The sequence below is a fragment of the Gopherus flavomarginatus genome, chromosome 3 (genome assembly GCF_025201925.1).
Source record: "Gopherus flavomarginatus isolate rGopFla2 chromosome 3, rGopFla2.mat.asm, whole genome shotgun sequence".
NCBI classification, from domain to species: Eukaryota; Metazoa; Chordata; order Testudines; family Testudinidae; genus Gopherus; species Gopherus flavomarginatus.
The window spans coordinates 287,070,908-287,350,800 of record NC_066619.1 but is presented as its reverse complement, the minus strand read 5'-3'; the positions used below and the strand labels follow the sequence as shown (position 1 = coordinate 287,350,800).

The window sequence follows — 279,893 nt, the reverse complement described above, 5'->3', positions numbered from 1 at the left end:
CAGCCACCAGCGTGAGTTACTCCAGTTATGGTGTCTGTGGCCGCAGCCAGCCACTCGTACATTATGCTGCAGAGCGACACTAGCAACCGCCCAGGCCCGGACGTCCCTGGCAATGTGTGTCTGGTACTGCCCAGTGCCCCCGTACGCACCAACCCTGTCGTCCCAAATGGAGCTTCCCAAACACTTCAGTTCAAACACACTGGTTTAGATAAAACACATTTATTAGCTAAACGAGGATAGATTTACAAGAATACAAGTAAAGAGACATCAAAGTCTGAATTGGTTATATGATGGGGCATCTGCCCCACACTGGCAGAGAAGCGGTTAACAGAGCACTAGGGAGGCTGTGTAGAAAGCAGCCAATAGGAGAGAGGCTGTGGGAAACAGCCAGTCAGGGTCCAGCTGGTCTCTATAAAAGGGAGCTGCAGGGCAGAGCAGGGTCAGTTGCTGCTGGGAGCTGGGGAGGGGGGTAAGGATTGCGTCCCTGGAGGGCAGAGAATGGGAAGCCCCTGGGACAGAGCAGTGGCTGGCTCCTGGGACTGAGCAGCTGAGGCCCTGTGTGATGAGGCGGGAGCAGAGACAGAGTGCCAGTGAGCAGACTGCGGACATGGGCGTTAGCCTCGAGCTAATCCCCAGCACGGCCCCACGTGACAATTTACAAGGAAAATAAAAGTGAAATGCAGCTAATCCCTAACTTCACAAATGTGAGTGAATTCCAACATGTCCAGCACGTGTTACAGCAGTTCTTTGTGCAACCAGGATCCCTCCCCCTGTCCGATGCTGCTGCTTTTGGTCTTCAGGTGTCATGGGTGCTGTGGAAGAGAGAAAGGGAGGAATGATTGGGGGCCGTCTGCCCTTTCTTCGAGAAGCATCTCCAGCTGAGGTTCAGGAGACAGTCTGTGTGGATGGGAACCCCCAGCCGTTTCTTTTTAAAATGCAGATTTGGTTGTGTGTGTCCCTTTTCCTGCCAGTGAATCGCTCTTCGCTGGCGATGGCCTATTTGGCCTGGTTACACCTGGCTGAGGTGTCAGCTTGGCTTGTCTCTGAGGAACTGGCTTAGCTTCTTCCCAGACTTGGCATACATTTTAGGGTAGTTCTCCCCGTAAAACGCTGCATTGCTGGAGCTGCAGCACTGTCTCGTGGTAATGAAGATCTCTGAGCTGCCAGGAGAGAGCTCTCCTGTCGGCCTAGGCCTTGCCTACGGGGCACAGTTTTGTGGACAGAAGCCCGCTTTTGCCAACAAAGCCATGGGTGTACACACTACGATGCTCCTCTCACCAACAAAATTCTTCTGCCTTGCCAACAAAACCAAGCCACCTCGCCAAGAGGCGTGGAGCAAAGTCAGATCGACAAATCATCAGTGTAGACATTGTATTCATTACATCGCCGTAACTGGCCTTCAGGAGGTATCCCACAATGACCACCATGACCGCTCTGCTCACCGTTTTGAACCCCGCTGCCCTGCATCCAGGTACATAGGCAGGTGCCCCTCCCCTTTCAGACCCCTCAGAAGTTTGAAACTGCTCAGCAGGCCTGCTGACAGGGGCTGGGGGCAAAGGGGGCTATTGCTCAGGGCCCCAGGCGAGCAGCAGTGGAGGCCGGGAGCCCAGGGCCCTTTTCAATTGCCTGGCTGGGCCCCTGGCTCCAAGGCGCTCGCGGGGTGGTACCAGTGGGGCGAAGGCAGCTGGGTGGGCAGGTGGAAGCCCTGGCTGTGCCAGAAGAGCGTGTCCAGCAGTGCAGCCAGCAGCAGCTCGCTAGGCACCAGCAGCACAGGCTCGGCACCGCCCAGATGTCAGGGGACTGCGTCAGCACGGGCGCAGCTGGTGTGTGTGTGTGATGGAGCCCAACTCCAGCCCACCCTGCACAATGCGCAGCGACAGCCCAGTGACTCTTCCACCCTGGGCCCGGAATTGCTGTTGGTGGGTCTGCGGCTCAGCACGGACGGCTCCCGTAGCTACTTCCCTGCTGAGCCTGCCGGCTCCCAGCAGCAAACACGGATCTCCTGGGGCTGCGGGGAGAGGAGGCTGGGGGAGAACGCAGAGGGAATCAGAATGTTAGTGCAGAATCCTGCTCTCCTGGGACTAGGACCACAGCGGCAGGCAGGCAGGTGGGCTGCTGTTTCGGGGAGGGAGACGGGCTGATTGCAGGGTGCCTCCCTCCCTGTGTACCAGCCTCTGCGGAGCCGGGGTGAGGGGACAGGGGGACACCAGCTGTCTGTGCACCTGCTTCTACCTCAGGCTTGGTTGCTGCCAGTTGCTGTCTGAATTTAAAGAGACAGCGTGCCGACATACACTCCCCCAACACACACTGTCTCTCTCTGATGCGCACACACACCGTCTCACACACTTCTCCCTCGCCCCCATTTCTCCTGTTATGGCTCAGTGATGTCAGTTTGGTGATGTTACAGTGGGACGATGTAAAAAGTGATGTACAATGTGTTGCTTTTCGAGCACACACAGCGATCATTACAAGGTTCCTAGCTTGGTGCAAACAAACAGTGCCAGGTTCCGCACACTACAGCAAAACACACTCCTGGGGTTCAGGGTTAATATGCTCTGTCAAGGCATCCCCAGCTGGATAGCCTCCCCTTGGGCTCCTCCTAGCCTTGTGTTCATAATGCACAGCACAATACTGAACACAGTGCAGGGTCCAGGCTTTCTGATGATGACTGGGCTGCAGGTTACCAGGGCAGTTGAAAAGCGGCTGGCCCATGGAACGATGGGACTGAGAAACCTTCAGCATGTCATGCTGCACCTGCTCCATGAGGCATTGCAAGCCTTTCCCAGAGCACCCTGCAACCAGTGGGATAGCTCCCACAGGGCACTGCTGTTTGTGTCCATGCAAGAGCTGCTATTGTGGATGCACTCTGCCAGCACAAAGAGCATAGTGTGGACATGCCACAGCTGTTTTATTACAGCAGTGGTTGGACATCGGCATAACTTAAGTTGACTTTTCTTTGTAGTCTAGAAATACACTAAGGGTACGTCCAAACTACCTGCCGGATTGGCTGGTAGTGATCAATTTATCGGGGATGGATATATCGTGTCTCATCTAGACACGATATATCGATCCCCACCGCGCTCCCGTCGACTCTGGAACTCCACTAGGGCGAGTGACAGTAGTGGAGTCGATGTGGGAGCCGCAGCCATTGATCCCGCGCCGTGAGGACGGGAGGGAAGTTGAAATAAGATACGTTGACTTCAGCTACACTATTCCCGTAGCTGAAGTTGTGTATCTTACATTGACCCCCCCACCTCCACAGTGTAGACTAGGCCTTAGTTAATCCACCTCTGGGAGAGGCGGTAGCTTTGTTGGTAGGAGACACTCTCCCACTGACAGTGCTGACTACCCTGGTGCAACTACGTCACTCAGGGGTGTGGATTATTCAGACCCCTGAGCAATGTCATCACACCGAAGAAATACTGTCGTGTAGCCCAGGGCTCAGGGATACCATGGAGTGGAATCTTACAACTTTACATACAGTGTTGTTGCACACACTTTATTGGGACAATGTTGATCAGTGAGGTCTGAGTTTTCCAATGATACCTCTGAAGGCACACTTGTACACCGATTACTATAATCGTAGGCCAGAGGTGAATACGGGGGTACAGAGCGCCACACTTCCCTGCATGGATTTAAATTCACCCTCCACTAAACTAGTGCAACTTCTCATGCAGACAGGGCCTTAGTTACCAAGCAGTTGTGAGGGGCAGGGCATGGCAACCAGCCCAAAAGAGCATGGTGCTTTTCCTACAACAACCCTTTCTACAGTTTCTAACCCGCATTAGACAGTCTGGAAATGGCCAGCCAATCCCTGCTGTCTCAGGATCCATTGCTCAGCCCCACCGTCCCACATCCAAGCTGACCTGGACTTCACTCTGGTCTCTTGCTGGGTGCATCCTGCTCGTTTGATGTCATTCTCTATGTCATCGCTTCCAAAGCCAGAAGGGACCATGGTGATCATCTAGGCCTCTATCATATCCCCCTTAGCCGTCTCTTTTCCAAGCTGAACAGTGCCTGTCTTATTAATCTTTCCCCATGTAGGTACTTACAGACTGTGATTACATCACCCCATAACCTTCTCTTGAGCTCCTTGAGTCTGTCACTATAGGCAGGTTTTCTAATCCTTTAATCATTCTCCTGGCTCTTCTCTGACCCCTCTCCAATTGAAATGCCCTCCACACTGGAGAATGTGAGCCTCACAACCATTAATAGACTCAATCCCCAGGAGGAGGGCAGGGCTGTTATCCTCGTGTACCGATGGCAAACTGAGGTCCAAAGCAGATGAAGTGTGTTTCCCAGGGTCACCCAGGCATCATAGTCCTTTCTGCATCGCTCCCCCTCATTTCCCAGAGCACCGCAGGCTGTCTGAGTGGGTGAGCCGGGGGGCACGAGGGTCTGGTGAGGAACGAGCAATGCCTGTATTGCTATGGGATTTGCTGACTCCCAGGCAGTGGAGGGTTCTACAGGGGTGGGAGAGTTTACGTTTAACTAGGCTTTTAGCTCCAGGAGCTAGGGGTGCTATAGCTGGGGTAGCAACTACCGAGGGTTGTTTCTATCCTTCCCCTTCGTAACTCACCTACTAATGCCTCAAGCACTGAGAGCCCCACCCACCAGCAAGGTCAGCAGAGAAGGAGTGAAGCCTGTAGACTTCACCAAGCCACTAGCAGCTGCGGTGAGTTACCAAAAATTAGGATCAGTTTAAATGTCAATGACAAGGGCGGTTTTCAAACCCCGGGAACCAGCTCTACAGCTGGTGTGATCCAGCGTAGCTAACTGCTGGGGTGACCAGATGCCCTGATTTTATAGGGACAGTCCCGATCTTTGGGGCTTTGTCTGATATAGGCTCCTATTCCTCCCCGCCCCCATCATGATTTTTCACACTTGCTCTTTTGTCACCCTACTTACTGGGGACAGCACAGCCCTGTGCTGGTTTATGCTAGCTTAGGAGCTGGCCCTGAGCTTTAAAATTCCTTTTCCAGCTCTTTCCCCAAATCTTCCCAGCAAAATACTCTGCTGGGCTGAGGATGTGGGATGTGATGACATCTCCAGTAGGCACGGGGAGTTGTATTGGAGGAAGATTAAGGAGGGAAAAAAACATTGACCTTATAATGGGAAGCGACCTTCACCCCCAGGCACTGTTCAGGGTGATGCTGTGAGCTGCTGGGGCTTGGGCAGCCTACCTAGTGGTGGCCAGGACCTTGCCTGGTGGTTGTGCTGGCAGAAAGGACTGTGCAAAGTTTGAGGGGATCAGTTTCCATGATGAAGGCCCGAGTAGGGTCTGGGTGGTTAGGGTGGGCATGGATGTGAAGGCTCTTTAGCCTGTGCCTTGGTGGACCAGGTGGGCCTGACCCCCTGCTTAAAGTGGGATATTAAAGGGCAACCAGGTTGGAAAAACCCTACGGCAATTTCGGCCACAGAGACCCCATTGGGACTGTCACGTGATGGGCTGGAATTCCCTCAGAGCCCGATTTCCCTGTACCTCAGAGTTACCCTTTATATATCTAGCTTCAGATGCAAGAGTGATACGTGCAAACACAGAAGATGACCGCACTCAGTAGATTATAAGATTTGTAATGATACCTTACAAGAGACCTTTTGCCTAAAGCATATTCCAGTTACATCATATTCACACTCATTAGCATATTTCTATAACACATCTGGAGTGCAACGTCACACCCTCCTCCTGAACTTACAGCCAGAGACTTGCACACAGGAGAGGCAGTACATGTAAAACTCTGGTTTGTCTCTGGTTACACACCCTCTTACAGTACCTTTAAAGCCATTCCTGGGGGTCCAAGCAAGGTTTGGGCTTCCTGGTCCCCGGGTGCCTGAAAAGAGGTTGGAGTGCAGTATTGCTAACAGAATGCAGACAGCAATATCTGATAAAGTGGAGGTGTCTTGGCATTCAGCCACCAATGCCATGAGGCAGTGTGCCTCAGTTTCCCCTTCCACACAGCAGTGTAGGCCTGTTATGTGTTTTCTGCTGTTCCAAGCTTCCAGCCTGTTTACAGGTATAAGCTGAAAAGCAACATGCTTGTGGGACTGTCTTGTCACCACCCCGAGCATGTACAAAAGTTTCTTCCAAAAATTAGGTGCGGCACACATCTTCAAAGGGTTTACCATTGGTATTAACTCCTTTGTCTTGACGCACAGGTGGACTAGCAAAAGACACAAGATTAACAGCCAATCTATGGCAGACAGACTCTGTTCACACAGTTTGGTTTGTTCAGTTTCTGTTGCATTTTTCAATTCCTTTGTGTACCACAGTAGTGTTCAGATACAGATACTCCTGTCTCTTTGGAGAAGGCTCTTAATTCAGTATGTGTTTGGGGTTTTGGCCAGGAAAGGATGCACTGCAGCCAGGGCCGGCTCCAGGCACCAGCATTCCAAGCAGGTGCTTGGGGCGGCAATCTGCAAGGGGCGGCAGTCCGTGTGTTTTTGCCCCCAAGCAGAGCGCCGAATTGCCGCCGTGGATGGCAGGGTCAGTCTGTGTGCCGTTAGGGCGGCATGCATGTTTCCGCGGTAGTGGCAATTCGGTGGCAGCTTCTATGTTCAGCTGTCCATGGCAGCACAGGTTCTGTCTTCTGGCTGAAGACAGAAGCTGCCGCCGAATTGCCGCCGCTGCGGAAACGCATGTGTTACCCTAATGGAGCACGGACTGCCCCGCCATCTGTGGCGGTAATTAGGTGCGCTGCTCCGGGCGGCAAAAACAGTAGAGCCGTCCCTGACTGCAGCCATTCCTGCCCTCGGCCCCTCCCTCTGGAATCTCTTTGTGTTGGGCCCCACCTGCTTGTGAAGCTTCCCAAATGCAAAGTTTTTCTTCCTCCTGCCTTGAAGAGACAGTTTTATCTCTTACAAGTGTAGCAGGAATAACATCTTTCAGTGGGGTGCTTTGGATTGGTGAGATCCCCTCAGTCACCCCATTCTCGTTCCCAAAAGTTCAGCTGGGTGGACTCTCCCCTCCAGGAGATCTGACCCCCACTGTTCCCTTAAAACCTGATCCAGGGGTGAGGGGTCTGGCATTTCAGATGCTGATCCCTCACCCTCCTCCTAGGGAAAAGTCTTCCTACAAAAGAGGGGCAGCCCCTCCTGTCCCCCCTCACCTTCCATCTGGACTTCCCTCTCTGGGCTCCCCTCTGGGGCAGACACTCCTGTGTCCCCCAAAAGGGAAAGTGATCCTGATCCAGCTGTGGACTCACAGCTTCCAGCTATAACAGACTCTTCACTGGCCAGCAAAATCCCGCCCCCTCCCCTGCCCCAACTTCGCTCAGGTTGGGCTTGCTTCCACTACAAAGTCCCTGGGTCTGTTCCCACCGCAGCAGTCACCAGGACCCCAACTTCCACCTCTAGGATACATGTCATTGTGCATCTCTCCCACTCCATAACCGCCGGTTCATGCTTCTGGGTCTCGATTTGTGCTTGTCTCTGGGCCTCAATTTCTTTGTCTTTTAAGTGCAGGGTTTGCTGGTGGGCAGCCATTTGCCTTGCTGCTTCTACCTCCATAGCAGCCTTTTCTTTTTCCAGGGCAGCTTTTTGTGCTCCAATTTGAGCCTATTTCTGGGTCTCAAGTTCTTTGTCTTTTAATTCTACGACTTGCTGGCTCTCGCTTTCCTTCTTAGCAATTTGCAACCTGTGCAGTTCTAGCTTCTTCTGAGCTTCACTCTCACCCATTTTGTTAATTTTCTGCCTCTAGTTCCCTGAAATAAGCAAACAGAAAATAACAAACCAGTAACCACTTTGTCTGTTCTCCAGCCAACACACTTAAAACTCACTTAAAATCATTACGAGTGTCTCAAAGCAATCAGTCATGCACAGATTCTGCTGACTACGCCACTGTGATGCGTTTGGTCACAAAGATGCCTTTGGGACTGTCATGATGTGCTGGAATTACCTCTGAGACCATTTTCCCTGTCAGCTTGGGACTCCAGAACTCTGCCTTGTTGAGCCAGACGCGCCAGCCTGCTGCAACACAGACCCAGGTCTGGTCCATGCCCCCAAAGCTGCAGACTTAACAGAAAACAGCTCAGCAAGTCACCCATCTCCAGCACCCAATGGGATCCAAACCCCAAATAAATCCGTTTTACTCTGTATAAAGCTTATACAGGGTAAACTCATAAATTGTTCGCCCTCTGTAACACTGATAGAGAGAGATGCACAGCTGTTTGACCTCCAGGTATTAATCACTTACTCTGGGTTTACTAATAAACAAAGGTGATTTTATTAAGTATAACAAGTAGGATTTAAGTGGTTCCAAGTAATAACAGACAGAACAAAGTAAGTCACCAAGCAAAATAAAGCAAAAACACGCAAGTGTGAGCCTAATACATTAAGAAACTGATTACAGGTAAATCTCACCCTCAGAGATGTTCCAATGAGCTTCTTTCACAGACCAGACTCCTTCCTAGTCTGGGCCCATCCTTTCCCTGGTACAGGCCTTGTTCCAGCTCAGGTGGTAACTAGGGGATTTCTCATGATTGCAGCCCCCTTTGTTCTGTTCCACCCCCTTATATGGCTTTGGCACAAGGCAGAAATCTTTTGTCTCTCTGGGTCCCCCCCCCTTCTCAATGGAAAAGCCCCAGGTTGAAGCTGGATTCCAGTAGCAGGTGACATGGTCACATGTCCTGTGAGACCCCAAACCTCCATTCTTCCTGGCCTGACTCACAGGAAGGTTTGCAAGTAAACAGACGTCTGCAGTCAGTTGTTCTGGTTGATGGGAGCCATCAAGCTTCCAAACCACCATGAATGGCCCACACGTTGCATAACTACAATAGGCCTCAGAGCTATATTTCATATTCCTAGTTTCAGATACAAGAATGATACATTCATACAAATAGCATGAACACAGTGGTAGATTATAAGCTTTGTAATGATACGTTACTAGAGACCTTTTGCACAAAGTCCATTTCCAGTTCCATTATTGAAGGACATAAATCCACACCGTGTAGAGGTCAAGCATAGGAGCTTATTACACACAGCGCTGGTGGAGTGTCATTTTTCTTATTAGGCTCAGAGACACTGTCAATTGGTTAATAAAAGATATAGATTGTTTATAGGTGGGGGAAAGTGACGGGATAGGCAGCAAGACAAGATAGCACAGTAGCCAATGGTTAACAGGTTACATAATGTCTCCGCCCAAGGTTTTAAGTTAGCAAATTAACATTTAATTAATACTTCGATAAAATGTTATTAATATAAAATATCTATGTTGAATTCTGATTTGGGGTCCATAGAAATGGAGCAACTCCTTTGACTGTCCACCAGGTACATTCCTAGGGGTTAAAGCAAAGAAACAGTGAAAGTATATGGCAATAAGGATTGTCTCCTTTACGTCTTAAGGCAGGCATTGGTCCCTGGGAAGGGAGGTGGAAGAATGCCATATCTTATACTGACATGTGCCAACTTCTCATAAACTCAGGGTTGGATCTGTGGGAAGAACGTTCCCTACAGAAGAGACTAACACAATAGGAACAGGGATCCTTGTTTAATTTGAAACATAATGAAACATAATTATTCAGTTATGACTTCAACATTTGACATTTCTACTGACCAAGCATGTCTTAGCAAAGGCAATGTTACCTTGTTTACCCCAGCTTTCTCTTAGCTAATCACTATTTGCTAGGCCTTTGGTCTCTTGACCAAACTCTGGACTTTGGGTCTGGAAAAGAGCTGGCACAATCCATAGACTAGGTTGTTATATAAAATGCATGTGGATTTTAACCCTTCAATTATGTTCACACTCATTAGCATATTTCCATAAAACATATGAAGTGCAGCATAACAAACCCCTTAATGAATTGCCTGCTAAGGTTGGCAAAGCCCAAGAATCTCTGACACCCCCTCCCATGCACACATTAAATGGTGCCTTCCGCTCTGTGGTTGCTGCTGTTCTGAGGTCCAGGGTTAATTCTGCTGGGGATGGGATGTAACCTAGGAACTCCACTGTCTCCTTGTCGCAGTCCCACATTTTGGGCTTGGCACAGAGCTCGTTCTGACAAAGTCTGTCTGGAACGATACATACATAGTGGTCACGGAGCTCTTGATTTGCAGAGAAGATGAGAATGTCCTCTAGATCTGACCAAGGATATCCCTAACAATGTCATTTGTAAAATGCTGGAAGGTAGTGGGAGCATTACAAAGGCCAAACAGCATGAGCACATATTTAAGATGGTCGTACTTGGTTCAGAGCGCTCTCAGGCTCGTCTCCTCGCTGATTCTGACCACGTTATATGCTCCATCCCGGACTGAGTCTGTGAGAAGGAGTCTCTGCATGAACTCATTAGTAAAGGGACAGAGATACCAATTGCATTCTGTGATTTGATTTAGCGGCAGGTCTTCAATGCAGGGTTGGAGAGAACCATCCTTCTTGGCTACCAAGAATAGAGAGGCACCAAGGTTAAATTCCTTCCACAGGTTTTCCTCTAGCTATTCCTTGGAGCTGTGGCTCAGAGAGAGTGTAAACGCATCCGAAGGGAACCTCTGTTCCCGGGCCGAGTTCAATAGGGCAGTTGTTATGGTGGTGGGGTGGTAGGGGGCCTGACTTCAGTCTGTCAAACACCTTGGCAAATTCCAGGTATTTGACAGGAATCTTCTGTGTGTCTGGGCTGGCTTCTTGCCTCTCCTGGCATCTCGGGGGTTGGAGCGAACCCCAGAGCACAGTCAGCTGTGGCCTGGGGCTTGGGAGGCGATCTCGTTGGCACTGCAGTTAGCAGTGATTACCAGCCGATTAGGGAGTCATGGGCAACAAGCCAAGGGGCAGCAAGGACAACTGGTGAATGTGGGGCCCAGATCGCCCTGAAGTACATGATTCCCTGTGACCGCTGCTGCTGCTGACCTCCAGAGGTGCTATTTGACAGGTGACGGGCCCCGAAGAGAGAAGTGACCCCTCAGTGGTCTGAACCAGCTGAGAGGAGTCCTTGTGCGGGGTAGGAAGCTGATGACCCTTGACAATTTCTTGATCAATGAAGTTACCAGCTGTGCCCGAGTTGAGCAGTGCCTCCAAGCAGAGGCTGGGCATTGCAGGGTGCTGAAAGGGCAGGTCAGATGAAGTGGAGTGGTGCTCTGGTTAGGGATGTCAGGATTCGCATGGGTGGCTCACGGTGTGGTGGAGTGAGGTACTGACCCAGCTCCAGCCCTGCCACTGGACCTGGAACCTGGAGTTTTCTGACCCAGAGGGGCAGAGGTTCTTGGCTGGGCAAAATGCCTGGATTCCCCATAGCACAGGTAGAGTCCTAGAGTTCAGTGCCGGTCCGTTTCATCGGCGGAGAGTTGGGGTGGAATTTGGCCGCTCTGCGTTGGCTCGGGGTCTGGCAGATTACCTGGGGTCGTATAGCAGGGAAGGAGCCAGTTCAAGGGGGTTGGCTGATGCACATCTTTTCCTGCCCTCGTTCTGTTAGTTGGTTGCCAGTCCCAATGCATGGATCACTCCGGGCCCCTCGGCTGGGTGGTTCCACCCCAGCTCGTTCAGCTGTAAAAGAACCACTGAGTCCTTGCCAGAAGTGGTGTCACTGGCTGGCTGCGCTTTGGGCTACGAGTCATTGGAAGGGGGTGCAGGCATAGGAGCCAACTTCCTCTCTACCTGGGGGAGGTGCTCAATCTCCTGTTCCACCCCTTCCTCAAGCCCCTGCCTCCAGGCTGCCTCTTCCTGCCCCACCTCCGCCCCAGCCCCACCCCCACTCCACCCCTTCCTCCACACCCGCACCCCCGTCCTGCATCCAGGGCTGGAGCACCCACAGAGTCCGCACCTATGGGTGCAGGGCTCCTGCTGTGGTAGTTCCAGAAGAGACCACGTCATTCAGCCTGCACCCTTCCTACGTCTGGTCTTTTCAGGGTGCTCAAACTGCAAGTGGCCAGGGCCTTGGCACCTACCTAGGGGTGGAGCAGGACCTTGCCTGGTGCCTGTGGTGGAAGCCGAGAGAAATGCCAAGTGTAGATTCAGGAATCAGGAGTCAGTCCCAGGGTGAAGCTGGTGTCAGAGCTGAGGGGCCAAACTGAAGGGCAGAACTGGAGTCAGAAGCCAAAGCCTCAGCCGAAGGGTCAGAGCCGTAGCCAGGAGTCAGAAACCAGAACAGAGCAGGACCAACTCGCTTTCCCTGCCCCCACCCCCACCCCCCTGGCCCCAGAGGGGAGCTTGGCTGCCAGTGGGTGCCGAGCACCCACTAATTTTTTCCCATGGGTGCGCCAGCCCCGGAGCACCCATGGAGTCAGCTCCTCTGCACCCTCCAAGTTGCTCCGACTGCCCTGCGCAGTGTGAGTCAATCAGTGCCATGCTCGGCCCCTCTGAGCAGCCAGCACTGCTGCTGGGCCTGGGGGAGGCTGTTCCCACAGGTAGGGCACCCAGGGCCCAGTTTTCGCCTGTGTCTCGCGTCCCTAGGCCCTGGCCTTTTCCTTCCCTTGCTGTAGCTAATACCCTTGCCCTATCTCCTGTCCTGCCTCCTCCTCTCTGACTGCCCACCCCAGAGTGCCCCCGAGGCTGCTCTGCCCCACCTGCCTCCCTAAGCACGTCCTGCCCCCTATGAATCTCCCCCAGGCTGCCCCTTCCCCACCACCTCCCGTGGTCACCTTGGGGTCTGCAGGACTCCAGCTGCCATTGGTCCAGCCTGGCTGCAGCTGGAAGCCTCTGCTCCTACCTCTCTGCTTCTCCCGGGCTCCCTCTCCTTCCTGCCATGCTGCCCCCACCCCTCTGCTCAACCCTTCCTGCAAACCCAGTTCTTCTGCGATACCTGCAGGAGAACAGACTCCCGCGGCATGTCCTGCACCCTGCTCACTCGTGAGTGACTGGGGAGGGGGCGCACGTTGGTAGGGGAGCGGCAGCACGATGTCGGGCACTGGAGCAGACAAAGGGGCTGAGTTCTGGAGGGGGAAGGCGAAGTTAGAGCATCACCATGTGACGCAGGCCTGTGTGTATCCACAGGGATCGGGAAATATGTGGCCTTGGACCTGGCCCGCAGGAACGCCCGCACCATTCTCGCCTGCCGCAGCAGAGAGCGGGGGCAGGCAGCGGTGGAGGAAATCCAGAGGGCCACCGGGAACCCAAACGTGCTTCTGAGGATCGTGGACATCAGCAACATGGCCTCCATCCGGCACTTTGCCAAGCAGATCCGGCAGGAGGAGAAGCGGCTGGACATCCTGGTCAATAACGCCGGAGTCACAGGTTGGTGACGTCGCGTAGGGATGGGGACAGGCCTTCAGCAGAGTGTGCCCAGCCCCTGCCAGCAGAAGTCCCCTCCCCTGTGCCATGTGCCAGCCCTGTCTGCCCAGCTCCTGCGTGCAGAACCCCCCTCCCCTGTGCCAACGCACCAGCCCCGTCTCCCCAGCTCCTGCGTGCAGAACCCCCCTCCCCTGTGCTTCGCACCAGCCATGTCTGCCCAGCCCCTGCCAGCAGAACCCCCCTCCCCTGTGCCATGCACCAGCCACATCTGCCCAGCCCCTGTGTGCGGAACGACCCTCCCCTGTGCCACGTGCCAGCCAGTCTGCCCAGCCTCTGCCAGCAGAAACCCCCTCCCCTGTGCCCATGCACCAGCCACATCTGCCCAGCCCCTGTGTGCGGAACCACCCTCCCCTGTGCCACGTGCCAGTCACATCTGCCCAGCCCCTGTGTGCGGAACCCCCCTCCCCTGTGCCATGCACCAGCCACATCTGCCCTGCCCCTGTGTGGAACCCCACTTCCCTGTGCCTCGCGCTAGCCACATCTGCCCAGCCACTGTGTGGAACGCCCCTTCCCTGTGCCTCGCGCCAGCCATGTCTGCCCAGGCCCTGCCAGCAGAACCCCCCCTCCCCTGTGCCCATGCACCAGCCACATCTGCCCAGCCCCTGCCAGCAAAACCCCTCTCCTCTGTGCCTTACGCCAGTCATGTCGGCCCAGCCCCTGTGTGGAACCCCCTTCCCTGTGCCATGTGCCAGCCACGTCTGCCTAGTCCCTGCCAGCAGAACCCCCCTCCCATGTGCCCACACGTCAGCCACGTCTGCCCAGCGCCTGCCAGCAGAAACCCTCTCCCCTGTGCCCATGTGCCAGCCACGTCTGCCCAGCCCCTGCGTGCAGAACCCCCCTCCACTGTGCCATGCGCCAGCCATGTCTGCCCAGCCCCTGCCTGCGGAACCCCCCTCCCCTGTGCATCATGCCAGCCACATCTGCCCAGCCCCTGTGTGCAGAACCCCCCTCCCCTGTGCCCACGCACCAGCCACATCTGCCCAGCCCCTGCGTGCGGACCCCCCCCCGTGCCTCATGCCAGCCACGTCTGCCCAGTCGCTGTGTGCGGAACCCCCCTCCCCTGTGCCACGCGCCAGCCACATTTGCCAAGCCCCGTCTGCCCAGCTCCTGTATGTGGAACCCCCTCTCCTGTGCCACACGCCAGCCCCGTCTGCCCAGCCCCTGCCTGCGGAACTGTTGTACAGACAAAACTACACAGGATCTTTTCAGGGGGCAAGACAAAGATGCCACATTTATTAAGATAACTATTTGATTTATGACCAATAACTAATATCTTAATCCTTATACACACACATTATACCTAATACCTATACACACACACACATACATTCACACACACACACACACACATCCATCAGATGTTCTGCAGCTGCTGCATAGATACCAGTCCTGGACATAGCTTGAGTTCGTGGCTTGATTTTGCAGCTTGGGTTCATAGCTGGTGGTGGTAACTGGCCAGGAAAGTCGGGCAGAAGGACGAGCTGGGTCTCTGTTGGGCCTGCACCGATGTCCTTCCATGTTGGCAGTAGAACGTTACCCTCCAAAGTCTTCCATCTCACCCATCCTTTTTGTAGGCTTTAGTTTGAATCCAGAGTCTATAGGTCTTTCTGTGTCCCGATGCCTCTGGGTTTGGTGATTGATCACCCATCAATTGCAGGCCTGACTTTCAGCCTCAGACCTGGCTTTGATCTTCCTTCTATTGTACCTTTTCTTTTTAGGGTGGACACTTCTTACTTTGTTAGGGCTCTTGTCTGCATCTTCAGCCGGTGGAGTTTGAACTTTATTTCATCAGGACAGGCTGGGGCTGGAGGTTGATTCCATCATCCATCCATACCTCAGTCACACATCTAAACTAAACTAATAAGATTACAGCAGGGTTTGCAAAAATGAAGGTTGGAGGAAGCTTTTACAAAATGGAATGAGTGTTCTTAAACGGGGTTTGAATTACAATATGGCTGTGACAATGTGGTTCTGGCGGGACCCAACTGAGAGTGCCAATTCAGGACCAATTGCTCAGACAGGGCAGTCACAGCCCCAGGCTGGGGTTTTTCTGCCTCTAAGACAAACCAAACCAGCCAGACAAAGAGGACTTTGGTTTCACCCCACTGGCTAACCACAAGTCACACAAGCAATTCCCTTAGATACTCCAGTCTCCCAGTATCATCCACAGTGCCACTCGTCCTGGGGATGAATGGTTATGAAAACCAACACCTCAGTAAAAGAAAAAGGTTCTCTCGATCCCAAAGGACCAAGCCCCAGACCCAGGTCAATATACACATCAGATCTTACCCACAAATCACGCTGTTGCCAATCTTTTAGAATCTAAAATCTAAAGGTTTATTCATAAAAGGAAAAAGATAGAGATGAGAGCTAGAATTGGTTAAATGGAATCAATTACATACAGTGATGGCAAAGTTCTTAGTTCAGGCTTGTAGCAGTGATGGAGTAAACTGCAGGTTCAAATCAAGTCTCTGGAGAACATCCCCAGCTGGGATGGGTCAACAGTCCTTTGTGTAGAGCTTCAGTTTGTAGCAAAGTCCCTCCAGAGGCAGGAAGCAGGATTGAAGATAAGACGGAGATGAGGCATCAGCCTTATATAGGCACTTCCAGGTGTAAGAACCCTTCTGTGTTCTTACTGTGGAAAATTACAGCAACATGGAGTTTGGAGTCACATGGGCAAGTCCCTGCACTTTGCTGAGTCACAAGGCGTATCTGCCTCCTCTCAATGGGTCAATTGTGTAGCTGATGGTCCTTAATGGGCCATCAAGCAGGCTAAGCAGAGCTAACACCAACTTGTCCGGGGTGTTTCCCAGAACTGCAGCATCAATTTGAAATACAGACAGTATACAGCCAATACTTATAACTTCAACTACAAAATGACACAGACATACAGACAGCATAATCATAACCAGTAACCCATAACCTGGTCTTAGACACCTTATATGACCAACTTTACATAGGATTTGGTGCCACTAAAGGACCTTGGTTGCAACCCATGTTCTATATGGTCCCAGTTTATATCAATAACGTCAGTGAACAGTGAACAGAAGTTACGATATAGACAAGTGCAGTAGATGGCAAAAAGAAGTTACGTTAATAATTAAAAACAATTTCATTATCAGTTCTACAGAACCCCTCTCTGCTGTGCTCCTTGCCCTGATGGGTGGTTGGTATAAACAGGGCAAACGAGTGCTTCCACTTAAAGCTTTTACTTTATTTAGTCTCCAGCACTTATACACGTCCACCACCAATTAGCAGAGCACCCCAAAACAATCCTTACCAATGTCTGGAATGGTCTTTGAGTGGGTCAGTGTCAGATTTCTGGGGGCCAACCTTCTGTCTGCCACAAGGACCTTAAGATGTGTCCACCTAACTCAGACCTTTCCCCCATGCATAGCTTATCAATAAAAACAAAACCGAAACAAATACAAAAAGAATCATATAGGGACAAAAAAGAGATTCAACAAGGACAAGTGCAGAGTCCTGCACTTAGGATGGAAGAATCCCATGCACTGCTACAGGCTGGGGACCGACTGGCTAAGCGGCAATTCTGCAGAAAAGGACCTGGGGATCACAGTGGATGAGAAGCTGGATAGGAGTCAGCAGTGTGCCTTGGTTGCCAGGAAGGCTAACGGCACATTGGGCTGCATTAGTAGGAGCTGGTAAAGAAAACTAACCCCAGGCCCAAAAGCCGGGTCTTGATCAAGCTAATAATTACATCAAGGCCTTAGGCCTCAATCATACTAACATATAGCAAAGTAAGAAAAGTTGATTTTCCACTAACCCTCCTGAGGCTCACTCTCTGATTTTACTATACACTACTATTATATTACTAAAATGCTGCTAAATAAGTATATGCTGCTATATGGGGTCATACTGACCTAAAAGTCCCTGAAATAACCCATCCATCACTGCCAAAAGACTAACAGCTGTCAGGTCATTATAGTTTATCAAGTAGCTCATGCAAGCATAAAAGATAACTCCTAATAACTTGGCCAAAAGAACAAACATGTATTTTTGGACCCAAGTTCCTCAAAATTTGCTTAAAAAAACAGCTGCTCAAACCGCAAGAGAAGGATAACCGGGGTGCCAAGGTCTTGGCAATAAATGGAGCTTCCTAAAAGGAAGTACAAAGAAACAGCTTGGCCATTTTTAGCTCTTTTTGCAATAATTGTTTTAAAAACATGTCATGTATCACCCAAATAAGGTAATAACAGATGTACAAGCTCATGTGATAATTTGCGGTTTTAGGCTTTATAAACACAGGTACCTTTGCTGTAAGGTAGAGCGACTTCCCCAGTCGTCTCTCCCTGCATAAATGCTTGTATTCTCTGATTAATCAATAAAGGAGCCTCAGGCTGTCTGATCAACTCAACTCGTTGGTGGTCCTTTTCCACGACAGAGCATTGCCAGCAGGTCGAGGGAAGTGAATATTCCCCTCTGTTCGGCACTGGTGAGGCCACAGCTGGAGTACTGAGTCCAATTTTGGGCCCCCCACTACAGAAGGGATGTGGACAAATTGGAAAGAGTCCAGCGGAGGGCAAGGAAAATGATCAGGGGGCTGGAGCACGTGGCTTACGAGGAGAGTATGAGGGAACTGGGATTGTTTCGTCTGCAGTGCCCCGCCATGCATGAGTTTGGGAATGGAGGCTAAGACTTTAAGCCTAAAGAGAAGGTGTCATGTTGGGGCTGCAGTCCAGACCAGTGAGGAGTTGTGCACCATCTGCTCTGCAATCTGGGGCACCTCACAATGCTCTGTGCATAGCTACAGCCCTGGTCCAGCACCTCTGAGCCAGGCAGCAACACAGCAGCCACCCTCTGGCTTCCACCAGCCTTGGTCACGACCTGCAAGGTGACTCCCGGTCCCAGATTGTCCCCAGATCGTGTGTTCTGCACGTCCAGCCCTCCCTGGGGCAGCTCAGACAGTAGAGGGCTGTTGTCCCTGTAAGGGGTCAGTATCCAGCAGTTCGTTGCTTTAACTGCAGTTACCGAAAGAGCTCCGTTCAAACACAACACTGGGTTAGTTTAGATTAAAAAGATACAAGATGTTTATTTAGTTCCAAAGAGTTAGGTTTTAAGTGAGTACAAGTGTAAGGCATTAAGTCAGAAATGGGTACAAGAGAAATAAAGAAAAAAATCTTCCTAGTAGCTAAAACTTAACAAACTAGATCTTGATTCAAGCTGAAACCCTCACCACATGTTCCCAGCAACAGGGTGACTAAATTCTCAGGTCCAGATCCCCCCAAAGTCAAAGGGCTGGTTCCTTTGTCTTCTTAGGTGAGAGAGAGAGAGAGAGAGGCCTTCCTGCTCTCCTGGAAGGATCTCTGAGCTATGCCTTCCCGTTCCCTCCCATTCCATTAATACCCTGGGTCCTGCGGAAAATCTGCTCGGACAGTGCTTGAGTCATCCTTATTGTGCCGAACTGGCTGAGACAGTTCTGCTTTATGCACCTACTGAAGCTCTCAGCTCCACGCTCACAAACATCTGCCCATTTTGGACCTTCTAAGATGACCCACGGGCACTTCCAAGCACCCCAATCCAGAAACACGGCTGCTCCGAGCCTGGTGATTGGATGGGCATCTGCTGTAGAGCGCTCATGTTGCAACAGGATGCAAACCATACTCAACCAAAGCAGAAAAGACTCAAATAGGAGATGTTACTCAGCAAAATGGAGGCATTTCTCCTCCTGAGCTCAGCAATGCCCATTATTTCCAGAGCTGCTTGGGTGCCTGCTGTCCTGGAATATCCACTTACCCTTACGTCTGTAGATTTCTTGGTTCTCTTTGGTGCATTTAGCAGCATTTCATCCTCCTGTTGATAGCTGCGTGATCTCTCATCCTGGCACAATTGGATTTTTACAGGGGCTTCTTCAATCTTTAGAATCATAGAATCATAGAAGATCAGGGTTGGAAGGGACCTCAGGAGGTATCTAGCCCAACCCCCTGCTCAAAGCAGGACCAATTCCCAACTAAATCATCCCCGCCAGGGCTTTGTCAAGCTGGGCCTTCAAAACCTCTAAGGAAGGAGATTCCACCACCTCCCTAGGTAACCCATTCCAGTGCTTCACCACCCTCCTAATGAAGTAGTGTTTCCAAATATCCAACCTAGACCTCCCCCACTGCAACTTGAGACCATTGCTCCTTGTTCTGTCATCTGCCACCGCTGAGAACAGTTTAGATCCCTCCTCTTTGGAACCCCCCTTCAGCTGAAAGCTGCTATCAAATCCTCCCTCGTTCTTCTCTTCTGCAGACTAAACAATCCCAGTTCCCACAGCCTCTCTGACCTTTGGTGATGTTTGCGCCCCAGTGGGACCTCCAATTTCATTCTTTCAGCTCTCGCTAGATACTACTTCGAACCCCTAGACATGTGCTCCGTGGCCCATCTGTCTATGAAAGTGGCCTTTCTAGTCGCAACACCATAAGCCAGAAGCCAGTGATCTGGGAGCGCTCACGGTGGATTTGCCAGATGCTACCTTCCGTAAAGAAAAGTTCTCGCTGCACCCACACCCAAGATTCATCCCTACAGTAGTTTGAAACGAGTCCAACCATCCACTTACCAGTATTAGTTTCCTAAACCATGGGGCTCAGTTTAAGAGAAGAGGCTGCATTTCCTGGACATCTGAAGGACACTGGCCTTTTATCCACAAAGGACAAAAGACACCTCAACTATTTGTTCCATAGCAGAGAGATCAAGGGGTCAGGCTCTATCTGGGCAGCAGCTTTTGATATAGACCCCTGGCTGCCTTATTCTTTGTTACCAGCTAGCCTACATTCCACCAGAACTCAAGCAACCTGTGCTGCATCCCCAAGAGACGTACCCCTTGCTAGAGATAGGTAGGGCAGGCACCCGGCGCTCCCTACACACCTTCATGAGATGTTATACCTTGGTCCAGCCTCCTACTGCAGATCTAGCTGTGGGCAGAGCAGTCCTACAGACAGCTATCACGTCTGCCTTCTCCCACTCACCTCCTGTTCGGCCACTGCTTGCTAAGCTCCTGCACACTTGAAGAAGAAATGGAGGCTACCTACCTGTAACAGGTTCTTTGAGATATGTGGTCCCATCTGTATCCCACACCCACTCTCCATCCCCTCTACTGCTGATTATCTGGATTTGCTGTAAGAGAAGGAACTGGAGAGGCACCAGGCTGCACGCCTCCTCAGTTTGGAGCAGGAGGTTCACATGCGGATCAACAGACGCGGCTTGCTAAGAAAGTTCTGGCCTCAGGCCCAGGTGTGCATGCGTATCCCATGCATGGAATCCAGACCGGGACCGCACATCTCCAAGAACCTCCGGGTACAGATAAACAACCTCCAGGTGTTTGCTGAGGTGCTGGCTTCCGAGTATGTATTAACCCTATAGGCACCACACTGGGTGCCAGAAATGTATTAACTTTGATGAAATATAGAGGCTAAAGGTGTTACCGTAACGCAGCCACATTACAGTGTTTAAAACAGGTTTGGAGTTTGGTACCCACAGACCTCAGCTGCTTAGTGCCATGGCAAACACCCCATTAAACGTCCGTTTAGCTGGTTATTAAAGATACGGCAAAGAAGAGAAACCAGCGAAAGCTGCTGCTAACTGTGCTGCCGGGGAAAGGAGAAGACTAGTTGAGACAGGCTGGAGCTGCTGCTGCTGTTAAAGTCCCAGCCCGTCCCCTCTTTCTCCTGTCCAGCAGCAAGGTCTAGCTTCCAGCGCACCAATCCTGATCCCCTGAGTTCTGCTTCTGTGCCATTCTCCTTGCCCCGGTCTGGTCTGAGCCCAGCCCTTGAGTTCCCTCACGAGGCCTTTCTCTTCGTACTCGTTCAGCCTGTCCCGCAAGTACCAGTGAACAGACAGAGCTTAGCAGGAAGCAGGGCTCTCAGCTCAGCCTGGGTGCCTGCAGGACACAGCCCGGCCAGGGGCTGGCACCAGTGAACAGACAGAGCTTAGCAGAAAGCAGGGGTCTCAGCTTAGCCTAGGGCTATGGCAGGCAGGGGGCATGAATCCGAATGGCGCCCACCCCCAACTGCCCAGTCAGGGCCTGCTGTGCCAGTCCACTCCTCTCTCCCAGGTTTGCCGTTCTCCATCACTTCCGAGGGGCTGGAGCAGACCTTCGCCACCAACTACCTGGGGCCTTTTCTTCTGACCAATTTGCTTCTGGGTAAGGGCTGCCCCAGGACCTGGGCGCTCGCTAGGCTGGGGGAGGGGCTTCCCTAGGACCTGGGCAGTCGTTGGACTGGGGGAGGGGCTGCACTGGGCGTTCACTGGGCTGGGGGAGGGGCTGCACTGGGTGCTTGCTGGGCTGGGGGAGGGCTGCCCCAGGACCTGGGCGCTCGTTGGACTGGGGGAGGGGCTGCACTGGGCACTTGTTCAGCTTGGGGAGGGGCTGCACTGGGTGTTCACTGGGCTGGGGGAGGGGCTGCACTGGGTGCTGCTGGGCTGGGGGAGAGGCTGCACGGGCACACGCTCAGCTGGGGGAGGGGCTGCACTGGCATACGCTCGGCTGGGGGAGGGGCTGCACTGGCACATGCTCGGCTGCGGGAGGAACTGCACTGGGCGCTCACTGGGATGGGGGAGGGGCTTCACTGGACACTTGGTGGGCTGGGAGAGGGGCTGCACTGGGCACACGGTCAGCTAGGGGAGGGGCTGCACTGGGTGCTCGTTGGGCTGGGGGAGGGGCTGCACTGGGCGCTCGCTGGGATGGGGGAGGGGCTTCACTGGACACTTGGTGGGCTGGGGGAGGGGCTGCACTGGGCACACGGTCAGCTAGGGGAGGGGCTGCACTGGGCACATGCTCGGCTGGGGGACGGGCTGCACTGGGCACATGCTCATCTGAGGGAGTGGCTGCACTGGGTGCTTGTTGGGCTGGGGGAGGGGCTGCACTGGGCGCTCGCTGGGATGGGGGAGGGGCTTCACTGGACACTTGGTGGGCTGGGGGAGGGGCTGCACTGGGCACACGGTCAGCTAGGGGAGGGGCTGCACTGGGTGCTCGTTGGGCTGGGGGAGGGGCTGCACTGGGCGCTCGCTGGGATGGGGGAGGGGCTTCACTGGACACTTGGTGGGCTGGGGGAGGGGCTGCACTGGGCACACGGTCAGCTAGGGGAGGGGCTGCACTGGGCACATGCTCGGCTGGGGGACGGGCTGCACTGGGCACATGCTCATCTGAGGGAGTGGCTGCACTGGGTGCTTGTTGGGCTGGGGGAGGGGCTGCACTGGGCGCTCGCTGGGTTGGGGGAGGGGCTGCACTGGCACACGCTTGGCTGGGGAAGGGGCTGCACTGGCACACGCTCCGCTGGGGGAGGGGCTGCACTGGCACACGCTCGTCTGAGGGAGGGGCTGCACTGGGCACACGGTCGGCTAGGGGAGGGGCTGCACTGGCACACGCTCCGCTGGGGGAGGGGCTGCACTGGCACTCGCTGGGCTGGGGGAGGGGCTGCACTGGCACACGCTTGGCTGGGGGAGGGGCTGCACTGCGCACTCGCTGGGCTGGGGGAGGGGCTGCACTGGGCACATGCTCGTCTGAGGGAGGGGTTGCACTGGGCACATGCTCGGCTGGGGGAGGGGCTGCACTGGGCACTCGCTGGGTTGGGGGAGGGGCTACACTGGGCACATGCTCGGCTGGGGGAGGGGTTGCACTGGGTGCTCGCTGGGCTGGGGGAGAGCTGCCTTGGCATTCCCCTGGGGCATGGACCCAGGCCTCACACTGGCTGTGCTGAGGCTGCCAGCTGACTCCCCGTCTGCTGCCCGAGGGTCTCTCTGAGCTGGGGCTTCTCCCCAGCTGCCTCCTTAGCACGTGGGAGCCTCCTGCACTGTGCCACCCCCGACATGAGCCTGTTCGCTTTGCCTCCCCCACACAGAGACCATGAAGGGCTCCGCTCCCGCCCGCATTGTGAACATCTCATCCTTCAGACACGTCCAGGGCATGGCCAACATGAAGCACCTGACCGGGGAGGAGAGGCCCAAGAACTTCGACCAGTCATACACGAGCACCAAGCTCATGAACGTCCTGTTCACCAACGAGCTGGCCAGGAGGCTGCAGGGCACGGGTCAGTGTCATTCCCTGCCCCCCCCCAGGGCCAGCACCCCAAAGTGACCAGCACCCCGGGGCCCCTTCTGAACCCCCCACAGCTGCGTTTGCTCCTCACGTCCCCTGAGCAGAAAGGGAAGTGATGGCCATTGGCACTGTGAGCCGGAGGCGCCGTCCCAGCAGACAGGCCTCCCGGGGGGTCCCACCCAGCAGGACCTGAGAAGGGCCCTGAGCCTAATCCCTGCCAGCTAAGAGGGGCCAGGCCTAGCTGCCCTGTCCTGCAAGCACCCACTGGCCCAGTTACCACTGCTGTGAGTGCTGTGCCCTGACTCCTGTTCCACTGGGCAGCCGTGCTCCCTCGACTCGCCCCAGTCATGGGACCGAGGGAGCCGGGAGGAGGGGAGTCTCTGCTTGCAACATGTCCAGATTACTCACCAAGGCTGTCAAGGGTGTGACTCCCCGAGGTAAGGAACAGATGCTGCTAGGTGCCACCGCCTCCTCATCCAGGGGCTGTGAGCTATGCAGGCAGTGTAAGGAGTAGGGCACGGGGAAGTCTCCTTGCAGGTGAGCTTGTCTGCCTCCTAGGCTGGCTGCGCCCGGGGCTGCTCGTTCCATGGCGAGCTCTTCCAGCCCTTCCACTGCTTGCGGCGCTAGAGAGGGCAGCGCACCATAGACATTTTCTAGGGCTTGGTGAGAAGCTGCCAGGGGTCCGGCATGTACCCCAGGTAGTGGCGTGGGCTTTGACTTCCTAGCAGTTCCCATGTGGTCCCGATGGTTTGGGGCAAGGTTGGGCTAACCAGGTAGCAGGAATTACCAGCTTTTATTTCTGTAACTCGGGTTGTTCTCATCGTCCATGTATATTTCCAACCCTCTCTTGATGCTGCAGTGCAAACAAGACCCAACGGCCAGATTTTCAAAATATTTTGGTGCCTAACTCTCATTGAAATCAATCTCTGGAGTTCTGATTTTTTCTATAACCATGGGGATAACAGTGTTGCCCTCTGTGCCCTGAGAAGCTAGCCAAACGTTGGGGCTCTTGTTCGTTGTTCCAGGTCGGAGGATGAATTGGTGAGAGTCGGGGATTTCTTTGGTGCAGTCTTGTTTATTTACAAAAGGTGTATGAAGTCCTGTTCCCCTGGACAGAGAAATCAAACAGCAGGAGCCAGTGTCTGCTCCCTGCTCCAAGCCTGCCTAGCCACCAGCGCTCTGCACCCAAAGAGCTGTCTCTCTGAGCTCTTGTTCATGGCCACATTACTAGTTGTCTGTTACTGTCTGCTTGGTTGTCTCTTGCTGCTTCAACATGCCCTCCCTCTCTCTCACCCCTCTCCCCTGCCCCTCACACCCTTCCACCTATCCTCTTGGGCCACATGTTTTAGCTTCTACACACCATTTCCATGTGCCTGTGTTTTGGGGGGCTACTGCCATTGTTTCAGCGACCTCCTTACAATGACTTTTTTCCATCTATCCTCAACGGAAGGCGGTGACCAGGTCTGACCCATGACAAAGTTTAACCGAACCTGTTGCTGTAATGCTGCCTGCTGCATGCAGGGCCTGTGAGAATCAAGGCACTGAAGGGTCAGGTTGTGAAGCGTCAGATACTACAGTGATAGCACCTGAGATGGACAGAAATTAGAACAGACCATGCATGGTCTGGCCCCTCCTGCAGCTCTTCTGGTAAATGTTCTGAGAGGGGACGAATGCCGGGGGAGAGGATAATGAATGGGGTAGAGCAATTGGGGCACTTGTATTGACCCTCTCACAACACAAGAACAAGGCAACAGTCAACGACACTGACAGGCAGAACATTAAAACTGATCAAAGGCAATACCGTTCCACAGTGTGTGATTAGCCTGTGGAACCCACTGCCACCGTAAGTGGTTGAGACCAGGTGGTTAGCAGGGCTCAGCGAAGGGTCACCTGGATAATGAGAACTATCTGAGTTACAGAAGTAAAGGCTGGGAACTTTTCTGCTTCAGGGCACACACCACTCTCTAACTGTCTGGGGTCAGGAATGTCCCCCCTGGGGCAGGTTATCCCATCACTGCCTCCTGCCTGGGTTCTTGCTCCTCGCTTTGGTGCAGCTGGTGCTGGCCACTGTCAGCACCAGGAGACCGAGTTGGATGGAGCGCAGACTTTGGCAAGTCACCTGTCTGGAGCTCATTGTCCTGGGCTAACTCCCCCACCCCCCCGGCCATCCACCGGGTCTAGAAACGGGCCCTCGGCTGGACTCTGGGGGCATTTGTCATGGCCAAGCCCTGTGCTTTTCCAGCTTTTCCCATGTTACTGGCGCTGGCAGCAACATGGCCACAATGACTCTACAGATTCGCAGTTTCTGATCCCCAGGTGTTGTGCCCTGACTGGCATCTCTGCCCTCCCAGGCCTCTTTCAGCACTGTTGTTTTCCCAGTATCTTATGGTGCCCGATTCTCCCCTCGTTTAGGTGGTTTTGACCTGGGGCAGCTCTGCTGATCCACACCAATGTTAGTGAGAGGGGAACCGGAGCAGGTGAGAAATGCCCCGTGTTCCCAGCCCCCCGGAGCTCTGAGCCCTACTGCTCCTCGCCTGGCTGTTGTCTCCAGCTGGGATCTGCTTCTGCCGCACTGAAATCCTGTTGTCTTGGGCCTTTCAGTTGAGTCATTTGGTGTGGTGACTCCTTCCCGGGAGACATCTGTCCCTGAGAACAGGCTGGACATGATCTTTGGGTCTCGTTTATTTCATCATGTCCTTACATCAGCCTTACTTTCATCTGCAGACATCTCCATCTGGCTTGACGCATGGTGCAGCCTCAAGGCCTGGCTTCTTGCCCCAGGGAAGCTGTGATAGCTCTGGGTGCCCATGCTGTTCACTTGATCACGTGTTAGATGGCAGAAAGTCTGTCTGATCATCCATTCTCGGGGCCTCTGTCACTCCCTGGCTGTCGCTAGCCCCTGCTCTCTCACTCTGCTGTTTAAGGCCCTTCCTGCCCCACTGCGAGCTGGCCCCTGAGTGGCAGACCCCATGGTGGCTCCCCAGGCCTATGTCCCCTGAAAGCTGGGTCAGTGCCACTAGTTCCACATAGGGTGCACCTCAGAACCTGCAGCTGGTGCAGAATATATTACACACTGCATCTCCCAGGGAGCAAGTGATCTCCAGTGGCTCCCACTAGGTCTCTGGGCCTTGGTTTTGACCTGGAGGATCTGGGTACCAGGGAGCTTTTAAAAACGAAAAGGGATCCAGCTCGGAAATGGAAGGGGGGCACGTCACCAAGGAAATATACATGGGACCGCGTGAGTGTGCAGGGAGAAAATCAGGAAAACCAAAGCAAGGAAGGAGTTACAACTGGCAAGGAGGAAGGGGTTCTCCAAATACGTCACACACAAAAGAAAGCACTAGGAAGGACTGGGTGCGCTGCTCAATGGAGAAGGTGAGCTGGTAACGGAAGATGATAGGAAGGCAGAGCTGCTCAATGCCTACCTTGCTTCAGTCTGCTCACAAAAATATTGTCTGACCAGACAGCTAGCCAAGTTACCATAGGCTACATAGGAGAAGGGATGCAGATCCGGATAAGTAAAGAACACGCCAGAGATCTTCTGACTGAGCCCTGGTCTACACTACGTGTTTAAACTGAATTTAGCAGTGTTAAATCGATTTAACCCTGCACCCGTCCACACAACGAGGCCCTTTATAGCGATATAAAGGGCTCTTTAAACCAATTTCTGTACTCCTCCCCGACGAGAGGAGTAGCTCTGAAATCAGTATTGCCATGTCGGATTAGGGTTAGTGTGGCTGCAAATCGACGGTATTGGCCTCCGAGCGGTATCCCACAGTGCACCATTGTGACTGCTCTGGACAGCAATCTGAACTCGGATGCACTGGCCAGGTTGACAGGAAAAGCCCTGCGAACTTTTGAATTTCATTTCCTGTTTGCCCAGTATGGAGCTCTGATCAGCACGGGTGGTGATGCAGTCCCAAATCCAAAAAGAGCTCCAGCATGGACCGTACGGGAGATACTGGATCTGATCGCTGCATGGGGAGACAAATCTGTTCTGTCAGAGCTCCGTTACAGAAGACGAAATGACAAAGCTTTTGAAAAAATCTCCAGGCTATGACAGACAGAGGCCACAGCAGTGCTGTGTGACAAGCATAACGGAAAGCCAAAGAATCAAATGGACGCTCATGGAGGGAGGGAGGGGGGACTGAGGACTCCAGCTATCCCACAGTCCCCGCAGTCTCCGAAAAGTATTTGCATTCTTGGCTGAGCTCCCAATGCCTGTAGGGTCAAAAACATTTTCCCGGGTGTTTCAGGGTATATGTCGTCAATTTACACTCTTCCCCCCACCCCGAAAGAAAAGGGAAAAAAAAATTTCTCGCCTTTTTTTCAGTGTCACCCTATGTCTACTGCATGCTGCTGGTAGATGGGGTGCTGCAGTGCTGAACAGCAGCATCCCCTTCCCAGTGGTAGATGGTACAATATGACTGTTATTCATTGTCATCATCAGCCCGTGAGTGCTCCTGGCTGGCCTCAGTGAGGTCGGCCGGGGGTGCCTGGGTAAAAAAGGGAATGACTCCTGGTCATTCTCGGCAGATGGTACAGAATGACTGGTAACCATCTTCATCATAGCAACTGGAGGCTGAACTCCATCAGCCCCCCCCCCTTTCATGTCTAAAGAAAAGATTCTGTACTGCCTGGACTATCATAGCAGCGGGAGGCTGCGCTCCTCTCCCCCGACCCTTTAATGTCCTGCCTGGACTATCATAGCAGTGGGAGGCTACCTCTCCCTCATTTTATCTCACTGAAAAGTCAATGTTTCTTACTTCATCACACAAATGTGGGGACACTGCCACAGTAGCCCAGGAGGGTTGAGGGAGGAGGGAAGCAATGGGTGGGGTTGTTGCAGGGCACCCCCTAGAATGGCATGCAGCTCATCATTTCTGCGGGATCTCTAGGGCTCTGACACGGAGCAGCTGTGCTCTCTGGTTCTCTAATACACATGCCCCATATTCTAGGCAGGACTGACTCTATTTTTAGACAAAACATAAAGAAGGGAATGACCCGGGGAGTCATTCCCATTTTTGTCCATGTGCCCCCGGCCGACCTCAGCGAGGCCAGCCAGGAGCACCCATGGCAGCAGCAGACGGTACAGAATGACTGATAACCGTCATCTCATCGCCAATTTACAATGGCATGGCAGACAGTGCAATAGGGATGGTAACTGTCTCTACTACCTTGCAAATGCAAATGAATGCTGCTGTGTAGCGCTGTAGTACCGCCTCTGTCAGCAGCATCCAGTACACATACAGTGACAGTGACAAAAGGCAAAACGGGCTCCATGGTTGCCATGCTATGGCATCTGCCAGGGTAATCCAGGGAAAAAGGGCGCGAAATGATTGTCTGCCGTTGCTTTCACGGAGGAAAGATTGAGTGATGACATTTACCCAGAATCACCCGTGACAGTTTTTGCACTGGGATCTCAACCCAGAATTCCAATGGGCGGGGGACACTGTGGGAACTATGGGATAGCTATGGGATAGCTACCCACAGTGCAACGCTCCGAAAATCGACACTAGCCTTGGTACATGGACGCACACCGCCGAATTAATGTGTTCAGTGTGGCCGTGTGCACTTGACTTTATGCAATCTGTTTTACAAAACCGGTTTATGTAAAATCGGAATAATCACGTAGTGTAAACATACCCTAAAATTTGAATGAATTCAAATCAGCAGGGCTGGTGCCATTCACCCCAGGGCGCTGAAGGAATTGGCTGAAGAAATCTTGGTGCCACTGGCAATAATATTTACAAACTCATGGCTGACAGGTGAGGTCCCGGAAGCCTGGAGAAGGGGTAAGGTAGTTCTCATCCTTAAAAAGGGGAAAACGGAGGAGTCAGGGAACTATAGACCAGTCAGTCTGTCCTCCATACCTGGGAAGCTACTACAGCCATGTATAAAACATTCCCTCTGCAAATACCGGGAGGATGGAGGGGTGATCACTAGCCGCCACCATGGACTTACCAAGAACAAATCATGCCAAACCAGCTGGATTTCCTTCTCTGACAGGGCAACTGATTTAGTGGATGAGGGAAAAGTGGTGGACATAATCTACTTGGATGTTAACAAGGCGTTTTACACAGTCCCACGTGACATTCTGATAAGTAAGCTGGAGAACTGTGGGCTCAGCAGAGCTACCATTAGGTGGATACATAATTGGCTAAACAACCACAATCAAAGAGTAACTGTTAATGGAACGATGTCAGATTGGAGGGAGGTCTCAAGTGGGGTTCCACAGGGATCTGTTCTGGGCCCGACGTTATTTAACATCTTTATTCATAACCTAGAGGTAGGAATATGGACCACACTGATCAAGTTTGCATGACACAAAGCTAGGGCGTTGCAGACACTTTGGAGGCTAGAGCTCAAATCCAGAGGGATCTTGATAAATTGGAGAACTGGACTTTAGGCAACAACATGAAATTCAACAAAGGCAAATGTGAGGTGCTACAAATGCACAAATACAGAATGGGGCAGAACGGGTTTGGCAGCAGCACTGCTGAGAAGGATCTGGGAGGCAGGGTGGAGCCCAGCCTCAACATGAGTCAGCAACGCGATGCTGTTGCAAAAAAAGCAAATGCAATTTTAGGTTGCATTAACAGAGGCCTCGCATGCAGGTCACAGGAGGTGATAGTATTGCTCCACTTGGTGCTGGCTAGGCCGCAGCTGGAATTCTGGTTGCCAATGTATAGAAAGGATGGAGAGAAACTGGAAAGGCTCCAGGGGCGAGCAACAAAGCTGATCAAAGGGATGGAATGCAGCCATATGAGCAAAGGCTGAAGAAACGGGTATGTTAGTTTGGAAAAGAGGAGATTAAGGGGGGACATGACAGTGGACTTCAGATACTTGAAAGGCTCCAGCACAGCAGATTAAATCTCACTGTATGAACGGTAGGACAGTGGAACAGATGCCTCAGGAGGTCGTGGAAGCCCCTTCGCTGGAGGGTTTCAAAAGGAGGCTGGAGCCGTCTGTTTGGGATGGGTCAGGCACACCACATCTTGGGAGGGGTTAGACTAGACCCCTGCAATCCCTTCTAACTCGATGGTTCTATGAGCTTGTCTCCCCTCCCCCAAGATACTACAGTAGCCACCGTCTGCAAGGGGCCCCTACTTTAACCTGTCTCTGCATCTGAGCTGGCCTGACCATCAGGTACTGACAAACCCTTTGTGCCTGCGGAACCCCGACAGACCCCGGGCATCGGCGGGCGGGATTGAACCTGGGACCTCAGTGCAAGAGCTGCTATTGCATGAGCTAAAAGCCAGCTAAAAGTTAAGCAGACTCATTTTCTCTGTCTCTTGAAGTGGTCTTGGTGCCACTAGTGGGAACCTAGGAGGAGTGTGGGTTACACCTGCAGAGGTCAGGCTGCCCTGGGGTATCTCAGGCTTGTCCCGAATGCTGAGTTCAGCAAAACTCAAAAGTCAGAAACCCGGGAAACAGAGGCCACACGGCCCTGCCTGCTCTACCCACAAGCCTTTCCCAACAGTGTCTGTGCCCTTCTGAGCACACCAGGCTGGGGGCTGGCCTTGGGCAAGGTGCCCTCGTGGTGAGCGATCACCTGGGGGAGAGCTGCCACTGCTTCGGGCTGCAGGGCTGGGAGCCAAGCATCCCAGAACCACTCTGGGGAAGCAGAGCCATCGGCACCAGAACTTGGGGTGCCGTAACAGCCCGGGGATGCCTCAGTCCCTATGAGAGAGACATGGCTTCCCCACAGCCTGCTCCCTCCGCCCTGTAGGAAGAGCCCCACTGCTGTAGCCACTGGATGGTTCAGGGTTTCAGTCACTGGCACGGCACCGTGGTGACACACAGAAGCAGGGCCGGCGTCCGAGTGGGGTGTGGGCAGTGGGGGGCACTGATGGCAGTTTGGCACAGGCTCCTGCACCCCACAGCCTCTCCGAGGGAAGGGCGGGCCAGCTGGGGTGCAGCTGTGGGCGTTCCCAGCCTGCCTCACCCTGGAAGCATGAGACCCAGGCGGGAAAATCCCATGAGAAAGGGCTGGGATAGGTCTTGCCTCATCTGTGCCAGACCCTGGCCCTGCCCAGTCTCTTTGCTGCCAGACAGGCCATGATCCCTGGGGCTTCTGAGACACTCGCCTGGCTGGCCCTGTGTTATTAGCATCAAAGAAACAGCTGAACCCCCTAGAGACGCCCAGCCACCTTCGCCAGGCTGCCTGGCCCAGCACCCGCGGAAGGGCTGCTCCTGCCCAGCCCTGCAGATGGCTCCAGGCCATCTCACCTGGCTGGCATGGAGAGTTGCGTCCCGGCCCCTGGGGGTCTCGTGCTCCCCCGAACCCAGCTGTCTCTCCGTTCCCCAGAGCCTGCTGCTGGGGAGGTGCCGCCGGAGCCTGCCCTCAGCTCCTTCCTAGCTCCTAATTACTCCCTCTTCATCCTGTGAGGCCTGGTCACCTGACCCAACATGCACAGGGAGGCAGGTCATTGGGCACAGGTGAGGCTGTCCAGGTCCCCTGAAAGGGCCTGGCCCCCCAGGGCAGGTGTCCTCCCAGGCTGGGGAAAGCATGTTGGAGCGTGTCGGGGCGGCACCTGCTCAAGGGATAATCAGCCCCTGGCTCTAGGCCTGCGAGTACAAAGCAGGGGGTCTGACTATAGGCCCTGCCAATGTGCCCCCACCCCCTGCTGTCCCCAGAGCCCATGCACTGACTGCTCTGCTCCTCTGCAGGGGTGACGGCCAATTCCCTCAACCCCGGCATTGTGAGGACAGAAATCATGCGCCACTTCAACTGGCTGATTCGCCTGATTTTCAGCATCGTCAGCATCTTCCTAATGGTGCGTGCAAAGGAGTGGCAGTGGGGGGCCCAGGATAGAGTCTCCCCAAGGCCCAGAAGTGGGGAGCCTGGAGGGCATGAGCTGCTCTGGCAGCCCGCTTGCCCCACGGGACTGGGGCAGGGTAGGGCCAGCGAGTGACTAGCACAGCCCCTCGGCATTGAGGCCCCCCCAGGGTACAAGTTTCCAGTTGGCTCTGTTGTGGGCTGACGTACAGCTGGATCCCCAAAGCCTTGGTCCGCACCCTGCCCCCGGGGTCTAGCTCAGTGGGGCTGGCTGAGGGTCCAGGCAGCTGTGGTCAGGGTGGGGAGCTCCTGGTGCACAGGGCCGGAGTGCCAGGGTGCTGCAGGGACGGAGTCACACAGGGAGGTGGGGACATTTCCGGGGTCCCTCAGGAGCATCCCTGAGCAAACGCCAGGGGAGTAGCAGCAGCCGTAGAGGGAGGCATTACCCTAATTCCCACCTCCAGTGCACGTCACACTCTGCTCTGTGCAGGACTGAGCCAAGTCCCTTGGGGGGTATTCGAACCCTCCACCATTAAGCAGCCCTCCGCCCCTCCATGCACAGGGGCTGCAACAGGGCCTCAATGCTGCACCCAAAGAGACCAGAGAACCTGGCCCCTGCTGCCCTGGCCAGAGCTGCGGTGAAGCCGAGGCCAGGACCTAAGTTCCCTGTAAGCTGCCCGGCCCCACGGCCGTACAGCAGGCTATACAGGGCTGCGCAGGCGGGGAGAGGCGCCTTTCCCCAGCCCCGGAGCTGCTGCGGTGAGAGAGGTCTGGGGGGAGTCCTCTCTCCCTGCTGCAGCCTCGGGGCAGCCTGCACCCCAATCCCCTCATCCCTGGCTCCACCCCAGAGCCTGCACCCCCAGCTGGAGCCCTCACCCCCTGCACCCCAACCCTCTGCCCCAGCCCTGAGCCCCCTCCCACACCCTGAACCCCTCACCCCCGCATCCCAATCCCCAGCCCTGACCCACCTCCTGCACTCTGAGCCCCTCATCCTCTGCCCCATCCCACAGCCCTCAGCCCCCCACAACTCAACCCTCTGCCCTAACAGCCCTGAGTCCTGCTCCCCACTTCACCCATTGCCTGTCCCCTCATGCCAACCTACTGCCTGCCCTCACCTACACCCCCAACCTTGCCTACTGCCTGCCCCCTGCTCACACGCCCACCCCAACCTACTCCCTGGCCTGCTCCCCACACCGCCACCTACTGCCTGCCCCTCGCCCACAATCTCACCTGCTTCCTGCCCCCTGCCCTGCTCCCCATACCCTTAGTTACTGCCTTCTTGCCCTGCCCCACACTGTGCCCAGGCCCTGCTGTCCCTCCCTCCCGGCTCCAGGGCCCACTGCTCTCTGTGTCTGCAATTGTGGGGCCAGGATGGCATGAAAGCCTCAGTGGGGGGCTTGAGCTCTGCCCCTCCGGTGCCGCCAGGTGGGGTCTGCGCAGTGCCTGGGGCCTGCGGGGGGCTGGTGTGGTGGGGAGCCGCTGCTGAGGCTGCTTTTAAGCCCCCTCTTCTCTCTAGTCCGCCGACGAGGGAGCAGCCAGCACCATTTACTGCGCCGTCTCAGAGGAGGTCGCAGGCATCACGGGAAAGTACTTCGACAGCAACTGCAGGCTGGTGCTGCCCTCTGCGGCTGCCCGCGACCTGGGCCTGGCCCGCAAGCTGTGGGAGGCGTCGGAGCGAGTGACGGGCCTCGCAGAGAGCGGGCACATGTGAACAATGGAGCCCATCACCCCTGCCCTGCAGCACCTGACTACTCCCGCGGGCGCAGGGCTAGGTAGCCTGCAGGAGCTGGGACCTGGGGCGAGCAGGAGGGGAGATGGGGTGGAGGTGGGGGCTCTGCTGGCGGAAGCCAGACCGGAAGGAAGGTGGGAATTAGCTGAGCCATTGCAAGGTAGGGTTGCCAACTTTTTACTCGCAGAAAACCGAACACACTTGCCCCACTGCTGCCCCTTCCCCTTCCCCTCCCCCTCCCCCTCATGTCACTCACTCGCCCCATCCTGGCTCACATGCTCATTTTCACCGGGCTGGCTTATTGGGTAGGGGTGTGGGAGGAGCGAGGGCTCCAGCTGGGGGTGGGGCCAGGGTGTGGGAGGGGGCTCCAGGCTGAGGCAGTGGGTTGGGGTACAGGCGGCTGAGGACTCCGGCTGGTGGTGCTGAGATGAAGGGTTTGGGCTGCAGGAGGGTGCTCCGGGCTGAGGCAAAGGGGTTTGGAGGGCGGGAGGGGATCGGGGCTGGGGGTTGGGGTTCAGGAGGGGGTTGGGGTGTAGGCTCTGGGAGGCACTTGCAGCTCCCGAAAGCAGTGCCGTGTCCTCCCTCCAGCTCCTATGCGGAGGTGTGGCCAGGAGGCTCTGTGCACTGCCCCATCTGCAGGTGCTGCCCCTGCAGCTCCCATTGGCTGCCGTGCTCAACCAATGGGAGCTGCGTAGCTGGCATTTCAGGCATAGGCAGTGCACGGAGCCCCCTGGTTGCCCCCTACGGCTAGGAGCCAGAAGGGGGACATGCCGCTGCTTCTGGAAGCCGCGTGACCAGGCATTTTGGTCGAAAACCGGACACCTGGCAACCCTATTGCAAGGGCCCACTGGCCTCCATGCTGTTGAGTGCCAGCTCCTCCTCCACCCTTCCTGCCGCCCATGGCAGCCCCGCCTGCAATCTGGGGAACAGTCCAGGGCCAGCCTGGGCAGGGCAGGGCCCTGTCTACCCCCTCCTCCAGTGGGGGCTCTGCTTGGAGGAGCCTCTACAGCGCAGAGCTGACGAGGGGAGGGAGAAGCCATTTAGCAACCTCCTTCGAGCCCGAGCCCGAGTCCCAGAAGCATACAGAGCAGGCCTGGCATTGGGGCCTTCGCCGCCTCCCCAGGGCTCCCCACAACGGGGCCCTGGCTGAGCCAAGGGACCTCCCTGTTCAAGGCTGTGCAGAGGAAAGCGCTGTCCCAGGGAGGGTGACAGACGCTCGTTCGCAGGCACTTCCCCCCGTGCTCACTCTGCTTTATTAAATACAGCTCTCTGGTGCCTGCGTGCGGTGTGGGCTCCTTCCCGCGGCACGGGGCAGCGTCCCAAGCGAGGCAGGACACCTCATTGCCATGCGATGTCCAGCTCCAGCCTCTCCCTGCGGATGGTGCGGAGCAGCTGGTCGTAGTCGCGGCGGTGGATGGCTGGGCAGCCGGTCAGGTTCAGGGAGCTGAGCCCATTGTCCAGGGCCAGCAGGCAGTGCAGGGTCGGGCTGGACACCAGGCTCTCGGCCAGCGACAGCTCCCGCAGATTGCCGAGGGCGGCGCCGGGGGCAGCCAGCACCTTCTGGAACACGCCGTCCAGGGAGAAGGGGATGCTGAGCAGGGCCAGCGTCTCCAGGCGGGGGGAGCGGCTGAGTAGCGAGGCCAGGCTCGCCCGCAGGACAGTGGCATGCTGGGAAGGGAGAGGCTCACATGAGCTGGCCAGGCCCAAGCTGAAATGCCGGAGCTTGGGGAAGGGGTGGCGGAGCAGGTCCAGCTCCCAGTCCTGCGGGTCTGCGGCAGGCTCCCCGTTGGGCACAGCGTCGGCCGGCCGCATGGGCCCTGTGGGGGCGCTCAGGTGGCTGCTGAAGACGGCGAGGTTGCAGCAGCAGTTCAGCAGGGCGCAGAAGGAAAACTCGTCATCGTAGGAGAAGCCGTGGAGGGAGAGGGACTGCAGCTGGGCTCCCAGGCCCTGAGCCACGGGAAGCATCTCGGCCAGCCCCCGCCCCCGGTGCCCCGTGCAGTGCACGGCGAGCTGGGTGAGGCGGCTCCAGGCCAGGCTGCCCCAGCTGGTGCCAGGGCCGTCGCTGAGAGACACGGCTGCCTCCACCACCTCTGGGCACACGGAGCAGAAGATGGGGAGGAAGGGCTCCTCCACCTCCTCCACCCGCCTGAGTGGCAGCGTGAGCCAGGAGTCGCCCCCGGCTGCATGGGCACCCTGTCTGCGCCGGGCCAGCTCCTCCAGCGAGGGGAATCCCAGCAAGCCCTGCACGCCGCTGAACTGCTGCGTGTGAATGAGACACAGGGCCTCCCTCAGGTGGCTGTTGGCCAGGAACTCCAGGCTGGGCAGAGCCAGCAGCAGAAAGGCCAGGGCTCTGACCAAGTCCTGGCCGGGGGCCTTGGGCTCTATCCCCTGGGCCAGCAGCACCCGCAGTGCGGGGCAGCACAGGGCACTCTCGGTCTGGTCGTAGGCCAGGTGCAGCAGGGAGTCCGGCGCCACCTTCTGGCAGTGCGAGACGTCCAGCTCCCGCAGGCGCCGGCAGCAGGAGCCCACAGCCGCCAGCACCTGCGTGTTGGCCTGCGTCTCCGCCAGGCCCAGCTTGCTCAGACGTGGCAGGCCTTCCAGCAGGTCCACCAGCGCGGCCGTCTGCACCCGGCTGCAGCCCTTGAGGTCCAGGGAGGACAAGTTCTGCAACAGGAACCAGGGAGATAGACCAGGCACTTCCCTTGTGGGGGAGGAGGGCAGGGGACAGCGGGGCGGGAGGGGAAAGGAGACAGCAGGCTCCTCCATTAGCTCCAGGACCAGGCAGGGGTCGGAGCAGCTTCTCCCCTCCCCCCAGCCTCCCCAGGGCAGGGCCCCACCCTTGTGGTGGAGAGTGACCTGTCCAGTCCTGGCTTCTCACCTGACCCGGGGAGAGGCAGCAGGCCAGTGCTGGGCTGGAGCGAGGCAGACACTCCCCTAACTCATGTGCCCAGCATCCCACCCCCGTCTATTTACACTGGGAGCCCGTCTGCCCACCACACCCATTCCGCATGCTGCTAGGGGAACCGCTGACCTTCAGTGCAAAAGCCAATCGCGGCTAAGGCAGGAATAGAACCCAGGAGTCCTGAGTCCAGAGCTCAGCTCTGATCACTGGACCCTGCCTCCTCCTAGAGATGGGGAGAGAACCCAGGAGTCCTGGCTCCCAGTCCGCCTTGGTCTGACCACTGGACCCCACCTCTTCCCAGAGCTGGGGAGAGAACTCAGGAGTCCTGGCTCCCAGTCCGCCTTGGTCTAATCACTGGACCCCCACCTCTTCCCAGAGCTGGGGAGAGAACCCAAGAGTCCTGGCTCCCAGTACGCCTTGGATTGATCACTGGACCCCCACCTCTTCCCAGAGCTGGGGAGAGAACCCAGGATTCCTGGCTCTCAGTCCGCCTTGGTCTGACCACTGGACTCCACCTCTTCCCAGAGCTGGGGAGAGAACCCAGGAGTCCTGGCTCCCAGTCCGCCTTGGTCTAATCACTGGACCCCCACCTCTTCCCAGAGCTGGGGAGAGAACCCAGGAGTCCTGCCTCCCAGTCCGCCTTGGTCTGATCACTGGACCCCCACCTCTTCCCAGAGCTGGGAAGAGAACCCAGGAGTCCTGGCTCCCAGTCCGCCTTGGTCTGATCACTGGACCCCACCTCCTTCCAGAGCTGGGGAGAGAACCCAGGAGTCCTGGCTCTCAGTCCGCCTTGGTCTGACCACTGGACACCCACCTCTTCCCAGAGCTGGGGAGAGAACCCAGGAGTCCTGGCTCCCAGTCCACCTTGGTCTGACCACTGGACCCCACCTCTTCCCAGAGCTGGGGAGAGAACCCAGGAGTCCTGGCTCCCAGTCCGCCTTGGTCTGATCACTAGACCCCACTTCCTCTCAGAGCTGGGGAGAGAACCCAGGAGTCCTGGCTCCCAGTCTGCCTTGGTCTGACCAATGGACCCCACCTCCTCCCAGAGCTGGGGAGAGAACCCAGGAGTCCTGGCTCCCAGTCCGTTTTGGTCTGACCACTGGACACCCACCTCTTCCCAGAGCTGGGGAGAGAACCCAGGAGTCCTGGCTCCCAGTCTGCCTTGGTCTGATCACTGGACCTCACCTCTTCCCAGAGCTGGGGAGAGAACCCAGGAGTCCTGGCTCCCAGTCCGCCTTGGTCTGATCACTGGACCCCACCTCCTCCCAGAGCTGGGGACAGAACCCAGGAGTTCATCCGCTCGGACCCCTTCCTGCTGTTTCCTGCTCAGACGCGCGTCCCCAGGAGGTTATTCTGGAGTCCCTGAAGGTCGCTGGGGCTCTGCTTACCTTGCAGCGCACCGTGATCAGCTGGGTGATGGCGTTGCTGACCAGGCCCGAACAGGAGCGCAGGCTCAGCTCCGTCAGGTGGGGCAGGAGCAGCAGGTGGAGCGCGGCCCGCGACAGGCGCCGACTCTTGCCCAGTAGCTGGAGCAGGTCCTGGACTAAGCAGCCGGCTGTGTGGGAGACAGCGTGATTATCGGCCTCCCTGGGCATGGGGCTGTGCCGGCAGAAGGGCTGCCCATGGCGGGCAGGGGGCAGCAGGGCCGTGAAATGGCAAGGCCAGGAAGTCAGCGCGTTTCCTCCCTGTTGTGCCCAGGTAGTCCCCCGCCCTCCCGGGTGCAAGGCAGAGCCACGCTGCGAGGCCCAGCAGGACAAGGCCAGGAGATGCTCTGGGATGGGAGGGTGGCAGGGGCAGAGGGACCCGACTGCCTCTCACCCAGCTCGTTGAAGGGCCCCATGACGTAGCGGAACTGGTACTCATCGAGGTAGTTCTCGCTGTAATCCTTCACCCACACGCTCTGCATGTGCCTGGCCACATTGCCCAGGCACAAGCTGCTCAGCGGTGCTACGGCTTTCTTCCTGGGCATCTGGCTGCTGGGGGGAAGCAGAGGAGGGGTTCAGAGGGGAGAATCCCATATCCCCAGCTCTGCCTGCCCTCTCTGCACCTGCCAGCCAAGGGGCTCAGAGCACCGGCCCACATTAGGGACTGAAGCCACGCAGGGAGGGTCAGGGACTGATGAGGAAAGGGACTCACCCAGCGACTCCGTGGCAGGATCAGAAATAGAACCCAAGAGTCCTGGTGCCCGGTCCCTGTGCCTCAGCCACATGAGTATCCTCCCCCATTTCCGGGCTCTGAGTGCAAGTCCAGCAGGGTGTGCCGGGGAGGCAGCATGCACAGCCCAGGGGCATGGCACAGAGCCCTCTGCATCAAGCCCTGTGGGGCAGCCCACTGCCCAGCACTAACAGGGTCAAGAGGGAGCTGGGTCAGTCTGCTGGGAGGCTCCACTTCTGCCCTGGACTAGCCCTGGGGCTCTCTTCCTGCATGTCTTCCATGCCTCTCTCCCTCACACTCCCGGTTTCTTTCTTGCCCTACACCAGGAGCTCTCCGTCCTCCCCTAGATTTTCTGTCTCTTCTGCTTCTCCCCTCAAATCTCTGCTGTGCCTCATTCCTACACTGCCAGCCATCTCGCCCACGCCCCTGCACTCTGGACAGCTCGTTCCCTGGCTGCCTGCTAGCAGGTTTCTTGGCTTTGCTTCAGAAGCTACTGGGACAGACCCAGGTCCCATTGCGGTTACCAGGAGAGGTGGGCTTAAGCCTGCCCAAAGCTAACGACCTGCCCCTCAACCAAGGGGGCGGGCAGCAGACCCAGGCCACAAGTAGGGGACGGACAGCTCAGTGGTTAAAGCATTGGCCTGCTAAACCCAGGGTTGTGAGCTCAGTCCTTGAGGGGGCCACCTAGGGATCTGGGGCAAAATCAGTACTTGGTCCTGCTAGTGAAGGCAGGGGGCTGGACTCGATGACCTTTCAGGGTCCCTTCCAGCTCTATGAGATTGGTATAGCTCCATATATAAAGTAAATATGGGGGACAACTAATGAAAAAACTGGAATGGGCCTGAGGATCAAAGAACGACCGCTGCCTCTCAAAGGTGTCGGTGGATGCCACCCAGAGGACCTCTGCTCAGTGGCATGACTGTGCAGAACAGAAACAGGCCCTACAATCACCTCCAGCTTTATCTTCCTGGGATGGTGGATGGCCGTCCTGGCCACACCAGGAGGAGGTCCCACAACTTTGTGGGGCCATGGATGGGGGTGTGAATTAGGAGGGGTGGGGAGAAAGCGGGCCAGAATCTCCGGAAGAGGAGCTGGAGGAGGGGCTGCAACCTGATGCACCCTCCACAGACACATGCCAGGGCCTCCCTCTAGCTACACAAGGAACAGATGCCAGGGGAGTGATGAACTGCACCAGCTACGCGCCCATGCTCAGAGCCCCATGGAGGAGCTGCCAGCTGATCTCCCAGGCAGCCTGTGGAACTAGAGTAGCACAGGCTGGCCCACCGGCCCTGCCTCGCCCTCCTCAGCTGGCAGCGGGTCGGGCTGGGACACCAGGGCAAGGAAGTGGCTGCTCTGAGGCAGAGCGTGTACAGCTGCTTCCTGGGTGTGGCTCGGACGGGCTGCTTGGCTGTCATTTGGCTGACTCAGGGGGTGTGCTGGGGAGGCTTGCAGGGTGGGGCCCGATGAGGTCCAGAAGGCCAGGGGAGAGGGGTGAGCAGGGAGCACCCTCAAGAGAAGCAGGAGGCAAGGCTGCCTCTCCTCCTGGGAGCACAGCACAGCAGGGTGGGCAGCCCCCTCTACTGGCCAAGCGCCCCAGGGGCCAGCCAGTCCCTCAGAGCCAGGTGGCCTGGCCCCGACCCCTGCCAGAGACGGGAAACCCCTGGGCTGATGTGCTAGTCCAGTGTGTGTGTTCCACTCCCCCGGCTCTAGGCACAGGCTCGGGCTCTCTGGCACTTTGCATGCACACCGCCCCAGGAGACCCCCAGGCTCTGCCAGAGATGCTGGATCTAGGGGGGCTGCCGCACCCCCTGGCTGGAGGCGGTTTCCACCACATGCAGTTCGGTTCAGTGGCTCTCAGCATCCCACTATTCACCTTGTTCCAGCCCCCTGGGCCCAGCCTTTGCTTCTCCCCTTGTTTCCAGCGTGGTTGGAGCCGTTTGGAGCTTGTCTCTTTCCCCCCGGAAGCTGGTCCAATACAAGATATAATCGCCCCTCATGTTTTTCAGGGGCAGTTTCCCCAGCCATTCCCTCCCCCTGGATTTAGCCCATGGCGGGGACAGAGGCCTCCAGCATGAGCCGGAGGTTTGGCTGACGCCCCCCTGGAAGTCTGAAAGCTGCCGAGGCGTTTTGTTACTGCGGGTTTCTCACCTTTCATTTGCCAGGACTCGATGGTAACAATCCCGTCTACACGTCCCCGCCCTGCTCCCCGGGTCCGAGCCACCCTTTCCCAGCCCTTCTCGGTTCCCACCGTCCCACCTCGCTTCCGAAACAGCGACAGAGCCAAAGGCGCTGCCAGAGACAGGATCCCAGTGACCGCGGCAGAGACAGGGCAACCCTGGGCTGGTCTCTTCCCCACGGGCACCGCGATTCCCGAGTGACACCCCCTTCCTCACCAGCACCAGCAGCAACTCCACCCCACCAGCTGAGCTCCCCGGCTTCCTGTCCCAAAGGCAGCCGCGGGCTGGCCCCACCTTCCCGAGGGAGGGGAGAGAAAGTTTCCTCGCCTCGCCTCGCCTCCTGCTGTCTAAAGGGGCACAGGCAGCAGGTTGTAGCCGAGCAGCCCCAGGATATCGGGGGCGGGGGGAATATCTTTTATTGGACCAACTTCTGTGTGTGAGAGACACAGAGCTCTTCCCCCAGCGTGCGACAGCACTGCCAGGATCACAGCTGAAGACAAGATCCCACAGACAGGACAACATAGGGAGCGAGCACATGTTTAGGGACCCCTCCAGGGGAAGCCCCTGTAGCCACAGCACAAAAAGGAGGGCTAGCGGGTTCCACGTCCTTGTAACTTAAGACCATGATTTTTCGGGTCTAGCTAAGTTATGAATGTGAGTGCCCAGGCTGCTCCTGAAAGGGGGCAGGTCTCCGCTGAGGATGAGGCCGGATAGTCAGACATGGAGTGATCCCTTTGTGAAAGGTGTTCTAGACACTAGAAACCAGCTGGAAAGCATATAGTGTGTGTGTAGATGCTGGAACTAGGGGTGTGTGTGTGTACGTCCTGGAATTAGTGTGTGTGTGTAAGTGCTGGAACTAGGGGGGTGTCTGTAGGTGCTGGAACTAGTGTGTGTGTGTGTGTGTGTGTGTGTGTGTGTGTGTGTGCAGATGCCAGAGGCGTAGCGAGCGCCCTCTGTACCCTCTGACCGGAGGGGGCCCCGCAAGGAAGGGGGCCCCTAAAAGTGGCAAAAAAAAATGTAAGGTATAACTAGGTAAGTGACATTTATTGACGCTATTGCACAATCCATGTCGGTTTTACTGACAAAACCGTGAAGTCATTATGATACATCATAATGCTATTGGCTACTTCAGTTGTCTGTCGGTCAGTTTCGAATTTTAGTTGGACCCATTCAAAGAATGTGTATTTGTGTTCATAATGGCGGTCGGCGGATAAATGTTATTAATTTAGTTGTTTAGTTTTTTATCATTTCTGCATTATAAGGGGCCCCAGACATATGTTCAGAGGGGGCCACGTTCTTTGTTGCTACAGCCCTGGCAGGTGCTGGAACTAGGTGTGTGTGTAGGTGCTAGAACTAGTGTGTGTGTGTGTGTGTGTGTGTAGGTGCTGGAACTAGTGTGTGTGTGTGTGTGTGTATGTAAGTGCTGGAACTAGGGGTGTGTGTGTGTAGGTCCTGGAATTAGTGTGCGTGTGTGTGTAAGTTCTGGAACTAGGGGGGTGTCTGTAGGTGCTGGAACTAGGGGTGTGTGTGTGTGTGTGTGTGTGTGCAGGTGCTGGAACTAGGTGTGTGTGTAGGTGCTAGAACTAGTGTGTGTGTGTGTAAGTGCTGGAATTAAGTGTGTGTGTGTAGGTGCTGGAACTAGGTGTCTCTGTGTGTGTGTGTAGGTGCTGGAACTAGGGTGTGTGTGTGTAGGTGCTGGAACTATGTGTGTGTGGGGTGCTCAAACTAGTGTGTGTGTGTAAGTGCTGGAACTAGGGGGGTGTCTGTAGGTGCTGGAACTAGGGGTGTGTGTGTGTGTGTGTGTGTGTGTGTGTGTGCAGGTGCTGGAACTAGGTGTGTGTGTAGGTGCTAGAACTAGTGTGTGTGTGTGTAAGTGCTGGAATTAAGTGTGTGTGTGTAGGTGCTGGAACTAGGTGTCTGTGTGTGTGTGTAGGTGCTGGAACTAGGGTGTGTGTGTGTAGGTGCTGGAACTATGTGTGTGTGGGGTGCTCAAACTAGTGTGTGTGTGTAAGTGCTGGAACTAGGGGGGTGTCTGTAGGTGCTGGAACTAGGGGTGTGTGTGTGTGTGTGTGTGTGCAGGTGCTGGAACTAGGTGTGTGTGTAGGTGCTAGAACTAGTGTGTGTGTGTGTAAGTGCTGGAATTAAGTGTGTGTGTGTAGGTGCTGGAACTAGGTGTCTCTGTGTGTGTGTAGGTGCTGGAACTAGGGTGTGTGTGTGTAGGTGCTGGAACTAGGGGGGTGTCTGTAGGTGCTGGAACTAGGGGTTTGTGTGTGTTTGCAGGTGCTGGAGCTAGGTGTGTGTGTGTGTGTAAGTGTTGGAAGTAAGGGGGTGTCTGTAGGTGCTGGAACTAGAGGTTTGTGTGTGTGTGCAGGTGCTGGAGCTAGGTGTGTGTGTGTGTGTAAGTGCTGGAACTAGGGGGTGTCTGTAGGTGCTGGAACTAGGTGTGTGTGTGGGGGGGTGCTGGAACTACGGGTGTGTGTGTCTATAGGTGCTGGAACTAGGTGTGTGTGTGTGGGGTGCTGGAACTAGGGGTGTGTGTGTCTGTAGGTGCTGGAACTAGGGGTGTGGGGGGGTGCTGGAAATAGGGGTGTGTCTGTAGGTGCTGGAACTAGGGGTCTACGGGTGTGTGGGGGGGTTGCTGGAACTAGGGGGGTATCTGTTGGTGCTGGAACTGGCGGTGTGTGTGTCTGTAGGTGCTGGAACTAGGGGTGTGTGTGTGGAGCGGTTGCTGGAACTAGGGGTATAGGGGTGGAGGGGTGCTGGAACTAGGAGGAGTGTAGGGGGGGTGCTGGAACTAGGGGTATAGGGGTGGGGAGGTGCTGGAATTAGGGGTGTGCGTGGGGGGGTGCCGGAACTAGGGGTATAGGGGTGGGGGGTGCTGGAACTAGGGGTGTGTGTGGGGGGGGTGCTGGAACTAGGGGTATAGGGGTGGGGGGTGCTGGAACTAGGGGTGTGGGGGGGGTGCCGGAACTAGGGGTATAGGTGTGTGTGTGGGGGGGTGCTGAAACTAGGGGTATAGATGTGGGGGGGGTGCTGGAACTAGAGGTGTGTGTGGGGGGGTGCTGGAACTAGGGGTATAGGGGTGGGGGGGTGCTGGAACTAGGGGGGGTGTCTGTAGGTGCTGGAACTAGGGGTATAGGGGTGGGGGTGCTGGAACTAGGGGGGTGTCTGTAGGTGCTGGAACTAGGGGTATAGGGGTGTATGGGGGGGTGCTGGAACTAGGGGTGTGTGTGTGGAGGGTGCTGGAACTAGGGGTGTGTGTGTGGAGCGGTTGCTGGAACTAGGGGTATAGCGGTGGAGGGATGCTGGAACTAGGGGGGTGTCTGTAGGTGCTGGAACTAGGGGTATAGGGGTGGGGGGTGCTGGAACTAGGAGGGGTGTAGGGGGGTGCTGGAACTAGGGGTGTGTCTGTAGGTGCTGGAACTAGGGGTGTAGGGGTGGGGGGGGTGCTGGAACTAGGGGTGTGTCTGTAGGTGCTGGAACTAGGGGTGTAGGGGTGGGGGGCTGCTGGAACTAGGGCGGTGTCTGTAGCTGCTGGAACTAGGGGTGTAGGGCTGGGGGGGTGCTGGAACTAGGGGTGTGCGTGTGGAGCGGTTGCTAGAACTAGGGGTATAGGGGTGGAGGGGTCCTGGAAGTAGGAGGGGTGGCTGTAGGTGCTGGAACTAGGGGTGTAGGGGTGGGGGGGTGCTGGAACTAGGGGGGTGTCTGTAGGTGCTGGAACTAGGGGTTTAGGGGTTGGGAGGTGCTGGAACTAGGAGTTTAGGGGTGAGGGGGTGCTGGAACTAGGGGGGTGTCTGTAGGTGCTGGAACTAGGGGTGTAGGGGTGGGGGGGTGCTGGAACTAGGGGGGTGTCTGTAGATGCTGGAACTAGGGGTGTAGGGGTGGGGGGGTGCTGGAACTAGGGGGGTGTCTGTAGGTGCTGGAACTAGGGGTGTAGGGGTGGGGGGGTGCTGGAACTAGAGGGGTGTCTGTAGGTGCTGGAACTAGGGGTATAGGGGTGGGGGGTTGCTGAAACTAGGGGGGTGTCTGTAGGTGCTGGAACTAGAGGTGTGTGTGGTGGGGGTGCTGGAACTAGGGGTATAGGGGTGGGGGGGTGCTGGAACTAGGAGGAGTGTAGGGGGGTGTGCTGGAACTAGGGGGGTGTTTGTAGGTGCTGGAACTAGAGTGTAGGGGTGGGGGGGTGCTGGTACTAGGGGGGTGTCTGCAGGTGCTGGAACTAGGGTATTGGGGTGGGAGGGTGCTGGAACTAGGGGTGTAGGGGTGTGAGTGTGGGGGTGCTGGAACTAGAGGTGTAGGGATGTGAGTGTGGGGGTGCTGGAACTAGGGGTATAGGGGTGGGGGGTTGCTGGAACTAGGGGGGTGTCTGTAGGTGCTGGAACTAGAGGTGTGTGTTGTGGGGGTGCTGGAACGAGGGGTACAGGGGTGGGGGGTGCTGGAACTAAGAGGGGTGTAGGGGGGGTGCTGGAACTAGGGGGGTGTCTGTAGGTGCTGGAACTAGGGGTATAGGGGTGGGGGGGTGCTGGAATTAGGGGTGTGTCTGTAGGTGCTGGAACTAGGGGTGTAGGGTGGGGGGCTGCTGGAACTAGGGCGGTGTCTGTAGGTGCTGGAACTAGGGGTGTAGGGCTGGGGGGGTGCTGGAACTAGGGGTGTGCGTGTGGAGCGGTTGCTAGAACTAGGGGTACAGGTGTGGAGGGGTGCTGGAACTAGGAGGGGTGGCTGTAGGTGCTGGAACTAGGGGTGTAGGGGTGGGGGGGTGCTGGAACTAGGGGGGTGTCTGTAGCTGCTGGAACTAGGGGTGTAGGAGTGGGGGGGTGCTGGAACTAGGGGGGTGTCTGTAGGTGCTGGAACTAGGGGTGTATGGGGGGGTGCTGGAACTAGGGGTGTATGGGGGGGTGCTGGAACTAGGAGGGTGTCTGTAGGTGCTGGAACTAGGGGTATAGGGGTGGGGGGGTGCTGGAACTAGGGGGGTGTCTGTAGGTGCTGGAACTAGGGGTGGAGGGGTGGAGGGGTGCTGGAACTAGGGGGGTGTCTGTAGGTGCTGGAACTAGGGGTTTAGGGGTTGGGAGGTGCTGGAACTAGGAGTTTAGGGGTGAGGGGGTGCTGGAACTAGGGGGGTGTCTGTAGGTGCTGGAACTAGGGGTGTAGGGGTGGGGGGGTGCTGGAACTAGGGGGGTGTCTGTAGATGCTGGAACTAGGGTTGTAGGGGTGGGGGGGTGCTGGAACTAGGGGGGTGTCTGTAGGTGCTGGAATTAGGGGTATAGGGGTGGGGGGGTGCAGGGACAAGGGGGTGTCTGTAGGTGCTGGAACTAGGGGTGTAGGGGTGAGGGGGTGCTGTAACTAGGGGGGTGTCTGTAGATGATGGAACTAGGGGTTTAGGGGTGGGGGCTGCTGGAACTAGGGAGGTGTCTGTAGGTCCTGGAACAAGGGGTGTAGGGGTGGGGGAGTGCTGGAACTAGGGGTGTAGGGGTGTGAGTGTGGGGTTGCTGGAACTAGGGGTGTAGGGCTGGGGGGTGCTGGAACTAGGGGGGTGTCTGTAGGTGCTGGAACTAGGGGTGTAGGGGTTGGGAGGTGCTGGAACTAGGAGTTTAGGGGTGGGGGGGTGCTGGAACTAGGGGGGTGTCTGTAGGTGCTGGAACTAGGGGTGTAGGGGTGGGGGGGTGCTGGAACTAGGGGGGTGTCTGTAGATGCTGGAACTAGGGGTGTAGGGGTGGGGGGGTGCTGGAACTAGGGGGGTGTCTCTAGGTGCTGGAATTAGGGGTATAGGGGTGGGGGGGTGCAGGGACTAGGGGGTGTCTGTAGGTGCTGGAACTAGGGGTGTAGGGGTGGGGGGGTGCTGTAACTAGGGGGGTGTCTGTAGATGATGGAACTAGGGGTTTAGGGGTGGGGGCTGCTGGAACTAGGGAGGTGTCTGTAGGTGCTGGAACAAGGGGTGTAGGGGTGGGGGAGTGCTGGAACTAGGGGTGTAGGGGTGTGAGTGTGGGGTTGCTGGAACTAGGGGTGTAGGGCTGGGGGGTGCTGGAACTAGGGGGGTGTCTGTAGGTGCTGGAACTAGGGGTGTAGGGTGGGGGGGTGCTGGGACTAGGGGGGTGTCTGTAGTTGCTGGAACTAGGAGTGTAGGGGTGGGGGGTGCTGGAACTAGGGGGTTGTCTGTAGGTGCTGGAACTAGGGGTGTAGGGGTGGGGGGTTGCTGAAACTAGGGGGGTGTCTGTAGGTGCTGGAACTAGGGGTATAGGGGTGGGGGGGTGCTGGAACTAGGGGTGTATGGGGGGGTGCCGGAACTAGTGTGGTGTGTGTCTGCAGGTGCTGGAACTAGGGGTGTAGGGGTTAGAGTGTGGGGGTGCTGGAACTAGGGGTGTAGGGGTGGGGGGTTGCTGAAACTAGGGGGGTGTCTGTAGGTGCTGGAACTAGAGGTGTGTGTGGTGGGGGTGCTGGAACTAGGGGTATAGGGGTGGGGGGGTGATGGAACTAGGAGGAGTGTAGGGGGGTGTGCTGGAACTAGGGGGGTGTCTGTAGGTGCTGGAACTAGGGGTGTAGGGGTGGGGGGGTGCTGGAACTAGGGCGGTGTCTGTAGGTGCTGGAACTAGGGGTGTAGGGCTGGGGGGGTGCTGGAACTAGGGGTGTGCGTGTGGAGCGGTTGCTAGAACTAGGGGTACAGTGGTGGAGGGGTGCTGGAACTAGGAGGGGTGGCTGTAGGTGCTGGAACTAGGGGTGTAGGGGTGGGGGGGTGCTGGAACTAGGGGGGTGTCTGTAGCTGCTGGAACTAGGGGTGTAGGAGTGGGGGGGTGCTGGAACTAGGGGGGTGTCTGTAGGTGCTGGAACTAGGGGTGGGGGGGGTGCCGGAACTAGGGGTGTATGGGGGGGTGCTGGAACTAGGGGGGTGTCTGTAGGTGCTAGAACTAGGGGTATAGGGGTGGGGGGGTGCTGGAACTAGGGGGGTGTCTGTAGGTGCTGGAACTAGGGGTGTAGGGGTGGGGGGGGTGCTGGAACTAGGGGGGTGTCTGTAGGTGCTGGAACTAGGGGTTTAGGGGTTGGGAGGTGCTGGAACTAGGAGTTTAGGGGTGGGGGGGTGCTGGAACTAGGGGGGTGTCTGTAGGTGCTGGAACTAGGGGTGTAGGGGTGGGGGGGTGCTGGAACTAGGGGGGTGTCTGTAGATGCTGGAACTAGGGGTGTAGGGGTGGGGGGGTGCTGGAACTAGGGGGGTGTCTCTAGGTGCTGGAATTAGGGGTATAGGGGTGGGGGGGTGCAGGGACTAGGGGGTGTCTGTAGGTGCTGGAACTAGGGGTGTAGGGGTGGGGGGGTGCTGTAACTAGGGGGGTGTCTGTAGATGATGGAACTAGGGGTTTAGGGGTGGGGGCTGCTGGAACTAGGGAGGTGTCTGTAGGTGCTGGAACAAGGGGTTTAGGGGTGGGGGAGTGCTGGAACTAGGGGTGTAGGGGTGTGAGTGTGGGGTTGCTGGAACTAGGGGTGTAGGGCTGGGGGGTGCTGGAACTAGGGGGGTGTCTGTAGGTGCTGGAACTAGGGGTGTAGGGTGGGGGGGTGCTGGGACTAGGGGGGTGTCTGTAGTTGCTGGAACTAGGAGTGTAGGGGTGGGGGGTGCTGGAACTAGGGGGTTGTCTGTAGGTGCTGGAACTAGGCGTGTAGGGGTGGGGGGTTGCTGAAACTAGGGGGGTGTCTGTAGGTGCTGGAACTAGGGGTATAGGGGTGGGGGGGTGCTGGAACTCGGGGTGTATGGGGGGGTGCCGGAACTAGTGTGGTGTGTGTCTGCAGGTGCTGGAACTAGGGGTGTAGGGGTGCTGGAACTAGGGGTGTAGGGGTTAGAGTGTGGGGGTGCTGGAACTAGGGGTGTAGGGGTGGGGGGTTGCTGGAACTAGGGGTATAGGGGTGGGGGGGTGATGGAACTAGGAGGAGTGTAGGGGGGTGTGCTGGAACTAGGGGGGTGTCTGTAGGTGCTGGAACTAGAGGTGTGTGTGGTGGGGGTGCTGGAACTAGGGGTATAGGGGTGGGGGGGTGATGGAACTAGGAGGAGTGTAGGGGGGTGTGCTGGAACTAGGGGGGTGTCTGTAGGTGGTGGAACTAGGGGTGTAGGGGTGGGGGGGTGCTGGAACTAGGGAGGTGTCTGCAGGTGCTGGAACTAGGGTATTGGGGTGGGAGGGTGCTGGAACTAGGGGTGTTGGGGTGTGAGTGTGGGGGTGCTGGAACTAGAGGTGTAGGGATGTGAGTGTGGGGGTGCTGGAACTAGGGGTATAGGGGTGGGGGGTTGCTGGAACTAGGGGGGTGTCTGTAGGTGCTGGAACTAGAGGTGTGTGTGGTGGGGGTGCTGGAATGAGGGGTACAGGGGTGGGGGGGTGCTGGAACTAAGAGGGGTGTAGGGGGGGTGCTGGAACTAGGGGGGTGTCTGTAGGTGCTGGAAGTAGGGATGTAGGGTGGGGGGGTGCTGGGACTAGGGGGTTGTCTGTAGGTGCTGGAACTAGGGGTGTAGGGGTGGGGAGGTGCTGGAACTAGGGGGGTGTCTGTAGGTGCTGGAACTAGGGGTATTGGTGTGGAGGGGTGCTGGAACTAGGAGTGTAGGGATGTGAGTGTGGGGGTTCTGGAACTAGGGGTGTAGGGGTGGGGGGGTGCTGGAACTAGGGGTGTAGGGGTGTGAGTGTGGGGGTGCTGGAACTAGGGGTGTAGGGGTGGGGGGTTGCTGGAACTAGGGGGGTATCTGTAGGTGCTGGAACTAGAGGTGTGTGTGGTGGGGGTGCTGGAACTAGAGGTATAGGGCTGGGGGGTGCTGGAACTAGGGGGGTGTCTGTAGGTGCTGGAACTAGGGGTGTAGGGTGGGGGGGTGCTGGGACTAGGGGGGTGTCTGTAGTTGCTGGAACTAGGAGTGTAGGGGTGGGGGGTGCTGGAACTAGGGGGTTGTCTGTAGGTGCTGGAACTAGGGGTGTAGGGGTGTGGGGGGGGGTGCTGGAACTAGGAGTGGTGTAGGGGGGGTGCTGGAACTAGGGGTATAGGGGTGGGGGGGTGCTGGAACTAGGGGGGGTGTAGGGGGGGTTTTGGAACTAGGGGGGTGTCTGTAGGTGCTGGAACTAGGGGGGGTGTTGGAACTAGGGGTGTGTGTGTCTAGGTGCTGGAACTAGGGGGGGTGTAGGGGGGTGTTGGAACTAGGGGGGTGTCTGTAGGTGCTGGAACTAGGAGGGGTGTGGGGGGGTGCTGGAACTAGGGGGGTGTCTGTAGATGCTGGAACTAGGGGTATTGTGGTGGGGGTTGTTGGAACTAGGAGGGGTGTGGGGGGTGCTGGAACTAGGGGTATTGGGGTGGGGGGGTGCTGGAACTAGGAGGGGTGTAGGAGGGGTGTTGGAACTAGGAGGGTGTGTGTCTGTAGGTGCTGGAACTAGGAGGGGTGTAGGGGGGCTGCTGGATCTAGGGGTGTGTGTCTGTAGGTGCTGGAAATAGAGGTGTAGGGGTGGGGGGGGTGCTGGAACTAGGGGGGGTGTAGGGGGGGTGTTGGAACTAGGGGTGTAGGGGTGGGGGATGCTGGAACTAGGGGGGGTGTAGGGGGGGTGCTGGAACTAGGGGGGTGTCTGTAGGTGCTGGAACTAGGGGTGTAGGGGTGGGGGGGTGCTGGAACTAGGGGGGGTGTAGGGAGGGTGTTGGAACTAGGGGTGTAGGGGTGGGAGGGTGCTGGAACTAGGGGGGGTGTAGGGGGGGTGCTGGAACTAGGGGTGTAGGGGTGGGGGGGTGCTGGAACTAGGGGAGTTGTAGGGGGGGTGTTGGAACTAGGGGTGTAGGGGTGGGGGGGTGCTGGAACTAGGGGGGGTGTAGGGGGGGTGTTCGAACTAGGGGTGTAGGGGTGGGGGGGTGCTGGAACTAGGGGAGTTGTAGGGGGGGTGTTGGAACTAGGGGTATAGGGGTGGGAGGGTGCTGGAACTAGGGGGGGTGTAGGGGGGGTGTTGGAACTAGGGGTATAGGGGTGGGGGTGTTGGAACTAGGGGGGGTGTAGGGGGGTGCTGGATCTAGGGGTGTAGGGGTGGGGGTGTTGGAACTAGGGGTGTGTGTGTCTGTAGGTGCTGGAACTAGGGGTGTAGGGGTGGGGGGGTGCTGGAACTGGGGGGGTGTGGGGGGGTGTTGGAACTAGGGGTATAGGGGTGGGGGTGTTGGAACTAGGGGTGTGTGTGTCTGTAGGTGTTGGAACTAGGGGTGTAGGGGTGGGGGGGTGCTGGAACTGGGGGGTGTGGGGGGGTGTTGGAACTAGGGGTATAGGGGTGGGGGTGTTGGAACTAGGGGGGGTGTAGGGGGGGTGCTGGATCTAGGGGTGTAGGGGTGGGGGGTGCTGGAACTAGGGGGGGTGTTGGAACTAGGGGTATAGGGGTGGGGGTGTTGGAACTAGGGGGGGTGTAGGGGGGGTGCTGGAACTAGGGGTGTAGGGGTGGGGGGTGCTGGAACTAGGGGGGGTGTAGGGGGGGGTGCTGGATCTAGGGGTGTAGGGGTGGGGGGGTGCTGGAACTAGAGGGGGTGTAGGGGGGGTGCTGGATCTAGAGGTGTAGGGGTGGGGGGGTGCTGGAACTAGGGGGGGTGTAGGGGGGGTGCTGGATCTAGGGGTGTAGGGGTGGGGGGGTGCTGGAACTAGGGGGTTGTCTGTAGGTGCTGGAACTAGGGGTGTAGGGGTGGGGGGTTGCTGAAACTAGGGGGGTGTCTGTAGGTGCTGGAACTAGGGGTATAGGGGTGGGGGGGTGCTGGAACTAGGGGTGTATGGGGGGGTGCCGGAACTAGTGTGGTGTGTGTCTGCAGGTGCTGGAACTAGGGGTGTAGGGGTGCTGGAACTAGGGGTGTAGGGGTTAGAGTGTGGGGGTGCTGGAACTAGGGGTGTAGGGGTGGGGGGTTGCTGGAACTAGGGGTATAGGGGTGGGGGGGTGATGGAACTAGGAGGAGTGTAGAGGGGTGTGCTGGAACTAGGGGGGTGTCTGTAGGTGCTGGAACTAGAGGTGTGTGTGGTGGGGGTGCTGGAACTAGGGGTATAGGGGTGGGGGGGTGATGGAACTAGGAGGAGTGTAGGGGGGTGTGCTGGAACTAGGGGGGTGTCTGTAGGTGGTGGAACTAGGGGTGTAGGGGTGGGGGGGTGCTGGAACTAGGGAGGTGTCTGCAGGTGCTGGAACTAGGGTATTGGGGTGGGAGGGTGCTGGAACTAGGGGTGTTGGGGTGTGAGTGTGGGGGTGCTGGAACTAGAGGTGTAGGGATGTGAGTGTGGGGGTGCTGGAACTAGGGGTATAGGGGTGGGGGGTTGCTGGAACTAGGGGGGTGTCTGTAGGTGCTGGAACTAGAGGTGTGTGTGGTGGGGGTGCTGGAATGAGGGGTACAGGGGTGGGGGGGTGCTGGAACTAAGAGGGGTGTAGGGGGGGTGCTGGAACTAGGGGGGTGTCTGTAGGTGCTGGAAGTAGGGATGTAGGGTGGGGGGGTGCTGGGACTAGGGGGTTGTCTGTAGGTGCTGGAACTAGGGGTGTAGGGGTGGGGAGGTGCTGGAACTAGGGGGGTGTCTGTAGGTGCTGGAACTAGGGGTATTGGTGTGGAGGGGTGCTGGAACTAGGAGTGTAGGGATGTGAGTGTGGGGGTTCTGGAACTAGGGGTGTAGGGGTGGGGGGGTGCTGGAACTAGGGGTGTAGGGGTGTGAGTGTGGGGGTGCTGGAACTAGGGGTGTAGGGGTGGGGGGTTGCTGGAACTAGGGGGGTATCTGTAGGTGCTGGAACTAGAGGTGTGTGTGGTGGGGGTGCTGGAACTAGAGGTATAGGGCTGGGGGGTGCTGGAACTAGGGGGGTGTCTGTAGGTGCTGGAACTAGGGGTGTAGGGTGGGGGGGTGCTGGGACTAGGGGGGTGTCTGTAGTTGCTGGAACTAGGAGTGTAGGGGTGGGGGGTGCTGGAACTAGGGGGTTGTCTGTAGGTGCTGGAACTAGGGGTGTAGGGGTGTGGGGGGGGTGCTGGAACTAGGAGTGGTGTAGGGGGGGTGCTGGAACTAGGGGTATAGGGGTGGGGGGGTGCTGGAACTAGGGGGGGTGTAGGGGGGGTTTTGGAACTAGGGGGGTGTCTGTAGGTGCTGGAACTGGGGGGGTGTTGGAACTAGGGGTGTGTGTGTCTAGGTGCTGGAACTAGGGGGGGTGTAGAGGGGTGTTGGAACTAGGGGGGTGTCTGTAGGTGCTGGAACTAGGAGGGGTGTGGGGGGGTGCTGGAACTAGGGGGGTGTCTGTAGATGCTGGAACTAGGGGTATTGTGGTGGGGGTTGTTGGAACTAGGAGGGGTGTGGGGGGTGCTGGAACTAGGGGTATTGGGGTGGGGGGGTGCTGGAACTAGGAGGGGTGTAGGAGGGGTGTTGGAACTAGGAGGGTGTGTGTCTGTAGGTGCTGGAACTAGGAGGGGTGTAGGGGGGCTGCTGGATCTAGGGGTGTGTGTCTGTAGGTGCTGGAAATAGAGGTGTAGGGGTGGGGGGGTGCTGGAACTAGGGGGGGTGTAGGGGGGGTGTTGGAACTAGGGGTGTAGGGGTGGGGGATGCTGGAACTAGGGGGGGTGTAGGGGGGGTGCTGGAACTAGGGGGGTGTCTGTAGGTGCTGGAACTAGGGGTGTAGGGGTGGGGGGGTGCTGGAACTAGGGGGGGTGTAGGGAGGGTGTTGGAACTAGGGGTGTAGGGGTGGGAGGGTGCTGGAACTAGGGGGGGTGTAGGGGGGGTGCTGGAACTAGGGGTGTAGGGGTGGGGGGGTGCTGGAACTAGGGGAGTTGTAGGGGGGGTGTTGGAACTAGGGGTGTAGGGGTGGGGGGGTGCTGGAACTAGGGGGGGTGTAGGGGGGGTGTTCGAACTAGGGGTGTAGGGGTGGGGGGGTGCTGGAACTAGGGGAGTTGTAGGGGGGGTGTTGGAACTAGGGGTATAGGGGTGGGAGGGTGCTGGAACTAGGGGGGGTGTAGGGGGGGTGTTGGAACTAGGGGTATAGGGGTGGGGGTGTTGGAACTAGGGGGGGTGTAGGGGGGTGCTGGATCTAGGGGTGTAGGGGTGGGGGTGTTGGAACTAGGGGTGTGTGTGTCTGTAGGTGCTGGAACTAGGGGTGTAGGGGTGGGGGGGTGCTGGAACTGGGGGGGTGTGGGGGGGGTGTTGGAACTAGGGGTATAGGGGTGGGGGTGTTGGAACTAGGGGTGTGTGTGTCTGTAGGTGTTGGAACTAGGGGTGTAGGGGTGGGGGGGTGCTGGAACTGGGGGGTGTGGGGGGGTGTTGGAACTAGGGGTATAGGGGTGGGGGTGTTGGAACTAGGGGGGGTGTAGGGGGGGTGCTGGAACTAGGGGTGTAGGGGTGGGGGGTGCTGGAACTAGGGGGGTGTAGGGGGGGTGTTGGAACTAGGGGTATAGGGGTGGGGGTGTTGGAACTAGGGGGGGTGTAGGGGGGGTGCTGGATCTAGGGGTGTAGGGGTGGGGGGTGCTGGAACTAGGGGGGGTGTAGGGGGGGTGCTGGATCTAGGGGTGTAGGGGTGGGGGGGTGCTGGAACTAGGGGGGGTGTAGGGGGGGTGCTGGATCTAGGGGTGTAGGGGTGGGGGGGTGCTGGAACTAGGGGGGGTGTAGGGGGGGTGCTGGATCTAGGGGTGTAGGGGTGGGGGGGTGCTGGAACTAGGGGTATAGGGGTGGGGGTGTTGGAACTAGGGGGGGTGTAGTGGGGGTGCTGGATCTAGGGGTGTAGGGGTGGGGGGTGCTGGAACTAGGGGGGGTGTAGGGGGGGTGCTGGATCTAGGGGTGTAGGGGTGGGGGGGTGCTGGAACTAGGGGGGGTGTAGGGGGGGTGCTGGATCTAGGGGTGTAGGGGTGGGGGGGTGCTGGAACTAGGGGGGGTGTAGGGGGGGTGTTGGAACTAGGGGTATAGGGGTGGGGGTGTTGGAACTAGGGGGGTGTAGGGGGGGTGCTGGATCTAGGGGTGTAGGGGTGGGGGGTGCTGGAACTAGGGGGGTGTAGGGGGGGTGTTGGAACTAGGGGTATAGGGGTGGGGGTGTTGGAACTAGGGGGGGTGTAGGGGGGGTGCTGGATCTAGGGGTGTAGGGGTGGGGGGTGCTGGAACTAGGGGGGGTGTTGGAACTAGGGGTGTGTGTGTCTGTAGGTGCTGGAACTAGGGGTGTAGGGGTGGGGGGGTGCTGGAACTGGGGGGGTGTGGGGGGGTGTTGGAACTAGGGGTATAGGGGTGTAGGAGGGTTGTTGGAACTAGGAGGGTGTGTGTCTGTAGGTGCTGGAACTAGGAGGGGTGTAGGGGGGCTGCTGGATCTAGGGGTGTGTGTCTGTAGGTGCTGGAAATAGAGGTGTAGGGGTGGGGGGGTGCTGGAACTAGGGGGGGTGTAGGGGGGGTGTTGGAACTAGGGGTGTAGGGGTGGGGGATGCTGGAACTAGGGGGGGTGTAGGGGGGGTGCTGGAACTAGGGGGGTGTCTGTAGGTGCTGGAACTAGGGGGGGTGTAGGGGGGGTGTTGGAACTAGGGGTGTAGGGGTGGGGGGGGTGCTGGAACTAGGGGGGGTGTAGGGGGGGTGTTGGAACTAGGGGTATAGGGGTGGGGGTGTTGGAACTAGGGGGGGTGTAGGGGGGGTGCTGGATCTAGGGGTGTAGGGGTTGGGGGGTGCTGGAACTAGGGGGGGTGTAGGGGGGGTGTTGGAACTAGGGGTATAGGGGTGGGGGTGTTGGAACTAGGGGTGTGTGTCTGTAGGTGCTGGAACTAGGGGTGTAGGGGTGGGGGGGTGCTGGAACTGGGGGGGTGTGGGGGGGTGTTGGAACTAGGGGTGTGTGTCTGTAGGTGCTGGAACTAGGGGTGTAGGGGTGGGGGGGTGCTGGAACTGGGGGGGTGTGGGGGGGTGTTGGAACTAGGGGTATAGGGGTGGGGGGGTGCTGGAACTAGGGGGGGTGTTGGAACTAGGGGGGGTGTAGGGGGGGTGTTGGAACTAGGGGTATAGGGGTGTAGGGGGGGTGTTGGAACTAGGGGTATAGGGGTGGGGGTGTTGGATCTAGGGGTGTGTGTGTTTGTAGGTGCTGGTGCGCTCAGACCCCCGCCCCGGCAGCGGCTCCCTGGCGCTGCCCCCACACACCGGGTCCCTCAGGATCAGCCCCCCCCGTGCACTCGCTGGTCCCCTACTGGCGCGCCTGCCCCGCCCCTCCTTGTTTTAGGCCCCGCCCCCTATGTCCCCTTCCCCTTGCCGTACAGTGATCTCACGCCTCGCTTCTTGTTGGCCTCCGCGGCTTACCGCGCCTGCGCGACCCTTTCCGTAGGACCCGTGCGGGCTGCCCAGGCGATGCCTGACCGGAAAGTTCCGCATTGAGAAACCGGCGAGTGCGGGTGTGTCAGGCGGTACGATCGCCAACCGCGGGCAAGGGGCGGGGCGGGCGGAGCCGGGGGCCGGAGCCGAGGGTGAGCAGCTCAGGGGGCGGCCGGGCAGCAGGTACCGACCCCCCGCGGCACCGGACAGGGCTCCCTCTGCGGGGCGGCTCCCGTCTGCGAGGGTTGGTGCTGGGATGGGCAGCCCCCCGGGATTGGGGGTGAGGTGGCCCCTGGGGGCCAGGGCGGGGGGGCTCCCGTCTGCGAGGGTTGGCGCTGGGTTGGGCAGCCCCCTGGGGAATGGGGGGTGGGGTGGCCCCCGGGGCCAGGGCGGGGGGGCTCCCGTCTGCGAGGGTTGGCGCTGGGTTGGGCAGCCCCCTGGGGAATGGGGGGTGGGGTGGCCCCGGGGGCCAGGGCGGGGGGGCTCCCGTCTGCGAGGGTTGGCGCTGGGATGGGCAGCCCCACCTCCCTGCCCCGGGTTGGTGCCAGGGCGGGGCACTGCAGAAGTTTCTCTTTGCAGCCGGTTTCCTGTTGGCTGCTGATGTGGCCCTTTCAGCCCAGACCTGCCTTTTGTCTGGAGGTTTAGTCTTAATATTGCAGTGGTGCCTGGTTGGGCTCTGGCGGCCTGGGGGCTGGACGGACATAGGGAGGAGGTGGGTTCTCGTCCCTGCCCCCAAGAACTCCCGCTCTAAGGTTTTGGTTTATGTAGTGTAAAGAGATCAAGTGCCAAGGAAATGAGTGATGCTTAGCATTGCTCAAGACCCAGCTCACCCTGGCAATTCTGCGGGAAGGGGGCACCGTAACCCAGCAAGCATTCTCTTTATCTCCCTGTGGTGGTGAAGCCTAATCGAGCTCTCTTGAAATCAGTGTGGCTATAAAACGCAAGAAAAGAGTGAGGTTGAATCGCCCATTGCTTTGGCAGCTGTTTTCAGTCCTAATCTGGTTCTCATATGATGTGGGGGCAGCACAGAAATGAGGAATTTTGCTAATGTTTTACTGTAAATTAAAAAAAAATCCCCTCTTTAATGGGGGTGTACTTAACCTCTAGATCAGTGGTTCTCAAACTTTTGTACTGGTGACCTCTTTCACATAGTAAGCCTCTGAGTGCGACCCCCCTTAAATTAAAAACACTTTTTAAATATATTTAACCCATTATAAATGCTTGAGGCAAAGCGGGGTTTAGGGTGGAGGCTGACAGCTCACAACCCCCCATGTAATAACCTCGTGACCCCCTGAGGGGTCCCAACCCTAGTTTGAGAACCCCTGCTCTAGATAGTACTCTCTGAGGTGCTGTGTAAACATTAATAGAGCCTTGCATTTCCCCTATGACGTAAGTAGGTGGCAGAGTTCCCATTTTATAGATGGGAAACCTCAGGCACAAAGAAGTGAAATAATTTCCCCATAGTGAGTTATCGGCATAGTTGGAATTAGAACTCTAGAGTTCTGGACTCCTAGCTCTCGTCTGAGACCACCAGTGTGTGGTTAGAAACAGTTCTGCTTTATTTAATCTTTATATTCCTCATTGATAATGTTGCTAGGGATAATTGCATGAAAACTGGTTCTTCATTTATTGATTCATTTGCCTTCTGCCCCACCTGGAGACCCAAACATTAATAGTGGTATTTATTCATTTGTGAAGCCCTTTCTGCTTGTATCAGTGCTGTCCAGACAGCACTGTGATACAGTTCACACACATACAGCAGTGGCACTGTTAGAGGGATGTGGAAAGGTGTTTTCTTTCACAGTTTAGGAAGAGAAGTGCTAGTACAAATGTCAATGAATGAACTATTTCCACAATTTGGTAACAGTTATTTCCAAGCAGGTGACCTATTTGTAGAAACAAAGATTCTGTTTTTGTGCAGCTGTTCCTATCAGCAAACTTTTAAAAACAAATGAGAGCATATCCAGAAAGGCCAAAATACCCCCAGAGACTCTTACAGAAGTGGGATTGTTCTTAAACATAATGACGCCTGCATAGAACGTTTTAAAAAACACACATTTTTTCAGTTTAACTCAGATGCTGCTTGTTGCTACAATTTTTTTACATTTCAATGTAATTCACCTTTTTCCTTGGTGAGATGCTTTCAACCTTCAACCCATCCAAGGCATGGAAGCAGGTTTCATTTTGCTGACTGTAGTTACATATTCTTTCAAACATCTTGCCTTTGGTGATCAAGAACTCTGCAGAGTGTAATAAAATCACAAAAAAACAAAATCATTATGGATTGCCTATAGAAACCCAAATCTGACTATAGCATCTCTTGTACTAAAAGTATTCCAATTCATTTCACACGTATAACATCTTCGAAATGCTTTAAACAACAAATTAAAGTTTAACATGCATCTGTGAAACATGCACAAAACACTTTTGCCAACACAGGTGTTGATTTAAAAAGCTTTATCTTTTAGTGGTTTTGAGGCACTCTGTTGTGATTACAGTGTTCTAGAACTTCAGATTTGCCTGCCTCCTAGTATGAAACTCTTCTAAGGGACAAAACACAAGATAATCCAAAACACGAATCCTTGGCCCCACATCCTTGCTACCATAAGTGAACTTTTATGTAGTCTAGACTGGCATCTGAAAGCACGTTCATAAGGAGGGAAAGCTTTAAAAGTGTGTGATTTTTTTTTTTTTTAATGGGGTAAGCCTTCCTAGGGAGCATATGTTGCTGGGGCAGAAGTTGAGGTGCTGATCATTTGCTGCGGGGAAAAGTGTCATATTTTGAGGGCAGTAGGAAATCTGTGTCCTTGGATAATATCCCATCGGCACAAGTGGATATATGCTTGTGGAGGCTCTTCATGCAAATCCCTACTTTCTTATTGGCTATTGGTGTATAGTCTTTGAGAAATACTTCTACAGGTAAGAGCAGCTTACTCCTCTGATTGGCTGAGAATTCTGCCAGTCAGATGTCCCCTAAGGTGCAGGTTGGAGCTCTAGTTAGCCAATGGCATTGATTCCTCAATCCTGTGTATTTTTCTAAATACATCTGCTCTGTGCCAGACACTGTCATTTCTTGGGCACAAGAACAAAATATAATGCAACGCACAGTCAAACTGTGGAGCCTGTTGCCAGGGGATGTTGTGAAGGTCAAAACTATAATGGAGTTCAGAAGGGAATTAGATAAGTTCATGGAGGATAGGTCCATCAATAGCCATTAGCTAATGTGGTCAGGGATTCAACCCTGTGCTCTGAGGGTCCCTAGGCACTGTTTGCCAGAAGCTGGGAATGGGCAGCAGGGGACGGATCACTTAGACTCATAGACTTTAAGGTCAGAAGGGACCATTATGATCGTCTAGTCTGACCACCTGCACAACGCAGGCCACAGAATCTCACCCACCCACTCGTGTAACAACTCCCTAACCTATATCTGACTTACTGAAGTCCTCAAATTGTGTTTGAAGACCTCAAGCTGCAGAGAATCCTCCAGCAAGTGACCCATGCCCCACGCTGCAGAGGAAGGCGAAAAACTTACAGGGCCTCTGCCAATCTGCCCTTGAGGAAAATTCTTTCCCGACTGCAAATATGACGATCAGTTAAACTCTGAGCATGTGGGCAAGACTCACCAGCCAGCACCCAAGAAAGAATTCTGTGTAGTAACTCAGATCCCACCCCATCACAGGCCATTGGGCATATTTACTGCTAATAGTCAAACACCAATTAATTGCCAAAATTAGTCTACCCCATCATACCATCCCTTCCATAAACTTATCAAGCTTAGTCTTGAAGCCAGATGTCTTTTGCCCCCACTACTCCCCTTGGAAGGCTGTTCCAGAACTTCACTCCTCTAATGGTTAGAAACCTTTGTCTAATTTCAAGTCTAAACTTCCTAGTATCCAGTTTATATCCATTTGTTCGTGTCTACATTAGTACTAAGCTTAAATAATTCCTCTCCCTCCCTGATATTTGTCCCTCTGATTATATTTATAAAGAGTAATCATATCTCCCCTCAGCCTTCTTTTGGTTAGGCTAAACAAGCCAAGCTCTTTGAGTCTCCTTTCATAAGACAGATCTTCCATTCCTCGGATCATCTTAGTAGCCCATCTCTGTACCTGTTCCAGTTTGAACTCATCCTTCTTAAACATGGGAGACTGGAACTGCACACACTATTCCAGATAAGGTCTCACCAGTGCCTTGTGAAACAGTACTTACACCTCCTTATCTCCAGTGGAAATACCTCGCCTGATGCATCCCAAGACCGCATTAGCTTTTTTAACTGCCATATCACATTGGCCGCTCATCGTCATCCTGTGATCAACCAATACTCTGAGGTCCTTCTCCTCCTCTGTTACTTCCAACTGATGTGTCCCCAATTTATAACCAAAATTCTTGTTATTAATCCCTAAATGCCTGACGTTGCACTTTTCACTATTAAATTTCATCCTATTACTATTACTCCAGTTTACAAGGTCATCCAGATCTTTCTGTATGATATCCTGGTCCTTCTCTGTATTAGCAATACCTCCCAGCTTTGTGTCATCCGCAGACTTTATTAGCACATTCCCACTTTTTGTGCCAAGGTCGGTAATAAAAAGATTTAAATAAGACTGGTCCCAGAACCGATCCCTGAGGTACTCCACTACTAACCTCCCTCCAGCCTGACAGTTCACCTTTCAGTACGACCTGTTGTTGTCTCCCCTTTAACCAGTTACTTATCCACCTTTCAATTTTCATCTTGATCCCCACCTTTTCCAAATTAGCTGATAATTCCCCATGTGGAACCGTATCAAATGCCTTACTGAAATCAAGGTAAATTAGATCCACTGCGTTTCCTTTGTCTAAAATATCTATTACCATCTCAAAGAAGGAGATCAGGTTGGCTTGGCACGATCTACCTTTTGTAAAACCATGTTGTATTTTTTCTCAATTACCATTGACCTCAATGTCCTTAACTACTTTCTCCTTCAGAATTTTTTCCAAAACCTTGCGTACTACAGATGTCAAACTGACAGGCTTGTAGTTACTTGGATCACTTTTTTGTTGTTTCTTAAAAATAGGAGCTATGTTAGCAATTCTCCAGTCGTACGGTACAACCCCTGAGTTTACTGATTCATTAAAAATTCTTGCTAATGGGCTTGCAATTTCATGTGCCAGTTCCTTAAATATTCTTGGATGAAGATTATCTGGGCCCTCCAGTTTAGTCCCATTAAGCTGTTTGAGTTTAGCTTCTACCTCAGATGTGGTAAGATCTACCTCCATATCCTCATTCCCATTTGTCATCCTACCATTATCCCTAAGCTCCTCATTAAAGACAGGCAAAGTATTTGTTTAGATATTGGGCCATGCCTAGATGATCCTTAATCTCCACTCCATCCTCAGTGTTTAGCGGTTCCACTTCTTCTTTCTTTTTTTTCTTCTTATTTATATGGCTATAGAACCTTTTACTATTGGTTTTAATTCCCTTTGCAAGGTCCAACTCTACATGACTTTTGGCCTTTCTCACTTTATCCCTACATGTTCTGACCTCGTTAAGGTAGCTTTCCTTGCTGATCACTCCCATCTTCCACTCCTTGTAGGCCTTCTACTTTTTCTTGATGACTCCCTGTTCTGTTCATTCCCTCTGAAGCACCTGTCATTGGCCACTGTTTGAAGACAGAACACTGGGCTAGAAGGACCGTTGGTCTGACGCAGTGTGGCCGTTCTTATGTTCTTAAGTGGGTGTCTGAAAGCTGGATCTTTGATTAGCTCTGTAATTTAGTGTTAGTGTTGACATTTGGGCATTGAGTAAATACAGCAGTGCTTGTTGAGACAGTCATCCTAGTGCTGCCTCATTGTTACTGTCCAGTGTGTTTACTTCTGTGCTCAATGTAAGCTGTCATCTTTAAAAGACTTGATAAACATGAACCTGCACGTGAGGTATTTGAATAGAAGCTGGTATTCTGTAACTCCTTTTGTACATAACGAGGTAGACGTTGCTGGTGCAGTCACGCTATGGGCAGCTTTTCTGCACTCAGTGGGTACCTCACCCCGGTACGGAGCTTGAGAACGTCCCCATACCCTCTAGCTTCCAGGTGAACAGCCACTGGCAATGAGGAGAGAGAACCCTGGTGTGATGCTGGTGTGAAGGATGACACCTCTAACAGTGCAGCAGCTGGGGATGACCCTTTGCTCTGGTGACAGCGCTGGATGTTTGCACAGGGCCTAGTGGGGACTTCTATCAGAGGTGAGAGATGGAGCTAGGAAGACAGCAGGCCTTCTGTGCTACTAGTGCAGGGAAGGAAGGAACGTCTCTTCCGTCCCCCCCATGCTCCGATAGAGAGAGCGAGTGCCCTTCCGTGAGAGTCACAAACAAGCAGACCTGAAGACTGAGGCTGGTTCTTCAGCAGGAACGTGGAATGATGTAAGCTACTAGGATCTGAAATAGCAGATATTTGGGGGAGACTGGTAGTGGCACGCTCTCTTCTTGCCTATGTGTCTGTGCAGTGCCCATCACAATGGGGCTCTGATTCTGACCGGGCCTTTAGGTGCTACCACCATACAGATATGACATAACACAAAGAGGGAAGGAGTCTCTGACGTCTACCAAGTCCATGGTGACCTGCTTTCTCTCCTCCACCCTCCAGACCTCTCTTGTTTGCACTCTTCCTTGATGGAGCTCGCTTCCATGGATTCCTTCCCTCAAAGCACACAGCTGAGAGGCCTGACTTCCTCTTATGCCTTTCTTCCTGCCTACCCCTGCACACCCTCTTCGTCCTCCAGCACTTCTCTTGAGAGAGTCAGCCCCAGTAATCAGTTCTTCCCAAAGACCTTTAATGGATGAGTTAGAGAGCAGAGAGATCCCCTCCGCTTGCTTCATTATCAGGTGGATCGTTTTATCACGGCACGCCAACGACCCTCATTTCTGAATGGAAAACTCGGCCTGGTGATGCTCGTGTCTTGACATTAAAGATAAATGACTAATAGTCACTGTACCCAGTTAACTTGCATACTGCAGTTGTTGCGTAAATGCCATTACAGACCTTAAATCTCATTATTACAAATTAAACCTTTCCTCCAGATGGCTTTGATGGCAAGAAACAATTTCAGTGGGACTCACTCCAGACTGAATCAGGCCATTTCATAATGACAGTGAGCCACACAAGGATGTGTTGGCCTAGATAGCGCCCCTGATTGAATGGCTGCATTCTAGAACACTGTGAGTTTCTCTTAGTAGTCGGTGCAGTAGAGTGCTCTTTTTTTCTCTCTTTTGTGAACCGAAATTCACTACTCCTTCCAGTTCGTTCAGGTGCAGCCCAGTAGATTCACTGAGCACCTTTGGTGGAGTCCTGTAACATCACATCCTTTATTAGCTAGGTGGGAGGGACAGTCTCAACCTAGGACGTGGGTGATCTGGATTCCATTTGGCTCTGCCAAAGGCTTGCCAGGTAACCTCGGGCAGGTCCCTCCACATAGGGTCAGTAATATCGACGCACTTCACAGATTCATTGCTAAGTGAAATGCAAAGCACTTTACAATCCTCTGCTGGACACGTCTAGCAGTACCAGGTCTAACTGGTTACTAGGAGAGGGGTCTCTGGAGCTGTCGGTTTGGAGGTTTGAGCCTTCATTTGTGAGATGTCTGCAGCATAAAGACCCAAATCCCCATTGGGACCTTTGGATGCTGAGTTGCAGGGGTTTCTGCATTTACCCTTCAAGGGCTTGGGAGGTCTGGAGTAAATCCAGTTTAAAGAATAACATATTACCACATGAGTCCGAACAGAAATAATTTAGAAAATACATGAGGATTGTGATACACTCAGATATAAAATTAACCTTGAGCCACATCTCCCCTTCAGCATCCCGATGAATGTTCTTCTCCATCTGTCTGTTTGGGTGGTTACATGATTTGCGTGTATGTGTTAATGCTGCAATGTGGGTGGTTTCTCATCGAGTTATATTGCTTCTCTTCCTAGATACCTTTATAAATGAGCCTTAATTTCAGTTTTTCAGTATTTTGAAGATAAAGAATAATGTTGCATATCAGAAAACCAGCAATGCACTGAACGAGATGAGCTGAATTAAAAAATGTGTATTAATGGTTCAGAGGGCGGAGGAAAATGACAGGAGTGCAGCTAATCGGTAAAAAGCAATTTTGTTTTGTCAGCAGTATCGTTTAAATCCAAATAAGGAAGGAACAGTGAAAACATTTGTTTTAGTTGCTTTAAATCTTTGAGCTATAAGAGCAGAGTAGGTGTATGTTTAAGAGTTTACCCTGGATACAGTTAGAAACAATGAAGGTTAAATGCTATGTACAGTGTATAGATGGTTAAAGGCCAAAGCTATTGATGACTATGGAAAGGTGTTCAGCTGTGAAATAATGGGTGCGTTGTTTTGATGGAGATGATCTTGAGCTGAAATTGACTAACCTCTTCCTGTTACCAGACAGATGTAGCTTGGCTGCAGCATCCTGTGTTCCTCAGTGTTGCTATGGTTACCTTTTCAGTGAGGTGCTTCTGATAGATTGATTGCAATCTTGATCGCTTCAGTTTTAGCTAACCAGAAAAACGTGGAATGTGTGGCATAAGGAATAGAAAACAAAAATAACAACCTCACTGTCCGTCAGTGCTTGCAGGCTGGCGTTGTTGCTGCTCTGGCTGTTGCTGAAGTTGTGAAATGGTGCAGTTTTTCAGAGCGCAGGCTCGCAGCACTCACCATCTGCAGGGTCCTAGTGCCAAGTGGATCAATTCTCATTTTAAGATGAAGTTGGGGTTTCCTGCAGCGAACAAAGTAGCTGACCTGATTGTCAGAATTTTAGCTAATAGCTAGGATCTAACCTCTTGTGTTCTGGCTATTTGCAGGTCAGAGTTAGCAGTGATTTGCCTTAGGTATATTGTAACAAACTTTTCCTGTTTGCTGGTCTTGAATGACAGACAGGGTCATAGGAACCTGACTTCTGGTGTTTTGATGACAGTGGCCTCTCAGTCTATTGAACTTTCAGAAGCTTCCCTTACCTAGTAGCTACTGTTTAGGGCACCAGCCATCACCCCACCCCACTCCTATCCCTACAGAGAGGGAGGGGGCCTGTCCTACCCTGACTTCGTTTCCCCACGGAGGACAGTGGCAGTTGTAGCGGTTGTTGCTTTGTGGAGTGGGGTTTATATTCATTCTTATTTTAACACCTTTATTGTGGCAGTGCCTAGAAATTTACCAGGCTAGGGTTCCATTTTTCCAGATGCTGTATAGACAGAACAGCTGACAGTTGCGATTTTTATTCGGAAAAGTGTCTGTAAATATTACTGTAGTAAGCACCTAAGGGACCCGATCACAGACAGGGCTTGGTTGTGTTAGGTGCTGTACAAACACAGAAACAAGAGTATCCCAGCCTCAAAGAACTTACAAATTAAATGTAAGACACAAGACAACAGATGGCTGCAGACTGACTGAGTACAAAGACACAATATGGCAGTATTAGTCAGCATGATGAGGTGCTTAGCTGTTGTCAGTTTTTTGTGGGCATCGTGGAAAAGAGTTTTAAGGAGTGAAGCTCCTGACTCAGCAGATCTACTCCCTGCATGTGTTGGGGTTGCAGCTGCACAGTGTGCGGGGAAAAAATCAGATTTTACTCCTGTTGGCTTTCCAGGAGCCAGTACAGCAACAGCAGAGGGAGTTGGGTTTTATTCTGGCTCAGCCATCAACTGTAGGGTTAAGAAGCTCCAACTGCAGGGCCAAAGTTTGTCCTTACTTAAACCTCAATATAGTTTTCAGAGGGGTGTAACTGAGGGCAGGCTTTAAATAGTATGGGATCATTGCATACATATACCTGAAGGCAGAATCTGGCCTGCAGTGTCTTACTGTTTTTGAAGCATGAACAAGCAAGAACCTAGCTTGACTTTCAGGTCCCCAAGGGAGTTTGCAGGGCTGGCAGTTAGAAAAACAATCTTCTTGCTTGCAAATTGAGCAGACTTGGTCTGGAGTCAGGTTGACACAGTAAAGATGGAAACTCACGGTGGTGTTTTTAGAATTGTTTTTCACACCAGCATCTCGCTGCAAGACTCTAAGCTGCTGAAAGGTCCGCAAGAGGTTTGACAAGAGCTGAAGCTATTTCAGGGGACCCCAATAGCATGTTAAGTGTAACATAGGCTGACAGAATGTTGCTGTTTGTTAATAAATTACGTTGACGCTTGTGGAGGTTCTTAAACTTTGTGCTCAGTTCAGCTGACCGAATTATCAGGTTGCTCTTACAATGTGACAGCTGCTCTCTCCAGTGGACTCCCCATGTCCTGTGACATTTTAGGGTTTGGTTTTTTAGTTGAAAAGCTTTGGCTTTGTTGTTGACGTTTAGGGTAATATCTGTGGCACTCTCCACTAGCATATGGGCACCTCACCTAGTTTGTTCTTGTAGGTGCCACGGGGATGTTCTATGACTGCAGATGTGAGGAAGTGCCTGAGAGGCGCTCGCTCGCCCTTTAAAACGCAGTCTGTGTTACAAAAACCTCGGCGGTGCTGAGTTTCTCCTGGCAACTCCCCTGTGAGGTGGGGTGAATAACATCCCCGTGCTGCACCACCCGAGTCTGTGGCAGAGCTAGGAATAGAGTCCAAGTGTCCACTGCCTTAATGACAAGACCAGCCGCCCTTTCCTGTGAGCTCGTTAGCGATGGTCCAGTAATGGCGACTCACATCTATAGCACTGGTGGATAAACACCATTGGACGTGGCTCTAGCCGGATGACCTCCTGGGTGGTTGGGTCTCACTCCCCAGGAAGGAAGGGCTGGTGAGGTACAGTAGCCTGCTCCTCATCGAAGGGGAGGATTCTGCCACTGCTTGCCAGTGAACTGAGGAGCACTTTTGTCTATTCTCTTGTCAGTGCAGGATGAGTCCCTACAATATGTTTCTCTTACCAGCTTTTTCTAAGGTGCTTATTGCTGTGATAGTCGGCTATCCTATTTAGTGCTCATTAAAAACCACCTGGCTAGATCCTGCTTCAGAAGTTAACTTCTTGACTCAAGGGAAACCTTGAATGCAGAGTGAAAATTCAAGACCATTGGACTTCAGAGTGCATAGCAACTCTGGCAGAAAATAATCTCCCTAGCTGGTAGAACTATGGCTTTTGCCACCTACTCCTTTGTTAGAAAGGTGCGGAAGCTGTCAGTCGCGTAGCAGGGCTCCTGTTTGAACAGATTAGAGCAAGTCATGGTAGAAAATACACCAAGTGAAGCAGAGATGACCTCATTACTTGTGTTCTGCCTTGAGTTCATCGAATTCAGTCGTGAATGCCAATGTAAACCTATGTCGTAATACGTATTTTGACTTGGCTTTTAAGGATCATGGGAAAATATACCATAAAATACAAAATATTTGTAAAAGCAGCAGAGAGTCCTGTGACGCCTTATAGACTAACAGACATATTGGAGCATGAGCTTTTGTGGGTGAATACCCACTTCGTGGGATGCATGTATTTGTTTATTTCATACTTCGTACCAAGCTCCCCATAAATATCTGCAAAGCAACTATGTTAGCCGCCAAATGTCTCCTTAAAACTCGCCTCTGCCACGATGCCTGCAAAATGCAAGACAATTAGCATGCTGTTGACTGCTGCTTATTACGCCCCCCCCAGTCTGTATCCACCTGCTGTCTCTGATTTTATACTTGGAATCCAGGTTTTTTGGTGCAGGGCCTGCCTTTGTGTGTGCGTGAGGCATGGCTGGGGCCTCTACTTGTGTATTACAAAAAGTAAATCTCACAATGCCCTAAGCAGGGTTTCCCAAAGCTTTCATAGCACAGCCCACATCATTACTACAGAAATGATCTTAAGGACACTTCCTCCCTCAGAACTGAGGCTGGTGCAATGTACTGTAGCCTGCTCATTAAACAGGGCACTTTGCTGGAGCGCACGTTGTCAGTGCCCTTGTGATCTTCACTGTCTGATGAGGGGGTTCCTGGGGATTCTGTTGATTGTGACCTATAGGCTATAGAGTCCTCAAAGCAGTGGTCACCAACCTTTTTCGTCTGACCACGGAAGACCGTGGCGGCGGGCGAGCATCCGCCGAAATTCCGCTGACAAGTGGCAACATCAGTAGGTGTCGCTGCCGACAAACAGCATCATCCAGAGACGTCACCACCAAAATACTGCTGAAAATCTGTGGCATTTTGACAGCAATGCCTCTGGATGACGCAGCTTGTCAGCGGCATTTCGGCAGATGCTAGTCAGCCAGCCAGTACGCGGGCGCACTTAGACGCCCTGGTGGGTGCTATGGTGCCCGTGGGCACCGCGTTAGGGACCCCTGCCCCAAAGGATTTTGAGGCCTACCTGACAAAAGGCTCATGCCCTGAGCAGCACTCAGGGGAGCATGTTCTAGAGTCTCATGGAAAGCACCATGCATGCAGTCTTCTCCTTTGAAACCAGGGCTGGCTAGCTCAAGCACCTACACTGGTCATGGAACAAGGCAGATTCCTCGGTGGCCGTGATCCAGCCATTTAGGACTCTCAAGGCCAAGACAAACATCTTTGGGAATGTCTATACTGCAGTTGCAAGGTGGGATTGCTGCATGTGTAGACGTACCTGAGCTAGCATTAATCTAGCTAGTTTAGGTATTGGAGTAGTGAAACCACGGCAGCTTGAGATTCAGCATGGGCTGTACAAGGCCAGCTGTACCGCTGGGTAGCTGTGCAGCTAGCCTGCCCTGGCATGCATGTTGCTGTGGCTTTGCTGCTCTGGTTCCTGAGCTAGCTCAGCTTTGTCTACATGAACTGCGGTCACACCCTGTGGTTGCAGTATAGACCTATCCAGGGACTCCATCCTAAAGCTAATTGGAGTCAGTGGGAACTACAATGCAATGTGCGCTGTCTATGAATCACTGCTTAAATGTATGGCATTGTTCTGCAATACTTTTCATTTCCAGCTGGTCCCTGTGCGAAGCACACTACAGCTCTAGTGTCTTGGAGCGACACAGGCGTAAAGAGCTGGGGCAGTGTCTGCATCGGAAAGAAAAGGTGTACGCATTTGAGGTTCAAAGGGCGGGAGGAGTGCACCAGATCCCTGCAAACACCCCTCCCTCAAGGGGCTGGGGAAAGTAGAACAGGGACTGGTAGTGTTGCAGCCAGTCCTTGGGAGCAGCAAGGGCTCTTAATACCTTTGTGTGCCCTGGGCAGGCCGCTGGTATCTGCAGACTGCTGTCTACGATTTGAGTCTGGATGTTACTCTGACTGCCCCCCACTCCCTCCGTCTCAGTACCTCCTCTACCAGCTTTGCTCTCCTTGCTCCCTTTCCCCCTCAGTTCCCCTCCTTTCGCCTTCCTTCCTTCCCACCACTCCCTTGCTCCTACCTATTCCTGCTAATGCCCCATACCTGGCCCCATAATAAAATTAAATAAAAGTAAGTTCATGCATTTTTTAAAGTACTGGAGTTAACATATCATGTGCCTGGAGTTAACATATCATGTGCCAAAGATCATCCCGCTCACTTTGCGTGTACACTAGTCTCCCTTCTACTTCCATTTGTCTCCATTGTGTCGAGTTAGATTATAAGTTTTTTGGAGCAGGGAGCGTGTCTTCCTAAATGTGTGTTGGGTGCCTAGCAAACTCTGATCAGGGCTGCTGCGCAGGACAGCTGGTGCCTAGCAAACCCTGATCAGGGCTGCTGTGCAGGACAGCTATAGAAACAAGTTTCTTGTCCACCGCAGCTACAGTTATGAACTATAGGTTTGACTCTGGCACTTTCCTTAGTGATCCCAGCTAGGTTGTTCCAGATCCTTGCAGACTGCTCAGTAGCAGTGGCCTGTCTCAATCATCTGTGGGAGGGCTCAGGTCTCGTAGGTAAGGAGATGGTCTCTGCTTGCCTATTGCAGGGGGTAGTATACTTGCAGTCACCAGTCTGAGTTGAAGGGAGTGAGGGTCACTTATGTATGTGTTGCAAGCATTTCCTGGCAGGCTTCCCCCTGCCAGAGCATTTCCCTGCTGGGGGATAGGCTCCGGCAGCTGGACGCTACGTCGCTCCCAATAGGAGTTTAGATGTGGGAAGCCTGCTTGGGCATGTAGAGAGCTGTGTGGTGTATTCCGTAGGGTTCAGGCATGTAGAGTACGTGCTCTGCTGTGGTCTAGTCTGTTTGCCTAAACCATGTCTCTCTGTCTACACAGCTGTTCATACCTGTGCTAGCTGGTGTGCAGTGCCACCAGAAACGTAGATGTACCTACAGATAGGGGAGCTAATGGAGTTACCTCTGGCAGTTGTTTTGCCATAATCACCAGGTGAACGTTCCCTTGCTTCTGCCTTAGCAGTGTAACTGGTTAATATGGACTTATGGATGTCTTCCTGCCTCCCTGGAAAAGCTCTGTTCTTGGCAGCTGCTTTTCTCTCTTTCTCAAGGTGCTCCGTGGGGCACGGCAGGACAGTGTTGCTTATTAGCCAGCAGGCCCAACCAGATGCTACGATTCCTGAACCGTCTCTGTTTTCAGACACCTCTATTCATGATGCTTTTCTTCTTGTATTTCCCTCTTTCCTACAAGGAACAGAATCCCCTCCATTCTGATCCAGTTTTTCCTCCATGTAGCACGTTGGCTCTTGGGCTGACTGGTTGTGTTTGTGTGAGAGAGAGAGATTGGGAGGTATTAAATTTTGGAATCTCTCAAGCCTCAGCTCTTGAGACACGTGCCTTTAAGTGGCAAAGACTTTCCATAAGTATGAGACACAGATGGCTCTGTTCTCATTCTTGACCTATTTCAATAGCTGTGGAATCTTTTCTCCTTGTGGCAGGATTTCAAGGGATTTTGTTGAAGGCTCATTTGGCAGCCATCGCTGCTGCTCACGTTCTAGTCATTTTGTGGTGTCACTGTTTTAAGAGGCTCTGTCACAGAGGAGGCAGAACTTTGTTCTTACCCGGTCCCAGTCCTAGAACTCTAGAAACGAGTGCCCTCTTTGGTTCTGTTTGTCTGTCCTACTAGAAGCCAAGGCAGAAGTGTTCCCTTCAGTGACCCAGAAGACGAGGCCTCCACCACTTCCTTTGTAAGATGGTATCTTTCAGGTTTTATTTTTAGATTTTTAGGGTTTAAAAATGGGGTGAAAATAGCAATTTTGGGGTCAACTGTGGTTTTGTTTTTCAAATAAGAGACTTTCCTCCCAGGTTTTATATAAATATTTTCAGCTTCTGTATGATGATATCAAAGTCCCTGAGTAGCTATTAAAATGCCTGATATACTAGGAGCTGTGTGTGCTCCTATAAAACAGAAAGGAGTGACCTGCCAACACTACATGTAGATGGCAGTGACATTGAATGGGTGAATAACGTTATCTGTTTGGGTAGTCAGTTGACAACAGGAAGTTCTATGTCAAAAGTCTTAGGTTGGATCAGTCTTGCATCACTGGCATTGGATCTTCAGAAGCCTCTGTGGGATGTTTGTGTGACAACTAGGAACCGAGTGTTCAACTCGGTAGTGATAACTCCTATTAAATGGATCAGAAACATGGCAATTAAAAGCAGCCGAGGAGCAGAAACCAAGCAGTTGTCAGGATCGAAAGTTACAGTGTATTCTTAACAGTGTGGTCTGATTTCTGTCACAAATGAGGAGATATTTAGATGATCTTGGCAAGTTGCAATCTTGCAGCAGTTGAGAACAAGACGACTGCAGTAGCGGGGTCGTGTCCAGCGTGCAGAAGAATGTATGCTTTTACAGAAGGTTTATAGAGCTCAGGTTGAAGGAAGAAGAGCAACAAAGTCAACTGTGAATGAGGTTGGAAGATGCAATTTTGAGGGATTTAAGAAACTGAAATCCTCTATGCTGACTCTTGCCGAAGGAAGACGACTTGCAAGGGACTATTAAAGATGGAAATCCATTCTACGAGCCACTGTGGCTACATCATAGCCATATGAATCTGCTGCTGCTGTTACTGAGAGTGGAAAGGCATCATCAGTTGGACAGTACTGTCATTGACAATGTGTGTTGTGCTGGGGAGAGTGGAACTGTGTGGGCTTGGGGAAGGCCTTCACACCAGCACTGTCAGCAGGCACTCAAGTGGCCTGGTGAAGGTGTAGGTCACTTATTTGCAAGTTGATTGACAGACGTTGACCATTTGAGCAACTGGCTTTTTAATTGGACAATGCTGCAACACCTCAACAAAGTTGGGGGCTGGCTCCATGGGGAAATTAAAAAAGCAAAACAAAACATCAGGATTTAACCTTTTAAATTTTGCTTGAAGAAAGTGGGAAGTGTGTGTGTGTGTGTGTGTGTATGTATATATGTATATATATTCTGTTTTCAGGTCTAAATGCAAAGATAGTGCTCCGATTATTCCTCCCTACAGTTGACCTTATTAGTAGAGAAGTCTTCCTGATGTTCAGCCTGAGTTTTCCCTTTGCATAATTATATCTCATTACTTCTAGGAATCTAGACAGAAGACTCAAATGTATGGATGTTAGAGAGAGAAGACTAGGTCTCATCTAGTTCTCGCTCAGTGACCAGCACAGGATTGTTGACTGTTGTGCACTTTCTAATTTTTTTGCTCAGTCTGGCTTTAAATGTGCTGAGTGGCCTAAGAACGGCCATATTGGGTCAGACCAAAGGTCCATCTAGCCCAGTATCCTGTCTTCTGACAGTGGCTAATGCCAGGTGCTTCAGAGGGAGTGAGTACAACAGCTCTCCTCCTTCTGGGGTGTGATTCTACAGTCAGAGCCATTCACTGTCAAGATTGTTTTCCTGATATTTAGCCTAAATGTTACCTTTCTGGATTTTTGTCCCATCCTTTGTAGTTCTGCCCTGTCATATGTTTCTAGATAATTCCTCTCTCTGGTTGGGGTTTGCACCCTTCCAATGTTGTCACACTCTGACCTTCACTTAGTCGTTTCAGAGTGGCAGCCGTGTTAGTCTGTATCCGCAAGAAGAACAGGAGTACTTGTGGCACCTTAGAGGCTAACAAATTTATTTGAGCATAAGCTTTCGTGGGCTACATCCAAAGAAGTGGACTGTAGCCCGTGAAAGCTTATGCTCAAATAAATTTGTTAGTCTCTAAGGTGCCACAAGTACTCCTGTTCTTTTTTTAGTAGTAATTGTTCAGCCAAACAGCTCTGCCCATATTTAATTCTTTTAATCCTTCCTCGTAGATCTAGCCCTGCTGGCCAACCGTTGGTTATTGCTCTTCTCTGAATTCTGAGGCCCAAAGGGGTTAAGCTGAGGCCAGGCAGTAACATCTGTACAGAGCCAGGTCTCCTGACTCTTAGTCCTGTGCGTTAGCTGCAAGGCCATCCTTGTTCTTAAAAGAAGGCTGATTTAACACAGATGTAACTCCTATGGCAGCCCACTGACCTCCCCACCCAGCTCTGTATTCTGTCCTGCTAGCTTATCATTACTCTTTGTTAATAGTCCTTGGATCCATTATCAGACCTTGTGACAATGCCTATGCTCAGGCAATATTGGTAAGCTACCCAGATAATTAGGCAGTTACAGAATCCTCTGCACAGTTATGGGGGTTACACACTTCAGAATCCTGCCAGCCATTTCTCTCCTAGGGTGGGCAAATTCATGGCCCCTAGAGTCCTGGCTGAGCAGAGACCTTATGGCGCACTGGTGTACAGCACACTACCTTCCAGCATTTCCTGTCCATTGCTGTAGACATTGTTAGTGCAACAGAACAAAGAGGAGTGTCTCAGGTCAGTATTTGATGTGGAGGCAGAGAAAGGGGTTAGCCCTGAGAAGGGAGCCCTGTGTGCTGAGGAAAAGAAACTCCTTGCAGGGGAGTGAGGAGAGGTAATACTTCAACTTGGGATCCCACTCCCCTTTCACAGTACTGGAACCTGCCCCCAGCGCCGGTCGAGTATGGTGGTGGGTGTTTTAAGTTTCCAAATTTCAACGCGCATATCCCACCCTCCAGGCTTGTAGTAATCCTATTTACCCTTCTTTAGCACCTTTTGCCTGAGGATTGTCAAGTGCTCTATAGGTCTTAAGATAGCCTCACCAGAGTCCTGTGAGAGTGATTATCTTTATCCTAGTGCAGCGGTTTTCAACCTTCTTTCAGTTGTAGACCCCTAAAAAATTTCAAATGGAGGTGTGAACCCCTTTAGAAATCTAGACATAGTCTGCAGTCCCCAGGTTGAAAACCACTGTTCTATGGTAACAACAACCTTTCGCAGACCCATTAGAGAGAGTCTGTGGATCCCCCAAGGGTCTGCAGACCACAGGTTGAAAACCACTGTCCGAGTTAACAGGGATCTGAGACATGCAGAGTTGAAGTGACAAGACCAAGGAGAGAGAGCAAATCTGTGGCTGAGCTGGGAACACAGCACTCTGGTATTCCTCATTCTCAGCCTTTGCCACAGAATAATTCTTCTCAATCTTTGTGCCCTCTGAGATCCTTATTGAAAGGTGCTAGAGATGTGTATAAAAACCGAATGCTCCCAGGAAATGCAAAACATCAGGTTCCATTAGTAGCACTGGCTCAGCTGCATTGAATTTATAGAATAGTCTTGATTCCGTTCTTAGTATACAGTAACTTAACACTGTACGTGCAGTGTGGCAGAGTTGGTATTTGAGTCCGACTTCTTGCATTTATTGACTTTTCTATGGTCAGATTTGCAGTGTTACTGTTGCATTAACTTAGGTATTCCCAGCTAACATCCTTGATATATTTTTTTTTGAAGGGGCAAAGCAGTTAGAGGGAGAGAAAATAAGAATTTAGGCTATAGCATTATGGGAGTTATAAACCTATTTAGAAAACTAAACACCTAATAGAAATTTGTGTATTATATTTAATCAAAAGTTTCCTTTTAATCCTAGTTGATTTTACATCTTATTCAAATGGTACCTTTGACATCTAACCACCTGCACAATGTAACCTTTTCAGCCATTTTTGAGCTAGTCACTTGCAAAAATGATTGGTCTAAAATAGGAGAAATGCTTTCTCTCTCCACTAAGCTAACTCAGACTTTCACATACCCAGAAAGACAACTCATCCTTTGGACTTGTGACCAAGCATGGAACCTTTCAGCCCAAAAGAAAACTTTATCCAAAAGTTCTCAGTAAATGAAAAATGGGAGGGTTAAAGTGAGAGCTATTTGCAAACTAAACTTCAGATTTTGTGGCAGATAATCTTTACATGCTGTACAAGAGGTGGAGAGTACGCTCGTAAAATTTGCAGATGAAGCAAACTGGGAGGGTTGCAAGCACTTCAGAGGACAGGATTACAATTCAAGAAAACCTTGACAAACTGGAGAACTGGGCTGAAATCAACAAGATGAAATTCGGCAAAGATAAGTGCAAAGTACTACACTTAGGAAGAACAATCAAATGTACAAATACAAAATGGGGAATAACTGTGTAGGCAATAGTACTGCTGGAAAGGATCTGGAGGTTGTAATGGATCACAAATTGAATGAGTCTCTATTCTGAGATGTATTAACAGGAGTGTCTTATGTAAAACATGGGAGGTTCTCGTCCACTCTGCTTTGTACTGGTGATGCCTCCGCTGAAATACTGTGCCTAGTTTGGGGTGCCACACTGAAAGCGGGGGGACAAATTGAAGAGAGCAACAAAAATGATAAAGATTTAGAAAGTAAGACCTATGAGGAGATTTTTTTTTTAAAGGGAAATATTTAGTTTTGAGAAAAGAGGCAGGCGTGTCTTTAAATATGTGAAGGGCTGTTATAAAGAGGATGGTGATCAGTGGTTCTCCATGTCACTGAAGGTAGGACAGGAAGCAGTTGATGTAATCTGCACAAAGGGATATTTAGATTAGATATTAAGAAAAACTTTTTGACTCCTAAGGATAGTTAAGTACTGGAACAGATTACCAAGGAGACTGTGAAACTGTGGAATTGGAGGTTTTTAAGAACAGGTTAGACAAACATCTATCAGGGATGCTTTAGGGATACTTGGTCCTGCCTCAGTACAGCGGGGTGGACACGGCCTCTCAGGGTCCCTTCCAGTTCTACATTTCTATAATTAGAATTTTCCATCAGAATCATGGAAATCAGAGATGGAATAGAGCCTGTTGGCCCATGTAGTCCGTGTCCTGGCCAAGAAAGGATTGGGACTTCCTCCTTTTAATTTTCTCTTCTGTAGTCAGCAGTGTATACAGTCAGCTGCACATCCGTAGTACTCCTATCTTCCATCAGGAGCTGAAGGGTGAGAATTTAACAACCCAGATGTGCTGTGTTATGAGAGCGGGGGAGTGTTTGGACACATCTGGGAATATGAATGGGATAAAGTTGAGGTAGTTCAGTGCAAGGTTGAGTTGCATCTGCCGAGTTGGTGCTGAGCACAGGGGAAGCTAGGGTCCTAGAGGCCCATTTCAGAGACTGCAGTGTGCGTGGGAGGAGGGGGTAAGAACTGGAAGATGGTTTCTGGAACACTAGTGCAGCTATGATGTCCTGAAATAATGAAGGAACGCACTGGGAACCCCAGTTTTGCCAAAACCTCCTGTCAGGCATATCCCCTCCTCCCTAGCCCCTGCTTGCTGTTTCACAGGCAGCAATTAATGCTATAAGCAGCCCTGAAGAGAGAGGCTGATGACTTTAATTAGACATCTATTCAGATCAGCCATAGAAAGAGCAATTATTGATTTTAAAAATGCCTCACGATTAACTGTTTGGTCTCCACACCTGTGCTGCTGTCCTACCTGGGTTGCAGCGTTGCTTAGTTTTGTAAGAATTTTAAGTCATATACTAAAGGGTAAGAATGTGTTTGGGCCGATGGATCTGTAAATAGCAAGATGGCTTTGTGTGTCAGATGGCCACTTTCAGCTTTGTTTTCCTATATATTCATTTGGGGACACCAGGGAAGCACCGGCGAGACGTTGGCTGGAGGAGGCGTGGATTGGATGTAGAGCAAACCCAGAGAACCAGCAGGTCCAGCTGGGAAGGGAGGGCAGAGAAAAGCAACTCAAAATATCTGTTTTTAAGTAAAATTCACAGCAACTCTGAATTCTTCATGTTGGGTATTTATCATCAGCTGCATGCAAGCAGGAATGTGGCTGGCCTTGTCTAATGAGGAGCATATCACACCGCATATCCAGCGCTTCCCTCCAAAGAGGACACGGCTGTGTCCCATGTAGCTGCTTTTGGTGTTGGTCCGGAGAAGCTCACTGGTGTCATTTCATGGCTTTTGTGTCTCCAGTGCCCCGGCCCAGGTAGCTTGCCTTTTCTTTTCCACTTTAGAATAGAAAACTGTTTAGCATTAGGACCCAGGGGGCTGGCAAAATCTGTGACAAGAGTCTGGAGCAGCACTAGCGCAAAGTGAGTCTCCGTCAGCTGGGCTGGATTTTTGTATATCCATGTATTCAAGAATCCTCTAACAGAAAAGGGTTTTTTCCTCTGTGTGGCCAGACAGAGTGCGGCTTGGGGTACGGGTATGGTTGAATCAGCTGGAACAGAACAGCCAAATCCTTCCTGAATTACTACTAGCCATGAACTAAGACCATCATTTAAAAAAAAAAAAATCATTAAAATAGAGCAACGGCAGCATGGCCCAGAGCAAGAGACACACATACAGTCGGGTAAGTTGCGGGGTGGGGGGGGGGGGTGAGGGTGGCAGGCAGGGGACTGCTCTTATTTACAAACTATTATATGTATTACACCTACAATATATCTGTATGTTATCTGGTGCAATGAAGGGTCTAGATATTTACTGTGAAATATAGATTGTTTACTGTGCTTTCCCCATTTTCTGAATTGTGCATCCTGGCTACTAGCAATATCTCACTCGTTAATACATACCGGGGTGATGGGGAGGAAGGTGTAGATAAATAGCCTGAATTATATTGTTTGTCATTCCATTCTGATTTAAATTAGTCTCTTTCTTGTGAGTTATTGCTGATAATGTAATGAGGTGTCAGCTGAGCCTCCAGCGATGACAGAATCTTTCTAGTGCTTTTTAGCACAAAGATTCTGGGTTGTTGTCGTCCTACCCCCTTTTGTTTTTTCCATCTGATTGTTTTCCAACTTGCATTGTGAGGTGCTGAAATGATTTTCAGATATTTGGAAGCCCAAGGTTTTACCAAATTGCCATTAAGCTTGGACTGTGAAGTCAGCACTAGAACTTAAAATGAGCAGTAGCCTTACAATGAGGCCTTTCTTTGGAGTTCCTTTCTTTGCCGTTTTGTTCTTTTTCTCTACTCTGGCAGTATCCGATCCCAGTCTCTAGGTGTTGGAGAGGCTAGGTTAGTGCATTTCCAGGCTTCTCTATTATTTGGTGCTTGCCAACTTGGCAAAGTGCTCTGTAACTCGAGGTTGATCACAAACACTATCGGGCCATGGTTCTGTCTTCCTTCATCTTTGCAAACCCTGAGAAGAGAGAGACCTTTCTTATCACCTCAGGTTATGCTGAACTCATTTCAAACCTCCTTTAGGAAAAAGCACTGAAAGAATGCAGGGGGCAGCTGTCCTGGCTTCCCAGTGAAGAGCATTGCTCGGGAAGTTGACAACACACCAAGGAGTCATTGGTTGATTTTTGTGTTTAACTTAAGAGTCTCTATCGTCAAAATGACTTGGTAGCTTTTGTTTCTTTGCTGTTACCCCTGGTTAGCTAGATGAGAGAAGTAGCAGAGGCCATGGCGCAAAGCAACTGTCATCCAGAAAGACTGAAGATGGTCACTTGGAGAATGTGTCTGAAAAGTTACTTAAACTGCTTCAGAAATGGTGAAAGAATGTGGCTTGTGTGTCGAACCCCTCTTCTTGACTAGGTCTCCTATGATTGTCCTCGGCTCTTCACAGCCGGGCCTTGGAGTACGTGCTGCCCACTAGCTTCCCGGAGGTTGGATTTTCAAAGACGTTCCGTCCCTGATCCATGGGGTGGCTCTGAGGCTTTCCCACTAGTGTTCTGTTAGCTGTAATTCCATTCCCTGGCAAAGGCCAGGTGGGATTTGTTTGGCTCTGAAGTTAGTCAACATTAACTACATTTTACTCAAACTACATGTTGAAACTCCAGTGTCAAGAGAACCAAATCTGTGAGAGTCCCTCTAGAGAGAGCTGGTTGGTTGCATCCGGCTAAATGGGTATTCACCCGCGAAAGCTCATGCTCCAAAACATCTGTTAGTCTATAAGGTGCACAGGACTCTTTGCTGCTTTTACTGATCCAGACTAACATGGCTACCCCTCTGATACTGGTTGGCTGTGGTACTTTACTTGTGTTGCTAGTAATACAACACCTAATATATTAACAGGTTAATTATCTGAGTGACTCCTGATCAGTTGTATTGGCAAAGCTAGAAATACCCAAACCATTTGGTTGGAACACCATATTAACCATACATTTTCTGTGTGATTCCCATTCTCTCTCCCCAGGGATGGGGTTAGTGGTTTCAGCTTAGTATTTTTTCCATTTGCTGAGTTGACAAGTATTTGTGCCCTGTTTTCCCCTGCCCTTGCCCCACCATAGTCTTCTAATCTCTTATTTGAAATTGCACTGCTTGCTTTTAGGTGTCAAACCAGAGTGAGTCCAGCACTAGAGTGGTGCTCACACAGTAGGAGCTTTGTCACAGCAACGCCTTGCTAGTTCATCTACAAATCTAACAGCAACAGATCCAGGCTGCTTAAGATTCTGTTAGATGAGACAGCAGCCGCCCACATTGTGTCACTGGATGATGGGTCTGTTATTAATCCTTGAGTAATCACCTTTGATGAGAACCGAATATGGCAGCACCAGATATTATTATATTCAGTAATAACTAGCTTTACCGCAAATGAAGACTAGAATTATTTCTAAGACTCTCCTTTTTCAAGTCCTCTTTAGCTACCTCTTAAAATCCTCTTAGCCTCACATTTAACTTGCAGTCATGAAGCTCTTCATGGGAGACTTCCAGAGAAGTGCTGCTGTGTTCAAAGTTTGCCCCAAACTTTTGATCTATACTTTGAGTGACAGTTTAAGGGTGCAATTAGTCACATATGCATGTAGGGAGGTATCACTGTGCGCCCACATGATGATATGATCCTGGCTTCAAAATGTAACACACACATTTTGAGGGGGGTTATGTGCCATGGTGAAACAGAGCTCTAAAATTGTTGTGTGCAGGCAACATATATTAGTGACCCAAATATCTGTGCTTAAATCATAAGTACGTTGAAATATATTCAGTTTTTGGTATTCTTTAGTATGCCAGTCTGTGTGTGTGTGTGTGAGAGAGATGAACAGTTTTTCTGGGTGTGAAAAGTAATCTGTCCCATCCATAATTGCCTGAGACATCCAGTCTCCCTACAGCACCCAGATTTGAAGCACAGCAGGGTGATGACTCCTCTAGGGCGAAGGAGTTTTGCAGGAATGCTGCACCTGGGAGGCTTTGAACTAACCTGATGGTTCTGAAGCTTGGTGGGAATGGAGTAAAGGGTTTCCATAACAGCATATTTTCCAGAGCATTGTCTCTTTTCAGAATGGCCTGCTAGCTTACTCGCCTTTTTGACCACTGCTGTACATTGAGCTGATGTTATGATTGAGCTGTTCTCAGTGATGTCTAGATACCTTTCCTGAGGGGTTCTGACTAATTTAGAATCCATCAGTGTGCATGACTGGTTTAAATTATTCCTTCCAGGGCTCCTCACCTTGGATTAGTCTGTGAATTCAATCGGCCTTTATAACGTTCAGTTACTTGCTTTTGTTAGTTCTTCCTAGAATTCCTCACAATCCTTTGTTGCCTTGACTTGGTAATTGGCAAATGTAACCACTTTGCTTTACATCCCACCTTCCTGACTACCACCAGCCCTATACCAGACAGTCCCAGCCATGCAGGGCACTATTGTTAGCCTATCATAGAAATTTAACTTGCCAAAGGCCAGACCTTCATTGTTTGAAAGTCTGTAGATCTGTTACAGTGGGTACCTCAGTCTGCTTGCAGCTTGTCAGTCACTGGCAGAAGGGGGATGCCCTGCCTCTGAAGTTCCTCTGGTTTGGTCTGCCCCCTCTGGCTCCCCCACTCTTCCCTGCTGCAGGGAAAGCCCAGTCTTTATTCCATGTTTCTGACTGACCATTCAGCCCATAACGAGTTATCCAGTTGCCAGCTGCATCTCAGGGCTGTGTTTGTCTTTTGGGATTTGTCCCTGAGTTCTTCTTCCCCTGCTGAGGTGTTTGCAGCGGCTGGTTCCCGCTCGGGTGAGAAAAGCCAGAGGCTGAAAGATGAGGGGGGAACGAGAGACAGACCCTTGGAGAGTCTCAAGGCGGGTGACCAGCTCTGGAGGAAGAATGCATTCCCCTCCCTTAGCCCAGGCCCTGACAGGTCACCTCTGCTGTCTCCCCCTAGGCAGGAAAGGCGACACATAGTATTGGAAAAGAACTGGCTGTGGGGCAAGCACCCTCATCTCAGGTTGGGGAGGGAGGTTGGGCCAGAGGGGCAGCATGCCAGATGGAAAATTACACTGAGCCCCTATGGCTCGCACCAACAGATGGCAGAGCTCAGCTGCCTCCTCCCTCTCTGCCTCCCATTGGGCCATGGGTAGAGAGCATCGGCCACCTCATGGGCACGCTAGAGGAGAGTAAGGGCCAGCTCCCCCTCCAGCTGCCATCTCTGTAACAGGGCTCTCTGCTGATAGCCCAGGCACCCCATGGAAAAACAGACCCCTCATGCAGTAGAGAGGAGCAGAACTTCTGGGAAGTCCATTCTTGAACCCCACCTTCCTTGAGAGAGACACAAAGGGGCCCATGTTGGGGAGGGAAAAGAATAAACCCAGCCTCTTTGAGAACAGGGTGATCACTGAGAGCTCAGCGACCTGAGCCCAATTCATCCCCTCACTTTTTCCAAAGCAGGTTCATTGGGACAAACTCCCAAGGAGGAAGTAAAATCAGTATTTGCTTCTCCTTCTAACCTTCATGGAGTGCAGTATGGTGGATCAGTGCAGAAAGACCTGGCAATAGGGAAAAGATCTTGCAGTCATCGTGGATAGTTCTCTGAAGATGTCCATGCAGTGTGCAGAGACGGTCAGAAAAGCAAACAGGATGTTAGGAATAACTAAAAAGGGGATAGAAAATAAGATGGAGAGTATCTTATTGTCCTTATATAAATCCATGGTATGCCCACATCTCGAATACTGCGTACAGATGTGGTCTCCTTATCTCAAAAAAGATATTCTGGCACTAGAAAAGGTTCAGAGAAGGGCAACTAAAATGATTAGGGGTTTGGAACAGGTCCCATATGCGGAGAGATTACAGAGGCTAGGACTCTTCAGCTTGGAAAAGAGGAGACTAAGGGGGGATATGATAGAGGTCTATAAAATCATGAGTGATGTGGAGAAAGTGGATAAGGAAAAGTTATTTACTTGTTCCCATAATACAAGAACTAGGGATCACCAAATGAAATTAATGGGCAGCAGGTTTAAAACAAATAAAAGGAAGTTCTTCTTCACACAGCGCACAGTCAAGTTGTGGAACTCCTTGCCTGAGGAGGTTGTGAAGGCTAGAACTATAACAGGGTTTAAAAGAGAACTGGATAAATTCATTAATGGCTGTTAGCCAGGATGGATAAGGAATGGTGTCCCTAGCTTCTGTTTGTCAGAGGATGGAGATGGATGGCAGGAGAGAGATCACTTGATCATTGCCTGTTAGGTTCCCTCCCTCTGGGGCACCTGGCATTGGCCACTATTGGTAGACAGCAGCAAAGAATCCTGTGGCACCTTATAGACTAACAGACGTTTTGGAGCATGAGCTTTCGTGGGTGAATACCCACTTCCTCAGATGCATCTGAGGAAGTGGGTATTCACCCACGAAAGCTCATGCTCCAAAACGTCTGTTAGTCTATAAGGTGCCACAGGATTCTTTGCTGCTTTTACAGATCCAGACTAACACGGCTACCCTCTGATATTGGTAGACAGGATACTGGGCTAGATGGACCCTTTGGTCTGACCCAGTACGGCCATTCTTATGTTCTTATGATAGACATGCTGATTCATGTGTGTGTGTTTCACACGTGCATGTGTGTACATACATAAAGAGAATTCTTCTGCCTTTGGAGAGGGGAGCCAGCAGTCCAAATCAGAGTTAGGGGATTATATAATAATAGATAAACTATATTCGGTTAGAAATAACAAAATAGAGGACAAACACTTTCTGTTTAGAATCCTGAGTACTGTGAAGCTATGCTGAGAAAGTCTCCAGTCACCTTGGACAAACGATAGCTGTGCATCCCTTCTGGTGTTCCCTTAGAAGTTGTAATAGACGGAGAGGGATTTCCTGCCACACCTAAAAGACTGGAGAGTATTGGGCTGTTGCTGTGGGTTGCCACACCCTAACATCTGGGCTGTTCCCAACAGCTATTGCAAGTCACCAGCACTTCTTTTCCCCCCAGCACCTGGCTCTGGGATGAAGAAGGGGGCAGCAGCCTAGTTACAGAAGAACAAGCCCTTGGCCCATCCTTTACCTCTTTCTAGCCCCTGGCCTCCATTTCACAAAGGCAGACACTTTCTTGGTGTGCACCTGTCCAGATCCAACCTGGAGTCTCTCCTGCAGGTAAATGTCCAACATGGGCAGTTTTTTTACCTGCAAGTGGCCTCCTAACAGGCCACCAAGTCCATGCAGGTGTCGTCTTAGCCCCTTGCTTTGGGCATAGATGTGGTTCTGGCCCTGGAAATCAGACGCTCGGGCAGATCAGTTCCTAGCTTTCTTACGGATACAGTGGGGAGCTCCTATGGTAAGCTGAGGCTATTCTGAGTCATGAGAAAAGTGAACAGGCAATCCTGCCTCCTGCCAGGTGCTACAGAAAGGAAGACAGATTGTGTGGCAAGTGGAAGCCGTCCCTGAACTACAACAGGAGAAAATACCTCTTTGAATGGTAGCTCACACAAGTACAGGTTGCTGTGGCAAGGTCAGCAGCTGCTCTCTGTTACTTCAGAGCTCTGACTCCAAACCAGCCTTGTCTGCAGGTAGACACAGATCAGCGCCAGGCTCTCTTATTTTGGGAGTAAATTGCTCCCTGCAGCTTTGGTTAAATTGAGGTCCCTGGAGAGTAGCCAGAGGCAGTGATCCGTAATACTGTTCAGGAATCGCAGGAACAGCTTTGTCCCATTCCTGTTCTCAGGGAACCCCTGGAAATTCCAGGGCATGACTGAAACCGTGCAGCACCTATTTCTGATCAGCTGGGTTTGAAGTAGGGAGCTTTCTCAGATGAGACCAGTATTCAGGCAGCAATTCAGATATTTCGGAAGGGGGCAGGGGGGAGAAGGCAAATTCTGATCCAGGACCCCCTTTTGGTCCCCATTTGTCCCCACCCCTCTTGTAGGGACTTAGGGTCTCCCTCAGCAAGGGAGTCTCCCCTCTTGTCAGCCCGGTGCATGGGCTGGTGCCACCAAGAGGCGAATTGTCAATGGACCCCCCTGTGCTCTGCTGTACAGGAAGAGAGATCCTGGGTGTCCAGTTACAGCACCGTTGGCCCAGCCACCCCGCTATCTGGAGCCCAAGTTGAGTTGCGACCCCATGTGCCAGGTCACGACATCATTCACTGAAACCTGGTCTTGCTGCCCAGCTGTGGAGGAGGTGGGCTCGCCTGGTCAAATGGAGTGGTGTTGTAATGACACAGCTGGAGCGATGCTCTGGCAGCAGCTGTACGGAGTTAGTACAGGAACGCTGCTTAAAAGTGTTTGGGCATGGCCCCCTGGCTCTGCAGCCTATGGAACTAGGAGCAGGTGCAAAAATCTTGATATCCGCGTCATCTTCTCCCCTCTCCCCATTTGGTGCCACTGCTATTGTACTTGTAATTCAGACAAGTAGTCCTCACTCCTGTTGAAGCATTTGATCCCAAGGTAAATTGGAGAAATAATATCCCTAATCTTCAAAGTATGCTCCTTAAGAGCACTGCCGATCATAGCGCAGAGAAGTTGCGTCTTTTACACTGAGATCTGCTAGGTGGCCACATAGCCATCAATGCCCAAATTCACCCTGACTTTACATATTGGCCATCCGGTCTTTAGCCAGTGTCATATTTTTTTTTGGCAGAAGCATTCTCCACACCTTGGTGCCCAGGAGAAGATGGAGGACGTGTACCATACCTCATTTTGGATGTGTATATTTAAAGGAAGATAGTGAGGACATGCTCCTGTGAAAATCCCATTGTAGCAGATCTGTGAACCTTAGCACAATGGAGAATAGGGGGTATCTGAGCTTACCTGAAAATGTCCTTTCACTGAACAATGAAGTGCAAAGGTATGGCCCAGCCTGGAGACGAGATTGTCATTCAGAACTTAGATGGAAATTAACACACAAAGATTTGGGTTTGTGTAGTTAGGGGTTATTTCCCATGCTCTGCAGTAGGGGAAATTGTACGTTTTCCACTTGTACTTAGCACAATATGTAATTTAAGAAAGTGCAATTGAATTATCCTGGCTTTGGAAGTTGTTTCAATTGGTGGAAACTTAAGGGGGTGGGTCATTCCCCTGTTGCCAGTGACTGATGGGTCTGGTTCTGCCCCAAAGCTGCAAGCTGGTTGGCATAGGTATTGTAATGAATCTGTGAGCCTTTGGTAAGCAGCTCCACTTCCCTTGTTAGATCAGCCAGGCCATCTTCTGAACCTTTGCATAATGAGAACTGACCATTTATTTCAGCTTCTTGCTTCCTATCTTTTATCCTGCTTCTAATCTGAGACGGGATTTGATCTGTCACCTTGTGTTTACCAGCTTTTCTGACAGCTTCTTGTGAGCCTTCTGAAAGCCCAAGTTGTCCGCCCTGTTTCTTGTATCTACTGTAAAGAGTTAACAAAGAATGCGAGCGGTTTGGAGAGGCAGTTTGCCTATGTAAAAGCCAGACTGGCTTATCTCTTTGTTCTTGCCTGGGAACTTTACTGTCCCCAATGATTTTCTCCCTCAGCTTTACAGATAATGTTCACTAGTCCAGGGAACAACACGCAGCCTGCCAGGGTAAGCCCCCCGGTGGGCCCGGCCAGTTTGTTTACCTGCCGCGTCCGCAGGTTTGGTTGATCGCGTCTCCCCCTGGCTGCGGTTTGCTGCTCCAGGCCAATGGGGGCTGCAGGAAGCAGCAGCCAGCACATCCCTCAGCCCGCGCCACTTTCTGCAGGGGCTTAGCTTGGCGGACCGCGGGCCAAAGGTTGCTGATCCCTGCACTAGTCTGTAACTTCTGGGATCACACTTAGCTTCTCTTGTCTAACTGTTCTGAGTGAAAAATTTATATTTTCATGGGACTGACCAGAGACCTATTTGCAGTATCTTCCAGTGTCAGTGGTAGCTAGAGAGAGGAGCTAAATGAGCTTCTGAAAAATCAGTTTTTCAGGTGTTTGCGGTAGAGAAGTTCCTGTAGGATGGATTCAGTGGGAGGCTTGTGAACTTTGCTTTGCAGAAAACCTTGTTGCGGCCATTCCAGCTTAGCAGGTTTGGGGTTTGTTACAGCTGTCTGTCAGCATTTCAGAAGCTCTGGTGGGGTAGGAGTTTGGCTAGGCTGCTGGGGGCCGGAGCGTCTAGATTTTGGAGAATAATTCTTTGTAGCTTACCAGTTTTGGTAAACAGTGCCAGTAGTAAAGTTCCCTTTTTAAAAGGAACCTTTGGAATATACTTGGAGCAGTGGACTGCATTGGTCAGGGTGGCATCCTGGAAATTTCCATTGTGAGATGTTCTTGCTGTGTCCAAACTGATGACAATAGGTTTGTAAATTTAAAATAGGCTTTTTTGAGCTACAATTTGCAAACCAGACGTGCCTGGGCACTCCTGGTGGCATGGGCATGCCATCAAGTTTAACAGGTTTCTAATCTACTTTCTTACTAGTTTGACAATGAAACTTCGCTGTGTGAAGCGATTAAAAAAAAATAAAATAAAGGCACATCTGGTACCTCATAAACTGTGAAACCCGTTTTATTTAGTATCTCTTTTCCCCAGGTTTCATTTTATGTTTTCTCTTCCCTCATTCGGTGCTGATGACACTTGCATGAATGATGTGGGTGTCTTGGGTTATTAATCACGTGAGGTGCCACATACCCCAGGACACCAATGGACAACTGTGTTAATAATTACAGCAACCAACTATTGACTTCCAATGAGAAATAAGCTAAGAAACTGATGCACTATTTTCATGCAAGTTAGTTTAATGCAAGTGCATTAATACGGAATGAGAAATGATGCAAATTAAGGCAAAACTCTTCCTAGATGCCGTTTTATTAATTCAAAACTTAATAGCAAATACCATTCAGTTCAGATGTGAGGGAGAGTACATCTTAAGTGTACTTCCAGAACCCTCTTGGCCCTGTCATTGGGATGGGTCAGCCTGTTCCTTGTTAACTGTGAGGGGTGTATGAGTATGCGAATGTTCTGATATCTGGTGTCCAGTACCTTTTAGGTACGTCTCTTTTTGCTGCATCAGCCCTTTCCTTGCCAGCTTCTATGAGCAGGGCCTGCCTCTGGCTCACAGCTTCACTTTGCTTTATGTTAGCAGAGTCTTGACCATTCCTTTAGTTCAGGCCTAAGGCCTCATACCGAGCCTCTGATGAGGGTTTATATTTCAGGGCCTCCCCTTACTACAGAGGAGAAACTATTAGCTCAACCAGTTCACCTGTCCATCAGTTGACAGGGCCTTGGATGATTTAATAGGTTTACCGCTAGGCTAGAGAATGTACTGCATCTGCATAGGACAGTACGTCTAGTAACCTTGTAGAAAAGATGGTATTCATGGAAGTGGCTTCCAAAACTACAGAGAGAGACTGTTTACATAAATCCCTTTCTGTCCACTGCATCTAGAGTCTGTCTCCCTCAAAGATGATTTTAGAGAGATGTTTGTTTTGTGGTTCGCAGGAAACTGTTTTCAATAAGGTTATACCAGTTTAAAAGTAACCTTCAGGGACTTTACATGTATGACTAGATATGTAGCAAAGAAAAGTAAAGTCTTCCTTTCCTTAGCAGTGAAGATTGTGGAAGTTGGTGAGAAAAAGACTGATGAAAGGCACAGCAGGAATTTCCTGGCTTGTCTGTTAGCTTTCTGTACACTAAACTGGATTCAGGTAATTTTAACGGATTTTGGTCTGGTAATGTATATAAGAAAGGGCCACAGTTTTTTCCTTTCATAACATTACAGAAAATAATTCTGTTCTGCAAATGTATTCTTCCTGTAGCTTATTTGTGTGTTAGAATAATCAGGAAAACAGAACATTCCAGAGACTCTTAATTCTCTTCTAATCTGGTCATTGGGTTTCTCCAGTTGCTTAGATGCAGCGCTAAGGTACTCGGCTACATGGCAATGAGCACTGTATAAAAAGCTAGCTAGATACAGACCTTTATGAAATCTTGCAAGTTCTTCTCCAGTAAAATCTGTGGAATTCATTTCTTGCTAATGCATTATCTAGTTGGTTCGCTGCAGCCTCAGGAGGAGCTTATTCAGCTTAGGGAAAAGGCCCTTTCTTTCTCTTGGTTGAGTGCCCTCTCTTAAACTGAAAAGAAAGGAAGTGAATGTCTGAATGGGTTTGAAGTGAGATGCTCTGAAATTTCCAATCCGATCAATAAGGGTGTTTGCCTGCGTTGAGTGTAGCATGGTGCTTGCTGCTAATTCTTAAAGCAGCATGTTGGTCGGAAAAGGTGATTTTCAAAGGATGAAAAAACGGGGCATGTGCTTTCTCTCCACACACACCCTGTTTATAAGAACGTAAGAATGGCCAGACTGGGTCCATCTAGCCCAGTATCCTGTCTTCCGACACTAGCCAGTGCCAGGTGCCCCAGAGGAAATGAACAGAACAGGGAATCACCAAGTGATCCATTCCTTGTTGCCCATTCTCTGCTTCTGGCAAACAGAGGTTAGGGACACCATCCCTGCCCATCCTGGCTAATAGCCATTGATGGACCTGTCCTCCATGAACTTATCTAGGTCATTTTTGAACTGTTATAGTCTTGGCCTTCACAACATCCTTTGGCAAGGAGTTCCCCAGGTTGACTATGCGGTGTGTGAAGAAATACTTCCTTTGCTTTGTTTTAAACCTGCTGCCTATTAATTTCATTTGGTGACCCCTAGTTCTTGCGTTATTTACTCCTTCTCATAACACTTCCTGATTTACTTTCTCCACATCAGTCATGATTTTATAGACCTCTGTTGTGGTCCCTCTTAGTTGTCTCTTTTCCAAGCTGAAAAGTCCCAGTCTTATTAATCTCTCCTGATATGGAAATCGTTCAAACCTCTAATAATTTTTGTTGCCCTTTTCTGAATTTTCTCCTATTCCAATATATCTTTTTTTGAGGCAACCACATCTGCATGCAGTGTTCAAGATGTGGGTGTACCATGGATTTATATAGAGGCAATATGATATTTTCTGTCCTATTATTTGTCCCTTTCTTAATGATTCCCAACATTCTGTTTGTTTTTTTTTGATGTCCGCTGCATATGGAGTGGATGATTTCAGAGAGCTATTAAAACATAGATAGTGACTGGGATTGGCTGTTTAATCTGATGGTTTAAAACTCTTGTTTTTTGTTAATATCTGCTTTACTCCAGTGCTTAATGAATGCTTTGGAGAATGGAGTATCTGTTCAGGATTAAACACTCCCACTTTGGAAGCTCACAATAAATATCTGAGATACTCACAGATTCCTCCAGCAAACCCAGACTTGACATTCATGATCTTGCTAACGTAAAAGGTAATAAAAACACTTGTTTTAACATCGACTATTTAGGTCATCTTTATACATAATACAATAGTTTTAGGGAAAGAGAATTAAAAAACCTTTGCAGGTCACCTTTTAAACTACCTTGAGTACTGTAAATTCCTGCTCTCTTGCCTCCATGACTCTCACATTGTCCCACTTGAATGCATCCAGAACAATGCAGGCGTAATATACCTGGCGCTCATTGCAGCCGCATCTGGCCTTGCTTCATATTCCTTCACTGGCTTTCTAGAATTCCATTCATTCATCTTGGTTTTAGCTTCCGTTCTCTACCCTTTCCAGCAGGGATCGTCCTCCTGCCTGTATAGCTAACAGAAATGGTTTGTAACAGGCTGACCTACACAGTCGATGTCCATGCTCCTATTGAGGGTTGGGACACCCTTTGTTTACGGATTTCTGTGTACCAGGGAGGGGAGTTCCAGCTGAGGTCACTGAAAGCTCATTTGTAAAATGAAAAATTAAGATGTCTGTACACTAATGCGAGGAGCCTAGGTAACAAAATGGAGGAACTAGAGCTACTGGTGCAGGAAGTGAAACTGGATCTTATAGGGATAACAGAAACATGGTGGAATAGTAGTCATGACTGGAGTACAGGTATTGAAGGCTATGTGCTGTTTAGGAAAGACAGAAATAAAGGCAAAGGTGGTGGGGTAGCACTGTACATCAATGAGAAGGTTAACTGTAAAGAAATAAGAAGTGATGGAATGGATAAGACAGAGTCTGTCTGGGCAAAAATCACACTGGGAAAGAAAGCTACTAGAGCCTCCCTTGAGATGGTGCCTGGGGTGTGCTACAGACCGCCGGGATCTGATTTGGATATGATAGAGTCCTCTTTAATGTTTTTAATGAAGTAAACACTAATGGGAATTGTGTGATCATGGAAGACTTTAACTTCCCAGATATAGACTGGAGGACAAGTGCTAGTAAGAATAATAAAGCTCAGATTTTTCTGGATGTGATAGCTGATGGATTTCTTCACCAAGTAGTTGAAGAACCAACAAGAGGGGATGCCATTTTAGATTTGGTTTTGGTGAGTAGTGAGGACCTCATAGAAGAAATGGTTGTAGGGGACAACCTTGGTTCAAGTGATCATGAGCTAATTCAGTTCAAACTAGATGGAAGGATAAACAGAAATAGATCTGGGACTAGGGTTTTTGACTTCAAAAGGGCTAACTTTAAAGAATTAAGGAAATTAATTAGGGAAGTGGATTGGACTGAAGAACTTGTGGATCTAAATGTGGAGGAGGCCTGGAATTACTTCAAGTCAAAGTTGCAGAAACTATCAGAAGCCTGCATCCCAAGAAAGGGGGAAAAAACCATAGGCAGGGGTTGTAGACCAAGCTGGATGAGCAAGCATCTCAGAGAGGTGATAAAGAAAAAGCAGAAAGCCTACAAGGAGTGGAAGAAGCAAGGAAAGCTACCTTAGTGAGGTCAGAACATGTAGGGATAAAGTGAGAGAGGCTAAAAGCCATGTAGAGTTGGACCTTGCAAAGGGAATTAAAACCAATAGTAAAAGGTTCTATAGCTATATAAATAAGAAGAAAACAAAGAAAGAAGAAGTGGGACCGCTAAACACTTGAGGATGGAATGGAGGTTAAGGATAACCTAGGCATGGCCCAATATCTAAAAAAGTACTTTGCCTCACTCTTTAATGAGGCTAATGAGGAGCTTAGGGATAATGGAAGGATGACAAACAGGAATGAGGATATGGAGGTGGGCAGGGCCAGTGCAAGGATATTTTGCGCCCTAGGCGAAACTTCCATCTTGCCCCCTCCCCAAAAAATCACATTATATGCAATACACGGTCACGAAATTGTGCCCCAGACCTTTTTTTTTTAATCTGCCATGAGGCTGCATCAACTGTAAATGAAAAAAAATGAAATTTTATTCCTATCAGTCCTTTTTCTTGTTCACTATTAAAAGTAAAGGATAGAGAATGCATGTCACTTACTATAATTAACTATTTGAATTTCATCAACTGTTTGACGTAAATATTGATTAAGAGATCAAGATGACTTTCAAGCTTAAGCCTGAGTATTCAAGCCTTGTTAGGTTTATGTTGCAACCATTACACTAAACAAAAGCACAGATGTAGGCAGATCTTATCCTACTGGTGTAACAGCAACTGCTCTGGATAGGATCAAAAAGTTGTTCCATATTAGGGGTTGTCAAGTTTCTCAGAGGCATTGTGGTCCAGGTTTGTTTTAAAGAAATAGACCCCTATCCTGCAATCACTTATGCAGGAGGTATCTGTTAAGATGTTTTGCCTTGTTCTACTTTACCTCACTTGAGAGAGGTGCAATTCAAGCATCTGAGAAAATAATAGGAGATCAACCTTCCTAGTTAGTAAGGAAAACATCTGGCTAGTACAACCTAGGATCCCACTATTGTGCTGCTCTGCTAGAAAGAATGATAAAAGATGAAAGTTCACAGAAGGTACAACTCCAAGGTGCTCCGAGCTGTCCAGCTAATCCTTGAATGTTACATTGTAAGAATTCACATGCAAATCCCATTTGCTTGATTGCGAAAGAGGAGGCCATCAATGGGAGAGACCTGGGAGCTCTAGAGACATTAATAGTTCATGTCTGTTCCAGTATTTAGTATCAAATCAGGGCTTTACCGGTCAGCAAACAACCACCACACCTACTTATTTCTCAGCATCGTGCATGTTGTGGCTAGATGGTGATCCTGAGTCACTTGTTACCTTACACAAGAGAAACCTACATTTTAAAGAATTATTTCAAATGGGACAATAAAACAGGAGTAACAAACGTTCTGCTTTTCTGAGGTAATAGCCCCAGAAGTTCTTCATTATTTAACGGAGAGCCTGAGCTGAACGCTGGAACAGGAGGCCATAGGGTGTTGAAGGGCTTCTGTGGAGGAAGAGGAAGAAGTGGCTCTTGGAGCCTCTGGGCCTGATCTAAAACCCACTGAAATCAGTGGGAATTTTTCCACTGACTTCAAGGTCTGGGGATTGGTCCTGCTTTGAGCGGGGGTTGGACTAGATGACTTCCTGAGGTCCCTTCCAACCCTGAGATTCTATGAAGGTGGATCAAGGCCTCTGATAACAAGAGTAACTTTTGTAAACCTCTCATTTCTGGGCAATGAAAATACTTACTGAAATAAGGACATGATTGCTGGGGATGGAAGAGATGTGGAGATATCAGAGGATGAGAGGCTTACAGTCACCTGGGTTGGGGATCTGGGCTAAGGGTGGTTGGTGGTAAAGTAAGATAGGAAATATGTGTAAACGAGCTCTTAAGCTAAGAAGTGGGGGCTTAGTAGGTTTTAACACATGCAATAGTTTAAAACAACACACAAGGGTGTATGGATTGTTTGTAAGGGGTCTGTTTAGTAATGAAACAGAAAATCACTTCAAGTTTAGAAAATGCGGGAACAGTTTAGATACAAACAGGAAAGGGAATATAAAAAACTGTACAGATTTTGCAGAACATGATGTGAACCTAACAGGTAACTATGTCACCTGATTTTTGTATCCTCCTCTTCCCATTTCCTTATTTTGCTCCCATTGTTTGTCACTATCACTTGGTGTCATTTTTAATTTAGATCACAGGCTCTTTGGGCTAGTGAGTCTCTTTTATTTGTCTGCAGAGATCCTAGAACATTTTTGGACACAGAATACATAAGTAATAATATTCATAACAATAATTGCCAAGTGATATACAAACTTAAATGGGATAGAGCTAAAGGGATCCCCCGGGTCAGCGCGCCACCGCGGCAGCCAGCAGCCCAGGGGATCCCCTGGCCCAGGGAAACCCTAGGCTGCCGGCTGCCACGGCGGCGCCCTGACCCGGGGGACCCCCTGGGCTCCGGGCTGCCGCGGCGGCGCACTGACCCGGGGGACACCCTGGGCTGCCGGCTGCCGCGGCGGTGCGCGCTGACCCAGGGTCAGTGCGCCGCCGCGGCAGCCGGCAGCCCGGGGTTTCCCTGGGCCAGGGGGACCCCTTGGGCTGCCGGCTGCCGCCGGCAGCTCAGACTCCCTCTCTGTCCCAGCAGCAGCCGGCTGGTCAACCATTTAAAAAAAATTTGGGGGCGCTTTTTGGCACCCCCAAATCTCGGCGCCCTAGGCAACCGCCTAGTTCACCTAAATGGTTGCACCGGCCCTGGAGGTGGATATTATCACATCGGAGGTAGAAGCCAAACTTGAACAGCTTAATGGGACTAAATTGGGGGCCCAGATAATCTTCACCCAAGAATATTAAAGGAACTGGCACATGAAATTGCAAGCTCATTAGCAAGAATTTTTAATGAATCGGTGAACTCAGGGGTTGTACCGTACGACTGGAGAATTGCTAACATAGTTCCTATCTTTAAGAAAGGGAAAAAGAGTGATCCGAGTAATTATAGGCCTGTTAGTTTGACATCTGTAATATGTAAGATCTTGGAAAAAATTTTGAAGGAGAAAGTAGTTAAGGACATTGAGGTCAATGGTAATTGGGACAAGTTACAACATGGTTTTACTAAAGGTAGATCGTGCCAAACCAACCTGATCTCCTTCTTTGAGAAGGTGACAGATTACTTAGACAAAATAAATGCAGTAGATTTAATTTACCTCGATTTCAGTAAGGCATTTGACATGGTTCCACATGGGGAATTATTAGATAAATTGGAAAAGATGGAGATCAAGATGAAAATTGAAAGGTGGATAAGGAACTGGTTAAAGGGGAGACTACAACGGGTCGTACTGAAGGGTGAACTGTCAGGCTGGAAGGAGGTTACTAGTGGAGTTCCTCAAGGTTCAGTTTTGGGACCAATCTTATTTAACCTTTTTATTACTGACCTTGGCACAAAAAGTGGGAATGTGCTAATAAAGTTTGTGGATGACACAAAGCTGGGAGGTACTGCCAATACAGAGAAGGACCGGGATATCATACAGGAAGATCTGGATGACCTTGTAAACTGGAGTAATAGTAATAGGATGAAATTTAATAGTGAAAAGTGCAAGGTCAGGCATTTAAGGATTAATAACAAGAATTTTGGTTATAAATTGGGGACACATCAGTTGGAAGCAACAGAGGAGGAGAAGGACCTTGGAGTATTGGTTGATCACAGGATGACTATGAGCCACCAATGTGATATGGCCTTTAAAAAAGCTAATGCAGTTTTAGGATGCATCAGGCGAGGTATTTTCAGCGAAGATAAGGAGGTGTTAGTACCGTTCTATAAGGCACTGATGAGACCTCATCTGGAATACTGTGTGCAGTTCCAGTCTCCCATGTTTAAGGATGAATTCAAACTGGAACAGGTTCAGAGACGGGCTACTAGGATGATCCGAGGAATGGAAAACCTGCCTTATGAAAGGAGACTCAAAGAGCTTGGCTTGTTTAACCTAACCAAGAGAAGGTTGAGGGGGGATATGCTTGCTCTTTATAAATATATCAGAGGGATTAATATTAGGGAGGGAGAGGAATTATTTAAGCTTAGTAGCAATGTAGACACAAGAACAAATGGGTATAAACTGGACACTAGGAAGTTTACACTTGAAATTAGACGAAGGTTTCTAACCGTTAGAGGAGTGAAGTTCTGGAACAGCCTTCCAAGGGGAGTAGTGGGGGCAAAAGACGTATCTGGCTTTAAGACTAAGCTTGATAAGTTTATGGAAGGGATGGTATGATGGGATAGCTTAATTTTGGCAATTGATCTTTGATTATCAGCAGGTAAGTATGGCCAGTGGTCTGTGATGGGATGTTAGATGGGATGGGATCTGAGTTACTGCAGAGAATTCTTTCCTGAGTGCTGTCTGGTGAGTCTTGCCCACATGCTCAGGGTTTAGCTGATAACCATATTTGGAGTTGGGAAGGAATTTTCCTCTGGGGCAGATTGGCAAAGGCCCTGGAGGTTTTTCGCCTTCCTCTGCAGCGTGGGGTCTTCAAACCACAATTTGAAGACTTCAATAACTCAGACATAGGTTAGGGGTTTGTTATAGAAGTGGATGGGTAGGATTCTGTGGCCTGCTTTGTGCAGGAGGTCAGACTAGATGATCATATTTGTCCCTTCTGACCCTGAAGTCTATGAGTCTATGAAAGCTCAACTTGTAAGAGAACTTATGTCTCTCATGAGGCGGTCACATGAGCTGTGAGGTCTCCAACCTGGATAAATTAAGGTCATTTCAGGTCATCAATTCTATTTAACAGATTTTAGCCAAGAACACTCTTGAAGGCTCTGGCCCTGACAGCTTGGCCCGGGGTGAGCAAACTTTTTGGCCTTAGGGCCACATCGGGGAATAGAAATTGTATGGTGGGCCATGAATGCTCACAAAATTGGGGTGGAGATGAAGAAGGGGGTGAGGGCTCTGGGATGGGGCTGGAGATGAGGAGTTTGGAGTGTAGGAGGGTGCTCTGGGCTGGGAATTGAGGGATTTGGAGAGCGGGAGGGGAATCAGGGCTGGGGCAGGGGGTTGGGGCACTGGGAGAGGCTCAGAAATGCAGACTCAGAGTGGCGCTTACCTCAAGTGGCTCCCAGAAGCAGTGGCATGTCCCTTCTCCGGTTCCTACGCATGGCGTGGCCCCCGACCCTCGAAGCGAGACCATGCGGCTGCTTCCGGGAGCCTCGTGGTGTGGCCCCCGACCCGGCTGGAGCCCCGGAGCGGGGCAAACCCCGCTTGTGGGCTGGCTTAAAATGGCTCGCAGGCTGGATCTGGCTCGCAGGCCATAGTTTGCCCACCCCTGGCCTGGCCCATTGGCAAGATGAATGACTATGAATTGCGTTTAGGAATCTGTCTGTTTCATCAGATCAGGGCCTGGTATAATGTTTACAAATAGGCATGGTGGTTAATACTGTCTGTACAGCTTCGTGATCTGGAAGAAAACTCCGCTTGCTAGGCCAAGCTGGAGCCTAACCTGGGGTTTGCTGTTTCTGTAACAGAATGTCACATTGCTAGAATAACGAATGGAAGTATAAATATTGTGGTGTTTGCATAAGGAGCCCCCAAAACTCAGGCTAGCCATTGGTTGAGCTGCAAGTATATTTCTTTACAGTAGAAGATGGATGCAACTTCCTGTGGACTTATCTGGTTAAATAATATTTGCTTCTTCAGTCAAATAGAATAATACCTTGCAGGTTACCACAGCTACTGGAATACAGATGAGGCTGAGGCATTTTCTGTTTATGATCGGTTCCCTTTCTTCCCACGTCAGTTTCTTTCTTCTTTACGAACATTTTTCTTCAGAACTCCTGTATGCTAAGGATTACTTGAAGTGGTGTGTAAGCATTTATATTATGGAGTCTTTCTGATAGCAGTTAACTGTGTAAAGCTTTAGACTCCTTTTTGCCCTGGACACAGTATGAGTGCCTGGAGAGGCCAGTGAAATGTGACAGCAACATTATGGTCTAGGCATGTAGTATTAATAGAGATGGAACTGTTTTCAGTGGGTGACGTCTCGCCCAACAGTAGAGTGGAGGGGGCCCATAGCTGCTGGAGGCATGTGCTTCACAGTTACATTAACACGTGTAAGATTCTGAGTTTGTAAAACACTTCATTTATGGAATTGCTTACACTCATGGCCTTATTCTCTGCACCAGAAGTGAATCTTGGAATGCATTTCGTTGTACCTAGGCAGAAGATACAGGTTTGAGATGATAACTTAAAAATGCAGTTGTGCACATTAGACTTTAGCAAGCATGGATGGGTGATTAGGAGGATATACTGAGTGTCTTGAAAACATAATGAGAGTTTAATGTCTGTATTTTCTGATTAACTGCGTAATGCCTGATTTGGAGCTCTAGTAAAGCTGTGAATGGGTGCTCCTGGCCCAGAGGTTGTCTCCTAAATCCATGCAGATTGAGAACTAGCAGCCTAATATCAGACATGGACCAGCCATGTCTCTTTGAGGAGAGGTAGGAAAGCATGATGCTGTGGAAGAGGAGGGTTCACAAACCCAACAGCCCTGATTATAGGGGCCTCTAATGCTAGAGGCGAGGGATGCTGCAGGGAGATAAAGTCGTCTCTTCTGAGACAGTGATCCCGTGCTTCCCACACTGGAAGATGATCTGTGACCGTCTGTCACAGTGTCAGATGTATATGATGACTTGCTAAAGGGCTGCTGCTTCATATTGGTCTTTCCCAAAGCCACTGAATGGTTCTTCCCAAAATATATACTGTATATGTGCTTAGGGTGTGTATTAAAAACTAATAGGAGCAGTAATTAATATTTCTGGGGCTTTGCTGGTGTGCGTGGTTTTAATGCTTGTGGCAGCTCCAAGGTGAGAGGGCATCTATTATGTTTGCTTCTGAAAATAACGAATTGTAGCAATGACTCTCATGATGACTGGCCTACTTTGGTCAAAACCTTTTCCTCCACCTCATCTAACTCCAGGCAAAATCCTAAAATGGAAGACGCACGCTGTCCTCATGTAGGTCACATCAAACATGGTGGTTGTTTTCAGCTGAACTAAGAATGAGATTTCAGTCTCCTAAATAGTAAGAGAAATACAGTTGATAGTAACTTCAGATGTTCACTTGCTGACATTCTTATTCTCCTGCTGTTCCTCTAGGTGTCAAGTACTGGAACCAGGATGAGTGTGGAAGCTAGTGGCAAGCCCTTGAAAGTGGGCTCCAGAGTGGAAGTCATCGGAAAGGGATACCGTGGTACAGTGGCATATGTTGGAGCCACGTTGTTCGCCACGGGAAAGTGGGTTGGAGTCATCTTGGATGAAGCGAAGGGCAAGAACGATGGAACTGTGCAGGGCAGGAAGTATTTCACCTGTGAAGAGAACCATGGCATCTTTGTGCGACAGTCACAGGTATATTTTTCCTCTGGGCAGCGTGGTCTGGTCTGTGCCTGCCAGGCTGCTGCTACTGAGTCGTCAACCTAATGAGAGGGATTTTAAACTAGGTTCAAAGGGGATAGGTCACAAAAGCCCACAGCTCAGTATAGACTAGATAAGTGACCTGAACAGAGGGCTAGATGTTGTGGGGAACATGAAAGAATGCAATAGGGTCAAAGGAGAAATCAGAGGAAATCCATGGGGGAATTTGCTCAACATCCTAGATGTCTGTTCAAGGAATATGGGGAGTAAACAGGAAGAACTAGAAGTATTAGTCCACAAACTAATGTATGACTTGCCCCACCCAGTCTGTGATGGCAGTTAAGTCTTATGACTGAAATACTGGTATAGAGGGGTACAGCTTGTTCAGGTAGGGTAAAAAGGGAGCAGGTGTTGTACATCAAGAATATATACACTTGTTCTGAGATCCAGAAGGATGTGGCAGGCAGACCAGTTGAGAGTCTGTGGGTAAAGATAAAAGGGGTAAAAACTAGGGGTGATGTCATGGTAGGGATCTACTATCGACCACCAAGGCAGGAAAAGAAGATAAATGAGGCATTCCTAGAACAAATAACAGAAATATGCAAAAGACAAGACCTGATAGGAATGAGGGATTTTAACTACCCGTCATCTGTTGGAAAAGTAATATGGCAAAACACAACATATCCAATAAGTTCTTGAAATGCGTCTGGGACAACTTTTTGTTCCAGGCACTGGAGGATGTAACCAAGGGGACAGCCATTTTAGAATTGATTCTAACCTACAGGGAGGACTTGATAGCATATCTCCCACTGGAAAGCAGTTTTGGGTGAAAGTGATTCTAAAATGATAGATTTCATGTTTCATTGGAATGGAAGAAGTGAAAGCAGCAGAATAAGGACAGTGGACTTCAACAAAGCAGATTTTAACAAACTCGGAGAACTGGTAGCTAAGGTCCTGTGGGAAAAAAAGTCTAAGGGAAAAAGGAGTTCAGGAAACCTGGCAGTTTCTCAAGAAGACGTTATTAAAGACACAACTGCAATCTATTCTCCTGTGAAGGAAAGACAGGAAGAATAGTAAGAGGCCAATATGGCTCCATCAGGAGCTCTTTAATGACCTGACAATCAAAAAAGAATACTACTAAAAATGGAAACATGGGCTGATGGTTGATAGCAAGAATAGCACAAGGTTGTAACACACAAAATGAGATACTCCTAGCAAGGGACAAGAAATGCAGTAGGAAGAGGATCTTTAAATACAGTAGAAGTGAGAGACAGACAAAGGAAAGTGTATGTCCTCTACTTAACAGGGAAAATGAGCCAATAACTGATGACATCAAGAAAGCGGAAGGGTTTAATGCCTATTTTGTTTCAGTCTTCACCGGAAAGGTTAATGGTGACCAGAGACTCAGCACAAATAATATTCACAACCGTGGAGAAGAAATGCAAACCAAAAAAAGAAAAGAACATGTTAAAGAATATTTAGATAAGTTAGATGATTTCAAGTTGGGGAGGCCTGATGAAATTCGTCCTTGAGTACTAGCTGAAGCAATCTCAAAACCACTAGCAATTCTCTTTGGGAACTCTTGGAGGACAGGTAGGGCCCCAGAAAACTGGAGAAGGGCAGACATAGTACCTGCCTTTTAAAAGGAGGAACAAAGGACCTGAAGAATTATAGACAAGTCACCCTAACTTTGATACCTGGAAAGATACTGGAACAAAGATTAAACAATCTGTTTGTAAGTACCTAGAGGATAATAGGGAGATAAGGAATAGCCAGCATGGATTTGCCAAGAACAAATCCTGCCAAACCAACCTAATTTCCTTCTTTGACAGTGTTACTGGCCTAGTAGATTGGGGTGAGCGAAGCAATAGATGGTGATGTATCTTGATTTTAGTGAGGCTTCTGACACATTCTCATAAGCAAACTGGTCTAAGGTGGATGTCACGTTCTGGGGTGTGATATAGACCAGTGAGAGATTATCACTTGCCCTGTAACTGCCTTTAAAGTGCTTTGCTGCTATAGCTCCCTTGTACGCTGGCAGGGAGCAGCCAAACAAGCGTCCACTGTGCACTGAGTATCTGTGTGATAAACCACCCTGGGTCAGCAGCTCCGACTGGAGCAGCCTGCTTGTTACATCAGAGCCGCATTCTGGCCTCAGCCAGCTTTGGTTACACCTGGAAGATGCCCCAACGCCCCCTGTCATTTCCCCCAAACCGTGTGCTCTGCAATGTCCAGCCCTTTCCTGGCCCATTCCAAGCCATAAGGTTCATGTGCTCCTCTGAAGAGACAAAGTGCCCCGCTTTTCGCTTCAGCTGGAGTCAGGCTAGCACCTCAGTTCAGAGCAGCACTGGGTTGTTTAGATTACATTAAAACAAGTTTATTAACAAAAGAAGAGAGAATTGTGAGCGAGTTCAAGTGTAAAGGAGAGTGAGAAATGGCTACGAGCAAATAAAAGAGAGAAACTCTTTCTAGAGACTAAGACTTAACAATACTACAGTCTTGGTTCAAGGTCAGATTTTCACCACACTATCTTCCAGCAAGATGGCTGACCACCCCCTTGGCCAGGATGCCCCCTGAAGTCCAAAGTACTCCATTCCATTGTTGTCTTGGATGAAAGATAATTTGAGTGGGGTCTCTGCCCCTTGTATGGTCCAGTGAACCTTTGAAATAGATTTTTCTGATGGTTACCCCCCAAAGTAAAGTTCATTCAAGCTGTGAGAAAGATGACATGGAGTCTTGTGGTGAAGGAAGTTTCATGCTGGTTTCTTCCACTGCTGGTGTTTGCCAAAATGCAGATTGATCTGTTCCGCCAATCTCCTCGCACTGCTGTGATGCTGAGTAGTTATCTTCTTCCCTTGTTAGCTTGATGGTTCTGTTTACCTTCTATGTAAATGAATTCCCATTGTTTCTTAATGTACTTTGGAAGTACCTTCCAGGTGGCAGAGCCATATTCCTTTGGTTAGGGAGGAGTAACTTCAGCCCTGCGCGGCAGACACACTTTAAGGACATAATTCCCAACATATTTGTCATTTTGCATTTGTCCTCCATACATATACCCCACAATAATGTTAATGATCAGTATGTTGTTAGCTTTCTATTGATATCCTACATGACACCTTTTAGATGCAGGTTATGGTATTCGTGAGGTGGGGTTAGGCATCCAGAACTCTCTGCAGTGAGCCCTTTGCCCTCTTGCATTGGGAGGCTGCAAAGGTCACAGAAAGACCATACTCAGAGTAGTTATCAATGGTTCACTGTCAAACGGGGAGGTCTCATCTAGTGGGGTCCCGCAGGGATCAGGCTTGTGTCTGGTACTATTCAATGTTTTCATTAATGATTTGGATAATAGAGTGGAGAGTATGCTTATAAAATTTGCAGATGAGACCAAGCTGAGAGGTGTTGTGAGCTCTTTGTAGGAGAGGATTAGAGTTCAAAACAACCTTGTCAAAATGGAATATTGGTCTGAAATCAACAAGATGAAATTCAGTAAAAATAAGTGCAAAATACTGCCCTTAGGAAGAAAAAATCAAATGCACAGCTACAAAATGGGGAATAACATCTAGGTGATAATACTCTTGGGAGGGGTCTCGGGGTTGTAGTGGATCACAAACTGAATGAGTTGTCAGTATCCTGCGGTTGTGAAAAGGTTAAGATCAGTCTGGGATGTATTAAGAGCAGTATTGTATGTAAGACGAGGAGGTAATTATCCTGCTCTGTTCAGCACTGGTGAGGCCTCAACTGGAATACTGTGTCCAGTATTGGACGCCACACTTAAGGAAAGATGTGGACAAATTGGAGAGAGTCCAGAGGAAAGCAACAAAAATAAGAAAAGTTTAGAAAACCTGACCTATAAGGAAAGGTTAAAAAATCTAGGCATGTTGGGTCTTGAGAAAAGAAGACTAAAGGGGACCTGCTAACAGTCTTCAAATACGTTAAGGGCTGTTATAAAGAGGATGATGATCAGCTGTTCTCTATGTCCACTGGAGGCAGAACCAGAAGTAACGGGCTTAATCTGCAGCAAGGGAGATTTAAGTTAAATTTAGAAAAAAGTTCTAACTCTAAGGGTAGCTCTAGAACAGGCTTTCAAAGGACTTTGTGGAATCCTGGTCATTGGAGACAAACACCTGTCAGGGGTGGTCCAAGTTTACTTGGTCCTAGCTCAGGACAGTGGGCTGGACTTGATGGTTTCTCGAGGCCCCTTCCACCCTACATGTCTGTGGTTCTATGTATGCAGCTCCCTAATCAAAAAGGGGTCTTGGTTAAAGGTGACAAATTGAGACATTCCACACCCACTCCTGGGAGTGAATTTCCTTCACTCCAGGGAGAGTGGCAGTGCCACGACTCCTGTCCCTCAATCACTTAAGGAGTGAAGGCCGGGCAGCTCAAAATTCTGAGTCTTCTTCAGAAAGGTGGGCCTAGTTAGCTCTACCATTCGATGCATTTTTACTCTATCAGCAATCTTTCATCTGCGGATTACTGTAGGGATGTCTCAACGGGTTAAAGTTATGGGATCATGAAATGATGCTGAACTGCACCAAGAGTTCCATGTTCTTCATGAGGCAGAGAATGGCGTTACAACCACCGAATCCACAGTGTGGGGAGCTGCATTTCTCGCACTCCCAGGATTGTAGGTATGTCTACACTGCAATAAAGGATTGTGGTTCCGAGTCTCCGAGCCCAGGTCAATTGGCTCAGGCTGCAGGGGCTGAAGATAACAGTGTAGACGTTTGAGCTGGAGCCTGGGCTCTGAAACTCGACGAGGGGGTGGGTCTCGTAGCCCGGGATGTAGCTAGAGGCCAAATGTCTACACTGCTATTTTTAGTTCTGCCCGAGCCCCGTGAGCCTGAGTCAATTGACCTGGGCTCTGAAACTTGGTGCCACAGGTTTTTCTTTGCAGTGTGAGCATACCCTAAGTGCCTGTAGCAAGGAAAACTTGAGAGTGGAGGCTGGGCAGGTACCTTCAAGTGAAGCAGGAAATTACATCATTTTAAACTGAATGAGGAATTAACTCTGTGACAGGTTCTCCTGGGGTGCTGCCTGGAACTGGGGTGCCACTGAGCCCACCTGACCCAGCAGCCTGGGCTCCTTTTACATGGTACTGCTGTGACAGGCCCGCAAGCCCCCTCCAGCACACATACAGGTAGGGACACACCCAGCTTCACACAGATGCTGAGATCAGCTCTACATGGGAAGGCTCAGCTATGGCACCCCCCCCACCGGAGCTTAAACCCAAAATGATACCGTCTTGCGCTGCGCAGAGAACGGTACAGCGTAAACGCGTGAAATTCGCCCCCTCCTTCAATGTGGAGGAAGATATGCAACAGCTTTCTGCCCCCGGTTATGATTTCCACACACTGGTTTTAGACAAGAACAAGTTTATTAACTACGAAACATAGACGTTACGTGATTATAAGGGATAGCAAACAGACCAAAGCAGATTACCTAGCAAATAAACAAAAATGCAATCTAAGCTTAATATACTAAAGAGATTGGATATCAGTAGCAAATTCTCACCCTAAATGTCGTTTTAGACAGTTTGCAGAGATTCTTGAGAGGAAGCTGCACTTGCTTGCAGCTTAAAACTCCAGGTATTCCTTTCACAGGCTAGAAATCCCTCTAATCTGAATTCAGCCCTTCTCCCCTAGTCCAGTCTTTGTTCCTCAGGTGTTTCCAGCAGTTTCTTTGGCCGGGACTTATTGAAGAACCTAGATGATGTCACTCCCCTTCGTTAAATAGCTTTTGTATATGGCGGGTACCCTTTGTCTTCAACTTTACTTCCCACGCCTTTCTGGGGAAAAACCCTGGTATCCAAGATGGAGTCCAGTACCAGGTGACTTGGTCACATGTCCCTGTAGGGACACAGCAACCATGACTTGGAGGCTGTTTGCTGCATCCTCAGGAAGGCTCCCCAGTGGCAGATTAGCATCTTCTAAGACCTATTGTTTTCCCTAATGGCCCTTCCTAGCCAGCCATCTAAACTGATTACATTCTGTCTAGTGGGTGTTCCCCATATGTAAATGCATTTGTAACAGGTGCATAGACAATATTCCTAACTTCAGATACCGAAATGATACAGGCATACAAATAGGATAATCATATTCAATGAATGATAACCTTTTCAATGACATAGCACATGACCTCTCTTGCAGAAAATACATGATAGTTATGCCATAATCATATCACAATAATATCTCTATGAAGAATGTGGGGCGTAGTATCACTCTAAACATGTATGGATAGTAATTTGGATTTAACTTTTAATATTAAATTAGTATTAGTGTTATCATAGTGCCTGGGAGCCCGAGTCGTGGACCGAGACCCTGTTGTACTAGGCAATGTGCAAACACCGTTTTAATCCGTTCACCTTTAATGGTCCCTTTGTGCAGTTTTTCAATGGAATGGCCAGCCCACTGCATCCAAGCAGCGCAAAATCTCTTTAGTCCCACCGTGACAGAATGGTTGGGTTAGAGATGGCTAACCAATCCAGCAGTTGTTTGACTCCTTGCCTCCAAGTGTCCTCCAGGAAAAAATTAACAGTTGTTATTCCTCACTTTTAATTTGTGGCCCTGTGGTAGCTAAGGGGGTGTGCTGAGTGGCAGCTCATTTCTGTCCTCCATCCCCAGCCGTGTGAGTCTCAGCAGATGCCCCTGATTGGGCTGACCCACGTCCAAAATGTGATGGTATATTGTTGGTGGACTACATGGGAAGCCAAGCCGCAAGTAAATGGTCTGGAAGTAGGAGCCATCAGGTGGGTTCTGAAGTCCTTTCTTACGCTGATTAAAAGAGTTGTTGGTCCAGTACTGACAGACAACATCACAGCAATGTTCAGTATCATCAAGCAAGGAGATGGCCACTCTCAGCCATTTTGCTGGCCCTCTGAATTGGTACCTAGTCTGTCAGGTGTGTCCCTTAGCTCACTCAGCTGGGAAAGCTTATGCTCAAATACATTTGTTAGTCTCTAAGGTGCCACAAGTACTCTTGTTCTTTCGGCTGGGAAAGAAAATGTGCTAGCTTACAAGAAAAGTTTCAGGGTACAGGACCAGGATGAGTGATTGCTTAAGCAGATGTTAGTAGAGGTATTCAAGAAATGTAACAGTCCATTGGTAGATCCTTTCACATCAACCAGCCATGCAAAGTGTGTTGAATCCAGAGCAGAAATGGATGCTTACTCAGTACCAGTGCAACGAAGGAAAAAGAGCTTGGTGTCATCGTGGATAGTTCTTTGAAGATGTCCACGTAGTGTGCATAGGTGGTCAAAAAAGCAAACAGGATGTTAGAAATCATTAAAAAGGGGATAGAGAATAAGAAGGAGAATATATTATTGCCCTTGTATAAATCCATGGTGCACCCACATCTTGAATGTTGTGTAAAGATGTGGTCTCATCTCAAAAAAGTTATACTGGCACTAGAAAAGGTTCAGAGAAGGGGAGAGGGATAGCTCAATGGCTTCAGTATTGGCCTGCTAAACCCAGGGTTGTGTGTTCAGTTCTTGAGGAGGGTGTCACTTAGGGATCTGGGGCAAAAATTGGTCCTGCTAGTGAAGGCAGGGGGCTGGACTTGATGACCATGCAAGGTCCCTTCCAGTTCTAGGAGATTGGTATACCTCCAATTATTAAAAAAAGAAGGGCAACTAAAATGATCAGGACGTTGGAACAGGTCCCCTATGAGGAGAGATTAGAGGCTAGGACTCTTCAGCTTGGAAAAGAGGAGACTAAGGGGGGATAGGATAGAGGTATATAAAATCATGAGTGGTGTAGAGAAAGTAAATATGGAAACAAGTAAATAACTTTTCCTTAATACAAGAACTAGGGGCCACCAAATGAAATTAATGGGCAGCAGGTTTAAAACAAATAAAACGAAATTCTTCTTCACACAGCGCACAGTCAAGTTGTGGAACTCCTTGCCTGAGGAGGTTGTGAAGGCTGGGACTATAACAGGGTTTAAAAGAGAAGTAGATAAATTCATGGAGGTTAAGTCCATTAATGGGTATTAGCTAGGCTGGGTAAAGAATGGTGTCTGTAGCCTCTGTCTGTCAGAGGGTGGAGATGGATGGCAGGAGAGAGATCACTTGATCATTACCTCTTAGGTTCACTCCCTCTGGGACAACTGGCATTGGCCACTGTTGGTTGACAGGATACTGGGCTGGATGGACCTTTGGTCTGGCCCAGTACGGCCGTTCTTATGTTCTTATTCCTGTTAGACTGGAGCAAAGGGCTAAGTTATGCCAAACTGTCGGTTAGAAGAGATGCAGACAAGGCTCAGGTCAGACTGATGGCCCTGTCTTGCGCAGTCAGTATTGATACACTCTTCCCTGGGACTTTGCACGGGAGTCTATGTATCATTTACAAGTGTCACCAATTCTCCTGAGTCAGAAGTCCTCTCATCCTTCATCCCGCTCCGCAGTTGTTCCATCTAATGATTTGGATCCCAGAGACCATTACTGGCCTGGCCTGGCCTGGCCTGGCGTGTTTTGTGAGAGTTCAACAAATTCTGCTATGTTCCAGGGATGTGTCTCTTAAAATGTTCTTCCTGGAAGTGGAAGGGACTTATTCTGAGCAGCAGATAGCTATCTGTAGCTGTGTTTTTGCCTGTCTTTCCTCTTGGATTATTTGGGCATGTCTTTCCTACCTGCCGATATGGCTGGTAGTGATCGATTTCTCAGGGATCAATATAACGTCTAGATGAGACGCGATATATCGATCCCTGAATGAACTCCTGTCGATTCCGGAACAGCACCAATGTGAACGGCGGTAGCGGAGTCGACAGGGGGAGCCACGGACGTCGATCCCGTGCTGTGAGTATGGTAGGTAACTTGATCTAAGATACTTCGACTTCAGCTACGCTATTCACATAGCTGAAGTTGCGTATCTTAGATCGATTCCCCCCCTCCCCCCCGTGTAGACCAGCCCTTTGTTGTACACTCTTTCAGTCTCTCCTCCTCTTCTGGCAAGGTGCACCAGCTGTCCTTTTTAAAGAAGTTACTCTTCAGTACCTGCAGTGCATCGCTTCTGCCCAGGCACACCTGTGTGCTATACAGGGAAGAGACACATCCCGCTACTGTGCAGAGGCAGCACACTTGTGTTACAGAGGCTGGCGAGTAATCTCTCTTTTCCCAGATTTAAAACTTGGCTTGAAATCATGAGGCAGGTTTGACTTTGCCTGGGAGCACCGTTGCCTCTACAAGCGGAACTCTGAAGCGGCCGCAAGGACTTGGATCCTTTTAGAGGGGCAAATCCAGCATGGCAGCTGTGAGCTGGGGAGGGTGGACTCCAAATCCATGAGAGTTTTAACATGTCTGCTCTGTATGATAGGAGCATGCTGCTTAATAATTTCTTGGCCTGTTCTTAGAACCTTACCCTGTAAGAGTGTTCACTTCTCTTTTTATCAAGCTCCTTTCTGTGGAGCACAGCTCCCCTTCGCTGACTGGCTCCAGCCTGAAAGCTCAGAAAGAAAGCAGAGAAGGAGAATCAAGCTGTAATAATGAATAGAAACAGCTTTGGAGAGAGAGGTGCCCACTGCTGTTCAGTCCTTTCCTCATCCAGCAGTTAGATGGTTAAGAACATTGATAGTTTTGTGTTTGTCTTGCTTTTGGGGAGTGGGGGGGCAGGGGTTGGCACAAACTGGGGCTATCTGAGAGTCTGGGTGGCTGAACATCTTGTCCCTTGTTTTCTGTAATGAAATTTTTTCTGATGCTGCTAGGGAGCAGCGCTCGGTTGCTATAGCGATGTTGTCAGCTGGAGTGGGAGGTTGTTGCAAGTTAGGTCTCTTGTCGTGTAAAGAGAAGATGCAAGCACATTGTGGGGTTAGGAGTGTTGCTATGCTGTGTATGCTGCTTTCTCTGTTACTTGTTCTGTGCACTGGTTAGAATGCGTAAGCAAGGGATCACACCTATCATTAGGATTCCAGTTTTCAGTTGAAACCAAAAGCAACCACTAAAACACCAATGTTAATTTTTGAAGAATCAGTTTAAAAAAAAAAATCAAAACGCGACAGGGTTCTTTTAGAGGCACTTGCAACAGAATTCATGTCCTTCTCATGTTCTCGGCTATAAACAAAACTGTTGTTTCACCCCTATGCTTCGTCTCTAGGTCACCCTCAAAAGCCACTGCCACATCGCTACTGTGTGGTTACGTGCAATGTGGGACCGTGGGATGTTAACAATAAACGAGGCTCTCCTGAGCAGCATTCTAACTTTGTGATTTATTTTTTTGCTAATAAAACAGATTTTTAATCAAATTGATGCAACCAAAGTCCTGTTAAACCGATAAAAACTATTTCTTGGAACATACAAGGCCCAAATAAACTTTCCCCGCTCTCCCCTCCAAAAAACAAACCACCCAAACCCTACCCCCTTGCAAATGAGTGCAAATAGAAACTGCATCCATAAAACACAGCAGTAGTCTTTTAACTTGTTTGTGGAGCATTAGCTTCAAAAACAGACTGTTCATAAAAACAAAGTCTCCAAGATCTTAAACACACCAGGCAGTAAGTGTCTTGGAGCTGATAAATCCCTTTAGGAAAAACAAACTCTATGGTAGAGGTGTGGGTGATGTAGCAAACCTGTGAGAAAGTGCTAACCTCTTCCAGAGGCCTGGCCTGCGCCTATAACGTCAGTCAGTTTAGCTCTGTACCTCAGGGTGTGAAATAGTCACACTCTGGAGAGACCTAGTTAAATCCGTCTAAGCTCCAGTGTAGACACCATTCTGCCAGTGGAAGAATCTACCATTGACCCAAGCTACGAGTGGGTTTACTATAGGAGTGGAAGCCCATCACTATAGCAGGTGTCTACACTCCAGCACGGCTACAGCTGTGCCTCTGTGGTGCTTGTAGTGTAGATACACGCAGAGAGAGTGAGCCCGTATCAGGCCTCGGCGCAAGGCTGCTCTGCTGATCCCCAGCACCATGGCAACTGTTATAAAGTCTCTCCTATGGCTTGTGCACTCTAGCCATGCCTTTGCTTGTCCAGAAGGAAGCAGGTATAAAAAACAAACCATGGAGGCTGGAGCAGTGGTGGTTGCCCTGTGATAAAGCAGCATGCTGCAGCTTCCACCTGGATGCCAAGAGTTTGTCCCTCTGCATGAACGAGGTGACCAGGAATTTCTGGGCTCCTTGCTCCATGATTTTTCCAGGGACAGAGGTGAGACTGACCGGTGTGTAATTTCCTGGATTCTCCTTCTTCCCTTTTTTAAAGGTGGGCACTAGATTTTCCTTTTTCCAATTATCTGGGACCTCCCCCGATCGTCACAAGTTTTCAGAGATCATGGCCAATGGCTCTGCAATCACATCAGCCAACTTCCTCTGAACCCTCTGATGCATTAGATCTGGCCCCATGGACTTGTGCATGTCCAGCTTTTCTAAACAGTCCTTAACCTGTTCTTTCACCACGGAGGACTGCTCACTGTGCTGCCCAGTGCAGCAGTTTGGGAGCTGACCTTGTCTGTGCAGACTGAGGCAAAAAAAGCATTGAGTACTTCAGATTTTTCCACATCATCTGTCACTAGGTTGCCTCCCCCATTCAGTATGAGTCTCTCACTTCCCTTGTCCGTCTTCTTGTTGATAACCTACCTGTGGAAACCCTTCTTGTTACCCTTCACATCCCTTACTAGCTGCAACTCTAAGTGTGATTACACTATGATTACCCTTCCTGATTACACCCCTCCATGCTCAAGCAATATTTTTAAACTTCTCCCTAGTTATTTGTCCAAATTTCCGCTTCTTGTAAGCTTCCTTTTTGTGTTTAAGCTCACCAAAGATTTCTTTGTTAAACCAAGCTGGTCAGCTGCCATATTTGCTATCCTTTCTGTACATCAGAATGGTTTGTTCCTGCACCCTCAACAAGGCTTCTTTAAAATACAGCCAGCTCTCCTGGACTCCTTTCCTCCTCATATTAGCCTCCCAGGGGATCCTGCCTGGCAGTTCCCTAGGGAGTCAAAGTCTGCTTTTCTGAAGTCCAGGGTCCGTATTCTGCTGCTCTCCTTTCTTCCTTTTGTCAGGATCCTGAACTCGACCATCTCATGGTCACTGCTGCCCAGGTTGCCACCCACGTCTAATTCCCCTACTAACTCTTCCCTGTTTGTGAGCAGCAAGTCAAGAGGAGCACGGCCTTTAGTTGGTTCCTCCAGTACTTGCAACAGAAAGTTGTCCGCAACAGAAAGTTGTCCCCAACACTGCCCAAAAACTTCCTGGATTGTCTGTTCACTGCTGTATTACTCTCCCAGCAGATGTCACGGTGATGAAGTCCCCATAAGAACCAAGACCTGTGATCTGGAAACTTCTGTTAGGTGTCCAAAGAAAATCTCGTCTGCCTCCTCCTCCTCCTCCTGGTCTGGTGGTCTATAGCAGACGCCCACCACAACATCACCCTTGTTGCTCTCGGCTCTAAACTTAACCCAAAGACTCTCAACAGGCTTTTCTCCGGTTTCATACAGGAGCTCTGAGCAATCATACTGCTCCCTTTCATACAGTGCAACTCCTCCATCTTTTCTGCCCTGCCTGTCCTTCCTGAACAGTTATACCCATCCTTGACAGTGCTCCAGTCATGTGAGCTACCCCCCCAAGTCTCTGTTGTTCCAGTCACATCATAGTTCCTTGACTGTGCCAGGACCAGTTCTTCCTGCTTGTTTCCCAGGCTTCTTGCGTTTGTGTACAGGCACCTAAGATAAGTAGCCGATTGCCCTTCTTTCTCAGTATGAATCAGGCTGCCGCCCGTTACACCCTCTTCCTTGTGTTTCCTCCCGGTATCCCACTTACCTCCGGGCTCAGGTCACCACCCCCTGGCAAACCTAGTTTAAAGCCCTCCTCACTAGGTTAGCCTGCCTGCGAAGAGGTTCTTCCCACTCTATATTAGGTGGATCCCGTCTCTTCCTAGCAGTCCTTCCTTCCAAACAATTCTGCCTGGCGGGCTGAAGAGGAACTGGGAACCTGGAAACAGCAGCTTCCAAACTCCTGGGGTCTTGGGTCCCCATTAGCCCACCAGGCAGGAGGCTAGACGGACAGGGTGCCTGGCAGCGTGCCACATGGGCTGCCGAGGAGCTAGGTGGGTGAGCTGGCAGAAGACTCGGCTGTCTGGATTCTGCTGGAGCTTCGTCAAAATCTTACTGTCTTTGCAACTATCAGAGGGGGAGCCATGTTAGTCTGGATCTGTAAAAGCAGCAAAGAATCCTGCATGCATCCGACGAAGTGGGCATTCACCCACGAAAGCTCATGCTCCAAAACATCTGTTAGTCTATACGGTGCCACAGGATTCTTTGCTGTCTTTGCAACGTTTCTGTTTAGGTGAATCTGTCGTCTCTGGTGCAGAACTGTTCTGTTGGAGGATTTCCAGGCAGCTCTAGTGAGCGGCCGGGCTGGGTTGGAACTGTGTGCCTCCTAGCCAGTACCGAATGGAGGTTAATGGAGGGAATTTGGGTTTGCTGCAGCAGCAGGAGGAGAGGCTGACTTGTGTGTTAGATTTGGCATCCTGGCAAGCTGCCTCAGGAGACTATAGGTACCAGACCCAAACATGGAAGCAATGTAGGGAGAGCCACTGTTATTTCCCTGCTCTTCGTTTCTGAACGTGCCTTTCCCATCCGTTCCCCTGTGCTGCTCACCAAAGCACTGCGCTCAACTGTGTCAACACTGAGAGTTGTTTACACTTATGTGTTTCCTGCGCATGTTTTGGCAGCTTTAAAATACTTGGGATTTCCATTCACTGGGGCAGGGATTTTAAGCATCAAAGTCCTCCTATAACAGGTGGAGACCTTCGAGTTTGTCACCAGTACAGTAGTGCTGATTCCCATGCCATGGAGAGGTCTGATGGCTCTAGGCCAGGGGTAGGCAACCTATGGCACAGGTGCTGAAGGCGGCACGTGAGCTGATTTTCAGTGGCACTCACACTGCCTGGGTCCTGGCCCCCGGTCTGGGGGGCTCTGCATTTTAATTTAATTTTAAATAAAGCTTCTTAAACATTTAAAAAACCTTTATTTAATTTCCTTACAACAATAGTTTAGTTTAGTTATATATTATAGACTTATAGAAAGAGACCTTCTAAAAACATTAAAATGTATTACTGGCATGCGAAACTTTAAATTAGTGTGAATAAGTGAAAACTCAGCACAGCACTTCTGAAAGGTTGCTGGCCCCTGCTCTAGGCAAAGCAATCCTAGCTATGTCTCAGCACCATGTCCTGTACATTACTGTGCTTTTCTAAACTGAAAAATAACAGCCCCCTCTCCTCCCCCATGGCTCTAATTCCTCACTTTCTGCTTCATGTTAATTACAGACAGTCCGTGGATCCCAAAGTGCTTTACAGACCTTGTACTGTTGGGGTCGCTTCACCCATCTCTGGGACGGAAATGCAGCCTCCGTTCTATTCTAGCCACGCTGCAAAGCTGATTTTGTTAGTGATGTGGGAGAAGTGACAATTCTGTATTCAGTTAAAATCGCAGGAGGAATTTAGGACTGCCGAATGTGATTATTGGTGAGGGAACTCAGATCTTTCCATGGCAAGTGCCAGGGGACCTTTAAGTGATCAGTGCCTGTTTGTCTCCTCCTGAAATCAGGGTGGTGATGAAATACAACTGTAGGAAAACAGTCCTAAACACTGATGTCACTGCTGGTCATCCCATTCCAAGTGTATCTAACTCCATCTGTATTAGACAGATGAGTCAGGGGTGCTTAGAATTCTTAGGTTCATGTTTGATGATCTCAGCCCCATTATCAAGACTATAGAATCTCCTCCTAGGACGGATTCCTGTAAGCCGAGTGAAGAGTTCTCCCTTATGCACTGCTGAGATGGCTCAAAAGCCTCCCCTTTACAGAACTCACCTAAAGAGGTCAGCAGCACGTGGCTTTCGTTGGAGAGGTGCCCTGTCAGCGGGATGCCTCCCCTTTTCCACCTTCTTTTAAATGCTGCTTTGAGTATTGTCTCTGCCTTTGATGGTGTTATCATTATTTCTATAGCGTAGAGCAGTGGCTCTCAGCCAGGGGTACGCAGGGGTCTTCTGGGGGGACATCAACTCATCTAGAGATTTGCCTAGATTTACAACATGCTACAAAAAAAGCCCTAGGAAACCCAGTACAAACGCAAATTTCACACAGACACTGACGTGTTTATACTGCTCTGTGTACTATACACTGACATGTAAGAACGTTATTTATATTCCAATTGATTTATAATTATATGGTAAAAATGCTGAAGTCAGCAATTTCTTAGTACTAGTGTGCTGTGACACTTTTTTGTATTTTTATGTCTCACTTTGTAAGCAAGTAGTTTTTAAGTGAGGTGAAACTCGAGATACACAAGACAAATCAGACTCCTGCAAAGGGTACAGTAGTCTGTCTGGAAAGGTGGAGAGCCACTGGTAGAATGTCTCATTAAAATGCCTCTTCCTGCTTGTTTAAGAAGTGTGTATGTGGTGTCCTGGGCACCTTACCTACATAGGAACCACTTACAGACTGGCAGGCTACAGCAGAGTTGCCTGCTTGTTAGCAAACCTCCTCCTGTCTTCCATTATTTGTCAGTCAGGAGCCTGGCCAAAAAAGATTGTTTAAAAAGACCCCCTAGGTCACCCGTGCTTTAGATTTCATAGCATTGCCCGAAACCTAAGACTGTGTCTGCTTTCAGGTGCTGGGATTTCCCTGAGAGCATGGCAGCTTTCACTAGGACCCCTGTGGTGATTGTATTGGAGGTCTGAGACCTCACAGATTGCTACATCGTGGAGAAAAGCGGCTTTTCTTACTGAAGAATGTGGGAGTCTTTACAATTCTGTTCAGATCAGATAAAATATACTTAAGGAGAAACCAGGATTTTTTTTTATCTGTCAGAAATTCAAACTGATCCACAGACCAAAAGTCATCATCTTGGCTTGGACAGAAGTAGATAGCGACCTGTAAACTGCTTAGACTGCCTGGGCAAGTGGGTCCTCAAATCCACAATGGGTTTCAAATCAGTTTTAAATGTAAGTTTTCAGGGAGCTGGGGAGGGAGGAACACCAAGAAATGAGATTAAAAATCAGCACAAAGTGGAGTCTGTTGTATTAAAGCCTCAACTCCAGAATGGGGCTGCTGTGTGTTCATGCCACTCCTCGCTGGTAACATTGAATTGGTTCCATTTATTCAGATCCAGATTTTTGAAGATGGAGCAGATACAACATCTCCAGAAACCCCAGAATCTTCTTCCTCCAAGGTCCCCAAAAGAGGTATGGTCCACTCGTCTGTCTTATGCGTCCTTATCTCCCCTTCATTCCAGCCCAAGAGGGATCCATATGTCAGACATCCAGCATTGTCTAGAATCGGAGCTCTTGGGGAAATCTTCACCCATCCCTTCTACCTTTCCTCCTGCCAGAGGGGAGCCTCTGCTGGGGGATGTGGAGATGCAAGCATAGCACTTCCTGGTGCACTGCTCCTTCAGTTTAGCGTTCCAAGTGCTTCTCAACAAGCACCCAGGGAAAGGCTTTAAAGGCCACCCAGGAGCCCCACTAAGGGCTGGATCCAGAGCCCTCTGAAGTTGATGGGAGGCTGCTGTCAAGTTTGCCATCATGCAGGTAAGGTTAGGATTCAAGTCCAGGGTGGCGAGAACATCACTGGTTTCTTCCTCACATCCTCGAGCATTCAGTGGTATTAAAATCCACACCACCTTGAGCTCAGGTAGAATGTTGGTGGGCAATCAGTAAATGAGGCAGGAAGCATGTCCATACTGCCTGGGGAAAGGCGGTCTAAGTGAAATGGTCCGGAACTAGCCTCCAGTGGTAAGGGGGCTGGGCAGTGGGTGGCAGCTTGTTTTCTTAAATGTTGCTGCCTTTTAATGTCATTAGGCCTCTGTTTGTCCCTGTATGATGAGTCTGTCATCCCATTTCTGTCTCCTTTGGAAATAGTCCCTAACGTTCAGTCTCTTCTCACATGGAAGTCTTTCTAGGCCTCTATTAACCCCCAATGCCCTTCGTTCTCCTCCCCCCTCCCAGCCGCCTATTGAGGAGGTGACTAGAACTGAACATAGTATCCAGGGGAGAGCATCCCCCGAGTTAGCCAGTGGTGGTATAATAGCATCAGTGTTTGCTCACCCTGTTCCTAATGTTTTGTTTGCTGCTTCACACTGAGGAGTGGATCTCGCCGAACTGCTTACAGCGATCTCCAGGTCTCCTTCTTAAGTGCTGGGTTTTCAGTCAAGTGTAGCAGAGTGTCCAGGCAGTTCAGGTAGTATTTTACTATGTGCAGTACCTTGCCCTGAACCTCACCTGCCATTGTGCTGCCCAGCTGTGATCCCTCTGAAGCTCCAAATTTGAGAGAGATTCTGGAGAAGGGCTTGTAGGTTGAGAGTTGGACTTTGCCTGCCTCCTGGTGGAGAGTGAGCTCCAGTTTGCCCTGCTTTCTCCAGCCCTGGTAGCTGGATTCTTGTACCTTGTGGCATCCCAGCGGGTGCTCTGTGAAGAAGTAAGGGGTTGGGGGAGAAGAGCTCATGAAGAGCCAGAGAGACTAGAGTGGTGGATATTGACAGAGGGATCTGGGAAATTGCCTCAGAAAATGAGAGAGCATGAGGACCGAACACACACACTCACACTCTCTCTCTCTCTGCAGATACTAGTTCAGAGAGGGTGAAGTGAATGGTGAGGAGCAGTCACTGGCTGGGTCAGAGGGATAAGACAGGGGTGTTTGAGATGAGTTGCTCAAACCTGTGAGCTGTGGATCTGGCTGGTGGAGGTGATGGTGGGAGACCAAGAAGAATAAGGAAGGGGTCAAAGCACACAGGGTCAGCTGCAGTGCTCTTTGGAGAAGCAAAATGCAGACACATGAAGTGTGGCTCCATGCCAGGGAGTTTCCATAGAAACAGCAGCGTCTGCTGCAGTCTCTGCCTCTGCAGTATATGATGCAGAGATTTCAATTCGCATAAATCTAGCACCTTCTCTGCTAAAAGGAATAAAGGTGTAAGAAGCACAGTGGAGATGGTTGGGGTCTTTGATTTATGAGCTGCTTCTATAGTGTCTATTATCTGGGCAGCTGATGCCTCAATTCACATTATTACACACACGCGAACAGAGTGCTACTCACAATGAATGACATACAAACAGCTATCATGGTGCAATCCACAATATCGGACCCATCAAATATCCAAGACCAAAACAAAGGATGAAATTTACCCAAACAAATCCTCCTCTTGTGCTTGGTGTACACAACTTCTGCACTTAACTCACGGTTGTATGCTAAAATGTACATTTTGATCATGCCTACGCACACCTGTGCACGGGAATCACTTTGCTCACCACTACACTATAGCTGTCTCTGGAGTGAAATGCAGCAGCTGTTCAACAGCGTACATCAAAGATACAAACAGTTCAGGACAGGAGGTGAAGAAAAATCCTGAATCCAAGTGAAAATGCCCTTTATGTAGGATTGAATTTTAGCCCAAACTCCAGCGTTTGCACCTGTTCATTTAAATGCCAGGACACCCTTGATTGTCAGAGTTGGTCAGGAGCTCTATTTGCTGTTTTATAGAGGAAAGCGCAAACAGAGCACCTGGCCAACTACAACCGACACAACCCCTCATGACAATTTATGGGGCTTTAACGTAATCATTCCAGGAAGAATGCCAGCTAGAGAATAGTCAACATATGCTGCAGTCTATTGGATTCTCCTGGGCAGGCTCCCATTCTAGTAGTGAGAAAGCCTGACCCTGATCAGTTGGAGCCCTGACAGGATCACAGTCCCGAAGCGTTAAGCTCTCTCCATGCATTACATTGTAATCTAGATCTTCAAGGTTAAACTCAGGCAACTGCACAGATACAGTTGAGTGTGCAACTTACATGCGTATGCAAATCAAGTATAGAGCAGCCTCTCTTGAGGGATCGACAAGCATTGGTTGCTGAACATAGATGGTCATTTAACAAAGGTGGAGGAGAAACCTACTCGAAATTCGGAGGTACCTTTTAAGTCTTGGTTGATCACAGGATGCCTATGAGCTGCCAATGTGATATGGCCATTGAAAAAGCTAATGTGGTCTTGGGATGCATCAGGCAAGGTATTTCCAGTAGAGATAAGGAGGTGTTAGTACTGTTATACAAGGCACTGGTGAGACCTTATCTGGAATATTGTGTGCAGTTCTGGTCTCCCATGTTTAAGAAGGATGAATTCAAACTGGAACAGGTACTGAGAAGGGCTACTAGGATGATCCGAGGAACGGAAAATCTGCCTTATGAAAGGAGACTCAAAGAGCTTGTTTAGCCTAACCAAAAGAAGGCTGAGGGGAGATGTGATTGCTCTCTATAAATATATCAGAAGGATAAATATCAGGGAGGGAGAGGAATTATTTAAGATCAGTACCAATGTGGACACGAGAACAAATGGATATAAGCTGGACTCTAGGAAGTTTACACTTGAAATTAGATGAAAGTTTCTAACCATCAGAGGAGTGAAGTTCTGGAACAGCCTTCCAAGGGGAGCAGTGGGGGCAAAAGACATATCTGGCTTCAAGACTAAGCTTGATAAGTTTATGACGGGGATGGTATAATGGGATAGCCTAATTTTGGCAATTAATTTGTCTTTGACTACTAGTGGTAAATATGCCCAGTGGCCTATGATGGGATGTTAGATGGGTGGGATCTGAGTTACTACAGAGAATTCTTTCCTGGGTGCTGGCTGGTGAGTCTTGCCCACATGCTCAGGGTTTAACTGATCACCATATTTGGGGTTGGGAAGGAATTTTCCTCCAGGGAAGATTGGCAGAGGCCCTGGAGGTTTTTTGCCTTCCTCTGCAGTATGGGTCACGAGTCACTTGCTGGAGGATTCTCTGCACCTTGAAGTCTTTAAACCATGATTTGAGGACTTCAATAACTCAGACATAGGTTAGGGGTTTGTTACAGGAGTGGGTGGGTGAGATTCTGTGGCCTCCGTTGTGCAGGAGGTCAGAGTAAATGATCATAATGGTCCCTTCTGACCTTAATGTCTATGAGAGGAGCTCAGAAGGCAAGAAGTTGCCTCATACAGCTGGTCTCTTCTATGCACTTAATTTTATTTGCACTCATGTAGCCGGTTAAATGCCTAACTTTCCTTGTGCTCAGTAAGATATCTGACTGGTGCTCATAAGTTAGTCATGTGGAGAATTTCACATGACTAACTATAGAAACATATTTTAGTTTACCAAGTGATGTTACAGGCCTGAGATGCCTTTAGCTGGCCCTATTTTATGGATATATATAAAATCACCTTTGATTACCAGATGGAATCTAATTGGTGGAGACACGGTCACATGTCTCTACTTGCGTGTTCCTGAAAAAGGGGCTTTTTAGGCTTGAGATGATCCAAAGCTCTCTGAAATCTTGCAGTCATCTAACCATAGGCAAGGATAGATGTCATGGGCTTGTTGTTATATTTTGAAATACACCTCTACCCCGATATAACGCTGTCTTTGGGAGCCAAAATATCTAACTGCGTTATAGGTGAAACCTCATTATATAGAACTTGCTTTGATCCGCCAGAGTGTGCAGCCCCCCTCCCCTGGAGCGCTGCTTTACCGCGTTATATCTGAATGTGTGTTGTATCAGGTGGCGTTATATCGGGATAGAGGTGTAGTTGATATTCCTTGAATCATAGAAGATGAGGGTTGGAAGAGATCTCAGGAGGTACCCCCTGCTCAGAGCAGGACCAGAAGAGGCCTTCTAATTCAGCATGCCTGCTCACTTCAATGCACTGTGACCTTCCTTCTCCCCAGACTTTTCATTCCTCCTCCTAGAGACACGTCTAGGGATCCTTCAACTAGAACTAGACCTAGACCTAGACCTTGGGCTCAACTCTCATAGTGACACACAGGATTCCGGAGAGTGAGTGGGGACTCCCCTCTGCCCTGCTGCTCATGTGCCAAGAGCCCCTGTGTGGTACCTGTCACAAACAGCTCATGGTTCTTGGTTTTTCTGTTTTATTTCCAGAATCTTCGGAAGCTGCCAAAGCCAGCAAATTGGTGAGTACTTCAGCGTGAGACCCTGCCGCCTGCTTGGAGAAACTCATTCCTTCACGTCAATGTGTTGGCTTTAATCTGCTGAATTCCCAGCATTAGCTCTTCCTGCCTTTCCAGAGTGTAACCAAACGTCTGTCTCTCAGAACGAGTGCACATGCACACGGCAGGGCCAGGATTTCAACCAGTGAACATTGCAGATTAAAGGGGGCAAAAAAGGAAAGCCCCAAATAAAATGGCTGGTGAGGAAAGTCTAGCTTTTGCGTTATCTGGGTGTTCCACAAGGGATTCGCCTGAGGTCAGTTAGGAGCAAGGCAAATAAAAAATAGCTTTATTCCAAATGACCAGAAACCTTTTCGGTTTGTTACAAACAGCCCTCTCACGGGGGGCTCACACTGGTGGGAGGGAAGTGAACAGTCTGTTGTTTTGGGGTGAGGGGGTCATTCTTCGTTTGATTCAGTATTGCAGAGCCTGCCCTTGAATGCTCTCCAGCAGTAAAATTGCGATTTCCCTCCAAATGACCCTACATTTCAGAGAAGGAAGTAACTCTCTCTCTCTCTCTCTCTCTCTCTTTAACAGCATATTTTAAATTCACCTTTTCTGCTGAAAATCTGTTGGGTTTCCTGGTATGTGCCTAGTTTCCAGTTAAGCTTTATATATACTGCCCTACTTATCTTTGTCCAGGAGTCCTAGTGGCTCGTACAAGGCCTACATGGGTGCCCGTTACTGTGTCTGAGTGTCCAGTCACAGAACTGGAAAGGACCTCGAGAGGTCATCTAGTCCAGTCCCCTGCACTCGTGGCAGGACTAATTATCTAGACCATCCCTGACAGTTGTTTGTCTAACCTGCTGTTAAATATCTCCAGTGATGGAGATTCCACAGAGGCAATTTATTCCAGTGCTTAACCACCCTAACAGTTAAGAAGTTTTTCCTAATGTCCAGCCTAAACCTCCCTTGCTGCAATTTAAGCCCTTTGCTTCTTGTCCTATCCTCAGAGGTTAAGAAAAACAATTTTTCTTCCTCCTCCTTGTAACAACCGTTTACATACTTGAAAACTGTTTTTGTGTCCCTGCTCCGTTTTCTCTTTTCCAGACTAAACAAACCTAATTTTTTCTGTCTTCCCTCAGAGTTCATGTTTTCTAGACCTTTCATCATTTTTTGTTGCTGTTCTCTGGGCTCTGCAATTTGTCCACCTCCTTCCTGAAATGTGGTGCCCAGAACTGGACACACTACTCCAGTTGAGGCCTAATCAGCGCGGAGTAGAGCTGAAGAATTACTTCTTGTGTCTTGCTTATAATACTCCTGCTAATACATCCCAGAATTATGTTTGCTTTTTTAAAAACAGCATTACACTGTTGACTCATATTTAGTTGTGATCCACTATGACCCCTAGATCCCTTTCCTCAGTGCTCCTTCCTAGGCAGTCATTTCCCATTTTGTATGTGTGCAACTGATTGTTCCTGCCTAAGTGGAGCACTTTGCATTTGTCCTTTTATTGAATTTCATCCTATTTACTTCAGACCATTTCTCCAGTTTGTCCAGATCATTTTGAATTTTAATTCTATCCTCCAAAACACTTGCAACCCCTCCTAGCTTAGTATCATCCACAAACTTTGTGTCTACTCTCTATGCCATTATCTAAATCATTGATGAAGATATTGAACAGAACCAGACCCAGAACTAATCCCTGCGGAACCCCACTTATGCCCTTCCAGCATGACCGTGAACCACTGATAACTACTCTCTGGGAACGATTTTCCAACCAGTTTTGCACCCACCTTATAGTAGCTCCATCTAGGTTTCATTTCCCTAGTTTATTTATGGGATGGTCACGCGAGACCATATCAAAAGCTTTACTAAAATCAAGATATACCACGTCTACCACTTCCCCCATATCGACAAGGCTTGTTACCGTGTCAAAGAAAGCTACGAGGTTAGTTTGACACGATTTGTTCTTGACAAATCCATGCTGACTGTTACTTATCACCTTATTATCTTCTACATGTTTGCAAATTGATTGCTTAATTCTTTGCTCCGTTATGTTTCTGAATACAGAAGTTAAGCTAGCTGATCTGTAATTCCCCAGTATCAGAGGGGTAGCCGTGTTAGTCTGGATCTGTAAAAGCAGCAAAGAATCCTGTGGCACCTTATAGACTAACCGATGTTTTGGAGCATGAGCTTTCGTGGGTGAATACCCACTTCTTCATGCATCTGACGAAGTGGGTATTCACCCACGAAAGCTCATGCTCCAAAACATCTGTTAGTGTATAAGGTGCCACAGGATTCTTTGCTGTAATTCCCCAGGTTATCCTTATTTCCCTTTTTATAGATGGGCACTAGATTTGCCCTTTTCCAGTCTTCTGGAATCTCTTCCATCGTCCACAACTTCTCAAAGATAATCGCTAATAGCTCAGATATCTCCTCAGTCGGCTCCTTGAGTATTCTAGGATGCATTTCATCAGGCCCTGGTCACTTGAAGACATCTAACTTGTCCAAGTAACTTATTCTTTCCGTATTTTAGCCTCTTCTGATCCTACCTCATTTTCACTGGCATTCACTGTGTTAGACATCAATCACCACCAACCTTCTTGGTGAAAAACTAAACAAACAAGTCATTAAGCGCTTCTGCCATTTCCACATGTTTTGTAATTATTTTCCCCTCATTAAGTAATGGGCTTACCCTGTCCTTGGTCTTCCTCTTGCATTGAATGTATTTGCAGAATGTTTTCTTGTTACCCTTTGTGTGTCTAGCTAGTTTGATCTCGTTTTGTGCCTTCGTCTTTCTAATTTTGTCCCTACATACTTGTGTTGTTTGTTTATATTCATCCTTCGTAATTTGACCTAGTTTCCACTTTTTGTAGGATTCTATTTTGTTTTTCAGATCATTGAAGATCTCCCGGGTAAGCCAGGGTAGTCTGTAGCTATACTTCCTATTTTCCTACACAGAGGGATAGTTTGCTTTTGTACCCTTTAATAATGTCTCTCTGAAAAATACCCAACTGTCTTCAGTTGTTTTTCCCCTTAGACTTGCTTCCCATGGAATCTTACTTACTAACTCCCTGCGTTTGCTAAAGTAGCCTTCCTGAAATCATAGAATCATAACATCTTAGAATATCAGGGTTGGAAGGGACCTCAGGAGGTATCTAGTCCAACCCCCTGCTCAGAGCAGGACCAACCCCAACTAAATCATCCCAGCCAAGGCTTTGTCAAGCCTGACCGTAAAAACCTCTAAGGAAGGAGTTTCCACCACCTCCCTAGGGAACCCATTCCAGTGCTTCACCACCCTCCTAGTGAAATAGTGTTTCCTAATATACAACCTAGACCTCTCCCACTGCAACTTGAGACCATTGCTCCTTGTTCTGTCATCTGCCACCACTGAGAACAGCCGAGCTTCATCCCCTTTGGAACCCCCTTTCAGGTAGTCGAAAGCAGCTATCAAATCCCCCCTCACTCTTCTCTTCTGCAGACTAAACAATCCCAGTTCCCTCAGCCTCTCCTCATAAATCATGTGCTCCAGCCCCCTAATCATTTTTGTTGCCCTCTGCTGGACTCTCTCCAATTTTTCCACATCCTTCTTATAGTGTGGGGCCCAAAACTGGACACAGTACTCCAGATGAGGCCTCACCAATGTCGAATAGAGGGGAATGATCACGTCCCTCGATCTGCTGGCAATGCCCCTACTTATACAGCCCCAAATGCCGTTAGCCTTCTTGGCAGCAAGGGCACACTGTTAACTCATATCCAGCTTCTTGTCCACTGTAACCTCTAGATTCTTTTCTGCAGAACTGCTTCCTAGCCATTAGGTCCTTAGTCTGTAGCAGTGCATGGGATTCTTCCGTCCTAAGTGCAGGACTCTGCACTTGTTCTTGTTGAACCTCATCAGATTTCTTTTAGCCCAGTCCTCTAATTTGTCTAGGTCCCTCTGTATCTTATCCCTACCCTCCAGCGTATCTACCACTCCTCCTAGTTTTGTGTCCTCTGCAAACTTGCTGAGAGTGCAGTCCATGCCATCCTTCAGATCATTAATGACGATATTGAACAAAACTGGCCCCAGGACTGACCCTTGGGGCACTCCACTTGAAACCAGCTGCCAACTAGACATGGAGCCATTGATCACTACCCGTTGAGCCTGACGATCTAGCCAGCTTTCTATCCACCTTATAGTCCATTCAGCCCGCCCATACTTCTTTAACTTGCCAGCAAGAATACCGTGGAGACCATATCTAAAGCTTTGCTAATGTCAAGGAATAACACATCCACTGCTTTCCCATTGTCTTCATAGTACTGTTCTCCCTTCTACCATCCCTTAGAATAATTAACTCTGCCATTTCATGATCACTTTCACCAAGCTGCCTTTCACTTTCAAATTCTCAACCAGTTCCTCCCTATTTGTCCAAATCAAATCTAGAACAGCCTCTCCCCTGGTAGCTGTCTCCACCTTCTGAAATAAAAAATGTCTCCAATACATTTGAAGAATGTATTGGATAATCTGTGCCCTGCTGTGTTGTTTTCCCAACAGATGTCTGGGTAGTTGAAGTCCCCCATCACCACCAAGTCCTGAGCTTGGGATGATTTTGTTAGTTGTTTTAAAAAAAGCCTCATCCACCTCTTCTTCCCGGTTAGGTGGTCTGTAGGAGACCTTTGCCATTACATCACCCTTGTTTTTTACCCTTTTTATCCTTATCCAGAGACTTTCAACAAGTCTGTCTCTTATTTTCATCTCAACCTCCAGTCCAAGTGTATACATTTTTAATATCTAAGGCAAAATCTCCTCCCTTTTTTCCCTGCTGGTCCTTCCTGAGCAAGCTGTACCCTTCTATACCAATATTCCTGTCATGTGTATTATCCCACCAGGTCTCTGTGATGTCAGTTATAGATTCATAGATTCTAGGACTGGAAGGGACCTCGAGAGGTCATCGAGTCTAGTCCCCTGCCCTCATGGCAGGACCAAATACTGTCTAGACCATCCCGGATAGACATTTATCTAATCTATTCTTAAATATTTCCAGAGCTGGAGATTCCACAACCTCCCTAGGCAATTTATACCAATGTTTAACCACCCTGACAGTTAGGAACTTTTTCCTAATGTCCAACTTAAACCTTCCTTGCTGCAGTTTAAGCCCATTGCTTCTTGTTCTATCCTTAGAGGCTAAGGTGAACAAGTTTTCTCCCTCCTCCTGATGACACCCTTTTAGATACCTGAAAAGTGCTATCATGTCTCCCTCAGTCTTCTCTTTTCCAAACTAAACAAACCCAATTCTTGCAGCCTTCTTTCATAGGTCATGTTCTCAAGACCTTTAATCATTCTTGTTGCTCTTCTCTGGACCTTCTCCAATTTCTCCACATCTTTCTTGAAATGCGGTGCCCAGAACTGGACACAATACTCCAGTTGAGGCCTGACCAGCGCAGAGTAAAGCGGAAGAATGACTTCTCGTGTCTTGCTCACAACACACCTCTTAATGCATCCCAGAATCATGTTTGCTTTTTTTGCAACAGCATCACACTGACTCATATTTAGCTTGTGGTCCACTATAACCCCTAGATCCCTTTCTGCCATACTCCTTTCTAGACAGTCTCTTCCCATTCTGTATGTGTGAAACTGATTGTTCCTTTCTAAGAGAAGCACTTTGCATTTGTCTTTATTGAACTTCATCCTGTTTACCTCAGAGCATTTTTCCAATCCCTTCCAGTTTGGTATATCTGCAAACTTAATAAGCGTCCTTTCTATGCCAATATCTAAGTCGTTGATGACGATATTGAACAGAGCCAGTCCCAAAACAGATCCCTGCGAAACCTCACTTGTTATACTTTTCCAGCAGGATTGGGAACAGTTAATAACTACTCTGAGTACGGTTATCCAGCCAGTTATGCACCCACCTTATAGTAGCCCCATCTAAGTTATATTTGCCTAGTTTATTGATAAGAATATCATGCGAGACAGCATCAAATGGCTTACTAAAGTGTAGGTATACCACATCCACCGCTTCTCCCTTATCCACAAGACTCGTTATCCTATCAAAGAAAGCTATCAGATTGGTTTGACATGATTTGTTCTTTACAAATCTATGCTGGCTATTCCCTATCACTTTTCCACCTTCCAAATGTTTGCAGTTGATTTCCTTAATTACTTGCTCCATTATCTTCCCTGGCACAGAAGTTGAACTAACTGGTCTGTAGTTTACTGGGTTTTTATAGATGGGCACTATATTTGCCCTTTTCCAGCCTTCTGGAATCTCTTCTGTCTCCCATGATTTTCCAAAGATAGTAGCTAGAGGCTCAGATACCTCCTCTATTAGCTCCTTGAGTATTCTAGGATGCATTTCATCAGGCCCTGGTGACTTGCAGGCATCTAACTTTTCTAAGTGATTTTTAACTTGTTCTTTTTTATTATATCTTCTAAACCTTTCTTCTTCCCATTAGCATTCACTATGTTAGGCATTCCCTCAGACTTCTCGGTGAAGGTTGAAACGAAGAAGTCATTCAGCATCTCTGCCATTTCCAAGTTTCCTGTTACTGTTTCTCCCTCATAGTTGTTTTTATTTGTTAGTATTTCGAGTTCTTCCTGCTTATTCCCCATGCTTCTTGCATTCATATACAGACATCTAAGATACTGATTTGATTCCCCCCCACTCCGCCCCAGTTCTGTCTTCTCTCCTTTATCCCTGCTATAACAGCCCATCTTCCCCCTCCAAATTCCGACCTTTCTCCCAGGTCTCCAGGTTCTTGACTTACCTGTGGGCTTTGGTCACCTGCCCCCCTCAAACCTAGTTTAAAGTGTGTTTCCTGAGCCAACAGAAAATTGGAGCAGAGGCATAGATGCCACGTTTTAACCCTTCGGAGACTTTGGACAGTCTGACCACACCAGTCCAAGGCTCGGTATTTATGTGGGTGCTCAGGACATTCACTGTTACATTAGCCAGGCTGCACAGGTTTTGTACATCTTCATAACACAAGCCAAACGCTCACCGCTGAGGTTGGGGAAAACTTCCCCAAGAGACAGGCTATTCCAGGGATTCTCAAACCTCAGTGCATCGCGACCGCCTTCTGACAACAAAAATTACTGCACGACCCCAAAGCTCACGGCCCAGGATGGAGGGGCCAAAGGCCAAGCCCCACTGCCCCATGAGGGCTGGGGGGCGAAGGCAAAACTTAAGCCCAAGGGCTTCAGCCCCAGGCAGTGGGCCTGTAACCGAAGCCATGTCACGCAGGTGGTGGGGCTCAGGCTTCATCTTCAGTCCTGACCTCACAAGTCTAAGCCAGCCCTGGTGACCCCACTAAAATGGGGTCACGACCCACAATTTGAGAACCACTGGGTTATTCCATGGTGGCTCACTTGGGTTTTTCTTGCACCATCCTCTGAAGAATCTGATGCTGGCCACTGTCGGAGACAGAGCGTGGGCTACATGCATCTAGTGATTCCTGCTTTATAACATGCAGTGGATATTCCTCCTCCTAAACAGGCACTGCCGCCATTGCCAGTGTTCTACGTGTTCTGCAGGGTTCTTTGGGCATCCTCTTGACTGCCACGTACTGCAGTCAGCCAGGATGCAAAACGCCCACTGATCCCCTTGGGAGCTGCATGCTCAGCTACATACAGCCTTCCTTTCATCTTCAGTACTGGAAACTGGTTTTGCAAGTTAGGGCACTGCCAGCTCGGGCTGCACTTATTACACATCTTTCCTTGCGCCCTGGGATAGCCGCTCACATGGAAGCAGTGTGGGCTAAACGCTTTGAGCTGCACTCACAGCATTTTGCTCATGAGTGGGAAAGTTGCACATGTAGCTTGGGGCGTAAGTGACACTCTGCCTGGTACCCTATAAATACTCAAGATACTTAGAATGGGGTTTGCTTTAGGACTTAATGTTAAAAATTCTGACTGCCCAGTTCTCCCCTCTGTATGCGCGTGGCAAGCCTGTGCCCAGATACTTGATAATCTGGCTTTGAGCTGACATAAAATCCTAGGCAAAGGAGCCAAAGCTCAATATTGATTGCTTTAGAGACTGCATGTTCCCCCATGCAAGGAGACTCTGCCCATTTCTTCAATGCTATGGTGCTGAGGGCCAAATGAGGACTGGGACAAAATCTTTAACAAAGCACATGCTCTAGATTTGATAAGTTACCATCGTCTGATCCAGATTTGGTATCTTACAAGCAAGTCTTGTTTTTACTAACCCTGTTCTTTGGCCAGTTATGGAGGAGCCAACATTTGCTGGCTGAAAGTACGTGGCAAGTGTCTTGCTAGGGAGTATGGCACTAGCTTAGGAAATGCTGTCAAAATCAATGTCATCTCCTCCTCCTGTGTAATGACCCTTCTGTTGGCCAAGAAAGACCAGATGTTACTCTGTAAATCTCAGAGCTACTGGGCTGTCCAAAGTGGTTGCTTGAGAGCTTCATGGCATTGTTGTCAGCAGTGTTCCCAGCCCACTGTTGGAGGCCACCTCTGCTTGTAGCCCATGGTTCTCTTTGCCTGAGAAGCCCATCTTTACTCTGAATGAAGTCTCTATGCAAGCTTTCACCACACGTTGCCACAATTGTTTTTCATCCTGAATCCAGTTTTTAGCACCTATACAAAGACACACGTTCTGTGGAGACACTGAATCATCTAAGTCCAGAAGGTTATCAGTAGAACCTTTCCCAGTAAAGTCAACCTTAAAGAATGTTCAGTATAAGAACAAATCAAGCTCATGCGAAGCAGTGGTCACTCCTACCTTGCAGTCCCAGAGGCTGTCTACACTGCAGTTGGGCTGTGAAATTCCTAGCTCAGGTTCATGTACATATGCTAGCTAGAGCCTAGGTGCGTGCTTGGGTGGCTGGCTTGGCCCATGGTGTCACAGTCACACTGCTATTTGTAGTGTGCCAGCTCAAGCTGGGAATGACACTTCCTAGCCGCATGGTAGACGTACTCTGAGTGTGAAGTGTGGCCTGTTAAGAGTGGACTATCCATTGATTAGACTCACATGTCATTAGCACAAATTCCTTAGAAATCACAATATCTGTCTCTGAGATGTGGATTTTCTGTGTTGTGGCATCTCTTCTGGCACGTTGATCTTGGCAGATAACTACTGCTTCATTGCAGTTCTCCCTTGTTAACGTGGTACCTCTTTGCTTTCTCTGCTTCTGAGAATGTGGTGCCAAGAACCAAGGTGAGATGCCCGGACTTCATAGCTTTCTCCTCATTTCTCTGCTTTGCCTATTTTGGACGTATTTCCTTCCTGTCAGGAAGGGGATGTGATGTCGGGTCCCCTTTTCTTGAAAACTGTTTCAGTAGCGAGTGTGGGTCTATGAGAAGCAAAAAGAGCAGCATCCTAGATCTGTATCCAGTTAATCCTCGATAGTCACACAAGTTACTGGGCTCAATCTGATACTAAACAACACTTACGTGGGGCTTTAGAGTAAGATGTGTTCTGTGCCCTTACAAGGCTTAGTCTTATTTAGGCAAGTCATGGGACAGCATCTCAAGAAGAGTGAGGAAGAAGGATCAGTTCCTGGAAGGAAGTGGGTTTACCAGAAGAAGAGGGGACTCGGCATTTGGGGAGTGGAGGCATGAGTGTTAGCACAAAGCCAAGCAGCATGAGTGTTAGCACAAAGCCAAGAGCATGAAGGCGATGGAACATGAGTGCAAAGTGGTGTAAAAATGCTACCGAATCAGAACAGTCCATTCTTTACATCTCCTTTGCCCAGGGGTAAATAACTCTACAAGGTGCAAGGCCGTGGAGTCAGGCCCTGAGGCATCAAAGCCAAGCCTTGCTCTCCTTCAGGCCATCTGCGGTGCTCAGCTACTTAAAGCTCCTCTACACATGGGAGAGTTTCTGATTAACTCCCTGTGTGGATGCTCTTATTCCTGAATAGGAGCATCTAAGAACATCCACACGGAGTTAATCAGGAATAGCTATTCTGCTTTAAACTCTCATCCTACCTTAATCTAAATTAACTTCCTGTGTAGACAAGCCTTTATTGATTCTGTGTGACTTCCGACGATAACCTCTCCTCTCTACCTTGGTTTCATCGTCTCTGTAATCGGAATGATACCGAAGTCCTTTTCCCATTTTTACTGCTCTGTGCTGAAGTGCATTTTACAACTTCTCTTGTCCCTTGATGATTGCAGGTTGGATTTGCAGAGCACCCTGATCATTGCTTGAGGCAATACTGCTGCTCTTCAAGAACAGCCTAGTTGTATTAGTAAAAATACTGTCTGAGAAGCCTGAGGACATCACAGAGCAGCTTTCTGCCTCTCCCAAGGACAGAGTTTTACTGCTGTTTGTTGCCTCTCTTACATTCAAGAGTTGCAGATTAACAGTATTTTGCCACTAGATGACGCTAGAGTCAAGGGAAATAATAGGCACTCTGTACTCCATTGAGCTATAAACCTACAATACACAGCATCGGAGTGTCCAGTGATCTAACGTGGCACATGACAGGAAACACAGTTTGTCTCCAGGTCCTTTGGGGACTAATTTTGCCACCCTATAGTCAAGTTACCAGCCATGTCTTTGAGATGACACCTTTAGCCAAAATAGTCGCCCTTTTCTTCAGGTCTCCCCAAGGTTAAAGGGACACGGGATAATTTAGACCTCAGATTTTTATATAAAGTGTTTACAGACAGATGTTTAAAAAAAAAAAAGACTCTGCCCTTCTATAGCAACTTTCATCCAAGGATCCTGTGTTTTACCTCCACTAACTGATCCAAAATCCCTGGGGGGTAGGTAAGGATTTCTACTCTGAACTGAGATGCAGATTGGAGAAGTGTCTGTCAACACGTGCACCCCAAGAGCACCCGACCAGTCAGTGGCAGAGCTGAGAGTGGAACCCAGGAGTTCTGTTTCCCAGTTCCAGTTTTAATCACTAGGAAACATTCCTGCTTTAATTCAAATATTGTCTTGAACACGTTGTTGGAGCGCGCTCATGAGAGCCCCAAAATGGAATGAAATGGTCTATTTCTTGATCCAAAGCCATTGCAGTGTAAACAGTAAACCAGCAGGGCAATGGACAGATGTTAACACACTGTGGTGTGCGGGTAAGACGAGGAAGGAGTTATTTCCTGACATAGGTTGCATCACTCAAATGTGTCTCTGTGCTGGGGGTGGATTTCCTGTGAATTTTATCTCCACTCCTTTCTGCTAATCCCAAGGATAAATGCTGGTAATCTGTGACTGCCTCATGGTAAACCAGCCAATTAGAAATCGGAGATTCTCAGTGCTTTGAGACTTCCCTTGGCACTTTTATAATAGCATAGAATTTGTGCCTTGTGTTGTGTCCTCATCCAAATGGAAGATAAGTAAATGCATTTATTGTTGACTCTGTTTCTGTAAAAAAGCTCCTGGTATTTGAAGGTAAGGTGAACACCACCTGTTCATTTTCCCTAAGGGCATCTGTCATCCCAGCCTCAGACTGAGAGCGCCCTGCCAGTAAGCATGCGGCTCGATAAGGCTAGAATGGCACTGCTAATCTCTGTGAAGGTGGACACAGGGCCTGGGTTAACATGGATGAAATAAGAGGCTTACACAAATGTGTAAATACGGCAGCAGTAGCCTTCTCCCTAGGCCTCACTCTGACTGCTGTGGTAACTGAAATAATGGGTGTGCTTCTGGTTTTGATATGGAGAAGTGACTCATAGTAGCATGTCTGTAGAGGTCAGTGCTACTTGGGCAAAGGAGAAAATTCTCTGTTTGTTTCTTTCTCTCTCTCTCTCTGTCTGTCAACATATTTCGACCTGGTTTGGTCGATAGATTCGTCGCAGCCAGGGCAGATCTGTCTAATGGGGAAAGTGGCATGTTCAAGCCCTCATCTTTGTATAATTTGAGGCTTAAATATTAGTCATAACACAATCATGAGCAATTGTTCATGTCCTTCTTGGTTACTGCAGGCCTGTCCAGTTTTAATTCACTCAGCTCCAGTTTTACACTGGGGAACTTGACTTGTGGATGGCAGTAAGATACAGAGAAATCACCAGGTGTAGTGCAGGCAGTGGCTGTACATGCTTCCCCACCCCACACCTGGGCAGAGGTTGCTGAACTGGGGCTCAGTTTGGAATATGAGGTTGGGGCAGACCTCGCTTCCTAGCAATCCCAGGCTTCTGGGGGCAAATGCATTGACTGACGGTATTGGAAACAAAATATTACCCAGCTCTTGTAGCTTTTGTCGTCAGTAGAATGTGAAGCCCTCACAGAGCAGGGCAGTATTCATGGCATTATCTGTTTTTTACAGGTGGGGAAACTGAGGCACAGAAGGGCAGTGACTTGCCCAAGGTACCTGGCAGGCCAGTGGCAGAGCTGGGAATAGAGCCCAGCTCCCCTGAGTCCAGTCCAGTGCTTTCTCCACTAGGCCCCACTGCCTGTCAGCTAACTAAACTGTCAAGTGCAGTCATTTGCCTTTCAAAATGTTCTTTGCTGGAACCTTGGAACCCTGAATGCCTTAGGAGCCAAAGCCTGATTAAAGCCACTCTGGGGTAAAGCCCATGAGCCTCAAGTTATCTGCTACATGCTGGCAGGTCACAGTTCACAGACTTGTTTAGGTTAATCTGGGTGCTTTCTTCCTTGCTGATTGTACATATTATTGAGGTCTGGTGACTTCAACAGAACAGATCACAGTACCTTCCTCAGGAACAGCAGGGCAAGCTGTATAACTACTCAGATCGGTAACATGCAGCTGTGTGAATGGTTCACTTCTATTGCCTGTCCAGGCAGTGTAAACTCTAACTTCTAACCTTTGTCCTCTCTTCATGCAGCGCGGAGCGAAACCTAAAAAGGTGGTGCATTTTTTGGCAATTAATCTGTACCTCGCAGAATCTCGTGGCCGCATGAAATGCTCCCAAATACATCTCGGCTCATTGTCACTCATTGCTGCTGTGCCTTCCATTGTGTGGTTGCATGTTTACTCATTGCATGTGTTCCCCTTCTCCGGTTGGCCCAGCTTGCTTACAGGATGCTAGGTAATCAGAGTCCAAATGCACTGGGGGAGGAGCATTGCTTTGTGGGAAGATGTCCTTCACCACTTCGCAGCCTGCCACGCAACCTGGTAGGGAACGTGGGTTCATAAACCAAACAATGTTATTTTTCTTGGGAGTTCTGAGAACTTTCTGCTGTTTCTTCACAGCATCAGGGTAAAGCTTTCACACCAGTGCTGGGTGTGAGTTAACTATTGTTCTTGTGAAATGTGCCCATCATATTTCTCTCTGGGTGCATGTATTGAAATTCTTGACATCAACACGCAAGAGTCGGCTTTAGAATCAAAGGCCCAGCACAAATATTGTGATCTCTAGCCCATTGCTTAGGCCGATAACGTTAACCTTGGCTTTCACATTCTGTTGCCTTGTTTCCTTCCAGCTATTGCTGTGATGGATGTAAATCTCCTGTGTAAAGCACCAACAACGTGCTCAGAACTGTGCACAATAGATGTAGGCTCGCTCCCTGCCCCTTTGTCTAAAGCAGGGGTTCTCAAACTGGGGGTCAGGACCCCTCAGAGGGTCACGAGGTTATTACATGGGGGGTCGCGAGTTGTCAGCCTCTGCCCCAAACCCTGCTTTGCCTCCAGCATTTATAATGGTGTTAAATATATTAAAAAGTGTTTGTTTTTAATTTATAAGAGAGGGTCGCACTCGGAGGATTGCTATGTGAAAGGAGTCACCAGTACAAAACTTTGAGAATCACTGGTCTAAAGGGAGAAATGAAAACAGACAGCGATTGCCCTAGATGATCAGAGGTGCTGTCACAGGGCATGGTACGGTTTTGAATCGATGGTAACAGTTTGCTAAGGGAGGTGGGTTGACACTGGAATATTTTGTGCAAAGTATCCAAAATAGACAGCCAAGAAGATAAACCCAGCAATAGGGAAAACTCAGTCTCAAAAGAGCAAAAAATTGGAATTTGGAAGCAGGTAGTGCGGCTACTGGACATTTTCTTTCTGATTTGAAGACAAGTCATCATTTTGCCTAAATGTAATACTTGTAAAAGGACAGTTTTTCCCAAGCCCCTCTTTTTCAGACACTAACTTTTCTCTCGAAAGAGCCATCTCCTTTCCACCCACCCCTGTTATATCCGGGCAGCAGCCAGGGAAAAAGAGAAGGTCAGAAAATCCCCGCAGATCTGTCTTTTGTTTCAAATTGCAGTTGTATCAAAAGGAAAGTTGTGCGGTCTCAGCGGCGCTTAGCAGTCTGGCTGGGGCGTGTTGTAACTTTGACAAGGAAACCCTGAAAACCGCCCCCCCCCCCGATACTGCTGTGATGGGCCCATTAGAAATGCACTGAGCGAGAGTAAGGAGGAGAGTGAGACAGTACCTGCTTGCTCCTGGGAGTGAGGTCATGTAGGCTGCCAATCAGTGCTGCTGTGGATCGTTCACTTCCAGTCTATGTAACCCTTCAGCACTCGGGAGGAGAGAGACTCCCAGCCCAGACCTGCGTCTGTCCCTTCCACAGAGTGAGCACAATGGAGAGCAGAGCAGGCGGAGAAGCTGTGCTCCCCTGGGAGTCTGGTGTTCTGGGCGATACTGTTCTGACCTCCTCTGTGACTCTGTCCAGTCTGACATCTCGGCATGTGTCTGAGCTTACTGAGCTGCATGCGCTTTGCCCTGTTACTTCACTCTGCTGCTCGCTCTTGTCCCTGCTGTCTGCATGCTGCTGTTACTGCCCCCCAGCTCTGGCTTTCCTGGCTCTGCATGCTCTCTCTGTTGGAAAACCTTCAGCGCGTGTGGATTTTTACTTTCCAGTTTTGCCTCACTTCATTGTGAAGCTCGCCGCTGAATTGGGTTGGTGGCAGGCTGTGCCACACATGGTGCCATCCATTCAGGGCATTAATTGTCTCATTCTAAAAGGAGTAATTCCAAGTCAAACCGATACCACAGAGCCCGTCATGCGAGTGGGGTTTCCTCCCTAACGTTGTGGGACTAACCCTGGGATGGAAACCGAGATCGGACAGGTACGTCCTAGAGCTTCCTCCAAGTGCAACAAACTGGCCTCAGCTCATTTGTAGTTTCTTCTCGCCCTGATGCTCAGTTCCATTTTAAGGGTTGAAACCATCAATCAGCTCGCCAGCTCTTTTCCTTGCATCCATTTTAGTGTCTGGGAATCAAGGTTCTGTTTGGTAGAACTCCTAATGCTTAAAGAGAAGTAACAGTAGGAGTAGGCAAATCCGTGGTGATGAGATTAGGTAGCTCTTTGCAGTGCATGATACACGTTGGACTTTAATCAGATTAAAAGCTGTTTCCTCCTGCTCTATTTTGGGTGGCAGATGGCCCCAGTCCTCTGAGATTGCTCACCCCTTAAACTGGGGCAAAGAGCAAATACAAATAATCAGCCTCTTTCGCTCTGCCTGCCAACGGGATCCCAGGTATTCAGCAGGGAGGGTGGACTAGGTCCCCTCTCGCCTCTCCATGACTTCCAGTGAGTAACACTAACTCCACCCTGGCCTCCACTGGAGTCAGTGTGACTCTTCTCGAGGGCTCCCAGTTGCCTATTTCTCTCAAGGATTGAGACTGATGCTGTTTCCACATGACACCTCAAGGAACTTCTGCTGTGCCTTTGAATCAGTTTCCTTTAAGGCCTGCATACTGGGTACCGGGGGAGACCAGGGGCTTCTTGCTGGTAACAGTGGAGCTGTGCAGTAGCACAAAGTCTTACAGAGCAATGAAGTTCATATTTCTCCCCCAAAGTATCTGCAGCTCCTGTCATTCTGCATTCATCCCGCCGGAGATGCCAAGAGCAGGCGTTGTGAATCTGCTGAGGGGAGCACAAGGTGTTTCGGCCCATGCTGCACTTGCACAAATAAAGAACACAGCTGAGTGAACAGCTCACTAGGGAGTGCCACACCGGGAGAGTGCTGAAACTACCTGCAGTGTGACAGGCCGGTGGAGAAGGGAGAGTAGCTAGCTATTTAAAGGCAGCAAGATGGCCATTCTCTCCAGTTTTGGAATGAAATTACAGCTCACACAATCCTCTGTTCGTTGCTACAGTGCTGTCTGGCACAGCAGTTACTGTGCAGAGAGCAAATCCTGCCTCAAATACCTGGGACCGTCCCCCCTCACTGAAATGTCAGCCTTGCAGTGGAATAGTAGCACGCAATAGCTGCAAAGACAGACTGACATCTGTGAGGGATTAAAGGGGCGAAAAGCCTGACCCCTTTCTGTCTGAACCCAGACCTGTAGGTATCTGCCTTGGACATATCCATAGCTCAGCCCAGAGTCATGTGTACCAGGGAGTGATGGAAAAGCCATTCATTTATGTACAGGTTGGCACAGGGCCCCCTGAGCTTGGCAGTTCAGGTTGTGGTGAGATTGGAAGCAGGGCACCAGGACCTTTTCTGCTCCCATATGCTGAGCAGCTCCGGTCAGATGTGGGTAATCAACATCGCCATTTTAGTGGGACCAGCCTCAGGCACCAGCTTTTTCTTCCTTGAGGAGACAAGGTTTTTAAGCTCTGAGATGCTCCAAGGTGCAGTTCATTTAAGGGGACTGACCCCAGTCAGTAATGGGGAGAGGTGCCTGAGGTTCCCTAAGCAACTTGGGGAATAGCAGTGGGCAGAAACAGCCAAAGATGGTTTGGTAGGCACTGCCCTACTCTGTTTTCCATGAGATACAACCTGACCTCGGCCAAAAAAGACGGATGGTGTCCTGTTCCCACACTCAGGGGTCCCAGTCTCCCCGGACAGTGCTGGAGGATTATGGGCAGCTGCATGGAACACTCAGTCTGGTGCAGTGTCCTATTGACTCAGAGATAGCCAATTGTTTGACTACACGTTCTTAATGTTCAGGACCGAATAACCAAACTTAGTCAAATGTATAAAGATAAAGCAGTACAGTGCGAGAAGGAGACGCACATACTTTCCTCCTGGGAAGCAAATTCTCACTGCGCGTTCACCTTACACAGGTGTGCTTCAAAGATGCGCATTTCAGCTACTAGTATTTACCGTGTGATTTTTATAAGTTACAAAACTTTTTACACGTCATTTTAAGTTTAACCCACTACTTTGTGCCAGCTTTGTCCTGGGAGCCTCCCTATCCTTTCTCATGTCTCCGTTTTGAATGCTGCATTCCAAGTGTTGATGAGCCAGGAAAGCACTTGCTAACTGTACTTGGTACCAAGTGTTCATGTATCTTTGCTTTGGTACATGTCCAGTTTTCGAACACTGAAGCTGACTCTAGCTTTGCAAAGCACTGTGGGATGCTTGACCCAGGTGAACAGAATTGTGGGAAGAGGGTAATACCGTCAGTTAATATTAATTCCCAGCACCCATATACATAATGTGTACTGTGTTAATACCATGCCTGTAATACCTATTAATGTGTATACTGCACCCAACGTATACGTATGGACTAACAGTACCACTCTGCCACATTTCTGCTCTCAGAACAGGGAGCTGGCTCTCAGGGACAAAAGAGACTCCTCCATTGCAGCCTCGCGCTATATAGAGAGGCAGAAGATGCTGGGTTGTTTGAAAATATAGATGAAAGAAGTCAATGGGACAGTTTAGCTGAAGGTTGGGCAGATGTGCTGCCCAGAGTTATAAATTAGCCACCGCTAGCAAGTTCGAGCTGAAAGGAGACAGGGCAGCAGTCAGGCAAACAGTTGCAATGGGCAGATTGTGGCTGGCACAGTTGTTGGAGCTGAACCTGAGGGCCTGTTCCATCTGATACTGGAAGTCTGAGGCCCTTGTGAGGGGGAGCGTAGCCAGGTAGTGCTTGGTCCATTTTACACAACAGCTGGATGGTGACAGTGAAAAACTTTGTTTCTAGGACGCGTTATTGGGAGGAGCTGATTCAGTGCTTCATCACACTGTTTGTGTCTGCCCCATAGCGGGTGGCTGGGATCCAGTTTGTTCCCTGCCGTTATTGTAGCCTAGCTTTAGAATTCTCTGTGTGCAGAATCTACCCGAGCTTCATACTGTGACCCATAGAAGCAGCTTCATTGCGTGCACCAGAGACCATTCAGCTATCAGCATAACATTCAGTGCTCTGGGACTCGTTTTTAAGGGTTGTATTCGGAGCCCAAGTACAAAAGATTATAACAAGCAGGGCTCCCTCGTCTCTCATGCATTCAGCAGCAGCTGCTACTTTGTCCATCTCTTGTTTCGTCTCTTGTTCCACTTCTTCTGGCAACGTCCACTCCCAGGGGCCTCTCTTGGGAGTTAGTGTACTGTACTAACGGCTCCGTTTCTTGAGCAGATGCACCTGTTCTGTCCTTGAGAGAGACCAAGTGCATGTCTGCTTACGGCTGGCCAGAGTTTTGGTTTTCTTTAAAGACAATGGAACGACCCAAGCCCGATTTAATGTTTTAAATGAAAGAAGAATCAGATGATCCTCTTGAAGTGTGTGTTTCTCGTCTGGATTGCAGGGTGGACATGTCAATCTTCCTGAGCCTTTTTGTGGGAGGGGGGCAGAGTGGATCCTGTGCACTTGGGAACTCTTCTTTTACAGGGAATTCTTCACTTAGCGGGAAATATTTCTCTCGCCCAGCCAGTAAGCTGTGATGACCACGTGTAATTTCTCGAAGGAATGAGCACTGTTACTTACTGGCAATATCTTCGGTGTGGGATCATGACTATTTCAGTATCAATGGGGGTGAAAGCTGCTGAATTCCATAGGAGCAGTAGATGGTGGAACAAGCCGGTCGTTGCTGTTTTTTGTTGCAAGTGTGTACTGGAGTTCTCGCTTACACGGGCCATTCGAGTGTCGGCCTGGCGGCAGCTCCTTCATTAAAGACCCAGAAGTGAAGCAGCCCTTGGGCTCGCTGCCCACAGGAGCTGGGAAGAGCTAAATGTCTTGGTTTGTGTACTGGTGCCACGAGCCCTTTATTGCTTCCTCTGACCATGAAATCAGTCACTTTTCAATGCGCCATCCATCCAGCTCAGAGAGCGCTTGTTTACTGGACGGTGTTGATCAGCTTTCTCACCTTTTTCATTTTGAATTGTTCCATTTAAGAACCGGTATGTTTTCTCCTCTGTAGCTTTACCTAGTTAGTAATTGTCTCAGGACTAATGCACTTGTAAAAGATGCTGCCAGTGCCCCATTGACACAGACACTACTTTGGACAGAGGCAGGTATCTTCCAGCTTTCTAAAATCAGGCACCAGCATTAGAAAAGACGTTGAATCATTCGATGGCCTGTTGGCTCTTTCTGTTTCTCATAGGATCCCTGATTCTCTTAAATAAAAAAAAAAAAACCCTGTCAGCTTTTGGGTGACTCAGTGAACGCTGTGCTGTGCACACTGCCAAGTAAGGGGCATACTGCAAGCAGCTCTCGGTTGCCTTTGGCTAGTAGACAGACCTTATTCCAGAGGAGTGTTGGGCGCTGTTTGGGTAAAATTGCAAATTAAAGCTATTATCCAAACTGAGAACATGGCAATGTGCTAATGTAAATAGAGATTCTCTGGAGCTGTTAGTGCCTTCAAAGTCCATTCCAGAAGTCTTCCTCTGTGGGCTTGCATACGCTTCAAATGCTACAGTGGCATGGCTGTGCTGCTCCAGCTGCAGGGCTGTAGTACTGTCTACGCCATCGGCGTAGGGAGTCTACCTCCCTGAGAGCCGGAAACTAGATGGATGGAAGAATTCTGCCATTGACCAAGTGCTGTCTACACGGGGACCTAGGTTGGCTTAACTACACCATGCAGGAGGGTGGATTTTTCACACCCCTGGCCAATGTAGTTAAACCAACTTAATTTTCTAGTGTAAACCAGGCCTGCATGCGGCCAGTGTATAGCAGACAATAGTCTTCACTGAAATACACACACATTGCACAGTGTACATCTAGATTCCACTAAACTCTGCCAGTGGCACGGTCCCAGGAATGCCATTTAGAAAACAAGGTAGCTGTAGCTGTGTCGGTCTCAGGATATCAGAGACACACGGCGGGGGAGGGAATATCTTCTATTGGACTGACTTCCGTTGGTGAGAGAGACGAGCTTTTGAGCTACACTGAGCTGTTCCTCGGGTCTGGGAAACGTACTCGGTGTGTCAAACTTGAACGCTGGTGTGTGTTATCTGGGTTCCCCATGCCCTTGTACAGACTGATTGGTGTGGGTAGAATTGCACAGTAAAGGCAGTATGTTCTGCTAAACTGTCTGGGTAAAAGGTGAGTGAAAGGTTCATAAATAAACCCCTGTGGAAACTTCATCATTCCTGGCTGTGGCTGGATCTAAGAGCACTCACAGAAAGGTGGAGAGAGACTTGCACTTAGACATGGACTGTGGCTCTGGCTCAGCTCGCACGATCCAGTTCTGGGTATCCAGTCTTGGGTTGACCCTTCCTTTGTCAAAAATTGTGATGTCTGTTTCAGTTCTCTGCCTCTTAAACACTCCGGCGCACCCTACTCTTCAGGGCCCCCATGAAGCGCTGGGCTCTTGGGGTGGGGGCTCCTTTCCATAGCACTGTGAAGGCCTTGACTCTGTGAAATCCTCTCTCTTGAATAATTTGTGCAGCTCTGTTATTGCTGTGCATCAGTGTCGCAGTTCTTGGGGGTTTTTCTCAGTGCTCCTTTCTGTTGCTCTGCTGCTTCAGTGGATTTTTTGTTGGTTGGTTGGTTGTTCATCCTTTAAGCAGATGGCTAAAACAGGTCCCACCCCTGGGAACTGGAGTTTAAGTCTGTGGTGTCTGGGTTGATTTGGATTCAGCTTCCCATTAGGTTCAGCAGATCTGCTTTGTCAGATGTCTGAGGGCCCTGCTGCTCATATTGATGTACTGAGCTGCAGTTTCTCTGACATGGCTCTGCTGAGACCTCCCATGTTTGATATTGCCCGGAGGCATGGCCAGCTGTCATCAGATGTGCATCTGCTGAAGCCCGACTCCAGGCAGCTCCAAACTGAAGAATTCAAGAGCTCTGACTACAGTGCATGATGGATGAGAGCCTGATCCGTCAGGTTAATCCCAGAGACAGAAGTGCCACATTTAACATGCAGCTCAGAGGATCCTGCATTGAGATGTGTGCTGGGAGTTGGCTTTGTTGGCTTAACGTGGCCAACAAAATTTAGTTGCAGAGACCTTCAGAACCACCTGCTCCAAGGGTTTTGGTGCCAGCTGGGGTAGCCGCTGCTGTGTTGCCTCTGGCAGTTGACCCTTCCTGACCCACCCTGGAGTGTCAATAAGCAGAGAGATTTTCTTGAGGACTGTTACTACCTTTTGGACACTGAGGACACGCAGGATTTGCTAAAGGTCAAGTACATATCCACAGCCGCATACAAGTGATTCTGATCTGGAGACTCCGACCTTCTTGCCACGTTAAAGCAGCTTGCGAGAACCACTGGATTGAGTTAATTCTTTTTGGTCCACTCAGGGAATTCTTAAGGGCCAGAGTAGCCTTCCCATAGAACTGCTCTTGCCTTTGTAGCCTATTCTTGATGAGTAGTTGAAAGTGTGGAGGACGCCTCTCTCCTCGTCCCAGGGAGTAGAATATCTTATGCCGGGGATGCTGCCATCTACATCTCCCCCCGTCTTTCCTGCATAAGAACGTAGTGGTTGGGGTAGCACTGCCCATGGGTAAGATTGGCCAAACTTTAAAGGGCCTGCATCCCAGAGCCCTGACTTGTAGTACTGCTGGGATTTGTGAGTTGCTTCTTTACAGGTTCAGGACTACCAGGTTCCGTAGCAAAAGGCAGGTCTAGCTATGGAACAGAGCTTTCACCACCACCAGATAAATACGTGCTTTTAACATAAAGGCATTGGCATGGCCAGCATCAAGTATGTGATGCTGTTGATGTAGTGTGGAGAGCTGCTGTGTCAAGGTGGATGCCCAGATCTCTGGTTTTTATCCAGATTCCACAGAGATCCAGAAAAGCTCAAGTACCTTCAGCGTGTTGAAGAGACCCTGTCTGGAAATCATCCAGAGACCACTTTATGGAAGGTGATGCTGACTGAATTCGCCTGATGTTTCCTTGCTCCTCCACCTCCTGCTGGGGGAAGTGGAAAGGAACCTGCCCATAAAGCATCACCTTCTTTTACTGAATGTAGAGATGCCTCTTATCCACCCTGCAACAGCAGGAACAGAAAGGTCCTAAGCCACTGGCTAACTGATTGGCATTTGCAGTGGGCTCCCACGTTCCATTAGCCCATGCGATGTAGCATTGCTGAAGGTTCTGACCCCTGCACCAGGAAGTATGGGTAAGTAGCCTGATGGATGTGCACTTGGCCACCTGCCAGAAGCCAGATGGCTGTATCTAAATTACGCAGAACAGATGACTACAGAGAAGCAGCCTACGGAAACCATAAGCCCAATCCTGCAATACCACATCTTGAGCTGAGTACGTAGCCGTGTTACGTCCTGGGATCTCTAACTTGTGTCTGCTCTCCATATTATGATGATGCTGTAGGCAGCTAGTATGGCTTCTGTGCTTGAAGACATCCATTATCTATAATGCTGCTAGAGGAAAATGTCTTGAATAATTAAATAGAAATCCCGTCTTGTTGCTAAGGTGTTCTCGCTCTGTAAATTGTTGCCAGAAAACAGATTTCTAAAATTAAATGGTCCTGTTCTGTGTGCATCTAATCCATCTTGGAACCAAGGCCTGCTCCTTTGCGAGAAGCCGACAAGCTGCTCCTCTGCTCTGTCATCTCTATTTAGGCCACGTGCTACAGATTCTACCAATGAATAAAGTCCAAGTCCCCGAAGGACCTGTCTGTGCTCTCCATTGTCACTCGTCAGGGGTTTTAGGCGTTGCAGCTGCTCCCCAAGAGGAAGACACAGTCTCTGGCCTGGCAATTTAGTGTTTCAGATGTAAATTGGTGCTTAGCAGCAAAATGGTGGCACAACATAGGCCTGCATTGTTAAAATGCTCTCCGTTTTCTGTACCTCCAACTTTAACCGGCTCTGTGTCGTTTATTTCCTTCCCAGGACTTGCACGGCAAGGAATGTGGACAGAGCAAGACGGAATCTGGTCCATAGTGCTTTCAGTGAAGAATTCAGTTTGAGACTGACCGTGCTGTGGGCTTTACCTGTACTTTACTGTCCAAAAGAGATTCACAGTTGCCCTGTTCAGTGTCAGCTGGGCAGATGTTAACAAGGAAGTGGGCTTTCTCCCCTGTTGATAGGAGCAGTATTCAGCAATCCATCTCTTTAAACCCAAACGAACTGGGGCTGTGATAGGTGAGCAGCCTGTTATGCTGATCTCCTATTGTCCTAAATCAGTTTTCTTAATGTGTAACACACCCAGAATTGGCTTTCTTTTCCCACCAGTTGTCTTCAGCCTCTGGCCTGCAGACCCTTGGGAGTCCGCAGACTACACCTAAGATTTTCAAAGGGCGCCGGTTGAGAACTAGCTTTAGGCTATTGAACGTTTCTGTAGCTGAACCCAGTGGTTTGGTAGTGCTTTTAAATCAACACACACATTTCTGATCAAGTCCAGTTAATTTAATTAAAAGATGGGCTGATTGGGGGCCATTTCAGTTTTTGGCCATATATATGTTGGTCTGTTCAAATAACCTTTCTCATTCTGTCAGCTTCTAAGATACTTCAGAGCTTGATAGGCCAGGGAAGGAGCTTGGAAATGGTGGTTTTAATGCTAAATATATGAATAATTTTCAGAGAAAATGTTTTCTCTTTTTACATATCAACAAAATTATGAATAAGACCTTGAAATCTGAATGTTGGAGATCCTGAAAAATGGTATGGTAGGAACATCCATCCAGATGTCGAGTTCATGGTGGCATATGGGCTCACTGAACTGTGAATCAAGAGTTTGTGGTGTTACCCATCAGCGCCTCTTCCTTGACCCTGTATTATTGGGGGACGAGGCAGAGAAGGTCAGGGGGAACTTTTAATGTAATTTTAAAAAATCTTTTATCAAGGATGTCAGCAGCGAACCCTCTCTTATTTCAAGGGACTCTGTCAAGGTGAGTTTAGCCCCAGTTTGATACCTGTTCTATTGAATCCTTCTGATTCCACCAACATTTTTACTCCTCAAAATTAATTATAGTAAATGCTGGATAGTAAAAGCTCTTACTTCAGGTTAAGGGGGTAAGAGCCCCCCTTTTGCTGATACTGTTGGAATTGTGTTTTCCATGTGTGGCTCTTATTTGTAAGTATAGTTCCCATCTGGTGCTGGGGAATCTCTTGGGCTAGTGGATGGAAGCACAGATTTATTCACATCCGGGGACTCCTTAGAGCAGGGTGGGGGATCTTAGCTCATTCACTACCTGATTTTGAAACCAATATTTTGACACCTGAGGACATTACCAGTCGTCCTGGCATCCCATTAGAAACACCTAATTTAGGCTGTTTTCTTTCTAAAATCTATTTTTCCTTCCACCCTCTCCAAAATGTGTCGTCTCCCCCCAAATATTTTTGTTTGCCCTCAAACGTCTCATACTTGGTCTCTGGTCCAGAGGAGGAGAACTTCACACATTCCTGAAGTGATTGACCAACCCATGTTTTGTTATGAGATGTGAAAAAAAAAGTTGGTTTCAGTTTTAGAAACCCTTTCTGCTACCCCTATCCGTGGAACCTCGGTCTAGAGCTCGCTAGTCCTACGTGAGAGCTCCTGTGGATGCATTGGACAAAGTTGACTTTCCCGGTTTAACAAGTGATTTAGGGTCAATAATTCCCAGACACATGACATCAGTAAGGGGTCCAGGGCTAAGAATATTTCCTTTTTTTAAAAAAAAAAGTGCCTAAGCCCTTCTTCTGTAGAATGTTCTGATTTTACAAACTAGGGTTTGTAGCTTTCTTGTAAATCAGGGAATTCCTAGCTAATGTGCCAGCGCTGGCACCGCTGCCCTACTTTCCTCCCCATCTCCTCCCATAGGCCAGACACCCTCTTCTTTCACCCTTCTCCCATCACTATTTCCTGGTTTGGCCCTTTCACCCTCCCTGCATGAATGAGAGACTGTTCTCTCCAGATACAGCCTAGAGACCCCCTTAGCCCGCATACCCAGCCTGCAAGCTGGTTAGGGGAGGCAGTTGTGGCCCAGCCCCCACTTCCTATCCGTTCCCCCTAGACTCCTGCCCCATCCAACCCCTTCTCCCCCCGGTCCCTGACATCACCTCTGTGACCCCTGCTCCATCCATGCACCCCACTCCCTGTACCCCGACTGCCCCCAGACCCCCGCTGCCCCATCCAACGCCTCCTCTCATTCCTGACAGCCCTCCCAGGACCCCTGCCTCATCCAACCCCCTGTTCCGACCTCGACCCTTATCCACACCCCTGACCACCACCCTGAACTCCCCTGCCCTTTATCCAAACCCCCCACTCCCTGCCCCCTTACCGCGCTGCCTAGAGCACTGGTGGCTGGCAGCACTACAGCCCCGCCGCCTGGCTGGATCCAGCCACATCGCCGCCACCACCACGCAGCACAGAGATTGGGTCAGGCCAGGCTCTGCAGCTGCACTGCCCAGAGCATCGCAGCGGGGCGAGCCAGCTGAGGCTGTGGGAGAGGGAGGACAGCAGGGGAAGGGCCGGGAGCAGCCTCCCGGGCCAGGAGCTCAGGGGCCGGGCAGGGCAGTGCCGTGGACCGGATGTGGCCCGTAGTTTGCCCACCTCTGTTCTAGAGCATTAGTGAGGGTTTTGCATGAGTTGTAAGGAAATATGTTCTGGCCTCTCTACAGGTGGTAGCCTGGGAATGATAGAAAACTTTAAAGGTGTTAAATTTGAGGTTTAAACTTCTCAGTGCACTGAAGCCAGGTTGTCAGTGCTCAGAAATGTCTGCTTAACCGCAGTGTCTCCTGGTTATGGTGGAACATGTCCTCCTGCCCAGGCAGTTGGCCCTTTGGGGCGAGCTCTCAAGGCTGGTCTCTGATTTGGGTTTCACTGTGGCTTTCTTTTTGGCACGCAACTATTCAATTGAATAAACTTAAAAAAACCAAAACTTCTTTGCTGTTGTATTTCCTGTGTGCTTGTGAAGCTGGGTGTCTGTGGGAGAGAGAATGAATGGGGGAGTTGGGAATACAGGAGCAGTATTGGGTGGTGAACTCCAAATATTATAAGGTGGCTTGTGTGTGTTTGAAATTGCAGAAACTAACAAACTTGGCCCTTGAACTGGTTCATTAGGCCAGGGGTCAGCAACCTTTCAGATGTGCCGTGCCGAGTCTTCATTTATTCACTCTAATTGAAGGTTTCGTGTGTCAGTCATACATTTTAACTTTTTAGAAGGTCTCTTTCCATAAGCCTATAATATATAACTAAACTATTGTTGTATGTAAAGTAAATAAGGTTTTTAAAATGTTTAAGAAGCTTTTAAAATGTTTAAAATTAAATTAAAATGCAGAGCCCCCCAGACTGGTGGCCAGGACCCAGGCAGTGTGAGTGCCACTGAAAATCAGCTCGCGCGCTGCCTTCGGCATGCTTGCCATAGGTTGCCTACCCCTGCATTAGGCTCTGGTAGATCCAGGGGTTGGTGTGTAGACTGCTCCCAATAGGCAGGGAGGCTGGACTGTATCGTGTGAAGAGATTTGCAAGGGTTCTGCGTGCATGCGTAGATGCTGAGCTGGGCCCATTATGGCTGGAGGAGGGATGAAGAAATGTTCTAATTAGCCAGTGAGACAGCTGAGCCTAAAGTGTTGCTAGGTTACAGAGGAGCACTTTCGTCCCTGTGCATCCCTCCTCCCTGTGGAAGGAAAGCATCAGCTCAATCCCTGGTGCTGTGCCTGGATCCAAGGGCTGCCGAAGAACTTGGAGAGGGGAGGGAAAAATCCATAAGTGATGATGTAATGAGGAGCCCGGGGCGGTGGTTGGAGAGGCCAGCGGAGAAAGGAAGTGTGGCCCGTGGCTCCAGCTGCTAGGATGGACCCGCACTCCAGCGCACTAGAGTCTTGCTAATTAACGGCGTCCATAGCAGTCTGGGTTTCGGGAAGCAGTTGCTGGATTATCAGGGTCAATGGATGGCAGATGAAAAGGAAAAGCTGCAGCCATTTGCAAGTGCTCCTGGGCAGACTGCGCTTGAGAGAGACTGTCTACAGAGAGCTGCATTGTTGTGATTGAATGTTCTAACGTTCTCTTTCTCTGCTCCCTTTCTCTTTCTCTCTCTTCGTCTGTCTTTTCTGCAATGATGAGGCAGGCCCCAACAACACGGAAGGTACAATCTGCTGTATCCCCTGATCATTTCTAACGCTGCTTCCAAACAGGTTTTGTTTTGCTCCTTTTTTTTTTTTTTTTTTTGGTATGTTACGACTGCAGAGCTTTAATTTTGAGTTTCCAACTCAGTTTTGAGGTGTCTCTGGGGAGACAAGCCGGGCGGGTGGGTGCGTAATGACAAAATGAGGCAATTGAATTTCATTTGTAGTCTTTCTTTTGAGTTTGTTTCAAGTCCTTTTCCCATTTCACCTGACAGCCTGGTGTTTGTATTGCATGCAGTGCCTCTGCAGCCCACATCAGAGGACAGGGGTTTCGCGTTACCACTGCTGCTGGAGGAGATTGCTGCTTGCTGTATAAAAGTTGCATGCTGATAATAGTTTTTATTTCTCCTCTCTGGCGGTGCTGCCTAATGGACTCTTTTGTTTCTTATTTTTTGCCTGTGTTAAGAATTTCAAATTACTGTTACGTGGCTTTCCTGTGTCGAGCTGATATTTTTCTGTAGGTTACAGTACAGACTCAGATTTTTGTTCTCTGGGTGTCCTGATGTTTGTTTTTGAGCATAATCAGGATCTCTGAGTTTTAAGTTCTAACGAGCAATTAGTGAGGATTTGTACCTGATCTGCTAGAAATAAGCTAACAATACAAATAGCCCGAAAGCAAATGTGCACCTTTCCCTGCCACTTCAGCTGTTTTGCCTGCAGCAGCCAGAAGGTGTTTTCTTAATTCTATTCCAGTAAATGCACCTTGTGTATGGATCTGGGATCTGAAGCTGACCAAAGGGAGTGACACACTTTCCTGTATGGTGATTTTTTTTAAAAACTCCTTTAAAATCCCCTTCCAAAAGAAAAGTTTTGCAAATGCTAATTCTGTATCACTCTTGGGAGCAGAAAGATAATGGAGCTGTGGCCAAGTCTGGAAACCACGCTCCATATACATCAGTTTCTGGTGATTTGATGGCTGTAGGGCCAGCCTGCATTTCTTCCAGGGAAGTTTTAAAGTCTGCCGTCGTTACCTGAGTTAATATAGGGAAACTGCACATAAAACTTCTCTTCCTGGTAGGATTTTTTTCTCTTATGATTGCTCTGTATTTGGCTACTTCTGAGAGAGCGAGCAAGCCCATCATGCACTAGGTCTCTCGGATTCTTGAAGGTGCAATGTAGAGCTTCCTGTTGTGAGGTACAGCTCGCAACAATGCCCAGAACATGTGACTGTCAAGAATAACCAGCTCGAGAGGAAGCCGTGTAATTATGTTAATGGAGAGCTATGCAGGTAGTAACAGTGATTCCTGCAGGTTTATTCAACTGCTGAGCATCCTCTGGAGAAGACTTGAGTAATGGACTCAGGCGCTGCCGTCTTGAAGTAAAGCGTTTGTGTTCCTAGGATACCTGTCTTCAGCACCTGCCAGCTCCTATAATGTGCAAGCAGGGCTCACCCATTGGGGCTGGAAACGCTCACACGAGCTATAGGAGTAGCCTGTGTGGAAACATGCCGTTAAAAGGAGCGTGTGCTCCCATCCTGCACTCAGTGTGGAACCCAAGAGTTCCAGCTGTATGCGGCTCCTGTGGTTCCGGGGCACTGGGCCTGGGATCACTTACCAGGAGCCCGCTGACCACACCTAGAGGTCTTAGAGTCGTGCAGCTGCCCTCATGCTCAATGCACTGCTGCAGTGCACACCTACCTAGAGCACTGCTATCTTGATCCAAATTGAGACCATTCTACTCCAGACAGAATGGGGTAGGTTGGGGCCAGAAGGGCCTGGGGGCTGCACCTTTATATTGAAGAGGAAGTGGTCAGGGCAAGGCTGACTTCCTAGGCCGTGCTTTGCTCTTCCAGATGTTGGTAGCTAGCAGGTGGCTTTCCTGATTTCTGCGTGCTGGCAGCGAAGCTTTCCCAGCCGGTGTGTTTCTATTTTGGGTCCCAGATACTTCTCTTCCTACTCAATGTGGAGCTTGTGGAGGAACAAAGGTTACAGAATGGCATCAAATATTTATTTGCATTATGCAGCACAGTTCAGAACCACTGATTGATGAAATATTCATGGCTGGAATACTTGATACAGAGCTTTCTGAGCTCTTAAGCTGTCCCAAAGTTCTTCATTAGGCTGTAACTGGTAAAGTTGGTAGCCCTGTTCTTCTGGAACCTCAAAGAGCTCAGGTATGAGACATAGCTGTAGGACAGAGGTTCTCAAACATTTTCATAGCAGTGGGTCGCTTCTTACTAGAGTACCAGCACCTCTTCTGTTCGTGGTCCTGCAGCCCACCTCCCCTTCCACTGGCAATCATACCACTTCCCTGAGGTACCTGCAGCTCATGGAAAATGAGTATTGGGAATGTACGGAATATATTTCCAGCTGTATATTAGAGGGCTTTATTGGCTGGAAACGAGCTAGCACCTGTAACTAGCTGGCTCTCTTCAGGCAACCAGCAAGTGCTTCCTAGACCCTGAGGATGTGTCTGCACGGCAACTTGGAACAAGCCTCCTAGCCTGGAGAGAGTCTCACCCTAGTGCGTTAGAATTAGCAGCCTGGCTGTTGCAGGTGGGGCTGGAGCTTGGGCTCTCGGCCTAAGGAGCTGAGTGTGCCTGAGAGCCTGAGCTGCAGCCCGACCTCTGCTCATGTTCGCATGCTAGCTCTAGTCCCACTGGCGTGAGTCTTCCTGCCTGGGCTGCGGTGTGGACATACCCTGGGGCTTTGGAACACCTGTCAAAGGGAGGGAAGTTTTTGATTGTATTTTTATAACATTCATTAGAAGAATTGAGCAATGTTATACAGGACACACACACAGAGCAGGTCTGCCTAGGCAGCGTCAAGACCAGTCTGTTCTACACCCTGATGAGATCAGTGAACCATTGTTATGACCTTCATTTAGAAATGAGCCCTTCCCCCAGTGAATCTTGTAGCTGACACCTCGGGCTGTATCATCTTTACAAAGCGAATTTGCTGGGCTGGGACCAAACTGATCACCTTCCACCCTTAATCTAGGCCTAATAACCCAGGGGAACAGCACAAAGATTAAAAATGCTATTGCCCGCTCCTTAGTTGTTTTTCCTTTAATGGGAATGGCAGGGTAACTATAGTTAGAGCTGCCAGGAGGCAGGTTTTGTTAGGATTCTGTATGGTTTAATCTAGGAAAGATGCCCTCAACTTCCTTCATGCCCCAGAAGTGACCATTTCAAGATTGGTTATCTGAGATACTGGTGTATCTTTCAGGGGGCTTCATTAACACCCTCAGGGATACTTATCGTTAGTATAAATCCATCTGTTGGAACAGGCAGTACTACCTTAGTTCTTGAATGTGCAAAGTTGGTTGTCAGTTTAAAATATTCCAGCCCTTGGCTTGTAATTTTTGTCAAGTACCAAGAACTCCTCATATCTGCTTCTTGTAAGCCAAGAGGCCCATTCAGCTAGCATTTCTATTGTTGGCTCTGACTTTTCTGATGCGAACCATTCCATAATAGGACAGCAGGAGCCATGTTTGAAGCAACATTTCTCTGACAATAGAGACTTTGTTGAGTTCCTCTTTAACATGCTGTAGTGGCAGTCCAGTGCGTGGCTAGGAGTGAAACACCGGAACATGCCTAGGTTGCTAAATCCCTGAGAAGAGAGGGTTTCTCAGAGCAGGCCTGCTTTATGGAAGCTCTTCTACAGTCTTCCCCCCCTGAGGAGGGCCAGAGTTGACAGATAGTTACATCAGGTTGTCAAAGATTCATTCCACAGAATGGGTTTTCTTGTGGATGTTTTGAGGGGCTCAGCTTTTCCAAAGCACTCTGGAAGACCTTACACTGCCAGTCCTCAACATGAAATTAATCCCTGGGTTTTTTAGCTTCTACTGCTTGGTGGGAACACTTTCCTGATGAGTGTTTTGCAAAGTAAGAAAACTCTGGAGGATGTAAATCTTTCACTTCTATGTTAAAAGTAGCAGCTACCCAGAGTTAGACCCTCTGGGAAGTTTTCTTCTGGAATTGTGAGCGAAGTAGGATTTATCCCCAAAGGATGTGCCAGATGTCAGGTATTCGAAGGGATTTGCATTTTACTGTGTGTCCCTTAGACTATTCTGTGCAATTCTGATATTAAAAAGAAAGAGAGGGATTACTAGAAGCCATGTGTTACCTGGTTTACCAAAGTCTTATGTGCGAATGAGACCCCCCCCCTCAGGTAAAGACGTGGATCACTGCCTCGCTTAAACTCTGAAGCTTTGTCTTCCTGCCCTCACCTACAGGCCAGCTGTTTTACAGGGCCTTGCATTGGCCAGTGCCTCTGTGGTTGTAGCAGCCAGATAGTTGCCAGTCGTGTGATTAAAGGCCTCATTCCTAGTGCCACCCAATGGGAGAAGAGCATGAGGGCTGGTTTCTTTTGACCTGCTCTGGTCCTGCTGACCTTCAGACTTTCTAGTCCATCGTTTTACCTTTCAATGGTAAAGGAAAGCAGAATGTAATGGGCTTGAATGTGCCCCGGTGATACTGTGTAGGCCATTAAGTGTGACAGAACAGAAGCTCCACCTGTAAGTGTCTCTCTTTTCCTGTCTGATTCGCTCCCAGTAATGGGAGTGACACGGATAGGGAGTATATCCCGTCATGCTGTCCCTGCTACACGCTGGCTGAAGAAAGCTGCTCCAAGTTCACTTCTGCCTGGTGTCTCGATTTCTATTAAATCTTTGTTGACAAGGCACCACACAATGGGACAATCTGTGTGTTGCAACCACACAGCAAGGAGGCGCGTAGTGTGAAAAATTCTTAGGTGAGGGGTTGCCAGATTGGTTGTCATAATCTTGTATCATCTTCCTTGATACAGAGGACAGGTGCGTTAGGCTGAATGGGCCTACCTGATAACATGACACATTTTATTCTTCAGAGCCGAGGGGGAAATGGCAGTGCTGCCTTGAAAATGCCTCCACGTTTGAGGAGAAGTGTCACAAAATGCAATGCCTGTGGTGTTGTAATGGAAGGCGTTTGAATCCTTTTGCTCTTGCTTCTCTTTGGGCAGCTAGTGACACTTGAGCGTCAGTAACCTTGTTTAGAAAAGGGGGGGGTGTGCGTGAAATCCAGGATCCTGCCAGCAGAAGCCTTGAGAGCCCTGGGCAGTACAACAACTCAGCAGGGTGTTTCTCTGGCTAAGCCAAGGGAGTCCAAACTTTGCCTTTCTGAGATCTTTCCAGGAGTCCACTAGATGGGTCAGGTTGTGGATGCCCCGAGGGCAGCTGCAAGGACAGCAGGTCTCAACATGCCGGGCGTCTCCATTGTCCAAGTGATCAGGATGGAAGACTTCCTGCTGGGAAGATCTTTGTGGTCCTGCATCTGCATGTTAAAGAGAGGGGTGGCCATGGTAGAACTTTGGTGTCTTCGGTGCAAATGACTGAAAGATTTTTCTAGCCTGGGTGTGAGGTGAGCCACATCAGGGGTCTGTTCCACCTGGGACTGTTGTGGGAGCATGGGGGAATGAGCATGTAGACCTGATGCTATGCACACTAATTGTGGTAATGTCTCTTTGTTTCCTTTACCTTGTTCTTTCCTGCATCTGCTGCTGCTGCCGCTGCTGTCTCTGTACCTCTGTTCCTGTCTTTCCCTGTATGAATGTTTCTCCTACTCTGCCTTCTACTCCTGTTGCCCTCCAGACCACCACCAGGCGGCCCAAGGTGAGAACCAATAGCTGTGGTCAGTGGGCATTGATCATTACCGGAGGGCTAAACTCCAGTGTCTGTTTCCTGTGGCCCTTTTCCTGTCCTTTTGTGAAACCTAGGAAAGCTCTGGTTTCACAAAAGGACAGGAAAAGGGCCACAGATAGAGATGCTTCCCTGGAGTGAATCTACAAGGGTGAAATTGTCATCAAGGCCAGGGCCGGCTCCAGAGTTTTTGCCGCCCCAAGCAGCGGAAGAAAAAAAAAAAGCTGTAATCGGCAGCAGCTCCACTGCGCTGCTTTCTTCTTCGGTGGCAATTCGGCGGCAGGTCCTTCCCTCCGAGAGAGACCGAGAGACCTGCCGCCAAAGAGCCCGAGGTGCCGGCCCAAGCACCTGCTTGCTGGGCTGGTGCCTGGAGCCGGCCCTGATCAAGGCTGTTACTCTCTGCTGTTACCCAGAACTAATTTAATGAATTAGAGCATTAAAATTCCTTGGTGATCCTATTTCCACTTTATGGCCGAAGCTCCCCTCCAGGCGTCCCTGTGGTAAGGTTATACCTTGGCTGTCACTGATTGCTATTCCTTACCTTATGAGGTACTTTGCTGCAGGAGGCTTGAGGTTGTTTGTGGGGGAGGGAGTTCTGAGTAGTGTCTTTTAAGGAGACAATGACAAAGTCATCCAGGATTATGTAAAGCTGTGGAGAGAGCCTGCTGTGTGTAACACAATCTGCTGCTAGCAGTGCAGAGGAGAAGCAGAGTTGCGGGAGACGACAGCTTGGACACAGATCCTCCAAACGCCTGTGGCTACGTGATGATTTGTAAATGGCAAACACATGCTTGGGTTGCAGTGTTGTTGGAGCCACGTTGGTCCCAAGATATGAGAGAGACACGAGGCGGGTGAGGTGGTACCTTTTATTGGACCGACTTGTGTTGGTGAAAGAGTCGAGCTTTTATGCTACACAGAGCTCTTCAGCCGACCTAAGAAGAACTCTGTGTAGCTCAAAGCTTGTCTCTTTCACCAACAGACATTGGTCAGTAAAAGATGTTACCTCATCCACCTCGTCTCTCTAAACGGGTGCATTCTGTTTCATGAGGTGGTGGGCTCTGATCATGTCTTTGATTTCACTGGGTTCCGTGGATAGCTCCAGGCAGGGAAGATGCATTTATTTGTTCATTCAGTTTATAAAAAGATGTTCCACTGATAGGCTCCCACTCAGTGCTCTGACAATACTGGAAATCTTCAGTCCTTACCCCATGGAAGTGCGTGTTCATACTGCAGTTGCATCCAGAAACCCCAGTGTGGCCTGGGGTCCCACCAACCTAGGTGTGGCACAAATATGTATACACACTTCCTGCCGTCAGGAGTTGACAGTCGAACCAATAACAGACTGCTGCTAGCACCAAAAGTAAATTAATCTCACACACACACACACACACTTCTTCCAATAGTTAGTAAAATCATCCCCCCAAATGCCGGGGAGAAATGATGGGCTTTGTTATGTGACCAGAGTTAAGGTACCTGCCCTAGGGGATCAAGAAGCGAGGCCAGTTGGAGTCCCGCAGCCTTTGTATCCTGCCAGTAGCAAACTCTCGCTTACAGCAAGAGGGCTCCTGCCTGATTGCTGCTCTGGTCATGTGGCACAAGGGGGAGAGGTGGCTGCTTGGGGTAATTATCGGACAGAACATTTAGGGTGTGAAGTTTGAGCCACCACTTCGAATTCCACCCGGAAGCCAGTGCAGTTCCCAGGGTGCTCCCAGTGAGAGAGAGACTGCGCAAATGGATTTCTGCATTCTGCATCCGCTTCAGTTTGAGTGATGTTAAGATGTAGCCCCGTGTAGAACGCTTTATGCTGGTCTGATCTCAAGGAAACAAAGGCCTGGGTAAGGGTAGTAGGCTTGCATCTGACCGTCGCGGCCATTAGTCACCCCACTCCACCCAGATAATAACATGACTCCTTGGGGATGTCTGCTGCTTCCACATCCCATAGCCCCTGGATCTAACCGAAGCCCAGGTTACAAACTAGAGTGGCCAACAGCAGATGTTGAGCCAATACTAGCCCGTTCTGCCAGATCCTTGCCTAGCCTTGCCAGCGTTCTCTCCGCTGGCTAGCTCCTCTGGGTCAAGGCCGCTAGCAGACACTCCCTGCGCAGAGCTGACTATTGTGTTATACTGAACGCATCTCCCCCATGTCTCCTTACTACCCCTCCTAGTGTCCCCTCGTATACCCTGATCAGCAGGGGAGACTGAGTTAAATCCTGCAGGGCCCCAGACAAGTGTTTGTCAGAGCCAAGGCTATCGCCCACACTTACCAGTGGTATTCTCTGTCCTTAGGCAATTCCAGCTAACTGCCAGGCCTTAGATGTATCCACAGCCCCTTGTGGTCAATGGTAAATATTCTAACTCAGCCTGAACACCATATCCTCAGCCTTGGCTAGAAAGAGTCAGCGGGCTGGTGCCACTAATGCAGTTTTCCCCAGCCCCAGGTCTGAAGTCAGAGGGCTCTAGGCAATGCCAGAGCTGCTTTACCATGAACGCTTCCCAAAATGGGAGCTTCAGGATCATTTGGTAGCTAGCAGGGTTGTTAGTTTCCAGGGGTGTTTTGAACAGGGGCCTTGCAATGCTGCTTTCAGAACACCTGGTGTCCTACCCTCCCATAGAGAGGTGTTACCAGTCTCAACAAGCTCTGGGTCCAGCTTCTCCCCCTGGCCCTACCCATCTAGGGAGGTCCAGGCTCCAAGCTGCAGCTGGTGGCCTTCAAGCACCCCAAACACTTCCAGCCTTTCAGCAGTGTTACTCTCTGAAGATTTGCCTGGGTTTGTCCACTGGTGACACTGCCCTGATCCCGCGGACACTGACAACTCAATCTGGCTACGTGGTTTTATCTGCAAAGTGCCATGAAAATTCCTTTCAGCAAAGAGATTTCCTTGTGCAGAGTTACCATACCTTTAGTCCCAGATTTGGACCTTAGCGTCCAAAATATGGGGGTTAGCATGAAAACCTCCAAGCTTAGTTACCAGCTTGGACCTGGTACTTGCTGCCACCACCCAAAAAATTAGAGTGTTTTGGGGCACTCTGGTCCCCCTGAAAAACCTTCCCTAGGGACTCCAAGACCCAAATCCCTTGAGTCTCACAACAAAGGGAAATAATCCTTTTTCCCTTCCCCCCCCTCCAGGTGCTCCTGGAGAGATACACAGACACAAGCTCTGTGAATCCAAACAGAGTGACTCCCCCTCTCCGTTCCCAGTCCTGGAAACAAAAGCACTTTCCTCTTCACCCAGAGGGAATGCAAAATCAGGCTAGCAAATCCAACACACACAGATCTCCCCCTGATTTCTTCCTCCCACCAATTCCCTGGTGAGTACAGACTCAATTTCCCTGAAGTAAAGAAAAACTCCAACAGGTCTTAAAAGAAAGAAAAATACATACAAATGGTCTCTCTGTATTAAGGTGACACATACAGGGTTAATTGCTTAAAAGAATATTGAATAAACAGCCTTATTCAAAAAGAATACAAATCAAAGCACTCCAGCACTTATATTCATGCAAATGCCAAAGAAAAGAAACCATATAACTTACTATCTGATCTCTTTGTCCTTACACTTAGAAACAGAAGATTAGAAAGCAGAAACTACTTCTCCAAAGCTCAGAGAAAGCAGGCAGACAGAAAACAAAGACCTCAGACACAAAATTCCCTCCACCCAAAGTTGAAAAAATCCGGTTTCCTGATTGGTCCTCTGGTCAGGTGCTTTAGGTGAAAGAGACATTAACCCTTAGCTATCTGTTTATGACAAGAGTAGCCTGCTTCTCAGAGGTGGGATGTGCCTGGCAAAGGCTGGTGCCACAAGGTCTCTTCCCAGGACCAAGGGTGGATGCTCCCAGTTTCAGAGGGAAACATGGAGCAGCCTGCTTCTCCACAGGGCACTGTACCTCCATCAGTTAATTGGGTAGGCCAGACTTCTGCATCATGTGCCCAGAGCTCACACGCTGGAGATTCTGCAGTGTGGCGCCTGCTGGGGCCTGATTTCAGTGTCCTGTTGAACGACTGCTGCTCAGGCAGGATCAGGCAGCATTGATTCATTGCCATAAATGGCTCTCGAGTGCCTGTGCACATGCTGATCTGGAGGGATGGTGTGACTGTACCCTAGCTAACGTATAGCTGAGCTGGGACTTAGGCCATGTCTACGCTTAAAATGCTACAGTGACAAAGCCATAGTGCTGCAGTGTAGACGCTCGCTGCAGCCGTGGAGGGGTTCTCCCATGGCTGTAGCTAATCAGCCTCCTCGAGAGGCGATAGCTGGGTCGACGGAAGAATCCTTCCATTGACCTAGTGTAGTGACTCGGGTTAGTCACACCCCTGAGAACTGGCTTTGCCAAGGTACGTTTTCAGTATTTACCAGCCCTGAGACTTGATAAATACGGCGTGTGCGCCGAAGAGCCAATGCCAATGAAGCTAATGCTCAGTAAATTATCTGACTGACTCTAACACACCTGGATGCCCCAGTGACGGGTCCGTTAGAAACGCATGTCAAAGAGGAGTTGAAGGTAAGCTATAGTCAGCATTTTCTGAGAAGTTTGCTGCTTTTTTGTAGGCCCCAGATTCCCTTTGTCTCCTCACCTGTACTGCAGCCCTCTTACACCACGCTGCTGGGAGCCCCGACCCGTCCAAAGAACAGCTGCATAGGCACCGTTCCACCACCAGTGTGGTGTCCGTTGTTACCATGCCTGTGATGGTGCGTCGTAGGCTTGCTTCATTACCGAGCATGGCTCTTCCTAGGGAACCCTGCCCCTTCTAGATGAAGTCAGAATTTACCAACTACCAATTTCCGTGTTGTGTCCTGAAGTTAGAGACAAAGAACAGTATATAAGAGAGACGACTGAACTCTCCCAAGAAGCAGGAGTGAAATCTGCCCGAGTATGCTGAAGAAACAAGATTGAAATGCGAAATTAAAACAACTCAGACTTGAAAATTGAAACTCTCCAAGTACCCAGTACCAGTTGTTTGCTAAATTCTGAATAATACATTAAAAATGTTCAGAAAATGCAAATTCGCAAATGTCATTTACAAGTGGCCGACTCTGGAGGCCTTCGGGGCAATCTGGCTTGATGTTTGCAGATTTATGGGTATCCGTCATTTGGTTATGTAGGAGAGTCTCCATCCAAAGCTATGTTTGGCTGGACCCAGGCTGGGGGATTGGACCTAGTTTTGCAGGTCCAAAGGCTGGTCTGTTTGTCACACATGTCAGGCTTTCTCTTCTACTGCCACATCCTCCATAAGTGCACCTCCGTTATTTCTCCATGTAGCCTTTGTTAGACGTTAGCAAACTCCTCACTGCTGCTTCATTTGTTGTCACTCCTGGGATCCGCCCCCTCCAGTCCCCTAAAAGTCAGAGATTCCAAGGCCAGCAGGAACCATTGTGGTCGTCTAGCCTGACCTGCAAAGCTCATTTGTCTAGTATTGACTTCCAGCCATTTGATCATGTTAGACCTTCCTCTGCTCCCACTATTCCTCCATGTAGATACTTACAGGGTCAGATCAAATTACCCTTCAACTTCTTTGTTCAGCTAAATGGACTGAGCTCTTAGAGTATCCCTTCAGGGCAGGTTTTCCAACCCTTCAGTCACTCCAATTTATCAGCATCCCTCTTGCCTTGTAGGCACCAGACCTGAGCACAGGATCCCAGCTCCAGCTCCCTCACCCGGAGCAGTGGTAGCTGTGCAGGGCTCTCAGGATAAAGGATACCGAAAACATAGCGTTGTCCCTTCCTATCAGCATATAGGACTCAAGGTGTGGCATGGATCTGCTGGGCTAGCACCGGCCCATTTTTCCAATTCCCTTGCCCACTGTTACCACCCTCTAATTGGTGAAGCAAAATGTTTCTTGCCCTCAGCCCTGCCAGAAGCCCTTTTCTGAAGGTACCGGGTATGCTTAGTGGGGACTGTGCTCACACCCAGCACAGGCCCTTGCAGGTAAGTAGAATATCGCACAGTGCCTGCGTGTTCTAGGATCATCAGCAAGTCCTTAGGTTCTGCAGTAATTACAGCCTATAGGGTTTCACTCCCTGGGTTCGTCTGTGTTGGAACCAGCCCTGGGAGTCCCAGGCCCTCAGCCAAATGAATTGGTAATGGTGCTCTGTCCCAGGAAGGGCTTGTTTTAAGAGTAACATGGAGGCAGAGTTCAAAGTGAGGACCGACTGAAAGGTGGAGACAGAGGTGAGTGATGGCAGATCCCTGTTCTGACTGTCTTCCCCCTTGACGATATTGTTTTGCAGCCTACCCGGACTCCCAACTCTGCAGCATCCAGCGGTACAGCTGGGCCCTCCGGCTCAGCTTCCGCCTCAGCGGGTGAGATGAGTAGCAGTGAGCCCAGCACACCTGCCCAGACGCCTCTGGCTGCGCCGATCATTCCAACTCCTTCCCTGACCTCTCCGGTGGCACCTCCTTCAGCTCCTTCCCCCACCAAGGTAAAACAGTGCGTGGCTGTCTGATTGCTGTACCTGAGTGGGGGGCGGAGGGGCAGCTAAAGGGGGAGGGGAGTGCTCAAAGGCAAGGAGGCAAGAGAACAGGCAGCAGGCAGAGGGGTATGGCAGGGGAACTGTTTATCAGCCCACCCTAATCCATGCTCCGACAAAAAGGGCCAGGGAGCGCTCTTGTGTGACTGCACCTGGAAAATCCCAGTCAGTTCTGGGCACCACACTGCCACAGACTGAAAGCGATACAGAGAAAGCTGCTAAAACAACCTGGGGGCTTGAGTGGATTGTCTTCTGAGATGAGTCTGTGTAGCGTGACTAAGAGTAGACCAAGGGCAGACGTGGGGCGAAACCCCAAGGCTGGAAAGGAATTCAGGGTGGTGAGAATATTGCTGCTTAGCTCAGCACTCTACAAACATTCATAGAAACCTAGAAGATCAGTGTTGGAAGGGACCTCAGGAGGTATCTAGTCCAACCCTCTGCTCAAAGCAGGACCAATCCCAACTAAATCATCCCAGCCAGGACTTCTGTCAAGCCTGACCTTAAAAACCTCTAAGGAAGGAGATTCCACCACCTTCCTATGTAACGCATTCCAGTGCTTCACCACCCTCCTAGTGAAATAGTGTTTCCTAATATCCAGCCTAAACCTCCCCCACTGCAACTTGAGACCATTGCTCCTTGTTCTGTCATCTGCCACCGCTGAGAACAGCTGAGCTCCATCCTCTTTGGAACCCGCCTTCAGGTAGTTGAAGGCAGCTATCAAATCTCCCCTCACTCTTCTCTTCTGCAGACTAAATAACCCCAGTTCCCTCAGCCTCTCCTCGTAAGTCATGTGCCCCAGCCCCCTAATCATTTTCGTTGCCCTCCGCTGGACTCTCCAATTTGTCCACATCCCTTCTGTAGTGGGGGGACCAAAAACATTAACCCTTCCAGCATCCTTGTGAGACTAGAATATGGCGGCATCTCATTTTAGAGATGAGGAAACTGAGGCACAGAGATCAATGTCACACAAATTGGAGCTGAGACTAGACCTCTGGCTCTCAACTCTGTCCCATGGCTTCAATTCTAGGTCTCTTGGGTAGAGAAAGTCAAAAGGGTGTTTTTTTTGGTTTTTGTTTTATTTTGCCTGAATATCAAGACTGATCTCCTGACCTTGAGAGGGATCTGGGCTGAGGAATATTCTCCCCCAGGGAAGGTGGAGAAGCCCCACTCTCTGGGACAGGGCAAACTGCTAGGGAATATCCCGTGGGGAACAACCTGCCCTGGCCTTGGAGGTGGGCTGGGTGATTTAATGGGTGTTTGATGGCTGATAATTACTATCTAGGCCAATTTTGTTCTTTAAAATAGTTTTTCATTACTTCCCTCCTGTACCTTCTTAATTAGCTGAATTTCGAGCTTATGAAAGATTTAGGCCAGGAGGGCAAAGTGTGAAAAAGCATTTGAGGTTTTGTGTGAAGTCCTGAGCTGGAGAAAGCACCACCTAGTGGAGGGAAAAGGCATTTCAGCCTCTCATGTCGTCCCGGGTTCATCTCCAGTTAGACCTGTGCCTGACACCGCGGTGTTCACTTGGCAGTGCCGTTACTGATGCTTAAATCAGCTGAGAACACAGAAGAAAAAACCTCTGGTATTTGACAACACTTAGAGCCTCATCAGTTTCAGCGTTCGCTCTGTAGAGTCAGTCGGTTCCTGCTGTTGTTTGTGTGGGTGTTTCACACAGCAGCAGGGGGAGAAATTAAGAGAAATTAGGAAAATGTGATTGTGAAAATGACTATGTTTTGGTGGGGTGCTTGGGAGCAGGTGTAGGTCCCCAAACTAGTTGCAGCTATTTTTAAAAAAAGGGGACTACTCTTCAAATGGATGGGGGGACCCCAGGTTAAATCAAGAGCGAGTGCCAGCGTTGTAGCTGCGTGATTTGTAGTCAAGCAAAGACTCTTCTGAAACACCCGAAGGGATTTTCTGCCGTTGGCATGCTGAGCAGCACCCCATTTGTTCACTCAGGCAGGTGACTGCCTGCTCACTGAACGTTTGTGCAGGGGGAGAACGGCTTTGTCTGCTCAGTCACCCAGGCGCTGGGAGTTCCACTTGGATCTATGATTCTCCCATCAGGAAAAGCCCATGCGTGGCTGCATAATACCTCACAGGCTTTGTGCTGCCTCTTCCCTGTGCAGGCAGCTCTCCAGTGACCAGGCAGGTAGGTTTTCGGGGAACAACGTGTTAGCCTTACACACGTTTTAGGGAGAGTCAAAGTCCCCTTCGAGCCTGAAGGGCTTCAGGAAGAGATGTTTCACCTCAAGGGGGTGGGACCCAAGAGGGCTGCATTAGAATCTTGCCAGGAACCTGGGGACTGTGCCTAATTCTCATGCACTGGAGTAGATTACAGCCACCTTCAACTTTAGTTTGGAGGAGACGCTTCAGGTCCCAGCATACGCTGCTCCATCTTTGAGCTGCCTTTGCTCAGCTCAAGATGGAATGTTGCTTGCTGGCACCAGACCCCTCTGTGGGCTACACCTGTTAAAGGTCAGGATGACTTTGAACTGGGTTTTGAAACCCAACTGATGCAGTGACTCTTTGTCGTAACAGAGCTGAGTGACTTCCTGTTGATGCTGGTTACCTGGGTTATCTTTCAGTGGGAAAGATCTGCCCTGCTTGTCTCTAGAGAGCCCGCTTGTTAGAAAAGCCTGGAAGAGGCATTGCAGTCAGACGCAATGGCTAGTTTGTGGGTCAGAGTGGAAATGCCATTATGGCACTGTCACTTGCCGAGAGATCAGGGCTGTGCTCCATCCTTACCTGGGTGAAGAATTACATGTGTGCTGGATGTTGCACTAAGCCTTTCCTTCTAGAGATGAAAGTGTCCAGAGCCATGATTCCAAAACCTTCAGAATCCAGCCTACAAAATCTCTTAGCCGTGCTTAACCCCCTTTGGGATAGTAACCGCCCATTGTATTGGCGCGACTGACGGGGGAGAGATGGGAAACAGTTAGGATGCCTTTGGTGTTCAGTAGAGTAACCCCTGGCATCAGCTAATAACTCTCCAGTTTACAGTGGGCACAGTTTGTGTGTGTCTGTGAGTTGTTAAACTTCATTGAAATAAGCCTTAAAGCATTAGCCATTACACAGGCTGTAGTTTAAAATCACATCGCTTGTCACATTAGAGCCCCAGTCCTGTTAGCGGAGACACGTTTTCCTTGCATGTGTCATTACTTTGACCCCTAGGGGCAGGAGAGGGGAATTAAAGGAGTTAATTTTGTACATTATTGGTTTTCAGACGGGCTCAGCACTCGCAAATCTCACTGAAGTCCCATGGAAGTGCAGGTGCACAGCACGTTTGTCGGCCAGGCCGTGTCTCAGCACATCGAAGTGTTAACTGTGTACTGTGGGTGAAATGAAACCCAGTGAGATTAAAACGTTATACGGGCTTTGGAAGTGGAATAATTTCATTCACTTTGTTCTTCCAAGAGGCCTTTAATGGTGCTGGTATTGGAAAAGGGTTGACTGAATTCTGAGAACTGGGTCAGACTTAGGTTTTGTTGCCTGTGCATTAAATTGGAGGTATTTGGAGAAATCCATTGTTAAGTGACATCTCTATTTCTCAGAGTAACCTCCCATTTTCCCCTGGCTATGCAGGAGGAGGAGAACCTGCGTTCTCAAGTCAGAGACCTGGAGGAGAAGCTGGAGACTCTGAAGATGAAGCGAAATGAAGACAAAGCAAAGCTGAAAGAGCTGGAGAAATACAAGATCCAGTTGGAGCAAGTGCAGGAGTGGAAGAGCAAAATGCAGGAACAACAGGTTGACCTCCAGAAACGTCTAAAAGAGGCCAAAAAGGTGAGCATCTTCCTGGCGGCATGTGGCAGCACCAGAGCTGTGCAGCTCTTGTTAATGCCGTGTCAAGGGAGCCAGTACGTTCAAGGCTCTTTCATCGTTGGAAATCAGACTGGGGCGTTCTTACTTTATTTTTGATGCATCCACTAGCATAAAAACATGAACTCCCCCAAATCCTGTCTTCTGAAGAGATGTGGGCCCTAAAGCAACCTGTGACCACGACATAGCGAACATTGGCTCACGTACTGGTTTGAGAATGCAAAAGCCCAGTGGAAGTAAACAACACTCAGTGCTGAATTAATTTGTACAAGGCGCTAGATATGTCTGGGCCCATTATCCTGGTGGCATCTTCCTGTGGTTTATTTTGGCCTATTTTCTCCCCATATCTGAGGCAAGAGTTTTGTCATGGAGCCACGCTGGCCAGCTTTAGCCAAGCTGTGCTTTGGATAATGTGTCCCTTCTGCCAGGGGCGTCTGCAGATTCCCACCTGTGGCTCATGATGAAAGCTCCTTGACCCTGGGGGAATCTTCTGGAGAGCGGTGGCCATTAGGCCTCTCCCCTCATGCTCCCATCCTGGAGGGGCCCAGGGGTTCCCCCTTCTCTTCCTTCTAACCACAGAAAGTGCAACGGGCTCCAGTCACACACACTGTCCTCAACTTTTCCCTAATCCTTTTCTTTCATCTGTCCTGGGAGCAAGTTTTGTTTGTAGTTAATCAGTCAGTCAGATTCCTTGAAGGAGGAGAAGAGGAGATGCTGTGGCCTGGGCTCCATCCGGCAATCAGTCAGACACATTACGAGCCTCTGATCAGATCCAGGATGCTGCAGCTGTCAGTTACGGGATCGCATTTTAACGTTGTGCGTCCTGTTTGGCCGTGTTTGGATGCCTGGACTCAGTGCGCCCTTCTGGGTGAGGGTTTTCTTCTTCCAGTGCCGCTTCTGTCAGACGCTCACCCTGAAAGTACGACTGGACCTGCCTCCCTCCCCTTGCTGTCACACGCCTTTGGCAGCGTTGTTAGTCGTGTGGGTCCCCGGATATTAGAGAGACCAGGTGGGTGAGGGAATATCTTCAATTGGACCAACTTCTGTTTTCCAAGCTTGTCTCCCTCACCACAGAAGTTGGTTCAATAAAATATGTTAGCTCACCCACCTTGTATATCACAAGTTTAGCAGCCAGTGAATTTGGTCCTGGAGCTCTGTTCCCTTGATTCCACGTAGTACCTCGTGACTGAGTTTCTCTTCAGCTTCCAGCCATAGCTGCTGACTCTGTGAGTGCTCTGGGGCTGGAGCACCCACGGGGAAAAAATGATGGAGGGGGCTGCTGGGGGGGCGGGCGGGGGGGGGGCTTAGCACCCAACTCCGCATAGTGCCTCCTGCCTGCTGAAAGACCACACAGATCAGCACCTCCCCCTCCCACCCACCCCAAACAGCTGTTTTGCGGCATGCAGGAGGCTGGGAGGGATGGGGAGGTGCTGATCTGTGCAGCCTTTCAGTGGGCTGGGAGAGTTTGGGGGGGCAGAGAGAGGTGGGGGGGTTGGGGTCTTGGGGGAAGGGGTGGAGTGGGGGTGGGCCCTGGGTCTACATAAGAGAAATTTAGAACCTAATACAGCTGCCAAACGGCTTCATACTGTCTGCTGGCGCTACCCTCCAGGAATGGACCAGCAGCTGGTTGGTTGGTTGGCGGGATGTGCCGAGGTCACTGCTCCATTTTAACGGAGTCGGCTAAACGCTGTTACTACAAAGAAAGGTATAAAATATGCTTGGTGTGCGCCCGTGAGCCAGTGCCGGGGCTTGCCACCTTCTTAAAATACAGAAACAAGGCAGCCCATCATCCTTGTGTGTTTAACACACCTGCCTTTTACTAGGTTAACACCTTGCTTAGATTTTAGTGATCCCCAGTTAGGGTCTGGGGAACCTCCCTTAATGAACATGAAACAGTTATGTCCTGTTGCATGTAATACTTCAGAATGTAACCTGCCGGTACCTCCCATCCTGGTTACCAGCACAGTCAGGAATTTGTCGTGCAGAGGTTAAATCTGAGGGCAAGTCCACACTACAAAATTAAGTCAACCTAAGTTACATGGATGTTCAGCCACCACAGTCACTGAATCGGTTTTACACATCACACTATGCTGCGTGTGTCAGCCACATGAGTCCTCCCCAGGAGCATGTGCACCCATTGACCTGCCAGGTGGGGCACTGTGGGATGGTTTCTGAAAGGCAGCAGCAGTCGATGTAAGTAGCAAACTGTCTACACTGACAATGTGTCAACCTAACTACATTGACTTCACCTCCGTGAGGTGTAGCACTTGGGTTATGAAGTCAGTGTGGTGACTTACATCAGTGGGAGCAACAGTTCAGTGTAGATGCTTCGAGTTAGGTTCACATAAGGCAATTTACTTCGACCTAACTCTGTAGTGTAGACCAGGCATGTGTCTGGTGGCGTTACTGGAAAGGGGGTTCCAAAGAGGATGGAGCTTTGCTGTTCTCAGTAGTGGCTGATGACAGGACAAGGAGCAATGGTCTCAAGTTGCAGTGGGGGAGGTTTAGGTTGGATATTAGGAAAAACTTTTTCACTAGGAGGGTGGTGAAGCACTGGAATGGGTTACCTAGGGAGGTGGTGGAATCTCCTTCCTTAGAAGTTTTTAAGGTCAGGCTTGACAAAGCCCTGGCTGGGATGATTTAGTTGGGGATTGGCCCTGCTCTGAGCAGGGGGTTGGACTAGATACCTCCTGAGGTCCCTTCCAACCCTGATATTCTAGGATTCTATGGATTCTACTGGAACTGATTCTCTTTTTGTTCCAAGTGGGGTGGGAGGAATCCTTGGCCACTCAAGCCCTGTATTACTGGTCCTGGGTGGAGGGAAGAGGGGTTGGAAGTGTAATTGCTGGGCTGAGTGGGGAAGAGGTGCTGAGTTGGAACAGAAATAAGACAGTTTTTGTGGCAGTGGCCTTTTCCCCTGCACGCCCGGTAAGCATTTACCAGCTGGGATTTGAATCCATGTAGTCCCCCTACAAGAACGCTGTCACAGCCAGGATTATCTGAGCTGTACAGCTGGGTAATGGTTTCGGCTTGAGACTGAGTCTGAGGAGCTCCCCTGTTCCATCAGGCTTCCATCCCAAGGTGTCCTCACCCTGTTTCTGCCTGACTGCAGGAGGCCAAAGATGCATTAGAAGCCAAGGAGCATTACATGGAGGAAATGGCCGATACAGCTGATGCTATCGAGATGGCAACTCTGGACAAGGAGATGGCAGAAGAGCGGGCCGAATCCCTGCAGCAGGAGGTGGATTCCCTGAAAGAGAAGGTGGAATATCTCACGATGGACCTGGAGATCCTGAAACACGAGATAGAAGAGAAAGGTGAGAGGTGTGGGGACCACCCATTGTGAAATGGGCTTAGGGGAGGGGTCTCCTGTTTTAATGCAAACCTGGGTTGGGGGTAAATCTACATGTGGGGGAGATCCCATTGTTGTGATGAGTGCAGCATAAATACCAAGCTCCACTGAGATCTCCTACGCCTGGTGGAGTCAGTGGGAACAGTGCCATTCAGGAGTTAATTCCATTGATGAAATAAACAGTAATAAGTCACTAGGACCAGATGGGATTCACCCAATAGCTTTAAAATAAGTAAATAATTAAAAGGCTCCAGAGGCTGGCCCGGCAGTTACAGACTGGGGAACCTGACTTCAGCACCAGGCACATTGGCTGAAACTCTAGTAGAGAAGAGAATCAACAGATGCAGAGATGAGCATGATTTGTTGGGGAAAAGTCACCATGGTTTTTGTAAAGGGAACTTCCGCCTCTCCAAACTGCTAGAAGGGGATCAGCAAATGTGGACAAGGGGTGGGGTGGGGGGTCCAGTGAATATAGTGTACTGGAATTTCAGAAAGCCTTTGACAGGGTCCCTCACCAAAGGCTCTTAAGTGAAGGAGGCAGTCAGGGACAAGGGGGAAGGTTCTCTCCTGGATCAGTAACTGGTTAAAAGAGAGGAATACATTCTAAGTGTTCACAGTGGAAGAGGTGAATGGCAGGGTTCCACAAGGATCTGCACCGGGACCACGGTTATTCAGCATATTCATAAGTGATCTGGAAAAAGGGGTGACCAGGTGGCAAAGTTTGCAGATGATGCAAAATGACTCAATACGTGTAAGTCCAGAGTTGACTGAAAGGAGTTACAGAAGGGGGACTGGCAACAAAATGGCAGATGAAATTCCATGTCGATAAATGCAAAAACATTGGAAAACATAATCCCAACTATCCGTTGAAAAGGATGGGTTTAAATTAGCCGTTACTACTTAAGAGAGAGATCTTAGAGTCCTCGTGGATGGTCCTATGGAAACATCTGCTGAATGTGCAGCGGCACAGAATGTTAGGAATGTTTGGCAAAGCGTAGCTAATAAGACAGAAAATAGCACAATGCCACTGTATAGATCCTTGGTGCACCCACATGTGGAATCCTGCATGCAGTTCTGGTGACCTGTCAATAACCTAGTCCCAGATTTGGACCTTAGCGTCCAAAATATGGGGGTTAGCATGAAAACCTCCAAGCTTAGTTACCAGCTTGGACCTGGTACTGCTGCCACCACCCAAAAAATTAGAGTGTTTTGGGGCACTCTGGTCCCCCCAAAAACCTTCCCTGGGGACCCCAAGACCCAAATCCCTTGAGTCTCACAACAAAGGGAAATAAATCTTTTCCCTTCCCCCTCCAGGTGCTCCTGGAGAGATACACAGAAGCAACCTCCGTGAATCTAAGCAGAGGGAGTCCACCCTCTCTAATTCCAGTCCTGGAAACAAAAGCACTTCCCTCTTCACCCAGAGGGAATGCAAAGTCAGGCTAGTAAATCCTACCACACACAGATCTCCCCCTGACTTCTTCCTCCCACCAATTCCCTGGTGAGCTGCAGACTCAATTCCCTGGAGTTCCTCACTAAAGAAAAACTCCAACAGGTCTTTAAAAGAAAGCTTTATATAAAAAAGAAAGAAAAATACATACAAATGGTCTCTCTGTATTAAGGTGACAAATACAGGGTCAATTGCTTAAAAGAAATATGAATAAACAGCCTTATTCAAAAAGAATACAATTCAGAACACTCCAGCAACTACAGACATGTAAATACAAAAGAACATATAAATCCCTATCTGATCTTTGGTACTTACAACTGGGGAAACAGAAGATTAGAAAGCAGGAAACAGAAATCACTTCTCATCCGAGAGAGCATACAGGCAGAAGACAAAGAACTCAGACACAAACTTCCCTCCACCCAAAGTTGAAAAAATCCTGTTTCCTGATTGGTCCTCTGGTCAGGTGCTTCAGGTTACTTTTTTTTTCAGATGAAAGAGACATTAACCCTTAGCTATCTGTTTATGACATGACCCCATCTCCACAAGGTGTATTGGAACTGGAAAAAGTTCAGAAAAGGACAACAAAAATGCTGAGGGGTCTGGAACAGCTTCCATATGAGGAGAGATTAAAAAGACTGGGGCTGTTCAGCTTAGAAAAGAGACTAAAGGTGGATGTGCTCAAGGTCTATAAAATCATGACTGGTGTGGAGTGTTATTTACCCCTTCACATAACACAGGAAGCAGGGGTCACCCAATGAAATGACTAGGCAGCAGGTTTAACACAAACCGAAGGAAGTATTTCTTCCCACAGCACACAGTCAACCTGTGGAACGCTTTGCCAGGAGATGTTGTGAAGGCCAAGACTATAACAGTTCACAAAAGAACTAGATAAGTTCCTGGAGGATGGTCCATCAGTGGCTGTTAGCCAGGATGGTCAGGGAGGCAACCCCATGTTCTGGGTGTCCCTAAACCTCTCACTGCCAGAAGTAGGGAATGAGCGACAGGGGCTGGATCACTTGATTCCCTGTTCTGTTCATTCCCTCTGGGGCGCCTGGCATTGGCCACTGTCGCCAGACAGGACACTGCGCTAGATGGACCTTTGGTCTGACCCAGTCTGGCTGTTCTGATGTTAGGATTTGCCCCTGTGGGATTGCTGTGATAGCTCCTTAGACATCCGGCTAAATGCTCTCAACCCTTTGCATGCAGTCCAATTACCTGGCTTTGCAGCGCTGGGCGGTAGGAAATGATAGGACCCTTACTCACAGACGGGTCAGTAGGAAGCAGCAAATGAGCATCTCTCCATGTCCCATCACCTCTGAGTTTGAGTGGGAGTCTGGCTGGCGGGATGCAGGTCTCTCTCACTATGGCTAAACCGGCCACTGCAGCGCTCATTGCCCCTTGCCCAGACAGGGGATGCCGGCTCCTGGGAGCGTCTCTGGGACAAGCTGTTTGTGCTGTAGTGCACAGGGTCTGCTCATTTTGCTGATTTCAGACCAGCTGCTCAGCTCCTCGACGGACAGGACATCGAAGCCAAAACGTGGAACAATCTCCCATATTTTATCCTTGTTTTGATTCCCTAATGGGCTTTCTAGCCAAGGCAGACTTTAAAAATACGCAGACAAGGAAGTGAGCAGCCATTGCATATCGACAGCATGAGCCGATTTCCATGGCAGAGGGCCTGCGGAATGGTCACCTGAGAGCCCCAGGACTCTGCTCACTCGACAGAACCTGTATCTGCCAGAGGAGCAGTAGATTGAGGAGACGGCGGATGGATGCACTGAGGAGGGCTGCAAAGGGGAAAATGGGGGAGATGGACAGAGCGAAAGGGATGTGGGATCTTCGCTGGGGCGGATGGAGGAGGATGGGGGGGCAGCGGCTACTGGGATCACATTGGCTACAGCCAGATAAGTACATAGAACCATAGGGTTAGAAGGGACCACAAGCATCATCTAGAGTACGTTAGAGCTCTGCATTAGGCACCGCGGGCCTGACCTGCAGCACCAGCAGTTCTAGCCATGCAGCTCCCCTGAGCCGAGATTGCAGATTGTGCCATACCATGCAGCGGTTCTTAATTTGAGTCCCTGGCCACTAATTGACTAACCTCAGCTTGTGACATACACTAGATTCGAGGGCTGCTCTGTTGAGGAGGTGATAGGCTGGTGGGTTAACCCCCTGAGCATTGTCCTCCCAACTCCCAGGTTTAAAATCTTAGTTGCTCTTGAGAGACCTGCCTCTGGATAAGAGCTGATTTTCCTGCAAATGCTGGGTAACGTCTCTCTGCTTCTCCCTTTCTCCAGGCTCGGATGGGGCTGCATCCAGCTACCAGGTAAAACAGCTAGAAGAGCAAAACGCGAGGCTCAAGGAAGCTCTTGTCAGGTATAACGCTTCCTTCCTATTACATCTCCTCCTCGGCTATATCACCTCTGCAGATCCTCATTGCAAGCTCCCACGCCCTACCACCTAGCAACAGAACTGGCCTCAAAGCAGTGACCCATGGACCTTGTTCTCGAGCCAGGGGATTAACCCCCTAGCCCGCCACAGACACACCTCCAAATGCTCCTCAGTTCCTTTCTAACTCCCAGCACATCTGTTAAACCTCAGAGGAGTAGGAAGTGGGGTGGGTCACTGGGGGTCTGCTGAGGTTATACATGCAGAGAATGTGAGATGCTGCAGAAAGCAGGCAGTCTGCTTTCTTCTGATACTCTGGCTACGAGCAGGCTACTTAAATACAGTAGCCGGTTGATACGCTGCGTGTGTTTGCTGTGGTGACCAGATTGGGATGGCTTCTGGCAGTGTCTTGCACACCTTCTGGCCAGGTGTCTACTGAACTGCTTCGCACTGGGAAACGGATGTTGCATCTCTCTGTAGTCCCAACAGGGACAACTTCCGAGTGTCCTAGGAGAGGGCCTCCCCTGCATGGTCCCACCAACGTACCTGGTATAGTCTTCATTGTCTAGCCTCTTCAGGTCACAGCCCGAGAGTCCGATCTGCCCTCTTCCCGTGAAGAGTTAAGTTACAAGCCGTATCCAGGGGCTGAAACGTCTCTGTTCTGAGTGAATGTGCACTGATGGCTGCAAAGCTGTCTCTTTACCACGGAGCGTCAATCTGAGCCCCCCCGGTAAATGAGTTCCCTTTGCACTCAGCATGGCTGCCCCCGTATCTCAGCACTGGGACTGCAAGCTGTCCTCTATGGGATGGTCACTGCTAGTGAAAGGACAGGTGTCCTAGCCAGCTGACTCGGAAGGGGTGCAGACATCTGAGGAAGGCTGTGATGGCAAGGGCAGGGAATGGTTGCTGTGACCACAGTCCCTGGGTCCCCTTCCGTTTGCTCTGAGTGTGTTTGCTCCGTTTCAGGATGCGGGATCTGTCAGCATCAGAGAAGCAGGAGCACGTGAAGCTTCAGAAACACATGGAGAAGAAGAATTCAGAGCTGGAGAGCTTGCGTCAGCAGAAGGAGAAGCTGCAGGAGGAGGTGAAGCAGGCAGAGAGAACCATTGACGAGTTGAAAGAGCAGGTGAGTCCACCCCAGGGTGCTGTGGGGCTTCAAAGAGGGTCAGGGAACCACTGCCAGGCAAATTGGTGTCTCCTGTGAACTGCTGGGTGTGGGGCTCTCGCTTAGAAACCGCACGCTTAGAGCATCCCAGGAGCCAGTGAAGGAGTCCCAGGGGATCCTGCTGTAGAGTCTGCCCTTCTCCAGCACGAGCCGTGCCGGACTCTGGGCAGTGGTTCATGCTTGGCTGCAGGCTGGCTTCCTTAAATGTAAGAGACACTTTGCACCTGGTGTCTTAAAAACCTTTCCAAAGGAGAGTCTAACTGATGTCGTCTTACCTCTGGAATTCGGTGCCACCTAACACGCTTGTCTTAGGATGGCGTGGTCAGGAGGATGGGCGAGTCCCAGCCATGCAGAGGTTCTAGTGACGTGGGGCCCCTGGGGGAAGGTTCCTTGATGACTACAATGCAGTGCGCTCCCCTTTGCATTTTACGGGCTTCCTAGAGGCAGGCACTGACCGTCTGCTGCGGAAGAAGCAGGCGATACTGTACGGAAGCTCTAGCATGATCCTGGCTTGGTAGGAGAGCGGTGATTGTCACTGACACCACTTGATAATGTGCAGAGGGGGAGAGAGGATGACTCCTGTTCCCATGGAAAGAGAGTGAGCTCCCATTGTGCCTCTGATAAATCTGACCCATAACTTGTCCTGGGCTTCGGTGCAGAGCAGAGAGCTGTGGAAAGCTGGGCTCAGGGCTGGCAAAGCAGCAGCAGACGGATTTCTTGGAGGTTGCACAGAAGTACATTAGGTATTAGTGTCATGATGTTCCAGGTTCTGTGGCCACAGCGGCTGTGAGGATTGAAGCCGGGTGTCTCTTCCCATCTCCTCACCCTGCTGGAACATTGAATGTTCCTGTAGCGCAGCGGTGGGCAGCCCACCAGGGTGATGCGTTGTGGGCTGAGAGACAGTTTCTGTACATTGACCGTCCGCTGCTCCCAGTGGCTGCGGTTCACTGTTCCCGGCCAGTGGGAGCTGGGGGAGGAGGTGCAGGCCACAGGGGCTGGGTGACTGGGCAACAAAATGGCAGATGAAATTCAGTGTTGATAAATGCAGAGTGACACACACTGGAAAACATCATCCCAACTATACCTATAATATGATGGGGTCTGAATTAGCTGCTACTGCTAAGAGAGGGATCTGGAGTCACTGGATAGTTCTCTGAAAACATCCACTCAGTGTGCGGCAGCAGTCAAAAAAGTGACCAATGTTAGGAGTGATTAGGAAAGGCACAGCTAATAAGGCAGAATATATTGTTATGACCACAGTATAAAGCCATGGGGCGCCCACATCATAAATACTGCCTGCAGTTCTGGTCGCCCCATCTCAAAAAAGATATATTAGAATTAGAAACAGTACAGAGAAGGGCAACGAAAGTGCTGAGGGGTATGAAACAGCTTCCATACAAGGAAAAATTAGGCTGGGACTGTTCAGCTTAGAAAAGAGACAACTGAGGGAGGGGATAGGATAGAAGTCTATAAAATCATGAATGTGAATAAGGAGGTGTTATTTACCCCTTCATGTAACACAAGAACCAGGGGTCACCCAATGAATTTAATAGGCAGCAGGTTTAAAACAAACTTCACACAACACAGTGTCAACCTGTGGAACTCCTTGCCAGAGGATGTTGTGAAGGCCAAAAGTATAACTGGGTTAAAAAAAGTAGATAAGTTAATGGAGGGCAGGCTCATCATGGCTATTAGCCAAGCTAGTCATGGATGCAGCCCAGTGCTCCAGGTGTGTCTACAACTCTGACCGCCGGAAGCTGGGAATGGTCGAGAGAGGGTGGATCATTCGATAATTACCCTGTTCTGTTCACTCTCTCGGAAGCATCTGGCACTGGCTGCTGTGGGAAAACAGGACACTGGGTTCGATGAACCATTGGCCTGACCCAGGATGGTGGATGTTGCATTCCTATGCAGCGGTGTTGGAATGTGGGAGGCCAGGTCAGGCTAAGCTTTTGAGCCCTGTGTCCTTAGGTGGATGCTGCGCTGGGTGCTGAAGAGATGGTGGAGACTCTGACAGAGAGAAACCTGGACTTGGAGGAGAAGGTCCGGGAGCTGCGCGAGACCGTCAGTGACCTGGTAAGCTGCCCAGCAGGCAGAGCTCTCTGCCATGGGTCAGAGAGGATGAGACAGAACCCACGCGTGTTCCTGTGTCTGCATGGTCTGCAGCCAGGCTGGCCACAGGACAGGGTGTGGCAGCGGGCGAGGCTCAATGAAGTCACTGGGGTTGGCTGATCTCCCAAGCTCCTGCTGGGCACGATGGCCGCAGCTGATCTCCTGGTCAGCCCCGAAGCTGTGCCCCTTCCCTCTTCTGAAAGCCCCGTGATCCTGTGGCCTGACAGGCCGAGCTGTGAGCGGCAGCCCCCTCCCCTTCTTCCTGCTAGGAAGCCATAAACGAGATGAACGACGAGCTGCAGGAGAATGCCAGAGAGACCGAGCTGGAGCTGCGTGAGCAGCTGGACATGGCAACGGCGCGGGTCCGCGAGGCGGAGAAGCGCGTGGAGGCTGCACAGGAGACGGTGGCAGATTACCAGCAGACCATCAAGAAATACCGGGAGCTGACCGCACACCTGCAGGTAAAGTCCTTGAGCACCACCTGCCACTGCGGCCTGCGGGGCCAGGGGAGGGGCTGGCTGAACTGCCCAGCACCTATCGGAGCAGCACCTGCTTCAGGGCAGGGCTTTAGTACCAAGGAGGCAGAGGCCTCGGCAGGCAGGAGCGCTGCAGAGAGGGGACGGGACCAACCCTGCAGGGGATGCTGCTGGCACTGCAAACGCACCTGGAACGGGCGGCTGGTGCCCTGGGAGTTGGACTCCTGGTTTAGGCGGGATTTACCGAGAACATCCAGCTAAGCCAGAGCAACCTGACCACTAGTTTTACTCTGAGGGAAACTTCCTCCTATTGGTTGTGCTTCAGCTGCCTCCTGGCCATCCCTTTGCTCCGCAGTGGGGAAACGCGGGCTGGGAGCTCGGGAACCAGTGAGCTAACATACTCCCAAGCGTGGGTGTTGCGTTATGTCCCAGGGGCTGCAGGTGTGAGCAGGTGGATGGGATTCCCTAAGGGATCTGGGGGCGCTGGCAGCAGCCCAGTGAGACCATCATGGAAATGCAGGTGGGGAGATGGATCTAGTTACCCTCCCCGCCCTGCACGATTGTTCTCCTGAGCCCGGAGCAGTCTGCCCTGTGTCCCCTTGGGAGCTGTGTTAGGCCCAGCGCTGGGGAGACGCCTCAGCTGAGTGCACCCACATAGTCAACTCCCCTTCCTCCTCCTTGCCTGCGCCGTTATCGCCTGAAACCACGGGGAGGCCTGGTCCCGAGATGAGGGGATGGCAGTTCTGTTCCTTCATGTTCTATTGTATTGCTCATCCTCCCCTCTTCTCCTGCAATCAGGACGTGAACCGAGAGCTCATGAGCCAGCAAGAAGCTTCTGTTGAGAGACAACAGCAGCCTCCACCAGAGATGTTCGACTTCAAGATTAAATTTGCAGAGACGAAGGCCCATGCGAAGGTACGGTGAGCAGCTGTGCGTGTCGGTGTGTAGGACCCAGGTGTGTGTATTCCCGCGAGCGGACGGCATTGCTTCCTGTGCTCGAGCTGCTTCCAGAGGTTGCCATGTTATTCTGAGGGTGTCAGAGGCCTCCCCCAGGGCTGTGTCACTAGTGAGTGAGAGCACCCAAAAGTCTGCAAAACGGCTTAACTGCTGAGAAACACTCCTCTTCCCCACTGGCTAGCATGTGGGCTCGCAGACCCTGGCAGACAGGGCAGGATGCCTGCGCGCTCTGGCACAGGCTGTGAAAACGGAGCATGTAGCTACTCGGCAGGGGTGCTGGAAGGGTGAGTGGTGCGGCTGGAGAGATCAGGCATTACCGGGTGGGGGTGGGAATGGGGCGTAACCTTTGTTCTGAGAAACGGGGGCCCAGACTGTAACGGTTTTTGCACAGCAGCAAGCACTTGAAAATGGGGTTTTGTGACACAAACGTGTCCTGACCCTGATGTGAACTCGCGCTGGCTGGAAGGCCGGTAGCAAGTGTCTGACGTTTGCCCTCCTCAGGGTGAGGGACCCTGCCCTTCGGGGCCTGCCCTGGACCGGTGAGAGGGAAGCTCCTTCCCTCCAGCAGCCGTGGGAATGTGGCTCTGGGACGGGGCGGAAAGGGGCTTGGACTGACTGGCCCGGCTGGGCCCCCGTGTAGTGCCAGCGAGCGGGCGGGAGCGGTTCCAGGCTCCGTTTGATGTTCCCTTTGTCTCCTCAGGCCATAGAGATGGAGCTGCGCCAGATGGAGGTGCAGCAGGCCAACCAGCACGTCTCCCTCCTCACCTCCTTCATGCCTGACAGCTTCCTGCGCCACGGAGGGGACCACGACTGCATCCTGGTGCTGCTGCTCATCCCCCGGCTCATCTGCAAGGTAGCCAAGGGCACACGCCCCCTTGCCCCGCCTGCACCAGCACCTCTTCCTTTGACACGGTTAGGGTGGGGAGCGGCTTGTTTTCATCCCACTTCGGCTTATTTCTGTGCCATGAGCTGAGGTGCTTAGGGCCGTTGCATTGCCCCCGGGTGGCGCTGTGCGGCAGAGCTAGGCCTGTCCTCCAGCAGGGCTTCAGTGAGCCCCTCTCACCCACCCGAGCGGCACTGCTGGGCTCTGAAGGGCATCGCATCTGGGCGGTGCCTGCCAGAAGAATGGGGCTGGGGGTCTGTGGGGGGATGCTCTCCTCACAGCTCGATGGCGCTGCCTCCTGGCGGTTCTGGGGTTAGCTCTGTCTGTCAAGGCTGACAGCCCTTCCAGCAGGCACGTGTCCTCAGTATCTCTGCTGCAGCTCCTCTCACTCAGGAGCAGCATCCTCATCTCTTTCTGGGGGCAGGGCATCAAGGATCCCGCTCTCCTGTGGTCCCAGTGTCACTCCCACAGTGGCTGGCAGGGGAGCCCGGGGGCTCAGGGACCTCCACACAGCAGCCAAGGACCATTCCCTGCTGGGTCCTTGCTGCCTTTTCCTGAGCCGCTTTCATACCTCCTGGCCCTCCCCACTCCTTGGGCTTACTGGCCTCTCAGCTCCCTCCTCCCAGGGAGTAACTTCAGGCAGCTCATCTCTGCAGCCCCTCTGCTCCCTGCCTGTCTCCAGCAGGTGAGCGTCTCCCTGATCAGTTGCTTCCAGCCTAAAATTCCCCTGTTTGCAGCCTAACCTGCTGAGTGGGCCCACCTGGCCTAATTCAGCTCCTGCAGGGCTAGTGTGGGGAGCACACCTCATCACCGGGACAAAAAGGGGGGCCCTGGGGAACAGTCCTGGTGTCTCAGGGGCCCCCCAAAGATGAGAGCAGAGCTGAGAGGTCTTTGGCTGGCCAGGCTGCAGGGGAGTGAAGCTGATGGAAACACAAGAAAACCCCTTGTTGGATAAAATGGCCGCCGTGACTGTGACTGAAGCTGTGTGAGCTGGTGCTTGCCCAGGTCAGGCCCAAGGCAGAGTGTGTGAAATGCCAGAGGAGCCTGTCCCAGCAAGCGCAGCTCTGGCAGGGATGCTGGGCTGCGGGGAGCAGGAGGGATGTGCCGCTGTGCTGGGCAGCGCAGGACTGAGACTGCTCTATCTCTTCTGCAACAGGCCGAGCTGATCAGCAAACAGGCCCAGGAGAAGTTCGAGCTGAATGAAAACTGTGCCGAGCGCACAGGCCTCCGGGGTGCCCCAGGGGAGCAGCTGAGCTTTGCTGCGGGGCTGGTGTATTCGCTGAGCCTCCTGCAAGCGACGCTGCACAAATACGAACAGTGAGTACCGTGAGCGTCCTGCACTGTGCACACAGCCTTTGGATCCCTGGTGCTCTGGGAGGAGAGCACCTAGGGTGCCCCCATTCCTGCAGAGGGTGGGGAAACCCCTCACGTGTCCAGAATGGCTGAGGGCCAGGGAGGCGCCTCGTCCTGAGCACTGCAGCCGTTCCCAGAGATCTGATGGGATTGTGAGCAGTCACTAGAAGCACTGCCTGCTGCAGCCTGCGCTCAGCCCTTTCACGGTACTGCTGCCGAGGTCAGACAGAGAATCCTTCCAGCTGCACCTTCCCATGCGCGCCACTGAAACGCAAAGAAACCTCCCCAGCGCCCACCCAGCGGCACTGGGTCCATGCTGAAAGCCTGACAGCCAGCCCAGAGATTGGAACAGACTCTGTCCTGCGGTGGCCCTTCCTCGTTGCCCCAGCGCAGCTAGTGCCGCTGCTGGTCCCAGTCACCAGAAGTGCCCTCTCCTGGGGCTGGCCTGGGGGCCTGGGCCTAGGATGGATGCTGAGCCACCGGCAGCTCCCATGAGCTGCTCAGCACCTCTGAGCGGCATCCAGAACTAGTGCCCCCGTGAGACTGCAGGGCCCCTGTAGCGATAGACCCGTGTCCCAGACTAGCTGATAGTATTTGCTCCTCCTGCCAGGGCCCTGAGCAAGTGCAGCGTTGAGGTCTATAAGAAGGTGGGAATGCTCTACCCGGAGATGAGTGTCCATGAGCGCTCGCTGGACTTCCTGATTCAGCTGCTGCACAAGGACCAGCTGGATGAGACGGTCAACGTGGAGCCACTCACCAAAGCTATCAAATACTACCAGGTAGGAGGTGTGGTCTGTGCCGCAGGTGGGTGCCGGCTCTGTGCCGCTCTCTGCAGTATGGGCACTGGCCCCAGGGCAAGCTGAGCTGTGGGGAGTGGGAGCTGCGAAGTGGGGTTGAGGTTTGCAGAGCCCCAGGTGGCATTGCTGCTTTCAGGGAAACCTCCCAGGCTGCAGGCTAAGTAGCTAGGTTCCCGTCACCGCATTTCCTTCTTTCCCCTCCGCCTTCTGAACACCGAGATCTGGTTCCCCTGCTGGCCCACAACTAGATCTCCCATTCCCAAGTGCTCTGATTCCCATCCTAGAGAAGGGAGATGCCTGGCAGTCCTTGTGCCAGGATCCCTTATCTGGGCATCCTAAGACACTGGCTGCAGAAGCCATCACCGCTGGCCCACAGGGCCATGTCCCCACATCAGAGACTGAAATAGACCTCTCAGAACTTCGCGTAATCCCAGCACAGAGGAGTATACTGGAGCAGGAGGGTCTCTGCTAAATCCATGGGATCAGGCCCCCTTCCCAAGAGGGGTATCTGATTGATTGTCCACTCCAAGTATCCCAGAGAGCCCCTTAGCATCTGCTACTGCAGCCAATCTGCTGTCCTCCACCCCCTGCCCCGGCACGCTTCCCTCTCCCCAGACATATGAAGCCAGGTGAGGGAGCTGGGGACAGCTGGGATAGCGTGTGGCTCTGCTGGATTAACTCCGTTCTGTTCCTATCGCTGTTACCAAAGGGCAGACCCGTGAGTGTGCTTGTGCTGCCGTGTTAGTGTCTGCAGCACAACGCCCTCATCCAGCTGCCAGCAGGCTGCGTGCAGATGGAGCAGGCTGCGGTTCGTGGCTCTGGCAGGGCTTTGGAGAAGCTAACGCCTCTCTCCATCTCCTTTCCAGCACCTGTACAGCATCCACCTGGCGGAGCAAGCCGAAGACTGCACCATGCAGCTGGCGGACCACATTAAGGTGGAGTAGCAGCGGTGCGGCCCGTGCTGCGGGCCCTTGGGGAGGAGTCACTGCACAGGCTGCTGCTGCCTCCTGCATGAGGGCTTTGGAAAACGTCCTCCTGAGACGCACTCCTGCCTCTTTCCCAGTGGTGCATCCCCTGCTAGCGTGGGCTTGCCAGCTGCCCGCTCCTCCCCCCGAGCTCCACCTCTCGCCCACCAGAGGGTGCGGGGGGGAAGATGTGGGATGGGCCCTGCCAATGCGCTGGTGAGTAAAGGGCAGGAAGAGGAGTTGAGAACAGCGCTGAGCCCGGTCCCTGCAGTGGAGCAGTCGGCCCTGCCAGGCCTCCCGTCAGAGGGCACCTGTGTCCTGGTGCCTCCCAACATAAAGCAGCCCAGGCTCCTGTGGAGCAGGAATCCCAGAGAGCTCAGCCCTGCTCTGTCCCCAGGCAAGGTCGTCTCGCTTAGTCTGCTTTGCCCTGAACTAATGGTGCTTGTGCTTGTCCCGCAGTTCACCCAGAGTGCCTTGGACTGCATGGGCGTGGAGGTGGGTCGACTGCGGTCCTTCCTGCAGGTGAGCAGCCGACTTCCTGCCACCCTGGTTCCTCTCTGCATTCGGGGCCAGCACCTCGGCTGGCGTACGTTGGCGTTGCTCCATTGAAGTCAGCAGCTACGCCAGCGTGAGCCAGCTGATGCACTGGCCCTTGGCATCTCAGGTGTTGAGCTTTCTCACCCCCTTCCTTCCTTCTTTCCATGTGCTTGGCAGACGGGGCAGGAGGCGTCCGACCTCGCCATCCTTCTCAAGGACCTGGAGACCTCCTGCAGCGACATCCGCCAGTTCTGCAAGAAGATCAGACGCCGCATGCCGGGAACAGACGCACCTGGGATACCCGCAGCACTCGGCTTTGGACAGCAGGTGGGACTAGCCAGCGCCGAAGTCCCAGGGAAAAGGGCAGCCAAACACCTGTGCCAGGGGCTGCGCTGGCAGCTTGCCAGGAGCCGCATGGGCACCGCAAATACCATAAGGTGCAGAACATTGCAGCCACCCTCCTGCTGAGTGAGGCAGCTGCAGAGAATACACATCCCAGCAGGCCGTGCTCACTGGGGAGGCAGCTGCAGGCTGGACAGGGAGGTCGTTTGTGTTCCGGTGAAGGGGAGGGTCCCACTTGTGCCAGCTCCATTATAGTCCCACACAACAGGCGCCATCTTCTGTCCCTTGCTCACCTCCCCCAGCCTCTTTCCCCCCTGGTGACTCCCCGCCGGCGTGAGGGATTTTTAGTACCGGTCAGGTGCTAGGGATGCCGTCACCTGCCTGGCCTGAAGGGTCCCCTGGGGAGAGCAGAGGCAGAGTGCGCAGTGGGAGAGAGTCAGTGCATTGTCTGGCGAGCCAGCGCGTGTCTTTGTCTGCCTGGCTGGGACTGGTGGTGTTTGCTGCTCTGGTCTCTTCTCTCTTTGTGTTGTGTTACACGCGTGCCTGGGCCATGCATCGAAACCTGCTGTGCAGTGTCTGCCCCGGCCCTTTTCCTGAATGGGCTGGGGCTGGGGCTGGGGCGGGGCGGGGCGGATCAGAGCACGCTGGAGAGAACAGCGAGCAGGGACGCTGACACTGCAGTCACCTTGCGGGGCAGAGCCCTCGCTGTGAGAGGAGGAAGGCGCGGCCAGGAGTCACGGGGGCTAGGTAGCCAATAGAGCATAAGACAGAGCTAGGAGAACCCTGACTATTTCCTGCCTGAGCCACGGCCATGAGCTGCCATCTGTAACGTGGTCCCGGTAATGGAACTTCCCTGGGTAAAGAAGCCTGAGCCCACGTGGCCCGTGGCGCAGCAGGGACTGCACGAAGCCCTGGTAAGGAGCCTGGTGAGGGAAGCAGTGAGCAAGTGCAGAGAGCAGGAACCTTGGGCTCAGGTGGTGACGAGAATTCCCCGCCCTGTTGGCTTCCTGGGCTGTCCTTCCTTCCTGCCGCCCGGGCCCTTCTCCCTGGTGATAACTGAACTGCCCTCCGCGAGCTCTTAGCCATTGGGCGAGTGCAGTGCTGTGACGCCTGGCGGGCGTGTGGAGGAACAGCCTCCACTTGCCTTTGCTGGGAGCGAATCCCGTAATCGCTGTGTCTCTGCCTGACCCCAGGTGTCGGACACGCTGCTGGACTGCCGCAAGCACCTGACCTGGGTGGTGGCGGTGCTGCAGGAAGTGGCTGCCGCGGGGGCCCAGATGATCGCCCCGCTGACGGAGAACGAAGGGCTCCTGGCTGTGAAGCTGGAAGATCTGGCCTTCAAAGCAAGTGAGCAGGTGGGAACCCAGTTCTCAACTTCCCTACAGCCCTCTGCCCCGGGGAACGAAAACCTGTTAGCCTGAGAGGGGCTCGTATCTCACGCCAGCCCCTGGGCACTTTGGGATGAGCCTGGGTGGAGCGACAGCCAGTTAACGCTGAAGCGTAGGGACCAGCCCCTCGCCTACCCCCCTCGGTCTGCAGCCTCCTCGTCGGCAGAAGGGCCGACTGCCCCCCAAGGCCTGGGGTCAGTGGAGCAAGGGCAGGAAGCCTTACCTAGCAGCGGTACTTGGCTCAGCTGGTGCAGATCGCACCTTGAAACGGGGCAATTCTCTCTCTTACCATCCTCTGCAGATATACGGCAGCCAGGGCGTCAACCCGTACGAGTGCCTGCGCCAGTCCTGTAACATCCTCATTGCGACCATGAACAAGATGGCCACTGCTATGCAGGAGGGAGAGTATGACGCCGACCGGCCACAGACCAAGGTGGGGCATGGCTGGGGGGCGCCTTCGGGCTGGGCCAGGGCAGCTGAACAGAGCCAGGCGAGGCCCTGATTTCCTGTGGATGGTGGGAGGAGATGGAAAAGCTGGGCTTTCCCTAGCGGGCTATCTGGTGACAAGGATGGTCAAGCTGCAGCGCGCACAGCAGAAACCGATGGCACGGCCCCTCGTAGCTGGGTTTTGTGGGGTGTGTTCTGGGCGCAGCGGGCTCTCCTTGGACACTGTTAGCAGGTGAGGGGCCGGCATCTTGAATCAGGAGCCCCCCTGCTGTCTGTGCAGCTAGGCGGATGCCTCCAAACCAGCAAGTGTGTCTTAGCCTTCATCGTTACGGTGTGTAACCTGCCGAGGGTCCGTTGCCTTCTCAGCCAGCGAGACCAGCCCTCCCTGCATTGTCAGGGACTCGGGGAGCCAGGCAATTGCCTGTCATGTGCAGATTTGGGGGGATGTTCCCTCAGCAGCGTCCTGCCCATTTTTCACCATGAGCAAGCACTGGAATCCATCAGCTGGCAATATCCGAGCAACTCCCGCTCTTGTCCCTGCAGCCCCCTCCTCCTGTCAATCTGAGGGCAGCCGCACTCCGGGCCGAGATCACAGATGCTGAGGGCCTGGGACTGAAGCTGGAAGACAGAGAGACAGTCATCAAAGAGCTGAAGAAATCGCTCAAAATCAAGGTGAGCTCATCCATGGTCTGTTCCCTAATCTGCCTTTCCTGTTGGCCGGTGCAGAACCCTGTACCCTGGGGGTGCCCCATTCGCCTGGCCAGTAGGCAGCTGCCTGCCTGAGTTGCTCCCACTTCCTGTAGGGCTGCCTGCGGAGCTGTTAGCCCTTTGGATCGGTTCCCCCAGCGACCACAAGCTGCCCACGTAGCAGAGGCCTGTGGCATCAGCCATAAGGGACTCACTAGCCCTTCCCCCAGGTGGGTGGTCCGTGTACGCCTAACCTGAGCCCCGGAGCCAGTAAGGACTGGTGGCGTGTGCCGGCTATTGGCTGCACCCGTGGAGCCGGGGCGGGCACTCCAGGGCACCGGAACGTGTTGGCCATGCCCAGAGGCCTGGAGCACTTCGCTTTCTCCCCTGCCACTCCAGGGCGAGGAGCTGAGTGAAGCAAACGTGCGCCTCAGTCTCCTGGAGAAGAAGCTTGACAGTGCGTCCAAGGACGCGGATGACCGGGTGGAGAAGATCCAAACCAAGCTGGACGAGACCCAGGCTCTGCTCAAAAAGAAGGAGAAGTGAGTGTGGGTTTCCCAGCCGTGGGATTCGGGGTGGGCCTGCTAAGGGAGGCGCCTGTGCAGAAGGGGTAGCAGCGATAGCAGCTTGCCATGGTTTCCAGGGCTGTTCGGGAGGTTAGGGGTGGCTAGGCCCAGGTGTTAACCGGGGCAGCTAGCGGCAGAGAGGACACGTCTCAGAACAGGCTGCATTCTGGCTGCTTTCTGTGAGGTGCCGGACGCTGGCATTTCACACCATTGCCAGACCCGGTGCTGGTGTGGTGTGAACTCCCGGGGAGAGAGCAGTGGTCAGCCTGATGGAGCTAGAACCACGATTAAGGGAAAGAGACGGCGATGCTTCCTGCGCGTGAGATCTTCACCTGCAGAACAGAGCAGCCTCCCAGGGAAATGGCTGGGGAGCGTGTGGACGGGGGAGGAGGCTGGAAGTGACCAAAGCTGCTGAGATCCTGCAAATCCTGCTGGGTAGAGGCTGTGAGTTCTGCCCGCTGAGCTGTGCCCCGTTCCCCGGGGGCGTCTCTCCCCTGCAGGGAGTTTGAGGAGACCATGGATGCTCTTCAGGCTGATATTGACCAGCTGGAGTCGGAAAAGATGGAGCTAAAGCAGCGCTTGACCAACCAGTCCAAGCGCACCATCGAGGGGCTGCGTGGATCCCCGGCCTCCGGCATCGCGTCCATCGTCTCAGGCATTGCAGGAGGTGAGCCACCCGCCTGTGCCCCTCCCGAGCGTCTGGGGGCTGTTACTGCAGCCTCGCTGCCCCTGGGGCAAAGGCCCTGTGGGGAGGGGAGTGGGAACTCAGTCGGGCTTCCAGCCAGAGGCAGAGCAGAGTGGGTGGGCGGCTGCTGGCGTGAGCCCCGTGCAGGGAGCAATGCTCTAGACCTGAGGGAGAGGAGGGGCGGGGGCCTTGCTGCTCACTCAGTTGGATGAGCACCAGGCCGCTTCCCCAGACATCTGGAGCTGGTCGCATGCGTGGTGGCTCCGCAGGCTGGAAGGCCCCTAGCGAGATGTCCAGGCATCAGTGGATGAGCCGAAGGATGCGTGATGGCCGGCACTACCTCCCTGCGCTCTGACGCTCCGTGCAGCGCGCACTCAGCTGGGCGCTTGCCCGCCCACTCCTGGATTGCTGAATGGGCAGCCAGCCGAGGGAAATCCTCTCCGGCGTGCTGCTGCTGCCTGGGGCAGGGAACGCTGCAGGGCTCGGCCATGTAGGGACAACGACTGGCTGGTGAGTTCAGAACCAGTCCATGGTCTGACCTGCACCCCTGCGAGCAGACAGCTGGAGAGGAAAGGCCCCTGGCAGGCTGCTGGAATCCCTCTGCCTCCTTCCCCTTTGCTCCCATGGCTGGGTGGCAGGTTCCTATGGACGTGGAAGAGTCTCTCCCAGCCCCTTGTTCTGCCCCGGCAGAGCCCCATGTCGAGCACAGGTCTGGCCTGCATCCAGCCGCCATTGCTCCCGAGAGAGGCTGCGGTTCCCCGGGCTCTCCTCCCCTGCTGGCGGAGAAGCACAGCCACTGCCCTCCGCCTCTGGGTGCGGGCAGCTCTCCAGCCATGGCAGGCGGCGAGGCGTTGGTTTGCTCCTTTCCCCCCACTCCTGGAGTCCAGCCCCAGCTCTGGGGGAGAGGTGGGCGGCCGAGGCCCTCGGCCTGAGGTGCTGAGCTGCGTAGGGTGCTCGGGTCCGGCCCTGCTTTCTCCACTCGGCGTGAGCTGCACAGGGCAGACTGAGCCAGGCTGAGTGCAGGGCCGTTGCAGGGCCTGCGTTCTGCTCCCTGCAGGCTCTAGCGTAGAGCCGGAGCCATGCGATTCCCAGGGCATCATTGTTCTCAGCAAACTGCCTTGCACAACAGTGGCCCAGACCCGAGACTCCTGGGACTGGCCCAAACCCGAGGCTCCTGGGACTGGCCAAGGGGGCTCCTCGGAGCCCGTCTGGACTCCTGATCCCACTGGCGTTTATACGGAGGGGGAATGCCCAGTGCTGATGCCTGCAGCTGTGTGCTAACGTGGACATGGAACGTGCTGCTGGCTGCTGCTGGCCTCCTGGCACACCACCCTCGCTGTGATTCAGTGAAGTGCCTCTGCCTGGTGGTTTGCTGGCCGTAGCGGGTCCGATCCCTGGATTTTAGCCTGTTTTCTTCCCAGAGCTGCAGTGACCGTTGGTCTGTGCTGAGTGTCTGGTGAGAGCGAGAAAGGCGGTGGCACCACACTGCACGGGTACCACTTGGCTGTGCGGATCGCAGCAGGAGCCCTTGTCATCTTCAGAGCGCTGCCCCAGTCCCCCCTGACCAGTGCTAGCTGCGCGTCGGCCGGGGGGGGGGGTCCCCGGTTTACAGCAGGGGAGCCGAGGTACAGGACAGGAAAGGGATTTTTCCAAGGCCCCAGAGTGAGTTGGTGGCAGAGCTGGGAACAGAGTGTCCCGTGTCCCACTTTCTTGCGCTCACGGCTCTGGCTCACTGCTCATGAACTGCTGGTGTCCTGGCATCTTTCCTTCTCTGCCTGTGGTTCACACAGCCGTCTGGCTGCCTCGGGCCAGATCCGGAGTGGGCTGAGCCCAGCGGAGGCGGTGGGAGGTGTTAGCAGGTCTTAGGATCCATCTGAGGATGCAGCTGCTCTAGGAATGGCATCTTGGGTTGCGTGCTTGTCCTGCCAGATTGGCTCCAGTGGTGAACTGTGTGGTTTTGGAAAATGCCCGCTCTGCTCTCCAGTCCTGCACCCCCAAGGCAGGTTCCATGGCAGGCGGCACGGGAGCCAGGATGGACTCCAGCTCCTTCTCCAAGGCCGTGTGGCCCCGTGAGGGTCCCTGGAGTGAGAGGCAGCAGACTGGGTGTGAATGAGCATAGGGGGCAGATCTGTGGGGCCATTTTTACAATGGCTTCTCTGGCCAGAGCTGCATTCGAGCCTTGCCCTTCAGCTTTTCATTCTTCTGCTTCTTGTCTCTCTTGTGCTTTCCACTGCAGAGGAGCAGCCGAGAGGTACGGTATCCTGCTCCAGCCTGCCAACGCTCCTCGTCTCTAGGCCCCCAGAGGGCAGGCCCCAGTGCATGTGAGAAGGGGGTTCTGAGGCTTTGGGAAGTCGAGGTGGAGCGAGAGCCGCTGGATCCTCCTCCAGTGCTGCTGTTTTCAACTGCTCTGAAGCCACGTGGCTCACTGGCCAGAGCATCCTGCATCTAGCCCAGTGTCCGAGAGGGGCAGGGAACAGAGGGGAGATGGATCCACCCAGAGCTGGTTCCGCCGGGGGAAGTGCAGGGCCGCATCCCCTCTCTGCTCAGCGCCAGGAGGCTGTTCTGCAGGGATGGGATCCTGGCCCGGGACGGGTGTTGTCAGGGTATTTGCATGGGTTCGACCCCAGGGCACTGCCACGGGACTCTCCATCTCCGGCTGCGTGATTGATGGCTCTGTGCCCTGGCCAGGGGCGTGCGTGCGGGTCGCTCCTGCTGCTGCTCCTTGGCACAGCCATACTGATCTCTTCCTCCCCCTCAGCCTGCGGCCCGACCCTGCATGCACAGCCCACGCCGGCTCCAGTCTCCTTTGCCCATTGATGTTCTCGCCCTGTTTGCAGGTGTCAGCGCTGGCCAGGTGATGGGAGGTGGCTCAGGACCTGTCCAGGTGAAGGATTCACCTCTTCTCCTCCAGCAGATCGACGCCATGCGGCTGTCCATTGAGCACCTCAAAACTGAGAACAACCGGCTGAAGGTGAGGGGGCCTCTCCGGGCGGGCATCTCTTGGGGTTTGCACCACTGGGCTATCCAGACATTCGTCCGGCCAGGCCTGGGCTGCACACACCCCGACTGGCTACCGGGAATCACCCATTGCTCTCCAGCCAGTCCCCCCGGGGGGAGCAGGGAAGGGCAGTCCGCCTGGTCAGAGGAAGGGGATACCAGACGTGCTGGAGCTGGGATGGTTTAGTCTGGAGCTGTAGTGAGAGTCTAGAGGAGACTGGCTGACTGGGCCCCTGTTTATAGGAGCAAAGGGCCATTGGTAGTATGCAAAGGAAATGTACCGTTAACCTGTGGCCCTCCTTGCTGCAGGCATTGCTGAAGCTAATCGCTGACTGAGACTCGCAGGCACGTCAGACCCCTCTGCCCTAGGAGGGGCAGTGGCAGAGCCACTCGCAAGGATCAAATGCCAAGGACTCCCCTGCCTCCTTGTTCTTCCCCACCCCCCACACCAACTTCCAGGGCCCAGTGCTGTGCATTGGGGAGGGGTCCCTCCCTCCTCTATGCCATTCGGCGCAGAGGTGACACAGGCCAGCAGCCCCCAGCTCCGGGGCCTCAGGCTCTGTTCCGGGCGGCCAACTCCTGTTCTCCTCGACTGGAACTGCTGGGGTGTGGAGCGAAGAGCAGCATCTCAGGGTGGGAGGCTGGGTCCCTGCTCCCTGGGGTGAGTGGGAGGGAGCACTTGGCTCCCCCTGACGAGGGGAACTGTGTGGCTCGGCTAGTGGCCGGGTATCCCTGGGGAAGGAGCTCTGGGTCCCTCTGTTTGCCTGGTTCTCCTGTGGCTGCCGACTGGAGAATGGGCTGGGCCCCTCTTGCCTCCAAGTCCCATCACTTGGCCGGCAGGCTGGGGCTTGGGCTGGGGCGGAGCCGTGGCCTACACGCGTGTGTTGCTTCGTGCTCAGGGAGCCCAGATGAAGGCGGAGCTGGCAGCGCTGCCCCCTCTGCACGTCCCGAAGCTCTCGCTTCCCGAAGAGCGACAGGGGGAGGAGGTGGCCTCTGGCACCCTGTACAGGAAGACGAGCCAGCTGCTGCAGACCCTGTACCAGATGAGCGCCAATGCCAAGGTGGTGGATGTCACGCGCAGGAGCTCAGGTACAGCTCCTTGGCACAGGCGCCTCCAGGAGGCAGGTCAGCGGAGTCAGCTGGGACCCAAGGGGGGGTCCCCGTGGTCCAGGCCTGCTAGCGAACTTACTGGTGGTAGCAGCTTCAGTGCCAGAGGCCAGGTGGGCCCTTGTCAGACGGGCTGTGGGCAGGGCCTGTGGGCATGCTCTTCTCTCAGCCCGTGCCCAGGGCAGAGCCGGCCAGGGATGTCTGTCCTGTCCTGGGGGTGGCTGCTGTCTCTGGGGCTGAGCCCAGGCTGTCCCATAGGGTTCTGTCCGAAGCCCGCCTGCCGGTCTGTAACGCCCCCGCCTCGCCTCGCTGCAGCCGCTCGTTCAGCCGGCTCCACAGGGGGTGAGCACAGGGGACAGCACTGGGGATCCGGGGAAGCAGGCTGGAGACTTCTGCTTGTTACTTTAACCCATCAAGGTTTTGTGTTTCGCTGGAGATGACTGGTGCTGTCACTGTGCCCCCGCTGTGGGTATCTGCGTTCAGTATCCCCAGGGACCGAACGCTGAGACCCGCCAGTCGGGAGCCGGGCGAGCTAGGAATTCAGGGCCCCTGGAACCTGCTGGAGGTGCCTGGCTGTGCGGCCCACCAGCATGCCCCGTGCCCCTAGTGGGGCTGCCCATTTCCTGCCTTCCCTTGCGAAAGGTGCCCTCCCCGTGAGGCCTCCCAGTGATTTCTGGGCACTCAGCCTCCCTTGTGCTCCCTGTAGCCAGGCTCAGGGCTGTGGTGGTTTCCTTCTGAAGGGCCCAGAAGTGCGCCCTAGACACTGATCAGCCCCCGCCCAGGACAGGCCGAGCTCCTGCAGGCTGAAGGACTGCACCATGCCCTGGCCCTGGGAACTGCGTGCCAGGGTCCCGCTGACCTGCAGCCTGCATGGCACACGCTGGGCTATTCACCCCCGCTCCAGCCTCTCCTATCCTGGCCCCTCCTGGAGATTGGGGGAGCAGGGGCTTAGTCGCCCTATTCCCCCTGCTTTCAATGGGCCTCTGGGATGGGAATGTCCCTGCGGTGTCGTGTTTCTCCTTCGATAACCTGGATCCAGGATTCTCCAGTGCTGTCCTGTCTCTGCTGCGCAGCTGCATTTCAGTGCTGGGGGCTTGAGGCTGAATGCTGCTAGCCACAGTCACTGAGACCCTGGCTCGGGGCAGCTTCTCCCCCTCGCCCAGCTGGGACTCAGCACCCTCTCTGTGGGGAGCCCCCCTTACCGGGTTTCTTCTCCCGCAGCAGGAAGCCCGGCCGCCCAGCTGCTGGAGCAGACAGCCCGCCTGAAATCCCTGAGCAGCACCATCGACAAGCTGAAGGTAAATGCAGCAGCTGCCCGGGATCCGTCGGCATCTCTGCAAACACCCCACAGCCCCGCCTGGCGCCGAGGCAGCGAGCGAGCGACAGGGAGCAGCCAGTTCTTCCAGGAGAGCAACGCGCGGCTGAGTCTGCCACGGGCTGTGGGGGCGCGATCATCAGCATCTCCCTAATAACACTGCCGGTGCCCCTCACTCCCGCCCTGCAGCCCCCTGCCCCCTCCCCCAGCTCTGCCGGTGCCCCTCACTCCCCACCCGCAGCCCCTGCTAGCCCAGCCCTGCCCCCCCCCGACTTGCAGCCCCTGTTAGCCCAGCCCTGCCCCCCCACAAGCACTGCCGGTGCCCCCCCTGACTTGTAGCCCCTGTTAGCCCAGCCCTGCCCCCCCACAAGCACTGCCGGTGCCCCCCCCGACTTGCAGCCCCTGTTAGCCCAGCCCTGCCCCCCCTACCCCCGCTCTGCTGGTGCCCCTCACTCCCGACCTGCAGCCCCCTGCTATCTAAGGGGAGACTGTTACACATGTGGTTCTTTTTTTTTTTATGTGAACAAGTATTTCCTTAAACCTGTGACTAAAGTGGCTATGACCCCAGATAGCCACGTTCTCCCCCCCGCTCCAAAAAATGCCTGTGTGCTCTGTGCACACGCTGCCTTGGGCATGCTGCTTACTCAGGTGTCAGGGGTGGGAGGGGAGAAGGGAACTCCACCTGTGGAGCCGCTTAGACACCTTGTCATTTACCCTGGGCAAGGCAGGGTTAGCCATCCCCGTCCTCCCACTTCCTGGGTGATGTGGGGAGCTGCTCTTGCCTGCTGGAGACTCTGGCAGGAGAGGCTGGGAGCTCCCCACCCCACACCTGCGTGCGGGGGTGCCGGGTGCCCTGCAGGGTGCACATCTGGTGGGATGATGTTGCCCTGCTCCATTTTCCTCCCTTGCAGGATGAAGTGATGAAGGAGACGGTCCTGCAGCACCCTGGGGCCAATGTCCTCACCGACTTCGCCACCTTCCCATCCTCTGCCTTCCTCAAGGTGAGACGCTGCTCTCCGGGGAGTGTTCCCCACAGCTCTGGGGGTGACGGCTGAGGGAGCACGTGGCCCAGCAGGTGTCCTAGCCAAGCCCAGAAGGGTCTGCGCTGAGTTCCTGTGGCCTGTGCGCAGGAGCTCCCTTGCCACGGTCTGGAGGATTCGGATTAGTAGTCTGGAGGCTGCAGGGTCCCAGCACCTGTAGCTGGGGGAGCTGGTTGCTGTTCGTGGGGGGTCGCACATGCATCCCCATGCAGCGTGGCTCTGGGCTGAATGGAGCTCCATGGGCCTGCTGACAACACTCCCTGCCAGGGAGGAAAGGCGACTGGGCCCTGGGGTGTGTGAAACCCCCTCGGGCGACACCCTCTGGAGCTGGCCCCTAGGAGATAACGCAGTATTACCCTCCTGGCACTTAGGTTGGCTTTTATCAGCCTGAGTCCTGCTGCCCCTGACCCTCCGCTCTGCTCTTCCAGGCCAGAGAGGAGAAGAAGGATGACACCGTGTACATTGGCAAAGTGACCTTCCCCTGCCAGCCTGGGCATGGCCAAGTGCACAAGCTCGTCCTGACACCGGAGCAGCTGTGTGAGCTGCATGGCCGCCTCATCTCCTAAGGGTCCCCCCCACCGAGACGATGTTCCTGGCACAGCCCCTCTCCCCAGCCCGTTACTGAGTCTCTTCTCCAAGGCCCTTCTTGGCAGGGACTTGCTAGCCTGTGTGTACAGCAGACCCCAGCTGGAGCACTGGGTTCCAGCTAATGAAACCACTTGCCTTGCTGCCCCGCCGAGGGGGACCTTGGCATAGCTGTGTGTGCGTGTGTGTTCGCTCCTGCCTGGATCTCCAGCTGCCTTTCCTCCTCCCCACTCTCCTGGTGCATCTGAGAGCTGCCTTTCTCCTGGGGGCGGGGCTGATTGTGTACATTACACTCACAAGTGAAAACTCTTTCAACACCCACCCCAGCAGCTCTTTGTTCAAACGGCACCGACCTGGCCAGGGAGCTCACGGCTCCTGATCCGCTCGGCCCCTGGTAGTGCCAGGGCAGGCTCTGTAGGGAGCACCACCTTTCTCCAGCTGGGATTTGAGTGGCACGGGGGACAGGGGCTGGCCTTGCACTGAAGTTGGGAGAGGCATTGTAACCCTGCCCAGCTCAGCTCAGACTAACTGACCAACATGAGAAACCCAGCCAGAGATGCCTCTGTTCTGCCCTGCTCAGTGCTGAGGGGTTTGGGCTCCTGGCCAGGCAGTGGCGCTGTGCCTTTAGCTCCTGTCACTGGATGAAGGGTTCATGCCAGAGGGGAAAGGGAGCTCCTGGGGCTCCTGCTCTGAACACTACAGATACCCGCAGTGGGGTGAGTTCAAAGCCCGTCCCACCAGCTGCTGGTGTCAAATGTCTCTGCCGCCCCCCCCCCCCGTTGCTGCGGTTGTCACCTCAGTGCAGGGGGCTGGGAGCTCAGTTCCCCCATGGCTAGTGGGTGAGTGCGGGGAGGAGCTTTGGGTCTGTTGGTACGTGCACAGGCTGCTGCACCATCCCCTCCTGTAACCGGTTCCTAGCACTCCAGGGCTCTGGAAATGAATAAAGCTACAACTGTTAAACCCAGCTTGGTCCAGTGAGGTTATTCTGCGCTCCGCCCGCTGGGCCCACGGCCAGGGCTGGAATTGCCAGGCTCGCCCTGGCCTGTGCTGCCGGCTGCCTGCAGCCTCGTGCTAGACGAGCTCGTAGGAACCATGTCACAGCTTCCTGAGCCGCTCAGCCCTGGAGGGGATCGTAGGCCCAAAAACGCAGCTTCCAGGAAGTGGCAGACGGGGAGCGACCCTGAGCGTAACGAGAAGGGTTTGTTCCGCCCGTTAGCGGCAGGGGGTCAGTCCGGGGAGCTGGGGCCCTGCCTGGGCGGGCGGGAGGCTGCGGCGAACCCCAAGGGCTCAGTGCGCCCAGACTGGGGCAGCCCCCGCACGCTGCGGGGGGAGGAGGCACCGGGGCTGGGGACAAGAGCCGGCCGAGCGCGAGGCCCTGGGGGGGCGGGGCCCTTCGCTCCCAGAGCTCCCGGCCCGGCGCGGGGCAGGTCCCGTCACCGGAAAAGGGCCACGTGGTGCCCAGCTGTAAACCGCGGGGGGCGGGGCCCGGGAACCAGCCAATCCCGCCGCCCGCAGGCTGGGGCGGGGCCCGGGAACCAGCCAATCCCGCCGCCCCAGGCTGGGGCGGGGCCCGGGAACCAGCCAATCCCGCCGCCCCAGGCTGGGGCGGGGCCCGAGGGGCGGGGGGGCAGCAGGGGGCTCCCGGCTCCAGCCCGGGCGGGACCGGCTCGTGCGCGGGGGGCGGGGCCCGAGACGCGGGAGCTCCAGCGGTTTCACTGAGTGAGACAGGGAGGGCTCTGAGGCCCTCTCGCTACCCCATTGGCGGATGAGGGAAATGGGGCGGGACCTGAGGGCGCGCTCGCTACGCCATTGGCAGATGAGGGAAAGGGACGGGTTCTGATGGCGGTCTCGCTATCCCATTGGCGGATGAGGGAAATGGGGCGGGACCTGAGGGCGCTGTCGTTTCCCATTGGCGGATGAAGGAAAGGGGCGGGTTCTGATGGTGGTCTCGCTATCCCATTGGCGGATGAAGGGAAGGTCGGGCTCTGATTGGCGGAGACGTCGGTTTCCGGTTCCGGCGGGTCTCTCTGCGGCCCCGTTGCGCGGGGAGGCAGCAGGATGGTGAGCGGCCTGCGGGGCCCATCCGAGTCCATCCCCGCGCGGCGGGTCCGGGCCCGGGCAGGCGGGGCTAAGGCTGGACTGGGGCCGCGGGGGTGGTTGGCCGGGCGGGTGCCTGGATGGCTCGGGGCGATGGGAGGCGGAGGCGGGGCCGGGCTGGGAGGACCGGCTTGGGGCGGGAGGGACGGGGGCCCGGGTGGCTCGGGGCGATGGGAGCAGGCCCGGGGTGGGGGGACCGGCTTGGGGCGGGAGGGACGGGGGCCCGGGGGGGCTGGGTGGCTCGGGGCGATGGGAGCAGGCCCGGGGTGGGGGGACCGGCTTGGGGCGGGAGGGACGGGGGCCCGGGGGGGCTGGGTGGCTCGGGGCGATGGGAGCAGGCCCGGGGTGAGGGGACCGGCTTGGGGCGGGAGGGACGGGGGCCCGGGGGGCCCGTCCCGCGGCTCTGACGCTCCCTCTTGCAGGTGCTGCTGCACGTGCTGTTCGAGCACGCGGCCGGCTACGCGCTCTTCGTCGTGCGGGAGGTGGAGGAGATCAGCCTGCTGCTGCCCCAGGTGCGGGGCCGGGTCTCCTGCTGCCCCGGCTCGGTCACCTTAGGCCCCGGGGTTGGGGGTGCTGGAGCCACTCGTGGTTCCCCCCGGAGCAGGGCCAGTGTGTGCCCACGTGCGCAGCGGGGCCCGGCCCTCAGCTGGATGGGCCCTGGGAGGTCTCGGGGTCTCCTTGGGGAGCCCCATCCTGGTCCTAGGCTTGTCACTGCGTACGGGGAACGTGCTCCCTGAGCTGACCTCGGTGCCTGGCCCAACGGGGGCTTCCCCATCTGTTCCTGGCCTTTCCAGGGGTGGGTGCGGGGAGGGAAAGCAGCGAGATGGGTCCTGGCAGGGGGGCCGAGGTGCATGGAGGGGGGTTGCTGGGAGGGGGATTGTCCCATGGCGGTAGGACCCGGCCTCCATTAGGAAGGTGGGCTGCATGGGAACCGAGCCAATGGGGCTGAGCCTCTGTTCAGGCAGGCTCAGCTGAGTGCTGTGATGAACAACCCAGATCTGTCAATCCGCTGAAAGCTGTGATGTCTCGCTGTGTCTGAGCACTCGGTCCGGCCGGGGGGGGAGGTATTTGCAGCTACGCGGCTCCCAAGGTGCTGACAGGGTGCTTGTGAGTCGAGCTGGTGCTGTGTTCCAGCCAGGTGTCCCCGAGGGATCTCAGCAGCTTCCTGCTCTTACAGAGAAGCCGTGTGTGTTGGGGCTGCAATCTGCAGCCTTTGCTTTAGCTGCATTACTCATGGGGGCTTTGTGCTCAGTCAGTATATGTGCTGCTGGCCCCTCTGTGGGTTGGGGCCCCAGGTTGCCCTGTGGGATGCTCACCCGCTGCCCTGTGGCCCCTTCCAGGTGGAGGAGAGCATCCTGAACTTTGGCAAGTTCCACAGCATCGTCAGACTGCTGGCCTTCTTCCCATTCAAATCTGCCCAGAGTGCCTTGGAGAATGTCAATGCCATCTCGGAAGGTGAGGCTGGGCTCGCGGCTGCTGCCCTTTGGGCCGGCAACGGCCTTGGAGACTTGCTGCCCTGTAGCTGCACAGCCCATTAACGTCTCCCCTTCCCGGGGCAGGGATTCTCCATGAGGACCTCAGGCTGTTCCTGGAGACCAACCTGCCAGCCAAGAAGAAGAAAACGTTGCTGGGAGTCAGCGACGCCAAGATTGGGGCTGCCATCCAGGAGGAGCTGGGTTACCAGTGCCAGACTGGAGGGGTCGTGGCAGAAATCACGCGAGGTGAGAGGAGACGGGGGGCTCTAGTAAGGCCTGGAGATGCCAGCCGGCCCCCTGGGGAGTGATACGCCTGGGTCTGTCCCCCAGTGCCCTGCATGTGTGTGGGGTGTCCCTGTTTGCATTGGAGGGGAGGTGCTGGGATAATAAGGGGACCCCAATGCTCACTCCAGGCTGCCCTCACTCCTAGGCTTGTCCTGGGGCGGGCAGGGCTCGGTGCTCCTCCAGGCTGCCTCACTCCTTGGCTTGTCCCTGGGCGGGCGGGCAGAGACTCAGTGCTCACTCCAGGTTGCCCTCACTCCTAGGCTTGTCCTGGGGCGGGCAGGGCTCGGTGCTCCTCCAGGCTGCCTCACTCCTTGGCTTGTCCCTGGGCGGGCGGGCAGAGACTCAGTGCTCACTCCAGGTTGCCCTCACTCCTAGGCTTGTCCTGGGGGCGGGCGGGCGGGCAGGGACTCAGTGCTCACTCCAGGCTGCCCTCGATGCATGGCTTGTCCCAGGGGAGGGCGGGCGGGAGCTCGGTGCTCACTCCAGGCTGCCCTCGATGCATGGCTTGTCCCAGGGGAGGGCGGGCGGGAGCTCGGTGCTCACTCCAGGCTGCTCTCGCTCCATGACTTGTCCCTGGGGCCCGCGGGCAGGGGCTCGGTGCTCACCAGAAGTTCTGTGCCCGCAGGGATCCGCCTGCACTTCCACACCCTGGTGAAGGGCCTCACTGCCCAGTCGGCCTCCAAGGCGCAGCTGGGCCTGGGGCACAGCTACTCACGTGCCAAAGTGAAATTCAACGTCAACAGAGTTGACAACATGATCATCCAGTCCATCAGCCTGCTGGACCAGCTGGACAAGGACATCAACACCTTCTCCATGCGTGTCAGGTGAGGGCTCTCTGAGCCGCGGGGTCGAGGGCAGTGCTGTGTGCAGAGAACACTTCTGCCCTGGATGGCGTGGGGGTTAGTGTGGCGCCTGGGCGTCATCCCCTCCCCGTGCTTACCGCAGGCAGCGCAACACCCACCGCTGACTGCATAGAAAGGGGAGGAAGAGCATCAGCCCTGCATACACCCCAGCCAGGGAGCCTGTGACCTGGGCTGTCTTGTTAGCTGGGAGACACGTCTGCTGCGGGGGAGGACACGGCAGGTCCATCATCTCCCCTCCCTGACTGCTCTCCTCTGGCCTCCCGCAGAGAGTGGTACGGGTATCACTTCCCAGAGCTCATCAAGATTGTGAGTGACAACTACACCTACTGCCGCCTGGCCAAGTGCATCGGGAACCGCAAGGAGCTGAGCGAGGAGAGGCTGGAGGCGCTGGAGGAGATTGTGATGGATAGCGCCAAGGCCCAGGCTATTCTGGATGCTTCTCGGTCATCCATGGGTTAGCTGCACTTCTAAAACTATCCTGAGGGCTGGAGGGTGGGTCTCTAGAGCTGGCACTGGGGTCTCTGCACCGGGGTCTGAGGCTCATGGGGTGGGGGAGGGACAGGTCAGGAGTGCTGGTCCTGGGGTCTGAGGCTCATGGGGTGGGGGAGGGACAGGTCAGAAGTGCTGGTCCTGGGGTCTGAGGGCTCATGGGGTGGGGGAGGGACAGGTCAGGAGTGCTGGCCCTGGGGTCTGAGGGCTCATGGGGTGGGGGGAGGGACAGGTCAGGAGTGCTGGCCCTGGGGTCTGAGGGCTCATGGGGTGGGGGGAGGGACAGGTCAGGAGTGCTGGCCCTGGGGTTTCTGCACTGGGGTCTGAGGGCTCATGGGGTGGGGGGAAGGACAGGTCAGGAGTGCTGGCCCTGGGGTTTCTGCACTGGGGTCTGAGGGCTCATGGGGTGGGGGGAGGGACAGGTCAGGAGTGCTGGCCCTGGGGTCTGAGGGCTCATGGGGTGGGGGGAGGGACAGGTCAGGAGTGCTGGCCCTGGGGTCTGAGGGCTCATGGGGTGGGGGAGGGACAGGTCAGGAGTGCTGGTCCTGGGGTCAGAGGGCCCAATATGTTGCACATGGCTCGGGGTGTGTGTAGGTGGGGGCAGAGCTGCTATGGGCTCCCCATATCATCTTGCCTGTTCCTTCTTGATCAGGATATCCACTGAGCAGAGGCTGATGGGGAGGGGCAGGGGGTCAGGGGAGGAATTCTCTCCCCACCCCCATTGGCTAGTACTGGCTGTGGTTGGCGGAGAGGCTCAGGACTCTGACCTGCTGCTTCTCTTGGGGGTGGCGGTTCCTGGGTTGCAGCGCCCTGCAGGGGTCGCCCTGGCCCAGGGGCAGTTCTTGTCATGCGCTGACATCTGCTCTCTGTAGGGATGGACATCTCCCCCATTGACCTCATCAACATCGAGAGCTTCTCCAGCCGGGTGATCTCGCTGTCCGAGTACCGCAAGGGCCTGCAGGAGTATCTGCGCTCCAAGATGGGCCAGGTGGCTCCCAGTCTCTCCGCCCTCATCGGAGAAGTGGTAAGTGGCTGGGGGCAGGGGTGGTCTGTGCTCCCCCAGGCCACAGAAATGATGTTCTAGTGTGAATCTGTCAATCCACTGAGCTCTGTGCTGAGACACGGTCACTGCTGATCCATGCCCTGGGGAGCTGTGGCACCGAATGCAGCATTGCATGCTGGGGCCTGTAGTCATCTCGGCTCTCTCACCATCCTGCTTGTCTCCTTGGCGTCTCTGCAGGTGGGCGCCCGTCTGATCTCCCATGCCGGCAGCCTGACGAACCTGGCCAAGTACCCGGCCTCAACGGTGCAGATCCTGGGGGCAGAGAAGGCCCTCTTCAGGTACAGCTGCAGGGTGGTCGTGGTGATGGCAGGCTCCTGGGCCGCTGGGCTTGACACGTTGGCCAGACACGGCTGCATGCGCCAGTGATAAACCAGCCCCAGTCTCTGAGCGACCACCGAGGCTTTTCCTTCACTCTTGCTGAGCATTTGGGTCCGGGTGCTGGGTCTGTCATGGAAACCCTGCAGCAGGTTAGCTATTCTGATTGCTGGGCAGGGGGAGTGACAGGCAGAGAGAGAGAGACTAGTACCAGCCATGCATGGCAAGCTGGGAAGTGTCCAGCACCTGGCCTGGATTTCAGGCCTGGCTGTCACATGTATCTGACTCCTGGGAAGGAGATGGGGCCAGGCAGCTTCTGCTGCAGCTGGGATGTTGGGTACTGGTGGACCATGGCTCCCGCAGGCTCCATAGTCAGTGCTGCTCCAGGGTGACTGCCAGCTGCCTTCTGGTCACAGGGAAGGCTGCTCTTGTTGCTTCCTGTCATCTGCCAGGCTGTGTGAGGACTGTGACGCCTTCTGGCTCTCAGCGTCTGGCATAGCTAGTGCCTTAGCCGTGGTTGTGCTGCTTTCTAGGGGTGCAGGAAGGAGCAGAACTGGGTGGTTTTGGGGGGGGAGGGTGGGCCTTCAGACCCGCAGTACGGCTGCAGTCACCTAGGTGCGTTCACCCCCCTGAGCACTGGGCTGCTGCATCATACCAGGCCAAGCAGGTTGGATTGGGTTGGCAGTCTCTGGCCACAGGCCGCTCGCCAGCCCCAGCAGGATCAGGGCTCCAGAGCGACCTTCATTCCCATCCTTGTTCCAGGGCCTTGAAGACTCGTGGCAACACCCCGAAGTACGGGCTGATATTCCACTCCACCTTCATCGGGCGAGCGGCTACCCGCAACAAGGGGCGCATCTCCCGCTACCTGGCCAACAAGTGCACCATCGCCTCCAGGATAGACTGCTTCTCAGGTGCTGCTTTCACCGAGCCCCTGCCACGCCCGGCTGGGGGAGGGTCCTGCCTGGGCGCTGTCCCTCCAGTGGCACGAGATGCCGAGCTGGAGGCCAGTGGAGTGTCAGTCACACAAATCCCAGCGGCTTCTGCAGTGATGGGAATATTTTTCGTCAACAGCATTTCACGTGGTGAATGGTGACACCTGTTTTCTGAGCAAAGCCGGCTCAGGGGCTGGGAAACGGGGGGCTGCCTGCTGGATGGCAGGGGCTGGCGGTTGATGGGGTGTGGGCAGCTGGCTGTGAATGGGGTGGGTTGGCTTTGCTGCAGCTAGCAGCCTGTCATTCACGCTGCCCCCTCTCTGCAGATGTCCCGACGAGCGTCTTTGGGGACAAGCTCCGGGAGCAGGTCGAGGAGCGCCTGGCCTTCTACGAGACAGGAGAGCCTCCCCGCAAGAATCTGGATGTCATGAAGGAGGCCATGGTGGAGGTGAGGGGCTGGGAGGGGCCTGAGGTGCTGCGGGACTCCTGGGCGGGTGCCGGACATGATGTGAAATCTCCTGCCTGACCAACTGCTGGAGGCAAAAGCTGATTTAATGAGGCTGATCCGACACCTCGGGAGTGGGGAGCCTGGCCTGCCCGTCACGATGGGCTCAGTGCTGATGGAGCCTCCGTTGTCCCTTTGCCAGGCTACCGAGGTGGCTGCCGAAATCAAGAAGAAAGAGAAGAGAAAGAAGAAGCGGGAGAAGAAGCGGCTGGAAGCCTTAGCAGTGGCAGCAGCTGCTGAGGAAGCTGAGAACTCTGTGCTGGAGACAACCATGGAGGCAGAGGTAAAGAACCAGGAATGCGCCCTAGGGCCTAGGCTGGCTGCAGAGGCCCTCACGCTGTTCTCTGATGGGGAGGCCTGGACCCGGTATTTCCATCACGACTTGTGTGCTCCAGACAGGTCCTGTCCAAAGTCTCACCCAGCAGAGGGAGAGGATGGGGGCTTGGGTCCATCGCCTGCCCAGGGAGCTCGGAACGAGGCAGTTTCCTGGCTTCTCATTTCTGCCCCTTCGTACAGCAGCGAAAGGCAGCAGCTGGGGGCAGAGGCAGGTGGCTCTGGGAATTGCTGAGCGGTGCAGTGGGGCCTGGACCTCAGCTCCACTGAGTGTCTGTCAGCCTGCAGCTCAGACAGATACTCTGAGCCCCCACGACACCCAGGGCAATGCCTCCGATTGCACAGATCTGGCCTGCATGCTTTAATCAGTGCAAGGGCTGACCGGTCAATGGGCGTAATGTGGGAATATAGCTCCTACATTATTATTCCCAGCTGCCTGCAGACTCAGGCTGACAACGCTGTTAATTGGCCTGCCCTATAGGGTTGCAAAGGAAGAGTTTGAGGATGAGGACGAGGGAGAATGCAGCTGGAGCCCCAGTGAGCTCGCACAGCCTGCTCATGGGTCCGTATCCTGCCTTCACAGGGAATGTGCCTGAGGTGCACATCTCCCTCAATGACTGGAGCTCCTGGAGGCCCCAAGCCCTGGCTGCAGGGGATGATGTCCCAGAGCCCAGACGCTCTGGGGCTGATGCGCTGGGCAATCCTGTGATTGAATGGCAGGTGCAGTGTGGGAGCAGCCACTGGCTGCCAGGTTTCAGATCCTCAGGCAGGGCAGCCAGCACATGGCAGGGAGTGAGGAGAAAGCAAAGGGAACAGTGGACTGGGACCACTAGACCTTGCTTGGGCTGCCTGATGTGTGGCCGCTATCCTGGGCTGTGTGAAATGGGCTGGTCCTAGTCCTGGCCAGCCTCCTCTCACTGCTGCTCTCCATGTTGGGCTGTGGTTCTGAGGGGACTTGCTAGGGGATGTGGCCTAGAAACCCACGTGTCCACGCAGCGCAGGCATCAACCAATGCCAGCCTCTGCAGAGCACTGCACATTAGCCCGTGTAATGCCTGAGCTGCTCCTGTTCCAGCACCAGCAGGGCATGGGCCTGAGTGCTACACCCCAGGGGGTTCACAGGGCACCTGTAATCCCCCCTCTCTGCTCCAGGAAAACGACACAGAGCCCAAGAAGAAGAAAAAGAGGAAGCACCAGGAGACCTCACTGGACGAGAACGGGCTGGCAGAGGAGCTCTTGCCCAAAAAGCAGAAGAAACTGGCCCAGGAAGAGCCCCCCCAGTCAGACAAGAAGAAGAAGAAGAAAAAGGTCCAGGAAGAGGATTAGCGAGGGCGTTACCAGGCCGTGCCGGGGGACCTGTGCTGCAGCAGCACAGGCTGCCCAGCACGCAGACACTTAACTTTCCCGGCTCTCGAAACCTGTTGCTTCTTGTCCAGCATTTCAAGGCAGCTGTGTGTCCTAGAATGTACCCAGCCGGAGCAGCCTGCCTGAAATGCGTTCTGGTCTCTGGCATCTCCCATGAGTCTGGGCAGAACTTGCAGTGCTGGGCTCGATTCATGGCACGTCAGGCTGTGCCTAGCCACTGGTTTGACGTGGTCGAGACAGTTATTCCTTGGAGCGCGTCTGGCCTGGGACCGTGGAGCCTGCACCTCTGGAGCTGCCTGCGTTGGGCTGTTCCGTTCTTGGGCTTCCGCAGCAGAGCGTGCTCCCACCGGACAGTGCCGCCTCCCCTCCGCACTGCAGCAGTGTCCAGAGGCCAGCTGGGCCGTGGGAGGGATTGCTGGGCCAGGAACCAGTGCTTGTGTTTCTGTTCAAGCCGTGAGCTCTGTCCTCTGCACAGGGTGTTACTGCGGAAGCAGAGGGAGTGGAACAACCTCCTGGCCCTACCTGTGACTGAAAACAAACTACCACTAACAATAAATGTCTCGAGCTTTTCACGCCTCTGTTTGTTTTTAAGAGAGACACTTCCCTGTACTGCCCCAGCTCGGCCTGGCCTTTGGCTTCTAGCTCTGCAGGTTTGCAGCTGCCTAGAGCATGAGCCGGGGGAAGACAATTGCTCAAGGCCAGAGGGTTTTAATTTCTTGGGTAAAGATTTCAAATAGGGTGTTGGGTCCAGTTGTGAGTCCCTCCTTCAGACTGCCCCACTGAGCCCGTGTCGTGGGCAGGACCCCAGCAATGGTGTGCACTGTGATGCTGGGGGTGTTCCCCCGTAATTGTCATAGCTAAGCCCCCCAGCACTGTACATTTGCCTACGATAACGGTTGTGTCCTCTCGGTGAGGGGACTGGCCTGGCTCTGCCCCTCCATGTGCTAGATTACCCAACGGGGCCCTTTACAACCTGTCCTAAAACCCAAGGGGGAAGAGGATAAAACCTCAGTAGCATTGGCGGGCGGGATTCAGAGATGACCAGAAGCTGGAAATGAGCAGTTCAGTTTTGCTCATGTTTGTTGACAGCAGACACAGGTCCCTTTGCTTAACTCTTCAATTCTCCTCCCTGTGGCTGCAGCGGTGCTCCCTGCCGGAGCCAGGAGGGCAGAAGATGGCCTGCTTTCTCCCTAGCAGGGAGGGTGAGCAGGTGTTAAGAGCTATTGCACCCAGTTTGAGACAGCACATCCCCAGCCTCAGGGCCAACGAGCAGGCCTGGCCTTCCTGTTTTTTCCCCATTTTCTCCATCTGGGTTCTAGCCACTGCTGCCTAGAACGCCCTCCAAAATGGTGGAATTGCTCAGAAGTGGCATCCAGCACTGTCTGTGTTAGACAAATGCTACGGAGGTGAGCAGGTTTTCAAACACCTCTATCCCCTGCAATGGCTGGGATCTCAGGCCCTGGTTGCACCTCAGTCTCTGCCTGACCCCAGAACAGTCTAAGTACCTGAGAACCAAACTAAAATCACTGGGTTGAGCAGCAGGGAGCCAGGTCCTGGTTAATAGTGTGAAAGCAGGAGCACAGGCTGGCTGAGCTCAGGGGCCCTTTTGGCCTTACCTGCTGCCAGGCGTGTGTAGTTTTATAGTCGTCGTCACTGCCTGCTGGTTTCCCATCTGAATCTCCCTGGCTTGGGCCTGTGTCATGTGTGATCAGAGCTAACTGGGTAACTGCTGCTCAAAGATGGCACAGCAAAAAGCAGGGGCCAGAGGGCTGAAGGGGGGTGGGGGATCAGACAGCAGCTGTGACTCAAGGCTCTGGGGCCCTACATTCGTTTCAGTTCTTAGTTTTGAGCCAGGGCTGGGGGTGTTTTGACAAAATGCAGAACAGACGTTACAAACAGTGCTGCTGAGAGCTCCTGGCTGGCTGCCTGAGCTCTGCTCCCCAGGGGGAAGGTGGCAAGGGCCTGGAAAGAGCCCTGGGTTGGGTGAGTAGGGTCCCTGTGGCAGCAGCTGTAGGCTGCTGAGTCCATGCCAGCAGGGGTGGCAGCCCCCCTGCACCTCGCACTACTGGAGTGACCCTTTTTAACAACTAGCAGCTAGGGAGTGAGGTCCATTCTGTGCCCCCACCCAGCTGGGCCTCTGCTGAAGCGGGGATGGGGGGTGCACTCTCCCAAGAAGTGGTTAAAGCCCCTCCTACATTTTCCCCCCACTCTGGGGGAAGAGGGGGCTGTATGCCCAGGGCCTCTATCTCCCCACATCTGGCACCCAGTGTCTGCCCTGGGCTCCACCACAGGCCCAGGTGCAGGGAGAGCTGAGACCAAGCAGCCCCCCCTCCTGACAGGAACCCCCACAGCAAGAGGTGTGGCCTGCAGGCTGCTTTATTGTGCATGACACAGACAGGCCTGTGCAGGGGGATGCTCCCCCTTGAAGGCTACAAATTACCAGGCAGCTGGATTCAAAGCAGTGAGGATTAGCAAGCAGGAGCACGGGAGGAACAGCAGCTTCTGTGGGGCCTAGTCAGCCAGGGCTGCCATCACAGCCTGGGTGAAGTCAATGGATGTGGCGTATCCACCCATGTCTCCCGTGCGCACCTGCAAAGAGAGGTGTGGGACCTGTTAGCATGGCACAGACAGGTACATGCAGGAGCCCTCATGCATTCTGCACTGTGTGCCGAGGCCAGGCCTTTTGACACAGGAACAGCTGAGGGCTGGGCCCCAGCCGGCTCCACTGGCTTTCCCCCATGCTAGCGGCTGCTAGGAGATAGCTGTTCCTCCTGCCAGCTGCAGACCCACTGCCAGCAGCACAGGGCTGGCCCAAGGCTACCCACGGGGCGGGGGGTGTGGGTGTGTGGACGGACACATCCCCTGCTTTGACTGGCAGTAGCCCTGGTCCCCCTGAGTCTGAAAACGCCCATTGTGACCCCCCGCCCCACCCTGGGCGAAGCTGCTGCATGGGCAGCAGGCCTGGAGCACAGGACACCTGGGTCCCTCTGGCTGATGCAGCCTCTGCAGCGGGCTCCCTGACCTAGGGCAGACTGTGCGTGTATGGGGGGGGTTGGGGCTTTTCTCCTGCTCCTGCCTCATCTCTCCTCCCTGCTGATGCCATCTGCTGTCCACCCAGCGCCACCCTCTCAGCCTTCCTCTCCCAGTCCCACCCCAGCTCACGCTCTCTGCCAGGCCCTTCTCTCCAGCATGCCCTCTTGCCCCACCTCGACCCATGCACTGCTGCTGGGGCTCATTTTCCTAGGCTGCCGTACACCTCCCCTGGCTCCTCTGGCACATCAAGGCCCTTCTCAGCCTGTCCTCACCTGACCTATCAGCCCATGAGCTCAGCATCCATCACCCAATGCTACATTTTCAAAGGAGCCCTAGGCTGCTGTCTCTTCTGCTGCCCTCCCCCTTAGGAGATCCCTGTAAACAGCCACAAAACCACCTCATCCTCCACCTCTCTCCTTTGCTGGGACACCAGCAAAAGAACTCCTGTGACGCTGGTTAGGCTGCTGGGGCGCTGATACCACGGCCTATCGATACTCTCTCATTGGTTTCTTGCATTCTCCACCTGCCTGGTCTTAAATGCACAGGAACTATTTTTTTGTTCTGTGTACAGCACCAGGCAGGCTGGGGCTCTGGTCTGTAACCAGGGTCCTAGGCATGTGTTCGACACCTGCACACACACTGCACACTTGCTAAATGACAGGCACAGACCTCCAGGGATGGAGCGTACCAGGCTCTCCTGCTCCCAAGGCACCGGACTCCCCCCAACTCTCAGCAGGAATCACTACATCTAGCAGAGGTATTGGGCCAATCCCTACAACCCACACAGAGACCCAGGCCTACTCCACCCTTGGCCGGCTCCCAGAGGCACTGCTTTCACTTCCACAGCTCCAGCCAACAGGAAAAGAGCACCGCTGAGGAGCTGCTCTCCTGCTGGGGCCCACTCCCTCCCTCCCTCAGGGCTCAGCACAGCTGGTTCTCACTCTGCAGCAATCTGGCTCCTGCTCTGGTCTACCAGAGCAGGGCCGAGGGTGCCTCTTGCCAGGCCCAGTAACATGCTGGGGAGAGCCCTGCGTGCAGGGCTGGAACTAGAACTCACAGAGACACGCAGCACCTGAGAAGAGGCAGGCAGGGAGGGAGGGGCGAGTTTGACAGTTTATTCATGAGCATTACTACAAAGCCCAATAAATACATCCTGCATGTCCTGAAGTGAGTTCCCAGCCCGCATGGCAGCAGCCCAGCACCGCATAGGGGCCAGAGAGAAGTGTATGCCTGGCACAGCCCCGCTTGCCTAATCCATCACCTACAAGCTACCTGCAGCCTTGCTGTTTGGGTCTCCCACCACAGCCAGACCCCACCCTGGCCCAGCTGGAATTCTACCCAGGGAAGAAGTCTTGGTCCCTTACCCCTTCAAAGCCAGACCTCCTGGTTAGGACCAGTGTTTCAGAAGCTCCCACTAGTGCACGTGCACTCATGAGTGTGTTTTCTGAGCACGACTGCCTGCACAGGGAGGTGCTGGCATCCAGCATCAATGACACCAGTGCACGCCCTGCATGCAAAGCAGCAAGTGCATCATTCACACATTTTAAATGTGCGGCCCAGGAAACCCCTCCCTTCTGATGCATGCAGCCTGGCCTCTTCTTCCTTAGAGGTCTGGCTAGAGCAGCTGTTTTGGGGAATGCGACAAGTCACTGCAGGGCCCCATGCTCTTCATGACCCCCCGCCTCTCCCAGGTGCACCCCACAGCTTAGCCCCATCTGAATGCAAGGGGACAGGCTGCCCAGCACGCGCTGAGTTGCAGTGAATGATGCTGGGCGGCAGCGTGCATGACAGGCAGGACGATGCTACAGTAATTGGGACTGCATTCTGCTCTGAAGCACACCAGATGGGGGCACGTGAACTGGCCTAGAGCACTGCCCAGCAGCCAGCCTGAGGAAGGGCCTGAGCTTCGTCAGGGAGGCTGGTTGGCAGGACAGCAGACTGGAGGTACAGACCCAGCCCCAAGGATGGTCTGCGTCAGCTGGGAAAATCAATGTCTCCTGGAGTGCCAGCCTGCCTGGCGGGTGCCATTCTGAGCTGGGAAGAGCGGGCCAGGCCTGCTGCCCTTTAGTTCTGCTCAGTGCCTAAGACTTCTGTCCAGGGCCAGGGCTGAATTTTATTGCTAACCGAGTAGGGAAAGCATCTTCCCTTGAGAGGGGGATGAAGTTAGAAGGACATAAAGCTTTCCCCCCGCACCCCACACACACGAAGAGACGGAAATTTCCTACTTTTCCACTGTTCAGATTAATAGGGATAAAATTCTGCTTCCCTCCAAGCCAATACTAGACTTCATTTGTCACTTTGTGGACAGGGGTCTCCACCCTGGGTGGTCCTAAGCTACGGCCCCTCTGGAGTTTGCTGCTGCAGGAGCATCTGCCATCACGGACAAGACGAGACCACCTGGACGTGACAACCCCAGTCAGCCAAACTGCAGGGGGGCCTTAGCTGGAGCAGCAGTGGAATATTTAGGCTTTGTCCTCTCTCAGCTGCAAAGTATGGTACAAATGTGAACTAGCTGACCCTGAACTCCCATGCACGGTCCCTACTGCACAGAGAGGGAAGCTGAGAGAGGTGAACTGGATTGGCCCAGGCTGCACAATGAACCAGTGGGACAGCCAGGATCAGACCCCAGGCATTCAGACCATGTCTCTTTGTGGTGACCATCTGACCATGATTGAGGTTGGTAACAGATAACTAGGCTGGGGGAGAGGCAAGTCCCTTCCCTCTTTGGGTTGCGGTTTCAGGCAGGCAGGTTGGCTTCGGCAGCCTAAGAGCGGGTGACATGATTCAGGTTCTCCCCTAGGGGTGGGAGCAGGGTGAGAAAGGTCCATTCGGTTTGTACACTAGAAATGGGTGCTGGAGAACAAAGTGAAGTCCAAGGAACTCCCACACTCAGGTGGGGACCTAGACACCATAGTGTGGGTGCAGGTTGTCAGTCACAGACTTGATGAAGTCCGAGGTGGTGGAGTAACCGCCCATGTCCCGCGTCCGAACCTAAAAATCCAACACAGGGAGGGGGAGAAACAAAAAGGGAGAAATGTGGATGTGAACCCAGGGAAACGAACACAAGATGGGAAAGGAAACATGGTGACAGCAAAGCAGCTTCCCCCAGCTCCTGATCCTCCTCCTGCACTCCCCGCACAGCCCTGCTGCAAACTGGAATAGATGCTAAAGCACACCAAGCCCCCCACAACCAGCAGGGAGCGAGACACTAAACAGCAGCCTCTACAAACTGCGTCCTGTTCTACAAACACGGACAGCTCTGATAACCTGGCCATGGAGATGGTGAGACAGTGACCTCTGCCTGGGGATCGATCTGATTTCTCCTGAGGAGAGAGAACTCTACCCAAGAACTCCTTGGGGAGGGGCCCAAACATCTCCACCGTCGTCACAACAGGAACTCAATCTGGTGCAGGTAACAATGACCCAGAGACAAGCGTGACAGGGCCTGCAAATCAGTCTGCTCTGGTGCAGTAAGGCCCCCCCCGCTACGCAAGGCCAGTCCCGGGCTAAGGAATCCCCCTACAGACTCAACCCAGTGCGCTGCTCCCCCTCTCCCTGGGGACGGGAGCCAGAGAGAAGTCCCAGCCAGCAGGCTCCAGAAACGAAGCAGATACTCCAGGAGATCTGGACCAGGACAGGCAAGAGGTAAGGGCTCAGGCTGCCCGGTACTCACTTTACCGACTTTAATCACCCTCTTCACCGCATCGGAGATCACATTGGAGTGATATTCCAAGCTAGCAAAAAGAACGAATATTTCAGCTCCAGCCCTGTGTATGCCAGTGGAATTCGCCCCCGCGGCTTGCACACCCACAGGCCGGCATGCCCCCCAAACCTGCACACGTGTAATGCAGCATGCGCACACATCTAAGAACAAGCACCTACTTGAGATGCCGCAGCATGTTGGCGGCAGAGAGCAGCATGGCAGTGGGATTGGCAATGTTCCTGCCCACGGCCTGGGCAAAGGGATGGCGGGCGCCCTGCATGAAGAGAACCACAATCAGACCATGTTCTATACTGCTGCCATGGGGGGGAGGGGGGTGTCCAGCCCCATCCTGGGCAGGGCTCTCTGGATCTGCCGGCCCTGTGGCAGGAGACAGGGAAGATGACAGAAGCTAGGGTACAAAGCTGCTGTGTGACGGAGAGGGGATGAACAGGGGAAGTCACCCAAGTGGAACACTGAAGCCGTGGCACAGCTGGGTCCCTTACCATCTCAAACACTGCATACTCAGCACTGTAACTCTCTCCGGGAACCACGCCGGCGCCTCCCACCAAGCCAGCAGCCAGGTTATCAATGATGTTTCCATACAGGTTTGGCATGACCAGGACATCGAACTGGTGGGGGTTCTGCACCAGCTAGGCAGAGGGGACAGAAGTGGATGCGCATGAGACCATTCCCTCCCCTCTACAAATCAGCATGGGCTAGTACACTCTGCAGCACTTCAGGGCACCCTAGTGCTGATGAGGTCACCCCAAAGGGCAGATCTCACCATGCCCTAGACTGGCCAACAAGTGGCCCAAGCAATGACATTCACAGATTAGCACCTAGGCATTAACAGGCAAACCATCTTCTTGGGACACACCCAGGTTCAGCAGCCGCACTGGGCCGAGAGAACTGAGATGACAATGTAGCTGCCTCAAGAGTTCCCAGGATAGAAGCGAGATGGGTGGCTGCGCCCAGAGCCCCAGCAGCTGAGGACCAAGAGGCACTGGGAATATTACTGACATAAAGCCACCCACCCATACGTCCACCGCCAGGGCTCAGATCCTACGCGCTCTCAGACAGAAAATCAGAGAAACCTGGCAAAATTGTCACTGTGAAGTACCAGTCTGGAAACCCTGGGTATCACTAACCTTTCCTGGGGGGACTGATGGTGAAACAGAGAATTTACTCATCTGTCAGGATAGCTCCTGCAGGAAGCCAAATTCTGCAAGACGGGGCTGATTACCAGAGGTGCTGGGCACCTACAGCTCCTGGCATAGCCCTGAAAGGAAGGCGCTGCGTGTCCATGTGCACGACACAGGACACGATACAAAGTGATGCGACAGCCCAGTTAACACTGCGTCCCTCACAAAGCAGGTCATGGACAGCATTCCAGGCGCACCTGAGCTTGCTGGCTACCAAGCTAGGTTCTTTACAGATCATCAGCACCAGAGGGGTGAACTGGGGGACAGGACTGCAAGCCATTCTCACCTGCATGCAGCAATTGTCAATTATCATGGTGTCGAATTTGATCTTGGGATACAATTCTGCCACCTCTTCACAGCACTGGAGGAAGAGCCCATCCCCCAGCTTCCTGAGAAAAAGAAAGTGACAGACATTCATTTTAACAGACTCCGCGCTGCCCCAGCATCCCCTGCAGGGAGAGCAAGGGCATGACAGTGGACTCAGTCACCCAACAAGCTTTCTGACCGTTCCTTTCAAAATGCTCTCCGTCTGAACTGAACCCAGAACAGCTCAGAGACGCACCAAGGTAGATGTACGTATGACAGATAGGTGAAGTCAGTGGGAGTTCTGCCACTGAATTCAATGAGGCCAGAATTTCACCCAGAGCGCGAACAAGCATCTCACTCTCCTCGTCAACACCCTGCAGACACACGGTCAGGCCCAACTGTCTCACACTGCTGGGCTTTCAGTTACTCCCATGCTGTTGTTTTAAGCACATGCAAAGAGCACTAACGCCAAGGAAGTGTGACCACCACTCAACTCCGGGTTCCACTGAAAGGCTCTTCCAGGAGACAGAGGGGACTTCAAAGACCTACGCCCAGGGCACTGGGTGGCAGCTGCTGCGTATCCCATAACTGCTAGACACCCCACTTTGATCCCTGTGCTATCTGAGCTGTCTCATCGCACTCACATGATGTTGGCTTTGTGCACTGCTGTGACCTTTGAACGCCCTTTCTTGGTGGCGTAGTCGAAGGCGAATTTGGCGATGCGCTGCGACTTGTCCCGGGTGATGATCTTCAGGCACTCAATGACTCCCTTCACGCTCTGAACATTGACGGAAGCACAATAGCGGCTCTGGCTGTGCTCGACCAGGTCCCACACAACCCCGTGCTCTGCCACAGCTGGCAGTGCACACCCAACAAGGAGATCCCACTCAGCCCCACTGGGCTGCAGCTGTCGCCCCTGGACTGACACTGGGCTCAGGCTCCAAGGGAAGTGGAGTTTAACTCCCCAAAGTAGAGGAAGAGATGTAGTGCACCCCCTGGAGCAAACATGGGACACCACAGGGAGAGGCCCCCCAGGGACTCAAGACAGCCCATCTCCTCAAGCATCACTACGGAATTGGCCCCGAAAGTCATTTCTCCAGGGCTCTGACCAGACTAGTATGTCCCCAAAGCACCACTTCTCCTTGGGAGACCATTCTCCAGCCAAACGCTGGCAGGAAGCTTCTCCCAGTCCCTGGCCTTCTTCCTTTCCTTGGAGTCATGCCACCACGCCTGGTTACAGCTCCTGTCCCACACTGATCCCGCTTCCGTCTTGGGCTTTACACGCTTCCAGTCTTCGTAGATAGTTCTAGTCCCTCTTCAGCCCCTTGGCTGTCACACAGTCTAGTTACAAGCACCTTCTCCTCTTCAGCCCATCCCTCCGAACACCCACATCACCCAGCATGACTCTTCCCATATCCCCATGCTCCTACTGCCACCACTCAAGAAGGGTGTGAGGCAAACTCTGTGAGGACAAGGCCATAAGGGCAGCAACACTCACCACGGTCCAATGCAGGGAAGTACTAGATACAAGGCCCAGAACTGGCCTCCCCATATGGCACAGAAAGGGATGGGGTGCAGGACAGAGGCTTCCCTACCTCATGTTCCAGAGAGCTGTACTCCCCCTCTGTCTGCTCCCGGATGATCACAAGATCCAAGTTGTTGTGTCGTGTTTTAAAACCAGGTAAACTGTTCACATGGACAACATTGGCGAACAGGTCTAACTTGCGCCTGTGAGGGGAACATCGGGATCAGGAGAGTTCTTCCCACCTCCAGGCCAGCAATAAACCCCGTCTGATGGTACAGACCCGTCCTGATCAGAATTTTAAAGACAGACTCTTCCATACAAGCCTAGCCCCCCTTGCTAATTCCATTTTCCTTCTCCAGTGAGGCCTCTTGGGCCCTCTGTGAGACATGTTCATAAACCGTCATCCCAAACCCCACCTACCAACTTTTCCTGGAGGATCTCCAAGACATGGCAGGAAGCAGAGTCAATAGATCATGAGTAAGAAAAACAAAGTGTCTGGCCAGTGAAGATTTTGCTGATGCCTTTTTGTGCTCTGATAACCCATGAGCTTCACCCCTGCCCTGGGCTTAGTTCCTAAATGTCATTCATAAATGAAGTGTTCAGAACACCCTGAATAGCTCATTGTGGTAGGAGATTTCTTACTGACTTCTGTTGACGTGCAGGGGCTTTGAACATGCAAGGCAGAAACATACCGGAGCCTCATGTCATAGGAAGCCAGTTCTCCTTTGTACTCCATGGGCGTGTGGATCTTTCCTGTGATGACAGAAATGTCAGCAGAACTAGTAGAAAGCACACGTACAAAATCAACTACCAGCTACTAGAAACCCTCGGAACCCCACAGCATGGGACACGGGGGGAAGAAAGGGGATTTTGTTTCTACCCCTGCATAAGGAGCTTACAGTGCTGCACATGTACAGAGCTCACTGGAGTCCGGCCCCTTGGTACCTCTGGGCCACATATTACGTGAGCCAGTCTCACAGCAGAATCTGAACTTATGCCTGGTCAGGATAACATAAGAATGGCCAGACTGGGTCAGACCAAAGGTCCATCCAGCCCAGTGTCCTGTCTGCCGACAGTGGCCAGCACCAAGTGCCCCAGAGGGAATGAACAGAACAGGGAATCATCCAGTGATTCATCCCCTGTCACTCAGTCACAGTTTCCGGCAAACAGAGACTAGGGACACCATCCCTGCCCATCCTGGCTAATAGCTATTAATGGACCTATCCCTCCATGAATGTATCTAGTTCTTTTTTTAACCCTGTTATACTCTTGGCCTTCACATCATCCACTGGCAAAGAGTTCCATGGGATATTTAGAAGCTGAATCTATTTAAATTTACTGAAGACAAGATTAAGAGGCAAATTTAATAATTTTTAATAATTTTTTTTGATTGATCTCCGTCTATAAGTACTTATACATGGAGAAGACATCAGACACTAGCGGGCTCTTTATCTAGCAAACAAAGGTAGAACAAGATCTAATGCTTGGAAGTTGGAACTAAACAAATTCAAGCTGAAAATAAGATGCAGTTTTTTCACAGTCAGAGTAATTACCCTTTGGAACAGCTCACCAATGGATGTGGTAAATCCTCCATCACTTGAAGTCCTTATATAGAGATTGGCTCTCATTCTAAAAGGTTTGTGTTTAAAGCTGAGCCCTAAGGTGCTCTATGTAAGAATCACTGGGTGAAGGTTTTTGCCCAGCATCATGAAAGAGCCAATGTAAATCATCTTAATGGTCCTGTTGGGCCTTAAAATCTAGGGCTCTAGGATGACACTAGGAGTGCTGGCTGGAGGAGACAAGACTACCCAGACTACTACAACTACTGCCCAGCTACGGCAACGTCTGGGAAGAAGACTGAAATCCCCAGGCACTTTTGTAAGAATCTGGCACAATTCCACTGTCCTGACCGATACTCCCTCAGCCATCAGCAGGTTCTAACATACCAAGCTGCAGTGCCCTTGTATTAGATTTGCACGCCAGCGTGGGCTCCAGATTGTATAGAAGATACTGTGTAAGATAAAGTGGTCCTGAACTGTATGAGCCACTGCTAAGTGCATTATGGCTGCTGAGTCTGCTTTACACAGACATTGGGCAAAGTGCGTTGGGATCCCTGGTGTATGAAACATCAGAGCAGAGAAAGCTAAAAGCTCTTCGACTCCTTCCCATCTTGACACGTGACAGCAGCATGACCCACGCCCCCTTGTGTGGGAAGCCAGTAAGATTACCCTAGAAGAACCTCATCTTCCTGCACCAAAGTGTCACAAACCCTCAGTGCCCCCTTTTTATTACTGAACATGCCAAACACTTTCCATCCAAGGGTCAGAAAGGTCATAAGACTCCCTAGCTGGTCAGATAAGTACCAGTCTCATTTTACAGATGAGAAACTGAGGCACAGAAGTTAAGTGAGCCTCTCCAGGTCACAGAGCAACTCAGTGACAGAGCTGGGGATAGAAATCAGGAAAACTGGCTCCAAGTTTCCTTCTCCAATTGTCAGCCCACAAGAAGCCTCGCAGTCTGAAAGTGCGGTCTGGAGGCTAGGGGAGATTCTGTAGCATGGAGTGGGCAAAGATCCGTGTACACCTGAGAGATGCAGTCAGTGAGCTGCCACCATCCCATACCTATAATGGCCACTTTACTCTCCTTCATAGAGTCGACAACCTCATCCAGTTTTTCCTCCGATGCCATGTTCTGCACTTCGCTCAGGTGGTGCTCGTCAAACTCCACAGGGACACCAGCAGCCTGCCCAATACAGACACAGATGTAAAGACAGTGCTTTGCTGGGTCAGAGTTCAGAGGCTGTTCATTAAATCACTTTATATGTACTAGCCAAAATGAGCTTGGTGACTTGGTGGATCAAGAGATTGGGATACGGATCCCAATGACTTTCACTGTCAAGTCTCTGGTTCCCCTCCGAGCATAGGCTGAAGGTAGTGTGTATTGGGAGGAGGAAGAGGAGACTGGATGGTTTTAGGGATTAGGAATGGGATCAGAGCCTCTGTTCTCTAGGTCACTTATTCAATCCAGCTCCAGATTCATAGTGAAATGCTGTTGTTTTTGAAACTACGTCTTTGTTTAGGAAGTTAACAGATTTACAAATCCTAGGCATGTAACTATAGGAGACAGACGATCATCACACCACTGAACTTTGGTTTAGATAAACATTATACTGAAATACAAACAATGGGTCTCTGTAACAGAGTGTTACAGTGTTAGAGAGAGCATCTGGACACTACTCGGGACTTGTCATTTTATTAAATTGAGTGAATTCTCTGATTACATATATTTAACAAACCAGTCATGCCTATCAAATATTAACATTCAAAAAAATTGGAGAGGTGTGCTGGTTTTTTAGAAAGCGAATGTATTTTGAGTATTTAATAAATGGTAACCAAATGCCAAAGTATCTATTTGTCCTCTGGCTAGTTTTCTGGGTACATAACTGGTGTATTAATTTTTCCAAACAACCACCTCCTATATTTTTGAGCCATTCCTCTGGAGTTGGATCCTTTTTCCAAAGGGCAGTGATCAGTACCTAACAGCTACTATGAGAGATTAAGTCATTTCCTTTTGTGTGTCCAATCATGAAATATTTTAAATTATTTTTCCGAATGAAAGTTTCTGCCATCTGATGACTACTTGGGTCCCAGAGCTCAGTCCAGTCTCGTATAAAGTCTCATCTGAACTATACTAAAACTACCTCCATGTCAGGAGATTCATTGACAACAGTTGCCCCTGCCATGGTTAAAAGCAGGTTTGTCTTGTAACAAAGCCAGTGTCTAACTGTTCTAAATTTGTCCCCAACCTGTGCTACTCCCTTGGTCAGGGCAGGACTGTAGTATGGTTAAAACACAGTTAAGAGGGTTCTAAACATCTGAGCAACAACAGCATTGTAACCCCTAACACAACTGGTGTAGATGACTCAAGCACTCACATCAGACCCACCGCCACAGCAGGTACGAGATTTTGTCGGCAGTCACATCAGAGACACAAGGATTGACTGGGACACAGAAACTGAACTCATCTTCTCACTCTTTGAAATGGGCCCTTGTAGGTCAGGGTCAGTGCACACTGGGGTACATGTGGGAAGCTTGGCATGGTTGCTACCCATGTTGAACTTGTTCTGAGGAGAACAGGGGATATCATCCTCCAGCATTCTCAGTCTAGAACCCTACCTCAGCACGAAAGAGAAGAAGTGAGTTGAGCTTCAATTAACTTACAGAAAAGGGTTTAAGAACTAAAATGGCTTTATCCACCCACAACTGTCTGTGAGCAAGGGGAAGATAACAGTCCCGCCTGGATATGGCGGGAGTCACATACACAATCCAACTGCCTTGCAAGACAACTCCTGCCATTATGTCATTTCTCCATCTTCCCCTCAGTCTCAATGAGGAGTAAGTGGCTATTACCTTGAACACCTCTTTGACAGAATGCATGAGCTCTGGGCCAACTCCATCTCCAGGCAGCATGGTGACCTTGAACAGCCCTTCATGTTTCTCTGTCTGGAACAGGAAACAGAGAGAGGTTAATTCTCCTGCCACCATCCTACACAATATCAGTCAACGAGAGTGGGACAGTGCATTCCCTATCTGCCATACTGCACCCACCTCTTCTGAGAGAGCAAACCCAGTCAGAGGTGGCTCTCACGCTACTGCCAGAAACTGGAAGATGAGAACTGCCATTCTCAAAATGTTGGGGGTAATCAATGCCTTTACCTACTTCTCTGAATCTCACGGGTATGTGCAAGGACAAGCCCCTTGGCGGAGCTGGTACCAGGATTTGAGTCTTTACGACTTTCAAAGGGTGAATGGGAGGCGCTAAGACCCTCTCTGTTGCTCAATGTCTCTGGGAAACACCTGGCCTCTGATGCAGGAGAATACAGGAATCTTCCAGAAGAAACTGATCCAAGACAGTCTGTAGCAACATTCAGTTCCTCCATGAAACTCTCTCTGATGGATTAAATCAGGTAAGACCCAATGCGCAGGGCAAAGCTTGCTACCTGAAAGTAGCACAGAGGGTCAGAGGTTGCATGGTATTTGTTCCCTGTACCCAGGAGACAGCTTTACCTTTAATTTAAACTACAGGACATTGACCCATATAAAAAATTAATGAGTGTCTTTATATACAACAGTTACAGTTAATGTCAGTCAACAGGCATCACAAGCAAAAGAGTCAGAGAACAAGCACTTGAGATGGAGATTTTGCATAAACTTTTCCTCAGCCCACGATGGAGACAGACAAAGACTACCAGGGCACCCATATTTAACACAGGAGACCATTAGTCCATCCACTCCTACGCTGGCCAACACCTGATGCTTTAAAGGAAGATGAAAAATCTTAGCACACCTGGCCACTGTTGTATATAGGACAAAATATCCCTTCCTAATAACTGTAGTGATCAACTGAGATCCTGAAGCATGGGATTTTTACTCCATTTCAGCACAAACTTCTATAGAATGGTCTTAGTCGCAAGCTTAGCCAGCCCTTTGAAAAATGACCTTAGTATCGGACCTTGACCCTGTGCGTCTATAAATTATTTAGCCATGTTCTGTATAAACAATTTCTTTTTAGTTGTTCTAGATTCACCTGTCATTAATATTCAGTGACCCACGAGACAAAGCTAAAAAAAAAAAGGCACTAACCAACTTCCACAAGAAGTCATAAAATCCCATCAGTCGAGTCCCTATAGGTCTTCTCCTTCCTAGGCTAAACAGACCTAGCTTTTGCAATCTCTCCCTATATGTAAACTCCACCTCAGGACTTGTAATTATCCTCTCTAAACTTCTATACTGCCAACTCCAAGCATTCAAAAGCCCAGGGCAAAGCTCCAAAAAGTCATGGGTTAAAAAAAATAGGTCTTTTTACATTTAAATAATAACATAGGGTTCTTTCTTTGCCTTCTGGATTCTGAGCATTTTGTGTTCACAATTTTAAGTTCTTCTCTGCATCATGAGAACTGCTAACATTTGACATCGGGTGCTGGGGCTTTAAGAAAAACACCAGGTACTATCAGAATCACAATACAACCATGAGTTAGCAACACTAGTACCTTCACAATCACAGCTCTATCCTCAAGATGCAGTCACCAATGGCTACTCTTCATTGCACAGAGCAGCCACTAAATGGTTCTCTCAGCCCCTGCCTCATCGTTCTCCAGATGAGTCCACTTTATCCCACACACTGTTTTCCGTGTTACTTCCTGCGGCTTCTTAATGCATCCTCAGCACTTCCTTTCTTTCTCTGCATCTTTGCTCCTTGAATAGAGAAAAATATCCATCTACCCGCTACCCTCCCCATCTGACTCTGCTGGAGAAAGACTCAGACCCCTGAAAACCAAATCCACGGAAGAGCCCATGCACTAGCTGCTGGGAGATCAAACACCACATGCTGGACATGTGAGCACCATCTCTCCGTGAGTGACTGGGAGGCACTTAGCTACTAAGGTGATGAGCACGGAGCAGGGCCCTAAATAGGATAAGAACAGAATAGCCAGGAACCAGACTTGGCAGCAGAGCTGCAGTGAATCTGATAAACCCCCCCCCAAGCAGTGCCTGGCCCGGCCCTGCTCCCCTGAGACAGGGACTGTGTCTCCCTGGTGCCTGCTCCCACAGCTTCCCCAGGGGAGCGGGGAAGGATGGGAGGCTTCATCTCCCCGAGGGGGTCTCTCACCTGGCTTCGTAGTGTCTGCTGGGGGGCAGCGGAGGCACTGAGGGTCCTCCAGGCCCCGCGACCCTGGGCGCGCAGAAGAGCCTGTAAGGGAAGGAGGCAGAGAATGAGAAACTCACAGCTCCCAGCCTCCCCTTCCCCCCCTCCCGCCACCCAGCCTCACTCCCCTGCCCACCCCTCCCCCCAGCCCGACCCCAGTCCCTGACCCCTCCCGCCACCCAGCCTCATTCCCCTGCCCACCCCTCCCCCAGTCCCCTTCCCTCCCTCCCCGCCACCCAGCCCCATTCCCCAGCCCTCCCCCAGTCCCTGACCCCTCCCGCCACCCAGCCTCATTCCCCTGCCCACCCCTCCCCCAGTCCCCTTCCCTCCCTCCCCGCCACCCAGCCCCATTCCCCAGCCCTCCCCCAGTCCCTGACCCCTCCCGCCACCCAGCCTCATTCCCCTGCCCACCCCTCCCCCAGTCCCCTTCCCTCCCTCCCCGCCACCCAGCCCCATTCCCCAGCCCTCCCCCAGTCCCTGACCCCTCCCGCCACCCAGCCTCACTCCCCTGCCCGACCCCAGTCCCTGACCCCTCCCGCCACCCAGCCTCACTCCCCAGCCCGACCCCAGTCCCTGACCCCTCCCGCCACCCAGCCTCATTCCCCTGCCCACCCCTCCCCCCCAGTCCCCTGACCCCTCCCTCCCCGCCACCCAGCCTCACTCCTCAGCCCGACCCCAGTCCCTGACCCCTCCCGCCACCCAGCCCGACCTCCCCAAGCCCGACCCCCGCCTCAGAAGGGGCCGGGACCCGGGCCCGTCCCGCCAGCCCCCGCGCGGGTCTCACTCCGGCAACTGCCCTGACGCTTCTGATCGCCGCCATCTTACAATCCCCCAAGGCCAAGCCGCTCCGGAAATGACGACACCATGGGCCCAGCACATATACCTCACTTCCGATTGACGTCTCCGCCGAGGCAGTAGCGCCGAGGGGGCGGGGCTACACAGGGAGGAGCCCGGGGCGGGGCGGGGCTCCCTCGCTGGCCACGTGCTTGTGCCCCTCCCCCCCGCCAGTTTGTGCCCCCGGGCCCGGCCGCGGGGGGGGCGGCTCCAGGCGGGGCTCGGTCCGGGGCCAGGTGAGAGGAGCGCGGCAGGGAGCCCCGCCCGGGGGGCAGAGCCTCGTGGGCACTGGGCAGTCGGGCTGGGTTCCCCCCACCCTCCCGTGGGCCATGCCAGGAGCGAGGAGGAGGAGGGGCAACTAGCCCCCCTCCAGGGCTTGGCCCCAATGCCAGGAAACGGGACGGCCACCGTCCCACTTAGCTCTGCAAGGGGGAGACAGTGCTGCCCCCCAGCACCTCCCCACCCTGCCCCAGAGGAAACTCCCCACGGAGCCTGGCTGCAGCTTGCCCTGCCCAGCTCCTGGGGGGGCTGCAAGCAGGGCAGCGCTCGCTGCCTGGCACTGTGGCAGGAAGAGGCATCCTGCCCCCCTGGACCGGTGGCAGCTGAGGGCCACATGCCCTAGCAAATCCCAGCTTCTCCCCCTGGGGCAGCCGCAGTCAGACACAGCAGGGGGGAGGAGGATCTCAGCCGTTTATTTACCCTAGTGAAGGTTACAGCGTGACACGCCGTCTACCCTTCCGCAACGTGAACCCAGACACCAGAGGCTCCAACACGACAGTCACTCAGCTTCAGATGTTACTGTCCCCTCCTCCCCCACACCAGCCCCACTAGGCACCACAACCCCTCCCTTGCTCACCCAGCTGAGCCGACCTCCCCGCACCCCCAGGTTAGGGGATGCTGGGCCTGCTGGAACTGCAGTTATGCTGGAGAGGAGGCTGCTTCTGCCAAAGGCCCCAGTGCTACCTGAACAGTGGCTCCTTCGACAGCTTTTGGGCTGAGAAAAGGAAGCTGCTGCAGGGAGAAGGGTGGTGCTGGCAGAGGGAGAGGCAGAACTGCTGGGGAGAGGGGGGCCTCAGGAGGCAGATGGTACATGCACCTGCGCAGGACAGGGATAAAGCTTCCTCCAGGGGGTGAAGCAGGGTGGGCTGTCACTCGTGAGCAGGGATGCAGCAGGGCGGCCAGCTGCAGCATAACATAGCAGGCGAGTTCTTCTCCCACCTCCCGCCAAGCACCCCGAACTCCAGCGGGCAGGAGTCCACCACACCCCAGGTACAGGGATCGCTGCCACCTAAGATTCCCCAATACAAGGCCCAAGGTCATGCTAGTGGGCCCCTGGACTGGATCTGCACGTGTGAGAAGCTCCAGGCCTCCTGTCCTTATAACACCAGCACCAAGACTATGTCCCCTACCCCCCACCCCAACACCCTGGGAATATACAGAAGACTAGCTTCCAGCAGACTGCTGTGAGGGGCCAGGCGCAGGGCGGGAGGGATTATTTTTTCAGGGTCTGAGCTTTGGCACGGTTGATCTTCTCCACGACCGAGGAGTCGGTGGCCGCGGTGCACTTGGACAGGACGAGGTTCATCTCGTTCTCATTCTTGTGCTCGATGGCAGCATCGGCAGCTTGGTCCAACTCTCTGCCGGTAAACAATGGGAGAGTCAGCGTCATGCAGGGGCAGAGTCAGGTTCCATCTCCCCCTGGTTCCCTCTGCTATAGGACCACCCCATCCCACCCACCACCACCACCACCACCCTGCCTTAGCTGGCAATCTCACAGCTGGTTCAGGGATGCCTGGCACCCCCCACTCCCATAGGGCACACGTTGCTGCGGGTATGTGCACCCCCCACGCCCCTGCCGAGGTGCATGCTGCTGTGGGTATGCAACTGCCACCAGGGACACACACAGGCCCATGCAGCACACACACAAGAGGCTGAGCACTCAGAGAGGAAACTCCTTCCTTGCAGGCAGGCAGGCGCATGCCCCACCTCCTGGCTGTGTGCAGATAGTGTCAGGATTGTTCTTTGTGTGAAGGAAAATTTATAGAGGGCCTCAGGCTTTGGTCAAGCTAGTAGGCCTGAAGTATAAGCTGAGCTTGCTTGTGTGTGTGTAAGGGGCATGAAGAGGCAAAAGTGGGATGGAAAGTCCCCAAAACAGAACAATGGCCTTCTGTGTACAGGGGGCACGAGGCGGCGAAGTGGGAAGTCCCCAAACACAATTTGCCATAGCCAAGCTTGTTTTTCCTATAGCCACAATGGAAGCGTTAGAAAAGTCAAACCACAGAAGAGCTAGAGAGGGGGGAACAACAACGGGAAAAGCCAAGTAAGGGAGATGATTATTTCTTTCTGCTTTGGACCTTTATTACATTTTGCAGTTGTATTCCAAATAAGGTAATTGACATGAAATGTATGTGTAATTTGTCGGTGGTTTTAAGCTTTAAAAGGCTTGTGTGTTTCTTGAATCGGGGGGCAGCTCCTGAGAGCCATTACCTCCCTGCGCTTGTAATCAATAAAGGAGCCTCAGGCTGATCTGATCCAAACTCAACATGTGGTTAAATTTTCCACTACACTTGTAGTGCACAGGACAGTGCGAGGGAAGATGAGCAGATGTGCCCCACTGCCCGTTAGTGCGCAGAAGCAGAATGACTCACCCTGGAGTTAATAGCTCGCTGAGTCTCTGTTAGCTCTGGGGGTAGGGCCCTGCTATAATCATGGCAGCACAGGACCTGGTACACACTGACCACACACAGACCTCGGTGCTCCAAGTGCAGGAGAGGGCAGCCCCACCTCCTCTGCAAGGGCTGGGTATTTCCCTGCTCATAAAACCCTGTCACCCCGGCTTAACTGCCCACCTGCTCCCCATCTTCCTGTGACATTCCTCCCATGCTGGGGTGGGGGACCCTGAACCCCAACCCTCTCTCTGAACCACAGGACGAGGTGTTAGTCGCAGTACAGAGCCAGATGCCAGTGCATCGAAAGGAGCTCCTCCCCTGCAGAGAGCAATCCCCCCTTCCCTGAGAGGGGTCATGGCATTTGACAGAATGGGGCACAGACAGGGGCCTAGACAAATTAGAGGACTGGGCCAAAAGAAATCTGATGAGGTTCAACAAGAACAAGTGCAGAGTCCTGCACTTAGGATGGAAGAATCCCATGCACTGCTACAGACTAGGGACTGACTAGGGGCTAGGCAGCAGTTCTGCAGAAAAAGGACCTGGAGGCTACAGTGGACGAGAGGCTGGATATAAGTCAGCAGTGTTGGTTGCCAAGGAGACTAACAGCAATTTGGGCTGTACAAGTAGGGGCATTGCCAGCAGATCGAGGGACGTGATCATTCCCCTCTATTCGACATTGGTGAGGCCTCATCTGGAGTACTGTGTCCAGTTTTGGGCCCCACACTACAAGAAGGATGTGGAAAAAGTCCAGGGGAGGGCAACAAAAATGACTAGGGGGCTAGAGCACATGACTTATGAGGAGAGGCTGAGGGAACTGGGACTGTTTAGTCTGCAGAAGAGAAGAGTGAGGGGGGATGTGATAGCTGCTTTCAGCTACCTGAAAGGGGGTTCCAAAGAGGATGGAGCTTGGCTGTTCTCAGTGGTGGCAGATGACAGAACAAGGAGCAATGGTCTCAAGTTGCAGTGGGGGAGGTTTAGGTTGGATATTAGGAAACACTATTTCACTAGGAGGGTGGTGAAGCACTGGAATGGGTTCCCTAGGGAGGTGGTGGAATCTCCATCCTTAGAGGTTTTTAAGGTCAGGCTTGACAAAGCCCTGGCTGGGATGATTTAGTTGGGGTTGGTCCTGCCTTGAGCAGGGGGCTGGACTAGATACCGCCTGAGGTCCCTTCCAACCCTGATATTCTGTGATTCACACAGGGAATGCCCATCTGCAACCCACCCTACACTCAAAACCCAGCCGACCCCCTCCCACCCCCACCTGCGCGCTCAGACACGCTGCCCATGCAGGGTCTCCTGGGGAGCTGGAGCACTCTGCTCTGCCTTAGCAGGGGGCTGCTCCCCGTGAACTCTTCAGCAGACGTACCTCACCAGGATGTGGGCCTTGACCCTCTGCTCCGGGGTCACGCGGGTGGCATACTTCTTGGCTTCGTGGCGGTTGTGATGTTTCATGCAGATTTCGACAAAGGGCTGGTATGGAGAACAAGGGAGACGGGAATCAGTGCAGGTGGCAGGCTTGGCTCATGGGACTGCTCTTCTGGCTTGCTGCCACCAACCTCGTTCATCTCAACCCTCGAGCCGCCACCCGCTACACCTGCCTGTGCCCTTGGCTTTGGGGGTGGTTCTTTAGTGCCCGAGTGCCTGGAACCTCACACTCCGCCCCTTGGGCTGGTGGAATTCTACTGGGAGCTGGAGAAGAGGTGAGCTTCCAGGGTCCCACACTGGGACAACCTGAGACCCCATCAGGGATCTGCCAGTGCTGCGTCTGAGCTGGCCAGAGGGGGCTGCGTCCCTAGGCCCACGTTCCCTGCCAGCAGTCTGAGTTCAGCACTCAGCTCCCCCTTCCCGGCCAGGGGAAACCAAAGGTCTGGTGCCCTTTCTGTGGGACCCATACCAAAGGCAGACAGCTGGGAGCAAGCCGGGGCAGGATGCTCCCAGCCAGGGGGTCTCTTATGGTGAGGAGAATCTCTTACCAGGTAGCCAATGGGCGACTTCTTACTCTTGGAAAACTTCTCCATCTCCTCCCAGTCCTCCCGCTCGGCCAGGGCGCTGATCTTCAGCCACCAGAACCTGGGGAGCACACACCTCGCGGCTGTTACTGTGGCTATCAGATCAACTAGTTTAACACTCCCCCCCCGCCCCAACGCCCAGCCCCTGAGGACTGCTGGGTCCAATTCCCAAGGGGCTGGCAGTACATCAATCACCAGCCCAGCCCCATATCCACCCAAAGCAAACCCCACCCTGCCTTGCCAGCAATGCTGGGCAGTGCCACACCCAACACTGACGTTCAGGAGTGAGGGGAGAAAGGCCCCAACAACAGAGGGTGACAATGGGACAGGCAGCCTAGGGCTCTGCATGCATCCAGCCTGCCATCTCATCTAGATGGCTCTGCGCCCTACGCAAACAGGTGCCTGTCATATGTGACCAATGGGGTTTAATTGTTTCCCTGTACCCGCCCCCTTTCTGCAGCCGCCTGTCATCTTCCACTTTGGTTGGAAGCCCGGAGGGGCTGTCTTGTTGTTCTGTGTTTGTGCAGTGCCCCGGGCACTGTGGCAATACAGATAAACAACAACAGGTCCAATTGCCCGTCCGTCCCCTCCCGCACCCCTCACCCCGCCCCCCCCCCCCCCCCCACACACACACACTGGTATTTACTCCCTGGGGCTGGTCAGGGCACCAAGGGCTGCAGGGGCCAGAGGACGGAGAAGTGCTGCTCCCCAAGCCGGGTGTGAGAGCAGCAGCGGAAGCCCATCACATGTACATGCTCTCCCACAGCTGCTGTCCGCACCGCAGGGATGGTGATAACCAAAGGCCACCAGTCTCCAGGGCTGACAACCCAGCACCCTGGCCTAGCCCTGGTTCCTGCCCCAGCCTCTGACCAAGAGCCTTGTGGATATGAGCGGCGTGTACTTGGAACGGCTCATCTGGTGGCAAAAGGCCTCCTGGGAGCAGCGTCTGCCCACCCGCCCCGCGCCCCCCGCACTGACCTCTTGTCAGGGATTGGGAAGTCGCGGTACAGCTGTTCCGCCCCGCGCCCCCCGCACTGACCTCTTGTCAGGGATTGGGAAGTCGCGGTACAGCTGTTCCGCCCCGCGCCCCCCGCACTGACCTCTTGTCAGGGATTCGGAAGTCGCGGTATAGCTGTTCCGCCCGCTTGTGGTTGCCATCCAGGATGAGGCTGTAGACGGTGTCGTGCAGGGAGTAATCTACGTAGGGTTTGTCCAGCTCGTCCTGCAAGCGGCGCTGCATCCGCAGCAGTTTGATCTGATCCTCTGTGGCCTGTGAAGCAGACACCAGGACTGGGCTCTCCCCTGGGGCATCCATCTCCACGAGCAAGGCTACCCCGCCCGTGGCGTTCCCCACCCCAGGGCGTCCCCGGAGACATGAAGGCTCGGGCTGTCTGGAAGAGGGCTGTGCTTTACGCAGCTCAGCACCAAGGGAAGTTCCTCCCGCTGTCCTATTCCAGGGCCCCCTCAGCCCCATGGGCTGTCAGGAGCAGAGCACGCTCCTTCCACAGCTCCTGCTGCCCGGGTCCCCACCTGGCAGCGCTGAGCACTGCTCCCAGCCGGGCTCCAAGCCCCTAACTACAGCAGGAAGGCCCTCTGCAGGCAGGCCCGGCCGGAGGCAGCACCAGCTGGCCCCTGCTGGCTCATCCAGAGCCCCCAGCCATGCTCACCTTGGCAGCAAACTCGTTCTTGGCCTTGTAGTATTCGTCCACTGCGTTCTGCAGCGCCCCTACGCGCCCCTCGATCCGCTGGAAGGGACACAGCAACCGCCGGGCTAGTCACAGCCTCCCCCACACACTAGGTGGGGCAGCCACGCGAGTCAGCCAGCGCTTCTGGGCGCATGTGCCTGTGGGTCAGGACTTGGGACAAACGGATGAGGGAAGGTCCCATCCCTGCAGGACTCGCCCACAAGACAGGAACGGGGGCAGCTGGCTACCCAGGAACGGTTCCAACTAGCGATGGCCGATGGGTGGGAGCTGTAGCCTGGGCTCTGGGACCTGGGCTCCTCCTGCTATGCATTCAATGACCAGGAAGCTCCTTATTGTCCAGTATCCGTGGGCAGCTAATTCTCCCTCCCCCTAGGAGGCTGAACAGACCTGTGGGGTGGGCGGGCAGTTACACCCACCCCACATGCACTTCACCAGGCTCAAAGCAGCAGGCAGAGATCACTGCAGAGGCACGAGGCAGCCCGACAGAACCCCAGTCCCAAGGGATTCACCCACCCAGCCCAGTTCTCTCCCCAAGTGCCCCCGTCTTTGCCCAGCCTGCACCAAGGGAAGAGGGGGCCAGGCTGCTCCCGTGCACCCCTCCCCAGGGAACGGAGGCCTTCCCAGGGAACGGAGAGGAGGGACCTGCTCCCTGTGCAGGGAACCCACAGGCCAAGCACTCGGGCTCTGTGCCAGGCAGGGCACACCCGTGCCCAGCTGTGCCTGCCCTAAAGGGCTGGGGCCAGCCAGGCTGAGCCTGTCCAGCCTCGGGGGAAGGACAACCCCACATCGCACATCAGGAGCCACCCAACCCCCGGCATGGCGCCCCAAGGCTGGGGATTTAAGGAGAAAGCACTTTCCAATCTTCCCACAATCCTTCTGTTTCCTCATGTGAGTAGCCTTCTCCCCCCTCTCCCCGGACCCACACTGCAGGGAGGGCAGCGTCCCCTTAGTGTCAGGCCCCAAGACCCCTCCCCACCCCATACCACAGGGAGGGCAGCGCCCCCTTAGTGTCAGGCCCCAAGACCCCTCCCCACCCCATACCACAGGGAGGGCAGCGCCCCCTTAGTGTCAGGCCCCAAGTCCCCCCACACCACAAGGAGGCCAGCGCCCCCTTAGTGTCGGGCCCCGAGTCCGTCCGTCCCCCGTACCACAGGGAGGCCAGCACCCACTTAGTGTCAGGCCTCAAGTCCCCCCCATACCACAGGGAGGCCAGCGTCCCTTAGTGTTGGGCCCCGAGTCCCCTGCCCCATACTACAGTGAGGCCAGCGTCCCCTTGGTGTCAGGCCCTGAGTCCCCTGCCCCGTACCACAGGGAGGCCAGCACCACAGAGGCATCTCCCGTCTCAGCACATCTTTATCCCTCTGCACCAGATTATCTGGCCCTCCTCAGAGGCTGGTAACCCCCGTCTCAGATGGGTGAATCCTCCAGCCAAGGGTCTGGCAGCCCCCTCCCTCCACCCTGCAAGGCCCCATCAGCTCCGAGGAGACCTACCTTCTCACTGGAGTAGCTGGAGTGGACGTGGAAGTTCCCGAGCTCCTGGTGATCGTCATCCTGGTTGTACAGATCCTTGAGTGTCTCCAGCTCCTGGTGCTTGCAGAACTGGGACATGATACACAAGGTTACAGCTGACACCCCCACCCCCATGAGAGTCGACGGGCTTGTTACAGAGACACAGTCACAGGAAGCCCCCCTCGCTCAGCCCCCTGGCCCAGCATGGCACCGGTCACCTCTCACACCACCAGTGGGGGGTGACAGCGGGCAGCACAGCCCTGAAGTGCCCTGGCAGCTTAACATGCCCATGAGCCCCACTCGCTTACGGGCACAGAGGGGGTGGCCGGCCTCTCACCTGGCGGTAGAGACTCAGAGCCACTGGCTGCTTCTGCAGAGTCATGAAGAAAGTGCCACGATTCAGTTCGTTCTTCAGGTGCAACACGACAGTGTAAACTGGGCAGAGACAGCGCGTTAGAAGGGCTACGGGTGCAGAGAGACCTTCCCCCCCCCACCCCCCTGCTCCCAGTGGCCAGGGCACTGAGCAACATACAGCAATCAGGGGAGGTCCAGCCAGCCAGCTCTCAGTGGGGTCCAGAATGGGGGTGCAAAAGGCTTGGTGGGAGGGCTTGCTGAATTCAGAGAGGTTGGGGGGACAGGGGAGAAGCTTCCCCACCGCCCAGAGGCTGGCAGGCACCATCACTTGGCAGCTCGTAGAGCTCAGCCTGGCCCTGAGCTGGTCTAGGGGGAGCCTGCCTCCCGCCAGCAGGGATTCCTCGGGGCAGGGCAGGTCATGGGGGGAGGGCGCAGCTCTGGCCCATTCAGTTCTTGGCCACAGGAGGCCCTGATCCTGCTGGTTTGGGGTGCACATGGGTTCGAGACCCAATCTCATTCCCCAGAGACTGCTGGAGCCAGCCCAGAATGGCTCAGACACCAGAGACCTGGGCCTGTTGAGAGCCAGGGCCTGGAGTGGAAAGGCTCCAGCATATCCTGGCCGCTGGAGCCCCTGGGAGCCTTCCCCGCACAGCCGTACCTAGGTCTGTGTCTCCGCTCTCAATGGCTTTGTTCAGGGCCAGCTGGCTCTTTTTCATCTTCAGCAGCAGCGGGACCTGCTCCCCGGACCTGGGTTCGTACTCCAGCAACTGCCCCCAAGAGAGAAGCTCCTTCACTGCACAGGCCTCCGACATCAGCATGAAGCCAGAGCCCCGGCTCCATGTGCTGGGTAGGGGTGCTGGGCAGGCGGGCTCCGTTTCTTCAGCAGGGCCGTTCCCTGGACAAGCTAGCACTGCTGGGAGAGGTACCCGTGTGCTGCTCTAGCACTGCGAGCAGAGTTAAACGGGCACAGTGGGCCAGGGGGTATCACCAACCACCCTGCCAAATGCCATGTGCTTCGGATCCCTGTCAGTGCCCCCCAGTCTCCCCACCCCCACCCCCCACACACCTTAATGGCCAGCTCCGTCCGGCCACAGTCATATGCCCGGGCAGCGATCTCCGAGTACGAAATGCCAGGGGTGTCTCCCAGCTTCTGATTGATGGCGTGTGCAACCTCCTCATCAGACTTGTCCTTCTGTTGCACCTGGAGGGGCGGGAGGGGAGGTCTGGGCCCAGCTCTTGGCACCCAAGGGGAGTGCTCCAAGAACTGCCCCTGCTCTGGCTTCCCCGCCTACCTTATAGCAGGCCCAGTGAGCCAGAATCCTGCTGACGCCCTGGAACTCCGACAGACGCAGGTACTCGCAGATTTTGATGGCGAGGGGGTACAGCCTCCGCAGAACTAACCTGAGACACGGGCAAAGGGAACATCAACCACCCCTGGACGAGAACACCAGCAGCTCTGCAAGCACATCCGGGAACCCAGCCAGCTCCCCAGAGCCCTCGGAGCTCCTCAGAACGGCCCTTCCCCGCCATGCCCCTGTGACAAACTGGGAATGTTCTTAATGTTTTCTCTGAATACTGTGTTGGTGCCTCAGTGTCCCCATGGCAGTTCTTAAGTATCTGGCAGAGCAAAGGGCCAGTGCACCTAAATGCCTGACACTCTGTCTCCTAGCAACTGATGGCCTGGGCCCCCCCTCTGCAAAGGTGCCAACTGAAGGTGTTGGAGACAAAGAGATCAGGTGACCTCCTGGCCCGGGAAAGGAGCTGAGCAGAGAAGAGGGCTGGAGGGGGTGGTTAGTCTGGAGCTGGCTGGGGACGAGGAGTGAAGTGCAGACGTGGGGGTCTGGTTCACTGCCCCCCAGAATGGACCCGGCCGAGGGGTCTGGTTCGCTGTATCTACAAGCTCTGTTTTAGCCCCTGTTCCTGTCATCGAATAAACCTCTGTTTTACTGGTTGGCTGAGAGTCACATCTGACTGCGAAGTGGGGGTGCAGGACCTTGTGGCTTCCCCAGGACCCCGCCTGGGCGGGCTCGCTGTGGGAAGCGCACGGAGGGGCAGAGGATGCTGAATGCTCCATGGAAAGACCCAGGAGGTGAAGCCGTGTGAGCTTCTTGCCCTGAACAAGTCTGCTCCAAGGGAGAGGAGGCTCCCCAAAGTCCTGACTGGCTCTGTGGGGAGCTGTTCCAGAGCATCGCCTGGGGACTCCGTGACAGCCCCATCCCCCTCTGCTAGGCATAGGCCAGGGCAGCACATAAAGGGCCATGATGGGGGTGACACTAGTTCCCACTTCCCCGCAGTGGACAGGGAGAAATATTTAGGGCCGTGCCCCTGCAAGAGGGCCCAGCTGTAACGCTCGGGGTGAAAAGTCCCTGGCAGCTGACCTGGCGAGGCGGGTAAGAGAGCACTCGCTGCCAGGGAGAAGGGCAGCAGCCCAGGGGAGCGAACGGGACGGGGGTAAATGCAGTGAGGAAGCCCAGGGAATGGGGGTCGAACGCCAACAGAAACCTGGGGCGGCTTGTGGGTTTAATTGTATTTATTGTTAAGCAGCTGTTAGTGATGCACAGGGCCCACCCCTGAACAGAGCAGGCGGGGTCATACAGCCGACCCTGCAGGGACCAGCCAGAGACATCTCCCATGGCGCCCAACAGGGAGTCGGGGGGGGCTTCCACCTGCACATGCCTGGCCCAGAGCCAGGCCGGCCGGGCGCTCAGTCGCCTCCACCCAGTGACTGTTCGATGGCCTCTGTGGAACAAGGCCAGTTCCTTCCTGGTGGGCAAGTGACTGTAGCAGGATGCCATGACACCTGGCCCCGTGGTCCCAGCTACTGCAGGGACAGGGCTGGAACGAGCCAGGGTGACTGAAGCAAGGTCCAGCCCTAAGAGGGGGCTGCCTGCCGGGCACCACACCGGCAGAGGTTGGTGCGTGTCGTGGAGGTTTGTCGAGAGACCCCTGGCTGCTGGACGCTGCAGACAGCAACGCTCCCCACACTTCTATGAGACGGTGCAGAGAGGATGGATGGGGACAGGGAGGGGGCTGAGTAACCAGGCAGGGCCAGTCCGAGCCGAATGTCAGGGGCTCCTGATGCAGTAACACAAGTGACCGTGGCCCTGGCCAGAGGGGATATTTGGGATGCAATGGTCCCATGCGCAGCCAGGAGGGGGCAGTTACCTGTCCAGCAGGACTTCAATGGTGAGCTGTTTGTACCTACAGCAGCTGTTAAGGAGCAGCAGGGTGAAGGAACGGCGGGGGCTGAGCTGTGCTGGCAAGTTCCAGCTCCCACCACGAGGAACAATCCTAGAATATCTGGTTGGAAGGGACCTCAGGAGGTCACCTAGTCCAACTCCCTGCTCAAAGCAGGGCCAATCCCCAACTAAATCCCCAAATGGTCGCCTCAAGGATTGAACTCACAACCCTGGGTTTAGCAGGCCAATGCTCAAACCACTGAGCTAGCCAATCCCATGACCTGAGCAGTCATGGCATCTCTCCCCTCGGCTTGCAAGTTCTTCTCACAGTGCAAGGCCAGAAGGGACCCCCAGATCCCCTAGTCTGACCTCCTGCACAGCATAGGCCACCCCCTCACTCCCCCGATAGCTGGGACTAGGCCAAGGTCTCACCACCCACAGGAGACTGGACAGAGAACAGGAGGGACCGAGGGACACCAGTGCCCAAAGCTGAGGAGGTGAGACATGCCCAGATGCTCCTGGCAAGTGACCCGTGGCCCAGCTGCAGTGCAAGGTGACACCCCCCCAGTGTCTCTGCCAACCTGAGCTCCCCGACTGGCACCTGGCGATCAGTTAGACCCTGAGCACATGAGCAGGAATCAGCCAGCCACGCCCCCATGTTTCCTTATCTAAGGGAGGCTCCTCACCCCATTTCACACAGGGAACAGGTGACCTGCCCGGGCTCACATGGCCAGTCAGTGGAATGAAACCCAGGAGTCCTGATTCCCAGGGCCAAACTCATCTGTGGTGTAACTGCCGATTTCAGTGAAGTTACACTGGGGTGGGGCCTTTGGGCCCCTGTCCCTGCACTAGCTCCAGACACCAGCGGATCCAGCGTGATCCACCTGCAGTGCCACCCCTCGGCCAGCAGAGGATACTGGGCGAAGGTCAGGGGGATGCCGATCTGGTAGTCCCGGATGGCATTCAGCACACGCAGGTCCCGGCACGTCCACACAAAGCTCTCCGGGGGGAACTTGTCGAGGAAGCACTTCCCGAACGAGGCGGCCTGTGGACAGAGATGTGCCGGCGCTCAGGGAGGGAATGGGTGCCGAGACGCCCCCCACCCCAGATCCTCCCCCACTTACCCGGAGCAGAGACTTCTGGGTTTCCGGCTCATGCTCGTAGCCAGCTGCCTCGATGCACTGCCGCACCGCCTCCGCGAGCAGATTCTGGTCCTTGATCTCCCGCAGGTACTCGTCCGCCTTCTGGCTCTGTTTCTGGGAGGGGATGAGAGAACCTTTCGGTCAGGCCAGGGACGTCCTGAGCTCCAGGACCCGTCTCTGCCTCAGCAACCTTCGCCCAGAGGGGAGAAGAGCCATGACCAGCGTGGGTTTGCAGAGCAGCCAGCGTGGCTGGAACCCACCAGGTTCTGCTGGGCTCTTGTCACTGGCACGGCCTCTGCCTCCAGACTGTTTGCAGAGCAGGTTGTTAGAGCCAGAGCGACCACTGACGAGGGGACAGGCCCCACCCGGGGCTCAAAGCACCGTCGCTAAGGGGTCTCCTGTTCCCTCCCGGCCCCAGCAACACGCAGTAAACCCAGACCATGCTCTGGGGGGTCAGGCACTGGGTGCAGGGTGGAGGCAGCCCCTTTTCTCTGGGATCTTTCAGGGCCAAGGGGGCAGACACAGGGATTCCCCGCTGGGGACGCTGCCTGGTTGGGAAGAGCTGAGCGTGGGACCTGAGCCTGAGCAGAACTCAGGAGCCCCGGTGCTTCCCATGTACCCAGCACGGTGGAGTCAGGTTGGGAATCCACCTCCCCGTGCAGCTCAAGGTGTCAGGTTACAAAGAAAAGGGGGGCGGGGGCTGGGTTTTCAGCACCCCCAAGGGCCCATGTTGAACCGAGTGGAGGCTGTTCCAATGTGTCACCCAGCCTCCCTCAAGCCGGTGCCTCACACTGCCATCACGAGGCCGTCTCGGAGCCACCTACTCCAGAGCAAGGGCTGGGCCCCTCTGCCCCGCACTGGTTAAGAAGTGGCTCAGGCACATCACCAGGCATTGCTGGGGGGCGGAGAGCGAGATTTGTGCCAACAGCTTGCTCTGAAATCCCATTCAGGGCACAAAGCTGGCTCCCTCGAGCTCTGAATTCCACACTCGGAGGCCTTCCCTCGAGAACACCCTGAACGCGAACCACCTCGGTGTCTCCACGGATGGGGCCGCAGGGACTGCAGAGCAAGCCCGGCCCCCGCATCTCGGAGCAGGGCAGGAGCAGAAGGAGTGAGGGTGGAGCAAGGAGCATGAGACATGCGGCTCCGTCTCTGCGCAGCCCCTTCACAGAGGTCAGCTGTAGGCCCCTTGGCTTAATAGCTAAGAAAAGGCCAACCCCCAATGAGCTTTCCGCATCACTTGCAATAAGAGGTGTAACCGTTTGTGAGAGTGGAAAGGTTAGTTGCTCGGTATAATATCCTGTTTATCATAACCCCCAATACACTGACCCCAGTAGCATGGGACATCCGGAGAGTGCCACATGCTTGGAAATTTGCAACATGTAACAGACAAAAGGGAACATGTGCAACTGCCACGTGTGTACGAAAGGCAGCCATGGCTATCGATAAAAATGCAGTGCTGAGTTACTGGGCGAACCAGGCAGGCCTGGGCTCAGCCAGCCATCGGCACAGGGACTGGGTACTGTATTTCCATTCTTCGTATGCGCTGTTCTTGAGTAACAAAGGCAACTTTATTAATAAAGGCAATCAAGCTTCACTGCTCCTGTCTTCCTATTTTATTGTTACTGGCTAAGATCAAACCACTAATGATCTATAGATTTAGCTGTACCCGAGAGATCCCTAAGAGAAGGGCCCACACTGTCTGGAGCCAGACGCCCCTCTGGCTTGGCCATTGGTCCCTGCAAGTTACTGGGCTATGGAGGGGCTGGGATAGCTCTGGATGGGGTTTCCGTGGGACCCATCGGCTGCTGTGACCCTCCCTGACCCCTCCGTTGAATCACTGGCTGTCCCTTTGCCCCTGCTGATTTCAAAGAGGAAGGCTGGGACGAGAGACTTCTGCGATGGCATCCTGCGCTTACCTCATACTCTCTCTGTGCTTCCAGCAGGAGAGCCCCAGGCGCCATGGAAGCGATTTTAAAGATCTCCTCGCTGGCCTCTGAAACAAGGATGAAACATCCTCAGACGCTGCCCCAGACCAGGGGTGAGCCACCCGCCATTGGGTAAGCCCACCCCCACATGCACCTTCTTCCACAGACCTTTCCACACACACGCAGCTCTAAAGGGGAACGTGGGTGCCAACAGCCCCATTTCACAGATAGGGAAACTGAGGCACAGACCAGGGAAGTGACTTGGCCAAGGCTACCCCGCAAGTCCATGGCAGAGCTGGGACCCAGACCCTGGTGTGCTGACTTCCAGCCCAGGCTCTTCTCCACTGCAGCTGCTGCAGTGAGCTGGGAAAGAGGCAATTCCCTCGCCCTGCTGTGTTCCACAGGCCGCGATCGTTGGGAAGGGAGAGCCCCGTGGGGAGCTCAGCGGAGATACAGAGCTCCCCAAATCCCCTAGCACAGGGAAGTGAGGAGTGGGCCTGGCTTCTGGCCTTGGCTTCACACCACCAGAGAGGAAACAAGGGCTCTCCTAGGGGCACTGCAGGTTAGCATGACCTGTCTGACAGGTGCCATCTGGGTCTCAGACCAACCTCCAGGAGAAATTTCCCGCATGGCCAAGCCACCAGGACACCTAGCTACAGCTGCTCAGGAGAGGAAGAAGGTGCTGCTGAGCCAGGCAGGGCTTCAGCCGCAACTTCTGCTGCTCAGGAGCCCAGGGCACCAGCAGCAGAGGGAGAAGGGCTCAAGCTTGAAAGAGCTGGGGTGCTGCGGGTCAGGAGTGAGGGGCATGGCCAGGGCTCGGTGTGGAATGTGCACCAGGTCTGGAATGGCTGGGGGGGGGGGGGGGGGGGGGCGGGGGACGGACAACTGAGGGGCATGGGCAGGGCTGTGTAGGGAAGGGGCACCAGGCCTGGAATGGGGGGGGGGGGGGGGAGGGTGGGACTGAGAGGCATGGGCAGGGCTGGGTGGGGAAGGGGCGCCAGGCCTGGAATGGGGAATTGGGGGGTTGGGACTGAGAGGTATGGGCAGGGCTGGGTGGCGAAGGGGCACCAGGCCTAGAATTGGGGGGTGGGACTGAGGGGCATGGGCAGGGCCGTACAGAAGCCCAAGACTGGAGTAGCCAGGAACCGGGGTTGCTGCACATATGCGGGGGGGGGGGGGGGGGGGGAGGAGGAAGGGAGTTTTTCGACATTCTACCCCAGGTTATCAGCTCCCTTGCCTCCAGGGCCAGCACTGGCTGCCGGCTGCTAAGGACGACAAGGCCATGCAATCTGGCATCCAACAGAGCCTGTGTCGTTCAGGCTGCCTCCCCCTCCCTCCCTGGACCTCAATCAGGTTTGGAAATTCGGAAATCCGTGTCCAACAACAACCAAATCCCCACCCCCGCAGGCTCACCAGGGATTTCGTGCAGGAACTCGTGTGTGGTACAAGAGAAGATCCTCACCCCGTCCAGCTCCGGCACCAGGTAGGAATCCTCGTCCAGAACAAACCTACGCTCTCCACTAAGGATCCACAGCTGTGCAACACATCTCCAGGAGCCCCTCCCAGCTAGGTGATCCCGCTGAGCCAGCCCTGTCACAAGGCTGGGGTGCTAGCCCTGCTCGGGAGAGGGGCAAAGCAGGGCCCAGTGGAGAGACCGAGTCTCTCCAGAGTGATAATTGCTAATGCGAACATGCTGGGACAGGAGATCAAGCTGCTGCTCATAGGACTCAGCTGATCTCCACCTACTAGGGATCAGGAGGAGACTTTCATGGGGGCCTGATTACACCCCACCCCCCATTGGCTACGGCAGGATTTATACCTTCCTCTGGGATAGCTGGTGGGGCCGCATCAGGCCCCGGGGCTGAGCCCATCCGGCAGCTCTTACGTTCTGACAAGCCCCAGTCGGTGGCAGAGGCAGGCACAAATCCAGGTCTCCTGGCTCGCAATCCTACGCTCTAACCGCCCAAGTGCTACTCCCCGGGGGTCCCTCGAGTCACGTCTCTGACTCGAACAAGCACTGCAGTTCAGAAATGACTAAGCATTAGAAAAGGTTCAGAGAAGGGCAACTAAAATGATTAGGGGTTTGGAATGGGTCCCATATGAGGAGAGAAAAGATGGTGAGAAAGGAGCCTCTGCCATCACACCCAGCTAGGCTGACCAGGGATCAAGAGGATATAATGCCATCTAGCAGCTTTGAGGAGATAAATGCTGCACCAGAGCGGGGCCTATGCTGGGCAAGGCAAGAGGCTAGATGTAGGGGTAGGAGGAATGGAAGTAACAGGATGATCAGGCTCCTGATGGCAGGGGAGCAGCACCAGAGGGAAATGGCAAAGCACTGAAAACATAACAGAGGCAACCGTCCCACAGTGGCCTCCGGGGAAACGGGCTGAGGCCCCAAAGTGCTTCTCAATCATCAGATCCCAGCCCCCCCCCAAGCACTTCCTGCCTCGACACCCCAGGATCTGCCCTGCTGCCCCGCTCCAAAGGATACTGAATACACTCCTTGGAGTTCCCAGCCACCAGGAGCCGACGATCCCACGCCACCACCACTGCCCGCTGCTTGCTCCGGGGACGCGTGCACCTGTCGCAATGAGAAGTCTGTTCTGTTAGGACACAATGGAGTGAGGCTGTGCCCAGCGTCACAGCCTCTCAGCCAAACTCCCTGGCCTGCTGCAGCCCACTCCCGCCGCTCCGCAGACATTCCCAAACCGCCCTGCCAGCCAGCCTCCCTCTCTCGGCCAAACTCCCCAGCCTGCTGCAGCCCGGTCCTGCCGCTCCGTGGATATTCCCAAACCTCCTCACCAGCCAGCCTCCCTCCGCACAGCCCCTCAGCCAAACTCCCCAGCCTGCTGCAGCCCAGTCCTGCCGCTCCGTGGATATTCCTAAACCTCCTCACCAGCCAGCCTCCCTCTGCACAGCCCTTCTCTGCCAAACTCCCTGGCCTGCTGCAGCCCACTCTTGCCGCTCCGCAGACCTTCCCAAACCGCCCTGCCAGCCAGCCTCCCTCTCTCGGCCAAACTCCCCAGCCTGCTGCAGCCCGGTCCTGCCGCTCCGTGGATATTCCTAAACCTCCTCACCAGCCAGCCTCCCTCTGCACAGCCCTTCTCTGCCAAACTCCCTGGCCTGCTGCAGCCCACTCTCGCCGCTTCGCAGACCTTCCCAAACCGCCCTGCCAGCCAGTCTCCCTCTTTCAGCCAAACTCCCCGGCCTCCTGCAGCCCGTTCCTGCCACTCCGCAGACGTTCCCAAACCGCCCTGCCAGCCTCCCTCCGGACAGCCCCTCTTGGCTAAATTCCCCAGCCTGCTGCAGCCCACTCCCACCACTCTGAAGACCTTCCCAAACCTCCCCACCAGCCAGCCTCCCTCCACACAGCCCCTCAGCCAAACTCCCCAGCCTGCTGCAGCCTGCTCCCGCCACTCCGCAGACGTTCCCAAACCTCCCCGCCAGCCAACCAGCCTCCGTACAGTCCCTCAGCCAAACTCCCTGGCCTGCTTGCAGCCTGCTCCCAAACCGCCCCGCCAGCCTCCCAGAGTCACTCTCAGCCCACAGCAGTATCTGCACCATCCTGGAGCCACACAGACACTGGCAAGGTACCTGCTCCAGGCCAGCACCCCAGAGGAGGATGGGGGCCCAGACAGCTCGAGGGGGGAGATGCCACATTCCAGAACAAAACAAGAGCCCCACTTACCAAACCATCTGTCTGGGCGGAGCTCGGAAATCGCAGCTGAATTCACCCAGTTTCTCCTGCAGGGGAAGAGACGTGATTTACAGGGAGATACGGCTGGGGGGTAAGAGGAGTGCAGGCTCTGCTCAGATGGGGACATCGGGATCCTCTGCCAGGGCAGCTGTAGGAACCTCCCTGGCAGCACGTGCCGCTCTGAGCTGGTCACTAGCACCCCGGTGCTGTCTGCGCCCCCAGGAACACCAGCGCCATGTCCACATGGAGATCAGGGTATGGCTCTGCTCCATTTGCCCTGGCCAAGAGGCCAAAGCTAGACAATCCCCAGCCAGCACTGCACCACTGGATATGAGTCAACAGTGTGCCCTTGTTGCCAAGAAGGCTAACTGCATTGTGGACTGTATAAGTAGGGGCATTGGCTGCAGATCGAGGGATGTGATCATTCCCCTCTATTCGACGTTGGTGAGGCCTCATCTGGAGTACTGTGTCCAGTTTTGGGCCCCACACTACAAGAAGGATGTGGAAAAATTGGAAAGAGTCCAGCAGAGGGCAACAAAAATGATTAGGGGGCTGGAGCACATGACATATGAGGAGAGGCTGAGGGAACTGGGATTGTTTAGTCTGCAGAAGAGAAGAGTGAGGGGGGATTTGATAGCTGCTTTCAGCTACCTGAAGGGGGGTTCCAAAGAGGATGGAGCTTGGCTGTTCTCAGTGGTGGCAGATGATAGAACAAGGAGTAATGGTCTCAAGTTGCAGTGGGGATCTAGGTTGGATATTAGGAAACACTATTTCACTAGGAGGGTGGTGAAGCACTGGAATGGGTTACCTAGGGAGGTGGTGGAATCTCCTTCCTTAGAGGTTTTTAAGGCCTGGCTTGACAAAGCTCTGGCTGGGATGATTTAGTTGGGGGTTGGTCCTGCTTTGAGCTGGGGGTTCGACTAGATGCCTCCTGAGGTCCCTTCCAACCCAGATATTCTAGGATTCACTGAGGCTGTCTCAGATCCAGCTGCCTGCACCACAGGCTCCGGGGACTCAGGAGAGCAGACTGCAGCCCTGGCCAGCAGGTGACAGACAGGCAGCGCCCTAGGGGCAGCACTCACCTTCAGGGAGGACGTCCCCATCCAGATAGAGCCCGTGTCGGTGAACAGGGCAAGGTAGCGGTAGTTGAAGGACACTGCCATCTGCACGTAAGCACCAGCGTGGGGGCTGATTCCAGGTGGAGTCTACAATGCAGGGAGAACAAGACAGAGGTGATAAAGGGATAGACCGACACAGCAGCAGCTCAGCAGGGTGCATGCTGGGGGGGATTGGCACTGGACGCACCACTAGTGCTTGTGAAAGGCCAGAGCCCAGAGAGCGATGTTCTCTCTCCAGCCTGCTAGCAGAGGCAGGGCCACCCCAGGGATACAAGGGGAGGGTGCCGCATTGCTGGAGCTGTGCAGGGAGGTACAGGTCTTTGGTCTCCAGGTCTGGATCTGACCCCTCCCACCAGTTTCCCCGTCGCTCACTCACCACCACAGAGCAGGACGTGTTGTCCAGGAGGTACAGGTCCTGGCCAACAGCTAACAAGATGATGGTCACTCTGTCTTGGGACAGGACAGCCCAGCAGGAGGGGAGCTTCTGCAGACCTGCCGGAGGGCAGACACAGGTGGTCAGGCCCTCTGCCCAGGCCCAAAGGAAAGGGCGGGGATGGGGGTAGCGTACCTGGTACCTCTGGCATCCTGCGCAGCTTGAGGTCGTCGATGTTGGTGGTGAGGGAGAAGCGGTGCGCTCCAGTGAGGATGGCCACGCCTGTGCCGTACTCTGTGTGGAAAACCTTCGCTTCCCGCACGTGGTTCTGCAGGACCTCCTGAGCCACGAGACAGAGACAGAGGTATGGCCCAGAGACTGCCACGGAGACTGGGGAAAGCTCAGCGCCAGGGAGACAATGCGATCACCAGCGGGGGGGCCAGAGAACGAGACCCTGAACTATGGACACAGCCAGATGAGGGACTGGGTCAGCCCCTTCTTGCTCTAACACGTGGCTCCGCGTCACAGCCACGCGCAGCACTGCCACTAGCTAGCTCTCACTCCGACCAGCCTGTTAGAGGTGGGTGAGCTGGCGGTACAGGCCTCAGGCCTCTTAGCCGCGGTTGTCAGCTAAGCCCCCGGTACTGCAGGTCACAGTGCCAGAGGCAGGGAGAGCCCAGCGCCCGGGTGAGATCCCGGCACCAGCAGGAACCCTGGTCTCCTGGCACTGGCAGGGCTCCTGAGAAGCACGGCAGAGATGCCATTTACACAATCGCATTTCCAGCTCGTACCATGAGCACAGCTCCATCCTGTCTCCTCAGGAAAGGCTCAGCGGGAGCTCTGCCCAAGGGACACCTGCCATCCCAGCCAACCTGAAATAGCGCACAGCTCACGCCTCAATTCAAAGGATGTTCTGAGATGAGCGGGGCCCTAACCTGCTGACAGCTCCTCCAGGGTCCTCAGGCCAGTTTGCAGCCCTAGTGACAGCTGTGCCCAGCTTCCTGGCCGCCCCCTCTCAGGGCCCAGGCCGTGACTCATGCATGGATCCAGGCCAAAGATGGATTTGGGAGCCTGACCGTCCCCAGCGCAGTCAAAGACTTATAACGTGCCATTTTGATGGCAAGTGGAACACAGTACTCTCCCCTCTGCCCCCGCCAGCGCCTTTCGGGGGTCAAAGCACGGTACACACTGTGACTGAGTCAGCCTCATATCATCCTGTGGGAGGCAGGCTAGGCCCGGGACATCACTCCTCAGCTCCAAAAAGGAGAACGAAGTCCCAAGTGGAACTAATTTATTCCAGGTCATGCAACAATTAATGGCAGATAAAGAAACAACCCAGGAGTCCTGGCTCATGGCTCTATGGTCTAACCGCAAGATTACACAGCCCTTCTCACAGATGGGAATAGAACCCAGGAGTCCTAGGATCCCAGAATCCCCCCCTCCCAGCCCCAACTCCCTTCTAGAGCAGAGAACAGAACCCAGGAGTCCTGATTCTCACTTTCTTGATCCAAATATCAGCCCAGCCTCCCTCCGCTGACACAGCAACCCAGCTCGCACCATCCGCACTCACATTGCCCATGCTGAAGTGTCGCTTGAATTCACAGAAGAGGTTGTAGATGAGGACGGTGCCATCCTCCTGGATGCAGAGCAGGTCCTCGCTGGCAGTCCAACCCAGCTGCACCACCTGGCCACTCTTCCACTGTGGGGAAGGACAGAACCACGCTCTGCACATCAGTCCCGCTGCCAGGAGGGGTCACTTTCATACAGTGACGGAAAACCCCTATAACTACACTGCTGAATTCACATCAGCCAGCACAGCAGAGCTGGAGTCACAAGACACCTCTCTGGGCCTCCAACCCCAGCCATCAGGCCCTTCTCCTTGGCACCTGGCTGTCCTTGGCCTTTCACGACTCCACACTGCCCTGGTTCTCCTCCTTCCACTCCAGCTGATCCCCATCTCCATGGGGTCCCACGGGCCCCCTCCTTTTCTCCCCATATTCCCCCTTATGCAGCTTCAAGTGCGTCCTTCTGCTGCAGACCCACTGATCTGCCCCTCCCTTCCCAGCCTCTCTGCCTCCGCCTCAGTCTGTCTCCTCCAGGAGGTCAACATCCCATGGCCAGGCCCTCTCCACATCACCACTTCTGGTACCACCACCCCACTCGCTTCCCACACCCGGACCCTGGGCACTAGCTCTGGCTCCCCCAGGCTGTAGTATTCATTGTTACAGACGTAGACCGAGCTGAGACTGGGGACCTACCGTGCACATAGTCAGAGACAGCCCCTGACCCAGAGCGTTAAAATCAATATGGACCAGACAGATGGGGGAGTGAGGCACTGAGACGCTAAATGACTAGCCCAAGGTCTCACAGGAAGGCAGTGGCAGAGACATGATCTTGTAAGTCCTAGTCCACCCCGGCTGCAAGCTCCTGGGGGCAGGGCCCGAGCCTGCCTTTAGGTCTGTTCGGTATGGAGTGCATTGTGGGCTTCACTGGAAATAAATAATAGCTACAATTTGGATAATCCACCCTCCTGCTTCAGGACCTCTCCTGACTGCTGCCAGGGTTAGCGGGCTGTCTCCAGCCCCTCCTCCCATACACCACTGTCAGACTGGCATCTGAAGCACCGGACCTTGCCCACTGCTGGAGGCAGGATACCACCACACACGTCACTGCTTCCATTCAGCTTAGGCAGCCCTGTGCTCCAGATTTCCCACCCAGATGCAGGCCAATCAGTTCTAAGCTCCTGAAGACACCTTGGAGACACACACGGGAAGGAACTAAAAGTAAATTACTTGGGGATTGGTCCTGCTCTGAGCAGGGGTTGGACTAGATACCTCCTGACGTCCCTTCCAACCCTGATATTTTATGATTCTATGAACATGGTGGAGCTAAAAGGATATCGCTTGTGTCCAGGTGCTACCAGTAGGACAGGCCCACAAGGAGTTGGCACTAGCTAGGCACTCACCAGAACGCTGGCCAGGGGAACTCCCGAGGACGAGTAGATCTCCAGTAGTGGTCGGGACCCGGGTGACTTCTCTTTCCGGAAGTTATTCTTCAGCAAAGCTGCAAGAGACAATCTGCAGTGAAACACCAACAGGGAATCCAAACCCAAACCACCCTGTTCTCAGGAGACTGTCAAAAGGCCCCACGCTCCCCAGTGGGACAAGGCTCAGCGTCCTCTCCTGCATCGCAGGTGAGCAGCTCACCATTTCCCACACCTAATTTACATAATCCTTCCTTGCCCCTCAGTTCCGCTCAGATTGTGGCCCTAGTCTGGTCAGTTTCCCTTCGGGGTTCTCCCCATTAGATCCTGTGCTGCGGGGTTTGGCTGCAGAGGAAGATGTGAGAAGTCTAGCTGAGACGCACTCTGCACAAAGGCTGGCATAGAATAACCTCTTCCTGACCGAGACTCACTTTAAAGCAGGATTGGGGGGGGGGGGGGGGAACAATGATTTTCTTTTAAAAAAATTTAATGCAGGTTTATTTTTAAAAGTCCAACAGTGACCAATGCAGGTGCCCCAGAGGGAATGAACAGAACAGGGAATCATCCAGTGATCCCCTGTCATCCAGTCCCAGCTTCTGGCAAACAGATGCTATGGACACCGTCCCTATTATTGTTTAATAAATCACGTTTAAATGCAAAATGTGTTTTGATAAACTTTGATACTCTTTTCTTATGTATCAAGCACATTTAAGGTATTTTTACTTACTTAAATAAAAATTAAAATGTTGGTTTTGTGCATTTTAATTGAATTTCCATCCAAATAAAGCTTGAGCCAAATCACAATAAAAAATTAACCATCTAGTAAATAAGAAATGCATCATTCACTATTTTCCATCATCATAAAAAATGTAAAAATTAATATGAAAAAATATAATTGCTTAATTAAATGCATATAGGTATAGTGTACCCTCTTGGTTAGCAACAAAAAGCATGAAGTTTAGGGTAAAGGCTAAACTTGGTTGGAAACCTACATATTTAAATAGCGACCAACCAATGAGAATCAACCTTTATTTAGTGATAAAGAAAAATAACCCCAGGCCCAAAAGCCAGGTCTTGATGCTGCCAAAAATTAAATCAAGACAATAGGCCTCAATCATACTAACATATAGCAAAGTAAGAAAAGTTGATTTTCCACTAACCCTCCTGAGGCTCACTCTCTGATCTCTCTATACACTACTATTATAACACTATTATGCTACTAAAATGCTGCTAAACAATTAAAATGCTGCCTTTAAGAAACTAAACTAACATAAAGTCCCTTGTATAACCCATCCATTAGTACCGGAATAGACTGGCAACTGCTAGGTCACTATAGTTTATTAAGAAGCTTGTGCACGCATAAAAATAACCCCAAGTAACTTGGCCAAAGGAACAAACATGTATTTTTAAACCCAAGTTCCTCAAAATTTTGCTTGGGAACACAGCTGCTGAAACCGCAAGTAGGTGGACACCAGGTGTCAAGATCCTGACAAACAACAACCCGTAAAAAGGGGAAGTTGCAAAGAGCAAGCTTGCAAATTAGCTCATTCTCTATATATTTTTAGTAAATGGTGTCATTGTATTAACCAAATATGGTATCTTCGGATGCATGAGTTCATATGCTAATGTGCGGTTTTTGGCTATATAAACCCAGGTACCACTGCTGTAAGGTAGAGCGACTTTCCCAGTCGTCTCTCCCTGCATATATGCTTGTATTCACTGATTAATCAATAAAGGAGCCTCAGGCTGTCTGATCAACTCAACTCGTAGTGGTCCTTTTCCACGACAATTTGGTGCATTGGCCGGGAACCCACAAGAGGACTTCTCCTGGATCGGAGGACCGCAGGCAGTCCCCTTCCAACCCCCGGGCCCAAATTAAAAGGTAAGAGACCTTTTGAAATCTCTATGGGGTTTGGCAGAGGACTGGTCTGTAGGCTCCGGTCTGGGTAAGTCACAAGCTGGGTTCGAACTTTTAGCCATCAGACAGACCAGATGCCCTTTTTCTAAGGTTTCCGAGATTCTGAGGTTTCAGAGCCTTTCTAGAGGCTCCGCTCCCGAGGTTTCAAAGGTACCGCCGATAACCCACGGACCACGCTCCTTTTGGTCCGGAGAGTCCTGATCCGGGCGTGGATCAGGGGTCCCCTTCCTACCAGGTCTGATGGGGATCCGGGTTTAACGTTTCGTGGTTTCGCCTTGACGACTGTGTCAAGAAAGTGCCTGTGTCTGTGTGTGAGAGGGCCAAGCGGCCAGTGTGAATGCAGCTGTGGGAAGACGCCCCGAGCCTCCTGCGAAGCGAAAGCTCGTGACCGGGAGTGTCTCGAAAGCAAGCCCCACAGCTGAGCTTCTGTGTGTGAAGTGTTTGTATAAAGCTTCCCAGCTGGCAGGCCTTGGTAAGTGGCTAACCTGTTGGGTGCTTGTGTGTTTCCCCGTCCCTTTTCCCTTCCCTTCCACGACCTATGACCCTGTGACCGCTCCTCGAGCACTGTCCTTTCAGGACCGCAGAGTCCCTATTCTGCCCATTGGAGCCATAAGCTCCCTTCCCTTCTCGGAGAGGAGGGAAGCCCCCAGGAAAACCGTACCGCTAAGTCCGTAGCTTCAGAAGCATCGTTGGCTTAAGGCTGGTGCTCTGGGCTGACGACAGGCGTGCGGGGACCGCGGGTTCTCCGGAAGGGAGCCCGTCCCATCCTTTACCTCCTTCCTGTAGGTACCTGCTGTTTCAAGGCAGGTCAGTGAAAGCCTACTCCCATTTCCCCTGCCCAGGGCAGGTAAAGACGCCATCGGTGTTAGAACCGTGGTAATCCTGATCAGCGTTCCCCTGTGTGAGTGGCTTGGGTGAGAGAAGGCTGAAGTAAAAATGGAGTCTGGTTCAAAAGGCACTCCTGCTGCTTATATGTATGTGCACCGTGGCCCGTCGACATGTAAATATTTGCAAAAGTGGAGCTGGTACACTAGAAATGACCCAAAACTGCAATTTCCTGTAGAGGGCAGTTTTGATCTTGACAGGATCGTGCACCTTCGGGGTGCCCTTCTTGCCAATTCTGTGGGACGAGGACAGTTTAATGCTTATTTTGAATGGTGTGATGAATCCCAAGCGAGGGATCTAAAAAGTACCCAAGAAAAGTTAAAAACTCAGTTTACAGCACGGGAAGAATTCAAAAAGGAAGCCCATCTCTCTTTGGTAAACGAGACTTCCCTCAGCCCATCCAAAACGTGCCTGAAACCGACTGCCCCGGAAAAGATTTACCCTTCGCCGTCTTCTAATGAACCAATCGAACTGTTCACAGAAGATCGGCAATGGCTCGATACTCCTAATCCTACTCCTATCCCTCCTCCCTATGGTCTAAGTAATCAGGATGGTTTTCCTTGGGAAAAGTCTCCAACCACAAATTCCACAACCAGTCTTGAAAATGAAGGAACCCTTCAGGGTCCTGCCTCCAGACTATCTTCCCCGGGTCCTAATAGACCGGCCCCTTCCCTGACCCCTTCTAGTGAAGCCTCATCACACTCGACTTTGTCACTAAAGTCGGTGGATGCCCTTGGGGCTATAACAACAACAGGGGAGCTGTTAATAACCAAGTGGCAACTTGAGGCAAGTAAAGAAGGCGTAGAATGGGAAGAAGGGGATATAAATTGGGAAAGGGTGTCTCCAGACTCCTCGCTGCGGCGGTTGTCAAGTACCATCGCCGAAATAATGCAGCTTATAACATCATCAGAATATAAATCCATTCTAGAAAATCCCACTCCCAGCCGTAATCTTGCAACCCTTTACACTCGCAGTAGTGCTTTATTGCGTAAAGCGGCATACATCAAACCACCGCCAGAGACCGTTAATAACGTTTCCCTTCGCCAATTGCCAGGCCAAGGAGGGTTAGTAACGGTACAAGCCCCCTGGTCACCCGGTGATCTTTACAACCTTGTTAAAGGGTTTCCAAAAATCAGGGAAGATCCCGTTAAATTCCAAGAGCAATTAAAAATGATAATTAACTGTTACAACCCCTCATATGCTGCTATACACCAACTGTTATCAGCTATTGTCCCCGAAGGGACCCTCACCCGCCTCTATGCGAAGGCAAATTGGCCGGTTGACCTCGGTCAGATGTCTGAGGCCGATTTTGCCCAAAAAAGAAATAACCTAATTACTGAAGTTCTCAATGTATGCCCAAGAAAAATGGACTGTACAAATGCAAAATATGATTCAAATGAATGATTTAAATCAAGGTTTCCAGCTGGCTGATTTAAACCATGATTACAATCAGTGATTTAAACCCCTTTGATTGAAATCAATGCATCCTGCTTTAAAGCTCTAGCCCAGGAGAGAGAAAGAGACACGTGTGGTCAGGGAGACAAACTGGCACCTCAGGATCCAAATGGACCTGCTGCAAAACTGGGCACCCATCCTGGCCTGGAGCAGAGCTCGCAGCTTTTGGAGAATGAGAACATCCAAAGGTCACACAACCCACACCACAACCCTCTCTCCATTAGGAGAGGTTACTTGTCCCCCCCGTACCAATGGGGCCCCCATAAGGTGCAGCAGCCACCAGGCAATCCCGCAGATCCTCCTTCAGGTTCCATGCCATGCTGTACAATTCAAACTTCCTGCAGCAAAGCAAACAAACGAGAGGAGAAGTTAGGGACCTGAGAGTTATCACTCATTCTTCCTTCTCAGTCAGCTCCAGAGCCTTTCCTTCGGCAAGGCCCAACCCTGCTCCACAGGATGACAGGCCGGGAGGGTAACTAAAAATGGAGGCAGATGGGGGTTCCACAGAGCAGCACCTTGCCTTCAGCGGGTTCACGCAACACTCAGGATTCAAATCGTTACCCTGGTATCCGTTATTTACCAGCTGCTCTGCCAGGGATGGTATTTCCCAGTTGGAACCAGGCCTCTCTGATCTCTTTCCTCTCATCCCAGCAAAGAGTAAACAGCTTCCAGGGCTTGAGTGAGGAGACAGAGGGATCTCAGGAAGCGGCTCTCCAGGCTGCCTCACTGATCTGATGATGCAAGTCTGTTCAGTGGCTGAGAACTCTTCCCTTGGCCCCTTCTAGGCATAACCTGAAACTTCAGTGCCAGGAGACCTCCCTCCTTTTCTGTCTCAGCTGACAACTGTGATTACTGCCTGTCACGGAGTCCCCGGGCGATGCTCTGGAACTGCTCCCCACCAAGCCAGGCAGGACTTTGGGGAGCCTCCTCTCCCTTGGAGCAGACTTGTTCAGGGCAAGAAGCTCACACGGCTTCACCTCCTGGGTCTCTCCTTGGAGCATTCAGCATCCTCCGCCCCTCCGTGCGCTTCCCACAGCAAGCCCGCCCAGGCGGGGTCCTGGGGAAGCCACAGGGTCCTGCACCCCCACTTTGCACTGAGACGTGACTCTCAGCCAGCAACACAGAGGTTTATTCGATGACAGGAACAGGGTCTAAAACAGAGCTTGTAGGTACCGCAAACAGGACCCCTCGGCCGGGTCCATTCTGGGGGGCCGAGAGCCAGACCCCCACATATGCCCTCAGCCAGCTCCAGATTAACAACCCCCTCCAGCCCCTCATCTCTGCTCAGCTCTTTTCCCGGGCCAGGAGGTCACCTGATCTTTGTCTCCAACACCTTCAGTTGGCACCTTCGCAGAGGAGGGGCCCAGGCCATCAGTTGCTAGGAGACAGAGTGCCAGGCATTTAGGCGCACTGGCCCTTTGCTCTGCAGCAATCACACACCCTGATTCCACCACCTCGATATTAAGAACTACCTAGGGGACACTGAGGCACCAACACAGTATTCAGAGCAATATTAAGAACATTCCCAGTTCATCACACTGCTATAATTAAAGTACCTTATTGATCAGCTGCAGACAAACTATCCAAGGAAAATCCAACCTCTGATGTGAAAGGGTTAAGACTCAGTGTTATGATTAAATTCCAGTCTGGGTAACTTCATTCAGCCTCCCTCAATCCCTCTGAAGTTTGAACAAGCTATGGGATTGTGTTCACTCCTGGCTCTGAGCTACTCTGCAGCATTACTCAGGGCTGTTAATCAGCTGTCACGTTCCCTCTCAGAGGCAGCTGCATTTCACTGATGGTAAAATAAGTCCCATGTACATACTGTTATAAAATCCTGTTATAAAATCCTGACTGCAACAGGGGAAGGTTGGAGATTACAAAGACATGGGCCTTAAGTTTTAAAATCTATGGATCTATTATTATTGTAGTCCTCAGAGATTCCCAAGAGACCACCAGAGATCATATTATTTTGACCCCATAAGTGTCTCCCTGAAGCTAAAAGCAAAAAAAAAAAAAATCCTTTTGCAAAGCAAAAACAATTCCGTGTCACTACTTGGAACCACTTAAATCCCACTTTCTGTATTTAATAAAATCACTTTTTACTTTTAATTAACCCAGAGTATGTATTAATACCTGGGGGGGGCCCCACAAACAGCAGTGTCTCTCTCTATCTATTGGGGGGGGAAGAGGTGTTCAGGGATACGCGGCTCCTTTATGCAGCTTTTATTGACCCTGCACTAGTATGAGGGTTGGACACATTTCCTGGCCCTGCTGCCACAGAAGGTGGGTACACCTGGAACCAAATGGCAGGTGTGACTGGAGACAGAGAGAGCTGCACACAAACACACCCAGAGACACTGCTGCCCAGCCTCGCTCCCAGGGGCGCAGGCATTGCCAGATGGACCTGTGGGCCAACCATTCCAGAATCCTGGCTCCACCAGTGACTGGTGCAGAAAAGGGGCAGCACCAGCAACAGCATCTTCGGGGCTCACGGCTCAGCAATGCAGGGTGTTTAGGGAACAACTGAGGGCCATGCTGGGAAGGAGGAAGTGTGGGGTAGGGTGTGGCTGGGGAGGTCTCACAAAGGGCCATTTAGGGTGGAGAGGATAAAATCTATACAGTACTGATCCCATCCCCCTGCCTGGGAGCAGAGGGGGTTGGCGGGCTTGTGTTAAAGGGATGGAGAGTTTTAGGAGAGGAAGCTGGGCTGGGCGAGGGTATGGGGTTTGAGAGGGAAGAGGCACACTGTAGGGAAGGAAGGAAGCACTTTGGGGGTACTTCAGAGGACGGTTGGGGTGGGCAAGGGGATGATGGCTCAAGCTGGGTTTGCAGAGAGACATGGGGCACCCAGGAGGGGAGGGGGCAGGAGAAGGAAGGTGGGGGAGCTAGGGGGCCCCCTAAGACAGAGTGGGGATCTGAGGGTGGAAGCAGAAGCCTGGGACAAGGGGGAGGGCGCTGGGAACAGGAAGGGGAGGCCGGGGGGAGGGGAAGGAGGCAATAGGAAAACCCTAGGGTGATGGGATGCCGAGGGGAACGGTGATGTGGAGCTCAGAGTGCAGCCTGGGACGATGGGGTTCGGGGGCACGGGAGGGGGCACAGAGAAAGGGGCCTGGGGTGGGGGGGCATGGAGGGGGACAGGGGGCAGTGAGGGGTATATGAAGAATTGGCGGGGTTCGGGATGGGACAGAGGAGGGGTCTGGGGGGGTTCGGGGGGCACAGAGGAGGCAGACTGGGGTGGGGGTATGTGAAGCGATAGTAGGTTTCGGGGTGGGGCGGAGGAGGGAGCCTGGGGTGGCGGGGTTCGGGGGGGCACAGAGGAGGGGGCCTGTGGCAATGGTGAGTTCAGGGGCGAGGGGCACGGAAGAGCGGTCTGGGGGGTTCAGGGGGGCACGGAGGAGGGGGTCTGAGGCGGGGGGGTTCGGGGGGCACAGAGGAGGGGGCCTGGAGCAATGGTGAGTTCAGGGGCAGGGGACACGGAAGAGGGCTTCGGAGGGCACGGAGAAGGGGGTCTGGGGCAGGGGAGTTGGGGGCACTGAAGAGGGGGCCTGGGGTGGCACGAAGGAGGGGCCTGGAGCGGGGGTGGCACAGAGGAGGGGGGTCTGGAGGGTTCGGGGGGGCACGGAGAGGGGCCTGGGGCAATGGTGAGTTCAGGGGCGGGGGGCACGGAGGAGGAGATCTGAGGCGGGGGGGTTCGGGGGGGCACAGAGAGGGGGTCTGGGGCGGGGGAGTTGGGGGTGGGGGGTACGGAGGAGGAGGGGGTCTGGGGGGTTCAGGGGGGCACGGAGAGGGGGCGTGGGGCAATGGTGAGTTCAGGGGCGGGGGGCACGGAGGAGGAGGTCTGAGGCGGGGGGGTTCGGGGGGGCACAGAGAGGGGGTCTGGGGGAGTTGGCGGCGGGGGGCACGGAGGAGGAGGGGGGCGGGGGGCTCGGGGGGGCACGGAGGAGGGGGGGGGCGGGCCCGGGCCGCTGCCCGCCGCGGCACTGACCGGTAAAACGCCTCCTCCCCCAGCGGGTCCCAGTTCGCCGTGTAACAGGCCATGGCCCCGCTCCCCGCGCAGCTGGGCCCGGCCGCTCCGCTTTCCGCCCTCAGCGCCCCGCGCCTGAGGCCGCCGCGGCCGCCGCCATCTTGACTGAGGGCAGCGCGCGCGGCCCCGCCCCCCGGGAAGGGGAAGGCGCAGGGGCGTTGGGGGCGGGGCCAAGGTGGGGCGGGGCCATAGGGGCCGAGCCAAGGTCCTGGCAGGGGCAGGGGGCTTGGTGGGGGCTCGGCCGCGGGGGGTGGGGGATTGGGGCTGGGGCTGAGCCAGGGGTCAGGGCAAGGGCTGGGGGGGAGGGGATTGGGGGCAGGGCTGGGCCAGGGGGGGAGGGGATTGGGGGCAGGGCTGCGGGGGAGGGGATTGGGGGCAGGGCTGGGCCAGGTTGGGAGGGGATTGGGGTCAGGGCTGGGGCTGCGGGGGAGGGGATTGGGGGCAGGGCTGGGCCAGGTTGAGAGGGGATTGGGGTCAGGGCTGGGCCAGGTTGGGAGGGGATTGGGGGCAGGGCCGGGGCTGCGGGGGAGGGGATTGGGGTCAGGGCTGGGCCAGGTTGGGAGGGGCAGGGCTGGGCCAGGTTGGGAGGGGATTGGGGTCAGGGCCGGGGCTGTGGGGGAGGGGATTGGGGTCAGGGCTGGGCCAGGTTGGGAGGGGATTGGGGTCGGGGCAGGGATTGGGCTTGGGGCAGGAGCCAGGGGACCTGATGCAGGGCAGAGGGACGGCTGCTGGCAGAAGCTGGGCCATGTGCACTGAGGGAGCAGCAGGGTTTGCCAGGCCTGGCACCTGTGGGTGCTGAGCTGCTCTCCAGGCTGACAGTGGCCAGCAGGAAGAAAGACGGTGCTGTCCCTGGGGAAGCAGCCTTGGGGTCCCACTGGTGCTTCCGATATTTGATTAGGACTGAGTTTGGTCGTCGGACGTCATGGAGCTCCCCCAGGCTGCAGCAGAGCCCCCACTGGAAAGCTGGTGCTGTTAGCGAATGCACCGGGGGTCCAATAAAGACGAAAGAAAAGTTCAAACTATAACGTTGGGCGATCGGTGTAACAGACAGGTATCCCTCAACAACAGGAAACTGCCCCCAGGGCTCGGCTGCCCCTCAGCACGGCCAGGTGGGGACTGCCTACACTGCCACTTAGATGGGGATAATTTATGCTGCTCAGAGGTGTAAAAAAACCACCCCCCTGAGCAGGGGCGTCTCAAGGTATTTTGCCGCCCCAAGCACGGCAGGCAGGCAGGCTGCCTTCGGCGGCTTGTCTCCCGGAGGTCCCCGGTCCCACGGATTCGGCGGCAGCCTGCAGGAGGTCTTCCATAGCCGTGGGACCAGTGGACCCTCCGCAAGCATGCCGCCAAAGGCAACCTGGCTGCCACCCTCCCGGCGACCTGCAGAGTGCCCCCCGTCGCTTGCCGCCCCAGGCACGCACTTGGCGTGCTGGTGCCTGGAGCTGCCCCTGCCCCAAGCAAGGTGAGTTACACTGATACAAGCGGCAATGCTGACAGCACTGTGTCAGCAAGAGAGCTGCTCCCATCGACATAGCCACCACCACTCGTTGGGGGTGGAGTAATTATGTCAATGGGGGAGCGGGTGCGTTGGCTTCTGTGAGCTCACGCGGGAGACACCAGCACAAGATGAGCAGCCGTGCCAGAGGTGTGCAGTGTCAAAAGCCTTACTAACATCGTGTCTGCTGCTCCCCCTGCATTAGGCCAGTAACCCTGGCAAAGAAGGAAATTAGCTTGGTTTATCACAGTTTATTCTTGACAAATGCACATTGGCTGTTACTTATTATCCTGCTTACAAATTGGTTGCTTAATAATTTGTTCCAGTATCTTTCCAGGTATCAAAGTTGGGCTGACTGGTCTATAATTCCCTGGGTCCTCTTTGTTCCCCATTGGGACCAGTTCTTTTCTGCCACCCAGAACGCCTGGGTTCACAGACACACTCTTGAGCTGAAGAAAGATTTTATGTGCTGCTTCAGCAAGTGATGAGTCTGCCAAAATGGGGCCCAGCACAGGGCTAAATGCGAGTGCACCCCCACGTTTGGTGCACGCCTTAAATACACGCACAGGGTTATTCATTATATTGGATAAACACTTTTTTCTGCCTGGCACTAAGGTTGGTTTGCTGAGCCAGTTGTTCACCTGTCAGATTGCTGGCTCAGCTTTTACCTGGCTGCTCTCTTTCCTTGCCGTACAACCAGGCATCCTTTCAGCTGTCCCAACACCTCAAACATACATTTCACAGCCTCTACACTCGTTTTAAAGATAGGTGCAATGTTTGCCCTTCTCAATCCTCCAGGACCTCAACCTTCGTCCATGAGTTCTCAGAGACAGACGACCATGAGGGGGGCAGAGAGAATTTCCCACCACTCTATGAAGGGAGGGAACTAGAGCACAGGCCTGGCACACTTGTGGTTGCCCTTGGGTATTTTGGGGATGAGGCTTCTGTAAATGGTTGTTGGATTCAGTTCCAAAGACGCAGCAAATTAAACAGCAGCAGGATTGTAGGACTGATGGGTCCCCAGAGAAGCAGATGGAAGGGAGTATTTCTGGAGTATTGTTCCTCTCTGGGAAGCAGGGTCTGTACAAACTGGCCAATGTCTGCTTGGCGTGCCTGGCTCTCTGTCTCTTGGGTATCAGGCTCTGGGGCTGGCTGGGAGGGCTGTATGAAGAAATAGGAATATTTGTATGAGTCCTGTGTGTGCCTCAGTTTCCCCTGTGTGCTCCATGGTTAGCCAGCGTGTGGAAGGGGGTGGTTGTGCTAACTGCAGGCTGGGAGACACAGGTGCGGGTGTCAACGAGCTGTTTTGCACCGCTGTAGCACTTCAGTGAAGTCCACCTAGGAGGTAATCTGCCTCCTGGAGAGGCAGCAGCTTCTCCTGGCAGTTTAGCACTAACTCTAGAGGGTTAGGTCAGTTTAATTGCATCACTATGTGTGTGGATTTCACACCCCTAAGGAACAGTTTTACTGACCTAATTTGCTACTGTAGACCAGGCCTGAGTCTCCATCTCAATGCAGCGTCTGCTAAGACAATGGCAAATCCAATCACCAGGCCATTGACACCTAGCAACCAACACTCCAGAGGGACTTGGTCTTCCTGGCCTCTCCCAGGCAGGCTGGGCAGCATTTCCTCAGCTGGAGATCCAAGGGGGGTGGGGAGGGGAGAGAGAAGGGCGGCTGCTGGCAGGAGTCAGGCTCTCACCTGGAGTCTGACAAAGCAAGTCAGACAGAGCTTGCACCAAGGGGTCACTGCAGCCTGGCTGGGCTCTGGGCTGACCAGGATGGACTGTGCTGGAAGCTACAGTTCTCTAGATTACCCGAAGGCTCCCTGTGCCATGTGCCAGTTAGCGAATAAACACTGTGTGTTGCTGAGGAGGACTAAGGGTCCAGTTTTCAACTGGAACACTGGGTTCAAAAGGGACTCTGCGGCTCCGGTCAGCACTGCCGATCAGGCCCTCTAAAGCCCAGTCGGCGGTGCTGCAGCTTTAAGGCAGGCTAGTCCCTACCTGTCCTGGCACCACGCTGCGCCCCAGAAGTGGGCAGCAGGTCCAGCTCCTAGGCAGGGGGACCACAGGGATCCCCCAACCCGAACACCAGCTCCACACTCCCATTAGCCAGGAACCCCAGCCAATGGGAGCTGCGGGGCGATGCTTGTGGCTAAAAGCAGTGTGCAGAACTGCCTGCTGCGCTTCCGCCTAGGAGCCAGACCTGCTGCTGGCTGCTTCCGGGGCACGGCATGGACCATAGTGCCAGGAAGCCTGGCTTAGCCCCCACACTGCACCGCTGACCAGGAGCCACTGGAGGTAAGCCTGTGCCCTAACCCCCTGCCCCAGCCCAGTGAAAGTGAGGGAGGGTGGGGGAATGTAGTGAATGGGGGGCAGGGCCTTGGGTGTTTGGTTTTGTGGGATTACAAAGTTGGCAGCCCTAGTGCTGAGCGAGGGGCATTCATCCCTGCAGAGCATACTTGTCTCCACCAGGGCCCGTCTCCGTGGGACTCGCTGAGCGGCGCTCACGCTATGGAGCTGGGATGCAGGCCTACAGGTCCAGCAGAGAGGCTGTGAAGCCGTGCAGCTCACCCTGCAGGGTGAGACCCCCTTGGGGCTCCGGCCCACTGACTAGTTCCTCCTGGCAAAGCTGTGGCCATAGCACCGATCCGGTGGGCCCACGCCAGGCTTTAAGGCAGGCGCTAAAAGGGCGATTCAGTGAAGGGGCAGGTCTCAGGAAAGAAACAGAGAATGGGGGAAGTCACAACACGGGAGAGGTACTCAGAGTCGCGAGCCCCACCTCCCGGGGGGCTGGTTATCATGCCCAGAGAGACAGGGCTGGCTGGCTGAAGCAGGACACCTGGTTTCTTGTCTCTGCACCCTTAGGAGAATCACTTCTCTGTGCCCGCTGGGCGAACCCTGCCCTGCCCTGCCAGCCCAGGGGCTGCGAGGATGCTCACTGCAAGTCTCTTGACCCCCACAGTCTGCATTAATTATCCTGGCCACAAGAGGGCAGATTTCCTACACTGAGGAATGGCTATTCAGTGACTCAGGCCAGGTCTAGGCTGGGGGTGAGGGGTGGCATTGATGTAAGATACAAAACTTCAGCTATGGGAACACCGTAGCGGAAGTTGACGTATCTTATTCCGACTTACCTCCCGTCCTCACGGCGCGGGATCGACAGCCGTGGCTCCCCCGTCGACTCCGCTACCGCCTCTCGCCCTGATGCAGTTCCGGAGTCGATGGGAGCGCGTTCGGGGATTGCAATACATCGATTCCCGATAAATCAATTGCTACCCACCGATACGGCAGGTAGTCTGGACATACCCTGAGATTAAGTGTCAGGTTTCAGAGTAGCAGCCGTGTTAGTCTGTATCAGCAAAAAGAACAGAAGGACTTGTGGCACCTTAGAGACTAACACATTTATTTGAGCATGATTTATTCTAGCCCACGAAAACTTATGCTCAAATAAATGTGTTAGTCTCTAAGGTGACACAAGGACTCCTGTTCTTTTTGAGACTAAGTGATGTGCAAGGCCGTGTGCTAGCCCCAGCTGTGGTTAAACTTCTTCACTCAGTGAGAGCAGCAGGAAATAGCACAATCCCCACAGGCTGTGCCTTTGCCTTACCCGCCAGGTGCAGCCTTTTATTTTTATTTCAAGCAGTTGTCTGATTTTAGGAGATTAACAACATTGTTTAGATAACACGGGTCATAGGCTTGCCAATGAATCTGCTCAGAAGAGACTAAGGTTCTTGTCCCAGAATCAGGCTATGTGGCGTTTGCAAGGACCCTCACACTGAGACAAACGTAGCCTTAAAGTCCTTTATTGAGAAAATGGAATAGTAATCAAAGGATAAACTAATCCATTACAAAGGCAATAATATTATTCTAGAGGAGCGTGTCAATATACCCACCCCCTTCCTTGATAACCTGGTGGTAAGAGACACCGGACCAGCCTCACTTCTGGTGCGCCAGGAGAGTAAATGAAGCATGAAGAAGCCTCCTTGTCTGGTGCGTCACCCCCTCTTACAGACCTTTAACACCTGAGCCCTCCTTCTCTGGCTAAACTTCATTTCCTCACCCACGAAGTGTCAGAGTAGGTTTGTATGCACTGATGAAGCTACCTCATTCTCACAGTTATTTCTGGCCTACCTGGTTCTTTCCAAGTTCTTTGCGGTGCACCTGTTAAGGTGGGTATGAGGTTAGGTAGCTCCCCTGTACGAACCTGCTCCCACGCATCCTTTATCTGACGCTGTTAAAGGTCCCAACCATATATGGACTTCATGCTTTAGCTCATCACCACTGTCTAGGTGAAAGGTGCCAGACGTGTGTCTGCTGACTGTGCCTTAGCTCAGCACACAGGATGTGGCCTGTAGGGCCCTTGCAGAAATACTCTAATATAAATCTATAAACCTAGGGTACAAAAACAAAGGATCAAACCCAGAAGATGTGTGTACAAGCTAGCAGGCCAGCCCTATAGGCTACAAAGTGACTGTAGTGATGTATTCAGGGGCAGATCAGTTACTGGGCCAATGGGGCCCCTACCCCTACCTGGGGGCTCCAGAAAAAAATCCACCACTGGGCAGTGGAAGCCCAGACCCCTGGCTGCCAGGGTGGGAGAAGACCCAGCACCATGACCCTAGTCCCCTGCAGAAGCACAGGGGAGACAGAGTCTCAGCACCTCGCTGCAGCCCTGGGACTGGAGGAGCTCTCACTCCCTGCTGCTCCATGGGGCCATGGAGGCTGAGGGGAGCTTCTCTGGGCTTGGGCTGCAGTGGGTGTGTCATAACATATTTCCCAGATTTGGACCATAGCGTCCAAAATATGGGGGTTAGCATGAAAACCTCCAAGCTTAGTTACCAGCTTGGACCTGGTAAAGCTGCCACCACCCAAAAAATTAGAGTGTTTTGGGGCACTCTGGTCCCCCCTAAAACCTTCCCTGGGGACCCCAAGACCCAAATTCCTTGAGTCTTACCACAAAGGGGAATAAACCATTTCCCTTCCCCCTCCTCCTTCCCAGGTGTTCCCTCCCTGGGTTCCTGGAGAGATACACAGAAGCAAGCTCCGTGAATCTAAACAGAGGGATTCCCCGCTCCCTATTTCCAGTCCTGGAAAACACAAGCACCGAGAGGTCTAACCTCCCACCTCTTCACCCAGAGGGTATGCAAAGTCAGGCTTAGTAAATCTAACACAAAGAGATTTTTCCCCCTGACTTCTTCCTCCCACCAATTCCCTGGTGAGTTGCAAACTCAATTCCCTGGAGCCCCCACCAAAGAAAACTCCAACAGGTCTCAAAAGAAAGCTTTATATAAAAAGAAAGAAAAAAACATAAAAATGGTCTCTCTGTATTAAGGTGACAAATACAGGGTCAATTGCTTAAAAGAAATATGAATAAACAGCCTTATTCAAAAGAACACAATTCAAAACACTCCAGCAACTACACACGTGTAAATACAAAAGAAAAAAAACAATAAACCCTATTGTTTTATGATCTTGGTACTCACAACTTGGAAACAGAAGATTAGAAAGCAGGAGACAGAAAAATCCTTCCCATAGCCGAGAGGGACAGACACAAGACAAAGGACTCACATACAAACTTCCCTCCACCCAGATTTGAAAAAGTCTTGTTTCCTGATTGGTCCTCTGGTCAGGTGTTTCAGGTTACTCCTTTCCAGGTGAAAGAGACATTAACCCTTAGCTATCTGTTTATGACACGCCCCCCAAATTGCAGACAGGGGGGAAGCTCACTGGCGGCGATTTCCTCCTAGAACTTTAAAATAAACAGATTAATACAACACATGCACCTTTACATATACCACTAAGTATATAACTAACAGACTTCTACATTTTAAGAACAGTTTTTAACTACTGGAGTCTGGGAAACTCTCACTGGAGAGTGCATCAGCTACTTTGTTAGAAGCTCCTGAGATGTGCTGAATTTCAAAATCAAAATCTTGGAGAGCTAAACTCCAACGAAGAAGTTTCTTGTTGTTCCCCTTGGCAGTATGAAGCCACTTTAGCGCAGCATGGTCAGTTTGTAGCTGGCACCGCCGTCCCCAAACATATGGGCGTAGCTTTTCCAGAGCGTACACAATGGCATAGCATTCCTTTTCACTGACTAACCAGAGACTTTCCCTCTCAGACAGTTTCTTGCTGAGAAACACGACAGGATGGAAGTTGTGATCCGTTGCTTCCTGCATGAGAACTGCTCCTATACCACGCTCAGATGCATCCGTGGTTACTAGGAATGGCTTGTCAAAGTCCGGGGCCCTGAGCACAGGGTCAGACATGAGCGTTGCCTTAAGTTGGGTAAAGGCCTTTTGACACTCATCAGTCCACTTAACTGCATTTGGCTGGGTCTTTTTGGTCAGGTCGGTCAGTGGGGCAGCGATTTGGCTGTAGTGTGGTACAAATCGCCTGTAGTACCCGGCCAAGCCTAAGAAGGATTGAACTTGTTTCTTTGACTTTGGGACAGGCCACTTTTGTATAGCATCCATCTTGGCCTGTAGGGAGTTTATGGTTCCTCGACCCACCTGGTGCCCCAGGTAAGTCACTCTGTTTTGGCCTATTTGACACTTTTTGGCCTTAACAGTTAGTCCGGCCTGCCTGATGCGCTCAAAGACCTTTTCCAGGTGTAGTAGGTGTTCGAGCCAGGAGTCTGAAAAATGGCCACATCATCGAGGTAGGCAACTGCACATTCGCCCGGTCCTGCTAGTAGACCATCTACCAGCCTTTGGAAGGTGGCGGGTGCATTTCGCAGCCCAAAAGGAAGGACATTAAATTCATACACCCCCGCATGGGTGACGAATGCTGACCTTTCCTTGGCAGGTCCATCCAGCGGTACTTTCCAGTACCCCTTGGTTAAGTCTATTGTAGAGATGAACTGGGCACGTCCCAACTTTTCCAATAGCTCATCAGTGCGTGGCATTGGATAGTTGTCTGGACGAGTTACCGCATTTAGCTTATGGTAGTCCATGCAAAAGCGTATTTCCCCATCTGGTTTGGGTACCAGAACCACTGGAGATGCCCATGCACTGGTAGATGAGCGGATTATACCCATCTATAGCATGTTCTGGATCTCCCGTTCTATAGCAGCTTGGGCGTGAGGAGACACCCGGTAGGGTGGGGTTCTAATTGGGTGAGCATTACCTGTGTCAATGGAGTGGTATGCCCGGTCAGTCCGTCCTGGGGTGGCTGAGAACAATGGGGCGAAGCTAGTGCACAGCTCCTTGATTTGTCGCCGCTGCAGACGTTCCAGGGTGGTTGAGAGGTTCACCTCTTCCACGCTACCGTCTTTTTTCCCTTCGTAGTAGACACGGTCAGGCCACTCAGCATCATCTCCCTGGACTGTAAACTGACAAACCTGTAAGTCTCTGGAATAGGAAGGCTTGAGAGAATTAACATGGTACACTCTGGGCTTTAGTGAGGAATTGGGAAATGCTATGAGGTAGTTCACAGTTCCCAGGCGCTCTTGGACCGCGAATGGCCCTTCCCATGATGCTTTCATCTTATGGGCCTGTTGTGCCTTCAAGACCATAACCTGGTCTCCTACCTTGAAGGAACGTTCTCTGGTATGTTTGTCATACCAGGTCTTTTGCTCTTCCTGAGCATCCTTTAGGTTTTCTTTAGCAAGGGCTAAAGAGTGTCGGAGGGTGCTTTGTAGGTTGCTTACAAAGTCCAGAATGTTAGTTCCTGGAGAAGGCGTAAACCCCTCCCATTGCTGCTTCACCAACTGTAATGGCCCCTTAACCTCGTGACCATACACCAGTTCAAACGGTGAAAACCCTAAACTGGGATGTGGTACAGCCCTGTAGGCAGACAGCAACTGCTGCGACACTAGGTCCCAATTATTGGAGTGTTCGTTGACAAATTTACGTATCATGGCCCCCAAAGTTCCATTAAACCTTTCCACCAGGCCATTGGTTTGATGGTGGTACGGGGTGGCAACCAAGTGGTTCACCCCATGAGTTTCCCACAGTTTTTGCATGGTCCTTGCCAGGAAGTTAGATCCTGAATCTGTAAGGATGTCGGAGGGCCAACCTACCCTGGCAAAAATGTCTGTTAGGGCCAGGCACACAGTGTTAGCCCTGGTGTTGCCTAGAGCTACTGCTTCCGGCCATCGGGTAGCAAAGTCCACGAAAGTCAGTACGTACTGCTTTCCCCTGGGTGTCTTTTTTGGGAAAGGACCCAGAATATCTACAGCTACTCACTGAAATGGGACCTCAGTTATGGGGAGTGGCTGGAGAGGGGCCTTGACCTGGTCTTGGGGTTTTCCCACTCTTTGGCATACCTCACAAGACCAGACATACTTGGCAACATCCTTGCCCATCCCCTCCCAGTGGAAGGACTTCCCCAACCGGTCCTTGATTCTGTTCACCCCAGCATGGCCACTGGGATGATCATGGGCTAAGCTTAAGAGCTTCCCCCGGTACTTAGTTGGAACCACCAACTGTTTTTGCGGCTGCCATTCTTCCCGGTGTCCACCAGAAAGAATCTCCTTGTATAAAAGTCCTTGGTCTATTACAAACCGGGATCGATTAGAAGAGCTGAGAGGCGGTGGGGTGCTCCATGCCACCGCCCAAGCTTTCTGAAGGCTGTCATCTGCTTCCTGCTCAGTCTGGAACTGTTCCCTTGAGGCTGGGGTCACCAGTTCTTCCTCAGACTGTGGACTTGGGCTTGGTCCCTCTGGAAGTGATGTAGGTGATGGGGTTGTTTCCGTTGCTGGTGAACCGCTCTCCGCTGGCGCACCTGAGGGTATTTCAGGCTCTGGCTGAGCCTTTTGGGTATGGCTGTCTGTTGCTTCTGCCAGTTTTGGCTTGCTGGCGCCCTTTGGCGTTGAGTTTGAAGATGTGGTTGCAATTGCTGGTGCTGGTTGCTGTTCCAGTTCCTGTGGCTGTTTCAATGGTTGGCATGGAATCTGGGTCCACTACCTCTGTCTGGGTCTCTGGTAACACAGACGGGGCGCCTGTGGACAGCTCAGGAACAGGAATGGGTCGGGAAGCTTGCCTGGTTTGGCTACGTGTAACCATTCCCACTCTCTTGGCCCGCTTCACCTGGTTGGCCAAGTCTTTCCCCAGTAGCATGGGGATGGAATAATTGTCATAGACTGCAAAAGTCCACATTCCTGACCAGCCTTTGTACTGGACAGGCAGTTTAGCTGTAGGCAAGTCTACAGCTTGTGACATGAAGGGGTAAATTGTCACTTGGGCCTTTGGGTTGATGAATTTGGGGTCTACGAAGGATTGGTGGATAGCTGACACTTGTGCCCCCGTGTCTCTCCACGCAGTAACCTTCTTTCCGCCCACTCTCAAATTTTCCCTTCGCTCCAAGGGTATTTGAGAGGCATCTGGGCCTGGGGATCTTTTGGGTGATGGTGGTGTAATGAACTGCACTCAGTTGGCATTCTTTGGGCAGTTGGCCTTGATATGTCCCAGTTCATTACACTTGAAGCATCTTCCATCTGACTGGTCACTGGGTCGAGGTGGGTTACTGGAGACTGGTGAGGTGGAAGAATAGTGTGTCTGTGGCTTTCCTTGGGTTGTAGGGGGGTCTTTGGTTGTCCTCGGCTGTAGGGTTTATGGTTGGTGTGCCCTCTGGGGTATTCGTTCCCCTTGACAGTAGCTTTCTTGCTTTCTGCCACTTCCATCCATCTGGCTCCAATCTCCCCCGCCTCGGTGAGATTTTTGGGTTTTTCATCTTGTATGTACCGTGTTATGTCCTCAGGAACACCATCCAAGAACTGCTCCATTTGTATGAGGAGGTGCAGTTCTTCCAAGGATTTAACATTGTGTCCTGATATCCAGGCCTCATAATTTTTCCCAACGTAGTAGGCGTGTTTGGGAAATGACATCTGGTTTCCACTGTTGGGTTCTGAAACGCCGACGGGCATGATCCGGGGTTATCCCCATTCTGTATCTGGCCTTGGTTTGAAAAAGTTTATAGTCGTTCATTTGCTCCTTAGGCATTTCAGCCGCCACCTCTGCTAAAGGTCCACTGAGCTGTGGCCTCAATTCTACCATGTACGGGTCTTCAGAGAAGCTGTACCCAAGACAGGCTCTTTCAGAATTTTCCAAGAAGGCCTCGGTGTCATCACCTGCCTTGTAGGTGGGAAATTTCTTGGGATGTGGAACCATAATTGGCGCAGGGTTGTTAGGATTGGCTGGAGCCTGTTGCTTAGCCTTTTCTAATTCCATGGCCTGTCGGTGGGCCTCCCTCTGTTTTTCCAGCTCTCGCTGGTGGGCTGCATTGTTGGCTTCTTCTTGTTTTTGTAGCCTTTCCATCTCTTGTTTGTGAGTTGCCTCTTCTTCTTCTTGTTTCCTTCTGTGGGCTGCCTCTTTGGCTGCTTGTTCTCTTTTGTAGGCTGCCAGTTTGATGTTTTCTTCTCTTTCTTTCAGCTCCACCTCTTTTTCTCTTTGTTCCAGTTGTCGCCTATGTTCTGCTTCTTTGATCTGTCCTTTGGCCTCCATTTTTGTATTGGAAGGCATGGTTCCTGTTTTCTTGTGTTGGGGTGCCCTCTGGTGTTTATTGTCTGAACTGCTGGCACTGTTGCCTCCTGGGGTCTGCCTAGCAACAGTGCCTTTTTCCCTGTCTTCCTCTAGCTAATCTTTTAAATGTAAAGTAAACCAGAAAAAACACTTTATTTGCATGTGTATTGCTGGATACTTGTCTCACAATGGGAGTGCTATTGTGTCACAAAAGACCGTTTTGTCACAGCTTAATGGTTCCTTGCTTAATATGCAAGCTACTGCCAGGAGAGAACAGAAAAAAAAATTCTCTCTGGTTCCTTTTAAAACCAAACCCTCTCTGCTTAAAAGCCCCTAGCAGAGAAAAGAAAAATATAATATTCCTACTGGCTTCTGGATTCTATCTTTCCCACAACGCTGCACACCATGTCATAACATTTTCCCAGATTTGGACCTTAGCGTCCAAAATATGGGTGTTAGCATGAAAATCTCCAAGCTTAGTTACCAGCTTGGACCTGGTAAAGCTGCCACCACCCAAAAAATTAGAGTGTTTTGGGGCACTCTGGTCCCCCCTAAAACCTTCCCTGGGGACCCCAAGACCCAAATTCCTTGAGTCTTACCACAAAGGGGAATAAACCATTTCCCTTCCCCCTCCTCCTTCCCAGGTGTTCCCTCCCTGGGTTCCTGGAGAGATACACAGAAGCAAGCTCCGTGAATCTAAACAGAGGGATTCCCCCCTCCCTATTTCCAGTCCTGGAAAACACAAGCACCGAGAGGTCTAACCTCCCACCTCTTCACCCAGAGGGTATGCAAAGTCAGGCTTAGTAAATCTAACACAAAGAGATTTTTCCCCCTGACTTCTTCCTCCCACCAATTCCCTGGTGAGTTGCAAACTCAATTCCCTGGAGCCCCCACCAAAGAAAACTCCAACAGGTCTCAAAAAGAAAGCTTTATATAAAAAGAAAGAAAAATACATAAAAATGGTCTCTCTGTATTAAGGTGACAAATACAGGGTCAATTGCTTAAAAGAAATATGAATAAACAGCCTTATTCAAAAGAAAACAATTCAAAACACTCCAGCAACTACACACGTGTAAATACAAAAGAAAAAAAACAATAACCCCTATTGTTTTATGATCTTGGTACTCACAACTTGGAAACAGAAGATTAGAAAGCAGAAGACAGAAAAATCCTTCCCATAGCCGAGAGGGACAGACACAAGACAAAGAACCAAGGACTCACACACAAACTTCCCTCCACCCAGATTTGAAAAAGTCTTGTTTCCTGATTGGTCCTCTGGTCAGGTGTTTCAGGTTACTCCTTTCCAGGTGAAAGAGACATTAACCCTTAGCTATCTGTTTATGACAGGGGGAGGGGGCGAGGGAGAAGGGATCAAACAGGCTGTGGGGCTGCAGTGGGGGGGCGGGAACAGGGGACTGGGGTGGAACAGGGACTGACCCAGGGCCCTTTGGGCTATCAGTGGTCTGGCAACCAAGACTGCTTAAGGTTGTCCTCCCTGGGCCACTTCCTCTCATCCTTCCCCCGGGTCAGCTCAGTCCAAGGCTTTCCCCTGGTACGGAAACTCCCACCACAATACATAAGAGGGGGTTACCAAGGTGCACAGGAGACTTCCCTCGCGGTTGTCTTTGAGGGAGGGCCCCTTTGGGCAGCTGTATCAGGCTTCAGCTTCCCTCTGCTGTGCTGGAGCTGTGGGATGCAGGTCTGCTCCCCTCCGGCCCTGCCACCCTAATGAGCTAATTCCCTGCCCTTGAATTCCTCCGGCAGATGGAGCATTTGCTGCAGGTGTGGCAGGGCAGGGCTGGCGGAGCCCAGAATAACCCCTTAACCCCGTGTTGCCCAGGGTGGGGTTTGTACACCCTATGGCACATCCACACAGCATGTGTACCATGGGATCAACACAGATAAGCCAAGACATTAAAATCAGGTGCAGGGCCGGATCAACTTTTTGTGCGCACAGTACCAAACATGTCTGTGGGCCCCCATGGGGCACGGTGCAGGGTGCAGGATGGTCAGTCTCCAGAGTGATGGGCGGGCTGGGGGCAATGGGGCACAGTGTGGGGGGAGCAGCCCTGCTTTGCGCAGCCCAGCTGGACGGCCCTGTTTACAAACCTGCAGCTGCCAGACACACACGGGCCTGCCCAGTCCTGTGCTGCCAGCCTGCCCCTTCCCCTCGGGGGCAGGCCCATGCTACACTGCCCCCCTGCCCAGTGCCCCACCCTTATGCCCAGCGCCCCCTTGCCCAGAGCCTTCCACCACAGAGCTCCATCTCCTCCCCACCCCCTTCCTTCCTCACTGCCTCTTCCCTCTGCCTCCCTTCCCTCTGCCCTCGCTTCCTCATCCCATGCCCCTTCCCCACTGCTCCATCCTTCTGGTCTAACCCTAAGCCTAGTTTGACCTTTGACCCCTGGCTGGCCTTGGAATCTCTGATTCTAGTTTCTCCACTTCCCGGAGGTGGGACAGACGGAGCGGTTCTGATCTCCAGGGGGAGGAGGAATGACACGGATGCCCAGCGAGCAGGCGGAGCTGGGGCTGTGACTAAAAGCAATCAGGCGGATTCACATCGCAGCTCGCTCTGCCTTCCCGTGCACCCATGGAAAGCAACAGGCGCTGAGCTCCAGGCAGGGCCATCCTAACCCATACGCAAAGTATCCAGCTGCGTGGGGCACCAAAATAGCTAGGGACGGCCCTGGCGCCAGGTCCCTTTCCACACGAAGGGGAGAGGAGTAGGGGCAGAGGTGGGGGTGGGGGGATGCCCACCTCTGCACATACCGCTGTCCATCAGAGCGGTCACACATGTTGGCCAAATAGGGCCCGTTTCCCCCTGGAGCTTACCTAATTACACCAAGGAGGCACGGAGGACAAGAAGACGGGTACCACACCTTTATTCTCGTTCAGCTGAGCGGGTGTTTCTCCTCGACTAGTGCCAGAGAAGAAGAACACACCTTACATGGGCGACATAGGGCCCTTTTATAATCAGCAACAAACAACTTTAGTTCTCATCCTGTTTACGTCATTATGCTGACCTATAGATAACAGGTTACACAGAATACATGTATTATTTTGGGGAGGGGGATACAGGAGACATCTGTTGCGGATACATTTGTCATTTTGAAGGGAGTGTAAGGTACATGCCTTGACCCCTGGCATTAAATGTCTTTGGGGATACATGAGAAAACAGCTGCATATATTTACGTGCCAAGCGGGCCAATTAGTAAATAGCTGACATGGTTAAATATAAGATTAAATGCCTGTCCTGTCCTTGATTCTCAGGTCCCGTCTATCATTCAAATCCCTAGGCCCATCCTTTAGCTAGAAGCAGAAGAAGCAGAAGAACCAGAAGCAGCAGAAGCCGGAATTGCAGGCCTTTTGAGTCTTGGGCCTTTTCCATCACACGTCAATCAAGTTTCACATCTGCAGCTAAGGGGTGATTGCAGTGGTGCAGGGGGACACCGGAGCGGGATTTCTGTGAGTCCAATGGATGTGAAATCAGCTGTGCACTAATGCTGATGGCTGGGTTGCTGTTTGTGCTGCTACACCCCCGCCAGTCCATGCTGGTGTCTGCAGGAGACAGCGGAGGGCGGAGAAGAGCAGGCCGGGCCCTGTGCCATGGTAAACCTGCTACTGATCAGGTGTCTTGCCGTCTTGTGGTTATTGCAATCACCTATTGGCACATCTTTACAGAAACCTTGTGACCTCTGGGACATAGGATTATTCGTGTCAAGGATTCTTAAGCCTATGGTCTAGTCTGACTAAGTTGAAATCTTACAGGTCTCAGCCCTGCTTTACTTATATACTTAATACACACTCATCACCCCAAAATACTTATCAGTCCAATACGTCTGTCATCCTACAGGTTACATTTATTTTGCACACATTGGTGATACATGAAGTAGCCTGAGCATTGACCATAACGATCACATAACGCACTGATAAATGGAGGGGAAAAGGAACTGATTGGCTACAAAGGCTTTCTGCATTTCAACCTCTTCCTTTCCTTTGCACCCCAGAACTTGGCATAGTCCTGCTGTACCATTGTTATAGAAGTGTATGGATAGGGTTCTGTGGCCTGCTTTGTGCAGGGGGTCGGACTAGATGATCACATTGGTCCCTTCTGACCCTAGAATCTATGAATCTATAACACGCCCACAGATGCTTCCTCCAGCCCCTCCCTCCCAAGGACCCAGAACTCAGGGTGAGCTGCACTGGGGGAGGTGAGTGTGGACTGAATTTAGAACAGCTCAGAAGGGATCAAAAACTGTCACCTTCCAACAGCTATTCAGTGGCCTGTGCAGAGCAATCTGTGGTGGCCTCCAGTCCGGTTCTTATTGGCTGCAGCAGGTGCCTGTCCCCACTGCATTGCACCAATTACAGAGCATCTCTGCTGAAAAGCCAAATTTGGACATTCCACAGAGAGGGTCCCCCTCTTCCCCACCATGGAAATGCTCCCTCCAGCTGAGGGGCAAGGCTCACTGATGGCCAGAGCTTGCCCTGTCACTGCTGGTGCTACCCCACGTCTGGGAACAAGGGGAGGCTTTGGGTCTCTGAGGCCGTCAGCTCAGCACCTCGCAGCACTGCTGTTGTACCTGGGACAGCTTGATCCAATTCAGATTCCACCTAGTTCTGAGAGAGACGTTAACTTACCAGCGACAGGGAGAAACACGTCCACATCCCTTCCCTTCTGCTACTGCTGAGACTCTAGTCCATGCTCTGGTGACGATGAATGCTCCCTGCAGCCATCCCCATAGATCACCAGCTGTGGGTCACTTTTATTGGCTCTTCTCAGTAGTGTAGTCAGGGTAAATACAGGTAGATGGAGGTTCCCTATTTCCCAACAAAGAAGAGGGTAGGTTAGGTTAGTTTACCCACCTCTTTACCACTATGCCACTGGTTCCTTTTAGCTGTTAAAGTGTACTTCTGTGCTGAGCATCCGATCTACTGACTTTAGCAAAAAGCAGCCAGGGTTTGCCTGCAGAGGGAAACCGACCGCATGGAGGAAAACAGACTGCCCACATGGGGGAGTTATCCTGGCATAGCTATCACAGAATGTACCGGGCAGACAAGACTTCAGTGAGCCCTGCACAGCCAGTGCACACAGGAGAGCAGGAGCTGTTCTCTATTCTGGATCTCAATCAATCAGCAAAATTGTCAGCTATGTTCCCTTTGCCACCAAGACTGTTGGCTTCAGACCGTGTTCTCAGTGACACCTATCTAACCCCACTCCTGGGACAGGGGTGCATAGGTGGGGGCGGAATTTGGCCTGCAGAACCCTTATTCCTGGGGATGACACACAGGAGGGAAAAAGCCCAGCTTGACTCTCAGATCAAACCGGCAAATGTTTGAAGTGAAGTCCCTGGGAGACACTAAAGATGAGCCCCCATCTCATGTATCACATCTCAGAGCAGAACCGCATCTCACGGTGTTCTCCATTACAAATGAATGGATCAAATCTAGTCCCTCAGAAAGTGTCCCTTGTGTCTCCAGGAAGTGGGTTCTCTCACAAAGCAAGCCAAGGGCATGACACTGACGTCCAGAGAAGGAGGTTACAGTATCTTGGGGAGCAGCAGCAGTTCTCTGAGCTCAGGCAACAAGGATCACAGGGTTTCCATCACTCTCACTAACACCCTGATTGCAGGGAGGGTGGAGGGCACTTCCCTTGTGACAATCCTAGGTCAAATCACCATCTATGGTGTGAAAACTTTGGACTTATTACTGCGAGCTTGTCAGCCCCACAATTGTTCTGGACCCCAGTTGCTTACAGAAAGAACATAAGAACGGCCATAAGGGTCAGACAAAAGTGGCCAGTGCCAGGTGCCCCAGAGGGAGTGAATAGAACAGGGAATCATCAAGTGATTCATCCCGTCACCCATTCCCAGTTTCTGGCAAACAGAGGCTAGGGACTCCATTCCTGCCCATTCTGGCTAATAGCCATTTGGACCTATCCTCCATGAACTTATGTAGATCTATTTGGAACCCCCTTATAGTTTTGGCCTTCACAACATCTCCTGGCAAAGAGTTCCACAGGTCGATTGTACTTCCTTTTGTTTGTTTTAGACCTGCAGCCTATAAATTTCATTGGGTGACCCCTACTTCTTGTGTTATGAGAAGGAGTAAATAACACTTCCTTATCTACTTTCTCCAGATTAGTCAAGATTTTATAGACCTCTATCATATTCCTCCTTAGTCATCTCTTTTCCAAGCCGAAAAGTCCCAGTCGTCTTAATTTCTCCTCATATGGAAGCCATTCCATACCCCTCCTCATTTTAGTTGTCCTTCTCTGAACCTTTTCCAATTCCAATATATCTTTTTTGAGATGGGGCAACCACATCTGCATGCAGTACTCAAGATGTGGGTGTACCATGGATTTATATAGAGGATTTATAAATAGGATATTTTCTGTCTCATTATCTGTCCCTTTCTTAATGATTCCCAACATTGTATTTTCTTTTCTGACTTCCACTGCACACTGAGTGGATGTTTTCAGAGAACTGCCCACAATGACTCTGAGATCTTTTTTGTGAGTGGTAACAGCTAATTTAGACCCCATCATTTTGTATGTATAGTTGGGATGATGTTTTCCAATGTGCATTACTTTGCATTTCTTAACATTGAATTTCATCTGCCATTTTGTTGCCCAGTCACCTAGTTTAGTGAGATCCCTTTGTAGCTCTTCGCAGTCTGCCTGGGACTTAATTATCTTGAATAGTTTTGTATCATCTGCAAGCTTTGCCACCTCCCTGTTTCCCCCTTTTTCCAGATCATTTATGAATATGTTGAACAGTACTGGTCCCAGTACAGACCCCTGGGGGACACCACTATTTACCATTTATTCTTACCCTTTGTTTCCTGTATTTTAACCAGTTACCAGTCCATGAGAGCCCTGTCCCTCTTATCCCATGACAGGTTACTCTGCTTAAGAGCCTTTGGTGAGGGACCTTGTCAAAGGCTTTCTGAAAATCTAAGTACACTATATCCACTGGATCACCCTTGTCACCTTAAGTACACTATATTCACTGCATCACCCTTGTTGATCCCCTCAAAGAATTCTAGTAGATTGGTGAGGCATGATTTCCCTTTACGAAAACCATGTTGACTCTTCCCTGACAAATTGCATTCATCTATGTGTCTGATAATTCTGTCCTTTACTATAATTTCAATCAATTTGCCTGGTACTGAAGAGAGGCTTACTGGCCTGTAATTGATGGGATCACCTCTGGAGCATTTTTTAAAAATTGTCGTCACAGTAGCTATCTTCCAGTCATCTGGTACAGAAGCTGATTTTAGTGACAGGTTTCATACCACAGTTTGTAGTTCTGCAATTTCATATTTGAGTTCCTTCAGAACTATTGGTGAACATCATCTGGTCCTGGTGGCTTATTACTATTTAGTTTATCAATTTGTTGCAAAACCTCCCCTAATGACACCTCAATCTGGGACAGTTCCTCAGATCTGTCACTAAAAAGAATGGCTCGGGTTCGGGGATCTCCCCCATATCCCCTACAGTGAAGACTGATACGAAGGATCCATTTAGCTTCTCTGCTTATCTTCGTCGAGTGCTTCTTTAGCACCTCAGTCGCAAGCGTCCCCACTAGTTCGCAGGCTTCCTGCTTCTGACGTACTTAACATTTTTGCTGTTACTTTCTGAGTCTTTGGCTCGCTGTTCTTCACATTTTTGTACTTCCTGGTTATATTTTTACCCTTCACTTGCAAGGGTTTATGCTCCTTTCTATTCTCCTCACTAGGATTTAACTTCCAATTTTTAAAGGACGCCTTTTTGCCCCTCACTGCTTCTTTTACTTTGTTTAGCCACTGGGACACTTTTTTGGTTCTCTTACTATGTTTTTTAATTTGGGGGATACATTTAAGTTGAGCATCTCTTATGGTGTTTTTTAAAAGTTTCCATGCAGCTTGCAGGGATTTCACTTCTGGCGCTGTACCTTTTAATTTTGGTTTAACTAACTTCCTCATTTTTGTGTAGTTCCCGTTTCTGAAATTAAATATTACCATGGTGGGCTGCTGTGGGGTTTTCCCCACCACAGGGATGTTAAATTTAATTATATTATAGTCACTATTACCAAGCAGTTTAGCTACAATAGAACTTCAGAGTTATGATGACCAGAGTTACAAACTGACCGGTCAACCACACACGTCATTTGGAACCGGAATGTAGTCAGGCAGCAGCAGAGACCAAAAAAAAGTTCAATGTTCAGTGGTAAACTTTAGAAAGAACAACCCTGACATTTTGTTCAGAGTTATAAACATTTCAGAGTTACGAACAACCTCCATTCCTGCGATGTTCGTAACTCTGAGGTTCTTCCAGTCTGACCTCTTAGACCAGGTTCTGTGCTCCATCCAGGACTGAATCAAGAATTGCCTCTCCCCTTGTGGGTGCCATGACCAGCTGCTCCAAGAAACAGTCATTTAAGGTGTCAAGAAACGTTATCTCTACATCCCATCCTGAGGTGACATGGACCCCGTCAATATGAGATAGTTGAAATTCCCCATTATTATTATTATTTATTATTACTGAGTTTTTTATTTTAATAGCCTCTCTAATCTCCCTGAGCATTTCACAGTCACTATCACCATCCTGGTCCGGTGGTCAGTTGTGTATCACTACTGCTATATTCTTATTAAAGCATGGAATTACTATCCAGTGAGATTCTATGGTACAGTTTGCTTCATTTAAGATTTTTACTACATTTGACTCTACGCTTTCTTTCACATAGTGCCACTTCCCCGCCAGCACGACTTACTCTGTCATGTGTGACTCTATATGGCTCTACTTCATACATAAGCTATTAAAGCTGGTAAATTAAAATAGAATCCAGAGAACAGCTCCCAAAGCTGAGCTATGATTACCAATACTAACCTGAGAATAAAAACACTAGAATCAAACAAGTTTGTCTTGCTATTGGGTTAGAGTTAAATAATCACATTAGAACCAAATATGAGCAACCCTTACACCAGTTCTAAGAAGGCATCTAAGCAGGTGGCTGTGTTAAGAAGACATTATGTCACCAGTCTGCAGAAAGTTCAGTACAAAGCCCATGAAAAAATAGCAAACAGCAAAACCCTAGCACAGCAAAGCCAGTTGCTCGGTCATTCACTCATCAGCAAAATAAAACTCAGTTTAGAGTTAGGACACATTTCATCATCCCCACTGCTAATCTAAACACCAGAGCCATGTTCTTACCCCTGCCCACAAGGTGATTACAGGAAGCTTCCAAGTTTGGAACTGGGCTATAGCTCAGATAGCTTCACTTTGGAAATCTACATCCTGAAGAGAGAAGTTGCTTTATAGCCCATTGTCATGAGGTCCACTCATCACACTGGCGCATCCTCCTGGCCATCCTGGGGATTAGCTCTGCCAGGCTCGGCACTCTCCTCTGGCGGTGTCTCGCCCCACAGCCCCTCTCACTCCAGGCACTGCATCCTCCAATCCATGACTCAACCCTCCGGGTAGGTCACTACATGGTTTCCTCTTCCGGGGGATTATCTAGAATTCTTACACACAAACCATCTCAGGCAGGCTTCTCCAGCACAGCCCTGATGGCGCCACTTCCCCAGTGGCTGGTAGGGGAACCTGGGCCCACCCACTACTCCAGGTTCCAGTCCAGGGACCCTGTACCCACAGCTGTGGCCTGTTTTCCCACAACCCTTGTTGCTCTTTCCCCTGGACTCCTTCCTGTATTATCCCCAAACCCACCTCCCTCTTCCTGGGGGTGACTGCCGTCTTTCCCAGCAGCTTCTTCTGGTTCATTTCCCTCTCTTTTATGGGAGCCCTGCCTGTCCCTCACAGGTGAGCTTCTCTCTAATTAGCAGCCTAAAGCTCACCCCTTTGCCACCTGATTAGCTGACTGGGCCCACCTGGCCGAATTCAGCTCCTGCAGGGCCAGAGTGGGGTGCACACCCCATCAAACCCAGCAAGATGGAGCCCATTTAAAATACACGGGGTTAAAAGTTACATAAGGCCTATACACAAGCAGTTCTTCTCACAATGGCACTGGGGACCTCTGGGGTCTAGCACTGAGCTGGAAATGTAAGCCACGGGTGAAGGTGAGGGGGACTTGCCTGACATTCTCTCTAGATTCCCCTGCTCCCTTCCCGAGTGGCCCACCAGCAAACCAGCTTCCAGCTGTGAAATCTGAAATCTGAAAGAGTTAAGGAAATTAGTTAGGGAAGTGGATTGGACGGAGGAATTAGTGGATTTAAATGTGGAGGAGGCCTGGAATTACTTTAAGTCACAGCTGCGGAGACTGTCGGAAGCCTGCATCCCGAGAAAGGGGAAAAGAACCATGGGCAGGAGTTGCAGGCCAAACTGGATGAGCAAGCAACTCAGAGAGGGGATTAGACAAAAGCAGAAAGCTTACAGGGAGTGGAAGGAAGGCAGGATCAGTAAAGAAAGCTACCTTGCTGAGGTCAGAACATGTAGGGATAAAGTGAGGAAGGCTAAAAGCCGCATTGAACTGGAACTTGCAAAGGGAATCAAAACCAATAGTAAAAGGTTCTACAGCCACATAAATAAGAAGAAAACAAAGAAAGAAGAAGTGGGGCCGCTATACACTGAGGATGGAATGGAGGTTAAGGATAACCTAGGCATGGCCCAACATCTAAACAAGTACTTTGCCTCGGTTTTTAATAAGACTAGTGAGGAACCTTGCGATGATGGAGGGATGATAAACGGGAATGTGGATATGGGAGTGGATATTACTGCAACTGAGGTAGAGGCCGTACTTGAACAGCTTGATGGGTCGAAGTCGGAGGGCCCGGACAATCTCCACCCGAGGATATTAAAGGAACTGGCGCGTGAAATTGCGAGCCCGTTAGCGAGAATTTTTAAGCAATCGATAATCTCGGGTGTTGTGCCGTATGACTGGAGGATTGCTAATGTAGTTCCTATTTTTAAGAAAGGGAAAAAGAGTGATCCGGGTAATTATAGGCCTGTTAGCTTGACGTCTGTAGTATGTAAGGTCTTGGAAAAAATTTTAAGGGAGAAAGTAGTTAAGGACATAGAGGTCAATGGTAATTGGGACGAACTGCAACACGGATTTACTAAAGGTAGATCGTGCCAAACCAATCTGATCTCCTTCTTTGAGAAGGTGACGGATTACTTAGATAAAGGAAATGCGGTAGATATAATTTACCTAGATTTCAGTAAGGCGTTCGACACGGTTCCGCACGGGGAGCTGTTAGTTAAATTGGAAAAGCTGGGAGTGAATATGAAAGTTGTAAGGTGGATAAGGAACTGGTTAAAGGGGAGACTCCAGAGGGTCGTATTGAAAGGTGAACTGTCGGACTGGAAGGAGGTCACCAGTGGAGTCCCTCAAGGATCGGTCTTGGGACCGATCTTATTTAACCTTTTTATTACTGACCTTGGCACAAAGAGCGGGAATGTGCTAATAAAGTTCGCGGATGACACGAAGCTGGGGGGTATTGCTAACACGGAGAAGGACAGGGATACTATTCAAGAAGATCTGAACCACCTTGTAAACTGGAGTAATAGAAATAGGATGAAATACAATAGTGAAAAGTGCAAGGTCATGCATTTAGGAATTAATAATAAGAATTTTGGATATACGTTGGGGGCGCATCAGTTGGAAGCGACGGAGGAAGAGAAGGACCTTGGGGTACTGGTTGATAGCAGGATGACTATGAGTCGCCAATGTGATACGGCTGTTAAAAAAGCAAATGCGATTTTGGGATGCATCAGGCGGGGTATTTCCTGCAAGGATAAGGAGGTGTTAGTACCGTTGTATACGGCGTTGGTGAGACCCCATCTGGAATACTGTGTGCAGTTCTGGTGTCCCATGTTCAAGAAGGATGAATTCAAACTGGAACAGGTTCAGAGACGGGCTACGAGGATGATCCGAGGAATGGAAAAACTGCCTTATGAAAGGAGACTCAAAGAGCTTGGCTTGTTTAGCCTGGCCAAAAGAAGGCTGAGGGGGGATATGCTCGCCCTATATAAATATATCAAGGGGGTTAACGTTAGGGAGGGAGAGGAATTATTTAAGTTTAGTACTAATGTAGCCACGAGGACGAATGGGTATAAACTGGATATTAGGAAGTTTAGACTTGAAATTAGACGAAGGTTTCTGACCATTAGGGGAGTGAAGTTCTGGAATAGCCTTCCGAGGGAAGTAGTAGGGGCAAAAGACTTTCCTGGCTTTAAGACAAAGCTTGATAAGTATATGGAGGGGATGTTATGATAGGATCGTCAATTTGGGCAATTGATCTTGAATTACCACCAGACAGGTCTGCTCAATGGTCTGCGGGGAGATGTTGCATGCGATGGGTACTGAGTTGCTGCGGAGAACTCCTTCTTGGGTGCTGGCTGGTGACTCTTGCCCACATGCTCAGGGTTTAGCTGATCGCCATATTTGGGGTCGGGAAGGAATTTTCCTCCAGGGCGGATTGGCAGGTGCCCTGGAGGTTTTTCGCCTTCCCCTGCAGCGTGGGGCACGGGTCGCTTGCTGGTGGTGTCTCTGCAGCTTGAGGTCTTCAAACCATTTTTGAGGATTTCAATAACTCGGTCCTGGGATAGGGGTTGTATAAAATTGGATGGGTGGGGTTCTGTGGCCTGCCTTGTGCAGGAGGTCAGACTAGATGATCAGATTGGTCCCTTCTGACCTATGAGTCTATGAGTCTATGAGTCTATCTCCAGAAGATGCTTACCGGGGCCTGGTGCAATTCCATCACATCCGTTAGACAAAACGGGGACACGGCCGTGAGAAACAGATCACAGCAGCGCACAGAGGAAACCCTGGTCTCAAGGTCATGGGCTGTGACCTCCAGGCAATGGTGAGAAATAAGGACAGTGTAACTGTGCTCACCACAGGACCGTACTGCGAGGGAATCAGAGCTGCTCTGCGGTGAGTGCGAATGCTGTCTGCTGACCCGATTAGTGGGGGTTCACTGTGCAACCCTGTTGGGTTAGTTTAGTAGGGGGCTGTCAAGAAAAACAAGGAGGGAGGAAAAACAATGGATTGAGGTAAGCCACTTCTCTGCAGACAGTGATGGTTGTTAAGAGACAAGGCCAGGAGAGGAAAAGGCCCAGGAACGCCAGAGATCCTTGGCAGGTTTGGAGAGGAACATTTCCGGAGCTGTTCAGGGTGAAAGGGCTGACACAGGCGCCTGCTGGAGGTGTGTGAAGATGTTTGGGCTGCGTAGGTTCCCGCCAGAGGTGGGCAGCCACTTACAGGGAACGAGAAGGGAGTTCAAGTCTCCAGAGCCCTTTCGGGCTGCGTAGGGTGCAGGGTTTTGGTGCGACTCTGAGCCCTAGAGCCAGCTTCTCAGTGACTGTCCATTGACTCCACCTGACACCTGCAGAGCATCTGGCCCAGCGCACATCAAAGGGGAACAACTGTGCTCGCTACTGAGCCAGACCTGCAGGCTGCTGGGGTCCAGTTTCCAGTCCCCCCTGCCCCCCACGGCCACCTCTCCGGCAGCTGTTTCTTGAGGCCCTAGTAGAACTAGGAGCCCTTTCCACAGGCTAATCCCAGCCAAGGAGCCTCTCTTTCCCAGGAGGGGCTGAGGGATGGTCTAGAGGGTGGGGATGGGGGAGCACTTCCCCAGGGCACTGCCTCCCCTGACGCCCCCTGAGCCGTGAAGCAGAGAGGAATCTTGCAGCCTGAGCTCCCATATTCGCATTCCCTCACCAGGTGGCCCCAGAGCAGCTGATCCTGGGTCAGGAGAGTCCGATAGCTGCTGGCAGCCTGGCCCTGAACAGCGCATGTGAGGCACAGTGGAGCATTCGTTAGTCAGGGCCTCCGACCTTGGGGCAGGAACTTAAAGGGGCCTTAGCATCACATTCTCCTCTCCTTTCCCCCTCCCACCACACACTCCATGGCCGCCCTGTCTGCACTCGGAGGGGCCTCCCCACCGGTACACAGGGACATGCCCCTTGTGTTGTACAGACAAAACTACACAGGATCTTTTCAGGGGGCAAGACAAAGATACCACATTTATTATGATAATTTGATTTATGACTAATAACTAATATTTTAATTTTTATACACACACATTATACCTAATACCTATACACACACATTCACACATATCCATCAGATGTTCTGCAGCTGCTGCATAGTTACCAGTCCTGAAGATAGCTTAAGATAGCTTGATTTTGTAGCTTGGGTTCGTAGCTTGTGGCGGTAACTGGCCAGGAAAGCTGGGCACAAGGACAAGCTGGGTCTCTGTTGGGCCTGCACCGATGTCCTTTCATGTTGGCAGTAGAATGTTACCCAGAGTCTCTCATGTCACCCTTCTTTTTTATAGGCTTTTAGTTTGGATTCAAAGTTTATAGGTCTTGCTGTGTCACGCTGCCTCTGGGTTTAGATTGATCACCCATCCATTGCAGGCCTGACTTTCAGCCTTGAACCTGGCTTTGATCTTCCTTCTGTTGTTCTGTTGTCCTTTTCTTTTTAGGGTAGATGCTTCTTACTTTGTTTAGGGCTGTTGTCTAGGTCTTCAGCTGTTGGTATTTGAACTTTATCTCATCAGGACAGGCTGGGGCTGGAGATTGATTCCATCATCCATACATACCTCATTCACACATCTAAACTAAACTAATAAGATTACAGCAGGGTTTGCAAAAATGAAGGTTGGAGGAAGCTTTTACAAAATGGAGTGAGTGTTTTAAAATGGGGTTTGAATTACAATATGGCAAACAGTGAACAGAAGTTACAGTGTAGGCAAGTGTAGTGTGGATGGTGAACAGAAGTTACATTAATAAATTAAAAACAATTTCATTTATCAGTTCTACACTTGCTCCCTGCAGGGCCCTGTCAAAGCACCGGGCAACCTTTCCAGCAGCAGCGTTCCCTGGGGGAACTGGCGACACGCTGCCCCTGGTCCCACCGGGGCCTGCCCTGGGCTCTGTGTTGAGCCTACTGGGGTATTCGTTATTGCCCACAGCCACGCAACCTGAGCCACGGGGATAGGCGAGTCCACATCTGGCTCCACGGGTGCTGAGAGGTGCACTTCCAGGAGTGACACCACATGCCCAGCCAGGGCTCTGGTCTTGGCCTGGAGACCCATCACTCACCTCCCCAGGAGGCACTGGCAGGGTGGCAGGATGTGAAGCGACTGGTAGGGTTCCCGAGGGGCTGGGATTAAAAGTGATGGAAAAAAACTGATTTTTCAACAAACGTTTGGAACTGGAAATATTTGTGCTGCTGCCTTTACACAAACAAAAGTAATCTGGTTTGCCAGCATCACCCACTCACTTCCTCCCCCCACCCAACTAGAATGTGGGGGAGAATGTGGAGGAATCCTTTTCTCATTTCCTCCTCCTCACACTTTTTACTACTTTTTCCCGGGGTGGGGGGCTAAGTAAATAACCAAGAGAAAGTTCAGCCATTGGTCAGGTCAGTCTGTAAGTTAATTAACTCTTTCTGGCCCTGTCATTTTTTAATGAGATATTATATCACACTCATAATGTCACACCCCCAATGCAAAACTGATGCAGGAAGGGATAAGACAAACATCACTGACTGCATCCCAAGAGCTCCCCGTCCTGGGTTCTGTCTCATTGCAGCTTGTACTTGGTTAGAAGCCATATCAATGTATAACAGACATGGTTTATCCAATTTACGTTCAATAACATGATTGAATCTCTTTACAAACTCAAGGTAAAACTTGGTTAGAACAATAGTGGATTGGATCTGCTCTTGCAGTATGGTTCCTGTATGCCTTGCGTGATCTTGCCAGGAGCTAAAGAAAACAGCTACTTTATCCATACAAGCTCTGGCCAATGTTTGGAACCCAATTAACATCAAATCACTGTAGATATTAATGTTGTTCGTAGTACAGGACTCTTGGCATTTAGCCCTGAAGCAATATGGTTGTGTGCCTCAGTTTCCCTTTTCATACAGCACATCAGGTCTGGAATGTCTTTTCCCCTGTGGAAAGTTTCAATACTGTTTACAGGCACTAGCATTGAAACATCAGTATAACAAGGCCTTTTAACATAAAGTGTGTTCTCATGTATTCTTTTTAACACGTTCAAGGGATCTTCCAAAAGATTAGACTCATTGTACATTTTTACAGTTTTTGGTAATAGCAACACATTAGTTACAAAATTTACCATGAGCAATAACAAATTCATTGCAAGTGTCCATCTACAATCACGTTTGTCATGCCACACCTTTAGCTCAATACCATTGGGCTTTGGGTCTTTTAGGGTTAACCTGTGGCTTCCCTTTGCAAAATTAAGGTCTCTCTTTCCTGCTTGTCCTGAAGAATCAAACTCTGATTTCTCTTGCTTAACAGAATTCACTGGCTGATGGAGAGGGCTCTCTGTGCTAACAGCTATTAGCAAGTCTTTCTTTTCCCTGCCAGCCAGGTAATTTGCATCAACACAGATGCTAGCTTTTAAACTTTTAGCTGCTACCAATTCCAAGGTTGGACTCTGTCTTACAGAGATACCACACGAATCCAAAGGGTCCGAGGGTGAGGGTTTGCTCACTCTCCCCCGCATCCTCAAGCATTTGGCCATAAAACTGTTTTGCTTTGAAATACCAGTAACCAAATTTGTCCTCAGACCCTGAAGGACAGACTGCTCACTTAAGGGATTTAAACAGCCCTATAACCAAGTGTCTCTGTTTGGCCAGCTTGTTGAAAAAACAGTGGTGTTGGAACAGAAAGAATTTTTTAATTAACCATAACTGGCTATGTTAAAGTAAGAATAATATATATATTTGGACCAGCAGTTCAACAATGTTTTACTTTTTTAAATAAATAAGATGAAAACTGTTGATGATATTTATTTTGTAAAAACTCCTTAATTTTTCTTACAGGTAGATAAAGAGCAAATTCACATGGTAAGATGAAAGAGTAATTACTGAATAATTTAATTAATACCTTTTACATGTAAAATTCCCTTTTTTATCTTATGGAGTCATATAATATTAAATATGATGTTTTTCGTATTATTTAATTCACAAATGCAAACTAAGCCTTGAAAAATGGTTGGCGCCCACCACACTCTTCTGAAAACATGACTGTGCTACTGGCCACAAAAAGATTGGTGACCACTGAGGTAAGGGATAGGGACACTCATTTTCCACTATCCCTGCCTTCCCAAACTGCTGACTAGACAAAGCCATCATCTCACAAGGCTGCCTAGGCTCCTCCAAACTTTCCCTGCCTTCCTCTCCTTTGTTCCAGCACACAGGGCTGGTTACAGAAAAATACTGACAGAGTGGGGCAGCTTCCTTACCAGGCACATAGCCACTCCCAACAGATACACTGCCGCCCTTCTCACTACACTGAGCTTCTTTTAGAAAATCAGCGTTACCCTCTTCAGGTTCCCTTTTACAAGCTGTACTAGCCAACAATCCATCACTCATCAAAAATCTACCCTTTCCTTCCTCAGTTAGGGCTTTAACCTGACCGTCCACTTGAATCTGCTCCTGAGAAACATTTTCCTCATCAATGAGATCTTTCTGCTTTTTATCTAATTCCGGAGTCACTCCTGAGACATTAGACAGACATTCAGAAACTTCATTCACAGACAAACAGCTCTTTTTCCTCAGACAAACATTTGGAGAAACCCTCCCCAGGCAAAATCATTGCTCATAACAGACACAGGTTTAAGATCATTCCTGTCCTGTGACTGGTTACCTGGACTGAACAGAGCTTTAATATCTTCCCCAATCAGAAGATCCTTAGGCAACAACTTCCTTACCCCAGCTATAACTTCATGCTTAGCCCCATTCCATTTGAGGTGGATTCTGGCTAAAGGCACATGTACAGTAAACTCATCGAGAACTACAACATTCATACTCTGATTTGGTAAATAATCTTCCTCTTTGACCAGATCTGCTTTAACAAGAGTGATGTTAGAAGCCGTAATTTGCCCTCAACAGTTTTTCCCATTGACTTTCACACTCTCTAGGAATTTGCCATTACACTCCCATACAGCGCATTGGCACAACTATGGGGTCACCTTCTACTGAACTCACAGTAACAGCATTGACATAACAGGTGGCAGTGCTGGGGGACCTTTGGTTACACCCAGACAACTGCTCAGAGTTACACAACATACCAAGGTGATTATAAACCGGGCTCTCAGGAGGATACAATGTCTGCTGTTCTTCCCTTGCCTTTTTGACTTGTAGTTGAAGTCTGGTTGTCTCCTGTTGCATCTGCAGAGCTTTCTCCTCAGCAGCCAGCAGCTCCAGACGCCCCTTACGAGCTCTTTCTTTTTTCTCAGCAGCCTCCTTCTTTCTTTTATCAGCTTCTCTCTTAGGCCATGGCTACACTTACAGTTCTGCAGCACTGGTAGTTACAGCCGTGTTCGTACAGCTGTGTAGGGCCAGCGCTGCAGTGTGGCCACATTTGCAGCACTTGCAGCGCTGTTGGGAGTGGTGCATTGTGGGCAGCTATCCCAGCATTCAAGTGGCTGCAACGTGCTTTTCAAAAGAGAGGGGTGGGGTGGAATGTGACAGGGAGCGTGGAGGAGACAGACAGAATGGATTTTTGGAGTTGACACTGTTCTCAGCTCCCTGCCTTGCAAGTTCTAAGGACTGGAAGACACACAGTGCCTACCTTCAATCATTTTAAAAGTTCTAACTCCCTTCCCCCACTCCTCTCTCATTCACTAAATGCAGATTATGTACTCCTAAATACCCATCAGACCAGATAAGCATCTGCTCAACATGGACTTCCCCCTCCCCCTCTGCCGTGTGAGCGTGCTGTTTCTCTCTTCAAGCAAACAGCTATGAACATTCCAAAGTAATTCCCCTGCCTGCCTCCGCTCGCTCAGCAAACAGGAGCTGTGTTTGTTTTTTAAATAAGCAGTTTGGCTGAACTCCGAGCTCTCCCTTTCTTCCGGTTTGTTGTGGACAGGAATTCTGGGATACCTCCTTATACCCCGGAGGTCAATAAAAGCGCTGGTGGGGTCCACACTTGCTGACCAGAGCTGGATCACCAGCGCTGGAATCGCTACACCCGAGGCTTGACCGGGTGTACAGCCAGCGCTGCAACCAGGGAGTTGCAGCGCTGGCCGTGCTTTGCAAGTGTGGCCATATCCTAAGTTGCAGCGCTGTAACCCCCTCACCAGCGCTGCAACTCTCTAGTGTAGCCATGGCCTTAATTCAGCTATTTTCTGCCTTTCCAGCAATCGCAGATCTGCTAGTTTCTGTTCATGCCCCAGTTGCAGTTTATTTGCTGCCTTTTGTAGCCTCAGGTAAGGGCTGTGCTCCTGCCTCCTGATCACTGGCCATTAACAGCTCTCCCAGTTCTTGATCTGTAGCTTTCTAAAGCTTATCCCCTTTTCTGAACACAAACTTTCCAGGGCTTTTTGGCCAAGACCTCATAGGCTCTTTGCACACCCATTGCAACTGCTCTTCAACCAACCAAACTCCCAATACCACAATTCCAATTTGAACAGCGTGAGGTTCTGACCCAAAGCTTACCTGACCTGGTTCTGTGGATCTTTGCACGACTACACCACTGTGACGGTGCTGCCCGTGGGAGCCAGCTGAGGTCACTTAATTAGGGTGAACTGCAAACAAAACGGGGCAGACAAATCCCAAACACTGGTGGACATTCCAATACTTAGGGTTTGGCTACACTTGCAGGAGTGCAGCGCTGGGAGTTACAGCTGTCTTCGTACAGCTGTGTAGGGAAAGCGCTGCAGTGTGGCCACACTGACAGCTACCAGCGCTGCAGTGTGGCCACATTTGCAGCATTTGCAGTGCTGTTGGGAGTGGTGCATTACAGGCAGCTATCCCACAGAGCACCTCGTCCCATTTTGGTGCTGTGGGTTGTGGGAAGGGGTGGAGGGTGCGGGTCATTCTGCTTCATGTCCCAACGCCCCGTGGTGCATTGCTTCACATCCCAGCAGTCCCTGTTTTTCTGTCCACCTTTGGCGCCATCTTGACTCTCTCAACGGTTTCTGTGCAGCGCGATTTCTGTGGGAAATGGAGCCCGAGCTGCTGAGGACTTTGCTGACGAGTCTTGCCAGCACATCACGTTTGGCAGTTGAGCTATTCCTTCAGCTCCAAAGTG

General features: G+C 52.2%; 6 protein-coding genes, 1 long non-coding RNA gene and 3 other non-coding genes across 28 annotated transcripts in view; 6 read left to right on the top strand and 4 right to left on the bottom strand.

Annotated features, from left to right (window-relative positions):
- The window catches only part of LOC127047064 (retinol dehydrogenase 11-like), a 36,033-nt gene extending 1,940 nt beyond the window's left edge, over window positions 1-34,093 (top strand). Inside the window, exons 2-6 of the mRNA XM_050944937.1 lie at window positions 12,914-13,153; window positions 21,261-21,350; window positions 23,047-23,235; window positions 31,917-32,023; window positions 33,542-34,093. Of these exons, the coding sequence (XP_050800894.1) occupies window positions 12,914-13,153; window positions 21,261-21,350; window positions 23,047-23,235; window positions 31,917-32,023; window positions 33,542-33,736 (821 nt within the window). The 3' untranslated portion in view covers window positions 33,737-34,093. The remainder of the gene's footprint in view (window positions 1-12,913; window positions 13,154-21,260; window positions 21,351-23,046; window positions 23,236-31,916; window positions 32,024-33,541) is intronic.
- Window positions 34,094-34,988: 895 nt separating this feature from the next.
- Window positions 34,989-41,207, bottom strand: LOC127047054 (uncharacterized). The gene is made up of 4 exons (XM_050944922.1): window positions 41,067-41,207; window positions 38,475-38,632; window positions 38,045-38,211; window positions 34,989-36,418 (listed from the first exon to the last, which is right to left on the bottom strand). The coding sequence occupies exons 2-4, from the start codon at window positions 38,623-38,625 to the stop codon at window positions 35,093-35,095; spliced, it is 1,644 nt and encodes a 547-aa protein (XP_050800879.1). The 5' UTR covers window positions 38,626-38,632; window positions 41,067-41,207; the 3' UTR covers window positions 34,989-35,092.
- LOC127047069 (uncharacterized) lies at window positions 36,509-38,037 on the bottom strand. Its single transcript, XR_007773285.1, has 3 exons — window positions 37,768-38,037; window positions 37,521-37,544; window positions 36,509-36,997 (listed from the first exon to the last, which is right to left on the bottom strand). It is a non-coding gene; the product is annotated as an uncharacterized LOC127047069 (long non-coding RNA).
- A 15,007-nt stretch (window positions 41,208-56,214) lies between the features above and the next one.
- On the top strand, window positions 56,215-190,897 carry DCTN1 (dynactin subunit 1). Of its 13 annotated transcripts, none has more exons than XM_050944872.1 (32): window positions 56,215-56,305; window positions 98,251-98,499; window positions 114,605-114,683; window positions 119,400-119,431; window positions 132,150-132,170; window positions 146,389-146,406; window positions 152,015-152,035; window positions 158,287-158,478; window positions 162,109-162,306; window positions 165,455-165,659; window positions 169,439-169,517; window positions 170,496-170,655; window positions 172,666-172,770; window positions 173,076-173,267; window positions 174,081-174,197; window positions 174,940-175,092; window positions 176,279-176,439; window positions 177,086-177,254; window positions 178,139-178,207; window positions 178,697-178,759; window positions 178,952-179,101; window positions 180,310-180,471; window positions 180,806-180,937; window positions 181,495-181,623; window positions 182,038-182,180; window positions 182,705-182,871; window positions 185,126-185,140; window positions 185,727-185,860; window positions 186,786-186,975; window positions 188,215-188,291; window positions 189,220-189,309; window positions 189,777-190,897. In XM_050944872.1, exons 2-32 carry the CDS (start codon window positions 98,272-98,274, stop codon window positions 189,912-189,914), a joined length of 3,789 nt encoding a protein of 1,262 aa, XP_050800829.1. In that variant the 5' UTR covers window positions 56,215-56,305; window positions 98,251-98,271; the 3' UTR covers window positions 189,915-190,897. The 13 variants fall into 13 exon arrangements, with proteins under 13 accessions (XP_050800829.1, XP_050800833.1, XP_050800831.1 ...); XM_050944876.1 differs by lacking the exon at window positions 56,215-56,305 and adding an exon at window positions 56,357-56,377; XM_050944874.1 differs by lacking the exon at window positions 56,215-56,305 and adding an exon at window positions 56,731-56,937.
- A 1,014-nt stretch (window positions 190,898-191,911) lies between these two features.
- On the top strand, window positions 191,912-199,838 carry NOP56 (NOP56 ribonucleoprotein). Its single transcript, XM_050944923.1, has 12 exons — window positions 191,912-191,994; window positions 192,453-192,542; window positions 193,371-193,485; window positions 193,590-193,751; window positions 194,416-194,614; window positions 194,920-195,107; window positions 196,015-196,166; window positions 196,383-196,483; window positions 197,283-197,431; window positions 197,779-197,900; window positions 198,100-198,240; window positions 199,442-199,838. Exons 1-12 carry the CDS (start codon window positions 191,992-191,994, stop codon window positions 199,613-199,615), a joined length of 1,596 nt encoding a protein of 531 aa, XP_050800880.1. The 5' UTR covers window positions 191,912-191,991; the 3' UTR covers window positions 199,616-199,838.
- LOC127048509 (small nucleolar RNA SNORA51) lies at window positions 194,714-194,849 on the top strand. The gene has a single exon (XR_007773703.1). It is a non-coding gene; the product is annotated as a small nucleolar RNA SNORA51 (small nucleolar RNA).
- LOC127048565 (small nucleolar RNA SNORD56) lies at window positions 197,561-197,631 on the top strand. The gene has a single exon (XR_007773740.1). It is a non-coding gene; the product is annotated as a small nucleolar RNA SNORD56 (small nucleolar RNA).
- LOC127048564 (small nucleolar RNA SNORD57) lies at window positions 197,951-198,019 on the top strand. Its single transcript, XR_007773739.1, has one exon. It is a non-coding gene; the product is annotated as a small nucleolar RNA SNORD57 (small nucleolar RNA).
- Window positions 199,839-202,012: 2,174 nt separating the features above from the next.
- IDH3B (isocitrate dehydrogenase (NAD(+)) 3 non-catalytic subunit beta) lies at window positions 202,013-217,046 on the bottom strand. Of its 4 annotated transcripts, none has more exons than XM_050944928.1 (12): window positions 216,913-217,046; window positions 216,093-216,173; window positions 213,833-213,925; window positions 212,045-212,165; window positions 210,116-210,176; window positions 209,494-209,626; window positions 208,543-208,676; window positions 207,879-207,981; window positions 206,894-207,040; window positions 206,570-206,664; window positions 206,361-206,421; window positions 202,013-202,243 (listed from the first exon to the last, which is right to left on the bottom strand). In XM_050944928.1, the coding sequence occupies exons 1-12, from the start codon at window positions 216,946-216,948 to the stop codon at window positions 202,166-202,168; spliced, it is 1,143 nt and encodes a 380-aa protein (XP_050800885.1). In that variant the 5' UTR covers window positions 216,949-217,046; the 3' UTR covers window positions 202,013-202,165. The 4 variants fall into 4 exon arrangements, with proteins under 4 accessions (XP_050800885.1, XP_050800884.1, XP_050800886.1 ...); XM_050944927.1 differs by lacking the exon at window positions 202,013-202,243 and adding an exon at window positions 205,320-205,678 and having other exon boundaries at window positions 216,913-217,043; XM_050944929.1 differs by lacking the exons at window positions 202,013-202,243; window positions 213,833-213,925 and adding an exon at window positions 205,320-205,678 and having other exon boundaries at window positions 216,913-217,045.
- Window positions 217,047-217,638: 592 nt separating this feature from the next.
- On the bottom strand, window positions 217,639-248,026 carry VPS16 (VPS16 core subunit of CORVET and HOPS complexes). Of its 4 annotated transcripts, none has more exons than XM_050944894.1 (24): window positions 247,876-248,024; window positions 244,137-244,225; window positions 239,612-239,709; window positions 238,217-238,345; window positions 236,842-236,986; window positions 236,650-236,765; window positions 236,238-236,360; window positions 235,147-235,202; window positions 233,950-234,039; window positions 232,872-232,966; window positions 231,450-231,526; window positions 229,513-229,644; window positions 229,306-229,433; window positions 228,375-228,410; window positions 226,502-226,610; window positions 226,276-226,410; window positions 225,868-225,976; window positions 225,193-225,290; window positions 224,838-224,945; window positions 223,308-223,385; window positions 222,741-222,910; window positions 221,605-221,701; window positions 220,998-221,101; window positions 217,639-218,599 (listed from the first exon to the last, which is right to left on the bottom strand). In XM_050944894.1, the coding sequence occupies exons 1-24, from the start codon at window positions 247,926-247,928 to the stop codon at window positions 218,455-218,457; spliced, it is 2,520 nt and encodes an 839-aa protein (XP_050800851.1). In that variant the 5' UTR covers window positions 247,929-248,024; the 3' UTR covers window positions 217,639-218,454. The 4 variants fall into 4 exon arrangements, with proteins under 4 accessions (XP_050800851.1, XP_050800854.1, XP_050800852.1 ...); XM_050944895.1 differs by having other exon boundaries at window positions 218,469-218,599; window positions 221,003-221,101; window positions 247,876-248,025; XM_050944897.1 differs by lacking the exons at window positions 236,650-236,765; window positions 244,137-244,225; window positions 247,876-248,024.
- Between the last annotated feature and the right edge of the window lie 31,867 nt (window positions 248,027-279,893).

Excerpts from the sequence above, each read along its gene's own strand:
- LOC127047054 (XM_050944922.1), bottom strand. The coding sequence starts at position 38,625 with ATGCCCAGGAAGAAAGCCGTAGCACCGCTGAGCAGCTTGTGCCTGGGC. Across the intron at positions 38,212-38,474 it reads GGGGCCCTTCAACGAGCTGG|CCGGCTGCTTAGTCCAGGAC; the intron begins GTGAGAGGCAGT and ends TCTCCCACACAG. Across the intron at positions 36,419-38,044 it reads TGATCACGGTGCGCTGCAAG|AACTTGTCCTCCCTGGACCT; the intron begins GTAAGCAGAGCC and ends TTCCTGTTGCAG.
- VPS16 (XM_050944894.1), bottom strand. The coding sequence starts at position 247,928 with ATGGCCTGTTACACGGCGAACTGGGACCCGCTGGGGGAGGAGGCGTTT. Across the intron at positions 239,710-244,136 it reads ACCTTATGGGGGCCCCATTG|CTTTGCTGAAGAATAACTTC; the intron begins GTACGGGGGGGA and ends TGTCTCTTGCAG. Across the intron at positions 222,911-223,307 it reads AGAACGAGTTTGCTGCCAAG|GCCACAGAGGATCAGATCAA; the intron begins GTGAGCATGGCT and ends TCTGCTTCACAG.
- NOP56 (XM_050944923.1), top strand. Across the intron at positions 193,752-194,415 it reads CGTGGCAGAAATCACGCGAG|GGATCCGCCTGCACTTCCAC; the intron begins GTGAGAGGAGAC and ends CTGTGCCCGCAG. Across the intron at positions 196,484-197,282 it reads GCAGAGAAGGCCCTCTTCAG|GGCCTTGAAGACTCGTGGCA; the intron begins GTACAGCTGCAG and ends TCCTTGTTCCAG.
- DCTN1 (XM_050944867.1), top strand. The coding sequence starts at position 77,643 with ATGGCCCAGAGCAAGAGACACACATACAGTCGG. Across the intron at positions 178,760-178,951 it reads GACTGCGGTCCTTCCTGCAG|ACGGGGCAGGAGGCGTCCGA; the intron begins GTGAGCAGCCGA and ends TGTGCTTGGCAG. Across the intron at positions 186,976-188,214 it reads TGTCACGCGCAGGAGCTCAG|CAGGAAGCCCGGCCGCCCAG; the intron begins GTACAGCTCCTT and ends CTTCTCCCGCAG.
- IDH3B (XM_050944927.1), bottom strand. The coding sequence starts at position 216,948 with ATGGCGGCGATCAGAAGCGTCAGGGCAGTTGCCGGA. Across the intron at positions 210,177-212,044 it reads GAGTAAAGTGGCCATTATAG|GAAAGATCCACACGCCCATG; the intron begins GTATGGGATGGT and ends CTGTCATCACAG. Across the intron at positions 209,627-210,115 it reads TCCTATGACATGAGGCTCCG|GCGCAAGTTAGACCTGTTCG; the intron begins GTATGTTTCTGC and ends TTCCCCTCACAG.